Below are 288,358 nucleotides of genomic sequence, written 5' to 3'. Positions count from 1 at the left end.
GCTCAAGGAAGATCTTTTATAGAACAATTCAGCCTGAATGAGACCTTTTGTTGAGTTAGGGAGTAGGAATGTGATCCCTTGGAAAAGACGATGGATCCATAGTCCATCAGGAAAATCTACAAATCTACAACCGATCCAGTCCTTTTGTGCACTCTCTGATCACCCAGAAAATCCTAGATGTATTTTAATATTTATACAGATTTATATTCTCCTACCTCCAAAATACTTCTGCACAACACACTTTTATTCAGCTGGGCACGAATAGGGTACTCTGGACTTCCTCGGACATTTGGCGGTGCTCAGTGTCTTCAACCCCTTTCTGGGCTAGCACTGCACCCAGTGCTCAGAATCAGCATCCAGCCATCTGAAGAGTGTCTCAAATCTCTCCTAGAACCAATGGGAAACAAATAGATCATTGCATGAAGAGCTCTCAGTTCACAAACCGGCAGAATTTTCAAATACATTTTGGTTGTCCAGTGCCCAAGGGCTAAGACTCTGGGACCTCCGGGGTAACATCAGGTGGTACCAAGGCCTTCTGGCTTCCGATTTCTTGGGTCCCACCAGTTATGCCTGGATATAGGACAAAGTTTAGCATTCACTTGCCAGTCTCAGCCCTCAGGTTCTTGTATTATGGCAAGCATCAGCACAACCACACCCCCACATACACACTGAGTTCAGAAATTTCTAGAATCAGTTTGCTGCCCGCTTGTTCCCTTTCGAGATCAGATTTGCCCTTGGGTATCACTCTTCGCCCTACATTTCAGGAACTAGAGTAGTCTAAGCATAGCCTTTGACTGTTAAGCCAGAGCTGGTATGAGAAGACTGCCTCTATGTCTCATTTGCCTAAACTTTTGGTAACCCCAAACAGATGTCCAAACCTCCAATGGAACAGCCCAAGAAATTTTGTTCTAGGTGAGGGTTGATAGGAAGGGAGAAGGTCTCATTCAGAAGCCAAAGAGATAAAAGCTAGAGCCAGAGGCTTAACCAATATCTCAAGTTAGAACAGGACCAGGTTCATAACCACACAGAAAAGGCCAGAACACTAGGCAAACCTCCTGAACAAGCACGACCAGGGTGTTCCCTACGTCTCACCTACCTGCAAGAGGCTGGCATGTGAGCAGGGCAGATGTACACAGAAGACACATTCTGTGTCCTCATTCAAGGGCATACATGACAGCTGTGCCCTGCCACACAGGCATTGGCTGGTGAGTCCACCATTGACCCAGGGGGATTTTATCAAACAAGGGTGAGGGAGAGAGAGCTATGGATAGACTGCTGGGTTGGGACTCCAGAACCGAATCACCTAGTCTATCACCCTGGGCAACTGGCTTAGCTTCCTCATACATGAAAGAGAAGTAATACTTGTCCAAGTCAAACTGACTTGGTGGACAAACTTGGGACTGGGGTCATATCCTAGCTGAGTATCTTGGAATTAAACAAAATTTCTGAGTCATAGTTTCCTCATCTGTAAAAATGGGGGTCATAACCCAATGGAGTGAATCATGTGTATAAAGTCTCTGGCTTTACACAGTAGGCACATCTTAATGACAGCCATCATTATTATCAACCTCACAGTAATCATTATCAGGAACGGCAAAGAAGACAATGCATTGCAGGTGGTTATACAGCAGTGGTTTCATTTTGTACATCAGTGTGAGTGTCAACCTCTTTATATGGGGGCACCTTGCAAAAGTGTATACTTCTTCAAAAACTTCTCCTATTGCTTCCAAAAAAACCTCAAATAAACCAAAAGGACCTCCTCTTGGTGGTGGTGGGGGGAGGTGTTATTCATAATCCATGTATAACCCCATTTGAGATCTATCTTATCGCATGGTTTTGACCACAAAAATAATGCATCAATCATTCTGATCTAAAAAATATATTCAAAGGGATGCCTGAAAAAAAAAAAAAAAAAAAAACAAAGGGATGCCTGGGTGGCTCAGCAATTGAGCATCTGCCTTTGGCTCAGGGCATGATCCTGGTCCTGGGATGAAGTCCCACATCTGGCTCCCTGAGGGGAATCTGCCTGGGTCTGTGCTCTCTCTATGTATCTCTCAATCTCTCATGAATAAATAAATAAAATATTTAATATATATGCACATATATATGCATATATATTTTTTCAAAGTAGCATTTGGCTACATTTTCATTTTATTTATTTGTTTGTTTGTTTTATTTAAATTTAATTTGCCAACATAGAGTATAACACCCAGTGCTCATCTCATCATGTGCCCCCCTTAATGCCCATCACCCAGTTATCCCATCCCCCCACCCACCACCTCTTCTGCAACTCTTTCTTTCCCAGAGTTAGGGGTCTCTCATGGTTTGTCTTCCTCTCTAATTTTTATCATTTGGCTATATTTAAAAAAATAAAATTTGCCTTCAAAGACTAAAGATTTCCCCCACTGAAGGAGCAAAAAAAAAAAAAGAAGAAGAAGAAGAAGAAGAGAGGAAAAAGGAAAGATGAAAAGAAGGAAAGAAGGGAGGGAGGGAGGGAGGGAGGGAGGGAGGGAGGGAGGGAGGGAGGGAGGGAGGGAGAGAGAATGGATGGAAGGAAGGAGCATAGGATCCAAAGGGAAATTCATACCAGAACCCCCAATGTTCACCAATAAGTATCCTCAGAAAAAAAGCGTAACTTTGAAGACAAGTGTTTTAAAGGTCACATTATTTAAATGTACATTTATTTGCATTCATTTAAAAAGTCAGTATGTTTGCATTAATATCTATACCTCTAAGAGAATGTATCAAAAAACAGAATGCACTTATGTATACATCATTCCACTTATTTTTTTACTGAACATACATATTATCCACTTCCTTACACTGTTTTTTTAAAATATTTTATCTATTTATCCATGAGAGACACAGAGAGAGAGAGAGGCAGAGACACAGGCAGAGGGAGAAGCAGGCTCCATGCAGGGATCCCAACGCAGGACTCGATCGCGGGGCCTCCAGGATCATGTCCTGGGACGAAGGTGGCGCTAAAACGCTGAGCCACACGGGCTGCTCTTTATACTGTTTTTTAATTAGTGGTTTATTTTATTCATTAGTTCATTAATTCATTAATCCATTCATTCTTAAAGTAGACTACATGCTCACTGTGGGGCTTGAACGCAGGACCCTGAGATCAAGAGTTCCATGCTCTACCGACTGTTCATAAATGAATGAACAAATATATGACTGAGACTCTAAGGGACGTTTAATTACAGGCTTAGTCACACATTTGTTCATTCATTTATTTATTTGTTCAACAGGTATTTATTGAAGACCTACTACGTCACCTGCAACTCTACACTGCCAAGTAAAAGCTCAGATAAACAACCTCTGACTGGGAAGATTTCTTCATCAAAATACCTCAATTGTTTTTTGTTTTCATAAAGTGACTCCGAGAGAAGTATTAAAGACCTTTAGGTGACACTCTCCGAGCGCATGCTGTGGACTGCCTAAGTGATATTCCAGAGGCTTCTATTTCACGATGGTGAACTGAGGCCAAGAATTTGCCTTCCCTCCTTCCTGAGATACTTTCAAAATGATCGAAAGGAATTTCTTAATGATAAATCAATAATAATGAAGAGAACAGGAGGGGAGCCATCTCTGAAGAAGAAATTTTGACAGATTTTAGGAAGACAAAACGCATTTGGCAGAATGTCAGTACATCAACAGATAAACCAGAGAAAAGGTATATGCGGCCCAGAGTACATGAGGTGAGTGACAATGGAGGACAGTGGAGAAAGGAGTGCGTCTTATAGGCAGGACTCCAGGCTGAACCCCAGCCAAAAAAAATCAAGTCTTTCCCTTTGAAGACATTAATTATTTTGTTTGGTGTGAGTATTGACATCCTAAAGTAAGGTTTTCTTGTTCAGGAATACCCTAGAGAGAAGCTTGCCAGTTGATAGGACAAGCCCCCAGACACAGAAACTGACAGCATTGCTATTCTTCACTCCTAAAAATGTGTTGACACCTAAAGATGAACAAACTTTTAAAGGGGAAAGATAAACAAACCCATCATAAAACAGCTTTTTTATTTACTTATTCTTAAAAATTAATGGACAAATAAGATACTTGAGGGAAAAATAGAAAAGCACATCATAAGAGATCGAATTCAAGAAAACAGAGACTTAAAAGGACATTATATCCAGAAGAGAAAACCAGGAAACCAGATTTCTTTTCCTTAAACAAAAATGAGAGTGAGCAGTGAATATTTCTGGGAAATTAAATTGCCAAAATTAAAAAATAATAATAGCTAAGAAAGATTCTTCTTTAAAGATGTTATTTTAAGTCATCTCTACTTCCAAAATGGAGCTCCAAGTCACAACCCTGAGATCAAGAGTTTCATGTTTTACCAACTGAGCCATCCAGGCATCCCAGAAACTAAAAATTTATTAATAGAAAGATTAGAAGATGGAATTGAGGAAATTTCCTATTATATTGAGCAAAATGACAAAGGAAGGATAATAAGAGAATAAGAAGGAGGTTTGGAGGACAAATGCCGTCCTTAATAGCCAATTAAGAGAAATTCAGAAAGCACTAAGAAAGTAGGGAAGAAAGATATCAAAGAGACAATAAAATAATTCCAAGAGCTGAAGGGAAACACAAATATTGATCAGAATTAATTAAAAAAAAAAGACTTAGCCCTTGAAATATCAAATTCCCCAGGATAGTGTTTCTGAGCTCTCAGTGGGAGTGGGAAGGAATGTAAACCAGGAACTATAAGGGAATTTGAATCAAAATGGATCAGATTTCTCATCAGCAATGACGGATCTTGGAAGACACTGAAATAAAGGCTTCAGAATATGAAGGTAAAATTATTTTGGACCCAGACTTCTATGTCCCATTTAAAAACAAGAAAAAGAACATCATCTTCAGACATTCATATGTTCCAAATATCTTGCCTCATGCATCCATTTTCTTCTAAAAATTTACCTAAGGATGTGCTCCCAAAAAAGAGAGTTGGGAGGAGCGAGTGGGCAAAACTGAGAAAGGGGGAACTGTGGAATACAGAAAATTGTGGAGCAACCAGGATTCCAGTGAAAAGGAACCCAAGTTACAAAGTGAGCCACGGGTCTTGAAGGCAATTGGGAAAAGTCACTGAATTTCAAGAATACTGCCTTAAAGAGGAAAAATGAAAAGGATTATAAGAAATTAATTAAATGACTACAGAGCCAAATGATATTTGGAACATAGAGTATGTGTTTTCCTCTTTATAAGGGAAAAAAATCAAAGCTTGAGGGAATAAAATTTGTACAAAATAGTCATAGTCTAAATAGAAAAGTACTCAAATTAAAGCAAGTTTGAGAGGCAGGAAAAGTACATTTGTCCCTGATGCCATGAATGCTCCCTTTTGACTAACAAGGCACCATGACATTGGACCTGGAAGAGAGTAAATGCATGTTAATAGGAAAAAGTCTCTTCAACAATGGTGCTGGGAAAACTGGTCAGCAACATGCACAAGAATGAAACTGAACGCCTTTCTTACACTATACACAAAAATAAACTTAAACTGGATTAAAGATCTAAGTGTGAGACCTGAAAACAATAAAATCCTAGAAGACAGCACAGGCAGCAATTTTTCTGACATTGGTCTTACCAACATCTTTCTACATGTGTCTCCTGAGGTAAGGGAAATAAAAGCAAAAATTAACTATTGAGACTACATCAAAATAAAAAGCTTCTGCACGGTGAGGGAAACAATCAACAAAACTAAAAGGCAACCTACTGAATAGAAGATATATGCAAATGACATATCCAATAATCTTATCCAAAATCTATAAAGAACTTATACAACTCAGTACCCAAAAAAACCAAATAATCTGATTAAAAATGGGCAGATAACATGAACAGACATTTCTCCAGAGAAAACATCCAGATGGTCAACAGACACATGAAAAGATGCTCAATATCACTCTTCATAGGGAAATGCAAATCAAAACCATAATGAGATATCAGCTCACACCTGTCAGAATGGCTAAAATCAACAACACAACAAACAACAGGTGCTGGTGAGGATGTGAAGAAAAAGGAAATCTCGTGCGCTGTTAGTGAGAATGCAAACTGGTGCAGCCACTCTGGAAAACAGTATGGAGTTTCCTCAGAAAGTTTGAAATAGAACTACCCTATTTGCACTACTGGATATTTATCCCCAAAATACAAAAACTCTAATTCAAAGGGATACATGCATCCCCATGTCTATTGCAGCATATAATTTAGCCATAAAAAAGAATGAAATCTTGCCATTTGCAACAACACAAATGGAGCTAGACAGTATAATGCTAAGTGAAATAGGTCAATCATAGAAAAATACTATAGGGTTTCACTCATATGTGGAATTCAGGAAACAAAACAAGCAAAAGAAAAAGAGAGAAACTAAGAAACAGAATCTTAAGTATAGAGAACAAACTGCTAGTTCCCAGAGGCGAGGTGGGGGCAGGGGTGGATGAAGTAGGTGATGGGGGTTCAGAGTACACTTGCCATGATGAGCTCTGAGTAATGTATAGAAATGTTGAGTCACTACATCATACACCTGAAATTAATATAACCCTGTATGTTAACTATGTTGGAATGGGATTAAAAGAAAAAAAAACTTAGAAAAAGAGAAAATGTATGCTTGCTTAGTTCTACTAAGTTCTATTCTTAGTAGACAATATTGACATAATGTAAATGCTGATTACTGGCTTTTAGTTTTCAGAAACGTTCATAGACAAAGCATAGAAAATTTAGTTGTTACAAAGCAGATGTAAATATTATCCACAATGATAATGTAAAAAATAAAGATGTAACTGGACAGAAACATGGAGAGGAAAAGGGAGGAGGAAAAAAGAGGTAAGGATTGAAAAAGTAATGCCTTCGTTTTGAAAAATGAAAGGTTAAGACACACAGTTGAAAGCAACGGAACAAGAACTAGAAATTTAAAAATATATTATTTAAAGCTATCGGGCAACCAATAGAGGAAGCTACTACTAAAATTACTAGTATAACGATCAAAAAATGGAAGGAGAGGGGAAGGGAAGGAAGGGGTGTCAGGATGTAACAGAAATTCTCATCCAACCCAGAAAAAGGTGCCAGTGATGTCGCAAGTCCGTGGAGCCCTAATAGTGGCCTTAGCATATTATTTTGAGATATTGGAAGAAATCATTCAAAGCAAAGCCAGAGTTTTGAGTTTCTTGCCTCTGTGTATCAGGTGGAGGGGCAAGGAGTGTTTGGGGGAAGGATTTTTCATCCTTATCATAAATGTTTTCTGACTCGTTCACTATTACTGCATGATACATATTTTTCAGAATTAAAAATCACCAGTTTTATATCAGTGCTCCAGGCAGGGTCCTGGCAGGAACCAGATGGCATACTCAACCTGAGCAATTGAGCAGAACTTCACAGGACTGTTTGTAATTGTGTGGGCAGGGGCCGCGGAGCCCTACAAGGTTGGCACAGCAGCCTGCCAACCACGGGTTGCCTTTACCACTCCACACCCCCAAAGGGTTGGAAGTGTCTGCTGAACCTGGTAGATGGTGGCTGTATGGAGAGGGCTGCCTATATTGGGATTTTTTTGAGAGGAAGAGGGACAGAGGGAGAAAGTGTGCATGTGCACATCAGGGGTGGGGGTGGGGTGGCAGAGGAAGAGGAAGAGAGAGAATCCCAGGCTGACTCCTAGCCGACCAAGGAGTGCAACTTGGGGCTTGATCTCACCACCCTGAGATCATGACCTGAGCCGAAACCTAGAGTCACGTGCTTAATCAACTGACCCAGGTAAGCTCCCAAATACATTGCAATGTATAACAAGAAATAGATATTAGGTCTTTGTCCCCACTTCTGGCACAGAACCCCTAAAAACCTGGGAATTTCCTAAGTGATAAGAGCAGTGAAAGTGTCCTGATAGTCACAACAAACCCCTTTTTTTAAAAAAGATTTTATTTACTTATTCATGAGAGACCCAGGAGGGGGGTGGGGCAGAGGGAGAAGCAGGCTCCAAGCAGGGAGCCCAATGCCAGACTTGATCCCGGGTCTCCAGGATCAGGCCCTAGGCTGAAGGCGGCGCTAAACCGCTGAGCCACCCCGGCTGCCCCACAACAAGCCTCTTTCAACCCTTTCAACCACACCTGAGTTATGCTTTTGAGGTGACTTTTGGAAAGCATCTGAGGGGGAGGGGCTGGTTGCCAGTAGAACCAACCATGTGGTTAGAAGGTTAGAACTTTCATTCCCACCCTGCTGACCTTTGCTGGGGGAAGTCACTCAGATGCTGGTTGCCAATGGCCAATTTTTTAAGCAATCATGCTTATATAACAAAGCCTCCATAAAACCCCAAAAGGACAGGTATGGAGAGCTTCCAGGCAGGTGAACTTGTGGGGATTGCCGGGAGAGCATGGAAACTTCACACCCCTCTCTCCGCGCCTCGCACTCTATGCATGTCTTCCATCTGGCTGTTCCTGAATCCTATCATTTATAATAAACTATAATCTAGTAAGTAATGTGTTTCTTGGAGTTTCTCTGAGTAAGCAGCTCTAGCGAATTAATCAAATGCAAAGAGGAGGTTGTTGGAACCTCTCTGATCTATAGCAGGTAGGTAAGAAGCACAGGTCAGAGCTTGGACTTTCGTTAGCATCTGAAGCAAGGGGAGGGGACAGTCTTATAGGATTGAGCCCTTAACCTGTGGGATCCTATGCCATCTCCAGGAAATAGTCAGAATTCAGCTGAATTGTTGGAGAATTGCTTGGTGTGGGGGGAAAACACACACACTGCAATTGGCATCAGAATCTAGGGCTGTCAGGTAGCTGAGGCCTTTGATGGAAGACACGGCACCAGGAGGGGACCAGGGAAATCAAAAACTTTTTTATTCTCCTCCTACGACCTCATCTCCCAGTTGGTGCTTCTTATTGGCCAAACCCAACCAAAATCTAGAACTGTGCTGTCCAGGACAGGAGCCACTAGGCACATGTAAGCTATTTAAACTAATTAAAGTTTAAAATTCAGGTCCTCAGTCATATTAGCCATACTTTCAAGTGCTCATGAGCCATGAATGGCTAGTGGCTCTCCTACTGGACAGCACAGATACAGAGTATTTCCATCATCCCAAAGTTCTACTTGGACAAGCTTGATAAAGGGCAAGGGAAGGCCACCCTCCATGAAGGTCAGCCTCTTGGGCACAGAGCAGGGCAGGGAAGGTTGGGGAGTGGATCCAGAAGGACTCACAGGAGATATACAACATGTGAGGCATTGCCAAAAATATATCACATAAGATACTCAAAAAATATAACCATATTTGGGGGTGGAGGAGCAGTGGATGATCACACAAATTATATAAATTTGACAAACTCTACACACTGTTTTGTTCCCTTGAAGACTCAAGATATAGATCAGTTTGGTAACAGCTGTGAGAAATCCTGGAAATCTGTTTAACATTATTTAAAAACAGGTGTTTTCTGAACTTTTTTGGTTAAGAAACCTTCTCCCCTCCCCTTTCTCTCTCTCTCTCTCTCTCTCTCTCTCTCTCTCTCTCGTATGGGAAGAGTTACAACACCTCTCATGTAGTTCTTTTTATACTGAATATTTATCATTGTTGGACTTCCAAGATCCTATCAATCCTCCTTATTTGGGGTGGGGGATCCTGGAAGGGATAAGGTGGTTAAATCCATCTGCCCAACGCAGAAAGCTGACCTTCTACAAGTGACCCCGGAGAGGTCATCGGAACATAGCAGGGCATTCATGCAGGCTCATTCCTGCAGACACGAGAGTCTAAAAACACCTTTCGCTTGAGGATTCCTCATCTGTCTGGTTGAGACTTTCTGAGGACTGCCCTGCAGCCCGATACTCCTACCCACCTTCCCTTCCTCCAACCTAACTTCAAAGCTGTCAGACCTGTATCTCTGTCTGCAGACTCTGGCTTGCTGCCCTTTTTTCTTTCACAGGCATTTCCCCCAATAAATCTCTTTCATGCATGTGTAATACGGTGTTGGTATCTGCTTCTTAGAGGACCTGAACCAACACAACTGAAGATCTGAATCTTGGGGAGTATCTCAAAGATGTGGGAACATATCGAAATAATTCAAGGCAGAGCTCAGTAACATGGACAACTCTCGGACACATTTTGTTTGCCAGGCCAGTCAAGGTTCCAAAGGTTAATGAATAAACTTCCCAACCTGCTTAAAATCATCTGTCCTTGCACAGTGGTTAGCCCTGAAAACTGAACCCTTCACATCACTATCAACTGCTAACATGCTCCGACCATTTCAGAAAGAGCCGGTGCCCTGTTAGTGGTCCAAAGTCTTGCCACACATTATTCGCGTGATTGTATGGGGTGAGCTGCTCCTGAGTAAGGTCGATGAGACTCGTGCTCTGTGGAGGGCCAGACTCTGATGAGAAGAAATGGTATTTTGAATACGAGGCACTGTCCCTGCTTTCTATCAATACATACCACAGAGTTTGGGAGTGTACATTTATCATGAGGGCTCAAAAAGTGGTTGGCAGCCTTTAGGAAGGGCAAAACAAGTTTTATTTTTTCTTTGTTCTCCCCTTTTGGAAAGCTGGGGGTAAAGTATTGCACCTGTGGTCACTCCTGGCTTCCTATAGCTAAACTACCTTATGAGACGGGAGCCCTGGTCATCGTCCACCCACACAGCGCCCCTCTGCCCATGGTCCACCTCGCCTGCCACTCCGTGAGCACATCACTCGCCAAAGGAACCACGTTTTGCTCAGTTCTGGACTGGCACCTCAGGGCTGTGCTAGGCCTGGTGATGCAGAGATGAATCCCAAGTGGTCCGTGCCTTCGGAGAGCTCCCAGAGTAAAGGAGATACCCAAAAAAGGGAGAAAGACAGAGGAAAAACATCACCTGCTGGCACTGAGTGCAGAATCGAGGTGGCCTGGGAGTGCCAGCAAGGTTCGTTGGGGGACAGTGACTTTGAAGCTGGGAGTTAAGTCCAAGCAGGAGTTTGCCAGACAAAATCTGGATAAGGAGAAGATGCTGACCCAATCTCAGCGACTGAAGTCCCCAAATTCCAAGCGCATGCATAGTGCCGTCAGAGGGCTAGGTGTGGAGGTGTGAACGTTGCCTGGGCTGTGTGCAGTGCCATCTCTACACACACCCATTGCTCCTGCCGTCAGTGTTAGTGCCATTATTACTATTCATGAATTCGGTGCCAGGCTGGAAACCGAGAATTCAGAGGTGAATAAAACAGAGCGCTGCCCTCAAAGTGATCAAAAATAACAATTCACACTCCCGCAGGGTTTTATTTATTTATTTATTTATTTATTTATTTATTTATTTATTATTTTTTTTCCCACAGGGCTTATTATGTGCCACCTGTGTCCCCAGTGCTCCATGTGTTTTACCCTCAGGACAACGCGCAAAGCGGGCTCCTCGCCCCTTGCAGGTGGGGCCGGAGCGTCCAGATGTGGCCCTCCAGATGATCCGCTCTTCACTGCCGTCCCTACAGGGAGGTTCACCGCCGAGAGGCAACCACACTACAACGTCCCTATGTGAGTGTAAGCTGAGTGGGGCCCAGGCGATCGTCGCTAAGGCTTCCTGGAGGAGACTGTCCCTGAGCTGAGCAGAATGGAGACCTGGGGGGGGGGGGCAGAGTTTCTGCCCTTCAGTGGGGGGAGGGCAGGGATGGAGAGGTGGGCAGGCGCGGGTCTGCCTGTGTCTCTGTCTCTGTCTCTCTCTCTTTTCCATGAGTAAATAAAAATTAAAAAAAAATAAACCAACAAACACACCATTGCCGTCCCCGATGATGCTAGCAACTGTTCTCAGCTCCCGTTTATTGAGCACCTATTATGCACCCAAGCAGCATGTTTGCCTTTTATTTAACTCTGACCCACAATTCTGTGACACAGTGTTGCACTTCTCTGTAATTCACTTGAAGCTTAATTTTTCAAGAAGAACACAGTCCAAGGTCCCTGGCATAGAATACATTGGTAGCTAAGTAATAATATTTAACATTCACAGAGAGCTTTAATTTTTGAACAGGTAAAAGGATGACATGGTCCAAAAATTGAGTTTTACAAATGGAGTAGAAATGACATTTCCCTTTTATGGAGGGAGAAACTAAGGCCCAAAGTCACGTGAGCAGCTGAGGATCACAAAGTAACCAAGAAGTGGCAGTGGGACATCTGTGTACTACTGACCTAGACACCGCCTTTAGGCAGCCCTTTAAACCTATCCGTCTCTAGGGGCACCTGGGCGGCTCAGGCAGTTAAGCATTGGCCTTCGGCTCAGGTGGGATCTCAAGCCCTTCAGTGGGCTCCCCGCTGAGCACGGAGCCTGCTTCTCCCTTGGCCTCTGCTCATGCTCTTTTGCTCTCTCTCAGTTGCTGCCAGCACTGCCCGTTTAACCACTTTACAGTTTGTTTTTGAGGGAGACAGATCGGAGGCCCGAGCTCTGCCACGATGACTGGAGTGTATCACTTATGGTTTGGTTTTCCTCCCTTATCAAATGAAAGATTAGATCAGCATTGTGGGCTTGGGCGTGATAGACAACTCACAAAGTCTGTAAGTAGGGTGGTTTGCCGTGGAGCGAGGCCAGAGTTAGCCTACACCCTAGAGTCAGGATGGAGCAGAGGGAGCTCTTCTAGAAGGGAGGTAAGCAGCACGTTTGCTTTTTATTTAGCTCTGACCCACAATTCTGTGACATACTGTTGCACTTTTCTGTAATTCACTTGAAGCTTAATTTTTCAAGAAGAACACAGTCCAAAGTCCCTGGCATAGAATACATTGGTAGCTAAATAATAATATTTAGCATTCATGGAGAACTTTAATTTTTGAACAGGTAAAAGGATGACATGGTCCAAAAATGAAAATGATATAAAAAGATGTACATTGAGAACCTTGTTCCCCACTCATGCTTGCATCTGCCCCATATTATACTCCTGTTCTCTGCCCCATAAGCCACCAATTTCTGATCTTTACTTTTTATTTTTAAGATTTCATTTATTTATTCATAAGAGAGGCAGAGACACAGGCAGAGGGAGAAGCAGGCTCCCCATAGGGAGCTTAATGCGGGACTCCATCTCAGGACCCCGGGACCATGACCTGAGCCAAAGGTAGACACTCAACCACTGAGCCACCCAGGTGTCCCTGATCTGTCCTTTCAATGTTTTTTACTTAAGTCTGGATTCTCAAAAACATATCTTCAGCATCTATAAAATGATTATATGGTTTTTCTCCTTCAATCTATTTTGATGAACTGTCCTTGCATTTTTAGAATAAGCTACACTTGGTCATGAAGAATTATTCTGTTTGTATGCTGCTGCATTCTGATTGCCAATATTTTATTTAGGATCTATGCATCAATATTCATGTATGAGATTCATTTATTGTTTCTTTTTTTCTACAGTCTTTGTCATCAACGTTATCCTAGCAGGGTTTTAAAAAAAAATGTTGTACTTCTTTAGTTGTGTTCTGGAACAGTTTTAAATAGTGTTGGAACTATCCATCCTATAAAGGTTTGGCTAAATTTGCCCAGGAAACTGAACCGTGGTAATTTAAAAAGATTAACTCCTTTATAATACTATTTCGCTTTTCTTTTTTTAATGAAAATTGGCTTATTTAGATGTTCTGGAGTTGGTTTCTGTAAATTATATTCTCCTGGAAAGAACTTCTCCATTTCTTTGAAATTTGCAGATTTAGATGAAGTTGCATAATATTGTTTTTAAAATTTCCTTGCTTTCTGCATTTTTTCTCCTGGCCATTTGTTTTTTGGTTTTCTTGTGTGTTTTTTTTTTTTTTTTTTTTTTTTGCCTTTATTCCTTCGTCCTTGATTTCTTTTTTCTTTTTTCTTTTTTTTAGATTTTATTTATTTATTCATGAGAGAGAGAGAGAGAGAGAGAGAGAGAGATAGGCAGAGGGAGAAGCAGGCTCCATGCAGGGAGACTGATGTGGGACTCGATCCCAGGACCCTAGGATCACGACCTGAGCCTACAGCAGACGTTCAACTACTGAGCCACTCCGGTGCTTCTCTTCCTTGATTTCTGAGAAGACTTTTCTGTTTTATTGATTTTGTCCCAATGATCCAGGTATTCACTCATTCACTTTGTTCTCCCCTATTATCTACCTCATTAATTCTTTTTATTTCTTCGGCCTTCCTCTGATTTATTTTGTTGCCCTTTTTTCTAATTTCTTGAGTTGATTCTTATTCCTTCTATTTCATTCCTTTTAAGTAAATATTCCTTTCATAGGCTATGGCAATTCCTATCTGTGCTGCTTTAGTTCAATTCTTTAGATCCAAAATCTAATAAGCAGTAGAATTTTCATTATCACTGGTTTTTAGAAATTCTGCAGTTTGAATTTACTCTTTTCCTTTATCCCAAAAGCAGAAATGATAACTTTCTTAAAATCCTGATTTTTAAAATTAATTTAAGCTATACTGCATTGTGAATAGAAAATGTCCACATTACCTCCACTTTTTGAAACTTACAGTGATTTCATTAGCGGTGACCAGTGGTATGGCCAATTATTATGGGTGTCCCATGGACAGCAAAATATACTCTCTACCTTCGGGGCACATAGTTTGATATATATTCATCACATCTACTTTTATGATTCTGTTACTTAAATCTTTTGTAACCTTATTCATTTTTGGCCCAACTGATCTGAGAGAGTGTTGCTCTTCCTGATATGTGGAAAGGCTGGGGAGGAGTCCATTCCAGGGGAAGAGTGGGTATAGAAAAATCACAAGGTCTGTTGGAGATGTTGGTGATCATCTCCAACCAAAAATCTATTCTTGCCAAACACTAATTTGAAAAGATATATGTACCCCTATGTTTACTGCAGAGTTATTACAAAAGCCAAGATATGGAAGCAACCCAAATGTCCACTGACAGAGGAATGAATAAAAATATGATAGATGTATGTATGTGTGTGTACATATATCATATATATACCTAACAAATAACACATCTGTAATAGAATATTACTCAGCTATAAAAAATTGAGATATTACCATTTGTAATAACATACATGGAGACAGAGAGTATTATACCAAGTGAAATAAGTCAGAGAAAGATAAATACCATATGACTGCACTTACATGTGGAATAGTAAAAAGAAAACAAATGAACAAACAAACAAAAGCAGAAACAGACCCATAAATACAGAGAAGCTGATGATTGTCAGAGGGGAGAAGAAAAAAATCACTCTTGTTGCAAAGAAAAAGGACCCCCCAAATTGACCAAGGTTTGTATTTTCTTTTATTGGTACTACTTGAAAGGAGAGTCAGTCTTTCACTTAATCAGATAATTGTATATTGTCTCCTAATTTTTAAAAATTTATTTATTTATTTATTTATTTATTTATTTATTTATTTATTTATGAGAGACACAGAGACACAGGCAGAGGGAGAAGCTGGCTCCATGCAGGGAGCCCAATGTGGGACTGGATCCGGGGACTCCAGGATCACACCCTGAGCTGAAGTCAGGCGCTCAACCACTGAACCACCCAGGTGTCCCTGTTTCCTAATTTTTTTTAAGTAGGTTTCACACCCAGCATGCAGCCCAATGAGGGGCTCGAACTCATGACTGTGAGATCAAGACCTGAGCCAAGATCAAGAGTCAAACACATGGGATTCTACGGTGGCTCAGTAGGTTAAGCCTCCGACTCTTGAGTTCAGCACAGGTCGTGATCTTAGATCTTATTTAGAGATCTCTCTCTCCCCAAATAAATAAATAAAATCTTTAAAAAAGAAAAAGACTCCAACACTTAACCAACTGAGCCCCCACCCAAGCACCCCTCCTAATTTTTTCATATATGGATTTTTTCTCCCACATCAAGTTAAAAAATGGAGTCCTCTTTTACATTTATATGGTAAGTAGGACAAGGTGGGATTGGCTTGGAGGGATTTTCCATGGTGAGGTTGCTAATAATATCATTTGAGCACCAACTCTGAGCCAAGGTCTCCTCTAGGCACTCTGTATATCTGGGGCTATTTAATAGCATCAACTCATGGCATCCCCATTTTACAGATTTAACAAGAACAACAAGGTAAGAGGAGGTAAAATAACTTCAAGTTGAAACCATTGAGTGACTGCAGAGCCCGGACCCCAACCTTAGTCACTCTGCACTGTTGCCTCTTCCAGAGACAACTCATCCAGTGGCTTCATTCTTGTGAGGAAACAGACTCAAAGTTGTTGAGTCAGCCGGCAAACTACTAGCAGAGCTAACACGAGATCCTGAGGTTTGGATCTTCATCCAAAGATGCAGAGATAACACCACAGCAGATGCAAAGAAAGACGTTTTCAATCAAATGTTACCCAAATGATGTATACTTTTGATTTTTGAACAAATAACTCAGTGTAAAATAAATTCACTTTTAATATGATTAGGATATATAAGATAACAAGAAACTAAGGTCCTACAAGAATAAGGCTCTAGGTGAGAGGACTTGGGTTGATAGGCATTTCCCACACTCTGCAGATCCCACACACATGACCTTTCTTCTTTGTTTATGGGTTGTGGGTGTGAGACTTAGAAACAAGCACTTTCCCAGGACAAGGAAGAACTGAAAACAGCCCATGGAAAAGACTAATCAATGCATGGCGGAGAGGAGGATCATTAAAGAACAACATATCAATGGTGGGTTTCTTGTATTATCTTTAAGTCCAGCTCTCAGAGCCTTTCTGTTGCCAAGAGTGACCTAACATTTCCACACATAGCTTGGCTTCAGAGGGCAAGATTTGTTTGTTTTTGTTTTGCTCCATTTTGTACTTATTCCAGTAATTATGAAGAAAGTAAGGAGTTTAGGACATGTGGGAAAGGGAGACTGACCCAGCGTATCAACCTTAGAAAGAACATAATTGTTTGCCAAAATAAGACAGTTTCATTCTGAAAGTGTAAAGACATCCTATACTAGCAGAATTATTTGGCTGGCCAACAATCAAAGTTGTTTAGATGAATATGGCAGGGACCTAAGCCAAAAGACTACAGGTGGTACCCCTAAACAACTCCACAGAGGCTTCCAGAAACAGGCTGGGGAATCTGATTCTGATGCTGGAATTGGTGGTGTTCCATTTGGATTCATTCATGGTGAGCCAGCAAGATGAGATCGACAACAAGCCCTGGAAACCTGTCCTCTACTATAGCACAGAATCTCTGGGAAACTGATTTTTTTCTCTTGAATCATGACATCATGAAAAGATTTGTCCAAAGGTAGTCCCACAACCTGCCTGGTTTGGGGCTTGCAGCATAAACTGAATAAAGTGCATTCCTAACACCCTCTAGTGCAAACAGATCCCCCAAGCCTTGCAACCTTGCACTTGGTAGATGCCAAATGAAGGAAAGAGTGGCGAAAAATGCAGGATGGATTCCTCAGGAGAGGTTCTGGTCTCTGTTTTCTCAGTGTGCCTACTTTCCCTTTCAAATGAGAGACTGAAATGGTTGAGTTGTGGTCTGGCTCAGATTCTAGGGAATCGCTTTGGTGGGGTCTCCAGCCTCACTGACTGAAATGTTCTTGTTTGCAAAAAGAATATCCTATTTAAAAGGAAGTGTGGCCAATTCTTGCTTTACCACATAGATTATCAGGAGTCTCCTCTGTTGCAGCAAGTGAGAAAGTTGAGCTCGGAATGTTCCCACTTGCTTCAAATTTAAGTCATAAAATGTATCTGGCAAAAGTGGGGAAAGGGTTGAAAAAAGGTGAGTTTTGCATGCAACTGAGCGTAGGTTTTTTCTGAGCACCTCAGAACTTCAGGTTTCACTTCATTTAGTTCAAATCATACATCTGATTGCTTCCAGTAATCTGGATGATCTGTTTGTGGGGCCCATGAAGGATACAAGTCTGTAGGGCATCTAGAGCTTATGTGTTACCTGGAATCCTTAATCAGTGAAGGGAACAGTAGCCAACTATCTCAGTCATGCTCAGTTAGTTACAAGGAACGGAAAACCACTTGATTTACTATTTTTTAAAGATTTTATTTATTTATTTATTCATGAGAGACACAGAGAGAGAGGCAGAGACATAGGCAGAGGGAGAAGCAGGCTCCCTGCGGGGAGCCCAATGCTGGACTCGATCCCAGGACCACAACATTAAAACCTGAGCCGAAGGCAGAGGCTCAACCACTGAGCCACCCAGGCGTCCCAGAAAACCACTCAATTTAAATCCTTTTTAAAGAATTTATTGGAAGCAATGTGTAGATTTCACGAGGAGCAGCAAGATAGCAGATGGTTTCTCTCTGTTCTCATTTCCTATTGTGTTTCTCTCAGCAATTAGCTCTTTTCTCTTGCTTTTCTAGCTTCTGCTTCATTAAGACTTTTTGGCTCTGATACAGGGCACCTGTTTTTGTTTTTTGGTTGTTGTTGTTGTTGTTTTACATTTACCTTATTTTTATCACCATGATCCATTTTATTCTGTGGAGAACCAGCCATGGGAATTGGTTTGGCAGTGGGCGCTTGACTTGATCTGAGACTTTTGCTGAGGTTTCTGAGATGGTTTGTGAGTGGGAGAGGACATGAGGCTGGTGCTCCAACACCAAGGCGAGCTGCTTCTCGTCTCTGGGAAGCCCAAGACTAATGGCAACACAGCAGTAGAGGAAAGGGACAGAAGCAGCTACGTCCTGATGGCAGTTTGGGAAACCTGAACCCCAGTTCTATGTGAAGCCAGTTGCATAAGCCAGTAACTTCCTTGCTTGCTTAAGTCATTATGGATCAGAAATTCTGTCAAGCATAACCCCCCAAAGTCCCAACTGATATCGCCATCAGCCCTGGATTCCAGCCCAGCCAATTCCAGCCGTCACCATGACCTTGCACTTCCAGTTTCCCCATTGGCTTAGTTGGGAAGCGCATGATCGGAAAGGAGCAGTTTAACGTGGTCTGTAGGCCTTTGCAGAGCTAAAGGTGGGGCAGAGGGAGAAGTAATTAACTTCTTGCGTTTATGGTCATTAGTTAGAGTCCTTGATCTGACCATTAGCCTCATCACATTTTTTCCCTGTCTTCATTAAGGTCATGAACGTCAAAATATAGGGGATAATATGCAAAAATCACTTCCAACTTCACAAATAATGCTTGTGATGCTTTTTCATATGCAAGTCTAATGGAAATTTAGAAAATGATGGGTTTGTTTTGTCATTCTTTTCTTGTGGATATGCCAACAACTTCGACAATTTTTTCAATATGCCAACTTTAATTTTAAAATTGAAGACAATGGAGTGGCTTGGAAGCTAAGTCATAAATGAAAATGTATCTGGTAAGAAGTGCATTACATCCTATTTCTTCATTAGGAGAATATTTAACTTAATTCTTTGATTTGAAAATATCTCCACTTTAATACGTCACGATGCAGATCATCTTTTCCCACACCTCTTCTTTCAAGACATCTTATTTCATCAAAAAATAATAAATCTCAGGCTCAGAAACTGTTTCTTAGCCAAGAATTGTACCAGTGAGGTTGTTCATTGTTGCAATTAAAATTTAAATTTGTTTAGGAAGAGCAAGAACATGACTTTCGTATACATGTTAAATCCCACATCTAACATTTCATTTTCCACCAACATACATACGCCAGTGTTGCCATCACAAGCAATACAGATGTAGCCTGAGAAGAATGAGCGCTTGAGCTCCATCTGCAACCATGGAGTCTACTTGTGTGACATTGGCAGATTATGACTTCTGTAAGCTTCTGTCGCTTCACATATAAAGGACTGATCTTGTGTCTTTATAGATAATAAAACCGACCTCATAGCTTTAATGGGGTAAATGAGGTGGTATATGTACAGCATATCATTGATACTCGGTCTTATTTACTAGCTATTACTTAAGGCAACAAATACTTGCCCTTCACAATGAAAACATTCACAATTCATGATTGCCCATTTTCTACCAGTTTTCAACACTGCCATAAATCTTCCAGAGTTATAAAATCAAATATACACTTTACATGAATGGTTACTACCCTCTTAACGCTACTGAAACATCTCATTCATTACTTCTGGCTGGCTATGTGACCTGGGACAAGCTCTAAGCACCGTGAGTTGTGCTTCTGCATTTGCAAAATGCCAAAACCGGACTGTCCTAATCGTATTTGTCCTAGATGCATGTTAGAGTCCCCTCCAGCTCTACCGTTCTTCCCTGTGCATCTTAGAATTCAGTTCGGTGGCCACATGATGCACATGAATCATCGTGGGATAAATACATCCTGATTTCAAATGAATCCATATTCTACTCAGAGGAAAAACTGCTGCCATTTAAATCTAGTCTCCCAAATATCAGCCTCAGGAAAAAAGGAAAGAGAGAGTGAGGTGATAATAACGGAAGGACAATTCACAGGATCAGGGTTTGTAACAGTGGAACTTTCTAAGAGTTATCCAAAATTTGAGGATGAATTTTGTGACATAGGGGTAGTCAAAGAAAAGTGTGCCAAAGGACATGATGGATGCTTCTCCACTAGGCTTACGGTCTACTGTTCCACATATAAGGCTCCAAACCCGTGCTGCCTTATTGGAAATGCTAATGATTGGTATACTTCCATTTTTTCTGAAACTGCAGAACAGAACTGTCTAATTAACCATTCCTTTGGTATTTACTTTGAAACCAACTGTGCATTTCTTGGCCTCTTCACATACAATCGGTGCCAACTCCCACGCAATTCCACAGAATTCTTGTACGATTTGCACTTACTCTGCCCAATTTTTTTCTTAGCCTCCCCTCTATTACCTCACAAATGGTGAACATTTCAGAACTTACAATGCCCTTAGAAGGTCTCTACACATTTGTCTATAACACATTTGGGGGAAAAAGCAAAAGATGCCTTCTCACAGAAGTGGGGAAAATTGCATAAATTAAATTTCTAATGGACATAGCAAGAGAAGAAAGTGCTACATGTGAAGAGCCCAGATTCTCTCTGACAGATGGCATGCAGTGCATGCTGTTAGCTGGGCAGTGCTCAAGGGCTTGCTCCATTGCAAATACAGAAACAATAAAACTGCTTATTGATTTTAAAGAGATCTGTAATTAAGTATGACATTCTAACAGATAAAGGTTTACCAAGGCAGAACAGCCAGGATTTAAGGGGTCTTAAAATGAGATACTATTTAATTGATTCAAATGTCATTCGTGGGATGGCAAAGCCTCAAGAACTCCAGTTTGTGTGTGTGTGTGTGTGTGTGTGTGTGTCTGTATTTATGTCTGAGTGCAAAGGCAGGCGCACAATTCATCTAAAGTTTTGAGCGGTGGGTGCCCACTTGAAATTTTCTTGAGGTTAGGAAAGCAAAGGTTGCAACCCTTACATGCAGTTGCCTTGGGCAAGCAAAAAAAAAAAAAATCTGTCAAGACCCAGGTCTTACTGTTAAGGCTAGAGTTGAGAAATGCCCTCCAAATGCCTTCAAGTCAACATTAGCTATGACAGAAGCAAGACTATTATTTAACAGTAGCAGCAAATGTCAAAAACAAACTGTGTCTGGCGTTTTGACAAGACACTGTTGAAAGAGAACCACTTTTTCAGCACTTGTGTAACCGTGGGGGAGAACTCGACAATTAATATCCTGAAGTCTGGTAATAGGATTTCCAGGCTGCTTGGTGGTTTCCTTCTGATACACATAAAAGGAGTAGCAAGTGGCGGACGTGGGCAAAAAGAACCCAAAACGAGGAAGCCTGGAGAAAACGATGGATACATCAGAAATCAGGTACCTATAGCTAATTAAAATGTAACTCCTTCTTGGGGAAACTGCAGTCTCACAGTGGTGACAGTGTAAAGCATGAGGACAGAGCCATCATCCCTAGGCAAAAATAAGAGGCTGACAAAACCTATCTCCTATTTCCCACATCCTTCCTTCCCTCTGGTGTCCTCATGCAGTCCTGTGACACCTCGTTGGAGCTTCTCTCCGTGGATGACACTCCCAGCCTAACCTGGCCAAACCTCCAGCCCAACAATCAATTACTCAGTATAATAACAAGTAACCACTTTTCTGGCTATTTTCTCCTACTTCCTTAGGAGTCTGGTCCCTGAAAGTCATGATGAGTGAAGTTGCAGGTGGTGGTCGGTTGGCATAGTGGATCTGTGGGTCCACTATGGGTCCTTACATTTTGACAGAAACATTAGGAAAGTATCTTAATGCAAAGGAAATGCTAATGTGCTGGCTCAGTACCCATACTCTGAAGTCGGAAACAAGAGGAAAAATGAAAGGAACAAATATTCAACTGGACGCCTGTTTATGTTACGTATCATTGGATTTGATGTTACCAGGCCTCCGAAGATGGCAGTGTATCTCCACTTCATAGATGAGAAAGCTGACGTTTAGAAAGCTAGAGGGATGACGTTTAGAAAGCTTGAGGGACTTGCCTAGGATCCCAGTCATTAAGAAACTCACACAGTGTACAAGCCTGGGTTTGTTGGATTCCTAAGGCCGGCTCTTTCCCCGATTGACTCTGCCAAACCTCAGGATCACACCAGGCTCAGCCTCAGAACATTCTTTTTCAAGAAAAAGCCTGATAATGATGGTGATTGATAAATAATGAAGATGCTATGAATTGTGGCAGATGTGCTGTGGACCCTTCCCAAGAAGAAGCATGCCCTGCCTGCAGCCTTTACAGGAGTCATTTAAACCCTCAAAGGGAAGTCAGTCTCCACGTTTGATGTCCTACCCCATCCCACCACTTCCTCTATCCTCACTGCTTCCGGACTGGACTTTGGATTCTCCAGAGTACATTCGCCTGTTTGTCCATGTTGTTATCCTATCCATCCCACGCCATCGAGAATGCCCTCCCTCCCTCAAGCTGACCTAATCAGTAATGGTGTCCCCACCTTTCACGGGCCTTTCCTGGCCAGAGGGTTAACACCATGTTCTCACTCTTACAGAACATATCATCTATACAATCCATTTGCACGGAGGCCTCAAGGCCCATATTCATGTATTATGGGGCCACCAAAAACGGTACCACCCAGCGTTAATAATTCACACAGACTTCTTCTCCCAGACAACTTTTTAAAAAGTCAGAAGTCAAAATCCATTAACAATTTTTATCACCTATTTTGTCAGATTTTCTATAGGACTGTGCCTGTGGAGGCTACAGCAGAACATCTATTTTCAAGAGAGGCTCAGAGTCCCCATTGCACTCATGGAGGGCTGAAGCCATTAGGCTACGAATGTTTATATTAGCTTTCGAAAATAACTCAGGTTCCAGAGCGGAGTAGTGTATTCAATGTAAGCTGTGTCTGTGGAGGCGGCACCCGAGTCAGAAATGCCCACGGTGCCAAGTCACTCACTCTAAGGGATGGCCTGAGAAATCTGTTGGAAATACTCATGGAAAACCACTTGCAGGGACTGGCAGGAACAGTGCCGTGTGGTGATGAGGAGGATCCTTGGTCACTAGAGTCAAGTCAGACCAGAGTTTGAAACCCTGTTTTTAGGAAAACATGGACATTAAAACAGTCCGTATCTGGAGGGATGTGGTAGGGATGTTCATAGGAGGCACAAAGCATATGCCTGACTCACTTCCTTACCTTCACTTTTTTTTTTTTAAGGTATTTTTTTATTTGAGAGAGAGCACAAGATTGAGTAGGAGCACAAGTGGGAGATGGGGGAAGAGGAGCAGAGGGAGAGGGTGAAACTGACTTCCCACTGAGCAGGGAGCCCCAACTCAGGGCTTGATCCCAGGCCCTGAGATCATGAGGCGAAGGCAGAGGATAAACTGACTCAGCATCCCAGGCACACCCCTCCCCCCAAAAAACTTCTTTTACATGATAGAAAAAGGTAAAGGTAAGCCCCTTCCTTCTTTCCCATCATTCTAGAATTTGGGCACTAAGCTTATATGTTATATATTTTAAAGACAGTAATTTTCATTTTACCACCAAAAAAAGTATTTTATTTTCTCGTAGTTGTGTTCATTAGGAATCACTTAGGACAGAAAACACACTAGTGGGCAGAGTGCCACACAACACCCTATGGCAACTGTGGCAGACACTACTACATAGTGGTGATCACCTCTATGTGGTTCTTCTGTCCTCTGGAGGAGAGATGACACATCCCAGCCCCTTTACAGTTAGTTGGAGCCAGAACTAATGCTATCAAACATTTGAGGATCACTGATTTATTCTTTCTGGGAAAAAAAGCTGAACCTGACTCAACCTTATTATGTATTTTGCATACATTCTGGAAAGATTTGCTTCAATGTATACTGACCTGCTTCTTTTAGACAGGCATGACACTGACACACACTAGGTCTGAGGCACAGGAAATTCCACAAAGGTTTGTCTTTACAAACATCTTTAAGCTTCATCTTCAAATTGTCAGTCTATAGGCTCCCCAAGCCAATAGGCAGAGACTCCGCGCAGCAGCTGCATCCAGCTGATCCTAAAATGATGGGGTAGGACTTTGTCTTTCTGTAATGTCCTGCTGGAAAATCTCAGGCTTTTGTAAAAGCAGAAAGGATTTTTTCAAAACAGAACTGCCACTGTCATACTTTGGTTGGGTAGACGTTCCCAGAAGATCTAAGAGTGACATGTGATGACTATAAAGGGAATAGAAATGAGTTTCATTCAGTGGCAGAAATTCCCAGGGAATGCATTTTAGAAACTTTTCTCCTAAAACAAACAGATTCAGCACTTGGGTTCTTTCTTTCCTTTGTCTACTCAATTGCTCATCACAATGAATCGGTCTGTGATCACATTCTGTACAAGTTTCCTCAAAAAGTGTTTCTAAGAAAGAGACAAATCTTGCAAACACAACAACCAAATGGAAACACAGTAGTGCTGAGTGAATTTATTGTTTTCAGAAGACTATTTAAAAAGGATTATTTTTAAATGGCACTATACTTCCTAAGTGCTCACTCCTTTTAAAGCCCACCTTTGCGGAAGCCATGGGAAGATTAGCAGTTACAAATCCTGACATGAAAAGCAGAACAGAAGGACGCAGTTGCACCAGAGCACATTTTCGATTTGGAATCAAAACTGCCCCTTGTTCATGATATCCTCACAGAGACCACAGCCAGGGAAACAGTGAAAGGGAAAAATTGCCCATATATGGCAATCAGTTTTGACACGAGGCTCATCAATAGCCCATTCTTTCCCAGGCACATCATTATCTATCTGATCTGCCAAATCTGATACTTAACAACATTGTCTTCAGAACAGTTGACATACCCTGGAAAAGTCTGTCTTGTAAATCACAAAGAAAGATGACAAGTTTCACAGATTTCATCAGTGGGAAAAAGAAGGGAGGCATAAAGGAACAGATACTACTTCACTTACACCCCCTGGAACAATGAACTCAATGAACTAAATGTCTTTCAAGAGGAAAAATCATCTCCATACCTCAATTTTTATTGAGGCCAAACAAGAAACCCCTGACTTAACCTATTTATCTCAGCTCCTAACTAAATTGAGTTTTTGAAACATAAAGACAAATGAACAGGCAGATGGGATGATTTTATAGTACAAAAAAAAAAGTAGTGGAGAAAGTTGAATCAGGACAGCAGACTACTTAAGCTGTAGTTTCTCTCTCCTACCCCAGATCCATAGAAATAACAAGAAAACATTAAAAAGGAAAGGAATCTACAACTATATTCCCAAATAAGACATATCCTCTGTGGACCAACACTATAAGGAATTCCTGAAAGGAAGAAAACAATTGAGAGCAGATAGATGGGAGAGAAACAGCTCAAAAACCCTAAAGGAGGGGACTTGCTAAAAATGAAACCAGAGACATTCTAAGCTCAGAGGCGGCTGATGCTCAGAGATGAAAATACCCAACTGACCTGATGGATTCAAGCAGGCTCTTGTGGAAGCAGCCATCAGTTGGGCTGATTCTATACTTCTACTCACCCGTCTTGGACCGGGCAGAGAAAATACAGTATCTGCCTCAGATGAAAGTGGTAAGAGGGAGGACCAAGTTCAGAGAGGCATGGTAGTGCACCCAGGGCAAACATCCACGGACGGACTGGCTCTGTAGAAACGTTTAGAACTTCCCAAGTAGAATAATTAACATCCCCCCCGCCGCCGCCAAAAAAAAAAAAAGATAAGAATGACAACATACTAACAAAATAAAATAAAATAAAATAAAATAAAATAAAATAAAATAAAATATCTTGGAAATTCAAAGTGGGATCACTGAAATTAAAAAGCCAATGATGGCAGAGTGCTAGTGTACAACAGCTGAAGAGCAACTCACTGAGCTGGAAGATCCAGTTAAGAAATTCTTTTAGAGTCGAGCCCAACAGAGAAAAGGGATATACAGAAAACATAAACAAAAGGTCAAAGATCTCTTGAATAGAGGAAATGTGAGAAGAAAAGAAAAGGAGTACCAAGGAATAATAAGAACAAAGGCAAAAAAATAAAAAATTTTTTAAAAAGCCCAGACATAAAGAGGAAATGTCTCTGATTGAACAGGATTAATAGAAAATGAAGTACTCCTACATATCCTGTGGTAAAATTTCAGAATACGTACGATGATAAAAAAAAAAAAAAACCTAAAAATAAAAAATTAAGGGAAAGTGGCTCTAATTAAAATCCCAATATAATCAAGACATCTGGATAAGTATCTCATTCAAATAGTGTCGAGGACTACACATAAACCCGTCCTTTCCACCTGACCTCTGAGATCATTCCAGGTAACACTTAAACTGTTCTAACAGCTGGTCAGCAGGCCTCGAGTCTCCACTCCACTGCTGTGCGTCTCCACCCACTTTGGTGAACTATGTAAACAATGTCCTTTAGATCACCCCTTGGGCCTCACAATCTGGAATGTGGCAAAAATCCTGACTACAAACCTCAAGCCTAGCACCCTTCTTATAATAAAAAAGGGTTTTTACCTCAGGGAGTGTAGTTTTTAGCCCGGTGCGTTCTTTCACACTGTCAGGTCAGCACTGCTGATTAGACTTCCTTCACTAATCTGCCTGGATCCCATGATAAAAGACCTTTTAATCTTTCATTAGGAGCCTCCATTAATTTTTCACATAGCCTTTGTGCCACGTCTTCCAATAAATTCCCAATGAGACTCAATCTATCCTGTCACAACTGCCTTAAACTCCTGGGCTATTGAGTACCTCCAGACAGGGCACAACCATGTTGACTAACCACTGCAAGAATCTCAGCACAAGCCTCACCCAAGTCCTTGATGGCCTCAAAACAGTCTGGAAATCCTCCATCTCTAGTCAGTCCCTGTCTCCGTCCTTCATAGAGGTTGTCCAAATCTCCACCATTGCCTCAAAGTTCTCTAGCCAATCCCAGCTCTCCTCACTGGTAATATATGACTTAGTATATGATCAGACTTTTCCAAATATATTTTGTGAACTATCGGTATACAATGAAATATTTTAAATGTTATAAAATAGGTTAGGAAAAGCATTTTTCAATCAGATACATCTCCTTTATCTCTAAGGTTATAACTGCCACTTCATACTACCCAGCTCCCCTCTGCTAGGAACTGCCTTCTGCTCTGGTTTCAAGCACACCGCTCTTCCATTTCTCCTCCCACTTTTGACCAAACCCCCTCCACCTCCTTCACCAGCTCCTCTGCCTACATGCCAGGATGCCACAGATCTTGTCTCCCTTTTCTGTAGTATGTTCCTTGGGGACCTCATCCACCTCCACAGCCTCAAAGATCATAGACGTATGATGACAACCTCCCTCTTTTACATCCAATAACCCAGACCCAAATGTCCAACTGATTATAAAACATCTTTACCAGATGTCCTGAATATACCTCCATCTCAACTTATCAAACTTAACTCATTAACTTTACCCACTCACCTGCTTCTCTGCATTCCTTTGGTTTATGAAAATACCATCTACCTAGTTTTCCAAGGAAGAAACAAGAAGTCACACTTCTCTTCCTTAACCTTCAAACTCAAGTCATCTTCAGATGACTTAGTCTAAAATGTATCTTAATGTGCCCCTCACTCTTCATTTCCAAAGTTACAATCTCTCTCTCACCTGGAACGTTCCTCTCATCTAACCCTCTCATCTAACACGCATCTACACTAATGAATGGCAATCTGGGCTGCACATTAAAACCACTTGGGGAATTTATGAAAATCCTAATGTTCAGGGCACACCCCAGGCCAATTATTTTAGAATCTCTGGGGGTTAGGAACCAGGCATTAGCATACTTTTACAAGTTCCCATATGATACCAATATCTGAGGCAGCCAGATTGATATTTCTCCCAAAATTGAAGACGTGAGCACACGTCTCACGTCTGAGAATGAAAGTGCAAACTGAATACCAAGCAAGAAGAGTGAAAACAAATCTAAAACTAAACAGGTGAAAGTGAAACTGAGTAACTTTGAAGATAAAATATTGCATAAAAGCTCCTGGAGAGAGGGCAGCCCAGGTGGCTCAGTGGTTTAGTGCCGCGTTCAGCCCAGGATGTGATCCTGCAGACCCGAGATGGAGTCCCACATCGGGATCCCTGCATGGAGCCTGCTTCTCCCTCTGCCTGTGTCTCTGCCTCTCTCTCTGTCTGTGTCTCACATGAATAAATAAATAAAATCTTTTTAAAAAAGAAAAAAAAAAAAAGCTCCTGGAGAGAAAAGACAAGATTACCTAAAAGAAAATCACACTAATAGCAGATTTACTGTCTGCAACATTAGATGGCATAAATGATGAGTTAAAAGTCCTCAACATGATGGGAGCAGGAGGGAACCTATGAACCTAGAATTCTAAAGCCTGCTAAGCTGTTCTGGGAGAATGAGGCAGATTCTCCCAGACACACAAAGCTAAGACTCTACTACACACAGACAATCACTGGAAGAATTACCTTACACAGAATACACAGTTGGCCCTTGAACAACATGGGTTTGAACCACACGGGTCCATTTATAGATGGATTTTTTCGATAAATGTGGTACAGCACTGTAAATATATTTTCTCTACCTTATGATTTTCTTAAGAACATTTTATTATCTCTGTCTTTATTATAAGAATACAATATACAGAACACAACACAAAATATGTCAATTGACTAATCATTAAGGCTGCATAGTTAAGTTTTGGGGGAATCCAAAGTCATATGCAGATTTTAGACCATGCAGAGGTCTGCACCCTACATCCACATTGTTCAAGGGTCAGTGGTACTTCATCACGCAGACAAGTGAGCCAAAGATTAGAGAGGTATTTAACAATGCTCAAGTCTGAATTCCACTTAGAAAATACAGGCTGCATGAGTGTGTGCACTACAAGGAGGTTCCAGTGATCTTAATTAAAACTAAAAAATAAAAATAATAAAAATAAATAAAAATAAATAAAAAATAAAAACCAGAAATTTCCTTAAAAATTAAAATAAAATAATAAAATCGCTCAGTGAAAACAATAAGTTTTATAACAAAAGTATTAGCAGGATTCTGACTAGTTAATCTTAATTGTTTTCTTGTGCTTTTGCAGAACTAAGTTTCAGTTTTCAAGTGTTCACTTGCCAGAACTTTAATAAAAGGAAACATTACCAATGTAGCAATATTAAAAGATGTTTACCACTTTCATTCATTGCAAAAAAAAAATGGTTGTAATACATTCACATACTTATCAAAACATAAAAACAATTTTATTTTTTGCCATTAATATCTTTGTTTTCTAGATCATCTGAAAACAATCTGAGAATTCCCAAGTGATAATCATTCAATTCCTGTAACATTATTAGACTCGGTTTCATTATTTCTTAGCAAATTCAACCATACATGTTAATCTTATTAAATTAATCCTCAAAATTAGATTCTAAGATTTAGCACGAGGAAGAAAAAGAAAGACTCTTAATCAAGATGATAATTATATATTTAATACATCTTGCTTTTAACAGCAATTTTCAAAGTAAACACATCATAGACCTTATAACTTATTAAAGATTTATAGTGCTTACAAAGTTGTTTCTAAAAATATACCTTATTTGTTCTAAATGAATAACATTATCTGGAAGATAGAATAATAAATTATAGTAGTATGTTTACCACCACTATAGTTAAGATTGTGTACATATATTCAATATGAAATCCTTTTAGGATTTTCACACTTTCAGCCTTAAAATGTAAAAGCAGATTACAGTTTGGCATATGAGATCTCAGTCTGACAGCAATGGTTTTAAAACCCAAAATTAAAAAAATATCTAGTTGACATATTACAAGAGCACAGGCACATGCACATACATTTTCACACGTACATCATCTCTTTCACTCAATCCAACACACACACACACACAAAGTAAGCAGAAAGTTCCACCCTTGTGTATCAAACAATTGCCATCAATTTCAAAAATAGGGAAAAAGTTAACTAAAAATATGTAAACACATTTAAATGGTTCCCATTGTTGAAAGATATGCACAAAACCGCTATCGAGATCTTTAACATGCACAGTATATGCCATCTCAGGACATTCTTGAGCAGCCTTGAACTGTTCACTAATAGACATATGAATATGTAAAAAGTGATGTGCTCCTCCATCTCCCAAATGGCATTCCACTGACAGTCAGTCACAAGACCCAGCCCCACCAATGTGGTTTTACTTCATAGAACCCAACAGATTACAGAATCTAAGAGAATTAGAAACTTCATTTTGCTGTTTGAGGTTTCTTGCATGTTCCGTGGGCAAAAGCAATGGGATACTGTATTGCAAGTGACAATATCATTTAAGACTTTGTGGCACTGCAAAAGGTCATTTTTGTATTTCTACAACATATTTATTCTAGCTAAATTTCCCAATGGTGCCTTCTTTTAATTATATGTAGTCTTGCAGACTTTGACTTGAAACAATTTAATGCTGATAACCTCTCCTACTCATCACTTTTACCTCCAGTATAATTCCTTTTTGGACTCTCTCCAGTAATGCAGGTTTGAAAATGTTCTGTGGAAGTTCATTTTCATTATAAATTAAAACACCCAAAGCTCTCGGAGACAACATTAAAATAGAAACTAACCATACTTCAGGGCACCCATAACCCATACTGCTGTGATTAGAAAAATGAAAAGGTGCAACAGTAAGCAAAAGAGAATATTCTAACTTCCCATTTTTCTTTTTTTTTTCTCTTTTTTGGCTTTCTTTGTATTTTATTTCACTAAGTTTATAAACTGTTCAAGCATTCTTATACTCTGCATGATAATAACAATATTTTGGCACATCAACATTGTGATACAATATATGGTATGTTTAAAAAATTAATTAAAAAATTTCATCTATTAATGAACATGTTTAATGTAGTGCATATATATATTTTATAGTTATTTAAGTCAAATACATCAAGGTTTGTAACTGATTTACAGATGAAGCAATCACAGATTGCAGTAATATAGTAATATATGTGTATGTGCATATGTATGCATATGTGCATATATGTGTGTATGTGTATATATTTATATCTATATATACGCATACACACACACACACACACACACACACACACACACACATGTATACACCAATCAAGGGAAAAACTGCATCCTGGCAATTTGACAGTCCAAAGTTTTGTTGATATAGTTATCATTTCCATGCCCTTTTCTTCTTGTTTTTTTGTACAAAAGATATATTTTTGCTTCTTCATTCCTGATGAGATTTTTCTGCAGTAACTTTACATTCATACTGTAAAAATTAAAAAGGTTAAAAGTTAATGGATTAAGGTTTATTCTGAATAGCAATTTCCATACAGACTAAAAATTGATACTTTATTAATGTATGCCCACTTTATTTGTCAAAGAATCTGAGATTTATGCAAGGATTAGAAGTAAATGACAAATATGATACGGAAAAAGAAAGTTCACAGTCAAGAAGTGAAAGAGACATAGCAAATGCAGGCAGAAGACAAGATTTCTGCATTACAAGCAAATAATAACAGTACCTAACAGTAAGTCAACCCCTACAATACGAAAGGAAGCACAATAAGTTTCTTTGAGTGCTTAGTAAGGTGACTCAGCAAAGGAAAGGTCATGAACTTAAGGACAGGACTGATAGGAAGAATTCAGATAATATTTTCTCAAATCACTTTACAATTTCAAGGAAAAAATCTATTAACATTAGCAAAATATTCTGGTCAAAACAGTATTTTAGAAGTACAGCTACAGAGACACACTCACAATTCAAGAAAAAGGAAACTAACAGGCTTAAAATAATTAGGTGACCAGATTATCAAAAAGACAGCCACATAAGCCACTCAATTCTCCTAGCTGGCTACAATTCTCCTAGCTGGCCATAATGATAGAAGTGACAGCACTTATTCATGAACTGCTGTGGCCTTTGAATCCTGCTCCCTGTCCTTTGCCATCTATGTATGACTGGGGTGACCAACAGTATCCATATTCTTAACTAAAATGTTCAAATATCTTGATTTGCCAGAAGTAGTCCTAATTTAGATCTATTAAAGCAACAGAGTTATTAGTAATGGCTCTTTTCACTTTTTGATAGAGCAGACCTATAGATTCGTTTTAAAAAATTAGAGGATAATTCCTATCACCTTATCTGTAACACATTTTAGCTTTTCTATCCAGCAATTCCTTCAACTTTTAGTATGCTTGGCTTGGAGAAAACTTGTCCACATCTCAATAACAGATGAAATAAGCATCAGCTTACCATTGCCAGTTGTCGACCAATGTTTCCCATTGTTATGCCTCCAGCAAAAAATATACATGGTAACCAAGAACGAACATAGAGAAAATCTGGAGATGTATATCTAGAATAATAGAAATGTTTTTAACAACCCATGGAAGAAGTACAATGACACTTAAAAGATAATGAGAACAGAAATAAGTTACTCTGTACATTAAAGTGGCTAACTTAAGATCTCAATTCTGAAATCAGTTGTCATAAAAAAAAAATGAAATCAGTTGTCATTTCTTTCTTTTAACAAACAAGCACCGAGAAGAATACTTACTGATAAACACCATTATAGACTAGCAGCTGAGTGACCAAGGTTGCCAAGAAAGCAATTCCTACTCCAAGGCCAAAACCACTTCTAGATCTATCAAAGGTCCACCATAGTCCAATGGAGAGTGCAGCCAGTGTGAGAGACAACTGTATGTTGTTATCAAAATCCACTTTCTGAGATTGGTGTTAAAGAGTCATCTTAAAACTTGTAACTAAATAATAGCACCTATTCATTTTTCTAAAATAAGAGATGTTACTGTTGAGAGGGGAATTGAGTGCTTATTCTAGAGTGTGTTCAGTCTTTTCATACAATGCAGGACATTAGGTGAGATTAAAATTGTCTCTGATATTTACCAAAGACACACAGAGGGCATGATATTTCATTAATAGATTCCACCTACTTGTAGTCCAAAAAGGAAAAAAAAGAAAAAAAAGCCCTCTATCTACAGTCACAATTATAAGATCAGACCCATTATTTGAGAAATGCTTTCTTTGCTAAAAATGTAACCCAAAGCCTGAGAACACAAGTATTGCTAAAGGAACACACTTTTGCTAAAAAAGAAACCAGTATTACTTCTCAAACAGGTTCAGAATTACTTGAGAATCATACAAGAACTTGAAAATAGAAGAGTTGACAGCTATTTAACAGGGTACCACATTCTCTATATGATTTACTGACAGACACATTTTATAATAATGCAGTTCAGAAACAAGAGGACCAAGGACACAGTATCCCTTTCTATTATGTCAACTGTTCTAGTTTTAATTTGTTGAGGATAAAGCCTTGAAGTGAACATTATCTTGCAACCTGCCAAGTTATTTTGGTGCCTGAGACTTTCTGGTATAGGACAGTTTGCTCAAATGATATTTTATTTCCGTCACCTACTTAAGCATCTATTCACAAATGTACAGCCCTTTTCTACTCCAAAATCTCTGGCAAAACGAAGCTTTACAAATTCAATTTTCTCATTTCTTTGCTAGAGGATTACACTAAAGGAATTAATTTCAAGTATCATTAAAAGGGCATTATCTAAGTCCCAAAGGCCACATCTTGGCTCTATATCCAGCTCCCCCAGGGAAACTAGATAGCTCGCCAAACTAACTGGCCATGCTGCAACTACAGAGAAGAGAGGAGAAGTTCAAAAAATGCATATAAAACTATTTCCAACTTCCTTTAACAGCTCGTCTTTAACCACCACCACCCCTCCCCATCCTGCCTCTGCCACACCAGCTGGTATCTCCAACACCAGCTTTGCTTACTTCTCAGCATATGATGGCTGTTGCTGGCCATTCCCTCAAGGTCATTTCTTCATTAGGCTTGATTTATCAAAAAAAAAAAAAAAAAAAAAAAAAAAAACCCTATTATTTATGGTATGCTTTCTGCAAAAGCTTTTATTATTCTTTAGCAGGCATTACACCTAAAACTCCAAAGAAAAGGTTATATGCTCTGATTTTTCTGTGCAGTAAACATTCTTATAAAGAGCAGAATTTTATATTCACTGAGTTCTATCTTTGATAACTAAATTAACTTTATTAAAGGTCAAAACAAAATAAGGTTTCTAGGGTAAACCAGTAAAATACTTTTTTTAAAATTTTTATTTATTTTTTATGATAGTCACACACACACACACAGAGAGAGAGAGAGAGAGAGAGAGAGAGAGAGAGAGAGAGAGAGAGGGAGGCAGAGACAGAAGCAGGCTCCATGCACCGGGAGCCCGATGTGGGACTCGAACCTGGGACTCCAGGATCGTGCCCTGGGCCAAAGGCAGGTGCTAAACCACTGCGCCACCCAGGGATCCCAGTAAAATACTTTTATCTGAAAAACAGAACTATGGGATTCTCTCTAGTCTAAGGGATCTAATATTATTAAGTCTATGTTATAAATTTTGCAGACATTTTGGGTTTTGCTTCAAGGGTAGACAGAAGAGTTAAAAATCACTATATTCAAAAAAAATCACTATATTCAAGTATTCATTGACAGAGAAAGAAAAGAAAGACTGAAGCAAAAAACTTAAATTAGATATATAAAGGTTTTTAAATTCCAGAAAAGGCTATCTAAATTTCTCTGAAACATACGGGATAGAAAGGTCTAATGCATCAGTTGGGAGGGGAATTTACATGCTTAGGGGGCTCCTGACTAGGAGATGGAGCCCTTCCTAGACTCGAGCCAGGATCTCTGGGGTCTGCTCTCTGCTCTGTTGCAGCCTTGCAGTATGAATGCCTTAGCAAAGTACCTAAACCCTCTAACTTTCATTTGTCTTACTATCTTAATAAAGAAAATGTGGAACTAGGTGATTTCTAAGTTTTTCTCTAGACACAATATTCTGTGAGTCTATCTTTTTAAGCCCTCCCAACTACTAGATTTGTTTACTATAATATACTAAATCTTAAAGATTTCACCTAGCTAAACATGTTGGGAAATCCTTTAATACAAAAGGAAATGGAAAATCAAACTAGTAACTGCCACTAAAGGGCTTCCAAACCCACAGATCCCCAGGGGCTAGTACAATTGGGAACAGAAAGGTGAATGTGTTTGCAGAATGGAGGACCCAGCCAAGTGGGTCCTTGGTTCCTGTCCCACGCTTCTCCAAAACAGTTCAATACTTCCTGTTAAAGACACAGGAATCCACCCGCCACGTGACCCACCCTCTCCCCTCTCTCCAGCTAATCTCTAGTCCTGAGCCAGATGCAGAGCAAAGAGAGGGGACCTGGGCAGCTTGACCTGCATTCCATGCTCTTCCTGGCACCAAGGTTCTGCCCCTCGACTCTCTAAGTCACGTCTTCTAGAAAAGGTACAACTGAACTAGCCTGTCACAGACTTTCTTCTAACAAAGGAAAGTCAGGGATAGGGGAGAAGAGGATAAGCAACAGGGGGGATGCCACAGTGAAAGTTTTATGAGGGCAAAAACTTTCTCATTCCAGGGTGGACTTTTTTTCTGGGTGTCAGGGAGAAGACGGGGGCGGGGAGGGAAATAGAGGCTACTTTGCCCTTCTAGCTGGGATAGTCTAAAAACACTCATTAATCACTAAATAAAATGTCAGAATCCATAAATGATCAAACTTGAAAAGTACGTACTTTAGGGACAAAAGTTCTTTTTGGCCAATGTCTAAGCTGAATATTTCTACTTATGCCACCTTTAAGAAAATTTATGCGCTTTGCTGGCATTGATTAAAACCAATAGATGAGTCTTTTTTGGAAAAAATCATAGGTTCCTTAAATTAACAACAAACCAAAAACAGCCGGCACCTGAAGCCACATGTCCTTCATTGGCAAGTCTTAAATAAAAAGAGAGAGGAAAGAAATCCTTTGAAAATGTACTTATTTCAATCTTAGAGTTACCAAAACTATACAGAATTAAGCAACCTAATTTAAGAAAAACACGTAAAATGTTTAAATGTGCAAAGTTTCTCAGTGATACTGAAACATGGGGATTTAAATGGAAGGTTATACCCCATCCAGTAACAACACAGCTGCTACTGTGATGTTTCAACAATACGCCACACATTCTTTTTACGACTAAGGGGACATATCACAATTTGACAATAGTGAAGTTGCAAGGAACTGTTTAACCTTTGGCTTGTGGGAGCTGCTTTGTGATTATGCATTTCATTACAGTGGAAAGGATACAGCGCTGGCATGATTTATACCAACAAAGACGGCTACGCACCGCATCACACTGGACCACTCTCTTTTAAATTTATGTGGTTCTCCTAGATGCCTGTCAATGCAAGGGTATAATAACCCAATCACAGCTGTGGAAAGAAAAAAAAAATTAAGTCATCTCCAATGCCAAAATGGCAAAACCTAAGTGAAAAGAGTTACTATGACCCCCATAAGCATTTAAAAGATTGTTTTACAAGCTCTCCAAGTTATATAACATCAGTCACCAATATTTTTAAACTTACCTCCCAAAAGAAAGAAAAATAAATAACACCACTGAAGAAAGCACCATAAATGATTACAAGAGAATTCCAAATTATAATTGGTAGAGCACGATTTCAGTGTATGATTCACAATTTAGCAGTTTGGACTAAATGGTTCATGCTACTTCTCTACTACTACCATCTCTGAGATCTGAAAACATCAAACCAGCTGGCAGTTAAGCAATGTTCTCTCTGAACTACATAACCATGAAGCATGCTATAAAATGCCACCAACTGTCTAAAGAAAAGCGAGAAGCTAGAAGCGTAAATGCGTACAATAAGGTCATCACACACACAGTATTTGTTCGGATGGCTACAGCCGTCCTGTTGTACAGATTATCCTAGTGCCTCCAGCTTGTCTTCAGCACCCAGTGCTGTGTCCTGACATTCCCCTTTACCCTGACCCTCTAAAGAGACTAGGTCATACTGTCAAAATGGGAAACTTGCAACAGAAATCTACATGTAAGCCTCATTCTGCACATAGAGAAACTTAGGAAACAATCTATGAGAACAATGATTTTCAGTTAAAATTTAAATTCAGTCTTAAAAGTAAGGAGAAATCATTTTAGTATATTTCTTAGTTTTGGAAAGAATATCCTGAATGTCAACCATATAATTATGAATAACTATGCAAAATGTCTATGATTGAGACTCCAAATAGTTGCACCCAATTTTTAATTAAAATACTTGCCAAGCTTTAACATTTTATTCATTTAATGGGAGAAGATTTTAAATGCTAAGTTAGTCATTTAAAAAAGACCTTAATGAAACAAAACATTCTTCAACAAGTTTTAAGGAAAATGTACTTCTACAGACTAAACTTAACAGGAAATAACTCGGCAGCTTTGACTTATTAATCTTCCTAAAAACAGAATGGTTTATGTTGCCATTAAGTAATAGAGACACAATTGTCACATCAGTTGAAAAGTAATGTTTAAAATGTCCAATGCTACCAAAATCTGAGTGCCTAAGGATCAGGAACCCCTTGTCTACCCTGGTATTGGCTAGCTATTTCTTACAAATGAAGCATTCAATCTTTAAGGAAAAATGGAAATAAATTAATATAAAAAATCACAGGCTAGCAGACCAATGGAACGGTATTAAAAAGAGGCCGCACAGCCACCCTTTCATCTGGGGATGAGCAGCTGCAATGATGTACGTGTGTTCTAATCCACAAGACTGAAAGTGCTCTTCTGAGTTGGGCTTTTGCTGTGTGTATATAGATGGCTCACAGACCATCAAGAGATTAACAACAAATTTCAGCAATACGGACCTCCAACAACTATCAGCAAATTTAAAACTTTCATATCATATTCCTGTTTAAAAGGCTTGGCTCTAAAATCCTGGGAGATTAACTGACAGCGTTTCCCAATTTCTACAAAATTAAAATGGCAACAAGCATGCCTAACAGTTGAAATACATCTAAATGAATATTACTTTTTTTTTCTCCAGGGGTCATGAAACTAACAGCTCATGTCATTCCTCACTCTCTCTCTCACTCTCTCCTCCCTGTGCCTGTTGCTGAGTAAAATCAACTAAGATCAGGCATTCCAAGTCAATTTTCCTCAGCAGCTGATGCCATAGGTAAAGAATTATCACATAGAGAATACTGACGTGTGTGCAAAGATATAAATAAGTAAAATTGACTAGATTTGTATGCATGTGATGTCAGACTCACAAGTGAGAGACAACTGAGGAGAGAAAGCAAAAACACAAAAAGGAATTTAAACTGCCACGCTGCCAACCTTGGGATTTGCCAATAAAAATCAAATCCATTGAGTATGCATGGTTCTCAGTTGCTCACTGAGGAGGAGAATTCAAGGAAGCTTGTCACTTCCCATTAAATGTCTTCTTCCTTCCCTTTAAATAAAGGCACGGCAGAGTCTGATAGCAATAACTACAGCACAGTGAGGCTCCACCACTTGAGAGCTCAGCAGAACTATGTCCGGTCTGGGGCTTCTTTTTCCTTTCTCCACTTTCTTATTTTAACAAGAGAGACTGTTAAAATCATGCCCGTTTAACGTTAAACGTTACTTGCAAACATCATTCTGCTTAATAGGGTTCTCTGATACAAAGTAACATTTCTTGGGATAGATTTATGTTACTTCCCAGTGACCAGTTACTGTGTTACCAAGCCAAAACCAGAAGTAGTTCGTAAAACATCAATATTAAGTCATCACTGCTTCATGGGAGTGTGTTTAATTCCGTGATGGACTAAGAAGAACAGTTAAATCAAATGTTTTGCAAGGAAGAGGGGCTGAAGAAAACAAAGCCATTGAATGTGATAGACTTTCACGGAAAACTACTCCAGCATATGCAATGTTTCACTCAATAGATACTTAAGCTCCCATAACGTGTCCAGTTCTTGATATTTGCTGAGGATTTAAAAAGAAAAAAAGAGTAAGACATGATCCCAGCCTCAGAGTGAGCACAGAAACAATTCAATACAGTAACACGTTAGGGGAGGCACTGACAGGGCCTAGTGGGGGCCCAGTCTTCTCCTGACATGTGCTAAGGGGAGGCAGGATGCTGGAGTGTCAGGAAAGCTTCACGGAAGAGGTGGCCCCTAAGGCAGGAGCTGAGTTCAGCAGGTCAGTGGTGTTGAAGTGGTTTTCTAATCCAAGGCAAGCATCTGGTAAAAAGCATGTACAATGCAAAATACCTACTATCACCTGGAAATTGTAAGCTTTAGGCAAAAAGGGAGCTTCCAAAGACTCTGAAGAAGATAAAAGTTGGCAAGGGTCATATCATAGAGACTTTACCCTACAGACCCCAGGGAATCGGAAAGTAATGCCATTGCATTTGTAGCAGATAGGGAGGCACTCACTTTTACGGGGCTGAGTGCACAACACATGAAAGGGAGAGGGGACTGGCAGGCAGGCAGAGTACAAAATTAGAAGCAGAAAAAGAAAAAAACGAAAATTCCCATCAGAGTACTAAAGGACCTGGACCAAAAGAGGAGAAAAATGGAAACTTAGAAAATTGAGGGGATGACAGCAGGAGTCTTGTACTGCTCTCTAAGATCTGGGTAAATGACGAACTGCCTGGGTAAACTGGAAAGATTTGTTTTTTCTTTTTATGTTAGGTATTAGTTTCATAGGTATGAATATAATTTGGTTACTTACAATTTTCTAGTCAATTTCCCTAGTTATTTGACCCATACAATGTTATCTTTTTCCTGTATCCATTCTTCAGAAAGATGACTTTGCAACCATCTGTAACATGCAAGAGGTTTCTAACTCTGATTCTAAAGCACTGCACATATAGAGAAGTTAACTTGAAACATCAGCCGTTATTAAATTAAAAATAGAGAACTAAGAAAAGTAAAATGAGATCAAAGGAAATGTACCAGAATTTCCTACTGGGTGTCCCTCCAGAAGCACTGCTAGCAAATTTTACAGCACCATGTGTTACAGAGAAAGACCGCAAATAACCAAAAAACTTCTGCTTGCATGTAGAAAGTGGTGATTCTGGAGAACCTCAAAGCTGTTCAGTCTATGAATATCAGATGGATAGGAAAATCAAAGAATGATCAGTTTTTCTGACTTAAGATGGTTAAGAACCTAGAAGAGTTTTGAAAATGCATACCAGTGCATGTACACAAAAACATATACACACTTCAAACACACATAAAACTTGTACATGCTATGTTTCTTGTATCACACATAAAACTTGTACATGGTATGTTGTTTCTTGTATCATTTACTTCTTATTTCCTTAATATTTTCTCTAAAATTGGTGACAGGAGGTGCAAGAATCCATTTTCTACCTTTGGCAACTTTCACAAATCTGGCGCTACACTCTCATCTACTAAATACCATGACTCATCCCACAAAATCAGTAGCAGAGTTAACTGGGATCTAGATTTCCAAATGGCTCTCTATCTCTGTTTGCTCAGGAACCTCATGGAATGCACTGCTTTCAAGAGAAACACTCAAGCAAGAAATGTAAATGTAAATCCCCCAAGTAGAGAAGTATGAAGTTAAGCTTGTAACTGTGACAAACCCAGTGGCTGGGAAAAGCAAGGAAACTGAAATGTAACATTAACATCTGGACTTTTTCTTCCTAAATATGACTTTGTGGCAAAAGTGCCCACACCACAGGGACAGATGCAGCCCCGGGTCCTCTCCTTGCTGGAGGTACATGAAACCTCAGTCCGGCTCTCCCACCCTAGCCATGAATGTACAACATACAAGAGTACATTCCATCCAAGCCCAGCACTTCGTCTGCAAGCTTCAAAAGAGGCACTCTGTGTTGAGGGGAAGTGTGGGTAGCTTCCTCTTTCCCCTTCTCTGGCATGTGACACTGGACCTAGCTGCATCATCTACCACCTCTGAGACCCTGGGCTCACAGACATCCTCTCTTCATCCCAGGTTCCTCATTCCCCCAAAGTAGGCACCATGCCAAAATCTCACTCCCAAAGTTGGCTTCCAGATTCTTGGGGTTAAGGAATGTGCCTAGCACATTAGGAGGCATTCAATAAGTAATAGTTTCCCTCCCCGACCTTCCTTTTGTCTGTTCTGAAAAGACATGTTCTTCCAAATCCCAAAAAGCTTCAATTGGTAGCCAGATAGCAGCTTACTATATGAGAAAATAAACACACTGGAAAAGAAGAATGGGTAAACTTAATTTTTCTCTTTTGAGTTTAAAGGAAAAGAAAATATATGAGGGCTAGTAGACACAACAGAGAATGATAAAATATAATTTATGCTTTCCCCTCTATTTGGATGAATTTGCCTGGTCTCTCAGAAAATGTAATTACCTTGAGAAACTACAAATCATTGCCTTCACAAAATTTTAATGTGAATATTGTAATAGAGACATCAACACAGAAGTCACACTGACACCTGACCACAACGTGCCCTTCCATCCACACAGCATCCAGTAGGTTCCACAAGGTCATTCTAAAACAACTCACACCCAACTCCTCACCCTTCAACTTCCAGCTCTAGGATGGAAGTCAAGAAGGATCTACATTACATTGCAAGGCAACGGTGTATATTAAGTATGAGACACCAAATAGACATTCCAAAAAGCAATTTTCTCCCTCAATTAGACTTTTCTTTTACCACACAATGATGGCTTCCATCTATTACTTTCTTTCATAAAATATTATTAATCTATTGGTCTCCATCATTAGAAAAAACTGAAAAGGATCCATTATGGAAACTTGGCATTAAGAAGGCTTTCTGAAATGCTCCACTTTATCTGCTACACATTGTCCACCAAAAAAGATCTAAAATAACTACTGTAATAGGATAATGACTTTAAGCAAAGAGAATCTACCTTATTAATTTAAGTATTCATTATTCTTAAACTACACCTGAAAACAAAATAGCAAGAGAAAAAGGATGTATAAAAATCAGAAAAATAAGCTTTAAACTTGAATAACACTACTCCATCTTTCAAGCCTTCATCTACTAAAAAACAAGGCCATAACACACACAAATCTAATCCTTAAAGCCAAATAGTGATGATCCTCAAAATAACGCAGAGTAATATGAGGTAGGTTGAAGAAAGGACGAAATAAAGAAGCTAAAAGCCTCATTCCAAAGGAAGCAAGATTCTTTTTAGGATTAAAATTTTACAGTGGAGGGATGCTCAGTGGTTGAACGTCTGCCTTCAGCTCAGGGCGTGATCCCAAGATCCGGGATCGAGTCCCACATCAGGCTCCCTGTGAGGAGCCTGCTTCTTCCTCTGCCTATGTCTCTGCCTCTCTCTGTGTGTGTGTCTCTCATGAATAAATAAATAAAATCTTAAAAAAAAAAATTTAGGGGCAGCCTGGGTGGCTCAGCGGTTTAGCGCTGCCTCCAGCCCCAGGCCTGATCCTAGAGACCTGGGATCGAGTCCCACGTCGGGCTCCCTGCATGAAGCCTGCTTCTCCCTCTGCTTGTGTCTCTGTCTCTCTCTTTCTCTGAATAAATAAATAAAAATCTTTATATATATATATATACCTAAATATAAATATATATATACCTAAATATAAATATAAATATATACCTAAAAAAAATTTACAGTGCATAGGTTAGACAGAGTACCTACCCTGTGATTCCTTTATATTACATTGTGGAATGGACAAAAATAATCTAGGGGCAGACAGATGAGTGGAAGCCTGAGGCTGGGGCTGGGGCATGGACTGCAAGAGAACACAAGAGAATCTGTGGTTCATGGAAATGTCCTACAGCCAGACTGTGGTGGCTGGTCACATGACGGTGAGCATTTGCTTCAACTCATAGAACAGTTCACTTAAAACAGGTCTGCTGCATTTAAATTAAAGCGGAAAAAAAAGTACTGCCCAGTCAACATCCGCACTCATGTGCCCTCCTTCCTTTCTAAGCATTCCAGAAGCAACCTCCACATACCTGAGGCTGTGCCACAGCACGGCGGTACCCACCATGCTGAAGAAAAGATGCTTGCGATCACATCAGGTGGAAAGAGTGTCACATTTCTCTGAATCTGAAGTAAATTTAACACTAATGCAAGAAATACTCCAATAAAAAACAGCACCACTCCACGAATCATCAAGTTCACACTCCTGCTAGTGACAGATGAAATGTAGGGGCCACGTTTTTTGGGCCCAGGTGACTCTGTCTCTCCTTCTGCCATGGTTTCATAAGTTCAGTAAACCAGGAAGGGAGGGAAAAAAAGGCTTCCCAGATGAAAAGCCAACTGTCTGTGAATCAAAGCAGACTGGCGTTTCAAGTCACAGCATCTTATCCTAAAAGAGGACCTACCAGAAATCCTGCAAGAGATAAGAAAAAAGAAATCAATGTTTGTCTAATACATGATCATACAATTTTTCTGATTTCAGTACTAATGAATTTCAAAGTACAAATAATGAAATGACAAGCTTATATATTTATAAATTTAAATTTAAAATTTAAATTATTCACTGAATAAGAAGTGGCTTAAAAAGTATTTCTATATGCATGGTGTAATAAAAAAGTGTTAACACTTCTATTTACTAAGACAGAATAAATGACCTGCAAGGCTCAAAGGTTAGAATAATAATAAAAACAGCTTGCTCCACTTCAAAGAAAAGCAGGGCAGATTACCTGAAATAGTTCCACCAGAATCTCGAAGATTAAAATCCTGGTTTCTGTTTCTCCTACCTAATCTCCAACCCCATCATTTAGAATAGATGGGCCAGGAGATTTAGTAAAAGTCTTTATACTTTACAAAAAATAAATAAATGTCTACAGAAAATCAACATATTCTGACTGAAAATTTTGTACTGCTCACAATAAAATGTGACTTGCTCATGAGGATGACCTCTTTAGGGGAACAAAACATTTTCATGCTTAAGGTTATGTATTTGAATTTCTGCACAAAAGCATCTTACAAAACACAGGTTGCCACGCACTTACCTACACATACACCAAGCACAGAAACCAGACCTGACCTACTCTCGGCAGGACCACAGCTGTGTCCCACCCCTGCCTGGACCCAGTCAGCCTTCTGTTGCAACCACAGAGCTACTGTGATAAAAGCTGAAATAGGAAGCAGAAGAAAGGAAGCTAAGAAATGAAGAGTAATCCAATAGCTAGATTGTAAGGAGTTTAGCCACGTGGCTCATGATGGCAGTGGAAAGCGATCTTTCTTTTGTGTGCATTGGTTTTAAGATAAACAACATTTGACACCTTCTATGGGCACAAAATCCGTGTGTAAACTGGGGGTTGGTGAGAGGTACTGACTTTAGAAATAACCAATATGAAAATGAGAACATTTGTGAGTACTAGCAACTCTCATAGCCTATCATTCTTCCATGTGATAAACAGACTTTTTTTTTTTTTCCTGAACCTCTGCCACGTCCAAAGTTCTGTGTCCAACACTCACGGGGATGGGGGACTTCTGCCCTCAAGCTAGTCTCACAAACCTAACTTAGTCTATAGCATGACTGAGCTCTATAGCTCGGAGGACTATAGAAAACTCATGTCTTATGGCTGATTCACGGACGCAGAAAACACCTAGAAACCATCTCCTCCTGATCTGGTCTTGCAGACTCTTCCTGGCTCTGCTATCCAGCATATTAGCATGCTAGGTGTTCAGCTGCTACAGGATTCTTCATTATCACCATAATCATGACTATTGACATAGTATCCATTTATGGAGGGATTACTCCACACCAGACACAGAGTTAGTTAGCCCTGATCTTCAAAATCATCCAAAGAGAAGTATTATCACCCTCATTTTACAAATGAAATGTAAAGTCAAAGAGATTTAGCATTTGCTTATCATCACATGACATGTAGTATCAGAACCAGCATTTTACTTTAGGTCTGATTCCAAAACCCAACCTCTTCCCTCTAAACCTGAGTCCCATTCCAACCCAACTCCTCTTTTTTGGCACATGGGTTTATAGAAAGGGATTTGGTTACTGAAAAGATGGCAGACATGGAAAAATTAACTCAACTGAGACATAATTTCAATATTAGTAGGCAACTATATAACAGCACAAAGATCATGAGAGTAAATGTACCAGTGCCTTGAAACCTTCTTTAAAACTATGAGATCAAGGTGGAAAAAAGATGTTTTAGAGAAAAAAAATCATTTGGCCAATTGACATGCTGTGTAACACCAGCATACTTCATAAAACCCTTAACCTCCCAGACTTCCAGTAGACACAACAACCACCCCAACTTCTACTCTTAAAATGGCTACTGGAGGGCAAAGAGTTTATATACATTTAACGTAGCCCAAATTCCTCTAGTAAATCATTGTTTTATGTCTGTGATTTTTCCAAACATGAATTAACAGCAAAGGATATTTTGTGTTGAATTATGTTTCTAAAAGAGCATAGTAACCTCAGCTTTAAAAAAGTGGTTTTTTCAGTTGTGCCAGGCCCCAGCTCACAATCACCAGTGTTTTGTCAGAGGGCACTGACATTTTGGGCAGGACAATTCCTTGTTGTGTGAACTGCCCCAGGCCTTGCAAAAACACTTAACATCATCCCTGGCTCATGCCCACAAAATGCCAGCACATGATCCCTCACCCATTTGAGACAACCAGAAATGTTCCTACATATTTCCAAATACCCACAGAGAGGCAATGCCCTCCTAAGAACCACTGGTTGCCACAGACTATTTCCTCCAGCTAGAAGACTTTCTAAGTTGTTTATTTATGTTATCTACCACAGCTGCTTATTCAACCTTTCCTGGCAGTGCTTGTTTATAGTTTCCTACTTCACCTCAAAAGTTTTCTTTAAAAGTAACACAGCATTTTTTGATGATTGTACATTTGAATGAGTATTTTTAAGGTAATATTTTAAAAATCCAAAACGCTGATTTTTATGACTACATGATAATACAATAGTAAATAATTACTAGAGACAAAAATAAAACAATGCTTTAGAATCACAGTATCCTAAAATTTAAGAAATAGGAGGGAACTGAGCCATCGTCTATTCCAGGGAGTTCATGAGCCTGATGCAAAACAAAACAAAAAAGTTGTGTATATGTGCATTTTTCTGGAGAGCTCCACAGTTTATATCAAGTACTTAAAAAGTCCATAATCCAAAAGAAGTTAAAAACCACTGATCTAACGGTTTTCTCATTTTACCAGCATACCAAATGAAACCCAAAGTGATCAAGTGAGGTGACAAGATCAAGGCTGTGTGTACTACTGGATCTTGCTACCACAAATGTGTAAAATGAACTTCTGGAAATGGAGACTCGTCAAAGGGATACGAAATTCCACAAGACCATTCACTCCCTACTATGCAACAGTTAAGTTTCTTAAAAAGCATGCTGTGTACAATAATCAGTCACAAAACAGGGGAGAGAGTTACTTAAATGCAAGCTCTTGGAATTAAATATCCCCTTAATCTGTTTATTGTAAAGTCTGGTTTTCTGATTACCTACTGATATTTTTTTCTTAAAACAAAATGTACCTATACCTTTAAATATTATTCTTACATCAATGATAAATTTGATTCTTCTCCAAAAAAATTTTTTTTAAATCTGTATTTGAAAAATTTAGAGTTCTCAAGAAATAATTTGCTGACCAGGGAAGAAGCCTTTGGTACAGTACAGAGATATTATTTAGAGAGAACAATACCATAGTAGATCCTCAATGGTAATCCTGGCACAGAGGCAAGTGTTTTTAATTTCCATTTTGCAAAACAAAGTAAGTTAAGTAACTTCCTGAGATGATAACACTGTTACCAGATAGCTTCCCCCCCGCCCCCACTAGTGCCTCCACAGACTAGGGCCCTCCCCACACCTCCCCAATACTCTGGCTTCTTCTAGAGTTCTTTCCCATTTCACCACATTGCTCCAAGTAAAAACTCCATACAAAAGCAGCGCCACACACAAGTGGCAACTTTTAAAGTCATACTAATCAACTACTGTTAATAGCAAAACAATGTGTGTGGTTTTTTTTTTCAAAAATTGACAAAAATCTCCCATGGTATATAAGAAATTCTTGGGCAGCCCAGGGCGCTCAGCGGTTTAGCAAGGAGTGATCCTGGAGACCTGGGATCGAGTCCCGCGTCCCTCTGCCTGTGTCTCTGCCTCTCTCTCTCTCTCTCTCTCTATGTGTGTGTGTGTTTCTTGTGAATAAATAAATAAAATCTTAAAAAAAAAAAAAAAGAAATTCTTATTCTTCCTTGAGCCCTGACCTACAATATCTATAAAGGATATTACTGAACAAACATAAAAATAGTTCAAAGAGTCTAGACAGGCCAATAACAAATCATCGAAACTGGAAAAACCTCAGTATATGACTATCTGTTAATGGAGGATATTATTCCTTTTAAAGCATAAGTGATAAGTGATTTAGGACTTTGTGAATGAAAATCAAAGTTTATATCTTCCACTGACACAACTTTCAGGCAATGGGCATTTGAAAACAAAATTTTCTAATTACCTTAAGAACCAGTTGTATCTTATTACTTTCAATACCGCCCCTCCTCAAACAAGATCATTTATCCTCCAATGATTAATAGTCATAGACGTATATTCCCTTCCTCATATTACCCTGTTTAGGTCAGACAGGCTACTGAATAATAAAATTTAATTGCTACCTCCCATCTTTCATCATATGCTCTCCTTAATTAGAATGACATCCTCAAAACAGAATGAGCATAAACATCAGGAAAAACACATTCACATCAATGAAAAAACTTAACTCTCCTTAAACAAAAGCACACAAACGTGCTATCATTTGGGATACCTTTCTGATAACAATGAAAACAGCCTGTTCCTAAATTGCTGATCTGCATTTATCCTGTCCTGTACAGCCGACCATTCGTGAAAGCAACAGTTGTCAGTTTAAAAAGAATCCACCTCCTTCCCAAATGTCCATGATTCACTGCTTGGTCACTTTATATTCAGACACGTACCGAGAACTACAACAAATCACACAGGTCAACACAACATGCAGAGGAAGAGTGAAAGGGGAAAACAGGAAGAGGTCATGGCTAATATTTTCTTTTCCCCCTTGGAGACCCTACAGGTTGGGCAGCCCCTTCTTTGGTTTTCACTCAGTGGTGGGCACTGCGGGAGGGCCAAGCCCCCAAGCTGGAAAACACCACCCGGCCCCTGCCTGGCTGCCTTCAGTCTCACTGCAGCCCTAGTGCAATCCTCCATCCCCTTGCAGGAGTGACCTGGGCCAGTCTGAGTGGCCCAGCTGTCAAGTCTACCCCATTCCCTCTTAAAGCATCTCCTCATCAATCCTACAAAACAGGAAGCCCTTCATGGTGCATTTTCCTAGACCAGCAAGCTGACACTATACTTTTAATGCTTGTTTCCAACATCACTTGTTCTAGCACCCCCCCCAGCCCCGCCCCGCCCCCTGACCGCTTCCCTTCTCCAGACTGCCAGTCCCCACTGAGCAACCCCCAAATCCCAGCGACTAACACCAACCGACTTCTGGGTCCTGGCCAGTGTTCCCTTCGGATTTACCCACACGCCTACCCCAGAGGTGTCCAGTCCTAACCCAAAATGCCGAAGTCCCACTCCTCAAACCAAGATCAACATGCCTTCTTGCGGATTCTAAACTTGCTACAGAAGCTACCTTTTGGGACCCCCCCCCCCGCCCGCCAGCCTGAGCCTCCCGGCCACGAGCCTCCCAAATCCTGACAGCACCGCCGACCTCCAGGGTCGCCCTCCCCGCCGTCCTCCAGGCTCTGTCCGCTCGCACACACTCGTCCACCGCCGGGGAGCCTCGGCCTCGGCGGCGACCTCCGCCCGACCCTCCTCCAGGTCAGCGGGGCCCCTCGCCCTTCAGGCCCCATCTGTGGTCCTGGCCACCCGCACCTGCCAGCAGGCTTCCCGGGCTGCACAACCACAAGCGGCTCCTCTTCCCGAAAGCCGCCCCCTCCTCGGGCCGCTTCCCGCAGCGCCGTGCCCCCCGCGCTCTGCAGGAGGACCCCAACTCACCCCCGCCTCCGCCATCTTCTGGGACCGCTCCCGCCCCCCTCCGCCTCTTCCTCCTCCCCTCCCACAACTCCGCGGGCGCTCCACTGCGCCTGTGCAGGCCACGAGGCGGCGCTCCCACGGTCGGGGCCGAGGAACTTCCGGTTCCCGCCCGCCCTTGCTGCGGCGCCGGCGAGACGGGGCAAAGGGGCTTCCGGTCGGCCCGAAGTCGGCGGCCGCCTGTGGGCGTGGGCTGCGGAGACGGTGGGAGGCGGCTAGGTCGGCTGCTGTTTGCCGACCGGGCAGTCGTGGGTTGTGAGGAGTGTCTGGGCCCTGTGGGCGGTGCCGGGAATCGCGCGCTGACACACGCAGGCTCCCCGGGAGGCGTGATCCTCGGCAGGTCCTCTGCGGGGGGATGGAGGGCTCCGGGGGGGAGGGATGGCGGGCTCTGGAGCTCAGGCCGCCGGGTCCCCCCGCCGCCGGGGACGCTGACTCTCAGGATCCGTGTTTTTGCCGGGCTTTACTTTTTTTCCCCTTCTCTACCAAGTCGTAAAAGCATAACTGATTCTTCTCTCCTCTCCATCCCACAGCACTTTACAAGGTTTTCATCGAAAATCGTTCCCCAGGTTCGACCAAGTAGCCCAGTTCGGGGACAGCTGTATTCATAGGGAGGTCAGCCGCAAAGGAGAGAAAATACGGAATCTTGTAACTCCCTCTTCGTCCGTAGCCGTGCTGTCATCTGGATGTGACAGGTTACAGTGACCTGGAGGAAAGTTTTAAGTGGAATTTGGGCTTAGCCTAATTATTTAAGCGCTTTGCATAAATAGTGTCAGTGAAATCCCCCCCCCCTTTTTTTTTTCCTTCCTTGGAACTAGTTAACAGTAAGATGAACTTTTATGTTTCGAGCCTTTATATCGGTATATTTATTTCTGAAAATTAAAGTCTAAATGAAATCTGCAACAAAACGCATCTAGGCAAGTATTTATATGACCTTGTTTTCTCTAATGTTTCCTATAGCTCATAAAGTTCTTTTTTTTTTAAAGATTTTCTTTATTTATTAGAGGGACAGCATAAGTGGGAGAAAGGGGCAAAGGGAGAGGAAGAAGCAGACTCCCTGCTGAGCTGGGAGCCCCACGCAGGGCTTGATCCCAGGACCCGAGCTGAAAGCAGATGCTTAAGCTTCACCAACTGAGCCACCCAGGCGCCCCATAAATTTCTCTTGTATAGGTTTTCATACTACCAGTAAAATAAGATATGGGCCGATTATATGAATGGATGAGGAATTTTAAAAGGAAAAGAGGTGGCGCCTGGGTGGCTCAGTCAGTTAAACGTCGGCCTTCCACTCAGGTCATGAACTCTGGGTCCTGGGATCCAGCCCCATGTTGGGCTCCCTGCTCAGTGAGGAGTCTTTCTTCCTCTCTCCCTATCCCTGCCCTTTCCCCCAATTTTCTAGAAATTTCCTTCAAGAAAATCATATGGAAAATTTTTGACCTACAGAAGCATTATTTTAGTTTAAATATTTGTTTAAAGCTGGAAAATCTTGGTACATTCCAGGAATTGAAAGGAAGGAAGAATCACTGGGGCAGGCAAGGGTGGGGGGCGGTAAGTAGCAATTGAAAAGGCAGAGGCTACAAATAGAGTTTATGTATTAATATCATGATTGAGCATATACTATGTGCCAGACACTATGCTGAATTTCATTTCACCTATTCAAAAACTCCTTTAAAATACACTATATAGGGCAGCCTGGGTGGCTCAGCGGTTTAGCACTGCCTTCGGCCCAGGGCGTGATCCTGGAGTCCTGGGTAGAGTCCCACATCAGGGTCCCTGCTGCCTCTGCCTGTGTCTCTGCCTCTCTCTCTCTCTCTCTCTCTCTCTCTCTCTCTCTCTCTCTGTGTGTGTGGTGTGTGTGTGTCTCATGAATAAATAAATACAATCTTAAAAAAAAACACTATATAGTATATGAGGAATTAAGGCCAAGAGCTGTGATACTCAGTCCTAGCTGCGTATTAGGAACACCCAAAGATCTATTAAAATTTCTTGTATCTGAGCCTCATCTTCCATATATTCTGACTTAATTGGGCTGAAAAGGGGACCTGAACCATTTTAATAAATTCCCTGTGTAATCCCAATGTGCAACCAGAGCTAAGAATCACTGCCTTAGAGTCAATTTGCCAGGGTCACTTAGCAACTAAGTAAGTGGCAGAGGAGGCAGGAATTCAACCCAGATCTATCAGATTCCAAAACCTGTGCTCTTAGCCGCTCACTAGTACCATCAACATTCAACAACATGTAGCACACACCACTTGCATGCGAGGAGTTTTGCTAACCACTGGGACACAAGATGAATGAGACAGAGCCTTTGCCTTCAATAAATTCACAGCCGTGTAAGACAGAAGTCTCAGTAAATGAAGCTAGACCAGTTCACACAAGGTAGAAGCAAGTCAGCTGAAAACTGTGATGTTTCCTCCTATTTTGAGCTAGATTGACATGGAAAGTAACTGGTGGCTATTGCAATTATAGGCTGAACTAAGACAATGGCAGTGGTACAGAGAATTGGCAGGACTTGCTGATCACTGATGAGAGGATGAAGGAAAGAAAGAAGTGGAGGATAACTTCACAGTTTTGAGTATGAGTGGAAGTAACACCATTGATCTAGAACAAGAACACAAGAATTGAATTTGAGGTTGAATGCGTTTGAAATACTTGTTGACTATTCTCAGAAATATCTGGTAGAGCACTGGAAGGGTGCATCTGGAATTCAAATGAGCAAATAGTCTGGAAATAAAGATCTGGAGTCACTGACTTATAAGTAGTAGTTGAAACCATGCTTGTATAATGTGTATGCTATGTATGGAATTTTTTTAAAAGAGAATAGAGATCAAGAGAGAAAAAAACCCACCAAATTTGACATTGCCATATTTGAAAAGTTCAATAAAGCTATTTTTATCTGCAGTGATATTAAATACAGTCAACTCATGATCATCCGTGATGAGTTTTTAATATTTTCCAGACTTTCTCTAGCCTCACAGCAAATTTAACAGATGATGCATAACCATGGAATGCAAACCAATTTTAAATATTGGCTAAATATTTAAGAACACAATATGATGCATTCAGAAATGTAATAGAAATATCCTAGAGCAGTGTTTCCACACATAAATAATTTTATGTGCCTCTAGTTTTGACTTCAATTATCTTATCCCAATATTACTTAAAACTACAAAAATTACAGTATTTTAAATACAAATCTAGACAAAAAATTCTTAGGCTTAAGCTCATACAGCTCTATAAACCAAAATGCTTGCAAAATAAATATGAACAAAAGCATAAAATTAGTAACTTATAATACTTATAATAATGGGTAAGGTGTAATCTCAATCTTCAAGAATTTCAATAAATTTTTAAATCATTGCTTCAGAATGGATTATTTTAAGATAGAACATGCATTTAATACCATGTGTCATGTGATGGCTCAATTCTCTCACCATTTCTTTTTATTAAACCTTTACTTTTACAATGAACCCTACCATTACTTGGCCTTTATTTGGAGAAATGGTCATTTAAATCCATCTCTCTCTCTCTCTCTCTCTCTCTATATATATATATATATATATATATATATATATTTGTAAATCAGTATAAAACAACTACAGGACAATCCTAATCCTATGTTGTGTTAATCAACATAATCCACAACATGCTTGAATTAATATTTGAAGGTTATCATGTAAGTAAAATCACATCATTTCAAAATTCTTCAGAGATATTATGGAATACTGAGAATATATTTACATCCCCTTAAGATCTGCAAATTCCACTTTAAAAAAAAACCCTATCCTAAGTGTTTGATTATTTATGCTTTGTAAAATTCCTTACCATAAATCTCCAATTCTTAAAATGTATTCCATAGAATTAATATTAACAAGTGGTTACTGGGAGGGAAAACAGGGGTCTACATTTGTACTTGGTAAGCATTATATCAGAAAAAAATTAAATACATTTTCAATATGGGGATTCAGAGATCCTTTAACATTGCCAGGGCATGGTTTGTCCCATGGAACATGTGATTCTTTCCCTCCTTCAGGGAATCTCACAGGGCTAGTATTTGACTATGTTTATATAGTGTCAAACATTTCTGTCTACTATACTTAAGAAAAGTTGAAGGAATGAAGTGTATTTTATGGTGAAGGCTGTTTATAAAATCCTCTATCATCTGTCAATCAGTGACACCTACATAGAAAACAGAAGCATCATCAGGCAATGTAGAACACTTTTCAGTGTCTAGTGGTGCCTATTTTATAATACGAACTCAATAAATATTTTGAGGTTTAATTAGTGTTTTTTGTATTTGTTATTTGTTTTATGTCCATAACAGTTGCTGCAATTTGGTTTCATGAACTCCAGTCTTCTGGAGAGAAGACCATGATCACAAAAGTGTTTTTATGAAGCCTGTCACATAACCAATATTTATCCTGAAATATCATAAGAAATTTACCTTAAAATCTACATTGTCCTATATGGCAGCCACTAACCATATGCAGCTATTTAAATTAATTTAAGATTTTATTTATTTTAGAGAAGCTATGAGTAGGAGGAGGAGCAGAGGAAGAGAGAGAATCTTAAGCAGACTCTATGCTGAGCGTGGAGCCTGATGGAAGAGGGCTCTGTCTCACAACTGTGAGGTCATGAGCTGAGCCAAAACCAAGAGTCGGACACTTAACCAACAGAGCCACCCAGGTGCCCTAAATTAATTAAAACAAAATAAATTAAAAATTGAGTTCTGCAATCACACATATCAAGTGTGCAAATAGCCCATGTAAACAGTGCAGATTAGAACATTTCTATCATCACATTAAATTTTACTGGAAAGCACTGTATTAGATTATTTATGTGAACTTAGTTTCCTCAAAATACTAACAAAGTAGGAAAAACAAACAAGAAATAGAGGTGAGATTAAATTATTATCTAACAGCAATTTGTCTACCTAAAATTTATAACCTCTTTCATCATGTTGGAGACAGAACTGTATAATGCAAAGGGACCCAGTGGTTCTAGTTTTACTTTAGGAAAAAGTTTGAGTTATGGCAGTCTCCACTTTCAGACCCAGCACCAACCTCTTCCAGAAGGATGTGCCAGTTTCAGGAAAGCTTAGTTTCTCAACAAGAGTCACAAGTAGAAAGCCTACATCATGTAATGTAGACCAGATTGTAAAGAAAAGCCCTCCCTCTGAAAACAAAAGTGTTTGTTGGAATATATTTTAAGTATCATCAAAGAGCTGAGAAGAAGGATTACCAGGTCAAAAGCTAAGGGAAAGTAGAACTGGAGAGAAGTAAGCAGAGCAAAAAAGCAACTTGCCCTAAAATGTTTTTCTGGTTGAAAAACATTGAAATTCTGTTTTGACAGATGTTTCAGACAAGAGGACAAATGTAAAATCTTGGGGTTGCTAATTTGGGGACTCAGAGACCTCAAGTTTAAAAGATGGGACAGCCAAAGGATAGCACCTTTGGCATAAAGCTAATCCAAAGTAATGCTCCTCCCCATCCACACAGGGAATGGAGCAGAGCAGAAGGAAATAAAACATAACAAATAAGTATCTGTGGAAATGTAGGCACAAGCTGACCCTCAGGCAAATCTGCATTCCAAATTCACTCCACCTCAGTAAATTCAAATGAAAAAGCTTCATGTCTTTAATTTTGTTTAAAGTGTCTGAGACTGATGGAGTCCAAAATACGTATGAATTGAATGCATCTTCTAAATGTCTTTCCAGTCCTTTACTAATGTCTAGAGCCCACACCTAATACATCTTCAAATTTTTTAATAACACTCAGCTTAACCAAGTGCCCATAGCTTTTAACTTATTTGTCCTGGAAATGAAGCCTACCCTTTTTATATTTCCAATTCATCAATTTGCACATTTTTTAAAAAGATTGTTTATTGGAGAAAGAGAGATAGAGCACATGAGTAGGATGAGGGGCAGAGGGAGAGAATCTTTAATCAGCACTCCATGCTGAGTGGTGAGCCCCATGCAGGGCTCGATTCCATGGCCCATGAGGTCATGACCTGAGTCAAAACCAAGAGTGGGGTAATCAGCTGATTGAGCTGCCCTGGTGCCCCCATCAATATCTAAATTTTGTACTACATTATGCAATCACAACAATATAATTGGCAACAATCACAATGGACTCTTGTTTGGACACACAACCTAATTGCTGGGGCTGGAAATGACGGGGCAACTAGTCCAGGAATAGAATATGCTTTTCCAGGGAAAGGAGACTTGCCTTTTACTTTAAGTGTAGGATCTTTTTACCTCCTTTTTTTCAGTGCTGTGAGGGAGACAGAGGAGGCTCACAGAGAGGAAGTTCTCACCCATGGTTTACTAGCAGTTTGGTCAGAATAGAAATCAGATCTCTGGTTCCTAATTCAATATTTGTTTGTTTGTTTAATAGAATTAATCTACATCTAAGAACCATGCTTGAAATCTTTTAGATCACGTTAAAAGAATTTTTTCTACTGTATTAGTTTAACAGACTCTGAGATGATAATAGATAATTCTTGGTATATTTGTAGATAAAGCTTTTATACCTATCCATGATAATATTCCTAGAATATTCAATCTATTTATCTTTCCATAACTTTTCATACCTACTATTCAGTAGTAGTCACAAATGTGAGGAGAATTTATAATAGAGATATATATCTTCTTGGATATAAACTCATTAAATGTTCTCTGCAATTACTGACCTTAGCCTGATTTTATAATTCTTTTCATTTGGTGGCAAAATCTATAGCACATTCAAAGAAATTGGGGGTTGGAGGTGGTGGAAGAAGTGACAGAGGTGCTTATTTATAAATCAACTCACAAGGAGGCAAACTAACCTGAATTCTCATGGTTGCGCTACTTCGATCTATGATTATTAGTAAGATCAATGCTAGCTATAGAGGAAAAACAACAATAACAATAACACGTGGCCAAAAAGAGGAGGAGAACAGAGAACAGAGGCAGGGTGAACCTCCAAAGCTCTGAAAAAAGAGGTCAATAAGAAGGGCAGTCACCTTTAGTAGTGGCCTTGGTATAATGCTGTCAGGGTGCTTTTGGGGTCTGTAAGGAAGTAGTGGTGACTAAAGTCAATAAATTGAATGTATATAAAGTCAAATGGTCCCTGTAAGGCTTGCCATGTATCATCAGGCAACAAACAAACTAAACAATGCCCAAACAAGGTCACCACGGATGAGCAAGCAAATGCAGAACACAACTCTAAGACAAAATCACTGAGGTATAAAACATGGTGAGAAGACAACTGGAAAGACTATAGACTATAAACTATTTATCAGAGAGGCAATGATAGAGACCAAGAACAGAGAGGCGACACTAGCAATTAATTATTACAAGGGCCCATACCATTTGAGGTCAAAAAACATAACAAGGTGTTCTCTAAGAGATTCCTCTCTTGCTAATTCACTACACTGTTGTTTCTGTTGTGTGACATTCTTATGTTCAAATTGAATTCACACAGGAGGGGCTTAGAGAGTATTCAGTCTCTCCCAAAGGCAGAATGTGCATTTCAATCTCTAATTGAACTTAAAGTAGACTCATAGCTGTCTAAGAGCATTATTTTTATAAGACAGTGAAAAAGTAGCAGAGAATCTCCTCTGGTTTGTCAATTATATATGTATCTGTATACACGTTGATTCACAAAAGCAGAGGACTTCATCTGATAACAGATGGAAGACACAATCAAATCATTGAAAATTTCCCTCATGAAATATATATAAGGCTAGGTGATGCAACAGACATAAAACACACTTACAGAAACTCAATGGCTTGGATTTAGATTTCTTCTAGGACCCAGATTTGCCAAAAACAGAAACTACTAAAAGAATTTTCCATAGTAATAAAGACTCTGCTTGAAATGATTTCAAATTTATTTCCTTAAATTTGAGAAGCATTGCTTTTTTAAATACTAGGAACTAATGCTTTAATTATGATTAGAGAGAAATAAAAGCACTTAGACTTTGCAAAAGCAGATCTTGGATTCATAAAATTAATTTTAATATTGAAGTATGATAAAACCATTAATAGAAAAAACATTCCAAACTGGAAAATAATATGTGTAGCTCAATGATGGCCTTGAGAATCCTGGTGATGCTCACTATTTCCAGAGGGTTTATTAGACACTTTTGCTCCAGTAGGTCCCATTGCTCCTCTGTTATTCCAAAAATTTCTATGGTATCTACTCTTAGAGCTTGGAGTAAAGGAAAAGCATGCCCCCTGAGTAGAATGAGGTATTTCTGGGTTCCAGGCTCTGCTCCCCATTGCCAGCTGGTTATTCTTGAGCAAATTACTTGCCTTCACTGATCCTCTATTTCCTCATCATCAAGTACTTCTTGTCATAAAGGATACATATAATAAAATAGTCACAAAAGGTCATAGTTTTGTGGGTATTATAATTCATCACTTTGATATTCTCCTTGACAAATGATGTTCCTATATCTTTTGAATGCCTCCAGGATAAGAAACTTGTTTCATCTCTGCAGAGATGTCAGAGGTGCCAGAGAGTTCTTGGAGTTCAACTATATCCAGCTTCTTGATGGCTTCCCACCCGCTGACACCATTCCATGTGACAACGTTTAAATTATAAAATTCTTCTCCTGTTCTGTACTCCCCACAGACTCCTGTCCTTGTTAAATACACCATTTGTTTCACCATTTTCCATATGACAGGTTCTCCATCCCCTTATGATAATTGTTGCTTTCTGCTGGACATGCTTTAGACTATCAACATTTCCTCCATAGGGTTAATGCCAGAACAAACACCAAAGCCACATCACCAAATCTCTCGTTTTAGATACTTCCTTTAACACAACACCCCATTACAGTAGCATTTTTGGCAGTCATATCCTACTATTAAGTTGTATTGAGTTGTTAAATTTAAATAGCTCTTAAATCCTTTCCATGTGCACAAACCACATTTTCTCTATCGTGTTCCTGTACAGTTGTGGATAGAATTTTGGGGTGTTTAAATTTTTTTCAATGTTTTCCATTGAGGATGATGGGTAGATGCCTAAACAAAAGGAATTATGATTTTTCTGTTGAAGTTCTTCATCTTAAACCATGTCTTTCCCATACAAATTTCACTATTCAACATGATGATGAGCCCCCTTAAGCCTTGTGTTACCTGCAGACTGTATCAGCATACCGTCAGAATTTATCCCAAGTCCTTAAACACTTTAGGTAGTCCAGCACCAAGTATAGGGGACTGTGGTGGGTTCTGGAGAGAGTGCTGCCATTTGGTTTGACATAAATCCATTCATTAAAAAGAATTCTGTTTATTATAAGGTCCAGCTTATGTTCAGAGTGATGTCATTACAAACCAGTAAATTCGTTTAGAAAGTCAGGCTAACCATTTCATATTCACTAACCTATGCTGATTCCTTTGCTGAGAGCTTGCAAATCATTTCTTTAATACTTTGCTCTAGAAAATTCCCCAGAAGTCAAGCCCATCTCCCAGAATTCACAGGATTCGCCTCTGTTTGGGAATAAAACATTTGTACATTTTTAGTTTTTTCCCTAATTCTTAAGCTCCTTCAAAAATTATTGACAGGAATTCCTCAGTTTGATCCCAAAATTCTTATAGTATCTAGGAAATGTGCCTCCTCATCCAAGCCATGAGACTTATATGCATTTTGCATGACCAGTGCTTTCCTACAGGTTCCTCATCTACCTTACTTTTAAAAACTAGTGTTAGTGCTGCTTTTTCCTTTTCTGGCAGTCTTTCAGCTGAAGAAAACATAGGAACTAAAGCAGTGAAATGATTCTACTTTCCTCCTCTTCTCTTTTAACACTGCAGGTAGTAGGCTCCTTAAACTTTGGGCACACTTCTGTGTCATCCATGAAAATGTGCCTTGTGGGACCCGTCGCATCAGGCCTCAACCACTTACATTTGGATTGTTCACAACTTCATTCCTAAATGCTAGCACTGCACAATCTAATCTGTTTCCTGTCTAACCCTCTGACTTATTTTTATCTTTCATGTCTGCTTTTCTCCTGAGACCTAACACTTCCCATACTCCCCGATTTTTCTATTTGCTCTCTGGCTAGTGCTTTCATCCCACAAGGGTAAATACCACTCCTCAGCAAATGGGCTCTTTCCGTTGGCTAATCTCCTTGGGCCTGACATTCCCACCAGGTGTTCCAGCCATCCACTGCTGTGTATCCGACCAGGTAGCAGCTTCATCGCCTTTAAGTCACACGGTGTCGTTTCTGTCATACTCTGTTGGTCAACCAATCGCTAAGGTTGGTCCAGATTCAAAAGGGGAGACACAGGCTCCAGCTCTCAATGAGAGGAGTGTCAGAAAATTTGCACATAGGTATTTAAAATGCCATCAGGTTAGCAGAGCCCAGCAAACAGAGCCCTGGCACCTGCATGCAAAGCCATCAGTTACTTGTTCTTCCTTCTCTCTGCATAAGCATATAAATCCTCGAATATTTAACATGTTTCATACACCTCCCTCCCTTCTGGCCTTTAGGATCTAATATTCTTACAGGCTTACATTGCTGTTTCACCTTTGAACACAATTGCTTGTCTATTTTTTGTTTGAATTCATCAGAGAATACCCTGCAGAGTCATATCAGGGTATTAAGGGCTCTTCCATTGCTTCCACTCCACTGTATTGCCAAAAATTAAGCTTTGAAAATATTTCATTCCTCTTCTAGAGTCCCTGTAAATGGAATACTAGCAATCCCTTCCCTCTGTCTGCATAACCCCACTTAACATTAATATGTTAGAGATTGGCCTCTTGCTGATGCTTCTCTTCCCCCTTCTTGGGGGAGATGGGGAGTATAATCACAAGGTTAAGAGTTAGGCAGACCTGAGAGTTGAGCCCTGCTCTCCCTCATTAATATCTGGGTAATTTGAAGAACATGATTTTACTTGTTTAAGAGAGTAAATTTTATGTGATAATGGGGATGACAGAAGGATTAACTGACAGTGAGATTCATTTTTTAAGTTTTTTATATGAGAGAGACAGGGATAGGGAGAGCAAGGAGTGGGGAGGGGCAGAGAGAGAGAAGAGAGACAACCAGACTCCCCACTGAGTGAGGAACCCGATGCGGGGCTCGATCCCAGGACCCCAGGATAATGACCTGAGCCAAAGGTAGATGCCTGACTGAGCCACCCCAGAGCCCCTAACAGTGGGATTAAATGAAAGAATGCATATAGAGGATTCGGCACATTCGTAGGCACTCACTTAAAAGTAACTATTAATCTTATTCATCTCTTACCCTTATTTTTTAAAGATTTTATTTATTTATTTGAGGGAGAGAGCACAAGTAGAGGGAATTGCAGAGGGAGAGGGAGTAGCAGACTCCTCATGAGCCCCATGCAGGGCTCGATCCCAGGTCCCTGAGATCATGACCTGAGCCAAAGGCAGATGCTTAACCCACTGAGCCAATCACCCTATTATCTTTTAACCGAAAATGGCAAGAATCACTCCATTCTGGACTCCAGGTATACCTACAATAGCAGCTGTATATCTGTACCAAACACCCTGGCAGGTGACTTTATCATACCCTGTGTTATTCACGAGTAGTTGCATATATTTTTGCCTGATTTTGTCAACAATTTCAGCAATTTGTCTCTTAGGGTCATGGTGACCCATTCTTTCCCTTCTTTTGTAACCCTTGCAGGACCTACCTCAGGCCTGAGCTCCGAAGTCTGGAGGTACATCCCAGATCACATTAAGCTGTCCCTGCATTGAACAACTGAATGTCAGAGCCAAGACTCAAGTTTCTCTCTGCAAATAACTGTAGGACACTTTCCTACAGAGAACCTAATGTAGAGGAATGCTGCTTGCCCAGAGTGGATAATTGTGGGTGTATAATTAGTCACTAGTCAGTGTGTAAATACTCTGGAAATTGCTTTATTTGTTAATGCGAAAAGCTCTGTAGAAATACAAGTTATTATAGGAACCAGGGCTGAACACAGGAGATAAGGTATTGTGGGGAAAGAACAAGTGAGTGAAGCATCAGTGGTGTCACGTATCCCTCCAAGGGGATGAAACCTGTAGGTTCTCCTCCCTCACTTTCTAAGAACACCGACTCCCCTGGGTGAATAATTTAAAGGACAAATTACCACTCTTCTGGGTACCAAAGCCAGCCATAAGCTGAAATTAAATTAAATCATAAAGCCCTACAAGAAACTGAGGGAAGAGTCAGAAATATAAAACCAAGGGAATCCAGAGCTAAGCATGAAATATTAGAGGCACTGCAATGTCCTTGCCTTCCTGTGCTGATGAAGGGAAAAAGTGAAAACCACCCTGGCACAGACTGAAAGGACCACCATCAAATATCCATTGTTAAGTACTTGGTAGTGGCTATTGCAAGGATTTCAATTCCGGTGGGGTATTGGAGGGAGGTAGGAGAGACTCCACTAGATCAACTTCGAGTCCTTGCACCTCGGCTAACTAGCCAGGTGACCTTGAGCTACTCACTATGTAACCTGGCCTCTGTTTCCTTTACCTCTGAGTTGAAAAAGATGAAATCAGAGTTTTGTGTTTCTAAAGTGCTTTTTTCCCCATATCAGCTCAAAGATCAGAGTGAGGTAATAAAAGCATGTATAAAATTTGCCTATTAAAATATAGAAAGTTCATTTTTCACAGCACCAGCCCTAGCACCACCATTAAAATTTCCTTCTATTCCTTAGTATACTCTTTAGTATGAGGCCAGGAAATGGGGCCAACTTTGGAAACAGAAAACTGAAGTTTTGCAATAAAACACTATGTCCCCATACTTGTTTCCTCCAGACAGAAATTAGTTGTTTACATGTGGCCCAGAAGGAAGGTCCCACCCTGAATGCAAGAGTGAAGGAACATTTTAAATACCCCAGGTTGCCTTCTCCCAGAGCAACTCAGCCTGCCCAGACTAAAGTGAAAAATCCTACCATCGAGCGTTCTACAAACACAGAAAATAAGGAAGGATTGTGAACGAGGTTCCTTTATTTAATCAATACAAAGCAAGGACTTTGGTAAGCAGGCTGGCAGCTCTCCTGCTGCCAACGTGGCATGTAGCTCTGAAATAAATTAAAGTCTACAAAGCAGATGGTGTTTTCCAGGGTGCTATACAGTTGAAAGACCTGGGACATATCCTATGTCCAGCATATTAAGCTTAACTCTTTCAACATCACAGCTAAGCCTGATCAGCGTTGACGGCCACGACATATCACAGAACAGGTAAATAAAATCCTAATACACCCTGGTCCTTTCCCTTGCTAGAAAGCTATACTTGATCTCTTGGCCTACATGAGTGAGAGCTGCAGTAAAGGTCACATACCAGGAATACTCGCCAACTGGTGGTGCCCAGATCTTTGGATATCAGTGACTAGTAAAATTCAAAGGGAAAGAGAGAGTCCATCTTATGGAGGCCAAATTCAAAGCCATTATTTCCCTAAGTAAAAACATCTACTATCCACAATGACTCATCATTTCATGAAAGGCTTTAACACTAAAACAAAGGAAGGATACCATCTCAAATAAAGAATGGTCTTTACATTGATGAGATTTAGTTTTTGGATACATTTAACTACGTTGCTCTTAACCTTCCTGAGCAGTCATGGATCAGTGAAAACTTCATTCTGGGCTGGACTGATCCTTAAACCGGCATCGGGGAAGTCCTGCTCTTTAAGATACTTTGAGAACTAGAAAGCCTCTTTCTCCAGTGTCACCTTTCCTCAAGTCTGAGCTTTAAGCCCCATTTCTACTTTGAAGCTTTTCCTGAATATCTATGACCATTATGCTCTCTCTAGTCCCTAAATTCTTACAGCACTTAGAACTTTAACATATAATCTAGCACTCTTTTTTTAAAAAAAAGATTTTACTTATTTATTTGATGGGGGGCACACGAGCAAGGGGAAGGACAGAGGGAGAGGGAAAGCAGATGCCCCACTGAGAAGGGACCCCCCCCAACACGGGGGCTCAATATCAGGACCCTGGGATCACAACCTGAGTCAAAGGCAATGCTTAAGCGACTGAGCCACCTAGGCACCCCAAAATCTAGCACTCTTATTTTGTGGGAAAAGCTTTTGAAATTTAGAATGTTTTCTAGATAACAGTTCCATTTTTTTTTTTAAAATTTTTTTTGTTTTATTTATTTATGATAGGCACACAGTGAGAGAGAGAGAGGCAGAGACACAGGCAGAGGGAGAAGCAGGCTCCATACACCGGGAGCCCGACGTGGGATTCGATCCCGGGTCTCCAGGATCGTGCCCTGGGCCAAAGGCAGGCGCCAAACCGCTGCGCCACCCAGGGATCCCAACAGTTCCATTTTTAAAAAAATATTTTATTTATTTATCCATGAGAGACACACAGAGAGGCAGAGACATAGGCAGAGGGAGAAGTAGGCTTCCTGAGGGGACCCCGATACAGGACTTGATCCTAGGGTCCAGGATCACAACCTGAGCCAAAGGCAGATGCTCAACCACTGAGCTACCTAGGTGTCCCAACAGTTCCATTTTTTTTTCCAACAGTTCCGTTTTTAATGAAAAAATTCGAATATTTTCTTACTAAGAGAACTACAAGTTGGACACCTCTGACTAAGAGCCCAGCTTAGGAAAGAAAAAAATACAGAGAAATCTACCATGGAGATGAAACATCCAGTCTTGAAAATGCATCTGAAGTTGGCTAAGGTCTTTTAAGGTTGAAAGTATAGAATCCAATGCAGTTTGATCAGTAGGCTGTTGTGTTGAAAATGCTCCAGTAATACATTAAGAAAGTGTTACAAGATCTTAGATTTTAATATTGTCCCTTCTCTTTACCAAGCTAAATAAGCATCAGGACAATCACTCCTCTACTTGTTGTTCCAAAAAGTCCATATTCTAATTTAAATAGAATAACAGACTTCTGTATAATAGAAAATTGTCTTCAAGGTCATCTAGTCTACCCTGTTGTTTAACAGATGGGATACCTAAGGTCAAGGTAAGTGAAGTGACTCACCCCAAATCCCAAGAGATCAGTATTAGCATTGGGATTTCAACCATGACGTATGACCTTGTAGGTATCATAAATATAATAGTCTTATATCCCCATATCTTCAGATATATAGTATGCTACAGTGCAGTCCCTGTAGGGCTTATAAAGAAGGCAAGTTTTTCCCAGCCCCATAGGCTCTCCTTTTTGCTTTCTTTTTTATCCTGGACTATTTCTTCTTCCCTTCTTTCATCCACTATTACCTTCTCCCCTCTCCATCCTACTCCTTGTCCAGGGTCGTTAAAACCTAAGTGCTCAAGAAAGGCTCTGATAAATTTATCCAGCCAATGTAACATCCTCATAATCCTTATGGACTGAATGTCATGTGCCAAACATCATGGTGGGCATAGCTAAAAATGTTCCTTCTACCAGGGTACTTACAATGTTACAAGGTTAAGAGATAAGCTACCAAACTAAATCTTTATTCAAGAGGTAAGTGCAGTTTTCTCTTTCCTTGAAACCACCGCATGTAGACAATAGTTTGCTTTCAAAGTCAGCCAAACTTTTCTTTTGGTGCCCTCATCACAACCATCAAAGTCCTAGATATTTTAGCAGTATGTATAAATCTATATTGACAACATAAAGGACACTTCTTAATTTTCCTCCTTTAGGGTCTGATCTTCTCTTCTTTAACTAAAAGCAAAGCCTTAAGCTTTCCATTTAAATACAACTTTGAAATATTTGAAACATTTTAAGATGTGCCATCAAAATCACTCATACCCAAACCCAGAAACAAGGATTCCCCTTTCTGGAACAAATACAGCACATGACCTGTGCCAATTCTCTAAACTTCTCTGGCCACAAGTTTTTACTTTTGTGAAACACAAAAATTGTTCTTAACAAAGACTGAGGTATTGGAGGGCTGGGACCACACCTTTTAATCTTCCGTATGTTACCATATAGAGCTTCATCTCGGGCTCTGCCCACGCAGATGCTCAGGAAATGCTTGCTAACTGAAGATTTTTATGATCACTGTTAGAAAGACAGCAGAAATGCAAAACACGATTTTTCCCTTGCCCCGGGTTACCCAGGAGCATCATTCTCATTCAGAGATGACCACATTTCAGAAAGTGGGTCTCATAAAACATACAATTTAATGAAGCCATCTGGGAAGATGATCATCGTATAAATGCAAGATATTGATATTATCTGGCTACTTGGGGAAATACCATGTAAATGAAGGTACAACCCAGCTCCATAATTCAAATCAAGTATTGATGTACAAGGTCTTTGGATAATGGACTTTGAAGATTGATATTTCTCACAAATCTGAGGCTACTTTTCTCTCCTCCTTTGCAATTTTGCTATTTTTGCAATAAGATTTTATTTTACTTTTTAGAAAACATCTTTTTCTTTTTCTTTTTCTTTTTTTAGCAGGAATCTATCAGTGTCAACTGGGAGTCTTGAATCAGAAAATTTACATCTGTCTTTATCAGGGTTTTTAGCTTCTCTTTTTTGAAGCAAGAAATGATACAAACAACAACAGGCACTTCTTTCCTGGTCCAGTAATTATGCAGAATGTTGTTCACTTATTCAGCATCCCAATTGACTCAGCTGCTTCCCTTTCTGTTTTATTCTTCTAGCAGGAAGATGTGGTCTACTCCTGATATTATCCTGAAGACTGTTCTGAATGAAGCCACCCAATAACCAATGTTACTCTTTTAACCAATGTTACCTCCTTTCTCAGAAAGACAGTTGCTAAAACAATACCAAGTTCAGTCATGCCAGTGATTACAAAATGAATATTCAACTAACTCTGTCACTCTCCATCTTTTACCTGGTCAGGGAAAGGTACCGAGCATTTCCTCCACACTTAGGATCCTACCTTACTACCTCTGCTGAGAGCATTACCTCTTCCGCTGAGGCAGCAACTGACCCCACAGTGTAAACTGAAGTTCCTCTGGGCTCCTCACTGTTTCTGCTGCAAAAAGTGCCATCCACTCTTTGTACCTGCTTCCCAAGAACTCCGAGTCTGTGTGGCCTGGCTATCTCCAGCCTCCTCTGTCATCACACATTCGCCAAATAATATATAAACACAGTCAATATCAACACTTCTCCCAGAAGTTGGGGTGTGGGGGATGTTCATGGACATTGTCTGTAGTGGGCTTGCTGGTCCCAGGCACCACACAGAGTGTTCATGTAGAGAATGCATGTGACAGGCATTAGGGGCATGGAGGCAAAGAGGCTATCCCAAATGTTTTGCCTGGCTGACAACTGGAGTAGAATAGATGGGGTGAGGGTGGGGAGAAGCTGACAACATATCATTGAGCCTCAATCCTTTTCATTAAGAAATGTTCACTGAAGAAACTCTTCCTCCCATTGCTCACTGTCTTGTATCCCTAAATCACAGCTTAGAAGCAAGTGTGCCCAGAGCTGAGGACCAAGACATTCACATGCCCTGTACCCTAAGAGAAAAGTTAGCACACTGACAACCAATGTAAGAAGAATCCACTGGCCCTCTTTCTACTCGGGCTGCTAGGCACTATCACTGCCCATCCCTGATGGGAAAATAAATAATATTCTGAGTTTCAACCTAATATGCTGATGGGCGGTCCAGAGTCTTGAAAGCCATATAAACCCACTTAGTATACATTACATCATAGTAAGTTTAACTGTATATGGATCTGTTAATGTTCTCAACATTGTTTTCAATTTTCAGAACCTCCAAATGTATTTGTCATGAAAGTAAATTGCAAACATGATGACAAAAATAATGTTACCATCCCAAGGGACTGGAACTCTGACTGCAGAGATAGCAAGTAGAGAAACAATCCCACCCAAATAGCTGGCAGTAACAGATCGACAGCTAGCACATCGAGAGAAACAGCAGATTAGCCGCAAAGAAAAGGCATCTGGGGAAGGCCTTTCAACTTCTCATAAAACATCAGGCCATTATGGGAACTAAATACTTATTTTGAAAAGGTATCTTTAAGTAGAAAAATTAGTATCTCCAATAAACACGTTTTCTTAGCATTCAGAGATAAGTTCTTATAATAGAAGATAAAGAAGTATGACACACTCTTCACCTTGAATCACAATATTGGTGGGAAGGTGAGTTTTTTCACATGGAAAAATTAAAGTGATATTGATTGACACTGTAAAACACTTTAAAAACCTTTTGTCTAATATCTGAAGATTCCATGGAGGAAAAAAGATGTATGACCAAGAGGTAAAACATTGAGTTTAGAGGGGTTTTGTAGTTAATGGGGGTGGGGGGAGGACTGTGGGCAATGACAAAGGACTTGAGGTTTGGAACCTGGGAAGAGCTGATAAAGTGTTTTTCTGTGCAAACAAAAAGCCAAATCCTTTCTAACCGTTCCCTGAAGTGATTTTCTGTAAGCATCAAAAGTCTAAGACCAATAGGATTTTGTACTCTGTCATTAAAGTGTTTGGGAAATTTTGAGTCAAATATAGATTTGTTTTTTAAAAAAAGAAATTGTTTTTCTGATTATTTCTTTTCATAGCAAAACAGACTGTATGGGAAGCCATAATGAGAAAAGCAAAAATTACCCATAATACTGCTACAGAGAGATAATCAATATTAACATTCTGGTGTGCACTTTTCTGAACATTTTTCTATGTATGTGTATACACATGTTAACATACACATTTTTATAAAAATTAAATCATACCAGGCATATTGCTTTTTAATGAATTTTTTAACTTAATAATATCTCGTTTTACATCTCAATGAATATAGGTTTAAATTAGTATGGTGAGTATATTCCCCCAAATTTAATGTCCATCCAGAACCTGAAAATGTGACCTTATCAGGAAATCCTGTCTTAGAGATTTTTAGTTAAAGGTGCTGAGATGAAATCATTCTGTATATAGGGTCCCTAAATCCAAGGACTGGTGTCCTTATCTATTCAGATAGAGAGAGGCCCATATGGAGACAAGACAGAGCTTGGAGGATGCTGCCACAAGCCAAGGAACACCTGGAGGCACCAGAAGCTGGACGAGGCAAAAAATTCTCCCCTACCCACACCACCAGAGCCTTCAGAGGTGGTGTGGCTCTGCTGATACCTTGATTTTGGACCTCTGGCTTCCAGAACAGTGAGAGAAGAAATTTCTGTGGTTTTAAGCTGCTCAGTTTGTGGAAACTCCTAGGAAACTCACACAATGAGCATTTCTCTTGGCTGCATAGCATTTATGTATTCCATTCCACATAGAGGTATCACAGGGACTGTAATATAGTGGTAGACATTGCTGATGGTCGCTTTGGTTGCTTCCAGTTTTTCACTATTGCAGATAACACTGCCATGAACATTTTTGTTCAGGCAACTGTGTGCCTTTTATAGGGAGGGAATATAGCCTAATGGTTAACAGCATAGCATGGGTCCCAAAGCTGGAGTCAAACTGCCTGGATTAGAATTTGGGCTCCATTACTAGCTATTACCTGAGGAGTAATTTAGCTGGAGATGTGCTGTTATATGGAAATATTTTTTTACAGTGTCTGATATACAGTAAGTACTAAAGAAATGTTTCTTATTTATATTATCAGAGATGGATATTTCTTTCTAGATCAAAAAAGAAATACAGTTCCAAAAACCACATGCAATCATAAAAGACTTGGGAATAAATCTAATAAGCACCAAAGTTGACTTTTGTTCACAAGTATACACACTTTCATAGAAAAATTAGAGCACAAAAGGCTATAAATATTTAATTTCTAACACCTTCAACAAACCAAAGAAAGCACAGTAGGAATTTATTGCCGTTAACTTTGAAAAGACAATTGTTAATTGTTCAATACATTGTCACTTAAATCAAACTACATTTAATTTCAACCCTGGTTCTGCCACCTTTTTAATCTGGAAGAAATTACTAAACTTCTATGCTCCTAAATTTTTAAGCACATACTGGGATAGTTATCTCAATCTCATTAGGACTATTAGAAAAGTAAACTGAGGTAAATTATGCAAAGTACCTAGTACAAAACCTGGAACATAATAGAGGCACAAAATAGTTTATTACTATCCCTAAAATAATAATAATAATAATAATGTCTAAGAAAACTCCAGGGAGTAGTCTATTGAATAAAGAAAACAAATCTAAGATACTTGCAATCACTTCACAGATGAATAATGAATAACAGTGGTCTGTACAAAGCTTTTTGATCATGTGCCCCATAAGTGAAAAAAAGTTGCATCATGCACCACCAACATAGGGATATTTAATTATAAACATGTATGATGGCTTTCATATGCACATTGCAAAACTCACATTTCAAAGGGATGGGATGAAATTTTTAAAGTTCTGACATTTTCTTTCCACACTCCAGTGGATCATCTTGAACATCCACCACCTTGAGTTTCATGCATTTCAATTTAAAGATTCCCAACAATAAAATATCCTCAACTACAAGATGATATAGAGATAGGACGGTGCAAGGATTTGCAGATCACTAAAGGCGCATGGAACTAAACAGCAAAGCATTTCTGGATCATGTGAATACCTATGTGTCTAGTACATGCCCTATAGCTCATTTTTCAAGATTTGGTTCTAAGCCCAGTCCCTGCATGAGATTTCTGGCACTTCCAAGTGGAACTGACAACTGTTTCCCTTGGATTACTCCATACCTATACAGAGTTCTAGCATCTAGAACACCTGATTGCATCTATTAGCTTCTTTGTCTCTCTCCCCATCTTGACCATCTGCCACTCAAAGGCAGGAATCATATCCTGTTCTTCATTGATTTGCAAGTATGTGATACACAGTATGACTTGAATACTTACTAAATGAATGAGCTAACAAAACTAGATAGCTATATAGCGCATAAAAATTAGTAAGTCCTGGAAACACATAAAAGAAAAAAAAGAAATGCTAAGTACACTCTTTTAGACATAGGGCATGTTTAATTAGATTGTAACGTCTGACTTGTTTGCAGCAAATTTTGCAGAATTTCCCAGTGAATTCTCTAGATACTGCAATGGAGTTCTTGGTTGCTTCGCTCCTCTGCACAGCTCTTCTCTGCTCTATGGAGGAGGGGAGTTAGGCCTGGATGGGGATGTTTATGTACTTGCTAATCATAGATTTGTTTTCCCTCCAAGCTCAGTTCTGCCTGCCAAGAATAGCTCAGGATGACAATCATTTTCATGCTTTCAGTCAAACAAAGAATCCAGAAGGACATGGAAGAAGGGAACAAAGCCAGAAGTTGAACATCAACAACAATAAGAAAAAAGAGGAAGAAAATAAGTTTAAATATCCTGCTCCCCATATTTTACTATCCCATTTCAGCATTTTAGTACTCCCATTCACCTGAAATTGGAATGTTGTGAGTATGTTGGGACCAGTAGACTTTAAATAGCTACCAGAAATAAGGAGGCTCCATTCCACCCTATACTTATAGCCCTTCAGAGTCATTTGAGCTTTTAAATCTTTCTCTCTTACCACCCCCCTTTGTCTTTCATGTGAACTTGAAGCTACCAGAAACTTGGCAATATTTATTCCTACATCTGTTTCTTCAAAGCATTGTTTTTCAAAATGGGTTCCATGAAATGTTCATGGGTGCTTCATGGAAAGGATTCTGTGATGAAATATTTGGGAAATTCATACATATGCAAGTTAAACGGATTGCTTTGTAATAGGCCTTCTTGTGTCCTTTAATTTTCTGACATTTGGTCAATCTCTAGGAGGAACCATAGTTCACACCACAGAACCCTCTTTCTCTGGAATCATCTGGCCAGACTAGAGTTCTAAATAATGCACTTTTAGAAATATCACCCTTTTGGGAACCCTCTTACACTGTTGGTGGGAATGCAAACCAGTGCAGCCACTCTGGAAAAACAGTTTATGGAGTTTCCTCAAAAAGTTAAAAACACAGCTACCTTATGACCCATCAATTGCACTACTAGTGTTTATCCAAATGATACAGACATAGTGATTCAAAGGGGTAGATGGACCCCAATGTTTATAGCATCAATGTCCACAAGAGCCGAAATATGGAAAAAGCCCAATGTCCATAGACAAATGAATGGATAAAGAAGATGTGGCATAGATATACAATGGGATATTATTCAGCTATCAGAAAGAATGAAATCTTACCATTTTTAACAATGTGGATGGAACTAGAAAGTATTATGCTAAGCGAAATAAGTCAGACAAAGACAAATACCATATGATTTCACTCATGTGGAATTTAAAAAACAAAACAGATGAACATAGGGGAAGGGAAGGAAAAGACAAAAACAGAGAGGGAGGCAAACCATAAGAGACTCTAAACTATAGGAACAAACTGAAGGTTGCTGGAGGGGAGGCAGGTGGGGGGATGGGCGTTAAGGATGGTGCTTGAAGTAATGAGCACTGAATGTTGTATGCAACTGATGAATCACTGAATTCTACCTCTGAAACTAATAACACAGTATATATCAATTAAAGTGAATTTAAATAAAAAATTAAATTGAAAAAAGAAATGTCACCCTTTTGGTTTAGCATTTGTCTTGAACTGGGAGCTCTTGTCATTAAGACACAGACATTTAGAACTACGGCGGTCATTTAGATTGGTGTGCAGCGCTTGACAACAGAGAGAAACCATTGCAAAAGGACTCACCCAAATACTCATATAATGAATTTCATTCTTCTGTGGGCTGACACCTCTGTACCCTGGAGCCTGAAATGCCAATCCTGCAAAAAGAGATAGGCTAGAAACTTAGATCCTGGCAGAAGAGCCAAAGGACCTAAACAGGGCATGGTGGTTTACAGAATAAGCATCTCAGGACCTATCTGTGCATTTAATCTCTCAGCAATTGCTTGTCAGGAGAGGAAATTTCCTTCCCTCTTGGAGTGCTACCATGGAGAAGTTCGTTCTTTTTTCACTCCCATCCACCCTAACATAGAGCCTTCCTACTATACACAGCCTTTGTTTACAGTGTTCGCACCAAGAATATCATCTCTCTGCCTAATTCCTACATAGTCTTCAATCTCCTGCTACTATGTGAGACTTTCCTTTCCACCCACTTTAACACTCCCTCCTTCCTTTAAAAATTCATACTACTTACTGGCTACATCAGAGGTGAGCAAAGCCTGGTCCTCCATGCAAATGAGCCTGCCATCTATTTCTGTAAATATAATTTCATTGGGACACAGCCACACCATTCATCTAAGTATTGTCTATAACTGCTTTTGCTCTACAAGGGCAGAGCTGAACTATTAAGACAGAAACCATATAACATGCAAACCTAATATCATTACTATCTACCCTTTACAGAAAAATTTGCCAAATTCTGACTGTTTCTTTAGTACTTATCAGATCCAGCCTTGCTCTGTGTTGGAACTCATGTTTTGTTGTTTCTGTATGTCTTCTCTCTCTCTCTCTCTCTCTCTCTCTTTTTAAAGATTGTATTTATTTATTCATGAGAGTCACAAAGAGAGAGAGGCAGAGACACAGGCAGAGGAAGAAGCAGGATCCTTGCAGGGAGCCTGACATGGGACTTAATCCCAGAACTCCAGGATCACGCCCTGGGCTGAAGGCAGCGCTAAACCGGTGAGTCACCCAGGCTGCCCTCTGCATGTCTTCTCAATGGGTCTTTTTCTTTTTATTTCAACTTTATTCACTATTTGGATGTTACTGAGTGCCTGAATTAATCACACCTTTTTATTTTCTGTATTTCCAGTGTTTCTCAATGGGTCTTAAGCCCAAGAAGTTCTTTGTAACACGTATCTCAGAATAGATTATCAATAAACCTTAATCAATGGATTCTTTTATTGATTTTTTCGAATGAGTATAATTTTCCCCAATTCTCCCATGAGATGTTCCTGGTACCGAAAAGGAGAGATTAAATAATATGTTATTTTCATACCATTTCAGTCTAGTGGTTTACAGTGGGAAGTGGGCACAGGCTGTTTACATTGCTTCAAGTTTTCTCTGAAAGTAAAATAAAACCTCAGAGGGACATCTCTTAGTAGTCTGGAAAATATTATATTCTCTATATACAGATTACAGAACTTTACTACTTTTCCCATTCTACTATATGCTGATTCCACCTACCTCCAAATAGCTAACACACACACACACACACACACACCTGAAAGGCTCCGTGAGCACTAGCAGACAGAATGTGGCCTAGCAGAAATTCATCAATATGGTTTTCTGATGGCCACCATGCTGATCTTGCTAATGGCCACTTGGTAGAATGAGTGGCCTGGCTGAGACCTGTGTTCCCAGCAAGGACTGGTCTGCAATGGCCTCTGGAATACTGCAGGTTGCCTATGTAAATGAGCCTCAGCTATATCAGACTGGAGGAGAAAAGAAGCTCTTTGCAGGGCCATATTATCAATTCTGAAAACTTCTCCAGCTGGCATTTGTCAGGGCAAATGAAAATCCTAAATTACTTTGGGTAAATCCACCTGCAATTTGTTCTCTACCCATGAATACAATCGACTGGGGGAAAAAAAGGGAAGTAGCATTCTCAAAGCTCTCTTGTAGCAAGCCTCCAGCTCCATGACTTCCATTCAGGCTGACTCATCTTGGTTTCTGAATAAATGTGAGGACTGACTTGGGGTCAGGTGTAATGTGATCTTCCCCTGGTCAGGCCTGGGGTTGGTGGCTCAAGCAGAAAGAGTCCAATCTTTCTATTGTGAAATTGCAGCAGCTGATACGTTTAGATCTGCATAAAGTAGCCTTTTTATAATACTAACAATTTTCTGTAGTTATAATTTTCATGGTGTCTACTGGTTGAGAGATGATAGGACTTATTCACAGAATTTACACTCTAGTGGTTTGATAAATATATAACATGTTGAAAAGGAGTTTCGTGAAAAAGTAAACGTTATTCATCAGGGCTTTGGTTTCTCTAACATTTTGCTTTCAGCTGAGCAATATTATAAATTGTGTGATTTTTATTTGTTTTTCGTTTATTTGGCTTTCTTTCTAGATCCTATACCTAACTGAATCCAAAGAGAACAGCACCGAAACAACCCTAAATATGGCATAGGGGGAAATGTGTATATCCTTTTCTTTATATTATCTTTTGTTCACATCCTGAGGGGCTACAGAAGGCAGGATGTGGTGAGGTGCTATTTTATAGCATGTTTAATGCTTATCAGTAATTTTTCCCCCTGACCTCCTGCCTCAGACAATTAATTTTCTTGAACTGCTCACACACTAGAAGAACATTAGGTGGAAAAATAATGTTAGTACTAGTGAATATAATCTTGGAAGAAAAGCTGTGCAATTATTCAAAGACCTAATCTTATCTCTTGTTTCATTTTTATATCGCAAGTCTACATTTAAAAGTATTAGATATACTGTCCTGCTGTCCCACACCTTCAAACCCCAGTAAATAAATGCTGCTAAGTGCCACCAGGAGTGAAAGAGCTTGTAATGAGAAGTGTGAGGAGATATGTGCTCCATTCATCATTCTGTTCAGTCCAATATTGAGGCTCTTGTTATCAGCAGGATTCGTGGCGGTGTCATCGCGGCTGGCATAAATCTTCTGTCTGTGTGGCTCGGACTGATGCCCTATTAAAACTCTGCTTTCACCTAATCACAGAATGACCTTTCGATGTCTTTAATTAACCTCTGACCTGAACCATGCCCATGTCTTGTTGGTAGGTAAATCTATGGCATGACATTTGCTTATGACACTACATTTGTCTCGGTTTAATCATTATACCATTCGGATTATGGCTTGGATGAAATACAGTTGGGATCCCTGCTAATAGTTGGATTAATTTTTAAAAGGTTAGAACATAATATTTTCCTCTGAGCTCCCAGTGATATCTTTGCAGACATTTCCCCCTGGGGAGTTGGGGTCCCCCATTAAAGTAAATTCAGGTAAGCCTTCAATTTCACCAATAATGTCATCTTTTCTGCTCAAAGTTATTCCTTTTGAATGGCCTGGGGAGCCAGAAGCATTCCAGACCCTACAGATGACTTTAAAGCTTTAAAATATGAGCTATCCTCACTTGTCCAAGACAATAGAATGCAACAGTAACAAGGGATTAAAAGAGAGAGAGAAGGAGGAAGGGAAGAAGGGAAGGAGCAGGAAAGGGAGACTTTCATCTCACTTTGGGAATGCCTTTCGACTCTGTAATATATGTGTGCCTCAGGTCTTGAGACTTCTTTGAATAATAAAATCTCATTCATATCTCATTCCTCCACTAAGAGGAGGCCTGTTGGTGACCTCCTATCTGATTTAGTAACTGTTACAAATGTAAAATATTTATAAAGAAATACACTTTTCTTACACACAACTGTAGTTCTAAATCGTTTGGAGTGGTTACTAATTCGTTTAAACTGAGTAGGTCTTTTAAAATGGCAAGTTGGGATTGGCCTATAAATCATGACATTATGTGAATAAAATAAAAGTTTTGAGCTACCTAAGATTTATCCAGTTTTATATTCAATCAGAAGCCCCATGAAGGGCTTAGCCTAGATGATCTCTCAGGTCTTTTTCAGTTGTAAAAGTCTATGATTCAGTGTCTCAATATTATAAATTCTAGGTTTATTGAGTCTGAATTCAAAAGGTTTTCCTGCCTTTAAAATACAATTTAAAAGTTATATTGTACAGACTTTAGGAGCTGGAAGTTTTGGGGTTTTTTTGTTTTTTTTTTTGAGCTGGAAGTTTTCAAGTGTCCCACCTGCCTATGCCCTCCTCCCTGCCTACTCCTCCCACCTGAGCCTTGTAAGGTGTGGAGAATAGTTCCTAGCAGTAGACTCCCTTGGAGATTAAAGAAAATGTATATATAGCACCTAAAACAGTGTCTGGCATGCAGTGATGCCTAATTCATTCTGGAGGCTAGCGGGTCTATTAGCACTTGCAGTGTTTGCCGAGAGATATTTACCTCCTAGATTGCTGTACTAGCTAGCCCTCCCCTAATCTCTAATCTCTTTTCTTTAAAAAGTATACGATTTAATGGTTAACAGCTTTGGAGTCACCCCTGGGTTCAAATACCTGCTCTATCAGCAACTTACTGGCTGTATGATCATGAGAACTTTACTTAACCTTCCACAATTTCTCATCCATAAAGTGGGAAAATAATTATACCTAATTAATGGACCTACTGAATGAGATAATACATGGAAGTCACTATGTCCGCTCCATATTTTATCTCCGTTACCTAGCATATTACCTGGCACACAGTGAGGACTCAACAAATACTAAGATTTAACTATTAGATAAAATTATCTATTAGTTTAATTATATGTTAGTATTATCTATCGCCATCATCATCAATGAACTTGTTCTGTTTCTAGCTCACATTGCCTTTGGTTTAGAAGTAGAAGTTACATATTTTAGTGAAAGTGGGCTTTGATTTGGCCCAAGGCTGAAGTCAAGCAATGAGAACTACTAATGATATCTATTCTGCTTAATTATTCATTATTTAAGAAATATTTACTGAGCACCTATTATGTGTCAGGCTCCGGGGATATGAGAGAAGGGTGGAAGACACACAATATCTGCTGTTATCAAGCCAAGAGCTTATGAGAGAGACGTTGATGTTAATCAAAGAAGGACACTAATAGAGTAACAATTATATCACTTGGCCAAGGATCATGACTGAGAGATACACAGCTCCACGAGTGGGCTTTGACATAGGGAAGTGAATCAAGGTCTGAAGGAGGAATAGCAGAGGATAAAGAAAGCTAACTACATGGGGGTTTAAAGGCTGTGTTATAAAATTTTGTTTTTATCTTAATATAATAGGAAATAGTAGATAGTGTATTCTGAACTTTGTGTTTCCAAAAGCTTACCTTGATGGCCATGTGGAAACTAAGTCTGAAGGATATGGGGCATACATGTTAAATGTTACTGATTTATATTGTACAAAACTCCAAAGAAGTAGTAACCATTGTGATTCTTTCTTTGAACCTCAGAGAAAGGTTGATACCTTCTCATTAGGCACAAAAAGGTAGAGGAAGAGAGATTCCCAAATATATGAACCTTTCCTTTTATAGTTAGTATCAATACTAAGGACCAAGAAGTACCACATAGGCCTCTCAAGTTATCCTCCTCTGTACTTTTGCTGTGACCACAAGAGAACAAGGCTGTCCGTGTTTACTACCTTATATTATGAGCAGTCACCTGCTCTCTAATTGGAGGGTTATGTGCCAAGCCAATGACCTGGCCTCATAAAACCTCACTGGTTATTACGTTGATGGGGCTGGGCTGTATAAGGAAATCAGAGTTATGAAACTCTCCTCTAAACAAGGTCCAACAAGGGCAGAAGAAAAAAACCATCTCTAGATAGGTTCTCAGGGCAATCTACCTGAGAGTTAAAGTGGGTTTATTCATATTTACTCCTGCAAATATTTATTCACTTCTTATTTTGCAATAAGTACCTTCCTGGTATTCATGATGGACTAAGCCCAGCCTTGAGGGAGATATCTGCTATGTAATTTAAAGGGAAAAGTTACATTTATGAACCTACTGTGTACTTGATATTTTATGTGGATTATCTGATTTGATCATCTCCACAAAGACAACTCCACAAAGTAGAAATTATGATCTCTGCTATGGAAGAGTTAAGATTTGAACCTAGATCTACTAACTACAAAGCCTTTGCCTTTTTTAAAAGATTTTATTTATTTATTCGTGAGAGACACAGAGAGAGGCAGAGACACAGGCAGAGGGAAAAGCAGGCTCCACGCAGGGAGCCGGATGTGGGACTCTATCCCATACTTCCAGGGTCACGCCCTGGGAGGAAGGTGGCGCTAAACCTCTGAGCTACCCAGGCTTCCCAAGCCTTTGCCTTTCCATTACACACCATGCTGTTTGCCAAGAAGGTGCCCCTTTTCAGAGATAGCTCCCCAAGAAGGAAGAAGTACCACAAGTCATCCTCTCTCTAGTGCCCCCTTTTTAAAGCTACAAGATTTCTGGATCTCAGTGCCATTGGCATTTAGGAATGGATGACTTTTTGTTGTGTGGGGCTGTTCTGTGCACTCTAGGATATTTAACAGCATTCCTAGCCTCTACTTACTCGATTCCAATAACGCCCCAATTGTGATAATCAAAACTGTCTCTGGACATTGCCAAATATCTCTAGGGAGCACAACTATCCTTGGCAGAAAGCCACTGGTAGAGAATAAAGGCAAGAGGCCAAAAGACTGAACTTTGAGGTCAACCAGCACTTAAAAGTAACGCAGAGGAAGAGAAGCTGGTGTGAATGATCAAGAGGGGAGACTTTCAAGAAAAAAAAATGACTGGGAAAGTCAGCTGTTCCAGACAAATTACATAAGATATGAGCAGAAAAAAATGTTTTAATGTGATGATGAGGGATCCCTGGGTGGCGCAGCGGTTTGGCGCCTGCCTTTGGCCCAGGGCACGATCCTGGAGACCCGGGATCGAATCCCACATCGGGCTCCTGGTGCATGGAGCCTGCTTCTCCCTCTGCCTGTGTCTCTGCCTCTCTCTCTCTCTGTGACTATCATAAATAAATAAATAAAAATTAAAAAAAATGTTTAATTTGATGATGAGGAGATTTCTAGGTAAATGCACGAAGGTAAGTTTCAGAGGACTAGGGGAGGAGGAGGCTAGAGCTTGGAGGTGGGCAATAAGTGGAATAAATAGTGAGAGTGAACTCTCCTTTCAAGTGATATGCAAATGCTGAGCCCAGGGCTTAAGAGCCCATAAGCATCTACTTTCTGTATCTTGGAATACTCTCTGGGAGCCCCAAGCAGCCATATGAGAAGTCCCAGCATCCTGGCCCCACCATGCTATGATCTCGGTCTCATCTGAACCCCACCTTCCACTTTCCTTGCCAAGTGGCAGACATGCAACTGAAGTAATTTTGGGGCCTCTAGACCAGCCCACCCCCCAGATGAATCTAGGTGCCCTAAATCAAAGCTACTTGGGGAAGAATTGTCCAGTTGAATGAGCCCTGCCTAAATTCCTGAACCACAAAGTCATGAGATACTACAAAATATGAAATTTTAGGATGTTTCTTCACCCAGCATTATGTACCTGGACCACACTGCAGTGCTCATCCCAGTTGCTTTCTCCATCCACGATATTTAAGGAAGAAGGATGTTAGACTGAATACCATCCTGTCCCTACTGCTCTGACAGTAACTGCACACAGACTTTAGAGTCATACAGATCTAAGTTTAATTCTTAACTTATCTACTTCCTAGCTGTGCAAAATAGAGGTTATTAAAAATCCTCTTCATAGAAGCACCAAGATTGAGTGAGTTGTGTTTCTATAAAGCACTTGCATAGTGTCTGACATAATAAAAGTTTCCTAAATGTTAGCTCTCATTTAAGTAATGAATTTTTCCATCAAAAGATAGTAAATCATCACACGCTTCATAAAATGACCCTGACTTTGACTTCATAAAAGTTTTCAGAGACTTCATCCCTCCCAACTAGCAGGACTAATGGGACCTTCTGCCCATACCTTATTGCTTCTTCATAACCACAACCACAACCAAGTCTGATCCTATTGATCCTCTTACAGCTTCCAACCTCCAGTTCTCACTGTTGGCCTACAAACTTACACACACACACACACACACACACACACACACACACACACCAGGAGAATGCCTTTAAACCACAAGTTCTCCTGTGGGAAATATAAGTATTAAAGGATTGAGTTCTGAATGTCTTTTTAGCAACCACAAAAATCCCAGTTCCAATTTGTGTGACATGTGAATCACTCCTGTTGGAAATAACTTTAAAAACAGAGAGAACTAACTAGGTGTTGGGAATAGAAAAGAAAGAATAAAATAGAAGTCAATGGAGGAATAGAGATTTTTGTAATGAAACATTGGGAACTCTGAAAGGAAATTGAAAAAAAAAAAAAAAAGGGAGAAAATACCTATTTCTGCCAGGAGGCAAAATAGCAAAGGACTGAGCTGCATGTGAATGGGCCCAAGGGCAGAGCTGAGGCTATAATCCTGGCCACCGGACAGATTATTTCAAATATACCAAATTAGCCATGAAGATAGCCCAAGGCTTTTTCTATCTCGGCGACCCAAACTACTCTACATTTCTGAACCCACAGGGGACCCAGGATCTTGGAGGTGAGAGCTAATGATCCTGAGTCATAACATTAGCAAACATTGAACATATAAGTAGAGGACAAGGCACAGAGAGAAAATGCCTCATAGCATGCATATAATCTGAAAAACCAATTTATAAACATCTCATTGATCTTCTCTAGGAGGGATCCCCTGCAAGGCTGATAATAAGCAATGGGAGTTAAGACAACATTAATTATATAGCATCCACCATAACTAATTTAAATGGGTGAATTGTTACCAGAAATTTATTTAGTGTGCTCTTTACCTTCCCAAACACGAAAACAAAAGGTAAATGACAACCTCTGGTCTTTAACTCCAATTTTCACATTGTCAGAAGTTCCTTATCTTCCATGGGCTTTTCAGGAAGAGGACTGAGGAAGATTGATATTGGTGTGTATGAAGAGTGGTGGGGGAACGGGTCACACTAGGAAAGTATGGATTTAACAGAGTGGTGGTAACCCATAGCTGGGTACTCCATCGGATTCTTCCAATGGGAACAGGCCGGCTTTGTAGAAACAGATTGATCTATGCCTTTTGAGTCAAAGTACTTACGATGTGTCTACCTTGCTGAGAACGATTCCTAGTGACCACAGGGCAGAGAACCATTGACCAGCTACTTCATATTTGCAGAGGTTCTTCTGAGCACGAAACTGACCCCACTCAGCCCCATCCAGACTTCCTTCCCTCCAACACGGGCTCTACTTGGCCTGGTTCACATGTGAGCAGAAGCAGGAAGAGCCGGACCTCACACTAATAAAGGGCCTGAAATGTAGACCTTTGACATTTTCTCCAAATAAATTTATACAAACACTGTACTTTTTGGAATGTTAAAATATTAATTTTTCAAATGTAAACATTTAAAATCTACTGCCTATGTATGCCCTGTTTAGGCAGCTCTACATTTTTGGTATATCTGATCCTCAAAAATGGAGTGATCTGATTCTTTCCATCTGTGGGAGCCCAACCAACCCACTAATCACCTACCGCTCTTCCCCCAAAATATTGAAACTTCTCAAACAAAGGGAACTAGATATATGTTAAGCTGAAAGTGGGAGTGATAAATGAATATGCAGTGGGCACAGGCAGGTCAAGAGGAAGATACTAAATTCTATTCCATTAAGTCCCACTAGAAGGTATATCCCTCAAGAGCTGGGGCTCAATCTTTCATCTCTATCTCCCTAATTCATAGTACAGTGCCTAGAACACAGTAGGAGCTCAATGCATGTGTGTCAAACGGGTGAATGAATGAATGAATGAACAACACTAGCCCAGACAGCCTATTCTTTATGCAATATATGATACTGTCAAATTCAACTGCCTGCGAGGGAATCATTCGTCTATGGAGTAGGCAAATTTTCAATCTGAGACTGACTTCAAGCCATTGCTCAGACCACATGCCCAGCTAAAGGAACATAAATGATTCTTAATATCTTACCAAGGAAAGCGTAAGTGGGAGAAGGAGAGCTTCAGCTGGAAAAATCAGAGCATATTCCAAAACCAAAGAGAAATTCCTTTTGGATTGTCAATTATTTGGGATTACCTGGGCCTGGGTCACAGACCATTGGTGTGGATAATCAAGAATTGACTGCACATGTGGATGTTACGCCTGCTTGGACCCGGGCATCCCCCAGTGGCCTGATCACAGCCTCTACTACTCCCCACCACACAGAGCTCAGGGTAGGAGGTGTAAATGCACAGCAAAGCTGGGGAGCAGGGACCTTTACCAATACCCCTCAAAAATTAGTTTCCCCTGTAGAAAGGAAGTGGGCTTTGTTATGCACCCTACAAGCAGAGCAAAGGTTGAGAGGAGGGAGGGCATCATTGAAGAGAAAATTAGGAACTGTCTATGCTAGTTGCATTTTCCTAGTTATTGCAATCTCAGAATAGTCTGTCCTAATACATTACATGTAGTCAAAGCAGAGACAAATACCACCAAAGCTGAAGAGTGGGGAATTCTGCTTTGGGCACTGCCACCCATTGTCCTCACTGCTTTGTCCCTGACACTTGGCCTCCATTTGGCCCATTAGCTGCTCAGGGTCTTTCCCCAACAGCTTCCCCAGGGGGATGATCTACATTTCCAGCCTCTCCAATCCCCGATAGCCAATTTCTTCTCCATATTCTATTCTGCCAGAGGTCTGCCCTCAGCTCTCAAAGGTCAAAGCTAGGATAATTTGATAAATTAATCTGGGCTTTCAGATTAATGTGTTAATGGGCACTCTTTCTAATAAGAGTTTTCAGAAGACCTTTGTCCATTTGTGTTGACCATCTAATGGAATGGCCCTGAAGGAAGGCAGCATCGGGAGTGGTTGGTTAGGTGATGTCAGCCAGGGAGGATATTGTGGGGATCTCTGAATTGAGGCTTGCAAGACACTTCTGGATTCCTCTAGATGGATCTATCTATAGAGTCAGGTGATGATCAGGATTTCCTGTACTGAAGGACAAGTCTAGGATGTCACTTGCTATTTTTCTACCCTAGGGGTAGACTTTCTTCTGAAAGTCCTTTAGATGCTTTTCACCTTATTCTTCTAGTTTTCTGAGAGTATTTAAGCAAACACAAAAAGGGACAATTTGAGAGATTATACATAGCATCATAATCAACACAGATAAAGGGAACTGCCCTGACCTGAAAATTCTGTGGCCCGTTCTATCAAAGGAGAGCCCTGAAAACACAGAAATAGGGAGTCTGCCCCCACAGTTGAGCTGTCTAAAGGAGTCCTTCGCCTCACCAGAAAGAGTTGGATAATTTATATGTTAACATTTTCTTTTAATGTGGATAGCATTTTCCTCATTTATAGTTAATTAGGTTAAGCATGCATGGGGAGCAAGGGAGAAAGGCTTTTAGTGATGCTCTAAATGATTAGTAATTTGAATGAAGCAAAGAACCTCTCTAAAAGATGGAGCACTGACACATGTTAAACGGGCCTCCTTCTAAGTGCTAGAATTGGCCCACTCTGATTTGGAAGATACTGTGGTAATTAAAGCACTAAGATGAAAAGATACTGAAGGTGCTAAATATTTGAAACAGGTTTTAAGCCATATGTATGTGTGATATAAATGACATCAGAACAAATGGCTGAAGACTGAACATATTGGATATTTGGTATCCTGGGAGTCACCTTTGGCCCTGGAGTCACACCAACATGCCAGGGCCCGGGGACAAAGTGGCAGTGATGAGCAAGAAGAATCCCATTTTGAGCTTCACGTTTCTCATTTGTAAAAGGAGAGTAATAGTAGTGCCCTCCCTCACCTTGGGGATGTCATGATCATTAAGGATAATGTATGCGTTTCACTTTAGCGAATTGTGGGCACCAAGAAGTTAATAACTAATATTGTTGTAAGATCAATACCATCCCTCCTTTGTTTGACTGAATCAAACACTTTAGGCGTGCTTTTATTCTTCCTTTTCTTTTAGTTTATTTATTTTAGAGAGAGAGAGAGAGTGTGAGCAGGGGAAGGGCAGAGGGAGAGAGACAAGCAGACTCCATGCTCAGCATGGAGCTGGACGCAGGGCTCCCTCGCAGGACCCTGAGATCACAACCTGAGCTGAAACCAAGAACTGGATGCTTAACTGACTGAGCCATCTGGGAGCCCCTCTTGTCTTCTTCCTTTCAATGAATCTAGACTCAGGTTTATGGCAGCTAATCTCATGCAAACAAGGTAGAACTCCTCACATATATGGTTTTCCCCTAACAGTAATCCAATTGGAAGAGTTCCAAGCACTGCTTCCTTACCAATAATTTTCAACAAATAAGAATATAAGCAACAGAAAGTTTGTACGACAGTTTGCAGGACATCATTTGTTCCTATCACACAGCAACAGCTTTAGGCAATCCTACCATGTCCACCAACCTTCATGTTCTATGCGCAGACAGGCCAGTGAGTGTCGTGTCATATGAAAAGAGCCCAGGGAACCCAGCTTCAGCACCCCAAGCTATGTGACTTGTGGCTCGTTTCCAGATTTTCCAGACCTCTGTTTCACTCCCCATAACATGGCGACTGCCTTCATGAGGTAAATACAATTATTTAAGTGAAAGAATTCTAAGTCTCAACCCCCAGGTCGAAGAATTCTTTTCCTAGACACAAAGTTTTAATGGTTTAAAAGGACTGTGTGCTCCCATTTCTCTGGTTGGCTTGTCTCTCAATTCTTTCTCCTTTATCAGCCTTCTCATAAGGGAACCGATGAGGTTCTCTTCTGAGTGGAGTGTGGGCTATGAAGCCAGGTAGACTGAAATTTAAATCTCAGTGCTTCCATTGCTGGCCACGTGAACTTCAGCAAATTGCTTCACAGTGGGTTGTGGGTCTGAGTTTGTTCCCTTGGCTAAAGCAGCACAGGGCCCATTCCCAATGTCAGCATGTGGATAAAATTAGGATAAAGAAGGCCTGACGCATAGTCAGCATGGAGCAGGTTTTAATTTCTTTCCTTCCAACAAGTGAGCAGGAAAATTGGTGGATTTTCCACCACTAGCCCCATGGACTCTCACAGAGGCCCCTGAACTAGTCAGTAAAAATTTTATTTTTAGCTGTCACACACACACACACACACACACACACACACACACACACACACACCACTACCCCTAGACTATACCTACTCTCTCCCACCTTGCCCACTTTCCCCAGAAATGAAGCCTGCTTAAGATCATTTAAAAGCAATGTTCAGACCTTGGTGAGGAGGGGTCATTGCCTTCCAGATTTCTAGCCACCCAACTGCCTTCAGGCAGCTGGCTTGATGAGGAGAAGGTGATTCTTTTTCCCATTGTTTTAATTTAATTCTAATTGAATGTATGGCTGGAGATGCCTTAAATGGACTCTTTTTTTCTGGTTAGATTTCCTCGGGGAGTGTACCCCAAGACCTCTCTCTTTGTGATAACTTATTCTGGCCAGCAGAGCCAGGGTCTATTTATTACATCTCCCGACCACCCCCCCCCTCCAAAGCTCAGGCAGGAGGGGCCCCTCTGCAGTTGCTGATGACTAGGGAATTACTCAAGTGTGAACTGTTTCACTGTCTGTCACTTTGCTCATTAGGCAAGTGAGAAAATGTATCTATGGCTCTGTCTCACGGTCCTCATTAGCTTAGCGGCACATTTTTACTTCCCTTATTTGTTTTAAAGATGAATGCATAAGAAACAGCATTCTGCTGGTGTTCCTCAGTATAATTTTAAGAAGCAAAAGCCTGGATAATCTTATTATCTTCCCAATAATTGTGTTGTTCAGACGATAGGGATAGGGTAATTGCCTCTACTGCATTGCCAGCCAGACTATAGGGGTGTAACTGTTTTCAGCTATAGTAAAAACTGAAGTCCTCAGCACTGGGGGTAAGATCATGATCTTTTTGGAAGGACAGTAAACAGATAGTCCAATCAGGACAGCTAAATAGAATAATGAGCCTATACCCTAAGAATACTGTTTTTCCCCCCTCCCAATACTCTAGTTCCTATAGGTAGGAAATATACCATTACTATTACTACTTTTGTGTTAAATGCAGTTCTATCTCTATGGGGGGATTTAGCAAAAGATTCATTGGGAGAGGGACAATGATATGGGAGGGATATAGGGTAGTGTACATTTAAGATTTGATTTTTATGGAGCATTCTTTACAGGTATTTATGGTTGTTTATCATCTCCAGATTTATTTACTGAGATGATAAAACAGAGCTGAGATCGCCCAATATCATTCAAGAGTTTGACATTCTGGTTGCCTTCCTGATAGAAATGTGTCAGCCTATTTCTTGTTTGCTGCGCTTGACTTGGGGTGTTTAGGATCCATTTTTGTTCAGCCACATAAATGTTGTTCCAAATTCATTAGCATCTGTGTGGAGTCCCACCCTGTGGCTAAAGATTTAAGTGTGTGTGTGTGGGGAGGGGGGTCTGTCCCACAGGACTAAAGGGCAAAATTACTATGCTCTTTTCTTTCCCTAAACTTAAAACTTCTAACACATACATAGCATGTTGGAGCTGGAGTTAGCTGCTAGCATCAGTTCAAATCTAGGTCGGCATAACAGAACAAATAGATGAGCTAGACTGGCAAATATGCAGAACATGTTTCTGTTTATTTGTATTTTCAGATTTAGAGTCAAAATTTAAGAACTGTGGAGAATGAAGCATTCTCTCCTATTTTGGGTGAGGGGGAGGGGAGAGCTTGATTCTTTTAGTCACAATGCCAGCTAAAATGCCTGATTTTCATCTCCCTCCACCATTTTCTTCATTCAGAGAAATGAGAATGCACGTAACCCATTCAAGGGAAATATAATGCATTATTATAATAGGACTTGGCCTAAGTAGCTAATCACTTTTTATTAACACTTTTTGGTCCAGGGAGTTGGGATTTCTCCAAGCTGACTGTCAGGGCAGGGATTCTGGGAGTCTATATTAGTAATTAGCATTACAAGATCTCGACTCCTGGGGTGATTCAAATTAATACAAAATAAAAGTGCAAATTTCCAAATAGCTTTGAAAGCCTTATCTATTATTAAATTTATGTTATTAAAGCTCTTTCCAGCCAGTATGACAGGAGTCCAAAGTGGAAGTCTTCCTAGACTCGTCCTGGACTCTTTAAAATTAAATAAAAGAGCATACAATGAAAGATCAAAAGAATGTTCTGTACAATTGAGTTACGCCTTGGCAGTAAAGTTTTCCACCAAACCAAATCCCTACAAAGCAATATGAGTTTCATGGTCACAGTTGCTTTTGGACCTTCCTTGATACATTTGGCAGCTATCTTGAGAGCATCCAAAGAACCGCTGGCAACATCAATCACTCATTTCATAAGCAGGCACTAAGAGGCGACAGGAGGGCGCTTGGCACATTACCATCTCTCCACCACACAACCCCTCCCAGGCAGGAAAAAAGAGAAACGGTGCAGCATAGAGACATTATGGAGTACTCGTCTTCGAATAAGGTTCTACTAATGTGTAAATAACCTGCTTTCTCTAACCATGTCTTTAGCAGACTAAGTGGCTAATTGTTATTGATCAGCTCTGCCCACTGTTCCAATATCAGTCATTATTGAAAATAATCTCAGTATCCTTCATTAAGCATGCATCTGTTTCCATGGGAATGCATTTTCAACACAGAGAAGCTACTTGAGTGTTATTGGTTTCACTGGTTGTGCCGGCACCGAGGGCTGTGGTTGCCCAATCTGTCATAGTTAATCAACTCTCATCTCTTAACACTGGCTGCAGTTATCAATGAGGTAAGGATTAATATTCTGGGCGAAGCAGATGATAAATCATTTGTATATAATTAGTGTACAGCAAGGTTACAGCTGACATGAATTTTTATCTTAATTATGAGAGAAATTTGTTCCATTAATTTAATTTAGTTTGCATGAGTGGCTAGACACCTAACAAAGTTAATCTTACACCTGTCATTACAACATTAAGGAGAGAGGCTCGTGTTGAGGCTCTGGTCTCGGGTCCTCTCCCGCGATGAGGATAATGTTGTTCATCCTGATGTGAAAATAGATGATCGTAGACAGAGGATGTAAAGTCGACTCTCTTTAAGGATGTCCCTGGGGGATTTGTGCGAGAACATTGAAGCAACTCAACTGGCATTGCCACACTTTGGATAGCACCATCCCATTTCAAAATTACCTCTCCTCTGCCATGTAAATCAGGTGGAAGACAGAAGACACAAGAAGAGATTTGTTTTTTGTTTTTAATGTATATATGTGAACTTTAGAGCTTGTGGTCAGGGAGAGCTTCTCTCCGCGACAAGCTGTTGCATTTGTATCAAATGCAATGAATTAAGAAATGTGTGGTGTTTGGGCTGTCTGTTCTAAGTGCTTAGTGTTTATGTTATAATTGAACAGAATAAATCACATAACTGGGTCTACTGTACAAGTGGTAATTATGCAGGCATCCCGAAGGCTTCAGAGTACTGCACAAACCTAAACCCTGTCCTAATTATCCAAGTAATTACTAAGTCTGATCAATCATATTTGATTGATAGATGAGGTGGGGCTGTTTATGCAGCAGAATGTGATGTTCTTTATTTTCCTAATGGTTGGCTACCCACTTAAGATTCTTTAAAAACCTTGCTAACCTGGATTATTTAAACTGGTTTCCTTATAGGCTTAGCTCTGTGCTAATTGTTTTGCCTGGGATGCTGACCTGGTTCAGGGGAAATCTTTGAAGGAAGAGGGGCAGAAAATCACAGGGTCACAACACAGTATCTTTGCATACACTATGACCGGGGAATGATTCCATCAATGTCGAAATCGAACGTAAGACGGAATCATGGAAGAGGCCATTTCTGAAACTGCAAATTTGCAGTCTAAGTCCCAACGTCCAAAGGAAAGGGCCTATGCATTTTAGGATACCCCAAATCAGCCTGCAACTGAAATGCTAATCGCACAGTAACTCAGATTAATGTATTGTAATATTAGTCCCCAATTATCACTTGGAGATAGGGTCAAGAAGTGTATAGTTGGTTATTCACAAGAAATGACTGATTTAAAAACAAAGAGCTCTAATGGAATTCAATAGTGCTTTTCAGTCATTCTGCTTGGCATCTCTATTACCTGAGATGATTCACAGTCCATTATGGGAGCTTCCATGCTAATAGAATGTCTATCTTCTGTAATACAGACACATCAGAGCACTAACTGGGAATCTGTCACAATGAATTTCATCTAGATTTCACTTCATCTCTTCATGGACTGTAAAATTTGCTCTTGTACAATGCCTAAATTTACTGTGGGTAATTGAGAGAGATCTATAGATGCAGCAGCACTCGGTAAAAAGCAGTTTTCCAAAGATCTATTGTAAATTGTGCAGCTTTGCCTCAGCTGGGGAAAGATTATGGTGAGCTGAATCTTGCCTTTACTAATGAGATGTTTTGGTGAGTTCAGAAGAGAGAGGGGGGCAGATGCTTTAGGGGGCTCTGCCACGTGGAAAAATGAAAACAAGGGAGGCATCTATCTCTCAGTCCCAGCAAAGCTTTGCAAAAGGGACAATAAAAATTTTGGACACAGGCTTCATTACCTTCCATCAGGAGGATAAATCAGGGCTACAAGAGACATAATATTTTCCGAATCTGCCTGCATTTACTTGGCAGGAAAAGAATGTCTCCTGCACGACCCAGCTTTCCAGGAGCTTACATTTGCCTCCGCTTGCGGCTGCAGGTAGAACAAATTCCATCTCTCATTTGCTAAACCTTCTGTTTCACAGATTGTTAATCCGAACTAAAATATTTGGTATTAAGCTATCTGCATGAATTGTTGATAAAGAATTAAGATAACATTTGAGCTATTAAATATAATGTGTGCTCATATTTTTTCAATGGATACTTGGGTTACTGCTCATAAAGTATACACACTAACCTTTTTTTTTTTTTCTTCAAACCATTTCCCTTTATTTTACTTATCCCCATCAAAAGCTAAACAGAATCACTGGGTGCCCTTAACAATCGTAGGGTTTAATATTTGTTAGCCAATTAGAATTGTGATATATTCTATAGCTTTTTTCCTAAGCCAGGAACTGAATAATAGCATCATGCTTCACTGGCAGTGAAGTGAGCTGAGCCTTTACATTAGGAGAAAATCAGAATGGTATGACTGCAGTTCATTACTGAAATAGGTAACTGATGAACTGAAAAGACAAAGGGCATTGTTAAATGAAATGTCATTATTAGAGGTGCTCATGTTTAACAAATGTACTGTAAGTTAATTCAGTAGTGTTTTCTATAAAGTTCCTCACTGAATGTTCGCTGCTCATTTTTACTGTCTCTGCATACCTAACATCTCCTTAAAAATGTTTTAAAGGAAACAATGTCAACCCCCAATCATGAGGAGTAATTAAACCTAGATCAGGACCCTCTTCTGAGCTCAGGTACTTGGCATCAAGTTCACTGAAGACCCTGACCAGATGCAATTGTGTTTTTGTTGCTAGATTTACATGCAATATGCCAGGATGTGTTAAAAAAAAAAAAAAAAGGCACGATCATTTTGCAGAAGACTTGAGAAAAATGTTTTCAGCTTAAAGAGAAAGAAAAGCAATGAAACCCCTTTGGCATCTGTGCAAAACTGTTTGCTTGGCTCTGGAGGTGATAAAAATAATTTATGAAGCTCTACATTTTTAGCAAGAGGAAATGACCTCAGCTTTTGGCAATCTGATGCAGTTAGTGAAGCCTCTCTCTACTACTTTTATGGATTTCCTTGAGCTGCATATTCTGTGACCTGTATTTCAGATTTATTGGCAGATACATAAGGCACATTAAGTAATATAAAATGCAGTGAATGCATCAAACAACTCAGCAGGGACCCACTGACAGCGGGCAAGAGGCTGCCTCTTAGAAGAAGTTACTTGCAATCGAATATCTGTTTATGCATTTGTCTAATGCAGCTCTGAATTTTTGTTACAAATGAAGACATTGTTTCAAAACAAGAGTCTCCAGCTGAACACATAATATAGTGAGTGGCAGGAAGAGGGTGTACAGCCAACTCTAAAATCTAATCAAACCCTCAGGATTTTGAGTGTAAACACTCTTACTTCCAGTTTAGGGGTAAGCATGACGTCTCAGTAGGAGAAAGGGAGTCCTCAGCATGTCGTGTTGGGTTCTAATCAAGATAATAAAGTGGCATTTTGATGAGGAAGATGCAGACTGACCTATAATGTCTTTGGGTAAATATTTACCACCCTGATTTTTTTAAAAAGATTTTTATTTATTTATTCATGAGAGATACAGAGAAGGAGGCAGAGACACAGGAAGAGGGAGAAGCAGACTTCCTGCGGGGAGCCTGATGCGGGACTTGATCCGTGGACTCCAGGATCATGCCTTGAGATGAAGGCAGAAGCTCAACCACTGGGCCACCCGGGTGTCCACCTTCTACCCTGATTAAGAGAAGATAAGTATCTGAGAGGATGTGTGTGTTCAAAAGAGCCATTCACTCACTCAGCACTTGAAATGGAGCCGACAGAAATTTTGTAAAACCTACATCCCCATCCCTGTTGCCATGAATAGTCGGGGCCCCTGGGGCAAAGTGGAAAGAGGGCCAGTATGGCAGTGAAGAGACCTGAGTTCTTACTGGGCCAGTTGTATCATCTTGGGCAACTCACACCTTCTCTCTCAAGTTCACAATGGGACTCTTGGCATCCCTTCCAGCACCAAAATCCCTGATTCTTAAACAATGAAGTCCTAAAGATTAATGTAAGAGAAATGAGACCACAGGAGGCAGGGGACACCTCCACCAGGAGTGAATCACTTGGGAAGATTCAGGCCCTGACATAAACTCAAAATAGACAATTGAGGGACACGTGACTTCATAGGGGGAACTTTTAATTCACCTTATTGTACCTGTTACATTTTACCATTAACTATTACCTTTTAAAAATTACCCTGCAAGACTCAGATAAACGTACTTCCCCCTTTCAAAAATTCCCCTGGGTGCCTTCCATCCTATGGTGGCCTCTCCATCCTCTGGAAGTAGACTGCTTTTTATTTGCACCACTTAATATCGTCCACAGGAACAAATAAGTAGAGAGGTGAAAGGCTCAGGTTCTGGAGTCAGACAGCCCAAGTTTAAGTCCTGGTTCTCCCATTCTTAGCTGTGTGACCTTGACCTTGGGCAAGTCTCCTAACCACTTTGAGCCCATTTTCCTCTCCTGGAAAGCAGGAGTGACAATAATAGTGTTCATTTAATGGATTATTGTGATGATGAAATGAGATCCAATTTGTAAAGCATTTAGCACAAAGCATGATACAGAGTAAAATCCTCAATCTATATTAGGTCTGATTATTATTGACATTATTATTATTACTCTGTTCATGCCTTTTCTTAACAAGAGAGCAATTCATTAAAGGCAGAGCCACAGCAGCACGTGTCATCTATGTTCCCTACAGTGCTGGGCTCCCATTATGTTTTCAGAACATAAGTACTGATGGATAAGGTCCTGATAAGGTGGAGAAAGAAGAATGAAGCATAATAGCAATAGATAAAAATATCTGTGCTCCTGTTGCATGAAGAGCGATTCTAATAATGGCTACCATTATTAAACATTCACCTTATGCTAGACACTTTACAGAAGTTATTTCCAATCACTACTCTGCAAGATCTGTCTTATTATCCTTGTTTCACAGAAACAAAAATTGAAGTTCAGGGAAGGTAAGATATATTCACAATAATACAATGCTGAAGGAAAGGAATGAGAGTCGATCGCAGGTTTGTCAGCTGCCAATGTCCATGTCTATCATATAGCCCCTCCACTCACAAAATTACTGGCCAATCACATAGAATCTCAACCTCTGCACGTGCACTATAGCCATCCCCTCCTGGTGAGTAGGGGAAAGAAATTAGAGATGAGATAGCCATAGGAGCCCTCAGTGCTGAGTCACAGAGCAAAATGGATAGCCCACAGTTGAGTCAGTCTTCAAAAATGCACAATATGAATAGAAATGCAGATCCAAGTCATCTGGGGCTCACATCATGGCACTAACCATCACCAGGATTCTCTTTAAACTCTAACAATAGTGGCTTAAAGACAAAAGTTACTAAATAATCAAGACATTAAATATGGCTGTTAAATAACAATAATACAGTGTCATGTTACTTAGAAATACACTTTTGCCTTATACTTACAAAATTCCTCTTCCCTAGCACTCCCTAGAACACTCATCAGCATTAAGTTAGGAGTAATGAGATAGGGGGATTCACACTGGCAAAGTTGGGATATGGCCTGAGAAGACAGGATTAGGAGAGGTAGCCAAGACCAGCCGTGAAATCCCAATTGGAAGTGCCAGTACAGGTTATGGCTTGGACTGGGGCCAAGGGAGAAACATGTGGGGTCTGTGCACAACATGTTGGGGGGCATATTATCAGGAAGGACTTGGTATTATGAATGTCTTTGTCAGTTGGAAAATATCTGGGCTCTCTAAGCAACCATTTGCAGACCTGAATGCTGCCTACCCTCCAGAAATATCTCATCCTAGACCTGAGTTATTCCCTCTTGTTTATCCAAACGCCAGGTAGAAATGCTTGGGATGATAAAACAGAGAGTACAGGAATACATTTGCCTGGGGTACATTTTCTTAAAGGTCTTCACAGCAAAGAAGTCCCAGGCTCTGCTAGCTAATTTAAAAAAGAGAGTTAAGGCAAGAACCACCTCTAATAATTCCAAACTAAAATTAGACATTCACCTGAAAAATTCAGGTAACCAAAACAAAAACGAGAGGGACTTTGTTTATTTAAATTATGAGGATAATTGCCTCAATTCTCCAATTCCCCTCACTCGGGTAGACTTGGCTTGAGTATATCAGTATCCATGGTGACTCATCTAATAAGTAAACTGCATTAGCTCTGCTACTAGCAGAGAGGCAAGGAAAAGGTCTTGAAATCTATCTTTCGTGGCTTCCTTCCAGAGCAAGGGATTTCATTATATCCTGAAGACATGAGGCAGTTCAAAGAGATCTGAAATATGGAATGAGAAGGAGGAGGAAGAGAAGTTTGGGCTTATACACTTGCTTTTTAGTTTTGTTTTTGTATATGAGAATTAGACCCTAGAAACAGAGACTCTAGGGGGAGGCTTTATTCTTCTGGTCCAGGATTTTGTTTTGGTTTGTTCTATGGTTGATATCTTTCCAAAAAGTTCCCCCCACACGAGGAAGCTTTCACATTTCCCCTCATGTACATAATTTTAAATAAGTATGACAGGGGATCCTTTTAAAAAAATACACATACACGATTTTATATTCCATGGCTAGAATGAAACTTGATGGAACAAATGCATAAAGATACCTGTTTAATAAATCCAGACAGTGTGGAATGATAATAGAAATCATCCCAAAAGAGGAGCTGCAATTTTCCTGCAACAGCGGAACAATACTTGGTTTGCATCCATCTACTTTTGAAAACCATTTTATGATTACAAGCATGTAAGCTACTCTAATTATTACTGTAAATAATTAATCATTTCCTTTACAATCACTTATTAATTAGCTGTCATAACACTGTTGTGAGTTAGGTGGAAGACAAGGATTCAATATTCAGTTATTAACACCTAATTAAAATATTCATTGTTTTCCATATGTTGTTTATAGCTTTGCTTCCTCACACTTGATCACAGACTCTAAAAAGGAACAATGTCCTCCATTTGCTTAGCGACATCGCCATCTGTTGTTGGGAAGTGGAAACCATTCTTTTCGGGTTTTTTCACGTAAACAATAGCTTAATGCTCACCTCAGTTTTTATTTGGAATCGAAAAAGTTTGGTGCACACTGTTCTTTCCTGAATTTTTTTTTCTTGATTTCAAGATATTTTGCTGACTATTTTCAATGGTATCATCTAAGTGGTAAATTAAGTGAGTCCATTAACAAACTGTGGTGAAAAATTCAAACTACACCAAATCAGGGAAGAGAGGAGATCAGCTGACGTGGTTTACATAAAGTCATAAGAGGGGGAAATTTAAAATTGATCTCCAACTGACCTACAGATTCACTCTCCATTAACTCATCTGTGTAATGAAAGTTCAGGGATTTGGGATTTGTTGAAGGATTGCTGAACCCAGGGATGAAGACTTTGTTATTGTGCCCAGTTTACAAATAAGGAAGCAGAGGCACTGAGAGTAACATAATTTGCTGAGAGGCACCTGGGTGGCTCAGTGGTTGAGCATTTGCCTTCGGCTCAGGTAGTGATCCCGGGGTCCTGGGATCGAGTCTCACATCGGGCTCCCTGTAAGGAGTCTGCTTCTCGCTCTACCTTTATGTCTCTGTCTCTCTCTCTCTTTGTCTCTCATGAATAAATAACATTTTTTTTTAAAAAATTAAAAAATAAAAAATAAAATAATTTGTTGATTCGCAGTCAGCTACATAATTTGTAGGGCCCAGGGCAAAATGAAAATGTGGAGTCTCTCACTTCAATAGCGAGAGAAAAATGCTTTTAAAGGAACTGAAATACAAAGCTTTTGCCTCTCTTCTCTGGTCTTTCTTGCTATGACTTATTCGCTATTTTACGTCATTCTAAGCAAAGAAAATTTTATTTTTAATTTATAAGTATTAATTGTATCATTAATTTTTATATTGTGCAATATTGGTTTTATTTTTTTTAAAGACTTTATTTATTTATTCACTAGAGACACACAGAGAGGAGAGAGAGAGAGAGAGAGAGAGAGGCAGAGACACAGGCAGAGGGAGAAGCAGGCTCCATGCAGGGAGCCCAACATGGGACTAGTCCCAGGTCTCCAGGGTCAGGCCCTGGGCTGAAGGCGGCTCTAAACTGCTGAGCCACCCGAGGTTGCTCATAATATTGGTTTTAAAGGCAAATGTAAGAACATTTAACTTCTACGCAAAACAACTGAAATTACACAATTAGTTATTTTGTAGCTTATATATGTATCTTGCTCTCACCAGAACAGTGGAAATGCTGCACAAAATTAACTCAGCTGCTCTTATTTCACTTGACAGGTGCACATTCTACCAACGCTCTCTACCTTTGGCTTGCTGATGAGCAAGAAAAGACTGAAAGGAAAAGGAATTATAATTCTTTTTCCTTCCATGTCATCATTGGCAGCATAAACACTTGGTTAATACAGAGAAATAATATATAGCAGGACGTGGCCGCGTTCCCTGTCATTCGTGTATCTTAGAATGCCACTGCCTTCTCTCTGCAATCAGAGTCCAGGTGCAAACAGAAAGTCAGTCATAGACATAACAGGTTTACCTTTCATGCACTTTGGGTGTCACCGAGCTCCCACATACTGTTGGCCCACCAGAATTCTGTGCTCCTGGGACATTGCAAACCCTGTAAGAGCGGGAGCTGGCCAGGAACAGTGGGACTCAGGCTGCACTCATCTTCTCTACTCACATACATGTTCCAACAAGGTATTGTCAGACTTCGCTTATAAAACGTAAGCTCCAAGATAATACTATAAAGAATTTCAAGACAGCGACCACGGAGCATTAAACCAAGTGTGAGGTGCTCTGCATGTGGAGTCCCGCAAGACTGTATAGACCACACACCCACAAAGCAGACCCCAAGGTGATGGCTATAGGCGGAACCCAGGTAGTCTGAATCCAGAGCTCCTGCTCTCAACCACCATGCTCTACTGCCCTCAGACTGTGCCCAGAGGCACGTTTAAAAGGTTCTACTTTAGGCATCCATTATTCATAGAATTAAAATAAAGATTATAGTAGCTGTAGGGCCTTGGGAGTCCAGCCTCCTCATTTTACAGACACAGACAAGAGGCCTAAAGAGCCAGGATGACAGCCCTAGTGTCTCCTCCTCAATCAGACTGTCAAAATGAATGCAGTAGTCCTTCCCCTCCTCTCCAGCCCTTTCCTGGCCCACCTTTCTTTTGTTGACCTACTTCTCCTTTCCTATGCCACCAAATCCTATTGAGTCCCCATTGTTCAGGCGAGGTGAACTCCCACCCCTTCCCTTCCACCATGGTCCAAAAAAAGGGCTCTCAGGCAGGCCTGGCAAAGCCACACCTCCCCAAGAACCTCATTACAGCTGTGGGGAAGAGAGGAAACCCCTCTCCTCTGGGATCTTGAGGCAGGCTGACCATGAGATCATAGAGCATCCAGTGGCCAACTTATCACCACAAAGGGAGCAACTGTGTGAGAACAAGGACAATGTGGAGGAAAATAGAGCTGAGACAGCAGAGAGAACTGGTCCCTGAGCAAGTACAGCTTTGAGGCATCTTGGTTGAGCCCTCAATTACATAAATGAGCTAATAGAGTCCCCTTTCAGCCTTAAGCAAATTTGAATCAGGTTTCTATTTCCTGCAACAAGGAGTCTTGCCCTAACACAAATGAAGACAGAGATTTGAGAGTCAGCCGGATAAACATGGAAATTGAAACCATGGTGAAGGTGTAGTGAAAAGAAGAGCAAAGATAAAGCACTAAGGAGTCTCAGTCTCAGTGGAGGAGAGAGCAAAGAAAGAGAAGCCAGAAAAGACTATGGGAGCAATCAGGGAGTTTTCAGAAGGCTCAGAACAGAACAGCATGTCCACCAGGCAGCAATAGGCGATGGGCATGGGCAATGCTGGGTAATATAGGCGATTTAAACAAGATGAGGACTGAAAATTCTCCTGACCTGGGAATTAAGAGGCCAGTGGAGACTCGTGCCAAGAGTTCCCTGGGTGGTGGGAAACAAGGCTGGGACCTGAATATGAAGAGTCAATAAAAGAATCTTGTGTTTAAAATGGCAGGTTAAGGATGCCTGGGTGGCTTAGTGGTTGAGCCTCTGCCTTCGGCTCAGACTGTTGATCTGGGATCCTGGGATTGAGTCCCATATCAGGCTCCTCGCAGGAAGCCTGCCTCTCTCTCTGCCTATGTCTCTGCCTTTCTCTCTCTCTGTATCTTTCATGAATAAATAAATAAAATCTTAAAATAAAATGGTAGGTTGAGTACATAAGCATATTGCTCACTACTTCTTCCTGAGACACAACTGAAGTGATAAGAAAAAATAATAAAGTTTAATCGACAAGGGCATTGAGAACAAGAGAGACCACAGTGGGTAAAAATTGGTACCTGCAAACAAAAATGCCCACAAAGGTTTGGAAAAAGGAAAACAAATGGAAGACTAGTATCTGGCTTTACGAAAGGGAGGAAGAGAGACATCTCAGAGCTCTCTTGGAGTGATGGTGGGAATTATTTACCACCAAGAATTTACCAAAAACCCCAGGGCTACGGGGCCAGGTAGCTTAGAAAACAGGAGGAAGGCTCTAGGCTGACAACAAGAAGACTGTGTGAAGTCTCTATTAGAGCAACTAGACATATTCCTAATCTACCACCCCAGTTTGTTACAGTTGGGTCACTAACCCTCTGATTCCCATAAGAAACCAGAGAATAATGAAAACACTGAAAGGACCAGGATCTTGACTCTGAAATCCTTAGCAGAGCAGAATGGGGTCATGGGTGAGGTTCTGTGCCCCAAGCTGAGAGATTAGGGAATGGGTCGTGGATCATGGCTATGGGCCTACCTTTTACCAGAACACCAGTAGTCAGGAGTATATGCCCAAGCAAGACATTGAACTAGTTTCTCTGGAAAAACAACAGAGTACAAACTATGGCAGTTTGTACTGTGGCACTTTAGCTAAGTAGGAAATACATTTAGCAGGATCTCCTTCCCTGTGTGGTTCTGGGTTAGGGTGACAAGAGAAATCTATGTGAAGTTTGGAAAAAAGGAGGGGAGCAGGCTCCATTATATTCTAAATGCGGGTGTAAGGCATTAGGTGCCACTACGGCCCCGACACGTTGTCACTGATCCACTGGCCTACCCTGCTATAGTTTCTTCGGTAGGTCATCTGATTCATTGAGGTTGAGGTGGTGAGAACCCCCTTTGCAGCCCCACCCCCACCCACTTTCCCAGTTCACAAAGGAAATTAGGGATATGGAGGAAGAAGTGCTCACATCAAAGTTGCCCAAAAGAGTCTATGGTATCTCTCCTGTGCTCAGTCACTGGAGCGTGGGCAGCATGGCTCTGGTACAAATGCAATGATGGATCAGAGCACAGCACCTGAAGCCACTGGCCAATTGCACTCATTGCAGTGGAAAATCTAAGAGGCACATTCTCAAGGGTGCCACAGAGTTGTCACCAGCCAAGGGTACTAGGAGGCTTGCATTTTTCCTTCTTCCTACTCTCGGGATCAAGGGCTGCTGTAATGAAGTACAGCAAGCTTGGTGACTTAAAACAACAGAGATTCATTGCCTCGCAGTCCTGGAGGCTGGCAGTCCAAGATTAAGGTGTCAGCAAGGATATGTCCCCTTTGAAACCTGCAGGAGAATCCTTCCTTGCCTCTTCTTAGCTTCAGTTTGCTTGCAATCTGTGGCATCTCCTGACATGCCTCTGCATAATTGTATATGGTTGGATTTGTGGATTTGCTTTAATGTTAGTTTCACTCCTTTATGTTTCAGGTCCTGATTCTTTATCCATAAAACAAGAGCACTGTGTTAGCTTATAAAAAAGATTAACACCAACACCAATAACATTAAAAAAAAAACCAGTCCACTTTTTCCACAAAAAATTCTGCATTCATTCTCTTTGTCAGGCACTGTATGAGGCCCAAGGACATTCCAGTCAATGACACAGGCACATCTCTTCAGTTTCATGAAGTTCACAGAGAAGATGAGTATTGAGAATAAATATATTGTGGTACATTCATACAGTAGAATACTACAGTAATAAAAATAAAATGCCTCTAAACACAACAACCTGGGACCCCTCACAGCCACAGTGGTGAGCATCTGTAGGAAGTTTAAGAACAGAAAAACTAGCCTCTAGTGATAAAGTTCAGAAAACAGAATCATCTGTGGGGAGAGAGGGAAGGCACAGCCTTCTGAGATGTTGGATTTTATACCTCAATCTATGCAGCAGATCCTTGGATTTACACACATGCAAACATTCTTCAAGATTCAGTATTTTCCTGGGTGTTTATCAAGCCCCAGTATCTCATTAACAAATATCCCCACATATAATGAATCATTTGCTAAAAATGCTAGCAAGAAAAACTAGTGTTCCACAGAGGATCTGATCTGATCTGGGGAGTTTAGGATGGCTTCTGCAGGGAAGTCAGAAGAAGCTTCAAAGAGGGGTTCAGTAGGTGCTGAGAACAGCTGGACTTCTGGGAGATCTGATGCCAGAGGGCCTGGGACACAGGGAGCAAAAACAGGGAATGGTGTAAGACAAGTATGCAGAGATGGGCTTGGGTCTGAGCCAGCAGCCACCTGAAGCCTATGTGAAGGTCATGGCACTGAAACCTATGGAGAGGCTTTCTTTTTTTTTTTTTATTTGGAGAGGCTTTCAAGGAGCAAACATACCAAAGATGACTTAGAAGACAGTGGACGGTCAATTCAGGTACATTTTCTAACAACTGGGTTGACAACTGAGGGTCTCTCTGTAGCAATACTTCACTTATCAATTTGCATCTAAGGGAATCACTCAATACAGATCATAACTTATTTCCTTACTTTTTCTGCCCATCCTGCTCAAGACAGCAGTGCTGCTAAGTGAATCTCTAAGATACACACAGAATCAAGCATGGATACCTCTCTCCCGAATATAAACTCTGGGGTTGGACTACATCTAAATATGCAGACCAAGACTTTTTTGCATAACCAGCCAATATGGTCAGCTAGTGAGCCATTGCTCAAACAGGCTTCCATGGGAACACCAGTGCTCCATGGGGCATCAGTTGTTAGCTAGAGTTAAACTCGCCTAAGAAACAACATGTGTTGGTGTGGAGGAAGAGGAATCCTTGTGCACTGTTGGCAGGAATGCGAACTGGCGAAGCCACCATGGAAAACAGTAAGGAGGTTCCTCAAAAAATTAAAAATAGGATCACCATATGAGCCAGTAGTTCCACTCCTGGGTATTTACCCAAAGAAAACAAAAACACTACTTCAGAAACACATATGAACTCCTCTGTTCATTGCAGCATTATTTACAATAGTCAATTAAAGAAGCAGCTCAAATGTCTATCAGTTGATGAATATATAAAGAAGAAGTGGTTTATATAATGTAATATTACTCAGCCATAAAAAAGAATGAAATCTTGCCATTTGCAACAACATGGATGGATCAAAGGGATGGAAGTGTTGAATCACTATATTGTACACCTCAAATTAATATAACACTGTATGTTATCATACTAGAATTTTTAAAAATTAAGAGATATAATAAATATATTCATTTGTACATATTTTAAAAATAAGTAAACTCAACTGGATACACTTAAAAATATCCTTGTGAAATTCTTGGTGAAAGGTGTAGGGTTTTTCTATGGCAGGACTTCTCAAAGAGTTTTCTATATTAATGCTATGATCCCCTAGCAGGGGGAAACAATGTGCAACACTTCCAAACTTGTTTGAAACATGCAGCCCTTTCTTGGGTGAACTATATTAGCAATTCAAGGTATTATTCAGTGGAACACACCGTAGAAAGTGGTGATCTGAAATCTGACAGCACGGTGGTCAAATACTTTTTACTAGTTAGGACTTTATGGCATTATGACAAGAACAATCTCCTTCATCTTAATTAATTTTTAGAATAAATGATAGAAAGCTGAGGTTGTTGTTTTATTCTTGTCTTTCACCAAGTTTTATTTCTTCCTTCACCGCTATCTGCTCATCTTCTTTATTTGTTCTTGGGAAGCTCATTCATCTCCATTGGCTATTATCTTCTCTTCTCTGGTAAACTTAAGGTACCTAAAAGACTTCCCCAACTCTTTAAATCATTTGAAAGAAGCCTTATTGCTTTTTAACCCCTTTCAGAAATTATCAGGAAGCTATGTGGGCTCAGATACTAACTATCACTGTTGATATATGAAATAATGCTTTTCATATCTAAAGTCCAAAATCATGTTATCTGTTGTAGACAATTTTAGAGGAACAGACTGCAAGAACTCTAGAAATGTTAATTCTGCTGCATCTGAAATATTGAGATTTTTTGGTATTCAACCCAGGCTTTGCATTTCCTTTGCAATTTTCAAAATGCACAGCCTCACACTCTCTTTCAAAGGCTCTGGTATTATCCAGAAGCAATTACGAAGAAAAACGAAATTACCTTTCGTCATTCTATCTATTCAGGGCCTTGGAAATGCAGACTGACAATGAGCTGACAATTATTTGCAATCCACTTTCAGTTAATTTCACCATAAATTGAGCCTGAGGACTGCTGACAAATAAAATATATTATTCATCTGAAAACATTCTCTTTGGGGCTCCAGATCGCCAATCTATTTCATTAGTGATCACGATCAAACTAAGTTGAGGATTGATTTATGCAATAGTTATCCCGCAGCAATAATTAATTAGGAAAATAATAGTTTGGTGGGGCTTTGAAAAGGAGCAGTTTCTAAGGCTCTTTGATAAAATAGAAAACTTTTAAAATAATTATGAGGCAGTGTCCCTAAGGGAGTAGATACGCCTTGCCCTTGCCTATTTCCACAAGTCACTAGACTTAAATCACTGTCGGGGATAAGCTCCTTGAATCTCAATTCACTTCATCTAACAATTTTTTAGTGTGTGCTACATGCCAGGCACTGTATGCTAAGTCTATGAGTATTATAGAAATAGAGCATCTTCAATGAGTGCACATGGGCAGGTAACCATGTACAATATTAACAGTCCTAATAAATGCTTATAATAGAAGAGCAAAGGGCTTTTTCAGTCATAGAGGCTCCAGGGATTAATCCTGCTTGAATCATTGGGGAATGCTTCAAAGTGGCATTGGAACTGGTCCTAGGACAATGGGTACACTTTCAATTGGATGAGATGAGGGGCTGCAGGCTGGAGGGAATGTGAGAGCAATGCCAGGCAGAGAGAAGATTATGAACAATTGCAAAGCATTAGGACAGTTCCAGGTGGGTTTGAGAAGGGATAAGAAATCTAGGGTGGCGAGTGGAAAATATGTTGAGATCAGATCGCGAAAGGGAAACCAAGTGCACAGACTCTTTGTACTAAGTTGGTTTTTAAATCAGGGGCTGTGCTGTCCAAATGATACGTCTGGTGGCAGTGTCATGAGATGAAGGAGTGCTGAAAGGTACTGCAATTGTTTTGATGGGAGCCAATAAAGAACCATGGGAGGGGAAAATAAAGATGCAAGAAGGAAGTTGGGAATCATTCATTCATCCCCTTAGAAGTCAAGGCACGGTGAGGTCAGAGTTTGGAAGGATCTCATAGGTGCTGAGGTCATGGAGGTTGTGAGCAAGAGATGATGACGGAAATAAATTATGGATTAAGTACTAAAGTTTCAAGGAGGATGGGAGTGTCTTTGAAGGTGGTAGAAGAGGAGGATGTTTCTTCTTTCTTTGGTTCATTTATTCATTCAAAAACCTGTCTTTGAAAACATACTCCACGGGGCATGGAGAGTACAGACACCAAAAGACACATGAAATCACCAAATTGATCAAAAGAGGACTTACCATCTTGGGGCAGGAGAAGAATTCAAGGTCCATTAACAGAACCATAAAGTGGGAAGCCATAGAAATCAGAAAAATGTGTATGTACAAGTCAACAAGACCATATAAAGAAATGGGGGGAAACGCTGCTCCAACTCCAGTTTCCTGTCACTTTTCTAAGCAGAAAGACAAGACTAGAAAAAGGTAAACAATGTGTACGCTGTGTCTTAACCCCTCTGGAGAATTTTTCCTAAGATATATCCACTTACATTGTATTTCTCCAAAGTAGGTCACACATCTACTAATCTAATCTACACGAAAAGCTGGGAACTGTGGAAATTAACTGAGCACATTTTTTACACCCAAATAGATTCTAGAAAGGGTGCAAGGGAGAATGAACATTGCAGAGACAACCAGCAAGTTCATTTTGCATATTTAAATATATTTTTTATTCTATCCACCTGGTTAATTAAATCTTACTAGACTATAGAATTATAGATTAACAGTAATTTTTCTTTAGAATTTTAAATGCATTGTTCCATTGTGTTCTGGCTTCCTGTGCTACTCTTGAGAAATCCTGTCATTCTGATCCTCATTTCTTTATCATGTGACCTGGTCTTTCTCTCTGTAAGTTCTCAGCATCTTCTCTTTGTCTCTAGTGTCCTGAAATGTCAGTATAATGTGCATGGGTATGGATCATTTTTCCACTCATTATATATAGCACTTGGAGAGACTTTTCGATCTGGACACTCTTCTATTATTGCTTTGGAAATTCCCTCTCTTGTTGTCTTCTGTTAAGGTGTCTGTCCTCCTGGACATATCCATGGCTTTGTCTTCCAACTCTTCTATTGGATTTTTAACTTTGGCTATCATTCTTCTCAAATTTCTAAGAGCTCTTTTTAAATATTCTAATGATTACTAATCATAATCTTTAATTATCTATAATTATAATTAAGTAATTAAGGTATGCCAGGCTGTTAAATGAGATTTTTAAAAATGAATTTGGAGTTTTGGCAAAGGCTCAAAGCCCAGAATGTAATGTGCCCCATATTCCAAAGGAAGATGCCAGACCATTCATATAGGACTTACTATGAGACAATAAAACAAATCCTGTTCCTGTGCCCTTAGCCCATCTCCTATCTCTACCCCATAGGTGAAAATACATACATCCATACATAAGCAAGCAAACAAATAAGGCTAGAGATTTCCACCTGGGGACTTTTTTGAAGAGTTACATGTGGGGGTGTAAACATTTAAAGTAAGTGTTTCTTTTCATCTCTTGGGCCAAGAAAAGGTCATAAACATACTCAAAACCCTGGGATGACCTGTCGTGGATTGAGACCAACATCTCAGCCCCTAGCCAGCTCCTGCTGAGCTGCAGAAAAGCCTGTGGGCCTGCTCTATTTTGAAGCCTAGGCAAAGGCCGGGGCGGGGGGGTTGGGGTGATGTCCTTGGGAAAATTAGATTCATGTTCTCTGGACTTAGGGGGGTCAGGTGGGTGGGGACAGGAAGATTAGTACCTTCTATTCACCTGAAGCTGCCTGGAGATATCTGTGTAGAACAAAGAAGAGACCAGAGTGGGTAGGCCTAAACTTCCATAGTTAGATTAGACAGAGATTCATAAGTTTTCCCCTAGAACTAAGTAGGAACTAGAAAAGGAAGATGAGCTTGAAAAAGAGTGGCTCCACCCAAGAGTTCTGCACCAACAGAGTAAGGTTTGCACCAGGAATATGTGGAAGGAAAATTAAGGGACTATCATGAGATGTCATGTGCATGGTGCTTCACCTAGTGACATGTGGGGAGAACAGAGCAAGGTCAAAAGACCCACAAGGCAGCAGGCAAAAAATCCTGCAAAATACCCACAGGAAAAGGGTCAGCTTTGGGGCACTTGCCACACAGAGGCAGCGGTGCCAAGTACAACAGCCCAATCGAATACAAGTTTCTTTTTTCTCCCCTAATGGGAGGGGCAGAGGCATCAGTTAGTAAATGGGGCAAGAACAAGTGTGAGAGAGAGATAAGAGTATAGGCAATGAATCTCTACTTCTTCCATTTTGCAGAATTCAAGGTTGGATCCTGATAGGAAAGGGGAAAGGTGTGAATTGAATGAACGATGGAAGGTTAGATTTGACAGGACTCTTTAATAAAAGGAGACTATTTTCACTTCCAAGAGTACCCAGAAGAGCCTTAGAATTTGCACTAGATACCATCCAAGTGTGGGGGAAAGGAAACCTAGCAGAACAACTTAAAAGAGGATGGATGGGAAATAAACCCGGTTGTTCCCTGCTTGCACCTTATCAAGTATAACCCGTTGAAATAAACTGGTTATAATAGCATTTTCGTTTCCCTTTCCATTCTCTTGGTCTTTGTAGAATCAAATTTTTTCCATCCTTTTATTTGAATTTCAAAAGAAAGAGAAGATGAACACACGTGTTCAGTCCCTTTTATAACCACAAATCAATACAACTTTACATTTTTGTACTGAGAACTTCTTTTCCAGGAAACACTAAGTTGACCTCTTGATATTCAAAATGAGAGATCAACAGCTAGCAGGATAATCCCAAATTTCCACTTACATGTCGAGCATATTCCACTTACATAAGCTTAGGTGAGAAAAGAATTGTAACTTGTAGCTACCATTTGAACTCCTTTCTCTTAAAAGGATCATCATTGCCTGTCACATCTGCCACCTGGTGGCCACTCTGATAAACACATTAATGCTAATATTCCCCACACTACACCTTTTCATCTGTTCTCCCATCAGACCATCATCCATCCACCCACCGATCCATCCATCTATTATTCATCCATCCATCCAATCATCCATCCACTCACCCATTAATTGTACACTTGTTTGAGACAAGCTCTAGGCATGCAGATAAATAGAACAACCACAGTCCTTGTCCTTTAAAGAGCTGACAATCTACGGGGAAAAAACTTTTTTTTTGATAGAGATTTGTAAGAGCTCAGGCTCTAAGGCTCTAGTCTATGTTTTCAACCTATTTTTTTTGGAGTCTTCCTTGTAATTTAATAACTTTGCCATCTTAAAAAAATCCAAAGAAACAAAACCTCCATCAATCATGCTATTCCTAACCTTCTTATCATAGTCAAGCCTTTCCAAAGAGGAGTCAACACCCTCTTTCTTGCCTCTAATTCACTTTAATGTTTATTTTTCCTTTTTCATTTTTCATATATTTTGATCATAAAAATATGCAGAAGATAAAAATAATAATAATAATTACCCATCTATTTATCATATGCTCTCTCAGATGTTGACATTATATGGCATTTGCCTCAGATCTTCTTTCCCCTAAGAAATAAAACATTACAGATAGAGTTGACAGCCTCTCTTCTGTTCCTGCTCCTCCTCCATCCTCTCCAGAGAAAACCACAATCATGAGTATAATTCTCAGGCATAAACTTAGCAAATCATTACAAATGCTGTTTTCTGAAAAATTCAGCTCTAGGGGCCCCTGGGTGGTTCAGTTGGTTAAGCATCTGCCTTTGGCTCAGGTCATGATCCCAGGGTCCTGGGACTGAGCCCAGAGTCTGGCTCTCTGCTCAGCAGGGAGTCTACTTCTCCATCTGCCCCTCCCCCTCCACCCGCTTATGCTCTGCTATCTCTCTCACTCTCTCAAATAAATAAAACCTTTTAAAATTCAACTTTATATTTCCCATAGTTCTGTAATATTCAAAATGTAACTCTAGATCATTTTCACTACTGTATGTTATGCCACAGAGATATCACAAATCATACACCCATTCTTTTGATGAATATTAGGTCGTGTTAAGTACTTTTCTACCTCAAACCATGCTTGCCATGGACAGTGTCATGCACACCTCTTTGTCCGCATGCACAGTTCTTTTTTTTTTAAGATTATTTATTTATTTATTTATTTATTTATTTATTTATTTATTATAGTCACACAGAGAGAGAGAGAGGCAGAGACACAGGCAGAGGGAGAAGCAGGCTCCATGCACCGGGAGCCCGACGTGGGATTCGATCCCGGGTCTCCAGGACCGCGCCCTGGGCCAAAGGCAGGCGCCAAACCGCTGCACCACCCAGGGATCCCCGCATGCACAGTTCTTGAGAAGAGACCCTCTATCATTCCCCTAGCCCCTTGTTCTAAAAAGTGAGGAAGAATCTCCCTAGGGATTCTCTCCACTGAGACTTTTCACTAGTCCTCTGCTGGCAACAAGAAATGTTGCTGTGGCAATCATTGGACTCCATCCTATGTCCACACAACCTGAAAACAAGTGAGTCACCTCCCAAATTGATCCCACTTGTAATGAGTCTACTTCTGACCAAGAACAGCAACAAGATTTTTTTCTATTAATATAATGCAGATTTTTTTTCTCTTTTATTGTTATTAAGTGATGATACAATGGTTCCAACAAATGCTTGTTAGGATTATAGGTTTTAGGACTATGTCTTACAATTTTAGATTATTTAAATGCAATCTTATAAATTAATGACTTCTGTGTTATTCTATTTGTGGGTAGAGTAATTAGAGTGTTTTTGTTGTTGTTAACAAGTCCAGCAAAATAATCCAGAAACATGGCAGTAATTTTTGTCTTTATCGAGACACATGAAGGATCTTAGGCTAAATAAGATTTATTTGTTTATTTAGAGAGGGGGAGGCAGGGGCAGGGGAAAAGAGCACAGAGCCCAACTCGAGACTCAATCTCACATCCCCCAGATCATGACCTGATCTGAAATCAAGAGTTGTATGCTTAACTGACCGAGCCACCCAGGTGCCCCAAGATAACATTTTAGAAATCTACAATGTACACTGAATATTCTGAGTAAGTTATTTCCATCTTATTTGCTTTCAAGATAATGAAAGCATAATGTACCTTTATTGTTACTTAGAAGTCTATCCTATTGATCTAGAAAAACAGCATTTTTTGTCCTCTCTTCTAAAGTAATTTTGGATTGTCTCTCATTTAGTTTCCAGTGGAAGCTTGATGGAACTATAATTCGTAGGACAATGTTATATAAATGTACTTTGTTTAGCAGTTAATATCCTGAGTTGAATTGTTTCCTTTTCTTCCATTTCCAGACAGTGTCACAGTTGGATTTTTGGTTGCGGTCGTTTACCAAGTCCCCTTAACATGAAGAGTAGTAGGAATTTTACATAAGCAGTCTTGCCACTAGGAACATTTGAATCTCAAAGTCCATTTCTGTAGACCAAGGATGAATTGATTCCAGTGATGGGACGAAATGTTTACCAAACAATTTTTCTTTAGGCCATCTGAATGCTCTCATGGTGCTGCAGTGAGAAACAAACTCCCTCTGATGGTCCAATAGGTCCTGCCTGGTCTGGACCCCACAGCCTCATCAACCACCTTAAGCTGTCTGTGCTCCAGTCCCTTCAGCATGCAGAGCTCCTCTGCTTGGTCATGCAGGTCCCTCAGTCTAAAATGCTTTTCCGTACTCTCTCTTATTCAACTCCAGGTCTCCAACACCATGTCCTTGGAGAAACTTTGACTGACTTCTCACTCAAAATTGTAATCCTGTTCCTCTTTTTCATCTCACTTTTCAGTTCGCTATTAAGAGCACTGACTTCAGGGGCACCTGGATGGCTCAGTGGTTGAGCGTCTGCCTTCCACTCAGGTCATGATCTTGGGGTCCTGTGATCAAGTCCCACATCAGGCTCCCTGCAGGGAGCCTGCTTCTCCCACTGCCTGTGTCTCTGCCTCTCTCTGTTTCTCTCATGAATAAATAAATAAAATCTTTTTTTTTAAAGCACTGACTTCAACAATCAAACATATAATTATTGATGTGATTATTTGTTGACCTTACACATTCGTCAAACAACTCCACTTTGTTCATTTTCTGTATCCAGTGTTTGCCAGGTGGGGAGAGGGTGCATGGCATTTGGAAGGACAATTCTTTGGCGTATTCGTCAGGTTATGCTATGATGACCATGCTTAGCAAACAACTCTGAATCTCAGTGCTTGGGATAAACATTGATATCCTGCTCTCTGGACTGATGTGGGCTGGGGTTTTAGGTCCCTTCCCTTTACTCATGTCTGTTTCTCAGTCAGCAGCTCAGGTGGAGGGAGTAGCAGCTGCCTGAGTATGCTGTCATAGAGGATAGGATGAGCATAAAGGAGTGATGGAAATACAGAAGGGATCTTAGCACTTCAGCCCAGAATGGACACAATCACATAGTTTCCCACATTCCTTTGGCCAAAGCAATTTTCATGACCCAAAGTCAATGTAGGACCCTTGACATTCATAGCAGCTGGGGGCTAAATGTTGGTAATACTTCCCAGTCATTGTGAAGACTCCAATAGCTCCTTGGGTGTTGAGTCACTCCTAGCACATGCATTGAGATCACTTCTCAGTGCTTGTCACACAGTAGGCATTCCATGCGTCTTTGGTGAAAAATTAACTTTGCCAAATCACCCTCTAGAACCTTTGTAAAAACTTATTGACTAGGAGTGCAATGGCAGTTTAATGTCCTTTAAACAGTAATTATTACTTTCATGCAAAGGTATCTTATTTTAATTTTTTAAATGTGAGGCTGAGAATTTTTTATATGTTTAGTGACAATTTCTTTTAGAAATTCTCTCAAGTCTTTTGTTCAATTTTTTTTCTTTTGCTCATTTTTGTATTAAATTTTTCTTCCTCATTTGTAAGAACTCTTGTCACAGGTAATGAATATTTTCCCATTTTGCCTTTTAAATGTTTTACTGATTTTCTGACAGGACAGACAGGTATTGTTCATATTACCTAGCTTCATCTCTCACCATTTTCTTGCATGGCCTGCTGCTGTGAACATTTTTACTGGCAACATCATGTTACACAAAATGGACACAACAAAATGTATTTAGTCACTCCCTTTCATGGGCTAATGACATGGTTTCCAGGCTTTGCTCTCATGAATAACATTGTGATGAAGATCTTTGTACATATGCCCTAAAAGTGGAAGTATCACATCCAAGGATATTTTTTGAGTTCTGATACATTTTGCTGATGACTCTTGAGACTGCCCTCCAGGACCCACACCTCATATCTTCACACTACAGGTGCCTACATGCCAGGCTATGCTGATGAAGGCTTTACTCATCAGCCTTGTCTGGCAGCAAGCAAGGTGAGAGGAGTAACAGTGGGCCTGGGGTGAGCGGCCAAAGGGAGGTTGTCTAGAACCCTCCAGATACTCCTTCTGCCTGGAATGCTTTTCTTTGAGCTCTTTCCATGGCACATTCTTAAGATTTAGATCTCCTCTCAAAAGGTGCCTGAGAGGCCTATCCTGACCCCTTCATCTGGAAGAGCCTTGGACTCCAGCTATCCCCTATCATATTCATTATACTGGTGTTTTGTTTTGTTTTGTTTTTCCCCTGAAGAGCACTGGTCTAGCCAGTATTATCCTATTGAATGACATATTTCATTTCTGGCAGTAACTATCTTGTCTGGCTTGCTGACTGCAGTATCTCCAGCACCAGGAACTATTCTCTGGCACAGTCAAGAGTGGGTCTCAAGTTGGCTGCTCATAGGAATTGCCTGTGAAATTTTAAACATTTCAAACTCTAAAAATCTTGCCCCCCAAAATAAGAAATCTTTAATCATTAAGTCCCTTGACCAGGAAAATGTGAGATATAATTTTCTACGGGAGATACAGAATGTATGAGTGTATGGGTGTTCGTGTGTGGGTGCTGGGTTGTGTTCAAAAGCAGAAGAGGTTTAGGTTGGCATGCACCACCCGGGGCCTCCAGTTTTTACCATTGAAATGTGATATGCTAAGTATAGGACAGTGTGTTGAAAAACTTTACTGCTTGAGAATAGATTAGCATATGATTAAAAATTTTCAGGAAGAATGAATTTAACTTAAAGACTCTTAGTTCATTTATGGATCTAAAATTTTGTGTGATCTATAAAGAAACTTAGTAATAGTGAAGTCACTGTTCACTACTGTGCTACATGTTAAACAGTATGCTTCAAGGGAAAAATCCAGTATTTATGTCTCTCTCCAGACCAATTAAATAAGAATTTCTGTGAATAGAACCCAGGCATTGGTAGTTTTTAAAAACTCCGCACATAATCCCAATATGCAGCAAGTTTGAGAGCCGTTGACATAGAAGTGATATTTGTTGGATGAATGAATGCTTGATAGGTGAGTAAAAGGACATTGTGGATCAGAAATCTGGGGTTCTGGTCTCAGCACAGCCACTAACATGCTATGTGACCTAAACTGTGTTACTCCACTTTCCTAAACACCCACAGTGGCACTAGATGTCTTTAAGATGACTTCTTACTTTAAGACTTCATGATTCTCCTTCTTGGCCACAGCAAGAGCCCAGAGTTGGAAGGGTTGGAGAAATCAGAACAGAATGATTGAGGCTTTATCGAAAACTTCACTTAAAATAAAGAGAATAAAGATGATCCTAACAGGAAACTCTTTACTATGGCACCCTTTTTTTACCCCTCAAAAAGGAAAGTATTTGTGAGGTTCCTGAGAATCTTGCACTTTGAAAAGCATTACACAGGGGGATTCCTGGGTGGCTCAGCGGTTTAGCACCCGCCTTTGGCCCAGAGCGTGATCCTGTCGAGTCCCGGGATCGAGTCCCACATCAGGCTCCCTGCATGGAGCCTGCTTCTCCCTCTGCCTGTGTCTCTACCTCTCTCTCTCTCTCTCTCTGTCTATCATGAATAAATAAAATCTTAAAAAAAAAGAAAAGAAAAGAAAAGCATTACACAGCTCTGTACTGAATATGCAGAGGAGGGACAGAATGATCCCTAATCCCCAAAGATTTCTCTAGGGAGATAAACTATGTGTATGGGTACCCTGATTCAGGAGAGAGGGCTAGAGATGCATTTATTCCAGATTTCTCAGAAACCTCCTTCTCTGATCTTGTCTGTTCAAGCTCTTTTCCAAAGCTGCACTGGGATTCCTCTCTCAAACACAGGAAGCCCAAGTTCTCTTGACTACTGCCATGGCCGTTTTGCTTTGCGGGGATCTTTTTTTTTTTTTTTTTTTTTAAAAAAAAAAGCATGCTGCCTACCCAGCTCTGCTACTATCACCCTACACAGACAGTAAAACTGGGAAAGTTAGCTCCTCATGTTTATTTAAACATTGCAAAGGCATTTACAACAGGGAGTTGTGTGTAGCATACCTGAGTTCTATTATTCTCCAGACCCTGTTCCCTGAATTACTTATATACAGCAATTTACACTTCCTTGCTATGTGAGATTTTGCTGTCTGTCCCTGGGCATCAATACTTCCTAGTCATTCAACAAATTACCCTCCACTCCCTCTCATCCTATACCACTTCAGGGAAGGACAATTTTAAAATTAGAAAAATAAATACATTTGGGAAGTTCATTTGGGTGCCTTAAAAAATTGAGATTCATTGCCCCCCCCCCCAGTGGGTGAGCCCAAGATGTCACATAACTTCACTAAGAGAGTTCCCATCTCGATGCCTTAATTTCCGTATTCAAACTTCTCAAATTTGGGCTGCCTGGCACACAGTTTGGTTAAGCAGTATTTGCTAATGGCTCTTAAGAAGAAAACGGCTGTTTTTAGGGCCTTTGAGACCATATGTGTAGTCGGTCAGGACAAACTCCAGGAAGAGTACCAAAAAGCCCAAAGAATTTCTTCCCGGACAAACATTTCCTGAGTATCTACTTGGTAAGATGCTAGGTATGCAGAAAGGAAACACACACACACACACACCTTGATCTCCAGGAGCTCAGAGCTTCGAGTCCGCACTCCCCTGACACCCTGTATTACCCCTCCCCACTACACACGGAGAGGGAATGATTTCTTTTTCTTTCTTTCTTTCTTTTTTTTTTTTTTTTTATTTATGATAGTCACACACAGAGAGAGAGAGGCAGAGACACAGGCAGAGGGAGAAGCAGGCTCCATGCACCGGGAGCCCGACGTGGGATTCGATCCCGGGTCTCCAGGATCGCGCCCTGGGCCGAAGGCAGGCGCCAAACCGCTGCGCCACCCAGGGATCCCAGGGAATGATTTCTTTACAGCAAATCTTCTTCATCCCTTAGAACGAACCCCCTCTCTCATTCGTGTGTATGTGTGTATATATATATATAGGCTGGAGAAGCCAATATGAAGCAAGTGTGCGTTTTGAGGGTGTCTCGTGGCCCGGGAGACAACCCTTTTATTCGACTGCCTTCTTCTGGAACAGACAGGGGGTCTAACGTGTAAGTGATGTGGCAGCTAAAATGACGTCAGAAGTTGCACTCTCCGAGATGACCTTTTCTCACGGAAGACCCAGAACTGGGGAACCCGGTGTCCTGGGAAACAAGATGCACTGGCTGGAACGCCGGGCGGCGGCGGGCTTGCAGAAGCAGCTCTTGGGGGCTCCGTACGTACATCCAGAAGGTGGCCCAAGAGCGCACGAAGCAGGGGACACCTTGGTCCAGCCGGAACCCGGCCGGGGCCCGGAGTTCCAACACGAGAGCGGAGACGGGGCTTCAAAGTCCGGCTCGCTCGCGGAGCGGACCGAGAACCCCGACCTGGGGCGGCGGATGCCCGTGGGACGCAGAGAGGGAGCCACAGTGCAAAACTTCCCCGAGACGAAGGACTCGCCGCTTCGGGAAAGCCCCTCGGAGAAAACCGCGGAGCTCCGGAGCGAGGCTCCCGCGGGACGCGGCCCGGCGGCCCCGGGAGAGCAGCTCGGCCTCCCCGCCGCCGCCTGGCCTCGGGCCCCGGGCCCCGGCCGCTCTCGCGCAGGCGCAGTGGCGCGGCGCTCCCGGCCCAGCGCGCATGCTCCGCGCGGCCGCCGCGCTCCCGGCCCCGGGTGGCGGCGGCGGCGGCGGCGGCGGCGGAGGAAGTTCCCGCTTCGCCTCCACCCCGGTAGCAGCTTCGCGGCCGGGGACAGCTTCCCCCGACGCCCCGCAGACCTTGCTGCCGCCGCACGCCTGTCCCAGGACCATGGGGCTGCCCAGGGGCCCGGAGGGCCAGGGGCTCCCGGAGGTAAGGACCTGCCTCTCCGCGACTCGCCCGCGTTCCTGGGAGAGGGCCGAGCCGGCGGGGCGGCGCGCGGAGCGGGGCCCGGGCCTCCTCCAGGGCGCCCCGCCCCCCTCGCAGGTGCGCCCCGGCCCCCCCCCCCCCGCCCCGCGGGGACTGACGAGCGGCTCCGCGGGCCCGCGGGACGGAGGTGGTCGCCCCGCGCAGCCCCCGCCCGCGGGCCCGGGGTCCGGGGTCCGGCTCCCGCTCCCGCGGGCAGTGCCCCTGCGCCCCGGGGCTCGCCGCGCTGGGAGTCACGAGACGGCGCCGGGACGGTCCGGGCCCCGGGCGCGGAGGGCGGTGACCTTGTGGCGCCTCCCGCCGCCTCGCGGGCTCGCCCGTGCCCGCAGCAGCAGGAAGTTCGGGGGCTGGGGGGGCGCTGGGGGGGGCCCTGGGGGGGGCGCTGGGGGGGGCGCTGGGGGGCTGTGCGGGGCCGTGCGGGGCCGGGGGCCGGGGCCCGGCGGAAGCGTGGCTGCTGCTCCGGGACGTAGCGGGGGCCTTTCCTTGCAGAGGTGTTTGTTATTAAACACTCACTGGCTCCTGAGGGATAGGATAATCGGTGGTTTCCGGATTTCCACGTTGCCTGGGAATAAAAGGAAGGAGCGTTTGCTTTTGGCTGCAGATGTCATGCCGCTAGCTAGGTGGTTTGCAAGCGTCTTTTCCTCCGCTTGATTTACTCCAGAGCTAGCATAGTGTACTCGATTCTGGAAAGAAATGGAATCCACACCGCACCTCTTCCCCGCTCCTAAGCAAGCGTGTGGCAGGATCGATTGCTTGACTCGGTGAGTGGTTCCTTCGCTTTTGACCGCCTGTGCCCCCACCACGCCACCCCACTCTCTGCCAGCCCTCAATTCTTTCATCCCACAAGTACCCACTGATGGAGGGACCACTATTCTGTGCGTGAAAGCTGGGGACATAGTGATGGAAAGACAGACTTATCTGTCAGTGTGTGATCCCAGAACCTAAGTCCATTTTGTTGGAATTGTAGGTAAACCTAAGAAATGTCATGTTGTCAGAACCCTCATATTAGGTAAGACCTTACTTACATCGACGGAATGGGGCATTGTGAAGACAGAACTGTATCGTGATACTTGACATTTCTTTGTTGCCACTTGTTTATTTTAGCTCTCCTCAAGTTTTTGCCTGGCCTTATGCTCTAGACTCCCTCTGGCCTCTCAGGTTCCTTAAATCCCTCCAATTCAGTGCCCCACAGTACTATAAATGGGGGGGGGGTGTCTTTCTAGAATAAAAAGGAACTCGGTCCTCGGTGTTGTTTAACCCTTCTGTGACTGCTAGGAGGCTGGGTCTGATTTGTCACTTTTCTAGGAGCCTAAGACAGTTCTTGGCAATTAATAGGCATAAAGAGTAAATATAGTTAAATTATTAACATTTAGTTAAAAGAATAATGCATACAAACATGGATAGTGTGTGTCATTAGATTGTCACTAATCCAGTTAATTCCTTAGATTCAATTTTTTAAACCCTTTATGTTTGTGAAGGAGAGGAAGACAGCTAGACTTGGCTTTGCCCTCTAGTTTACATGAACTACAGTACAGAGCAAATGAAAATTTAGCATGCCTGGTCTAAGAGCTCATAGTCATTCATCTTTATCAGAACTTTATTCTTTTTAACAGATGTATTAGCCAATCTGATGACTTTTTATACCCTCAAAAGAGGGTATGCGTTCAGTCACTGTGTGTTGCCTAGTGGCTGTTTTCATTTTGTTTCAGTGTTTTAATCTGTGAAGTCAATATGGAGTCTTATATTCTCCATTCAGTGTCTTGCACCAGGAAGTTATTTCACAGGTTATATTGCAAAAGTGTATATACTTCTCCATTCCGGGGGTGAGTGGATAAAGAACATAGGCCATGCATCTGCCTTGGGGTTGGTCAGTGGGTATCCTTTAGGTACAAGTGGAGGCAGAAATGGTTCTCCTGGGATGAAATCTCCTTTTCTTGGAAGTGTCATGATAAGTGATGACTGACCAAATGAAGGGTTCCTGTTTTACATCCTGGGAGTTTTAAGAAAATGCTTGTATCATCTCATTTTTCTTTTCTGCTCCATCTTTGTGAATCATATTACTATTTACCTTCTCTTTTCTCTGAGTCTCGCCACTTAGAGATGTTGCTTAACTGTCAGGCCTTTTGCGAAGGAAGAAAAGGTGTGAATAGTTAACATTATTTTTGCATGTCCACCAAAAACTTGGGAATGCTCTGATAGGCTGGACCAGGGTTACTTGAGAGAGAAGTAAAACAAGCTGTCACCTTCACCACCCCCTATTGCAAGAGATTGTCAATCATTTTAATAATTCTTTGTTCAACTACTTGTTAATATGTTAGCTCCCTCTCTTGGCAATTTGTACTTCAAAATAAACTTGAATTTCCATTATCAGTGTCATGACTATGAAAACATTTTGTTAATCCACGACTGGCATAGGTCATGTACTTTATTGTAATGATTGAATATGTCATTCCATATTTAATTGTCCTTTGAGCCTTACTGCTACTTCTGAAGAGGTGTAAACATGACTGAATAATATATGGATCCTCTCCTGATCTAGCTAATAGCCCATTTCAAAAGAAAGGCATATATATTAACACCAGACATTTTACTCAGAAGAGGTTGATACTTAATTGTATGAATGGCAAGAACTATAAATAAAATGGAAATGCAGAGGAGTGACCGTTTGTCAGGGTTGGCATCAAATAGGAGCTAGAATTTGAAAATTGTTTCTGGGTGAGTAGAGAATATCAGGAGAAGGGAAGGGGTGTGAACAGTGAAGAAATGGGAATGAGCCATGCTTGAGGTGGGCCATAGCCATGACTGGATTGTTTTGAGGGGAGGTAAAGGGTGAAGCTGAAATGATAGTTTGCAGCCAAAGATCTGAATGCCAAACCAAAAACTTTGGAGTTTATCTTACAGACAGTGTATGATGCATTAATGATAAGGACTAGGGGATGAGCAAAAGAGGGATGATGCGGAAGCTGTGATTTAGGAAGGACTGAGGAAAACAGATTAAGAGAAGAAAGATTGAGAGGCAATTGCAATAGTCCTGGCATGAAGTGTAAATAAAAGGGAGGGGAGGATAAATGTGACACACATAGTAAAGGAAGATTTCACAGGCATGTTGGGTGAGGGAATAGTCAGAGGTAGGTACAAGAATTCGAGCCAGCTATACGTTGGTCGTGTTTTAGGTAGAGAAGTGGTTTTTTAATGTTCTATAGTAACAGAAGAGAGGGAAGGTACAGTTCCTGAAAGTAGATGGTGGCAAAAGTATTAGAATATTTCAGTGGTTTTAAGTTGTATATCAACATCTGGGAGTGAAGGTAAGCTTGAACTTAAAATTTTAAAGTCAGGTTCCTATTTAAATACATGAGATGAATTTATTATTTTTAAGGCAATCTCATTATGTGGCAGTAATCACCTTTCAGTGTATCTAGGTTGAAAACCCTCCTTATATTTGCTTTAGAGATCAAAAAGAGAAGTGCAGAGAAAGATACATATTTGAACTCCCTTCTTTGTTCTTGCATTGTTTGTCAGTAGCTTCTGGGACCGATTGTATATACAGTTTAAAAAAAACCCCAACACTTTGTTTTTGTCTGTAAGGAGTTTATAACATAGTCAGGAACCTGTCAAGGAAACGGCGTGTTTGAGAACAGGGAGGTGATGTGCTGTAATTTTCCTGTCCCTGGGTTCCTTCAGCACCGGATAAGTAATCTGTACTACCTGTGTGTGTCTTCTGCCACCTGTGACGATTAACACAGCTCATGGAGGCCTGAGGAATGCTATTCTTTGTGACTCTGGCAGCACTGTGTCTCCATGCTCCTGCATGAACACAGTGATAATAGCCAATGTCACCTGCTCCTTAGCTATTAAATTGTGGCATCAGAGGATGCACCCAGTGGTCCTGTACTCAAGGTAGCTTTTACCAGCCTAACTTTTACCTTTTGTTTTAGGTAGAAACAAGAGAAGATGAAGAACAAAATGTCAAGCTAACTGAAATTCTGGAGCTTTTGGTGGCAGCTGGGTATTTCAGGGCAAGAATTAAAGGTTTATCACCTTTTGACAAGGTAAGAGGAAACCTTACTAGCCATTAGGCTGTGTTTTGTTGGAGTGACATGGCTTACCAGGGTTGAGAAAAGAGGAAGAGATTGTGTTTTTACTTTATCCAGTGTCCATATTTCTTTCTGATTCACGTTTGTTATTAGAATTGTTCCAATTTCCTATTAAAAGAAAATAAAAATCTATCAGCAGATATGCTGTGAATTCCTTTTCTGTGTACAGATCTTTGGGAAGTGCAAAGAAGCATTAGAAATAGTTCTTCCTTTTAAGGAACTTACAGTTTGGGTGGAAAGATAAAGCTTATGTAAGATAAAATAATCCAAGTTAATAAGGAGCTGTCCCAAGTCAGTATGCTCACAATTGCCAGATATTCTAATGATGGTAAATTCTGATTTTAGAGGAGAGAGAAGTCACTATGGGATGAAATCTGTTAATTCAGCAGAACCTTCAAGAATTAAGCACAAGGCATAGTAATAAGTGTTGAGGGCACAGAGATAAGACTCAGGGAGCCCAGCTTCTATAGCATAGGGAAGGAAGACAGGTAAAGCAACATATGTAGAATAAGTGTCACAATGCAGTAAGTGCAGCAGAGATGAAGCTTCCAGATCAGACAGCAGGAAAGCTTTCCTGGTGGAAGAAAGTGTTGAGTGCTTCAGTGGGCCACAGCCTGGCCTTGCATAACAATCACTGTGGATTGTTGTAAATACAGATGTTGAGGCCTTGCCCTTTGATATTTTGGTTAGAACTGGGCTGGGGCCTGGAATCTGTATTTTATAGGCATCTCATGTGTGTCTAAAACACAGCCAAGGATAAGAGTCCCTATTGTTTTTTCTAACATCAAGCTGTGCCTGAAAAGGATTTTGTTTCGAAGTGGTGTTTTAGCCTCAGTCTCATTTGCATCTCTGAGAAATCCTATGAGAAAAGTAGAGCAGGGATTCTCCTCTCCTTTAGATACATGAAAAAAATAAAATGTATGGAAATTCAGTAATGAGCCACAAATGTCAGCCTTGCTACTAACCTGTCTGTGATCTGTAAAACATACAATTCCTCTGGAGTCTGGCACATCCCTGAAACTGGATTAAGACTTCTCCTGGCTGAGAATTAATGTCCATCCCTCTCAGTATAAAGAGGATCTGTGAATGGTGTGCCCATGTCTTAGTGTAAGTCAGCTTCTTGGTCACACTAGCCACATTTCAGGTGCTCAGTAGCCGTATGTGGCTAGTAGCCACCGTATTGGATGGTACAGATACATTAACGTCACTGTGGAGAGTTTTATTCATTGGTGCTATTTTAGATGAATTGTAGTTGATGGAGTCAGAAGAACACATATACTCTCTCAAAAGATATGTATTTTTGTGTAGTCATTGATTCTGTAAAAACTACTTGTTTTTTTTTCTACCTTCCATTTCTTCCCCTATCCCCAAGCTAGAAAGAGAAAACAGATACTTTCTTTGTGTCTTGCAGGTAGTAGGAGGAATGACTTGGTGCATTACCACTTGCAGCTTTGACATAGACGTTGATTTGCTCTTTCAGGAAAACTCTACAATAGGACAAAAAATGTAAGTTGTCAGGGTTTGCCATAGAAGAGCCTAAAGGGGGTGAAGGGAGCTAACTTTTGAGTGTCTACTATATGCCAAAAGTTGTGCCAAACACTTTGCATGTTTTATTTTAATTTTCATTGCAACAGGTATTATCACACTTTTATGTATTATGAAATTGAGGTTGATAGAAGCCATGGTCACATAGTTAGCATGAGTCATTTAATGCTCAGACTATTTTTTTTTAACACTCTCTCTCTCTCTCTTTTCCCTAGTTTCATTGAGATTATCATCCTATAATATTGTATTAATTTAAGGTGTACTACATAATGTTTTGATATATATATATATTGCAAAATGATCACAGTAAATTTAGTTAACATCCATCACCGCACATAGTTGTAAATGTTTTTTCTTATGGTATGGACTTTTAACACCTACTGTCTTGGCAGCTTTCAAGTATACAATATGGTGTTGTTAATTCTAGTCACCATGCTGTAGATCACATCCCCACTTACCTATCTTATAACTGCAAGTACGTTTTGTACTTATTGTCTCCCTTTACCCATTTCCCTCAGCTCCCACCCTTTTGCCTCCGGCAGCCACTAATGTGTTCTCTGTTTCTATGAATTCAGTTATGCTGGACTCCATATACACATGAAATTGTACAGTATTTGTTTTTTCTCTGATTTATTTCACTTAGTATAATGCCCTCAGAGTCCGTTCATGTTGCAAATGGCAAGATGTCCTTTTTTCTTTTATGGCTGAATAATATTCCAGTGTGTGTGTGTTCGTTCATCCATGCATGGACACTTAGGTTGTTTCAGTGATTGGCTATTGTGAATAATTCTGCAGTGAACGTGGGGGTGCAGATATTTCTTGGATATACTGACATCATTTCCTTCTGGTAAATGCTCACAAGTGAAATTGTTGGATCATATGACAGTTCTATGATTTTTTAAATTTTTTTGAAGAATGTCCATACTGTTTTCCATAGGGGCTGTAACAATTTATAATTTCACCAGCAGTGGACAAAGATTCCTTTTCCTCCATAGCCTTGCTGATGTCAGTTATCTTTAGTTTCTTTGAGTTTAGCCATTCCAACAAGTGTGAGGTACTATCACATTGTGGTTTTGATTTGCATTTTCCTGATGATTAGTGATGTTCAGTAACTCAAATAGTTTTTCTAATACTCTAATAGTTTCCAGTAGCTGCTTAGTTTCTCTCTGTCCAAAGGCAGCTGGAAGGAATGTATTGGATGGAAGTTGAATAGGGTGAGGAGAGAATCTTTCCCTCCCCACTGCCTCTGTGTAAGGCAGAGCCTCACTTTGCCTGCCATTGAGAGAAGGCAGCGTGGACTCCTTGCTAGAGGTTTCACCTGAGTGTATGCTGCCCAGTCTTCCATAGCTCACCATAACTTGGTGACTTCATTAGACCACTAAGGATCCCTGGTTCTGCCCAGCCCTGCCATTGGGCGCTGTATGACCTTGGACAAGCCTCAGTTCCATTATCTGTCAGGGATTTGTGTTTTCAGATTTGTGTGCATCTGTGACTTATTTAATCATTTTTCTGAGGCCTTATCCTCCCCCAGGAAAAAACTCTTCCAAATGGATTAAAGGTGGTTTGCAAATATGCATAAGAAGCAGTGATAGAGAAAAGGGGAAGCAAAGCAGACGGAAAACAAATGGAGTTGGGGAAAAGGCTACAATATTCGTCATGGGCCACAACATGCCTTGTTTTCCTGAGGATGGGCCACAGATTTGGCTCTAAGCTTTCTGGCAGCCAACAAAAAGAGAAAAACATGATAAATTACCCAATTCACAGTTTCCATACAGAAGAAAAATTGGGCCCACAGAATCACCGAAATTCTTAATAATAAGACCAAAGTGTATCTCTCGGCTCCTCATTAAAGAGGACGTATTGTTCTCTGGACGCTGCTCATCAGTGCCTAGCCATGACTAGCAGAGCTCTACATCTGTAGCATCTGTCATTCTGGGACTGTGGCATCGTACCCAGTGACCTGTAGTGAAAAGTCCTTCACTGGGAATCAGTGGGACAGAATCTGGGCATATGGTTCTGCTCTCTGCTAGTTAGGCTAAATCCAGAGGTAGATTTTTATCCTTGTGTGTTTGAGTTTTTTTGTTTCTATTGTGTAGGTGCTACATCCATGAAATAAAAAATAATACTGCCAAAGGGTTCCAATACACAGCTAATGTCTCTCCTCCTGTTCCTATTCTGTACCCTGGTTTTATTCCCCAGAAAGAATCAGCTTTGAGTTTAGGTTTTAGATTTTTCAGAGAGCTCACTTCTACATCTTTAACCATGTACGTTTCATTCAAGTCTGATAGGAGGAATTTAGCTTACCTACACTACTCACTATATCCCTTTTGTCTTCCATCTTCCAGTTTTGTGATTATTATCTGTTTTTTTTTCTATGATCACTTTTTTGACTCATTTACATCAGATGGTTTCTCCTGGTTCCTAGCTATGTAGGGTAAATGTTTTACTATCCATTTTTCCTTCTTTTCAGCCTACATCTACCATCATATCATTACTCTTACAATGTTCAGGGCATAGTATTTATAATCTGTTCTGTAATCACAATTAAATTGTTCATGCTTTATCTACAGATAGATTCTAAAAGTAAATCTATAAAGTGATTACAGTAAGAACAGAATTGTGATGGTGCCAGAGAAAAAGAAATGTAATCTTCTGGACCATGATAGTGCTCTTTGATGGAGAATATTCAAAATATTAGAGTCAAAAGGAATCTTCATTTATTCATTGACTCACCAAATATTTTATTGAGTCCCTACTATGGGTCAGGCATTGTTCTGGGTACTTTGGATATTTTACTAAAAATGTCCTACCCTCACAGAGCTTAGAGTTTTTTGGGGGGAGACAGACCATAAATAATTTAATAAATAATTGAGTTATACATAGAAGTAGTATGTGCTATGAAAAGAAATTGTAGCTGGGAAGGTATATGAAGGTTTGGAGGCAGTTGTCTAACTTTAGGTCAGTGTGGCCTCATTGAGAAGGTGATATGGGAGCTAAGACCTGAGAGAAAAGGAGATCATGAGTGTGGAGGTTCCAAACAGAAGTTTACCTGGAGTGCAGTGAGGTGGGGAGAGCAATGGGAGAGGTGCAGATTTTATGGAGGCCAGATCAGGTTGAGCTTTGTAGGTCAGAATAGAGTTTACTCCAAGTGAGATGGGAAATTCTTGAAGGGTTTAGAGCAGAAGAGGAACATAATCTGTTCATAATCGATTTCAGAAGGAACCCTCTGATTACTGACTAAGGGGGTGAAATTGGCAGCAGGGAGATTCTTTAGCATACTGTAGCCATGCTTACAGAAGAAGATGGTGGCCAGGACAGTGGGCTAGCAATAGAGGGATTCTGGATCTGTTTTAAAGGTAGAAACAACAGGATGTCATGACAAATTGGATTTGAGTGTGAATAAGAGAGGAGTCAGAACCCAAGTTCTGAGGTGCTTGGGCTGAGCAAGTGGAGGTGGTCTCTATGAAAAGTCACTAAAAATCAGGCACACTGTAATTTGCATCATATTTTTATAGCTTATTTTCCTTGAGTTTCTGATTGCCTTTTTTATATCTTGACAAGGAAGCACATAGCTTTACCTGTAGCTCAGATCAGCCAGATTCTTAGTCTATTAACATAAATTTACTATCTTCTCGAGGACACTCTTGATTGAAGCCTCTTTTTCAGTTTAAGTGATTATTTTCTACACCTGTGGCACTCTTGCTTTGCTGGGATTTCTTTCAATTGCATTCGTTCTACACCAGTTTTATCATTTCTTAGGTTCTATGTATCCCTTCTTCCTGAATTCCCTTGGAGTTTTTTTTTTTTATTTATTATTTATGATAGTCACACACACAGAGAGAGAGAGAGAGAGAGAGAGAGAGAGAGAGGCAGAGACACAGGCAGAGGGATAAGCAGGCTCCATGCACCGGGAGCCCGACGTGGGACTCGATCCCGGGTCTCCAGGATCGCGCCCTGGGCCAAAGGCAGGCGCCAAACCACTGCGCCACCCAGGGATCCCCTCCCTTGAAGTTTTTTATGGTGACTCTTAACCCCTTTTTCACCTTGGGTGTTATGGTACTTCCCTATCAGTGACAGTACTCTTAATAGATACTGGAGCAGTGTTTTTTATGCAGATTCTTAATCTCAAATCCAAAAAATAACGAAAACAGGCTTTTTCTTTCAAAGTGTGGATACAAAACTCATTTGGAAACAAAACATGACCTGAACTTAAAGCTATTTATAGTGATCCCACTTGGGTGAATATTCATTAAGTTTTAAAAATTTTATTTAAATTCAATTAGTTAACATAAAATACATTATTGGTTTCAGAGGTAGAGGTCAGTGATTCATCAGACTTACATAATACCCAGTGCTCATTACATTACATGCCCTCCTTAATGCCCATCATCCAGTTACCCCATCCCTTGACCCTCCTCCCCTCCAGTGACCCTCAATTTGTTTCCTATGTTTAAGTCTCTTATGGTTTGTCTCCCTCTCTGTTCATTTTATTTTTTTCCTCTCTTCCCCAGTGATCCTCTGTTTTGTTTCTTAAATTCCACATATGAGGGAGATCATATGATAATTGTCTTTCTCTGACTGACTTACTTCACTTAGCATAATACCCTGCAGTTCCATGTCATTACAAATGGCAAGATTTTATTTTTTTTGATGGCTGAGTAGTAGTCCATTGTGTGTGTGTGTGTATATACATCTTTATTCATCTGTCGATGGACATCTGGGCTCTTTCCATAGTTTGGCTATTGTAGACATTGCTGCTCTAAACATTGGGGAGCAGGTGCTCCTTTGGATCATTACATTTGTATCTTTGGGGTAAATACTTAGTAGTGCAATTGCTGGGTCATAGGGTAGCTCTATTTTCAACTGTTTGAGGAGCTTCCATATTGTCTTCCAGAGTGGCTTTACCAGCTTGCATTCCCACCAACAGTGAAGAGGATTCCCCTTTCTCTGTGTCCTCACCAACATCTGTCATTTCCTGACTTGTTAATTTTAGCCATTCTGACTGGTGTGAGGTGGTATCTTACTGTAGTTTTGATGTGTATTTCCTAATGCCGAGTGATATGGAACATTTTTTCATGTGTCTGTTGGCCATTTGTATGTCTTCTCTGGAGAAATGTCTGTTCATGTAATCTGCCCATTTCTTGATTGGATTATTCTTTGGGTGTTGAGTGTCATAAGTTCTTTATAGATTTTTGGATGTACTTTTATCTGATGTGTCATTTGCACATTCTGTAGGTTGCCTTTTGATTTTGTCAGATGTTTCCTTTGCTATGCAAAAGCTTTTATTTTATTTTATTTTAATTTATTTTATTTTATTTATTTTTAATTGAAGTTCAATTTGCCAACATATAGTATAACACCCAGTGCTCATCCTGTCACGTGCCTGGGCCTCAGTGCCCATCACCCAGTCATCCCATCCCCCGGCCTGCCTCCCCTTCCACTACACCTTGTTTGTTTCCCGGAGTTAGGAGTCTCATGTTTTGTCACCATCTCTAATTTTTCCCACTCATTTTCCCTCCTTTCCTCCATAGTCCCTTTCACTATTTCTTATATTTCCTGTATCAGTGAAACCATATAATGATTGCCCTTCTCCAATTTACTTACTTCACTCAGCATAATACCCCCCAATTCCATCCACATCAAAGCAAATGGTGGGTATTTGTTGTTTCTAATGGCTGAGTAATATTCCATTGTATATATATATACCACATCTTCTTTATCCATTCATGTTATAGATGGACATCGAGGCTCCTTAATCAAGTCCCAGTAGTTCACTCTTGCCTTTGTTTCCCTTACCTTTGGAGACGTGTCTAACAAGAAGTTGCTGTGGCCAAGGTCAAAGAAGTTGCTGCCGGTGTTCTCTTCTAGGGTTTTGATGGATTCCTGAATATTCATAAGTTTTGCTGCAGAAATAATAATTTCTTCAAGTATAGACTTCACTTGGGCTCTACGTAATATATAATAATATATGCCTCTTAGGTACAGGAAAATGCAAACATCTAAAAAAGTTCTGAATTCTGAAACACGTGGCCCCAAAGGATTTGGATAGAGTTGAGAATATATAGTATTATGTTCTCTGGTAAGTACTTGATGTGCTTTTAAGTGCAGAGCCATGAACTATAACTGTGTGCAAAGCTTGGTACAGGGGTTTGCATAACTCATGGTCCTCCAGACTCTGAGCAGTGCATCAGGCATTTGGGTCTCAACATCTGTAAGAGAAAAGCAATAGCCAAAATATACTGAATTATTCAAAAATCTTTTCTGTTTGGTTTTGTAGTATATTCTGTGTTTGAGGTTCCTCTCCACAGAGTTTCTCTATAGGTGCAAGTTAGACTACCACTGCCTTATATTTGCAGTGCCTCAGTATGTCCTAGCTGATGTGTTGGGGGGCCAGGTAGCATTGTCTGGGGAGTGCACTTGCCTTTTGAGGGCTTGATTATCTTTTAGGCTATTTTCTATGCGTGCCCAATTGAGGCCTTTTTGTTCTTTTGATTTTTTTTTTTTTTTGAGAGTTTCATGAGCTTCTACCTACATCCTCCTTCTACCCTCCCAGCCTGTCCTAAAGCTCCATTAGTACAGAGTCTGTGCTCAGAGATCATGAGATTTTAGACTTATAATTGAGTTCAGCAACACACAAGTAGGCACCTATGTACAGAGGACTTGTGCATGCATTTTACTATTTTACCTTCACAACAAGTTTTAGTAAGTAGGACAGGCATTATTCCTCATTGTATGATGAGAGTATTGGACCAGAGGGATCAGGTGACTTGCCAAAAGCCCCAGAGCTGATGATGGAGCTGGAATTTAGTTTAATTCACTTTCTTTCAAACTGTTTGCAGTAGGGGAGGAAGCAGTGTACTGTACTGAACAGTCTTAAAAACTAAAGGAATCAATTAACAATAATCGTGCCTCAGATAAACCTCATTGGCTACAATACTGCCACTGTGCAAAGCTAAAAACTGAAGGAATCAAACCAATCACCTGTAGTGACTGTTAAAATCTTAGGTTAGGAAGCCTGACTGAGGACCTCTGCATTTGTCACTTTCCCAGATTTTCAGAAAGTCAGAGAATCTACCCTGAGCTCCAGGGAGAAACAGATAGGGTCTGGTAGGCTTCTACAAGAAATCCTAACTTTTGCCCCCTACCCTTAGCCTGCCTGTGTCTCCCCCACGTCCCTCCCTTGGCCCAGCAACGTTTTTCCTCCAGCTGCTTCCATATGCTGCTGAACAAGACCTCAGTCTTGGCAGTGATTCATGGGAAGCGGGTTTAAGAGGCTTATAAACCCTAAGATGACCCCGGGAATCCTTCCCTCAGGGCCTTTATTAACTTGGAAAATAGTCAGTCTCTAAGCAGTGGCCAGAGACAAGTTGGTCTGAAGGTAGAGAGGGTTGGCTAGATAGTGTTGGAGGTCCCAGCCTCTTATTTTTAAGCTACTGAATGGTTCTGTGCAACCAGTGACCCTATGCAGACTCAGATCTGCAGCCACTAGGGGGAGCTTTCCTCTCACTGAAACAAAATATAACTGAGCAGAAATGCCCCAATTATATTAATAGTTAATACCTACCCTGAGCAAGGATGCCAACTTAGGGTCATCTTCATTTGCTAAGCTTGGAGTTTAGGGAGCAAGGCCAATGAGGCACCAGTCTCTTATCCTCACAAGTTTCAAAGAAATTAAAGCATGGGAGTCTGATAGAGATTAAAATAAAAAATAAAGTATGTTATAGAGAGAGCCTTAGATATGCTACCAATTGAGTTTGTTAATACTTGCCTACCAAACTATCCTATTTGAGCGCAGCAGCAGCTGGACAGCCATAGGCTTCCCCACTGAGGCAGCCACACATCTCATAGCAAAAAAGACACATGTGTCCTAAAGACAGACTTCTCAGAAAGGAGCGACAGTTGTAGTGGCTGAGAGCTACAGGACAGTTTCCTTCCGTGTCTCAGACCTTTTGGATAATTCACATATGTACTCCCTCTGCTGGGGATGAAAATGTTCTCCTGTAGGCTTCCCTTCTGGGAGGTGAATGCTCCCTCCCTTTGTGAGTGTATGCTGTAGACTATCCATCTTCCCATGTCCATATTTTTTACCCTTAACATATTGGGCTTGACATTGATATTATGATCCATGGAACTGGGGGTGTGGATATTTCTCTTAGCAGTTTTAACCTTGGTGACACCATGTAAAGCTACTGTCTAGTAATAAACGTAGGTTTGTAGTGTGTTCTCCAGGGACCATTCCCTGGGGAGCTCCCTAGCTTTTCTCCCTAGAGTTTATTTAGTTTCTGCTAAGACCAAGGGGATGGAACTTACTAAGGGAAGCATAGGTAAGACAATAATTGCTCTCACCCAGGCCTTTGTTATATGTTGGTCTTAAGGGTGTCTGTCTCTTGGGAAGGATTATGGAGCTACAGAGAGACTAAAGCATACAAGATTTCTTTGAACAAGGAACACTTTAGGTAGACCTAGACTTGCTGTATTTGAAGCGTCTAGTAAGACCTGGGGACCTTGTTCACTGGGGCTTTCCTCTATTAGGAAATAGTGCTCACTTGTAGACAAGACCATAGTCGTGGCTGTAACTGGCTAAAAAATTTTTAAAGGGTTTTAGATGGGACTATAACCTAAACTATCTATGTAAGCTGAGCCAGAAGCCCCCATTTCTCCATATGGCCCCACAAGGCCATGCCTTGTGACTGTTTCTCAAGGCAGACTCACTAAATAACTTCTGCTGTTTCCTCTTGAATCTGATCCAATTAAGATGTAAGAAACAGGAACCAGACACTTGGAGATCAAATATCAGCTGAGTAGAGAAGGAAACTTAAATCTATGGTGGTGGACTTGCACACAGATCACTCTATCACTCCTGCCATAAAGCTGTCCCACCCAGGTCCAGGGAGCAGGGGGAGGATGCAAGAAGAATGAGCAAGAAGAATGCTCTGGGGTCTCAGGGAGCCCTGTTCTTCCCCCCTCTACTCCCAGATGTTTCATAGGACTGAAGCAAGGTATCAGGGAGAGATCAAATAACCCCTCATGAGAAACAGAAAAATTCTGCTCTCTGGAAAAAAAGAACAAGGACATGGTTTCCTCAAATCTAAGGTTAATTTCAAAGTATCAAAAAAAAATGAAAGGCTATTTTTTATTTTAAAAATACTTTTATACCAGAGTGGAGAACTCCATTTTTTTTTTTTTAAGCATAAGTCCCTGTGTTTTGTCTTAATATTCTGGGCACCCAGCACAGGCCCTGGTAATTATTTGTGGCCTGAATGCTATTTAGAACAAGTTTTTTTAATGTGTGACCTAGTGGTTCCCAGGTTTTTTTGAAAATGTAGGTCAGTAAAATGAAATATAAAAGACAATGAGGCACTGATAACTTTTTATTTTACCATGTGAAGATATTAAATAATAATTGCTACCTCAAACATCACTATAATTTCATAAAGAAACAGTATGTTTTAATATAAAAAAGGTAGGGAGGGATCCCTGGGTGGCGCAGTGGTTTGGCACCTGCCTTTGGCCCAGGGCGCGATCCTGGAGACCCGGGATCGAATCCTACAACGGGCTCCCGGTGCATGGAGCCTGCTTCTCCCTCTGCCTGTGTCTCTGCCTCTCTCTCTCTCTCTCTCTCTCTGTGACTATCATAAATAAATATAAAAATTAAAAAAAAAAGGGAGAACAAAATTCTAGAATAAACTATGAAAGCTGCAGTGTGGCCTTAGATGCACGCATACACGCACATCTAAACAGTGCTTATATTTCTCATTTTGCAGCCAGCCAAGAGAAGCTTGGTCATGGTCTGGTGTTGAAAAGCCCCAGATTCTTCTGGAATGCTGCCCAGACTTGAGAGATGTCTTAAGGGCCACTTAGTGTATTCTCACTCTTTGCTTGTTGTTTTTTCCGAACAGAGCGCTATCAGAAAAGATCGTCTCAGTCCTGCCAAGGATGAAGTGTCCACACCAGCTGGAGCCCCACCAGATCCAGGGCATGGATTTTATTCATATATTTCCTGTTGTTCAGGTGAGAGCCTTTATGTGATTTCTTGTCCTCTGCACATCAGAATTCCTACATGGTCTGGCTCTCAGGCCATCTGGCCTAGATCCTGGATCTGATGGGTGTGGTATGGAATTGGTGGAGCAGGACATGATTGTGCTTCCTGATGTCATCCTCAGAAGGTTGCCAGTACTCCATCTCTTCTGCCCTAGTTTCACTGTCACTTTCACCGTCACCTATTGTGGTCTTTGAATGTTCCCATTAATTGGTTTTCATTCCCCTTTTGGTAAAGATAGAACCCTATAGCCCCCCCATGGGGACCTGTCCCAGCTATCCAGCCTAACTTTATTCCTTGTTCTTTCTGTTCTAGCCCCTCTGACTTTCCCTCAGATTTTTTTCATACATATTATGCTTCCTCCTATCATGGGGCCTTTCCTTCAGGCTGGAAAGCTCTTCCCTTTCTCTCCTTACCTACTTAATCCATATTCATCTTTCAGATCTCAATTCTACCAAACCTCTTCAAGAGAGCTTCCATTAGGGACGCCTGGGTGGCTCAGCAGTTGAGCATCTGCCTTTGGCCCAGGGCGTGATCCCCACATCCTGGGATCGAGTCCCACGTCGGGCTTCCTGCATGGAGCCTGCTTCTCCCTCTGCCTGTGTCTCTGCCTCTCTCTGTGTGTCTCTCATGAATAAATAAATTAAAAAAAAAAAAAAAGCTTCCATTAGCCACCTCCCCCGCCCCCAATCTAGAACAGGTTCCTTTGCTATATACACTCATATTGGCCACATTCCTTTCCTTTGTAGGGATCTTCCTTGCTGCAGTTTGTAACCATGTGTATCTGTCTGGTCACTTCTGTCCTACCTGTCAGACCTTCTCAAGCTTCTTGGTGGCAGGCACCATAGTTGCCTTGCTCACTGTAGTGTCTCCAGCACCTTGTGGAATATCTGGCACTGTGTAGGCAGTTAGTCTTTATTTGATGACTAGATGTCTGATGTGAGGTCATTTCCACCCTGGCTGTTTTCCAAGGCTCTGTGATTAAGTGGCTCATGCTGTACAGCCTCCTACAACCTTGTGGTCTGTTGTCTCAGCTTCTTCTGGGCACTTTGAAAAGAGGAGGAGCAAAGAGCCTGCTGTATCAACAGCACTTTGCAAATGATCTTAATAGAGTTCTTTGAAGCCTTGATTTTAATCCCAGTCCTTATGTATGAGGAAAGTGAGATGCAAAGAAAGTAATTCATTTGCTGAAGGGCAGAGAACTGGTGTGCAGACAAGATTCCAGTCTAAACTCCTTGTCACTAAACCTACTTTTCTCACCGTGCCACTCATGCAATTTGTGCTTGAAGTCTTCCAATCCTGCATTAAGATTAGGTAGCACAGGGTTTGAGAGCACACACTCAAGAGGCTTCCTGGGTTCAGATCCTGGCTCTGCCACTTAGTTGCATAACCTTATGACCCACAAGGTCATAACTTAGTTTCATGACTCAAATGACTTAACTTTTCATCTGTTAAATAGAAACAGTAATAGCACCTACCTGACAAGATGAGAATTAAGTACATTAATATGTATAAAGCACTTAGCTGAAGCACCAGCCCATTTTAGTAAGTACTTTCTAACTGTTCAGTGGTCCTTTCTGGTTTTGTTACTGTTATAGTGGACTTTCCCCTGCACTGGACTTTCAGTCAAATCCCATGAAATTTGTAAATCGGAAGCTAAGACTTTAACTCGGAATTTAATTTGTTAGGTCCATTAGACTTTCTGTATCCAATGCAAGGGGTGAGGGGGGATCTCCTGATCCCTTGTGTGAAAACAGGAAATAAGGACCCCATGCTGATTATTACTGAAACTTCCACCACTACCACACTGTGAAGTTATTGGCTTTTCCCCCAAAGCCTGAAGGTCTAGTTATTAGACCTTACTCGGCCCTATGGTAGAACTTTGAGAGCAAAAGAATGTGGTCCAGATAGATGATGAAAGGGAAGTGATCTGTTACTGGTTTGGGCATTTTGAATGTCTGTTCTGGGTTGTACATGGAATGCCAGAGGGCTTCTGGTATAGATGTGAGAATATAGGTTACCAGATTTCTTGATTTCATGGATCCATAAAATTTTAAAGCAAAAATGGAGGTTGACCTATGGTTGCCACCTATATTTTGCCAGGCAAGAACATCTTTTAAAAGTAACAACTAGGGGATCCCTGGGTGGCGCAGCGGTTTAGCGCCTGCCTTTGGCCCAGGGCGTGATCCTGGAGACCCAGGATCGAATCCCACGTCGGGCTCCCGGTGCATGGAGCCTGCTTCTCCCTCTGCCTATGTCTCTGCCTCTCTCTCTCTCTCTCTCTCTGTGACTATCATAAATAAATAAAAATTAAAATATATATATATATAAAAAATTAAAAAATAAATAAATAAAAGTAACAACTATCAAAACAAACACTTAAGTACAGTGAATAAACTGGTGGTTGCAGAGGGACTGTAGGGGAGGCTTGGGCAAAATAGGTGAAAGGAATAATAAAGAGGTACCAGCTTCCAGCTATAAAATAAATAAGTCACAGACGTGAAAGTGAAAAGTACAGCATAGGAAATATAGTCAGTACTATTGTGATAACACTGTGTGGTGACAGATGGTGACTGCATTTATCATGGTGAGCACTGAGTAATGTATAGAATTGTTGAATCATTATGTTGTATACCTGAAACAAATATAACATTGTACATCAATTATACTTCAATAAAAAATATTTTTTTAAGTAACAACTATCTTTCTCTGTCATTTCCTAAAAGAAAGACCTTTTAACTCTCAATCTCAGAATAAAAGACAGTCCTTCAAATGGAATACTTGAAAATATTATGAAAAAACTAACCATGTGCTTGACATTTTTTGCCTGTTTCACTGGAGACCGGTGAAAGAGCAGTGGTCAAGCTAGTGGTCTTGAGTGACTCTAGAGGTTCACCACCTTCATTCACACTGTTTAGCACAGCTGTAGTTACACTCCGATTGCTAACCCAGAGAAAAATGGTTCTAACTTCCAGCCCCAGTAGTTCCAGGTCACATCTTTTTCTCCCATGCCAGACACATGAATCCTGTGATGGCAGGTATTTTTCTTGAGTGCTAGGCACCCAGGGCAGAGTTTGGCTGTCCAAGAAGTTCTCTCCACAGCCCTTCTCTCTAGGAACTCCAAAATAGTGACTGATTCTCCAAATCCTGAGACTCCGTATCTTCCTTATCTGATTACACTCACCAGGATCTGGCAAAGTAACAACTCAGTGTAGATCTAATTCATGGAGGAACATTTGAAAGAGAAACAACTTTGAAGGTCCAGAAACTGGATCTCCCCATCCAAAAGGAAAGTAGAAAGAAATTGAGTTGAGCAAGGAGTCTGCCTCCTTAATTGTTCGGGGCCATGATGCTGGGTGGGGTGCAGGAGAGCGGCTACAGAAGCTCTGAACATTGTCTGATCTTCTGCCCCTGCTTCTGAGTTTTAGTGCCTGGGGTCATTGTTTGGAGGTGGGGTGGAGTAGAGTGATAGAAATAAATAGAAGATAATAATACAAGAATATTCCTCATAGTTATTTGCAAGCACCCCCCATCTTGGGCAGCTGCTTTCCAAACATGTCCTTACTTGAGCTGGCTGCCCTCTGTGAGCAAGCATTCTGTCCATCCCTGCAGGAGCACAATGCCATATGCCATGTGTCTGCTTGCCTACATAGCTAAACCTTGCCAGGTGTGTTGCGCTCCTGGGGAAATACAACTACTATCCACAGACTGCTTCCGAGTTGTAGTAGGTCTCTCGGGACAGAGGATGGCGACTCCGACAGATGGCCTCCCCCTGTATGATGCTCTTTAGTTATAAAACAAGGAGTGAATGAAAAGCCAGGGATGAAAAACAAAGGCTGTGTTTTTGTATTTTACAATCTTACTCTCAGAGTACCTAGATCTTCCACAGGTTATGGGGTTGGGAGTGTGTCTTTGTGTTGTAATTAACAGGAAGTATAAGTAGAGAGCAATGAAGAACAGCTACTTTGCATATCGGCCCAGTAAAGCTGGAAAACATTTAATAAAATCTGTATGTCCAGTCTTTTGGTATGGAAGAGCCTCTGAGTTGTGACTCAGCCTTCGCTTGCTACCTATAGAACAATGAACAGATGATATAGTCTCTTTGAGCTTCAGGTTCTATACGACGTGGCCAGTACTTACAATGTTGTGTGGGTTAAGAGAACAAATGCTGTGAGTACCTGGCTTACTTGAAGCCCAGGGCTGGGTACTCAGCAAACCTGTTCTCCAATCAGAATATTTGGGGATTGTTTGTTTGGGGATTGTTTCAGCCAATGAAACAAGAGGTTCTCTGAAGTCCTTCCCTTTCCCTGGTCTGTGGTGCAGGCAGCACTATCCCATTGGATCTTAGCTTCTCAGATGCCCAACTAGCTGCTCTTCACCTAGGACAGTACACATGGACAGTTTCTCATCACCTGGTCGGTTCAAGGATAGTGATTGGGGTTCACAAATTGTACTAACTCCAAGTTGGCCTTTACCACAGTGGTGTTACATCCCTGTCCTCACATTTCCTTTTTTTTTTTTTTAATTTATTTATGATAGTTAGAGAGAGAGAGAGAGAGGCAGAGACATAGGCAGAGGGAGAAGCAGGCTCCATGCACCGGGAGCCCGATGTGGGATTCAATCCTGGGTCTCCAGGATCGCGCCCTGGGCCAAAGGCAGGCGCCAAACCGCTGCGCCACCCAGGGATCCCTGTCCTCACATTTCCTAACTTTCTTTCCCAGTGGCTGGTGAAGCGAGCTATAGAAACAAAGGAAGAGATGGGCGACTACATCCGCTCCTATTCCATATCCCAGTTCCAGAAAACCTACAGTCTCCCTGAGGTCAGTATCTTCCTTCCTTTTCTCGTCCGACTGAGAACACGTGCGTACATGTAGAGACTCCCCAGGAAGGAGCAGAGTAAGCTCAAGTTCTTCTGCATGACATCTCTGCCCCTACCTGGCCAGCATTGACAGTGGGCATCCTGGTTTGTAAGAACTGCCTCTTTAAATGGGTACTGGGTGTCAAGTCCTGCAATTTCATCCTTTTCTCTCGCTTTTAGGACTTGATTCAGAACTTTTATTAAATTATAAGAATATGAGTATATTTCATTAAGAGTACATATAAAGCTCTTCAAGAGACCACCTAGGTCGTTGCCTAGGGGATTCCTGTAGTAACAGTTTCATAGTAACCACCCCCGACACACACAGTAATAACAACTGATACCTATTGAATAATACTTAACTACACTAAGTCCCAGCGCATCACATGCCTTCTTTTTAATTTTCACAACTGCTCCCTGACGTAGGTGGTGGTGTCCCCATTTACAGACAGTGAAACTGAGGCTTAGAGGCTAGGTAGCTTGCCCTGGGTATCAGAGCTCATAAGGATTTGAACGAGAATACTTGTCTTCACCAATACACTCTGGGGTCCCCCTCTTTCTTACCACCTTGGGATCTGTTTGGCCATAGCTTCTTCCCATGCATAATATATCCCAATTTGTTAGAAGATTGAGGCTTCTCCAGGCAGAGCTGTGATGAGAAATCAATTTGTAAGACAGGTTTCTGAGAAGTCCGGTTGAGTTTCACTCTTCACAAAGGGTTTGTTTAATCCCTGTGTTTTGTCTTGCAGGATGATGACTTCATAAAGAGGAAAGAAAAGGCCATCAAGACAGTCGTTGATCTTTCAGTAAGTTCCCCTGTCCTTGTGTAAGGGTAGAACATAGGTTCCTAGCCTCCAAATAGCCCTGTGGTTCAAATTCCAAAACCCTTGCCCAGTCCCTCCTGGGATTGCCCAGTGCTGACCTCAGGTGGTTGTGTGAGAGAAACCCTGTCTACCTCAGTGCCCATATCTGGACACCAGCATTCACAGGTAGAAAATGCCACAATCATGGCCCTGGGTTTTTCTTAGTTTGAAATTTACAGGAGAAATTTTCCAAATCCAAAGTCTTTCCTCATTTGTGCTACTGGCAGGTATAAACTTTGAATAGCTTCAAAGAGTAGATGATGAACTAGAGGTGGTAAATTGAGGTTAGCACCCCTTGATGGCTTTGGAGAGGCACAGCAGCTCCTGAACTTTATGTGGGACACATTAGGAGGGCCTTGGTCATCACATACTGTGTATCTTAACCATGGGGCCTGCACTTATGCACCCACTCCACCAGTGCAAGGGTCAGAGGAGAGCTTTTCAAACCTTTCTGGGCCAGAGTCCAGCAGAAACTTATCAGTGCCCCATATCCCACCCCACCCAAGCCTTCCTACCTGAGCTGCTGGGAATGAAGCCACAGTGCTTGGGTGTAACTTCACTTTCTTCCAAAAATAATGCGTGGTGGTATTTTGCTTTTTTTTTTTCTACTTGAAGAATAAATGTGTGGTCTTCAAAGGTGGTCACTCTAAAAAGATTAACAATCATTTGATGACATAAAGCACTCATTTAAAACAAGAAAGTCTTTGTTACTTTATAATTGTAATTTGTATCTTTTTCACAATTTCCTTTTGGAAGTGGAAGGAGTGGAAAACTTTCAAGACAGTTACACTCTGAAGCCAGATACCATTTTCAGGCTTGGTGGTAGTATTAAATAATAACAAGACATGATAGGATATCAGAGTAATTTTTCCCTCTGGTTATGCAATAGCTGTTCCTTTGAGACATTCTTAAAGTTTTTTGTCTTTTTTTAAAGGTTGATAAATTCAGAGGAAGAGAATCAACCTTAACCTCACAGCACAGAAGCAGCTCCTTTTGCTGCTTGGACATATTTCTTTGATGCTTTTTTTATACCAAATTGGTGTTATATTTTAAATGTAATTCTGTGGGGCTTTTTTTTAACTTACCAATATAGAGTCTTTGTAAACTATGGAAGATTCCTCCTAACTGCATTTACCATGAAAAATAATAACCAATTTGTTGGATTTACCCTTATTTTAAATGATACTTCATTTTTCAAAAGCTAGAGAACCAGTCAGACAGCATTACCTCTCATCCAGGGAACTGGGGAGCCCAGGGCAGGAGAGGAAGTGAATGAAATTCCCTTTTCCCTTTAAAGCCTGTACTATTTGAATTTTATACCACGTCTGTGTGTTACTTATTCCAAAGCAGTAAACAAAAGTATGATTTTCTAAATGCTTAATTGAATATCTGCCTGTGTAAATCTCACTGTTAGCCCTGAGTAGAGAATGAGAAACAGTAATTTTCATCTTTATCACCAGGAAGAAAAGGCTAGCATACTTGTCAGCAATCTTATCAATGAAACTAGGCCTGGCATCTCCATACCCATTAAACATTTCAGGCCTCTAGCGACACATTCTTTCTTCTTATTATTTGTAATGGAGTTCTTAAAGAAAATTCTCCTCTTCTGCTTGGTAATGTGACCTAATAGGATTTAAGGAGGTAAATGATAATGACAAATACATGGTGCCCAGACATTGTGGTAAGCATTTATGTATACCTTACCTAGTCCTCAAAAGAATCTTCTGAAATAGTAGTATTTTTTTCTTTTTTTTTTTTTTACAGGTGAGGAAACTCAAGCACAGATAGGTTATGTAAGTTGCCCAAGATCACATTAGTGATGATGGAGCCAGGATGCAAACCAGTCTTGTAACTACTACCCTGTGGGCATCTAGATAAAATGCTATTTGCAGCTAATTAGGAAATAATATCAAGATAAGGGAAAATTAGCAAATCTCTTAGTTCAGATGTTTAGTTTATTTCCCTTTTTTATGTGTGAACTTACTTCTCAGTTGACTGTCAATATATTTGTAGCAGGAATGATAAAGAATTTTGATGGATGGCCAGAGCTGACCTATGGGTTTCATTTGTTTTCCTCTTTCTCTTTCAACTGAAAATACCCCTCACTTCCAGATGCTATCTTCTTAGGTTTCTTAACTACACTGCCATGAACTTCCCTCCCTCCCACCCACCACTTCTGCAATTGCTTCCTGGCTTCCTTGCCTTGGCATGAGAGCTCCAGAAGCTTACAAGAGACTCCAGGGCTGTAGTGCATGTCCCTAGCTTATCCTTTTGAGTCATGTAAGGAATGGAACCACTGGCTGTTTTTCATTCGTCAGCGGTCTCGCCAAGGGAAATCTGACCCTTAGTGAAGGGAGTGAAGCCTTTCCTCCACTGCCAGGCTCTTTGTACATCTCAGATTCTGAAGGGTATTTCCCTCTCCTTCCACCTTTTACCCAGCTCTGCCCTTTACATGCCTCATCAGTGTTTCTTGCCTGTTCCTTATTTTTTTTTAAAGATTTTATTTATTCATGAGAGAGAGAGAGAGAGAGAGAGGCAGGCAGAGACACAAGCAGAGGGAAAAGCAGGCTCCATGCAGGGAGCCCGATGTGGGACTCGATTCCAGGACTCCAGGATCATGCCCTGGGCCAAGGCAGGCACTAAACCACTGAGCCACCCAGGGATCCCCTTGCCTGTTTCTTATTGATGAATCTGGAATCCCAGACTTAAATTGTATGAATGGTAAATTAAGGATTCAAATAAGGTCACACAACAGGTGCCTAATTTCTGGACCCCAGCCTTTTATAAAATACACCCATAGCTGCCATGTCCTGATTGATGGCCTTTCGTGTGTTTGGCACCTGATTAGGCATCTTGCAAGCATCATCTCATTACTTCTTCACCAACACTCAGGGAGTTATATGTTATTATTATTTCTATTTTATAAATCAGAAAGTTGAAGCCAGAAAGATCAACAAATTCCCTACATACTTACAGGACAGGAAGAGGCAGCCAGGTTTTGATTTTACATGGCACTCCTCAAACATGACAGGTGTGATGCTTCTCTGGTTTCCTCTCTTCGCCTTGACTCTGATTTCCCACATATTCCTGGTGCCAGTTTTACAACAATGTTTCTGACTTATTTCAGGACTCTGAGATATTATTCATCCAGATCCCAGTGACACAGATTTATCCAGAGTGGCTGGGTGCTCTCCTGCTACCTCTTGAGTCCCCTGTAGGGGCGTTTACTGTGACATATGTCCAGCTAGAGAATGTCTGCAAAGTGGAGACTATCATGTTGTCTTTCTTCATCTATGAGCATAATACTTTCGTGCCTCAACCAGCAGGCTTTTACTCATTCTTGCTTATTTAGAACCTTTTCTTAAAAAATAAATATTTAACCTTTTAATATTTTTCAAAATATTTAGCTTATTCTTTTCCTTAACCATCTTTACTGGATTGTTCCCATCTTTTGCATTTGGCCTTAGTTATGTAGCTCAGCCATTTTTGGTGCTTGATTTTTTGTTTTAAAAAAGGTTGTACTTATTTTGTACTAGTATCTTAGTAATAATAATAAAAAAATTAAGAAATGGGAAAAAATTAGTAAAGACTAAGTCAACATGATACAACCAGTCAGGATATGGGTACTGATATATATTCCAAGCAGAAAATACAATGTTTGGGATATCAATACAGAGAATTAGAGATCTCTAAAAATGTCATTCTACTGTATGTTTTGTTTTTTGCTCAACAATATAATTGAGGATATCTTTCCATGCCAATAAATATACTTCCATAGCATTTTTACTGGCTGTAGATTATTCATTGTGTGGTACTAATTTACCTAGCTTACTTTGTATCTTTTTTTTTTCTTTTGGTTATGTAGGACATTCTCCTAGCTAATTTTTTCCTTGTATCTTTATTTATTTAGGAAACGTTCCACAAAATGGAATTGGGTCAGAGGTTATGCCTAAGGCTGTTAATGCCTCTTGGCAGATTGTCAGAAAACCTGCCGTGAACTTGAATTCCTGAGCTCATCACTTTGGGGTTCTCTCTTCATCTTGCCCTCATTTTTCTTCTTAGGGATTATCCCTAGTACTTCAGCTTTCTTCTTGAAATGTTACTTCTTGGCTTCTCCATACTTCCTCTTTACAGAATAGCTAGCTGCTTTGTAGAAGGCCTGCTGACAGGAGGTATATTTCAAAGCACATAAGAAGCCAAACCTATTGCCACCCAGGACAGGTCATCCCTTACCACCTTCTCCTTTTTGTGTCATCACATAATCGCTTATTTGTCTCACTTAGTGTGCAGTTGTACAACTTCCTTCCTCCTTGTCTGAGCTGTCATCCTTCATATTCTTCAAGTATCTGTCCTATGCCGTGAGGTCTGTTACTCCCTGTTAACCTTGAGTAAAGAGTAGCTGTGAAATTTTATCCAAAGCTCCAAAAAATACTGCTTACTATTCATTGAACATTTTTGGATAATATTTAGAATTTTGTATGAAAATAGAGGGAATGAGAGAAAAAAGAACTCAGAGCTGCCAGTCTAGTTGAAAAAAAAAATGCTTTGCAGAACTTATTGATCCCCTCAGAGACCACGGCATTTGAAATTATTACTCTAGTGTGTTCTTCACAGGAAATGCTATGAGGGGGCAGCCCCCGTGGCGCAGCGGTTTAGCGCCGCCTGCAGCCCAGGGTGTGATCCTGGAGACCTGGGATTGAGTACCACGTCAGGCTCCCTGCATGGAGCCTGCTTCTTCCTCTGCCTGTGTCTCTGCCTCTCTCTCTCTCTCTCTCTCTCTCTCTCTGAATAAACAAATAAATAAATAATATTAAAAAAAAGAAATGCTATGAGGAAGTCTTTTTCATTCAGCACATAGAATACAAATATGGCTATATACATAAAATAAAATTAGTACATTTTATCAATAATAATATATATACATATCTATATTAAAATATATATATCCTAGAGGTGGCTCAGTCAGTTAAATGTTCAATTCCTGATTTTGGCTCAGGGTTTCTCCCTCTCTTTCTGCTGCTTCCCTCCTCAGAAAACATGTATATCTATCTATCTTAGATATATGTATCTCTCTTAACCTTTACTGTGTGTCAGATATTGCTAAATAATTAATCCTCACAGTAACTCTGCTTATACCTTTTTTTTACAGATGGAAAGTCACATAGGTTAAAGTAACCTGCCCCAAATCAGACAGGTAGTAAGTTATGGGGTTAGGACTAAAACCTCGGTCGTCCATGCATTCTTTCAGTAATATTAATTGCACTCTCGCTGTGCCAGATTGCACTCTAGGAGGTGAGGTAAGAGCAGTGACATTCCATCAATAGGGGAGTTTCATGGGAATTTGGGGGTCTCATCAAGGAGAAGATGTGGTCACAAGGGGGCAGCAGCATACATAGACTTTATTTGGGTGATGCTTTGACAGGTTTGCTTGTAGGATGGTGCAGTCCCTCACAGCAGCCACCATCCAGAGTTTTAGGCATCAGGGCTGCATCCAGAAGAGGGGACCAAGAGAACCCCTACCCCCTGGGAGGGTCCTGGAGATTGTTCGTGTGCCTCGGTGATGTCACTCAGCAACAATACAGAGAATCTCTAAGTCAGAGATCTCTGACGGGCAGCAGCAGTTTTGGGTCTTTACAGTCTCGGCTTATCCTGTCTATGGTTAGCAAGTACAGTTTTGCAGAGTAGTATGCAACATAGGCTGTAAGTGGCTAAAAATCTGCCTACTGGAGCCATGTTTAAGGCAACCTGGTGTGTAAAAATTTGAGTTTGGTACTGGCACACTTTTGAGTCAGTGTGTCTCAGCCTGCTGTGAAGAAATAAACCTAAGAGCCAAGGTGCAGAAGCTATCTTCGGCTCCATTATTTGATAGAGTGACCTTAGTCTTACTGAAGAGCCCTGAGGTGGGATGTGTGCTGGTCCTGAAGGAGTAGAACAGAGCTCATGTGAAAGAGAATAGAAAAGGAACAAAGTCTGAAGAAAACTCTACCTCCTCAGCTAACTTTCCTCCCTGCAGACACATTCCTCTCTCCAGAAATGGTCACCATCCATTGGTCTCCCATTTCCTTCACTTAGTACCCAGGGACTTTGTTTCATTCGTTGTTTTATTAGCATGAGAATGAAAAAAAAGCAAATGTATTTGTCTCAGTTATAATAACTTCTTCCTATGAGATCTTTCAGGACATCACTCTTGGTAGTGGAGACATCTGTGGAGCTCCATTAGGTGCAGCAGAGTTAGCTCATTGGGATTCTGGGCTGAGGTGTGTCTGAGAGTTGAGCCCTGAGAGAGTGTTTTAAGGTCAGTGAAGACAAGTCAGAGGAATGTCACTTCCTGCTGACCTGAGTGTGGCCTGACCCCCTGAATCTTTGAGCCATAGAATGCCAAGTTGGTGGTGGCTTTCTCACTGCCTGCTCATTGTTTCGTAAAAGAGGTACCCACCATAATTGTGATCAGTGTTTGCTACAGATACTGCCCTGGTGCTGTGCTCTTCACTTCTCTTCCCTGCAGTTTGAAATGTGACTCAGGAATTACTCTAACCAGTGACTTGTAGCCTAATCTATAAGGTAGAACTCTGTGACGCTATGGTGCAAGAGCTCTGCTTTACAAAAGAGGCACTTTAATATTTTACCCCTGCTCATGTGTCCTTTAGCACAGAGAACAAGACACTGTTCAAGGGCTGTTAGTCCAGCCTGGTTTTACAGATAAGGAAACAAGCCCATTGAAGGGAATCCCCAAAGTCACAGAGCTAGTTAATGGCAGAGACCAGACTAGACATCAGTGTCCCTGATTCCTATTGCTTTAAAGGGTGACTTAACAATAGTTCTTAAAGTTGTCCTGAAAACCTCTGACATGTAGGTTCTTATTACTTAAGCAAACCACTGTAATGCTCCATGTGGCAGCCTCAGGTATATAGCAGTCTCATAAGAAGACTCTTTTGAGATGGCTGGAGGTTGGTGACAATGCCCACCAGAAACAAGTCAGTGTATTAGAAAAACCTTGGGGACCTAAGGCCAGGCCTAATACTATTTTAGAGATCCTGAAAAATTATTTAATTTCTGCGTCTTCAGTAGTAAAGTGGGGATAATAGCATTTGCCTTGTCTCTGCCTCTTGGAGCAGTTATATAATGCAAAAGTGAGGTGCATATATGAGGTGCTTTTAAGTATAAGGAATAATTACACAAAGGCCAATGTTGTCACTGTTTGGCAGAATAAAAGTTCCTTGTAGCTATTGGTTTCAGTATGCTATTGTTTTGGAGTCAGTTCTTTTTTTAGAAGAATCCAATTTCCTGTCTTGGGTCATTGACTCTATCAGTGGTAACTAAGGAAGATAGCAGTTAAGCTCAATTATACAGTACTGCGATAATAGTGGAGCTCAGTAAGAATTAAATCATATGCACTAACTGACGTCATGTGGATTCATTATATGTTGCATTTCCCCATAAATCTGTTTTATGTTATTTATAGCTTCCTATTTATGTAGACACCAGCAGCAAACTAAGAATTATTTCTGGCAGCAAGTTATAAGAACAATACTCCAACGTCATCCCAGACCCTAGTCCATTCCTTTTGTTTTGTTTTTGTTTTTTTTTTACAAAATTATTAAGATTACATAGTATGTGTTACAAAAGGATGTTTTTCTCTATGTTTGAAACTTTTCATAATAAAAAGTAAAATAATAGAGTTAACCAGGATTTTCAAGGGAGTTACATTTCTAATTGGAATAAGAATACCACTATCTGAAGAAACCTGATAATAGTTCTTGTCATAGTGATGTCCACATAGAGGTTAGTTATGATGAACTCTGCTAGTGGAGAAGAAAAGATCCAGGAACAAACAGCTGGAATACCTTCCTTGCACAAATATTTACCTACTTGCACTCAGAGCCCTGAGCTTGTTTTACTAAGATATTATTTGACTGCATTTGACTGCCAGCTTGATACTCAAGAAGGACATTCATTTAGGGCAGAATGCTAAATCAGATCATCTGGGGATGAGGCCCACATTAATTGAGCACCTACGGACATGTAGATATAGAAATAGATACATAGTTTCAGAATGTATCCTATACCAAAGATATCTATGTTTGCTTCTACATTTATAATTAAATCCTACTCTAGTGATTTAAAAAGTCAGTGAAAGCTGATAGAGCATTTTGTATTTTTATATACTTTTGTTAAAAAGATAGTATTGCTGAAGGGTTTGTATCTACTCTTCTTTTTTGCTATTAGAGTCTAAGAATTGAAATCTCCTTTCCCATTTAAGGAATTTTTTTTTCTGGATTCTTGGTTAACCTATATACCTGTGGTTGTTGAATTGTTTTGTGGAAACAGTGGTGGAAAGGTCTGGATATGCAGTGACTAGATAATTTGTTTTTTTCTGGAAATTATTAAAGAAGTTTAAAAAGATATGAATAGAGAGATAAACCTTGCTTCTCAAGGCAAGATTCAGTATTATAAATTTGCCAGTTCTTTCCAAAATAATCTATAAATTTGGTGTGATTCTAATCAAAACTCAACAGTTATTTATTATGAACTTGACAAGTTGATACTAGAATTCATTTGGAAGAGAGATGTTTAACAATAGCCAGGAATTTGAGAAAGAACAGTGGAGACAGGATAAAGGTTCATAAATCAAGAGGAGTTGAAAAGGGTAACATTGGTACATGTTATATACATGTGTGCCATTTCAGATCAGGGAAGGCTGGACTATTAAATTGATGATGTCAGGATTCCTAATTTTCCATTTAGTTGAAAAAGCCTCTACATAGATTAAAAAGCTAAATATAACCTATACAAGTAACATACAAGAACTTTTTTAAAAATAATCCCTGGTAATAAGTAAGATATAAAATGATTGGTAAGTTTGACCATGTAAAATATCAAAATGCCATAGGACAAAAGAAACACCAAGTGGGGGCTGAGTGGCTCAGTCGGTTGAGTGTCTAGTCAGGTCATGATCTCAGGGTCGTGGGAATGAGCCTTGTGTTGGGCTCCATGCTGAGTGTCTGCTTGAGATTCTCCCTCTCCCTTTGTCCCCTGCTCCTCCCCCCATGCTCCCTCCTTTCTCCTTCTAAAAATAAATGCATAAATCTTTTAAAGAAAAAGGAAACACCAAGTTAAAATGAACTTGGCAAGCAATATCTTTTTTTCTTTTAAAGATACTATTTATTTATTCATGAGAGACACAGGGGGGCGGGAGGAGAGACACAGGCAGAGAGAGAAGCAGGCTCCATGCAGGAAGCCCAACGTTGAGACTCGATCCTGGGTCTCCAGGATCACACCCCGGGCCGAAGGCAGCACTAAACCGCTGACCCACCTGGGCTGCGCAACAAGCAATATCTTGAGTGGAAATATTTGCTACATATATGAATGTCAAAGGAGCAGACTCCTTAGAGGCAACCACCCTGAGTGCCCACTGTTCTCCTGCGGGAGGGGGGTACGCTTGCCACGATGGGGAAAGACTTGTTCACCTGACTGGCTGGATGCACCCAGCAGGCAGTTCAGGAAGACAGCATTCTCACACTCAGTAAGTCATCTGTCTCATCCACTTCTTAGGATGTCTACAAGCCCCGTCGGAAATACAAACGCCAACAGGGAGCAGAAGAGCTGCTTGATGAAGAATCTCGAGTCCATGCAACGCTTTTGGAATATGGCAGGTAAGGAAGGGGATACTCAGTCTGAAGTGCCTAATTTATAAAACCATTGAAAAGAAAAGCTCATTTGGATTGCTTCATTGAGATTAATTTGGTTGGCTTTTACCTGACTGAGTTCATGGTTTTTGGAGAGATTTCCATCCCAGGGACTTTTCTCTCTGGGACTGACTGACCCACATTTCTGTGGGTAGCTTCCCTGATGATGGTGGAGGCCTGATCTTGGCAGTTCCCTTCTGGAAATGTGTGTGTAACTGTGCACCTTGGCTCTGTCCTCCTGAGGAGTTGGGGTGTTTGGGGTATTTGCAGAGGCCAGGGGCCATCTCTCCTTCATTCCCCTGCCCTTCTTTAAAATCTTTAGGTAAACTACAGACTCGAAAACAGTTACGGTAGTTTTACTTTGAGTGTTAGAATAATAGTTTTGGTTTCCCGTGAGGAATTGTCCTGAACAGGAAGATGAAGAATTTAGAAGTATTTTGTCACTTCTTAATACCCTTTAAAATTTTTTTTTAAAAAACAGTTCACTTTTATCCTCATTTTTTACTGAAAAAGCACTCAAAGAAGTGTCCTTCTTTGTGTCTTCTGTTCTCATTGAATTTCTTGGTTGACCTTAGGTATTAACCTTCATTTATGTCCTGCATTTTTCTACCTAGGGTAATTGATTCCTTGATGTGAGTATGTCTCCTTGTGCTTCCTTTGTGTATCCTGAGAGTGGTTGCTGTGTGCTGCTCTGCCTCAGAACCCAGCCCTCCTTGGGTGGCTGGGACTAACAGCTCTGCCTCCAGCACCTCCCTGAGTGAGCATCTGACAGCTTCCCAATCTAGGGCACTAGAGAGAACCAGAAGGAAATTAGGCTTCATTGGCTTAAATATTCCATATTTGAATCGGGAAAAATTTTTTTAAAAACTTGCCACATTTTTTTTTTTCTTTCTGCTTTTTGAAAGGGATGTGTGTGGCGTCAGGTCCGTCCTTCCTAAGAATGAAAGCTAGTCTGTCTCAAAGGTGTGAGTTCCGGCCCTATGCCAGGTATGATGGCTACCCCACAACTCACCAATTACTTCTGTGAATTGAATTCCTTTTCTGAGTCAGGCACTACCAGACCATCTACGTAATTTCTGGAGCCCAGTATAAAACAAAAATGCAGAGCCCCTTGCTAAGAATTATTACTAATGATAATTATTAAGAATTTCAAGACAGCAACAACAACCAGATGTGAGGCCCTTCTGAATGCTGGGCCCTGACCAAATGGACAGGTTGCATGCCCTGGGCACTGTGATTGGGTTTCCCAACCAAGCCCCAGTTGGAGGTAGGCAGGTAAGGCCACGCTGCTCTGGGTGAGCCAAAGTTGAAGAGACAACTCCCTGAGTGTCACATGTTCCAGAGCCAAAGAATACTCAGGGGAATGTTGTGCTTTTCTTAGTTTGTATTGTTCATACCTCCATTTTTTCCATTGTCATGGATACTCAAACATTCACTCCTGGGGGTGAAAAGGAATCAGAGATTCAGTGAATTGTCCACCTCACAGAGACCAGGCTGACAGTACTTTCCTCTTGTTTTGAAATTCTCAGTTTTAAACTGGCTCTTAAAAAAAAAAAATAACTGGCTCTTTTGCATGTGTTGTAGAGAGCAGTCATTATTGTCATTTGATGGCTGGGTAACTTCAGGACATCTCTGCTCATCATCAGGAGTGGTTGGTGCAGTTTGAGTCCAGAGTCTGGGGCTTTCTTTATGGAAGGGAGCAATGCTCAGATTTTCTTCAAGACTCCTCTCAAATTTGAAGTATAAGAAAGAGCAGAGTGTGTCAGTGTCAGTCTTGGTTCCTATTGGTGGGGTAGGCTGACTTCTACTGAGTTGTAAATCAGTGAAGGACTTTTCTAGGAGAGGGGTTACTTTCCTCTCTTTTTAGCTTTCCTGGTGAGGAGAGGATGAGTTTGTAAGAAGTGGGTAAGTGGATACTTAGGATGTTCTGATGGTTGATTTAGCTCAGTTCTCTTTTTTGAGAATTGAAATTCATACAATTTTTAAAAGTAACTTGCCCAAAGTCAGCTATTAACTATTATTGAGGATTAGTAAGAGCCTCTCACTGGGACTTGTACTCAGGTTTTTGGACCCTCAAAGCGTCCTCATATTATTATCTACAAGTATCGTTTGAGCCCCCAGGGGAAGTTTGGCTGCTGGTTTTAGAAAGGCCCAGTCTTCGTTGTTTGGTCTGACACTGAACTAAAATAAAGTAGTTATTAAAACTGACGGCGAAAATTAGACAAAACTTAAAGCCCTAGCAAGTGCATTTCATTCCTCCTCCTTGGGAAGGCCCTCCCATCCTTTCTGGCTATCAGACTTTCTCCTCCAGGTTCTGTGAGTACTGTCCCCGGCACAGAGGTCTTGCCCATTAAATGAGGATTATATTACAGTACACATGTGAAGAACTCTGAGTAGTTGGTCCTGTGCAGAAAACAGTAAATGCCAACTGCTAGGTTCTGTCGTCATTGTCATCATCATCATCATCATCATCCTTAGTAGCAACAGTTTTCAGTTCTCAAATACTCTTAAGTATGCCCTGTAGATTCAAATGCGCCTCCCCTTTCAGTTCCTTGTCCCTATACTCTGTGCCCCTAGGACTAGCCCTTCCCTAACTTCATTGAGAAGTCTTACCCATTCTTCCTCCTTCTCTTCCCCAGTCGAGCAAGGTGGGGCTTTCACTGGCCCTGGGACTCGCTCTCTTCCATCCTCTCCCTCCATTCAATGTCGACATCATGGTACCCATTAACTGCTCATCCCCACCTAGGAATCCACATCACCCATCTCTCCTCAGTGCCTCTGGTTTCCTCTGTATCTCACCTATTGAAAAGAAGGAAAGTATTTTGACTGCTGGAGTAAGAAGGTCTCAAACTCTTTGGGGTTGAAGCTACTCATTAGCCATGCCCACAGTGCATCTGACTTTGAGGTCAGCATTCCAGCTTCATCCACCTTTTTTACTTACTTGCTGAAATAAAATTGGATTTTGAGCCTGTTCAGCCATGCTGAAGGCCTTAAGGACCTGTGTGTGTCTGTTTATGTTTGGATAAATTTGTTTAAATGTCGTGATATTGGAAAAACAAGATTCACAGTTTTGATTTTAGACTTAAAATTGCAAGTCTGTAATATTTCAATTTTATTATGGGTCCAATCAGCTTTTAGGAGCTAAATTAAAACAACTCACCATGATATAAAATTGCCACTGTGGGGAAATGCATTTTATGTGTGTTATATTTAACTGGTAAAAAAACAAAATTTCACCAAGTATGTTTGAAGATCTAATTGGCTTTATTAAGTGATTCATGAATCCAGCAGCCTCCCATATAGCAAGTAGAGAGATGAACTCCCAGGAGCTGTCCAAAATGGAAAGTTTTTATAGAAAGGGGAGTGGGGCAAGAAGTTATTAGCAAAAGAAAACAAAGTATTGTTTCAAGTAAGGTCACTTTCCTTTAAGGGGAAAGGAAGGGGTCTTGTTAGGTGATTATCTCATCTTCCTTTGGAGGTCAGAGAGGGCCCATATGACAGATTACTTCTTTGGTGCTGACCAGAAATTTCAGATTGATTGGCTTAAAATTCTACTCCTGGAGGGGTTTGAACTGAAGTTAAGGCCTGGTTGCTGTCACAGGGGCAAGTGATTGTACCTTGGGCCTATGGTTTTCTCTTTAATGACTTGCAAGTGGAATTTTGAAGCAACCACTAGAATATTGGCATCAGCCTATTCCACACTATTTGAGACTAATTTTAGTTGCTTTGAAGTCATTCTGTACTTAGTAAATGAAATATTACATGTCTCCCAACCTGTATGTGTATTGTCTTAGATGGTAAGGCCTTTGACATGTCATAGAAGGTATTTAGTAAATGCTTGTGGAATTAAAGAACAGAGTAGGGCTTTTTTAATGCCTCTGTTTTGTTCGGTATTCCAGATAATTTGATCTATGTTTTAATTTGTCCTGTGGCAGTTGTTTTTGAAGGTTAGTCTGTTTTCCAGAACTGTGATGTCCAGTATAGTAGCTATTGGCCATATGCGAGTATTGAGCACTTGAAATATGACTACAGTGCCTCAAGAACAGAATTTTAATTTTAACTAAGTTACATTTAAATTTAAAGATTTGTGCTTGATTTAGTGATTAGAAAAAGTTTAACTTGATTTGGAGTAACTGGAGAATGTGAACCTGCCAATTTAAAGTTATATATTTGGCTCTCATTATATTTTTTTTTCAGACTATGCTGTTCCAGGAGATGCATATCCTTGATGTTAAAGATCAAGTGTTGAGGTGTAGGATATGAGGAGGTAAAGTGGGTGTAAGAGGCCAGAGTTCTGTTGGTGCTGACAGTGTAGGACATCAGCAGGACTGGTGGGTCAGAGCTAACAAAGGGAAAGGTAGAAACAAATTAAAGCATCTGACAGCACAGATCAGGCTGGCACTTGTGAGGAAGGGGCAAGGCAGACAGGGCAAGAGGATAGGGAGGTAGGAGGATAGAGCAGCATACCTACAAAAGATAAAACAGAAGTAAATGCTTTGTAGTAGAAATAAGTTGAACCATCCCCTTGTTCTTTGTGAGGGATGATAGGCCATAAAGGAATACCATGTTCTCCTGTGAAGCTCAAACAACATGGAAGTCTCCCAGAGACATCTTGACCAGTGAACATAATGAGGCAGGCATTAATAGGCAGCCGAGGACAGCTCTTTGTCATGGAAGCATTGTCACCATGTCACATGAAGAAGGAGGCCTTTAGAAAAATCAGCTGGACTCTACTCATACAGCATACGTTTATTGAGTACCTACTAGGTGCCAGGCACTGTCCTAGTCCTGGGGATCTAAAAGCAAATGGAGCTGTCTGTGAAAATTGATAACACTGTTCACAGTCGCTAAAAAGTGGAAACAACCCAGATATTCAACCCAGATGTCAACAAGGGTGTGGTTTATCCATGTGGTGGGATAAGTCATTAAGTCCTTTTAAGTTATAAAAAGGAATGAAATCCTAATCCATGTTACAATACGGATGAACTTTGGAAACATGCTAAGTGAAGAAAGCAGTCACAGAAGGCCACCTAAGATTCTGTTTCTATGATATGCTCAGAATAGGCAAATCGGTCAAGACAGAAAATGGATTAGTAGTAGCCAAGGGCTGGAGACGAGGAATTGGGACTAACTGCTGGTAGGTAATGGAGTTTCTTTCTGGAGTGATAGAACTATTCTAGAATTAGATAATGGTGATGTTTGCACAGATAGTAAATCAACTACAAACCACTGAAGTATATGGCTTCAAGTGGTAAATTTTATGTGATATGAATCATATCTCAGTTTAAAAAATGAGTGAAGCACCCCCTCCAGGAGCTCAACAGATTTATAGGATTACACGTAATTATTGTACCTGGTGGGATAAGTGCACTGGTGCCTAACTTGGGCCTTTGGGTGATCAGAAGGGTCTGGGTCTTCCTGTAACCTCTGTCTTTACGAAGGAGTAGAAGGGACCTAGGCACTGAGTCACTCACATTTAGTTGTTTACTGATTTATTTGGAAAATCCATAAAGTTTTGGGTCCTTAAATGGAGGTATGTCTTCTGCCTAAGGATATGTTGTCTGCCCTAATGGTCTCCATACTAAATGGTTTCCAGACTAAATGTCTGGAAAATGAAGGAACACTCAAGGTGCAAGGTTACTTCCAGGAGTGGGGAACTGTGCTGAGACCCTCTGTTGGTCAAGGTTTGCCAGGTGAGAACACAACCCTCTGGCTAGGTTCAGCAGAGGAGTTGACTGCATGGATCCTTAGGAAGATTTGAGAGATGGGATCCAGGCTGAGCCAGGGTCACTTCCCAAGTAACACATCAGAACCGGGCCTCCAGGGATGCTGCTTCTGCCTCCACCATGGAGAAGCTAGGTATCAGCCTTGTGGGGTTGGGAAGCCAGTGCCATGGCTGCTGACAAAGTAACCGTGCCACCTCAGCCAAAATCAGGATGCCACTACCACAGCTGCTAATCCCAGAACCAGGTTACCTCTGTGATCGGCAGCAGCACAGCACACCCTTGATGCCCTCCCTCTCTCCTCATCCAGCTGCTGCACATTCAGAATACCTAGAAGCATGCCTGATTGATGGAACCAATGTAGCATTCCAAACCCTGGGTACAGGGGACCATATAGCAAATAGAGTCTTTGTGGGCACCTGGATGGCACAGTTGGTCAAACATCCAACTCTTGATTTCGGCTCAGGTCATGATTTCAGCTTTGTGATATCACACCCTACTTAGTGTGGAGCCTGCTTGAGGTTGTCTCTCTCCTTCTCCCTCTGCCCTCCCCACCTCCCCCCCCCCAAAAAAAGAAAATCAAGTCTTTTGTTTTCCAGCCTCTGCAGTATAGAAAGATGCAATAGACATTGTGAAACCAATGCATAGAATCCACCGTAAGGTCCTTTAAAAAATGTGTGTGGACACTGTGAATTTAACTCCAGTCTGCTGCACTTTGTGCCTGTACATTGATGCTTAATGAGTGGGCACACTGTGCCCAGCTATCACTCTGTTGTCTCTCCAGTTATATGACAGCCTACTGCAATGTCGGGTCATGCTCTGGCTTGTTGATTTCTTCATGTTCTTCCACTTATGTTTAGTTTATTTGTTCAGCATACACTGGAAATACAAACTGTAAAAGTGGCTCCCATGCCCTCTGGTAAAAGGATGCAGACATGTCCAAAGACAGTTGGACGTGATTGCCATCTGGCGGGAACATGAGCAGTTACAAGATGGATGGGCCAGGGCAGAGTGTCATGCATAGGTGATGCTTTTGGAGAGGAGGTGGCTTGAGAGCTGAGGTGTGGGGCACGAATAGGAAAGTAGGAGAACAGCACGGTGTAGGCAAAGCTGTCTGTCAGGCAGTGGATGTATAAGCGCATGTCAGGTGAGGAAGTGAGGCTAAAGAGTTGCTAGGCAGAGCCATAGAAGGGAAATCCTAATGAAGGTGCCCAGGAGGGAAGAAGACTGCCATGGACTCTTGCAGACGAGGTCACTGGAAAGCTGGATAGGGAGTGAAACAAGGAGTGAGAGTGCTTTGAGGCCAGAGGCCAGTGCACTGACCCAGCTAGTGAGGCATGGCATGAGTGAGGGATGAGGAGGAGTCTTTAATTTGCTTTTCTTAAATGGCTGCATGTAACTTTAACTCTTTATGAACTATTTGAAGGTAAGTGAGCTAGGGTGCTTTGCATAATGCTTTTTGTTTTAGGTTGAATGGTTTTTGCATTGTTATACTTGCTTTAAAAAAAAAAAAAGAATCTAAAACTAATTTAAATTAAAGGGCATTTGTGAGTTTCTTTGAGTTTAAAGTTGCCTGAAGTGAACACATAACATTGTTGGCATCGTGCTTGGGCTGTGTTTGAGAATGAAAAATGGGCCAGACTCCAGATTCTGAACATAGTCATTAGAGAGCATTCTGAGCCCGAACAAACACATTCACATTTGTTTATACAGAAAGTTTTAAGGCTTTTAGCCTAAACTTTAGATCTGAAATGCAGCTCCTGATTCCAAGAGTAATGGTTGCACTTAAAGAGAATATTGCACTCTGTACCCTCTGAGAGTTCCCATTTGTAGTATTCATATGGCAAATAGAATGGCTGGCCCTTTATTCAAAAACAGTGGAATATGTTTGTGGTTCAGGCACTTAAAACATTTTCTCCAGTTACCATATGGCCTAAATTTTCTTCGGCACTTCTCATATAAAAATCCAACCAAAATAGTTTGACCAAATTTGTGTGACTTTTGAATAGTAATCGAACTCCCCTTTTTTGTGGCCTGCAGGAGATATGGATTTAGCCGCCAGAACAAAACAGAGAAGGTAAGAAAAGCCTAGATAATGGGAGAGAACATTGAGAGATGGAAGTGCCCTTCCCCTTTGCCTCTGTCCAACCCTGACTAGCTGGCCGGCCACCTGCATTAGCAAGAGTAGGGTGGCAGCACTGCGGCACCCCAGGCTCCAGTCCCTGGGCAACCCCGGGGCAGTGGGGATGTGGCAGCTGCTTTGGGCCACTGCATCTCCCGCCTCATATCTGCAGCCTGCCACCTTTGTGGGCCAGGGAGCTGAAGCAGCAGGCTCATGGAAAGGCTGGAAGTGAAGGGTAATTGGAAGTCATGGCTCCGGGGGCAGTCCCACAGGCTCTCCTAACCCCAGAGGTGTGAAGATGAACTTCAGGGCCCTCAGCACCTCCCCCCACACCATGAGAGAGACACCCTAGACAGGTATGAGCAAGGTGCTGGCAGTGATGCAGAGCACAGCCATATATTGCAAGCCTGCCCTAAGATAACCTAGTATGGAAAAATCAGGTAAGTCAAGATGGGGTTTCTGACTTTACAGAGCAGTCTCAAATTTTACTTATTTTATATATTTCTTAATGATCCTTAATTGTCAGCTGTAGGGCAGTCATGTGCATTGTATCATCCCAAATCCTTGCTGTGTCTCAGGTGCTTTGTTCAGGGCTCTTCTCTGAATAACTCTATGAGGAAAATACTTACTACCCTTTTCAGAAAATCTAAGGTCAGAAAGCTGTAATGCTCAGAGAGGCTCCAGGATTTGTCCAAGACCACACAAGCCCCTAAAGTGTCACAATAAGGATCTGAACCCAGGTCTGTGTAACATCAAAGCCTGTGCTCTGTTGTCAGTGGCCTCTTAAAAAGTAGAGTCCTATAGTTTGAGATCTGTGGGTACCTTTTTTTTTCTTCACTCCTCATGAGATGCCTAGAGTCTCTTGTATGGGACACTTACTCCCTTTGCTCCCTCCTGCCCCACCCCCTTCCTCTGTCCAGAACCACCATCCTTCAGTCCTTCCTGGAAGACTGCTGTGGCTCCCAGCCTCCCTCTGCTTTATGGGGTAGTTATTGTCTCAGTCAGTAGAGGGCACAGATAGTGACTAGGAGCGTGTGTTCTGAGGCCAGACTGGCTGGTTTCAAATCCTCTCACTCTGTGACTTCAGACCATGGACTTAATCGTCATGCCTTAGTCCACAACATCTGTAAGATAAAGGCAGTAATTGTACTGCCTCACAGCGTTGTTATGAAGACTGAGATGTAAAGGACTAGGAATGACCCATCACACAAGAGATAACTAATAAGCATTAGCTATTTTATCATTGATAGTAGCAGTTCATTAGCAATCAGTCATCTAGTGATTATGATAACTTCTTTTTTGGTTTTCTTATTACTTAATTTTTCCACAGTCATATTTTTATTCTTAACTAAATGGCCATTTCCCCCAAAGCAAAGTGTTCTCTGGATTTGAGTATGTCAGGTAGCATCTAATACAAAATAAGAATTTTATGTGTACATTCAGTTTGATACATAATTTAGTCTGAAAAGAATGTCTGTACATATGGGTATTGGGTGCATTAGCTATGATTGGAAAAGTCATGCGATGCCCATCAAATAGTATTCACTTTGGGCCTGTCTTATCCCCCATGGATACAGGTTTCTTCCACTATCCCAAAGTAGAGTGTACTTCTGATGCCTTTTATAAGTTAAAATAATGTAAAGCAAAGAAGCAGTTGCCATGAATTTATATGAAAAATTTTTTGAGCTTTCCTAGGCCCAAAAATAACCTCTCTTAGGCTTTTCTGTCTATACCTTGCTAACAGACACACAAATTGTAGTAACGCACAGATGCGCAGATACAGTTCTAAGCTTTGGCAGCTAGATGCTGAGATGCTGAGTGTCGTTCCTGGGAAAGAGGCACAGCAGCCCACTGTCACTGCCAGGGGCCATACTCCTTCTATAATGGCTCCCAGCTAAACACACACTGAAAACTGTTTTCACTTTCACCCTTTTTTGTAAAAGTGAAAATCCTTTTTAAGTTTCTTTTGGTCAACAGCAACAGGTACAAATCTAGATCTTCTGTGAAACAATGTGACCTAACAGAAACTTTCCAAAGCAGAGGTTACCTGTACACCCAGCAGTTAGGTACTCACAGTGTTCCCTGGGATCAATTATAGGCATGTTTTAGAAAAGTATCCTAGAGTTGAGATGGTCTGAGAAGGGTATCTGAGACCACCAGTTCTCTTTTTCAACCCAAGAAAACCCTGATATCCAGAGAAAGTAAGCCTGACGTCAACCAGCTGGTGGCAGACAGAGCTGGAATTAACACCAGGCACATTAGACTTCCAGTGCATGTTTGAGGAACAGCATTTATTTAATCTAGGTGTCTCGAGTGTGGTGTGGTATGGTAGTGGATGCTGGCTGGGTCCAGAGTATAAAGCTTGATCACCAGGTGAAACAGTTCAGATTTCTATCCTTCAGGCCAGTGGTTTTTAAACTATGTTGACCACTCTTGGCAGGAAGAATTCTGTTTTTCGTCATGATTTAGTACACACACACAGAGACCCCTCCAGAATAAAAGTTTCACAAAGCAGTACTTAATCCTTTACTACATGTAATGTGCTCTGATGTGTCCTGTTCTTCTTGTTTAATTTCTATAGATGCTGGTCATACTTGCTAAAGTACTTGCAGGTAAACACTTTTTACTGATGTCCCACCCATGGGTCTCAACTGGCAGTTTGAAGAAAAAAACACTCTGTCAGAAAGTGATTCGCTCTTGAAGGCATTAAAGCAGAGAGGAGCCCCTCAAAGGGCAAGTCTGGCAAATGTGTGTGACCTGATAGGAATTTAATCAGCAAGCAGAGTAGAAATGGAGCTAGACATGGGGTAAGGCCTAGAGCTCAACCTGCTCCATCTGTGGTTGGAATGGAAGCTCAGGTCTCTGGATTTCCCACTCTTTGTCAGGGAACCGGTTCACCTCTCCCAGTTTGTGTATTGAATTTCACAGATTCGTGCCCCTTTGCATTGTCCTTTCTCTATTGAGTCTTCTCCAGTGCCCAGCTATTTTTGCATCTTCCTTTCCAGGCCGAGGACAAGAAGACAGCACTTCCCACAGGACTCTCAGCTTCAGAAAAAGCTGATGCCCATGAGGAGGATGAGCTTCAAGCTGCTGAAGAGGTGTGTAACCCACATAGGTCCCCTGAGGCTTCCGTTTCTATCATCTGGGGAGGATTGCCCTTTCATCGCCAGCTTTGCAAAATGGCCAGCTGCCTCCCACCCCCAACTGCTGTTAGCTGGCCTCTCATTCCCTTTCAGTTTACTTTTCTCACCTTCCCACCACCACCCACCCCATGAGGCTCATGATGAAAGAGCAAGTAAACAACCCTTAGATTGCACCGCAAAGGTCTTATGTAGAGACATCACGGAAGCCTTAGAACTGGGGTCCACTCACTGTTACCTCTCCCCGTTCCTCTTCCAGCAGCGTATTCAGTCACTGATGACCAAGATGACCGCCATGGTGAATGAAGAGGTAAGGGGGACTGTGTTGGGGTGTGTATGTGTGGAGGTGGGGATGTGGAACCTCCCTGAGCTGCTCAGTGGGGGCCAACCCCCAGAAGGACCACCTTCCTCAGAACCCTCTCTTTTTAGCACTCAGTATTTCCTGTTTCCTTGGGGTTTTTCTCTTAGGACACTGTTTTACTAATGCGTAGTATTGCTGTCCATATGTGAGAGAGGGATGTCCCTGCTGGGACAGCATCACAAGGGCCTCTGTAGAGGAGCCTTGCCAGCCCTGCCTCTCCTATAACCACCCTTGCCAGACGAGCCCTTGCCTTCTGTTTCCCTCCCACGCTATCTAGGTAGGAAGTAGAATACTGCATTTTTCATTGGTCTTTCCAGAGCTCAAGGCCTGTCCAAGAGGTTTATTAACCAAGGGCTTTGAAAGGATTCCTCCTTTTTAGGGCAGGAAAGACTGGTGGCAGTAAAGAGGTATTTGGAAAGTTCTAAGATTCCCACTCCTCTCCCATTTGTACTTCTTTTTCCTAAGTCCTCAGCCCTTAGGTTCCCTGCAGGCTCTGTAGTGACCCTCAGGAAGAGACCCTGAGATGGGGTATTTGGAGTAAAGAATGACTTCCCAGGGGTATCCAGGGACCAGGAAGAATCTGGCACAATGATCCGAATGACTCAGGAGGTAGAGAGATGGCTTAACATTTGTCCCAAGGCTTGTTTTCCACTTTCCTTGCCGATGAATACCCTAAACAAAAACTAGAGTCTTTCCCTCCCAAGACTGTTGTTTTTGCTATACTACTTCGAGCATTCAGATTTTCCAGTTCTGTGAAAGACAAGGCATGGCCTTAAGAACCCCCTCTCCCTGTGATTGCAGAGCCGCCTCACCGCCAGCTCCGTGGGCCAGATCGTGGGACTCTGCTCTGCCGAGATCAAGCAGATTGTGTCCGAGTATGCAGAGAAGGTACATGGGGGCCCAGCAGGAGCTTTTGCCTCAGGTCATGCCCTAAGGATTTGTTCTGTGTCCCTACACCCTCTCGAAGCATTGAAGGAGTTAAGTTGTAATTCACCAATGACATTTGTCACAGAAACCGTCACAAAGCCGTCAGCATTTGCCCTTTAGCTTGGTTAATTTTCTTCTGCAGTGCCTATGTTTCTATACATATAAAGAGAAAACCTGTCTCAGCGATTATCGCATCTGATAAATCGATGTCTGAGGTATAGCATGGGCATTTTTCCTTCTTTACCAGGCTTCTTATAACTCGGGCTCACTTCAGTGATTGGGTCGAGGAATAAGCTTTGCACTTAGGAGACAAACCCCATAACTCAGCCAAGCCCAAGGCAAAATTTTTTGTCCCACTTTATTAAAAAGGTATAGAATGAACTAAAGCCTAAAAGTCATATTTCAGTGTTAGATTTTTTTCTATTCTAAGAATGGGCAGCAGGACCTTGACTATTTCAGGGAGACAGTGATTAATCATTTTGCACATAACTGATTCTGGTCCAGCTGAGATGTAGTATCAGTAAAATCAGATTTACAGGGCATTGTTTCACATCCTTCCTTTCCTGGCCATACTCAGTCCATCCCCTAAAACGTTGATGTTTGTTGAAGCATCTAGCTTTGCTTTCCCTGTCTCTGAAGCCTTGACGACAAATTAGTTCTGCTCCAACCCTCCGTGCAATATTCTTCTGAAGTGATTTTGCACAGATGATGTACTTGGGGAAGGGATATCTCCTGAAACTGAGAGTTACGACCTACTGTAAACACAGCAGGTGGTCACCTCCCACAAAGTGAGGGGTCTTTTGAGTAAGACAGTGAATAAAATGGCTTAGAATGTCTAGGACTGCGATTCTCATGTTTCTCCTACCCCCCCACCAGTCAGTGCTTCTGAGTACAAGTTTTCTAGTCCAACTTGCATAAAATCCAAAGTATCAAAAAAAAAAAAAAAAAAAACAACAACAAAAAAGTGTCCTCTGTTTCAGTTTGCCACCCAGGCAAGGTGACAGTGGTCAAAGTGTCCTCTGAGATTTGACCGGAAAAAGGACTTAGGTAATTCTTGAAGTTACAAATCAGCTTAAAAGCCTTGAAAATGTAGATGAGGAGAATGATTCATTCAGTGCCCCAACAAGAAAGTTTCTTGTGAGGTCTGCACACACATGGATGGCAAGAGTATGTCTATATTTGCCCTTACGTTTTCCTATAACATTGCTAAATCCAGTTTGTTTTTTAAAGACAACTAGAAGATGCACTCACCGTGCGGGCCCTGACTTTTGTCTTCAGCTCCCGTGGGCGGATAGGAGCTCAGATTATTTTAAGGGGAAAACAAGCAGGCCGACTCTCCTTTGTTGGTAGTATGCCCCTCCTTGCCTGGAATTCCTCAAGTTTACCTCTCTCCCCAGTTAGCTTTGCATGTCCACATTTCCTTCTGGGTCTCTTATCACCTGAACTTTCCTCTCCTTACCCTCTTACAGTGATCTATACCCAGTACCAGCAGCTATACTCTCTACCTACCTCCCATTCTACCAGAAAAGAGTGACATTAGAAGTAGTTTTGGATGAATCTCTTTCCAAGGACACATATAATTAAACTTCTCATGGAGAATTAGAGGTCCAGAATTTACTGCTTGATTGTGCTATTTGCATCATATATGTAGATCTTAAAGCATTAAACATGATGATTTTTAAAATTAAATTGCCTTTAATCCTATTTCCATGTTACAATCATCTCATTGGCATATTACCTTCCAGGGTTAGTCCCACATATCCATGGTTGTTCCTAGTTGCAGCCATCAAGTATGTCTGAAAGAGGAAGGGCGATATAGTTAAAAAGACAGTGTATGAAGTTATATCTTGATTCATATCTGTCTCCTCTACTTTCCAGCTATATGACCTTGACCAATTTGTTTAATCCCTCTTTGTCCTCGTATGTCCCTCTATAAAGTGGTGATAACATTACTCTGCTTAAAACATTGGGGTGAAATATGACTAAATGCCTCCTGGCACATGATAGCTATTCAGCTAATGGTCGCTTTCATTTACTTTTTTATAGTCTGCATTTTTTTTTTCGTTTTTGTCTCATCAAATTCTGAACATTTTCCATGCTTCTAGCCTTTGCAGTTATTTGAATACTAGATAATCCATGTGTTAATACAGCCCAATTCATCAAACATTTTTCTATTGTTAGACTTTTAAGTTGTGTTTGCCATTGTGGATAATGCTCTTGTAAACTCTGAGCAGATAGTTTCTGCTAAAAGGTTTACTAGGAGTTGGATGTTGGATTATGACTCTTTGTTGCTTTACAAATAAGTTGTAACAACATAAAACACTGTCAGGGATGAAAGAACTTCACCATGGCTCTACATTTCCAATGTTCATTTGTCTAACTTGCTACTTTAGTAGCTATAAAATGGCACCGGAGAGGATGGACCATGGTTCCATATTTTTGTTTGCTCTATTTTCTATTGTATAAATTATCTGTTATTCCTTGTACTCATTTCTTTTGGATATGTGGTGTTTTTCTTGAAAATTTGAATATAGTCTATATTCTAGATTTATATATTTCTTCATGAAGTATTTCTTGGCCATTCTTTTATTTTTGTATTGCTTTTCATTATAAACAAGGAATTTGTACCTAAATCAGTGGATCTTTTTGTTATTGTTTGCAGATCTTTTGTTATTGTTTGCAGGGTTATCATTTTTCCATGGATCCAATAAAATAATCCATTATATTTCAGCTCATCTTTTCCTGATTATGTATAATTCTTTAATTTATGTGGAATTCATTTTATTTAATCTAAAATGGGATCCATGCTAATTTTCCTCCTCCTATCCACTACCCTAATACCATTTATTAATAATTTCTTTATACTCACATGGAGATAGCTTATTGTATTTTTGTGGTTTTTATCTAATTTAAACTGTATATGGACTCTTTCTTATTTTCTTGGTTTTACTCCTAATTTTGTGCAAATTCCGTGATGAAGTTATATTTGACTTTGTTGTAGTTGTTGTTTGCTTTATTGTTTACTCTTGTTTTGCCAGTGACCTACCACCAGAGACCACATGGGAAAACACTATAGTTGAACATTTGGGTTTATTGCTGGTGCTAGTGGGGGAGGCTACTCACCAGTGAGGAGCCATATGGCATCTTAGTAAGGAGGTATTAAAAAAAGACTACAGAATTTGGGCTGGATTTAGGTGATTTGAGGGAAGGACCAAGAAAGTAGGGCTTTGTTCTGTGAACAGAATGTTTTAAGGAAGGGCAATTCTATTATAAATGAGTGTCTAAATAAATTTTATAAGATAGGAGGAAAAATTATAAAAGATGGGGTAATGAATCAAGTTTAAAGCTATATACTCATATTAGCCTGTATAGGGGGATGTTTGGTCATTTTGGTAATTTGAAGAATGATTAGGTTTTATCTGTGTTCAGACATGATTACAGAGGGGTCATGTTTTTGCCTTCATCTTCAAGACCTTGTGTGATGTTGACATTCTTTGGAATTATCTTTTTTTAACATCAGAACCCAGTATGTGCAGGGCAGCTCCCAGCAATATCAGGGCCTTGCTGAGAATGCCAGGTTGGCTCTCAATGCCAGAGACTGCTTTACTTTTTTCTCTTTCTTTGTATATTTAGTTATCTATTGCTTCATAGCAGTATTACTACAAAGGTCGTAGCTTAAAACATCACACATTTATTATCTCACAGTCTCTGTGGGTCAGCAGTTGAGCACAGCTTAGCAGGGTTCTTTGTTTAGGATTCTCACAAGATCACAGTGAAGGTGCTACCCAGGGCTGCTTGTCTTCTCTGAGGCTCAACTGGGCAGGATCCACTTCTAAGCCCATGTGTTTGTTGGCAGCATTCATTTCCTGTTGGCTGAAGTACTCAGCTCTTGCTGGCTGCCAGCTGGAAGTTGCCCTCATTCCTTGCTGACTTGTAGCCTTCCCCTACTTTGTCACTTGTTTCATCAAAGTGCATCTAGCACCTCCTCATAGGCTAGACATCACAGTTTTATGTAACGTAGCCATGTACCTGTACTCACATATATCCCATAACTTTGCTGTATTCTCTTGGTTAGAAGCAAGTCACAGGTCCTACCACCATTCAGGGAGGGGGGAGGACACAAAGGCCTGAACCTCAGGAGGCAGAGAGGTTGGTGTTTTCGTAGGGTTGTCCACCATGATGTATGTGTTTTTCACTTTAATCTTACTGCCATAAATTGGGCTAATCCCAGGCACTGGTAGTTTATTCAAAATCCATACCCTTACCTTCAGGATTTTATAAATGAACTCCTTAGAAGTGCAGATGGGATTGAGGGATGCCCAAAAGGGAAGCCATCAGAGAAACTTGAAAGAAACCCAAATTAGGCTTTGAACAGGATGGATTTTTGCTTAGTGAAGAAAAGGGACAAGATAGTTTTGGAAGGATGAAAGAATGAAAATGATTTTGTGACCGGGGAGTGAATTGAACAGCCTGCCTGGTACAAGTTGGAAAGTTGACAAGCATTGGGATATAAAAATGTGGTAAAACACATGTGCAGGCTTCTCTTTGATTTGTAAAGTTCACAAGTTCTTATAACAGCATAACATGATAAATAATCCATATGTTTCAAAGCAAGTCTCTGAGATATATAACTCAATTGAATATAGTTCCTGTAAAGCAGCAGGGAAGAGGAATGTGAAGAAGCTCCCAGATATATAATTCATGAGTTCATGTAGGCTCTCGGCCAAGGAGCGCCATCTCCCTTTTTTTCCCTGAAGGGTAACGCCCTTCCCAGAATGTGCTAGATGAGACACCACTGTGCTTTTTGGTGTTGATGTCTAATATGCTCATTGCATCTTAGTATATTCATTTGCATAGGGAAGGAGAGTCTATGACTGTGATTTGCAGAACACTTAAAAAGCCTGACTGTCGAAAACCCACTTCTGCCCTACTATCCCCAACTAGCTTGAGCCAGAAGAAAGGGAAGGAAGCTGAGCCAGGGAAGATGCCAGGTCCCTAGAAGGGCAAGAAGGGACTCTCCCTTAATGCCACCCACATACTAACCAACCGTGTACCATTTCAGCCACTGTTACTTGACAGCCAGCTAAATCATTCCTTGGTCAACATCTCCCTGAGACAAAATCTTAGAACATTTTGTAAATTTAGAGGCACAGCTCTGTCTTAGGGAATCCAAAGAATCTATTTTCTCTGTACTAGGTTCCTCGTATACGATTATTTCATTAATTCTCAGAGCCGTGTGCCCCCTCCTTACTATAATCCTCTGCCTCCTTCATCATTATACTTACTCATGTACAGTTGAACCTACTTGTTTACATGTACATGAACCACATTTTACTTCTCTTTGTAACCTCAGGGGCTTGCCAGGGACCTGGCAGTGTTGGTGCTCAATACGTAAGCATGTGATATTATATCCATTTTGCAGATGAAGATACTAAAGATGAGAGTGATTCAATAACTTGTCCAGAATCACGTAGCTAAGAAGTTCTAGGTTTACATACCTAGATTGTCTGACTTTGAAACCTATCTCCTTGGCAAGGTAGAGTGTCTGTAGGGCAAAGCAGGGAAGGCCTCCTATGCCATCCTTAGTGTCTGCCTTCCAGGCTTGCAGCGACAAAGCCCTTTTAGATTCTTTTACCATACAGCTGCCTACCGTGGGCTAGGTAGAGAGAAGAAACCAGGTCATGTTGGGAACTAGCTACAGAAATAAGTAAAATGAAAATACTGTGGCCCAGGCACTCACACACAATCATACCTATGGAAGCTATGGAAGTTTCTGTTTGAGGTGTGTGCATGTGTAGTTTTTCATATCACTGGAAAATAATCTCCTATAACTCCTTAGACTGTCAACTTCTTGATGAATTTCAGCCATCAAAGGACTTATTTGTGGAAGGAATTTTTTTTTCTTAATAGCTTTTGGAAATTTTCCATTCCAGCAATTAAGAAATTCTGGTACTATTGCTTCTGAACTTTTGATTCTGAGGACCATTCTCTGGCAGTTAATCGGAACTACAGACTGTCTTGAAATTGTATCTTTTTGTAGCATCTAGCATCTCTAGATGGAGAGATTTCCTCTTGCAACAAATACCTGTTGAGCTCACACTGTGTCCTAGGCAGCATCAGATGTGGAGAGCAGGGCAGAGCCAGGAGGAAGATGTGGAGGCTGCCTCCAGGAGCTACTAGTTAGGGGTCAGTCGACCCATAAAAACAAATTACAGAATAATAAAATCTGTCTGATCTCAAATGGATGCCAGTTGCTACTTGGTTTGTGTTGTTATTTGAAGTGTCAGTATGTGCCCAAAGCAAAGTGGTTGTGTATATGAAGTTAATAATTGAACTTCTCCTGATAATAAATAGGCTGAACAAATGACTTCTTAAAAATATACCCAGTTGAAGTGAAATGGAAAGGAATAATTTAAGGGGGGACTGAGGAAAGATACCACATTCCAGAGACCTTGTTGAGATTAGCAGATCATGGGAACCTTAGCAACTGGGAAACACTGACTACTTTGTTAGAAGAATCAGGCCTGAAGTAGAACCAGCAGGATTGCTAATCCATGTAGATATGAGTGTTTCTAATCCCATCAGCGACTCACCGCAGAAAAGTATTCTTACCACGTTAGCATGTGGAGCTAGGAAAAAAATTCAGGACAAAGGAGGAGTTGCCCTCTTGGGAACCTGCTATGACCACAGATAGGAAAAAGGGTTTTGGGGATCCCTGGGTGGCGCAGCGGTTTGGCGCCTGCCTTTGGCCCAGGGCGCAATCTTGGAGACCCGGGATCGAATCCCACATCGGGCTCCCAGTGCATGGAGCCTGCTTCTCCCTCTGCCTGTGTCTCTGCGCCTCTCTCTCTCTCTCTCTCTCTCTCTCTCTGTGACTATCATAAATAAATAAATTTTAAAAAAAGAAAAAAGAAAAAGGGTTTTTTTTTCCAGGAGTGAATTTTTATACTCCTTCTTTCTGGAATGCATTTCTTCACACAAGGTCACAAATATTAGACAAATCATACCCTAAATCTGTAAATGTCTGGAGGGCCAAGATTTCATCTATCATCTCTGTATCTTTGTTGCCTAATGCATAATAAATGCTCACTGGAGGCTGACAAGTGACTACAAGATTGTGCAGGGACTCACCCAGTGGCCAGGAAGGGTGACTTTTCTTCCTAAGAATAAGAAGGGCTCTTCTGTGATGTCATGTGGCTCGACTCCTGGTAGTCTCCTTCTGAGCACTGTGGACCATGCTCTATTTCATTTGCCTGAACTGGTCTCCCAGGACTAGGATGTCTGCTCTCAGTGAGGGCTGGGGTCATTGTACATCCCCAGTGTCTAACATAATAGACTTTTCATCAACATTTGTTGAAGAGAGGAAAAAGGGAAGGAAGATAGAAGAAGGAATAAGAAGAGTTTTCAAAACTCTCTCTGTGGCACAGTTTAGGCTTGGAGAGAATGTGGAGGATAACACCTTTATTTGTGAATGAGTCAGTTTTACCTGACTAGTCTAGAGGTCCAGAGGTAAGGTCTGTGTCTTTTTCTAAATCCTCACTGCCTACCATTGTGCCTCACACAAAATAGGATCTGAGTAAGGGCTAACTGAAGTAAGCAAAGGAAGGTGAGATAGATTTAAAACTGGAATCTGAATTTAGAAATTAAGGAACACTATACATCTGAAGAGAATAATGCAAAATATGTGGGGTTTCTAAAATATCCAGAATTTCTTAAAACCTGAGGGACTGATGCACTAACACAGTAACAGCAAAAAAAAAAAAAAAAAAAAAAAAAGAAGGAGGAGGAGGAGGAGGAGGGGAGGAGGAGGAGGAGGAGAAAATGGTGTCTGCTTTTTAAAAAATAAGTATTTGGGGATGCTTGGGTGACTCAGTCGATTCTCTGACTCTTGATTTCAGCTCAGGTCATGATTTCAGTGTTGTGATATTGAGCCCCATGTCATGCTCTGCACTCAGTGGGGTGTCTACTTGAGATTCTCTCTCCCTCTTCCTCTCCCCTACCCCTGCCTCCTTCATGCACACAATTAATTAATTAACAGATTACCTGTTTATTTACTTTCAAAGAAGGGTTCATCAAGGTGCCAGAAACTGAAGTCCATCTGTTCAGGACAGAGAACTATATCATGAGATAGGGATCTTTCTTACTGACAGCTTTGAGACCATAGTTTAGTGGAGGGGGGGAGGTAATATAGGAGAGATTCCTATTTTAGGAAGAAGGTTGATATGTGGATAACCTTTGGGGTCTCTTTCATTATAAAAGTATATAGTTTTAGCTAAAGTAATCATTTTTTGTTTCTCTTGGGAATTTACTATTTTGAACCAGACTAATATTATTGAATGACATTTAAATCTGGTTCCCCTAACAGTGGAAGTTGTGAATATCTGTCAATTATTAGGAAACATTGAATCTGCACTAGAAGTCATCTTAATCCACACTGTGGTTTTGAAAGCACGTTCTTAATCTGCAATTGTCGAACAAAATTAGATTGGTTCTTTAGCCCTCCCTCCAGTGTAAACACAAATGGAATATTTGTAGATGATTGGCATTCCTTGAGAGATACTGCACTTTTTAGGTAGAAATCAGTTAAGATGCCCCAAGGATTTAAATTATTTTTATGTCAGGAATTTACTATAAAGTTTCCTCTCCTGTTCTCCATCTATCCAACTTTGTCTCGTCCTTCCAGATCCAACTTTGTCATCTTTAATTTCCTTCTCACTGTGGCTCTTAGTGACCAGATTGCCAGATGCTCTAAAGACCTGTTTCTGCCTTTATTCATCTCCAGATTGCTTAACAAAAAATCTGTTTGAAAAATAGAGCTATCAGCTTTCCATTGACTAGTTAAGATTCTTCAGTTCAGCTCTAGAATAAACGATTATATCGGCACAAAAATAACTTCCTGTTAAACAAAGCACTTTGCATAGCACCATCTCTAGATTCAGAGGCAAACAAAGGAAACTACAAATCCATATGAACTATAGGCATGTTCATGTGCATATTATTTTAATTGGGCTAGAGAAATGTCAGATATGGAAATGGCACTTAATGTTCTGATATTAATGTACATTACTGCTTTGCAGATTCAAATTTAAGGGACTGCACTTAACAATGAGAATTGCTACCTATAAATAAGAGAAAGGATTTTGAAAACCCATGTCTACTCAGAGCATATATCATAACAGATACAGTAAGTTTGTATAGTGACTAGAAGGCTCTTTCTGTGCACTGTAAGTATTTTCTCTCTCTGTGTATGGTTCTCTGAATTGCTTGTCTAGTAAAAGAGTGGAATCAGAAAGAACGTTCTTCTCTCAGTGTTATATAAGGGATAGGTGGGCCCACTCCACTGACTGGAGCTCCTTGCTAATAAGGCTGTGGTTGGCACCAATATATGATTCCCAAGTGAGCCAGGCACTTTAAAGTAGTGGTTCTCAAAATTTTTAGTTTCAGGACCTTTTAAGAACTCTTAAAAAAAACTACTGAGGTCTCAATAGCTTGCATATTAATTAATTTTACAAAGAACAATGGTAAATGCTTTATATATTAACATCAAAGCAATGATATTATCACATGACATATGACATCTGGAAAACACTGTATAATCATGAGAATGAGAATGAAAAGAATGACAGTATTATCGTGAAAAAGATTTTGCCCTTTAAGGCCCTTGTGAGGGTCTTGAGGACCATGTGGCTAAAAATTAAATCTATATAGAAAGATTGTAAAGAGAGAGAAAAAAAGAAAGATAGCCAACCAGCCTGGAAACCTTATTTCCAGATATCAAGATAGATACTGATCTTCCTGCAAGAAGCATTCTTCGAAGTGAAGTCAGAGGTCTTGATTTTAAAACAAAGTTGTATGTATGTCAGGTAGGTGAAGAAGCTGGGTGGCAAATGCACTTTTCATTATCTTGGGACCTTGGCCGTAAAGGCAGTTCATCAGCAGGAAAACCTGCTGAAAACTGGAGACGCCATCCAAGCCAGGTCAAAGGTGCAGAACAGCACTGAAGGAGTATGTGCTTGCCCCATCAGACTGGAGGAAGTCTGGAGGGTTAGCGAGACACTGATCCCCTGGAGCCTGCCTGCCCACAACTAAGCCTGGTCCAGAGCCACACCGGCAAGTTGGAGGAGGTCAGGATATTCAAGATAGTCCTGATATCAGGGACATAACCTGGGGATAGTTCTAATGAATGGGGAATTAATTCTATTTCAAATGTCAATAAATCATGAGCTAGAAGGCTTATGTAATTCTACCAGCTAAGTTAAATACTCTGAGGATATGCCAGAGACATGCTGGAAATCAGTGTCCAGGAATGAGTTGGATGTTAAAACCCAAATCTGAAGATGAACTGTAAGAAAAAGCTATTAAATATATAGCAGGCCAAAATGGCCAAATTAATAGCATAATTCAGGGTGACATCGTAAAAGTAAGGAGATATAATTAGTTCATTATAATTCTGTTTCTGACAAGTGATTTGGAAATTGAGAGGGAGTGGTCCTTCCAGTGCCTCCTTTTTTATACTTAAATCATTTTCAGAAACAGTTCTCCCTCCCTAGACTACAGGTGTGGATATCTTAATATGACCAAATTAATTGTATTTTAAAAAATTAACTCCAATTCCCAGAGATTCAGATAAGCTGGAGTGCGTTAGTTGACATTTTCTAAAGTCCCAGGTTTCAAGGCTAGATATGTTCAATACTAAATGCTTAGTCTTTCTAGTTCTTTTATGGCCCATCAGTCCAGGAGATGGAAAGCGATGTTCCTTACTGTTTTATGTAGCCGTATCCTGCTGGTTGTTCCCCACCTCCGGAACCATTAAGCCGCAAAAACTCATCATTTGTTAGTAGTGCTTCTGAATTATTCAGGGAGATCCTTAACCAAAATAAATGATGACTATTACATCCAATTTCTCCTCTTCCCTACTTTCCCATCTCTTTTCCCCTTGGGCAGATCTTCCAGACTTTCAAGCTTATGATCACTTTTAAAACAGGCAGGGAAAATTGCATACCCAAATAGTTGTGTTGCATTTGGGCAGTGCTTAGTCTGAAACATTTTTTACTTCCAGTAAAAAATGGAAATGTGGAAATGGGCATTTGTTTAATAGCGCTCATCCAAGCTTTTTTGTGATCATCTAAGAAGTATTGAAAGGACTCCTGTTAGAATAAGATTGACCTTTTAATTTGTCTTGAGGCTAATGTTTGTATTCAGTGTCCATACCAAGCTACCTCCTCTTTTGCATGGTTTCTCAGTGCTGTTGCTGCATTTACCCAGAAATCTCTCCCTTTGAGTCCTGACAGATCTCTGCTTCCTGCTCAACCCTTTTTCTCCCTCCCCTCTTCACATTCAGTTCAGGAATCTCTTACTGGCCAGTCAGCATCTTCCATCCTTCTCAAATCTATCCTCTGTGAACACCAAAGAGAAGAAATAAGAAATGGTCAAAAGGCAATGGACCCACAGATGGGGAGAAATAAGTCAGTAGGCCATTGCTTTTCATTATAAATGCTCCAGTTAAACTTTTTGATCATATACTTATAGTACTTCAGTGAAAGTGAATCATTTCATCATTCTTGATCACTCCAGAGTGGTCTTACAAAAACATTGATATGACCATGTTATTCTTCTGTTTAAAACCCTTTGATGGTGCCTATTGCCTATGTGATACCAATGTAACTACAGTTATATATTCGTCTGCTTCTGCACACACTGTTCTCTCTGCCAGGAATGTAGGTTCTGTTTGTAAGGATCTTGGTCATTGTGTCAGAATCTTTTATCTGGACATGGGTTTTGCATAGGACCCCATGGCTGCACTGGCCTAGTCGTGACAGGGTGCTGAGTAGTGCTCTGCCCAGGTGGAGCAGGGATGGGTCGGTCTTATGTACACTGAGGTAGGCTAATGAAATCCTTTGGGCTTACTCTCCCTGTTTCCCACAGCAGTCTGAGCTGTCAGCCGAAGAAAGTCCAGAAAAATTAGGAACCTCCCAACTACATCGTCGAAAAGTCATCTCCTTGAACAAACAGATTCTGCAGAAGACCAAACATCTGGAAGAGGTTGGTGTTTTCTTTTTATATTTTAATTCAAGTAAAATGAAACTATTTTTCAAGGGAGAAACTAGTGAAGGAGTGAAGATCTTCATGTTAGAATGAAGGCTCAAGAACAGGAGTTAGCATACGGCAGCCCTTGGGCCAATCCAGCTGCCACCAGTTTTCATAAGTAAGGTTTTATTGGGATACATGCACATCCATTTTCTGTGACTGCTTTCAAGCTCCAGGGGCAGCACTAAGTAGTTGCAGCAGAGACCACGTGGCCCAGAAAGCCTGAAATATTTATTATCTGGCCCTTTCCAAATGTGGCTCACGAAACCTAAAATATTTACCATCTGGCCCAAACTGAAAAAATTTGCCAACCTCTGTTCTAGAAGATCACAATACAAGAATAACATTTATTGATTCACAAATGTTCACTGAACAGTGCTCTATGCAGGCACAAAACTAGCTGTGGAGATGAATGAAGAACAGGTTATCCCTGCTTTCAAGGATCTTAAGGTAGCACTGAGCGAACATATAATAAATACATCACATACAACGTCATTTAATTATAGCTGTGATAAGTGCTTGAAGGAGATATCTAGGAGGCTAAAGTGGAGAGACTTGACTTCAGCTGAAAAGATGAAGAGGTGTTTGCTGGGGAGGAAATCTGTGGAAAGTATGTGGGGGCTTAGGTGGGAATTTATGCAACAACATGAACCAAGACCTAGGAGAGGAAGGGTGCTGTCCAATTTCTGTTTTGTGGCTAGAGAATCGTGAATGATGCAGTTGGTTGGCAAAGTCTAATCAAACAGGACCTCCTAAGCCCTGATAAGATCACTGGAAGCCATTGGAAGGTTTAAGTAAGGGAGTGGCATGATCAGATTTGCATGTTTCATATACCATTCTGTTTGCTGTTTGAGCATGAATTAATTGAACTAACCATTAGGATGCTGATCCAATAGTCTAGACCGTTGATGGCTTTCCACAAATGGAGGAAACAAGATCATTTTTAAGGGCATGTTAGGGCATGGTATTCTGTAACCTTGGTGATGGATGGAACTATTTTAGGAAAACCTCCCTGTATTCATTCCGGAAAGTAGACATAAGAGACAACTATGGAGTTTGACTCAGAAACAGTCAATATAGGATAAAAAGTTGTTACATGCTTTAGTTCCATTGGCAATAAGCTTTAATTAATTAGAAAAGCACATGTGGCAGAAGATTATGGGAATGAATATGGCTTGATTTCCAAAAATATGTGCCACTTGATGTTTTGAACATGTATATTTTTTACGTTTCCAAGTCCCACCTATTCAAAAGATGTTAATACATCAAATGGTCTTGCTCATTTTTTGTTTGAATTTGTTCTATTAGAATTTGTTCTACCATAGTTGAACAAAACAGTAGGTTGGTTTTACCAAAATGCCCTGGATCATAAGCAAAACAAAGATGCAAGGATTGACCGTGTCTTGATTTCAGTTTGATAATTTATTTAGACATTTTAATTCTTAGCTCAGAGCTTATTACTCCTGACCTTTGCCATTGTGATAAGAACCTGAAAGTGATTGGTTCAAAAAAAAACTCATCACAGAATCAAGATGAGCATGAACCAATGATGCTTCTTTACCATAATGTCTTTATCCTCATGAGAGAGGATAGTTTTGAAGATACTGCAGACTCCTTGAGCCCAAAGTATCTGAGCATGAAAAGATGTTTCTCTCCCATTTAAATTTTGGGAGAAAGAGTGCTAAACTTCATTGCAGTGGCAGTCCTGGAATATTCTTTTTTTTTATTTTTTTTATTTATTTATGATAGTCATACAGAGAGAGAGAGTGAGAGAGAGAGAGAGGCAGAGACACAGGCAGAGGGAGAAGCAGGCTCCATGCACCGGGAGCCTGACGTGGGACTCGATCCCGGGTCTCCAGGATTGCGCCCTGGGCCAAAGGCAGGCGCCAAACCGCTGCGCCATCCAGGGATCCCCAGTCCTGGAATATTCTTAGTTCAGCTGAAAGGGCAGTCCTTTCTGACCCTTGGGTCTATTCTGCAGTTGGTCCAGAACTGTGTTTACCATGAGCCTGTTATTTTTCGAGCACACTGCCTATATGTTGCACACTCTGTAAGGGACAGCAGTGATTATTGCTGCAAGTAGTGCTGTTAAGGATGACCAGCATGTGCAGTAGTCCCTGGCCACATAACTAGCTACCTGGATGAGGAAAATGAGATAGGGAGGGAGAGATTTGCCCAGGGTCACATATGAGTTATGAGAGTCACTCATAACCTATGAGTTAGGGGGTCTCAGATGATGATTAGAAGAGAGAGCTCTTCAAGAATGAAATGAAAATATAAACAGGAATGAACTTTTGATGAACCAAAGCTTTATGCAGATATAAGGAATGAAAGATTAAAAAGTTTCTCAAATAAGTGTAGAGGTGAATGTTTTATAAAGATTAAAAACCAGCATCAGCATTTTTGTCAACACTCTTCTGAAAGTGATTTGAGCTTTAAGAATATGCCTTTTTTGCCAGATAACTTACTAATAAACCCATTTTAATTTGCACCATCCAATCAAAAAAAAAAATCTGCAGCCACTGAACTTTGTTACTAAGGTTTAAATTTGAATTTGCTCCTCTACAAAAGGTTGCCTTTTCCTAAGTTTGCCCTTCTACAAAAAAGTTGCTTACCTCTGGGCTTGCTGGTCTGCAGAGTTCTTCACCTTCTAGTAGTTTCTGAATCTGCCAGTGGTTACAGGGGCAGCAGCCAAGCCTCTTGTGCAAGAATCCAGGTCCCTGGAGCTTCAGCCCCAGCTCCTTCCCCCGCCACCCTCCTGGACTGCCTCCCTGGCCACCTCACCCAGCCCTGTACATCCATCTCACACCCACTTCTTGTGGGGCGCTGAACAGCAAGTCATCATGAGAGAGCATATATTCCACACCTGTGTGTGTGTGTGTGTGTGTGTGTAGGTCTGCCACATGCATTTTTTTGTCTCTTTCAATTTTTAATAGCTTCAGCCACTTTAAAAAAAAAACTTATAGGTATTATAGGTATAATACAAGCTCACTGTAAATAAACCAAATAATGTAGAACTATATAAAGATAAAAATGAGGGACACCTGGGTGGCTCAGTGGTTGGGTGTCTGCCTTTGGCTCAGGGCATGATCCCGTGATCCCGGCATCAAGTCCCACATTGGGCTCCCTGCATGGAGCCTGCTTCTCCCTCTGCCTGTGTCTCTGCCTCTCTGTGTGTGTGTCTCTCATGAATAAATAAATAAAATCTTAAAAAAAAAAAGATAAAAATGAAAGTTCCCTCCCCCCCCCCCAAAAAAAATAATAAGTCTCCTTTTTCTCTTTGGAAAAGCCACTGTTTGGGGAGACCTTTGCAAACACATATTTGTCCATTCACCTGGAGAGAATGTGTTGTCGGACTACAAATTCTAGGTTGTTTTCACTTATTCTATTATAGATATCTCTCTGTCAGTAATAATAATGGCTAATACGGACTTTTTTACTAAGTAATTACAAAGTACTTTTCAAAACTAATGCAGTCTTTTCACACAACATCCTTCTAGAGGAGGTACTACTATTATCCTCATTTTATGAATAAGGAAACTGAGACACAGAAGTGTAGTAGTTTTGCCTGTGACCACACAGCTTACTAACGGTGAAACCAAACTTTTATACAGATGTACCTCATTGTTTTGAATTGACTGCATAGTATGACATAGTGTGTATGTACTATAATTTACTGTACCTGTCCCTTCCCCTGTTCATGGGTATGTAGGTTGTTTCAGGGTTTTCCCCCACAACTGCAAATCTATGCTACCATGAACATCTTTGTACAGTTGCCTTTGTGCAAATATGTATTTGTGGAAGATAGATTTTAGAAAGTGGAAGTGCTAGGTCAAAATATATGCATTTTCTATTTTCCTAGAAACCAGCCAATTATTCACCAGTCATTTTACCAATTTATACTTCTACCAGTAGTGTATGAGAGAATCCAAAACCTTTAAATCCAAGAACTCCTGTTCCAAAGTCATACAGGTGGAAAGCAACCAAGATGCACTCATGGCCTCAGTGACAGCCGTAAGGAGAGTCCTAGCCCAACAAAGAAATGGGAGGAGGGGCAAAGCAAGAGAAGGAGTAAAGAGTATCTTGTGGTCTGACAAGGGAATGTGCTGTGGAGGCATAGACTGGAACAAAGCTAGTAGGTAGCTGAGCAGAAACTTGAATTGAGGGGGGAAAGGGGAATCAAGAGAGGGAATGGTAACCCGCTGCTAATTTTGGGGGTAGGTCTAAGGGTTAATAATGAAGAAGAAAATGGGAGTAGGACAATCATGAAGGATTCCAGCAAGATGAAAAGTAAGCTAAGCTATTGGTATATCCCCTGTTTGAGAAAAGATGGCCCCGTGAACTGATAGATGAGAGCTCTTATTAGTTAAATTAATTAAAGAGAAGAGATGAGTCTTCCTTTCTTAGCAAGCTATGTCCTTACCAAGATCCACCCACATGAGTCTTTGTTGTGAAGCCGTCCTTAGACTCCCCAATGAGACAGACTTTTTCCTTGGGCCTCCCCTGGGCCTGGCTCTGCCCCAGCTAGTCTCATACTCTAATCCCTGGTTTACTGGTCCAGATCCTTGCCGGCAAGGACTGTGTCTCGTTCATCAACTCCTCCCACACACCTCATGTGAGTGGAGCATTCAGTAGATGTCAGATGGGCAGCTGGATGGGTGCATTCATGAGAGGTGGGCAGGAATATGGGAAATGACAGGACCCCTTCCTGGAGCCACAAAAGAACTTAAAAAGTTTAACTGCTCATATTTCAAGAGAAAAACTCTCCACAAATATTCTTCTCTACCAGTTATAGGTCAATGAAAGTCTCATCACACAGATGGCCTCCTTTGCAAAGGGAAAAGCCAGAGCCCACCTGCTCCCCTCCTTTATCACTCTTGCTCTCTACTTCAGTTGGCTTCTTGATAGGCCATGTTGGAAATGTAACCATCAGTCATGAAGACTAACTAGAAGCATGGTTTAGAAGCAATGATTTCTGAAGGTGGCATAATTCTTAATGGGTTGCTTACATGTTCAGGGATGGGGCAAGGTATTTTGAAGCAATCACTGAGAGTCTGGATAAGATTTCTCATTGTTAATTTGTACACAGGTAATAGCCAGTCTGATGTCATTTTCTGCCCCTTCCCCTTTTCAAAAGTGGAAATGTACAAACCCTTTGAGCTCTTGATTAATGTTTTCAGATTTCTAAAAGTTCACAAACAGCACAAGGATATATCTTTTAGTGAGGAAAAGAGAAATGACATTTTCCTGATGACAATTTACAATTTTTTAACTTTGAACAGTAAAAGTAAGTCATTTTCTATCTCTTAGTGTTGAAGTCCTGAATTCTGTCTTCAATCTCAGATTGTTGTCAACCAGTTGTATTCTGTGCTAGAATCCCGGGTGCTGAAATGCAGTTTATATTCTGAGTACAGGCACATTGGTTAAGTGAACGGACTATAGCTGTACAGAAAAGTCAGACCTGGATTCGAATCCTGGCTTTATCAGTTAACAGCTGTGAAACTTCCTTTGAGTAACTTAACCCCTCTGAGTCTTTATTTGCTCATCTGTAAAACAAGAAAAATGTCTTCTTCCATCAAATATAAGGATTTAATGATAGGATTTGTGCAGAGTATCTAGTTTGTCACCTAACATGTAGTTGCTCCTAATTATATGAAGTTTTTTTCACTTGTCATCGGCAACCGTTCTGAAATTCCCCCATTGGCTCAGTTACATCTGTTGAATTTCCATTTTCCCATCTGTGATATGGGAATACTACCCACAGCTGTGCTGTTGTGAGGATTGAATGAGAGCAGGTATCTTTTCCCTTTCTTTTACAGCTGCAGGCAAGTCATACCAGCCTACAAGCCAGATACGATGAAACAAAGCAAACTCTGACAGAGGTGAGTAGATTTTCAGAACTGCTTTTGACCTGCACCACTAATGGAATGCCCTGTGTCGTCAGTCTGTGTGGAGGAGTCACCGTCCCCTTCTCAGGACACAGGGCCACCTGGGGATGCAGGACAGACACATGGTGGTAGTCCATGACCCCTGCCATCAGTTTATCCATGCTGCCATGTTTAAAAGCCTCTGATCTTGGCAGGAGACCTTGCCATGGGCCCTGAGGCCCAGGAAGGGCTTTCTGAGGGAGGGCAGCCTGATGGGCAGAGCGAGGACTACATAGAGCTTGAAGTTCTGCCCACGGAAAGTGGGCCCTGCTCCTCTGCAGCCTACAAACAGCAGATTGTAGAGTATCTTCAAAATACTGAAGTCCTAAAGAATGAGAAGGTTTCTTTTTATAAGATAAGAGAACTATAGAGGGCTGTAACTGGTTGTTCAGGATTGCTGGTTTTCTCCTCTGAGGGATGGGGGAGAAGGTCTCAGGAGGAGGAGGGCGGTGGGTGTATTTCAAACCACATGATCTCTCTAACCTGGATTTCGAGTGTGCCATCTCCCATCAGTGTTACAGTGTTGTTTACCTCCCACTTCTCATTGCCTAGGCAACCAGGCCAGGGAAACAAATGCTTTTGATGCCAGCTCTGTGAGGAGGGAAGTGGAGATATTTCTGTCTCATGTTTCCATAGAAAGCTATCCTCATCTGGATCTGGAAAGCTCTCTCCATTGTGATTTTGGTACTTGAGCTCTGGCTGTCCTCTACAAGGGCCTCATACGGGGAGGGGGGGTGCTTGTACTTTGTGAACCATATGGAAACAGGACTGATCTTCAAAGGCCTCTCTGAAACTAAGGCAGTCCCCTCTTCTCTTTAAATTTCACATTCTTGTTTCTGTAGCAGTATGTAACACTCAGTTCACTGCCTTGCTGTCAGCCTGACAAAACTTTTTAATTCTGACCTGGGCTAGTCACTTCAGTTCTTGTCGGAATGTTTGAAAAGGGCAGGCAAAAGAATGGGAGTTAGAATGAATTTTTTTTCCTTCTTTCCAGAGATGTCTGTGTTGCATTTAGACAGAGGAGCTTTCTTTTACACTGTTCGGGGGCTACATTCCTATGGGTTGGATGGCAGACTCCTGGGGTGGAACCCCTGCTGTTGTCTAAATGTTAATGCCACAGAGTGCCTGGCATGAAGTTTGCCAAGTCATGGATCAGTCTTTGTATGACCATCTGGGAAAGATTACAAGCAACACGTCTTGATATCAATTTCCTAAGACAGTTACATGCCTTAGGATATAAATCCTAAGTGGCTATGAAGTAATTTTCTTTGTATTAAACACTAAATCAGGTATTTCTTGAGCTCTTTTCATGTGCTGGAAAGGTAGGGAATGTAATTTAAGTCAACAATAGGAGATAGTCTTATCCTCAACAAATAATAGCAGTTTACTGGGCCACGTGTGCCGGGTGTGCTCTGGGCACCTCACTTGTACTGGTCCCCTGACCTTCCGTAACAATGCTAGCAGTGCGGGTAGCATCCCTGTTCTGCAGATGGGGACACAAAGCCATGCAGAGGGTGCCAGAATCCCACACTGGCTGTCTGGCACCTGAAGACCTCTCCAAGAGCTCACTATCCAGTAAGGCAGTCATACTAAGTCCCATCTAGGAAAATGGGAAGATGTCCCAAACTTCATGTTTAGCAACTTCTGAAGTAGCCTGACTGGTCAGAACACTGAAGACCAGACCCCCAAATAAGTAATGAACCTCACCTTTGGGCCTCAGCCTCCTTATCTGTTCAAGTCAAGGATTGGGCAAAACGAGCACTCTGACCTCTCTCCCCCCAGTGTGCCCTGGTTCACCTTCTCAGCGATACCTGCCCTCCCAGGGTAACCTGGTGGCACTGAAAAATAGAGAAGACATTGAGTAAAGTATAACAAGGCAAGGAAGGCCAAGGACAGGTGACAGCACATGACACCTGCAAGGAGACTGTGTGCCCGTATATTGGTGGGCTCCCCGGTTCTAACCTGTCCACTTTTCAATTTCAGCAATCACAACTTGAATTTCCCGTGTGTGAGGTTGATTCTTTGTAGTATATGCAGTATTCTCTCCCATTTCTCTAAGGGCATTAATTGTGTTTCAAGTTTTTCTTGATCTATAAACCATTTCTTCAGATCAAAATTCATTTGTTCAGTTTTCTTTCTCATTTGTGGTTTTATCTTTCTTCAGATGTTTGATAATTCTTGGTGGTATGCTTATCTTTGATTCTGAAACTTCCTGTTACCAACTGTGTGGATTCTCTATCCATTTCATGCAGCCTGCCCCCATGTGATTATTCTGGAAGTGTGGTTCTACTGTTGGCTGAAATCAGCCAGTAGTAAGTGGTACTTGGGGCCTGGGCACTCCACCTTTCTCCTGGATCTTGCTGATTCTGGGAGCCTGCCTGCCTCTGGGGTTTGAACTCCAGCTCTCAGTCAAGGGAGCCAGGCTTCACTGCATAGCTCAGCTGGCTCTCCTACTGAGATGCCAGCCCTGCAGACATCCTTTCTGTGTCTACTGATCCTACACAGCAGGCCTCCTCAGCCCTTCCTCTCTATTGGCCATCTTCTTGTCCCTAAGGTACCTGCTTCTGTGTTTGAGGGTAATTGAGTTTTTTTAGGCCTTCAGGCAAGAAGGGCTGATTGCACCTTCTGCTCTTCTGTTTTCAGCTAGTTCCCTTGGAGGTTTTTTGACTTTTTTTTTTTTTTTTGGAGTGGTAACATAATTCACAGGGTTCAGAATTCAAAAAGTACAAAGGTTGTACCACTGTAACCCAACTATATAGTTACCATCTCCAGAGGGTAATCAGTCTTTTGTGATTGTTTTCAGAAATACTATATGCAGATACAAGTAACATATATATCCTTTATACATGTATACATTCAGTGTACACATTCCCTTACACACCTTGGAAAAACATGGAATCGATGTTTTTTATACATTCTTCCAGCTAACAGTAGATACTAGAGATCATAAAAGAACTGCTCTAGTCTTCCTTTTTTTTTTTTTTAGCAGCTTCACATTCTGTGATACCACTGTATACCTTAAAAATGGAAATCTGAATTTCTTTAAAATTTCTTTTTTTAAACCCTGACTCAGAAAAAGAAAGTGAAATTATTCAAGAAGATGGATTTAACCCTACCCCTGCTAATAGCCATAACAATGGTATCGGGGAATTTCAGCCAGGTCTGTCTCTCATAGCCTCATTTTATTTCCCCCTGCCTACAGATCTACCAGAAAGCACCTGCTCTCAGCATCACTTTTGGCTTTCCACCCATTTGCTGTTGTGATTTAAAGCTATTGCCTAGGTTTCTTTTACCAACAGAATGTGTCTAAACGGGTCTGATTTTGACCTTACCATGTTGTACTCCCCACCCCCATCCTATTTCTCTTGCCCACCTATTTACTCAGTGTACAGCCAGATCCGGTGAGCTTGGCCAGCTGCCAGAAGTGGGGCACAGATGTGAGTCGAGGGAGGGAGGACAGAAGTTTTCACTCTTCTGTCCTCCAAGTCCCTACCAATAGCACCTCCTCTCTCTCCCTCAGCTGAAGAGTTACAGTGAGAAACTGGACAAAGAACAAGCAGCCCTGGAGAAGATAGAATCCAAAGCTGATCCAAGGTAAGAGGTTTCAGCATGTTTATTTTCTCCTTGAAGTAACTCTGTCAGTGCCTCGTGGTTTATTTTGTTTGAGCACAGGACTAAGGAACCAAGGATCATTGCTTCCACCCCCATGCAGGTCATTTCCTTTCACACGCCTGAGCCACGCCTGGTCACTCCCCATTGCTCGAGCACATGCCAACATGTTGGGCTGCACTGAGCCGGCCACCTCCTTCTCCTGATTTCCCTTGGGAGCAGAAGCAGCACACTTTTAGCTTTGCTTTTGCTTTTTTTAGTTTTCTGTTTTTAAGAGCCAAATAGTACATCCACAAAACAAAAAGGCATGTCAGCCCTGTACCCAAGCCACCCAGGTCTCCTCCCTGGAGTCAACCCTTGCTACCAGCTTTTTTACTGGTAACACTTCAGCCCTGCCTCTTTGGATTAAAGGTACAGTTTTGTGGGTTGTTGGGTTTTTTGTTTTGTTTTGTTTTAAACCAAGAAACAGCTGCTGGGCTTTTTTTTTTTTTTTTTATTATTAATCGTCTTTAACAACTTAAATTACACATAAGACACACTTACATTTGACCTTTTTTAGCACCAAAGCAGTTAGGTGGTTAAGTATCACTCCCTTGAATGATACTTTACATCATAAAAAGCTTCAGGCACAAATTCGGCAGTCTTAGATTTGAAGGACATTTTTAGCAAAGAAATACCCACAGATTACTTGGCTTTATAATTAGAAACCCTTCTTTCAGGATAGAGAGCAAAGTACTGTCAAATACTTGACATTTTTATTTTCAAATTAATTCTTTTAATGACCCTGAGCAATTTGTTCCCTTTTTATGGAAATTAGAAATGGTTTGTGATACTGTCTGTGTTCCGAGTACTGTTGAATAATCAATGCCAAGGAGATCCAGGACTCTTGAAACTCATTGATGTTTCTGCAGTTGACATTTTAATTCTGGATTCTGTGATGTTTGTTTGTTTGGATGTGGCCTGATGGACTTGGATATATAAATGAGTGATAATGTCAGTTAAATAGTAGTCATTATCATTTGTGGAGAACCCATTAGACACCCTTGGGAGAGACAAAGGAAATTAAAAGTTGGGGACTTTATTTTAGCTGTGATTCATAAAATCATAACGGCTTTCCATATGTCATTGTTTGGTCTTCTCTCTTTAGTATCCTGCAGAACTTGAGAGCACTCGTAGCCATGAATGAAAATCTGAAAAGTCAGGAACAAGAGTTTAAAGCACATTGTCGAGTAAGTGTTGCCTGATGTCAGCAGACCTTGAACCAAGACTCATGTGAAATCTCTTACCTTACTTCCACTTGTCCTGTCATGGCATCCTACTCAGGTGCCATGGAAAAAGTAGATTCATGGAGCAGCTCTGTCAGTTGCCTAAGATGAATAGGGTGCTATAGTAAGTGGCCCCCCAAGGGCACTGGAAGTGAGTTAGATTAGTGACTGGGCATGCCAGACTCCAAATTGAGAGCACAGTCTAACAAACACTGTTTTCTGATTTATAGACATACATATATTTAAAAGTCTTATTAAGTGTGACTTTTGCTCCTGGTGGTCCAGCAGAGGGGTGGTGCAGGCACAAGTCCATTTACTAGCTTGTCTGAGTTTTATAAATGTTCATTTTGCTTTTAAAGGAGGAGATGACACGGCTGCAACAGGAAATTGAGAACCTGAAAGTTGAGAGAGTGCCAGGCGGAGATGAAAAGGTAAGTTCAGGCTCTTAGAGGAGTCTTCAAGACTGTTAGGTGCTGTTGTGCCTTATTGGTGGAAGGATTTCTGGAGGACTACCCAGCAAAGAGACTGATGCTAAAAAGGACCGGCCAGTTTCCCATAACCTGGGCCTGTGAACACACATTTCTTAACTGTTTCCATCACAGGATTTTCTTAGGTTTCCATCCCTCTCTTTTCTCTTGCAAGGGTAGGTAAAAGGCAGCAGTGGGGGCATGCACAGCAGACAGGAATAACTACATTCCAAGCCTGACCTTTCCCACCACTTAGGGAAGGGGTATTTCTAAGAACCTTCTGAGCTCAGTTTCCTGTGCAGCCTTTCTCTAATTGTTGTACCAATTAATTCATTTCATCCTCTGCTCCTGCCTAGGGACATGTTCCACCCCTGAAAGGCAGCAAGCAGTAAGCAGGAAATAAGATCTAGTGTCAGAGCTCCAGCAGCACCGGAGCATTACTGAACTTATGGAACAGTTCAGACCAGCTGCCCTCAGGACAGGACAGAGGACTTGCTCTTCCAAGGAGCTAGTGTGAATTGCCATTAAAAGTTAAGTTAAAACACAGGCCAGAAAGAAAAGCATTTCTCTCGCCAAATAAGATTGTAGAGATTACCATTTTGTTTTCCCTTCTCAAAGCTCATTCCCTGAGAGCCTTGTGCGGAAGCTGTGTGAGCTGGACGAGGCCTCAGGTTGGCGCGTTGGCCGAGCCCTCTGCCTTGAGAACTCCACCTCAAGGCTCAGGGAGGGGAAAAGACCGCTTCAGACCAAGCAGCACCCATCCACATGCCCTCCGCTCGGGGACCCTGACCCTGGCTGTGCAGGACATATGTCTTGGAGGTGCCTCAGCAGTGGTAGGACAGGACTAGCACGGAGTATTAGCAGAGTCTGACTGAGCAGGGCAGTGGTGCCCCAGGACCATCATCACACACATAGCCAGCCTTTCTGGTTGTTTCTAAAACTTTGAGCCTTTGGGTCTCAAATCATCAGCCTGTCAGCCTCTGAGTTTGTACAAATTAGACTTTCAAGATCCTATTCCTCTTCTTAGCAATCACATCTTGTTAGAGGGACTATTACATCCAAAGACAGTTGCAGTTTAGCTTGTTCATGTGTGACACACATTTAAGAACAGTTTAAAATCTGGGGCCCAAAGAGGTGGTCAGTGAACTAACTCCCACCCCACCCACACCCCTTCCTACATGCAGAACCATAGCTTCTGTCCCATTTGCCTTACTCAGTCAAGTGTTTGTTACTTTTCATCATTTCAGACCCTGTCTGCTGGAGAGCCACATGGTACCCTAACCCCTGTGATGACTCATAATGTAAGTACCAACCCATTCTCAGGACTGCCATTGTCCTCTGTGGGAGTGGCAACCAACTTTGTACCCTCCCCTGACACTTTCTCATGCCTACTTTAATTTTCTCTGTGACCACCACTTCGTGTGCAGGCTTTCAGGGGCACTGTCTCATTGTCCTCACAGAGCCCCTCAGATGGAAGCAGGTTCTCCCCAGGGATGGCCCTGAAGGCCACCATTCTGGTGGGTTTTCTCCCAGCACTTTGTGTGAGCATTCTCTGTCTGCTCTGGCATCTCAGCTGAGGAGAGGAGAAGCCTGCATTGGCCACACATGCTGGTCACAACACATAGGCTGTTGTGAGGGGTAGAGGTGGGGCAGGGGGGAAGACTCTCTTTTGTACTTTGTTCCAAGGTCCACAAACTGTAAAGGGCCAAATAGGAATTATTTTCAGCCTTGTATGCCAACCCCACTATAGCACCCATGCTCAGTATGTAAATGAAAGAACATGGCTATGAAACTTTATTTACAAAAATAGGCAGTGTGGTCATTTTGGCCCAAGAGTTGTATGGTGTAGCTCATGGACAGTAGTTTGCTGACCCCTGTTGTGAGTTAAACCATTGCTCCCAGAACTCCAACAAACATCCAGGAGAAAGAAAAAAAAGCAAAAGAAGAGCAAAGCAGGACAGCCTGTAAACATTTGCCTCTTTTAATGTTTGCCTCTTCCCTTTGTCCCCTCAGACTCCACTAGAGAATGAGCTTCAGGACTCCTGTAGTACAGTCGTTGGGTTGGTGTGCAGCTGAGCCCTGTGGAGGAGGCTGACTGTGCGTGTGTGTGTGTGTGTGTGTGTGTGTGTGTGTATATGTGTACGTGTACACACACGTGCTTGGGGTGAAGACACCTCCCACCCATTTTGTAGCTTTCTTTGATGGCAGCAAACCATCTAGCCATGTCTCTTACCTCTATGAGTTCAGTGAGAGCTAGTTTCTTCCTCATAATTCAGTGCTGTCCAAAAGAAGTTTCTGCAGTGATGGCAGTGTTCTAGATCTACCCTCTTCAGTGCGATAGCCACTAGCTCCTTGTGCCTGCTGAGCACTTGAAGTGTGGCTATTGCAATCAAGAAACTGAATATTTAAAAATTTCAGTTAATGTAAATTTAATAAATAACCACACATAGCTAGTGGTTATCATGTTGGAGAGAGTATCTCTAAGTAGAAACAAGAAAGCAAACCAGCATCACTGTAAATGTGGGGACAAAGAACAACAGATTCTTAAAGTAGTAATTATCTCCTTATCATCATAGTTTTTTGGGGGGAGTACATAAATTCGGGCGGTACTTAAGAACACCAGATTCTGCCTAGACCCCAGAAGAAGGAAGAATTGTTTAAAGTGAGGTGAAAGAGTCTCAAGGGTCTCACAGGACACAGACCCTAAACTTGGCCATTTGAGAAAAGAAATTTGGGGCCTCAGAACGGAGAGGTATGATAAAAATATTTAGTTTCAAAACTCTTCATTGAGGAATCAAAGTTTCCTGCTCTTAGATAATTGTATCCTTTTCCAATTTTTAGGAAGACCTAGACAGACGGTATAACATGGAGAAAGAGAAACTTTACAAGATCCGTTTACTACAGGTAAGTGAAAGCAAGAACAAAAAAATACATAAATACAGCTACATATGGGTATCTGTAGAGAGCTAGAAGTCTTGGTATCTAAGAATGACTGATACGGAGGCTGCTATTTGTCAGCCTTCTGTCTGGAGCGTAACTATGTGATTTAAGATGTTGACAATAACATCTGACATCGGTATCTTATTTTCACGGTCATCTCGATAGATTTGATCCCCACCCTGGGTGGACAGTAGGTATTAGCTTCATTTACTAGATGAAGAAATTGACTCGTATCAGTTAAGTACTTGTCCAAAGTTAAGCAGCTGGTAAGTGGCAGAGCCAGCATTCAAATTCCAATGCTCTTGTCTAGTACTGTTCCTCTAAAATTACGTGCCCATTTTAGCTGTCTTATTTGATAACCTTGGAGGTTTATAAGAAAGCCATCAGATATGGAGGAAGTAGGTTTTAAAGTTGGTTCCAAAACTAAAGTCATATAGAGTCAAAATTACTTCGTAAAATCCCTTGCATTGCCAGGATCTTGCTCAGGGAAGCTCAGAAGCCCAGGGTTAACTCATGTGTTCTTTGCTTTGTGCCTTCTTCCTGTTCTCTGGGAAGAGAAAGCCAGGCTTTCCCAGGGCTGCAGAGGCCAGTGAGCCTCTGTTTCTCCTGTCTCTGGCTCTTGCTTACTCTGCTGAGCTGTTTGGTTAAATTCAGGTACATCAAATTTGCCCTTAAAACAGGGACACTGTTACTGTTTAAAGAAACTGAATTAAATAAAATCAGGAAAATGCAGTTGTATACTTGGAAACTTTGTGGCTGTGTGCTTCCTACATGTATATTCACTGTTGCATTAGGTAGGTATCAGGAGTAGTAAATGGGATGGCCCATCTTCTGGGAGCTGGCCAGCTATTTGAGAACCAGGATATGTCTATATACATCAAAGTATGAGGGAGTCAATATTATGCAATGCCTGTTGTGGTTGTGGGCAGCCTCAGACTCGCCAGAGGGAATGTCCAGTAAAACCATAAGCCTGCTGAGGCCGTGAGCCAGAGCGGGGGCCATGGGCAAGTGTGGAAACCACCTGGCACACAAGAGATTGAGAAACTGTATCTGATGAGACTTAGCATCAGTTGGGTCAGAGAAACAGAGGAGTCAAGGATGGTGCTTGAGTCTCTGACTCAGGTGGAAATACTTATATTATTCATTGAGGAAAAAGCATTAAAAAAGAATAGAGTTTAAGGGTGTATGTGTGTGTGAATAGGAATATTATTGAGATCTGTTTGGGACTCTTAAAAGTTGGGGCACTTCACCAAGTAGCGATGCCCAAGAAGTGATTGGGTGTCAGGCCTGATGCTCAGAATAGCCTGGGCTGGAGATTTGGGTATCAGCACTATGTAAGTGGTAACCATGGGGTGAAATCTGTGTGAGGACAGGCAGAGGAAATGGAGGAACCCTCCAGTGCAGTATTTGGAGGCATGGGGAAGCCAGGGTCTTATGGAAGCTGAGCAGAGGGTCCAGCAGAGAGAATGGTAACTTTTGCTAGAAATCAAGAAAGCTAGAAGCTGACAGTTATCCAGGAACTGTATCCCAGAGAAGGTCTGCAGTGACCTTCATGAGAGCTGTGTGGTAGGTGTTGGGAGAAGCCAGTTGCCAGTGGAGAGAAGGATGACTGCAGGGTGTGGGGGCAGCTCCAGGACCTGGGGGTCATGGCTTTCAGGAAGATGGGCTGTTGTTGCTGAAGAAAGAGGCTGTTAGCTGGAAGGCAATCAGGGCTTAGGAAAGGGCTTTTGAGGGGTGAGGGACTTGGCCTATCTAAATGCTGGTGAGAAGGGGCCAGTAGAAAGGGAAAGGTGAAAGATGCAGTGAAAACACTGAATAATTGTATCTTAAGATTCCTGGAAAAACAAACAAATACAGGAGTCAGAGCCTGAGTACCCAGGGGGTGTAGCCTTGGCCAAAAGGCGAACATTTTCCCCTCTGACCAGAGCCACAGAGACCCTACTTTGGGATTGGTGGCCAGAGCCGATGGTGGGTTTCTCACCAGGAGGCTCGTTTTTTCCCAGTACTTAGAGACCCACACATGCTGTTGTGAGCAGGGCAGGCCAGAGAGTGAGATGGGATGGCACAGAAGGAAGGCAGTGCAGAGAGCCCACTAGTCCTGGCCCATGAATGTCAGCAGCAAGTGGTGTTGGAGCTCAGCCACACCATACTGCTCTGCTGCCACAGGTGCCATCAGTGGCCAGTTTGGCTGCTGTACCCCTGGTCCATGGTAGGGCGAAAGTGCTAGAAAGGTGCTATAGGAGTAAATTGTAGGAGTTTTTCAATAGGTGAAGGAATTTGGAATTTCTATGGAGGCAGCAGGATGGCATCAGTTCCTAGTCACCTGGGAGGCCTTCTTTTTCATTCCCATCCCCACCTGGTAACGGAAGAATCAGCTACTCTAGAGTCCTTTGGAGTTGAGGGCTGTCCATAGAAGCCCTTCCCGCTTAGAGTCATCCTTCCCTAGCTGTTCATTTGCCGCCCTCTCTGGTTCTGCTTCATAGCCACACACACCTCCTCCTTGTGTTTCAAAGTGGGAGGAGAGTGCTTCAGAATCTGAGATGGGGACCTCAAGCCAACAGCAGATTTTTGGGGTATGTGGTTGTGCTCAGAAGGAAGTGGGGAGTAGTATTTTGACCCCCCTGAGAACATGTGAGACATTTTACCAAATACTATTGTCTCCCCCTTTCTTTTGCATTTAGGCTCGAAGAAATCGAGAAATAGCAATTTTGCATCGAAAGATTGATGAAGTACCCAGCCGAGCTGAGCTAATACAGTATCAGAAGAGATTTATTGAACTCTACCGCCAGAGTAGGTGCATCAGCCACAAACACTCTTGAGACTGGTCCTGGGAGGCACAGGAGGCGAGGGTTCTTCCCGCGTGAGAGTGGTGGATTGTGCATCGTAGCACAGTTGCTGAAAGCCACCACCAGAAGGGGCTCCCTGTCATCATCAGGCACACTAGGTGCTCATTCCACACGGCGCGCTACTAAGTGACCCTTTACCCTAGGAGCAGCGCTGGAGTGTCCTGCTCCCCTCCCTGTAGACATACTGAGCTAAGTGAGCTCTTAGCATAATGTTTCAAACCCGCCCTCTTCCTGGGCAACCGTTTGGCTCACTGAGCTCCCCATCCACTTTCCACCCTCACACAGGACTGAGCATGAGCACTCCATGTTGTAGCATCTCTCGATCAATCCTCATTCATTGTTCTTCTGTATGAACTTTCTTGCCCATGTGGTCCTTGACTTTGACAGCACTGTAATCCAGGACCAGGCCTCCCTCAGCCTAAATCAGTGAGCTCGTCTTGTCAGGTTCACTATGGCTCTCAAAGTTGTCATTGCTTCTCTGTTCCCGCTGCTGTTGTGATAGCTGTGCTTACTTGTGTCATAGCTCAGCTGACTGACCATTAGCTGGTCTGTATAGCCTTGTCTGAGTCCCTCACCCACCAGCCTCTCATGTTCTCTCTCTCTGCTCACCAGTCTTCAGGAGCTCCCCAGGCCTACCAAAGAAAATATCTCCTTATTAGCTCCAGAACCTCCCCAATCTAAGTGGCCTGCCTGGAGGCACCCTTTCCTTCTCTGAGCCCACATTTCAGCTTCCCCAGTCCACACACTAAGCCTCGCACACCATGTACTTTGACATACATCTTAGGCCTTGACTCCTCTTGTTACCTGTGCTTGGGACCCCTTCTCAACTCTGTCAGACCCAACTCAGATCTAGTCTATAAACAGGTCCTAGACTACCACCCCTTCTTCTAGGTTCCGACTCATGCATATGCCCTGGGTACCTCCAACTCAACAGATACAAAACTAAATTCAGCCTCCCTACCCCATTTATCCTCTTGGTCATGGGGATCACTGTCGAGCTGCTCTTCTGGTTCTTTTTGCAAGTAATGGTCAGGTCCGTTTCTTCTGGACTACTGCTATAGCCACCTTCTCATCATGGCCCAGAGTCTGCACTCTTGTCTGAGAGATCTTTTTCAAACAGAAGTTTGATCATTTTACACTCTTGCTTTAAAAGCTTTAATGTTTGGTAGCTCTCCATAACTTGTGGATGATCTTCAGAATTCTAATGACACTGATCAGAGTCTTGCATCAGGCAGGCCAGCTTCCCTGGCACTTCCCCAGCGCTCACCCCTCTCGTGATGACGTCTGCATTTTGGCCTATGAGCTGGTCCCCAGGTCCATAATGCCACTGTCCTACAATTCCACGTGTCAGACTCCATCAGTTCTTCCAAAATCCCCCTTAGATTTTGCCTTGGGCTCTTGGCCTCTCCAACATCCTTCCTGGCTCAAGCCAGAGCAGTATCCTTACTCTGGTTGGAGCCATGCTTCCTTTCACACCTACTCCCATCCTGATGTTTTATACAGCCTGGAGCTTGACTCAGATGGTGAGGGGCAGGTATCAACTGTGGCAGCTTCCCATAAGAAAATAATTTCTGCCTTTACTTAAATTTTTCCCCTTAATTCTGTATTCCTGCTACTTTCCAGCTTTTAACAATAATGATGTTTTGCATCTGTATATTTCACAGTAAATTTGACACATGTTTAAGTCCTTTTGACAGGACATTTTTACACCAAAGAAATCTTAAGTTACACCAAAATATCTATATCATTTTCATTATTATTGTTGGCAGATATTTTCAGCCCCCACCCAGTCCTTGATCTGGATAGAGGAAGGGTGACAGGCACATTCCTGAGTAGCAAAACTAAATATTGATTGATGGCAGTGATTTTCAACCTTGGCTATATATTGTAATCACCCAACCCCACCTCCAGAAAAAAATCTCATTTAATTGGTCGTGAGATTTTAAAAATTCCCAGGCTATTCTGTGTTTCAGCCAGGCTTGAAATCCACTGTTCTAAAGCTAATATTTTATATTGAGTAGTTCATGTAGTGATTTTTATACAAATCAGACATTTTGATATGGGAAGCATTTTAAACTATTGTCTCAAAATACCTGAATCAGGTTATTAATTTCTGTTACCAGATGTGTACAGCAGTACTGTCAGCCCCCACCCGTCTTTGAGCTGCACTGCTAGGGGGAGACACAGTATCACTAGGTAGTAAAATTAAAAGTTGGCTGATTAGCTTAAAGAGGTTTAAATGTTAGTGGTAGTTGCCCAAGGAAACTACAATGCCCACAGCCTGTTCTGCTTCTCTCCTCCCCAACTCCTGCTGCTCCAGAGGGAACCTGTGTTCAGGGAGCAAGAGCCACTGGGAAAGCAGATTCCCCCTGTTGTCTGGACAGTGCCTTTTGACCATTAGACATCAGGATCTTTGGCTACAGCTAAAATGGAGGGCTCAGTTTAGGCCCAAAGCCTGATTGTGAATCCAGGTCTTGGGATTTTTACCTGCCTCCGTATGTTAAGAGAATTCAGAGCCATGAGGGAGACATATAGGCTCAGAGCCAAGTGGGGGCCACTCAGGCACCCAGCCACATAGCAGAAAGACAAGGTGGCTGCCCCCCATTGACAATGTCCTCTGGTGAATATGGTCCAGTCCCAGTCTGTGAATGGGGTGCTTTCCCCCTAAGTCATTCTATAAGGAAAAGTGAAGAAGAAGAGGTAGATGGAGAATAATTTTATAGAAGAATTTTATAGGAAAGGATGTTGGGTGCCTGGTAAATAAGACGTTCTCCCTTAGTCATATGCACAGAAATGGGGAGAAAATTCTCACTTATTAGGCACTTATTCCGCCCTAGGTTGGGCATGTTATTCATCCAGTAGATATTTTGGAGGGCCTGCTGTCTAGGCATGTGCAAAGCATAGGGATTACAAAAGGGAATAGGCTGTGGCTCCTATTCATGAGGGGAGTGAGGAGGAAGGAAGACAAGTAGGAAGAAGCGACATGGTGGCTTCCTCATTCTTGCCACCTCCTCCCCACCCCCAACCCCCAGGATGTCTCACCTGAGAAACCCACCTGTCCCACATGCTGACAAATTCCTTTAATCTCTCATCCCGGCTGGGCCAGTCAGTGGGGCCAGTCCTGTGGGTGGGCCTCCTGGGGCAGTGGAAGCTTAAGATTGTTCTGATCCATTTTCTTATTCGTGTGTTGATGTCTTTGCATTTACAGTTTCAGCAGTGCACAAAGAAACCAAGCAGTTCTTCACTTTATATAATACTCTGGATGATAAAAAGGTTTATTTGGAAAAAGAGGTAAGAACCTGTATAAGAAGAAAATAATCAGATGAGCAGATACCAGGGCCACTGATCCCAGGAAGTTCAGAGAAACAATGTCTAGGATGTAATCAGGTGTAAGTGCAAGAAGTGCCTGCTGTGTGCCCAGTGCTGGGTCACAAAGTTAGAGTAAGAGACACCTCAGGGCTGCCGTAGCACAGTTGCATGGGCTGACATGGGACTAATAATGGACAGCTGTTCCATGGTGCCTGTGAGGAAGGACATCTAGAAAGCAACACAGGTGCACATGGAGAGGACATGGGTGGTGAAATTTTAGTTTGAGTTTGTTGTTGTTTTTTTAATAATAGTGCATTATTTTTCACATTTGGATAAATTATTTTTTTGACAGAGAGAGCATGAACAGGGAGAGGGGCATAATGTGGGGTTTGATCCCAGGACCCCGGGATTATGACCTGAGTGGAAGGCAGACATTTAACCAACTGAGCCACCCAGGTGCCCCTAGTTTGAGTTTTAAAGGAAGGAAAGAACCAGCTAAGTAAAATAGAGGTGGTAGGCTTATTCTAGTTGACATGGAGAAACTAGCTATTTAATCAGCCTCAGCCAACAGGAGTGAAAGGGGTTGCCCTGGGTACTCACACCCTCTCCGCGTTACTCTGACACTCAGGTTACATACACTCATGATTCAGGACTCCCTCACTTCGACGACAAATGATTGGAGCAGGGTGTGCAACTATGTTTTAAGGAGAAAAAAAAGAAAAATAAAGGAACGATATGGTCTTTACAGTAGCAGCACACTGGAACAGAGAGAGCATGTGCTTTCAAGTCAGACAGATTTGGGTTTTATTCTGGCCATATTTTCTGTACCTGTAAAGAGGGCATCACACTCGCTCTATATGATATGATGGAGACAGAATGGGAAATGATGGTGAAGGTCATTGTGTCTGGTTGCTCCCTGCACATATTATAGTTCCTGCCTACCCCCCCACGTCAAGGTCAACAGAATTTGTTTCCATTTCATCATCATTTTGCAGCCTGCACTGATCATCCTCTTAATGAGAACAGTACCGCAGGTGTGTCTTTTACCTGCCCTCCCCCTGCCCCCAAATAGAGGCATGTGTAATTAGCATCACCGTTATTGGCTATTGTCCATCAAACCAGATCAATCTGTGTCTTCCTAGAGGACACTTCTTGAGGGGGGCATTGAGTTCTGTTTTTCTCTATGCCTGAGGTCTTACACAGTGATGGGCACATGACAAGCATTTGATAAATATTTGAATATATGAGTTGAGCACATTTGGTAGGATTTACATCAGACCCGGGGGCATAGCTCTGCCAAACACCGTGGCTGTGGGATCTTTCTACCTAGTGAGAGGAAGCCAGCCAACCCTCACTTAGGGACAGGCCAGCCCCTTCCAAGAAAGCCCATCACCTGCCTTCGTCAGTAGTGTTTAAAGTTGTCACATTCTTTTAAAAACTAGGAGTATTTTAATGGGTGATGGGCACTGAGGGGGACACTTGACGGGATGAGCACTGGGTGTTATTCTGTATGTTGGTAAATTGAACACCAATAAAAATTAATTTATTAAAAAAAATAAAAATAATAAAAAATAAAAAAATAAAAATAATAAAAAATAAAATAATAATAATAAAAAAACTAGGAGTATGCAGGGGGAGGTAGGAGCTTTTGATTACAAGCCATATTAACATAGAACTTTGCATTTGGATAAATTATGCCTTTTATTCCAAATGCATTTACACCAGTGCTATTTTAGCTTTCAAGCATCCCTGTGGTGTCCTAAGGACAAGAATATCATTTCCATGTTACAGACTGAGGTCCAAGTAGGGTAAATGACAAGCTGAGTTCGTGACACAGCCAGAAAGAAGATCTGGGTTTTTAGAGTCCGAACTCAGAGCCCTTCCCTGAACTATATCACTGGGGCAGAGAAGGGTCCACCTGTGCAGGCTAAGGCATTCTTCATGGGAGAGTTCTCCCCGTGGGGCCTTGAATGATGCATTCCCATGCAGGTCCTCAGAGCCGCCCCACGGCTGGCCACATTAGGAAGTAAAAGGATGGGCATGGTGTCCTCGCTCTCCCCCACAACTGGCCCTCCGCTAATCTGATAGCCCTGAAAACAAAGTACACTTTTGGTGAGGAAACAAGAACTGGTGGCAGCTGCCCAAAGGACCCTAATGTTAGCTGAGTGTCTTCTCATATGGAATTTTGGCCCTTCTAGGGGCCCTCTTCCTACATTCCTGGGGTCATGGGTTGTCAGAAGGTCGATGCTCTGGGAAAAACCGTGGGGCTAAGAGCATGCTGCTCTTTTTCTCACGTTCTTTCATCTCTGTAAACAAGGTGTGCTGCTTTCAGAAGCAGTGTCCAGAGACAAGACAGCTTTGCAGTGTTTGGAGCCACACAGAGATCTTTCATCCTTTTGCTTACAGTTTTTCCTTTTTTTCCCCCTTTCTTCTTCAGATTAGCTTGCTGAACTCAATTCATGAGAACTTCTCACAGTAAGTACTAGCAGTCCTCCTTCCCGTCAGTACCTTGGTGTACCCTGCACTGTGCTTTTGGCTCACCTTCATGTTAGGGAAGGAGTACAAGGAGTGAGACGGTGCTAGATATGTGGTCTTTACACTCTCACTCTTACTGCCAAGTACACATGTGTCTTGGTTTACACGGTCTCTGCGTTCTTGCAAAAATAATGGTGGTGTTTGAGTTTGAGAAACACCAAGGAATATCTGGGGGGAAAAGTTAACTTTGAAGTAATTTGACTGTGCCTCACTACTATAAACTCTTTGTATATTACTTCTGTCTTGTTATGATTAGATTACTACCATTAGTTCTTAAGCACATAGAGATGCTTTATGATTTAGATAATGAAATAATCTAATTTTCAAAAAGATTTTTTAAATCTAATGATAGATTTTGTATTTAAGTCAATGTGCATCTTTTACTTTATTCATATAAGAATTCATTTTCTCCAAAAATTGTATGGCAGGGCCCTGTTGTACCCAGGTCATACCAGCCCTCAAGCATGCTCAGTGGCCTACTCACCTTCCAGGAGCCCCAAGGCTTGCTGTCTGTACAAACCTTCCCCGGCAAGTGATCAGTGACTAAGATCTGAATGGATTACAAACTCTAAATGTTAGGCTTTGTTTCTAATTCAAAGCAGACCAAAAAAGCCATAACTCACTGATAAGAATCAGATTCAATTAGTGACTTATAACCCTGTGACATTTCTCTAAATGGTACCTTCATCATCATTCCTGATAATTGAGAAAGGCTGCGGTGTTTGAGTGGTTTTGTGATGAGTTCTTCTCTCTATCAGCCTCTGGAATAATTCCCAATCCCTGTATCTGAGTGCTCTGATCCTTCTGGTGTGATTCCCAGTGCACAACAGGAAGTGAAAGGAACAATTTTCAGACACCAGGAAATCCACTCATTTAGCTGCTGCTTTTAGGAACAGGACCAGGTTTCCTGACCCTGGTTTTAGGAAAAGCTCAGAATATTTCTACCAGTCTTCAGCAGTGTCTCCAAATCCTCACATTTCTGAAAACTAAATGGGATTCATTTCTTAGGCAGTGCATGTCATCATCAAAGCAAGAAGTGTTTTTGTTGATTTTAATAACATTTTGTTTTGCTTTAAGAAAATATGTATTACTTAAATGGGAGAAAAAAATAGTATTCAGTTATGAAATGAAGCTAATTGTCGTGTGTCCCATGGATTTAGAATCCCTAACTGCCTGGGACCCAAGGGCCCCCAGGAGTCCACCATGTCTCAAAAAAGCATCATCTGGGCACAGGGCAGACTCCTTGATGCCTCCCTCTTCTTCAGCATCCTCCATGCTGGTTTTCACTCTGCGGTATTTTCCTTTCAGAGCCATGGCCTCCCCTACTTCCCGGGACCAGTTTTTACGTCAGATGGAACAGATCGTAGAAGGAATTAAGCAGAGCAGAATGAAGGTGAGAGGGCTTGTTTTCTGTAGTGCAACCAGGACCTCATACTGGTTTTGGAGAAGTCCTTGGGAAGGATAGACTTCTTCTGCTTGTCTTAGTAATGTGTTCCCAGTCCAGAAGACACATCTTCAGTGTCTATGGTGTGGGTTCCCAGCATACGTCTGACCCTGCAATGGCCAGCACCAGATCCACAGCCTGGTGGTTTAAAGGCAGCTTTTAACAGTAGCCCCATGGATTGAACACCTGCTGTGGGCCAAGCATGGTGCTGGTCCTAGAAGCTTTTCTAAGTGAGTAGTTTATCCCTGTTATATAGATGAGGAAGCCAGCTTTCACCAGCAGGCTTTCCCTCTTGCCCACAATCTCTTCTTCACTGGATCTTTGGTTCCTGAAATTCTACCATTCATTCCTTAGGATCTTGAGAACATTTTAGTTTTCAGGAATCCTCTATAAAAAGTGCAAATAATTGTCAAAGTGAATTCCAAAGTAAGAGGATATTATGCCTCAGAAGTCAAAAGAGAAAAGAATAATCGATAAGCATTGTGGGAGTTCCAGAGATAGCTTTACAGAGAATCATTCAGCATAGAGTTTTCATCACTTTGTGACTCTGCACTTGGGCCGTCTTCACAGTAGCAAAGAAGATTCAGACTCTAGAAACCAGACGTAGCCATGGTTTTCTACTGTTATAATCAGATGAGTCCTCACTAATATTTCCAAATCTCTTACGTTTGATCCCTTTAAAAAATGGATCATACCAGAGTGGTCCTCAGGCCTGGCAGTAAAACCTTCTGGGGACTCAGGGCAGCTTCTCTCATGAGCTGGAGCAGAGTGGTACAGTGAGTGACACCAGAGTGTAAACACACGAAGGATTTGTCATTATAAAAACCCACTCACAAGAGGCAAACATTCAAGCTGCCTATAATCTCATCTCACAGGAGATGAACTAAGGGCAAAAGCTGTTTCTATCCCTTCCCTTGTAGAAAATATTAATCTCTCCATTAATGACTTCAATAAAATGTCAGTGGGGCAAAAAAAAAAAAATTACCACCAGTGACAAGACTATTCAGCCCCCAAAATGAAAGCAGTCCTAAGGCAGCACCTGACCTACTTGCTCATGTGCATCTGCCCAAGGCAGAACAGGCCCTTCTTGATGGTCTAGGTAAGGGTATAGTGAAGGAGGATGACGACAGAGAACCTAGTCTGCAGGCCTTTACAGCCCCGATCTCAGTGTGATGGACCTTTCTACCTTGCCATCCTGCCATTATGTTCCTCCTAGGGGAGGCGCGCAGGCTCCAGGCCCCAGCACGGACCCCGATGCAGGGCTCAACCTCACAACCCCAAGATCATGACCTGAGCCAAAATCAAGAGCCATGCAAACACTTAACTGACTGAGCCATGCAAACACCCCGTAGAGCTGCTCTTATCCATACTAAAGAATACTAGGAATTTATTGAGGGTTTTTTTTTCCTTTGGCTTTCCCTTCCTGTTACCAGGAGATACATTCCTAGGGAAGGAAGTGGACGTAATCCCTTCATTCATGTGTGCATGGCTAGGGCGAACCTGGCACCTGACTCGTGGTGGGCTTCCAAGAACTATTTCCTGGGTGAATAAATTCATTCAGTTGACTGCAAAGATAGTTCTCAAAGAGGGGTCCTGGTCAGGTTTGAATATTGGCTGGCACTTCAAATGTAAGAAGTCTGTCTTTGCAGAACAATATTCATTTGAATGCATGTCTTTTGCTATCTTTAAAAAACCACAGCCTTCCCTACATGGATGCCACGATGGTTCCTGCTCAGAGTATATGTGGCACGGGAGCCTGTGTCCTCAAAGAGCACACACATCTCCAGAACTGGCGGTGGCAAGGTGTACATAGAGTAGATCATAGACTGACAGTGTGTACAAGCAATAGAAAAGGTGTTATGGTGCATAGAAGGGTTTCTGAGTGAAGAGAGACTCACATACTGGAAGGCATTTTGACCTCATCCTGAAGACATGAAGTCTCTGGAGCTCTGGAATACTATGGGCGAGTGCTCAGCAAAAGAATCTGGGGTTCCTGACCTAGAGTGTGAAGTGGATTAAACAAGGAGTGGGAACGGTGGGCCTGTATAGGGGGTTGCTAGAACAGTGTGAAAATAAAACTCAGACCTAAGAATCAGCTCCTGATTCTGAGAGTGAAGGGGACTCTTAGTACTTCTTACCAGGTACATTGTAGGGTGTCCAGTGTGAAGATAAAACAGTATTGAGTAGCTACCATAAACCAAGTGATGTGTCATTCACTTAACATTTAATATCATATATACCTTGTAACCTATAATCTAGGTGATATTATCCTTATTTTGCAAATAGGCGACTTGTCATTCAAAAAGATTTTAAAAGTCTTTCCAGGGATACACAGTGAGTGACTGAAGTAGGATTTGAACCCAGGCCTTTCTGGCCTCAAGCTCAGTTCTTTGCAGGGTTGCTCTGCCACCTTCCATGGTGGGTCCTGGAGATGTTCAAATTAAATTTATTGAAGAACCTTGTTTATATCCCTAAGACATAGTCAGTCATGGCCAGATTTTCTGCTGGAGGACAGAGCAGGAAGGAAAGGTCTGAGATCCATCAGCCAGGCTCTGCTACTTAAGAGGTACGGACTCAGCAGTGAGATCCCACCCAGTGCAGCACAAAATGTTCCTAGCAGCTGTGGGAAGTGGCGTACAGGAAGTAACAGCAGTGGGCATTGTGGCAGGAACCTTAGTCATGTGGACAGTATCAGGAAGCCTGCCAGACAGGAGCAGTGCAGACCACTAAGCCAGAGCTGAGTGTAGGATGGGCCTAGCCAGAGTCCCCAGAGAGGCAGGCAGGTTATCAGATTCCAGACATGGGCACAGACATGTGACAGGTGTCCATGTTCAGACCTGTGGAAAGAAGAGAGCCAGAGGGTCTCAGGATTAGGTCACCAGGTGACTTAGGAGCTAGATGCACAGTCAGGAGTAGACCAGGCAGACAAATGTCCATATGGGGTGGGCTTTCCCCTCAGCCAGGCTGGGATAGGGTGTGGGGGCACCAGGGTGCAGTTCACCAGGTGATCAACCCATGGCCTGGAGAGGGGGACAACTTGAATACAGTGCAGCCAGTTGAACTTTAACCTGTATTTACTGGGCAATCCCTTCCGCCATGTAACTCAGAAGCACCGTGCAAGCATCAGAAGACCAGCGATTTCATCCAGCTCTTGAGCACGTGCTGCAAGCCAGGCACCTGTTGGCCACCACAGCTTTCTGCCCTCACCATCTGGGTGATGCTTTCATGTGCTTCTGGAGATAGTGCACAAACCACTGCCCGAATGTCACCTCCTCAGAGAGCCCTCCCTGACCATCTGGTCTGAAGAGGTCATGCATCCACCCTCCTCTCTATCACCAAACCCTGTCATTCTCTTCACAGAAGCAATCACCAGTAGAAGTTTGCACACAGAGCTCGTTGTGTGAAGTGCTTGGTTAGCATCAGCCCCTCTGGCATGCTCCCTCCATGGGAGCAGTAACATTGCCTCATCACCATCACATTTAGTCCTCAGGGTGTCCACACAATATTTGTTGAAAGACTAAGCTGTTAGGTACCTCAGGAAAGTCTCTTTAACCCAAATCCAAGCTTTATTTATGAGGTCACCATCCTGGAAACAACCTAAATTGTCCACCATTAGAAAGATGGGTAAGCAGTATGATTGGGAATATTGTATAGTTTTTTTAAGTTTTGACTGTACAAAGTATACAATAGCATAGAAATACTTGTTAAGTGAAAGAGAACTCAGTTATTTACATAGGAGTTTTCTAATCTCAACACAATTAACATTTTTGGACCAGATGACACCTTATCATGTGGGATCTGTCCTCTATGTTGTAGAATGTTTAGCAGCATCCCTGGCCCTTATTAGAAGGTACCTGTAGCACCCTCTCCTCACAGTGGTGACCATCTGATCCATCCCCAGACATTGCCTCATGCCCTTTGGGGGCAAAATAGCCCCTGGTTGAGAACCACCAGCCTGTTGATTGTGAAATGGTAAACACACACACACACACACAAAAGTGGGACAGTTAGTGTGCAATGCAGAATTCCTGAGTAAATTAGAGAAGCCTCTGTGTAATATCATGCAAATAAATAGGCCAGTCTCAGAAATGATGTACAGAAGAGAAATACTGGAAGGAAGTCCATGATTATATTGGTAATAGTCGCCTTTTGGGTGTTGCCAGCAGTCCTTGATCACAACATGCCCCTTTCCTCATCATTTCCCAAAATGTTTCAACAGATGGAAAAGAAGAAGCAAGAGAACAAAATGAGAAGAGATCAGTTGAACGACCAGTACTTGGAACTGTTAGAAAAACAGAGGCTGTACTTTAAGACTGTGAAGGAGTTCAAGGAGGTAAAGAGGAAGATGGGGCTGGGCATATAAGGCTATGGGGGGATTTGTGTTCATCCAAGATGAGCCTTTCAAAACCAAAGTGATTCCCTGGTTTTCCATTGGTCTGTAGGTGGGTAAACAGCAGGTTGGCAGTGTGATCTGACCGTAAAGTGTGGCATGTCAGTAGTTCAGGACTGCGTGGTTCAGTGGCCCATCTCAAGTCCCGAATTGAGGGTTCTAAGAGACATCACGTCTTTATTTTCATTCACCTGGCATTTAGTAAGCATTAGTAAACTCACAAATGAAATAGCATCAAAGGCCACCTGGAAATAACATTCGTTACATATTCAGATCTGAAATTCTCCCTCCCTCCATCTGAGGTGGGGGGTGGGCCTTGAGAAGCCGGTGGGAGGAATGAACTCTGAGCATGAGGAGCTGGGTCTGAACCCTGCCTTTACCACTTACCAGCTGTGCACTTGGGCAGTAACAAACCCCCCCCAAACCTGTTTCCTTGTTGTTGAGATCTGCTGGGCCAGTGAGGGATGAGAGCATCTAGCACTGCATCTCACTCCTCTGACACCCTACACTCACTGAATTGTGTTTGTCCTGGCCTTTTCTGCATTTGGGCAAAGTTATTCTGTATGGGTCAGGAAAGAAACGTGCTCTCTTCTTGAGATTTTCCAGAAAGAAGACTTCATTTTGTCATTTACTAGGATTTTGGCAACTTCATTTTCAGGAACTCCTTCCCCGTTTCCAGGCCAAATCCATGTGGTCTCAGTGAGTGTAGAGATTGCTGAGCATAGAGGAGCTAGAGGTGTAGGTTGTATCCTGGTGTTTGATCTACAGAATAAAATAGGATCTCTTCATACCAATAATTTTATTCCTGTGTACGTTTTTTTAAGGTTATATTTATCTGAGAGAGATGGCATGAGCAGGGGGGAGGGGCAAGGGGGGAGGGAGAAGCTGACTCCCACTGAGCAGGGAGCCCCATGTGGGGCTCCATCCCAGGATCCCGGGATCATGAACTGAAGGCAGACACTTAACTGAGCCATAGAGGCGCCCTATTCCTGTGTACTTTTTTTTTTTTCCTGTGTACTTTTAAAGACTTTTTTCCCTTCTTTCCTTTTCTGTTTTCCTTTCCTACTTCTCCTCCTCCCCCCCCCCTTTTTTTTAATTTAACTTTTAGGGGCCACAGCCCACAGACATTTCAAAATTCTCACACTTTCCATCAGTGTTATTCCAGCTCCTACCATGCCCCTGGGGATATAGCAGGTTGTTAAACAGACCTGCTAACTCTGTCAAGTAGCTTGTGTTGTGGTTGGGGAGACAGATAACAAGCTAGGAAACACAAACCCTAGTAAACAAGTAATAAAAAAAAAAAAAAAACTAATTTCAGTTTTTGCCGGAGGCGGGGGCACACAAGGAGATGTATGGTTAGGGGAGGTCTCTCTCGAGTGAGGGCTTGGTCAGGGGCAAAGCAGGAGTGAGACCCTAAGGCCAGGCAGGTGGGAGAGTGATGGGGTGAGGTGCTCGGGGTCTGGGAGCCCCCTGTGGTTAGCAGGGGTTGGAGCTGAAGTTCTGGAAGGGCTAGTGAGCGAGCTGGCAAGGATCAGTCAGGACCCACTGTTCCCCAGCAGAGCTCTTTTTTCCCTTTAATGCAAATAACTCAGAAAGAGAAAAGGCCCAGCAGAGAAGAATTAAATGTTGCTTGAACATGCCAGCACTGCCCTTTTGACAGCAGAAACAAAAAGCAGATAAGTTGAGGAGGATAAGTATAAGCTGTCAAATTCAAAGCAAATAAAAGTGAAATGGAAGAGCTTATTCTTACTCTACACGCTCTCAGGGCTGAAGGCTTAAGATGACCTCCAAAGGAAAAGGTTCCTTCAGATGTGTTAAGCATCAAGCTTTCTGCGTTCCTGCCTCCCTGGGGCGCAGAGAGGGTCACATCAGAGAAAAAGGGTGGGTCCCTCCTAACCGGCTCCTGTGCTTCCCCATGCCTGTTTTCCTTAGTCCAAAACAAGAGGGGGAAAGGGAAATAAAGGTTCTTCAGACAACTAAATATATGTCATTTAAAAGAGTCACCTTAAAAAAAAAAGGCATTTTTTTTGTTTTTTTTTGACATTAAAATTGATAGTATTTACTCTTTTTTTTTTTAACACTTGGCAAAAATTTAAGATTAGTGGCTGCCCTTCAGTGTTCCAATATCTTAAGCTTTTCCTATTAGCTCCTCTGAGGTAACTTGGCCCCTCTTGGGGCCACTGCAGGTTCAGGAGGAAGTGGCATTGGAGGCTTGCTGCTCCCCAATTTCCACCCCATTCCTTCAGCCAGAGTAATTCTGTTATTTTGCAGCTTGCAGTACCTGTTAAGATCTCATGTGTCGTAGATCAGTTTGGAAAAGCAGACTTTCATCCCAGGGCAGGATCTTCTTCCAGAACCCTCTCTGTTCTGCTTGCTTTCTTTGCCTCTCCCCAACCTGCCTGGTCTTCTCCTCCTGGGTTCTGAAGTCTCACTGTATATCCTGGTCTCTGGCCCTTGTGCTGGCAGCAGTTACTTTTCATGCAGAGCACAGGATCATCGCCCAGAGCATGGCCCTGGCTACCTTAGCAGTTCCTTCATTGGGTTTGGTTTATTGCATGTTCATTGAGCAACAGTGGTGCTCATCCTGCCTCTTTGCCTCCCCTGGTATCAAGACACTGGTTAGAGACACCCAGCCATCTCTGAATTTCCATTGGCTTGCTCATCCCAGCAGGTTTGTTATTAGCAAGTCTGCCAGGGAATAGCACATACTCGGAAACCACTTTAATTGCCACATTATGTTCATTAATGATGTCTCTAAACCACAGTCTCTCATAAGGTCATCAAAGCAAGGTTTAAATCTAACCTAGCACTGACAAATGCAGACCATACATTTTCATGAAGCTGAGTTTGAGTACCTAATGTCGAGGGGCTGAAGTACCATGTCTGGCACATGGGGGGGCCCATACGGTCTTCAGTAGGAAAAAAACAGAAGCAAGGAGTTTTTTTTCCCCTCCATTGTAGAAAGAAATGCTAAAGGACCTTTCCAGTATTTGCTTTGAACAGAGAGACAGTATCATTCTGTGGTTTCCTAAAAGGTCTTCAGTAGATTGCAGGTAACTTAATACCAGGTGACAGCCTGGGATGCCTTTACTGAGAAGTCCAAGCATCATCTCAGCTTTGTGTGATACACAGAATTGTCCCTGCTGGGGACTGTCCCACAGCAGCAATTTGATGCTTCTAAGTTGATTTTGCCACATTTAAAAGTTGAAGTGGATAAGGGAAGGAGGGGAAACTAAGTGGAGAAAAATTAGAGAGGAAGACAAATCATGAGAGACTCCGGACTCTAGGAAACAAACAGATTATGGAAGGGGAGATGGGAGTGGGGTGGGGTGATACGGTGACTGGGTGATGGGCATTAAGGAGGGAGCATGATGTGATAAACACTGGGTGTTATATGTTGGCAAACTGAATTTAAATTAAAATACATAGCTCCTCCCAATATACACATATATATATAAATTAAAGTTGAAGTGGGTGACAAGTAAATGTATTTATTCATCATTTTGTCTTATCTTTTTTATTATGGAAATTTTCAAAAAAAATCCACAGAAGTAGAGAAAGTTAGGTTAATAATAGAATAGTATGACTGTCTTCCTGTTCTTGTTTCATCTTTACCCCCACCTACACTTTGTTTTTGGCTGGAGGTTATCTCCCTAAACAAATCTTAATAACTCACTTTATTTTCAATAACACATTTTTAAAAGGAAAGCTTTCTTCACTAGTATAACAAATGTTATTCAACTTCTTTCCTTTCCTGCTCCCCCAGGAACAATTAACTGCCTCCCCCTCCAGAAACATGTGCTCAAGAAGTGTCAGAGTACCTTACTACTGACAATAATTCAACCATACCCCCAGCCCAGAGCCTAGCTATTCTCTGGCTCTGAGGAGAAGGATAAGTACCTACAGGTGAACTGGCACTTAGAAAAAACAGGGTCACTGCAGCCATGAGCCATGACACTACCAGAAAAAACAAAAGGCCTCCAGAGAGCTAGGAGCACTTAGGCAGGCCCAGGGAGATGGAAACATTGACTTTGGGGGTCTTTGGTGCAGAGGGTTCAAGGCTGGAAGAGTTTCTTCCACACTAAGGGAATCTCCAGGGAAGCATAGCTCCGGGAGGCCTGGCCTCCCTCTCTGGTCTGGGCCCCTCCAGCTTGCCTCTCCAGGCCCTTCCCACTACCACATTCACCTCTTAGTTTTAACGGGGCTCCGGGTGACATGGCCCAAGGAAGGAGAGGACATTGTTTGCCAGCAGATGGAGGTATCCTAAGATGTCAAGACCAGTGAGAACAAGAGGGAAGGAGGATGCATAATGAGAAGCTTTGGAACATGTTTGTGGGTACAGAGTGATGCAGAGGGGACCTTGTACCACCGGACATCAGATTCCACACACAGGGGCTGGGACCAGCGACCTCCCTTAATAATCTCCCTCAACACCTATAGTAGTGGATTGCATGCAGCTCGTTTTCTTTAAAGATTTTATTTATTTATTTACTTACTTATTTTAGCTCGTTTAAAGATTGATTTTATTTGTTTATTTTTTAATTTATTTTTTATTGGTGTTCAATTTACCAACATACAGAATAACCCCCAGTGCCCGTCACCCATTCACTCCTACCCCCCGCCCTCCTCCCCTTCCACCACCCCTAGTTCGTTTCCCAGAGTCAGGAGTCTTTATGTTCTGTCTCCCTTTCTGATATCTCCCACACATTTCTTCTCCCTTCCCTTATATTCCCCTTCACTATTATTCATATTCCCCAAATGAATGAGAACATACACTGTCCTTCTCCGATTGACTTACTTCACTCAGCATGATACCCTCCAGTTCCATCCACGTTGAAGCAAATGGTGGGTATTTGTCATTTCTAATGGCTGAGTAATATTCCATTGTATACATAAACCACAGCTCCTTTATCCATTCATCTTTCGATGGACACCGAGGCTCCTTCCACAGTTTGGCTATTGTGGACATGGCTGCTAGAAACATCGGGGTGCAGGTGCCCCGGCGTTTCATTGCATCTGAATCTTCGGGGTAAATCCCTAACAGTGCAATTGCTGGGTCGTAGGGCAGGTCTATTTTTAATTCTTTGAGGAACCTCCACACAGTTTTCCAGAGTGGCTGCACCAGTTCACATTCCCACCAACAGTGTAAGAGGGTTCCCTTTTCTCCGCATCCTCTCCAACATTTGTGGTTTCCTGCCTTGTTAATGTTCCCCATTCTCACTGGTGTGAGGTGGTATCTCATTGTGGTTTTGATTTGTATTTCCCTGATGGCAAGTGATGCAGAGCATTTTCTCATGTGCATGTTGGCCATGTCTATGTCTTCCTCTGTGAGATTTCTCTTCATGTCTTTTGCCCATTTCATGATTGGATTGTTTGTTTCTTTGCTGTTGAGTTTAATAAGTTCTTTACAGATCTGGGAAACTAGCCCTTTATCTGATACGTCATCTGCAAATATCTTCTCCCATTCTGTAGGTTGTCTTTGAGTTTTGTTGACTGTATCCTTTGCTGTGCAAAAGCTTCTTATCTTGATGAAGTCCCAATAGTTCATTTTTGCTTTTGTTTCTTTTGCCTTCGTGGATGTATCTTGCAAGAAGTTACTGTGGCCGAGTTCAAAAAGGGTGTTGCCTGTGTTCTCCTCTAGGATTTTGATGGAATCTTGTCTCACATTTAGATCTTTCATCCATTTTGAGTTTATGAGAGGCAGAGAGAGAGAGAGGCAGAGACACGGGCAGAGAGAGAAGAAGCAGGGTCTGTGCAGGGTGCCCGATGTGGGACTCGATCCTGGGTCTCTAGGATCACGCCCTGAGCTAAAGGCAGACACTCAACCACTGAGCCACCCAGGGGTCCCACATACAGATCATTTTTTTGATATGTATCCCTCACCCAGTCTCCTGTTTCTTTCTTAAAGCTAAGGATATTCTTGATCTTGACTGTTGTCAGAGTAAGAACTTTGCCATGTGCTCTGCTTGCTGTGTGAACTAGGTCTGCCTTTTGTCACTCCTTTGGCTGCTAGCTTTAAGGACCTTCTCCATCCTTATCATAGTGGTCCAAGATCAGGGCTTAAGTGTCTGCTTGCTGCTTCTGGCTCCGAGGCTTGCCGCTTCTGGCCCCTGGAGGATTTTAGTGGCTTCATGAAGTGTTTTGGAATGACAGTGCCTAATCCTCATCCAGTTCTTGGTCTGATAGTCCAGAACCCAACTGTCATTTATGGTGACTTTAGCACTGAAAGGCAGGTGAACCTGTCCCAGAAGTTCCATTGTGCTAGTGGCCGCATGGACAGGGCAGGAGGGGGGTGGTTAGTCCATCAGTCACTGTCCCTCCTGGGATGGGGAAAGGGCCTCAGGTGGGACCTAATGTCACCACCTCCCTGCTTACTTTCTCTGCTTCCTTTCCAGGAGGGCCGCAAGAATGAGGTGCTGCTGTCCAAGGTGAAAGCCAAGGCCTCCTGAAAATTCCTAGACATCAGCGTATGTCACTGATTTTTTTTTTTAACTCCATATAGCAACCCCAAGATGGAGAGAGATGGTTCTGAACACTACAGTAGAGACGCAAGTGTCATAATCTCAACACCTGGATATTTTCTTTCTCCCATCTGCTTCCATTTCATCTCTCTGTTGTTGACGGAATCAGGCAGTGTAAACATGATGGCTTGGATAACACCTCTTCTCCTGTGAAGAAACACAAGCAGTTTTTATTCTGTATCAGTTCAACTTTTATTTCTCCAGTAACATCACACATATGAAGGTACCTGTATTTGTATGGACTCTCTGAATAAAAAGGAATTCATTTGTTCAGCAGATGTTAATTGAGCAACCAGTGAGAAGTAAGCACTGAGGGAAACAGAGGTATTAAACCCAGGCCCTGCATCTCAGGCATCCAGCAGGTGGCCCGGGGAGCAGAAACAGCCCACTTGACCTCAGAGCTTGGTCGCCTGAGATAGATAGATGATAGATAGATAGATAGATAGATAGATAGATAGATAGATAGATAGATGGATGTTAGATTTTTTTTTAAGTAAACAAAGGCTTTTAGCTGAATGACCAGCCCATGTGAGTGTTGGTCACATGGGCCCTTCACTCACCCTTGGTGCCTTTTGTTCCTGGCTCCTTGAGATGCCAGCCAGCAACAAGCATGAAAGCTCAGTGGCTGCCGTTGATTTAATTCTTACACACTACTCGAGTTTCTTTCACCAAAAATTGAAAACAGGGGCCTCATATTGAGGACACCTCCCCAAATGACCCCTTAATATGCCCTCCTTCTCACATGAGTCCCAGCCAAACGTGGGTGGTCTTGTGCATCCCTCCTCATTATGAGCACACCCTTGTGCTCCACATTCCAGACAGGTCATGGACTAAGTGCAGACACAAGACACACACCAGTCAGTGAGGTCCAGGGCAGTATGTGGTAAATGCCAGAGCAACTGGCCATGAGCAGGAACCAGAGGACATTGGAGGAAGAAGAGCAGGGAGGTGTGCAGAAACCCAGGATACTTCGTGGGGGAGGTAGGATTGCAAATGAACGGGGAGTTGCATTTTAATAAACAGAGATAGGTGGGAAGGCCCCTTTGGATAAAGTACGACTGTAATTAGAAACTGAAAAGCGCATAGGGGGAGAGTACCAGCATGCTTGTTGGGAAAGGAGAGGTCAGGCCTGTCTCTGCAGGAAAGGCAGACTGGAGGCCTCAGGAAATGAGCAGTCCAAACCAGACATGGAGCCCCTCCCGCCCTGGCAGCCCAGGATCTGGCAACACAGCCAGGTTCAGTTAACCCCAGTGTGACGTTTGTGCTTCGTTCTGTGTAAACCTCACACACAGACTGCTCAGCAACCTCTGACCATGAAAAATAAAAGCTGATGCATGTCAGGCAAATAAGGGCATTTGGTACAGTCATGGGAACATCATGCTCACTTTTAACTCTCTAATGTCTGCATTAAGTAAATCTGACATGGGCACACCTAAAAAAATCTCATGCCAGATTACCAACAGCCATTGGTTTCTGTGCCCGGGAGCAAGGCCGGTCTGCTGAGCATGGCTGCCCCCAGAGCTGAGAGGAAGCAGCAGAGGTTGAAGTGGTGCTCCCCGTGTGCTCAGCATGCCCCTCCTGGGCCAGGTACATCTTCCTCAGCGGCTCCCATGGCCACGGTCATCTGCAGACTGATTTTGAAAGGGGCCTGTGAAGTTGAAGCTAGTGCTTGCTAGAAAGCAGGTGGCACTCTGAGGGCAAGGGAGGGGACAGCAGTGTAACTACAGAATCTTCCAGGTTCAGGGAAACATCGATGTTTTCTTGTTGAGAAACTCTTAGACCCCACTCCCTAGCAACGTTTTGAGTGGTTATGAAATTGTCTATTTGTCCAAAGGCGGTAGGGAGGAGGAGTGGGTTATATTCTGGGGCTCTGTAGCCCGCCTCTCTGCTATCAGGGAAAGTATGCCGTGACTAATCCAAAGCAACTACTTAATAACCCTTTTTAAAAGTGAGGGCATCTATTGGGCTATGTTTCCAAAGTATTTCATTTGATTTGGTTTTGGTATAGGAGTTATCAGAAGATCTCTTTTCCCCTTATAATCCACAAAGCCTAATACAGATAACAAATTCATTCCTATTCCTTGGACACATCTTAAATTAGACTGCCGGAGGCAGTTTTGAGAACTGCATGTTTGCCACAGATGACCTCCAGCGTGGATGGTGCCTTTGTGAGTAATTAGGACAGCAAGCGTGCCTTATAGTCAGGCCTTACAGGCTGAAGTGATGCCCCAAAGGCCCCCTTCATTTCAGAAGCCACTCAGGAGAGTGCCTCCCAGGACATCTTGTGTGCCCAGAGTATGGCTGGGTATTGAGCTAAGTGCAGAGACTTTTCTGGATTAAAATAAAAAATGCCTAAGTTACTTTTATGAAATGTGTGCTTCCGGAGGAATGAGGTTTCCCCGGGAAGCCTTTAGCCACCCCCTTCTGTCAGAGCCGTGAGCTTGCTAACATGGCAGCCTTCCCGGGGCCGGCCGCCCAGGACCCTAGCACTCTCTGCCAGCATCTGCATCGGGCACCACCTCCCTACACGCGTCTCATGGAGTACCCGGGGCAGCCTTGATCTAAACCAAAATCAGAGCTGCTGAGCAGTACAGACTAGAGGACCACAAGGTGTCTAGGAAGACATTTGGATGTATTTCTTCTTGTCCTTGCCCTGGATTCGGTCTCATGGGTCCCTGGGGTCAGCTCATTGTACTAGAGTGAGATGCCAAATGTTAGAGAACACTGCCAAGATGAGACGTTGGAGTGAGTTTCCTTTTTGAACAGAGAGGGCAGATTGCAGGTTTGTCGGGCCTGAGTTCTTGTTAGGGTCTCGTGTATGATTTTCACTGGGTTCGGTCCATTGCCCATATTCTGTGGGTAGCCACGCCCTGCCAGTGTCTACTGAAGCAGGACCAGAAGGCCGGGGAGCTGGTACAGACAGCAGGCCTTGCTCAGGCTGAGGAAGCACTCCTTGGCAAGCAGTGTAGTAGCCCTTGGGACCTCCCAAACCAGGAGCAGAGGACGGGGCAGTCCTCAGGCAGCCCTCTACTACCTGGCAAAGCACCATCCCCGTGATCTCTGGTTGAATATCGATGGATCACATCTGTAGTGACCAAAGCAGACCTGCCAGAAAAGGCACTATGGACCATAGGCACGCGTGGCTGGTAAACATGGGCCGCCTTGATTTCTGTCACCTGGACGTGGCCTTGTCTTGCCCTCTCTACAGGTGACTGGTGTACATGGGAAGTAGATATGCTAGCAATAAACTTTAACAGGTACTTCGGCTGAGGCTGAGGGGCAGTGTTGGTTTGAAGCGTGCTTTGAGGAAGAATAGTAAGGAAGCGCTTACTTGCGTCCGGGGTTGACTTCAAGGTACAAGCACATCTGACTGCACAGCAGTCCAGTGAAGAGCCCCAGCATGGTGAGGTGCCCATCGTCTGTCTGTGTGCCTGGGCACTAGTCAGGTGGGGTGCCTTATTGGAAGCATCCTTGGAGCCCCCCAGGCCTTCTCTCAATCCTTTTCCCCAAGTCCAGAGCATTTCTTCTAATAGCACATAGCGACAGGCTGAAAAATACTATGTAAAAAATCATGTTGTCAGGGTCCCCACTCTTCTCATGATAAATGTATGAAAGCGTTGAGGGGATCTGGTAACTGGACTATGGCTCATTTGACAGTGTGGGGAATACCACGTCAGTTTTCCACATCAGCCTTACATCAGTTCCTCAAATGCGCCGAGCTCACACCTGCCCATGGCTGTTGTCCTTGCTGCTTCCTGGACCACTGTCCATTTGAGGTCATGGGCAGTGGCTTTCCAGGCAGCCTGACCCGCTACAGACCCACTCGGTGTCTGCCTGCGGCCTCGATCGCACTCTGCCTTCTCCGCTGTTGTCTCCCTTGGTGGCACATGCTGCTGTTTGATCGCTTAGTCCTTTGTGAAGTCTGTTGCCTGCCCACCCCACTCCAGTGGAAGTGTAGTGGAAGCAGGGACCTTGCGGTCCCCCCAGAGTCTGGCTCGGGTCATTGGCCAGCAAATTCTGGTCGGATAAAAGAGCTTCTCTAAATTGCAACTTGCATCTCTGGATTAGCAGAGTTTAGACTGAAACTTTTGTCTGCTTTATGCTGTGTTTGCATACGGTGGACGGTTTTATTCAGCAGCTTGAGAATCTCAGTGTGTTTGTTATACTCTAACCTCTAAGGTTCGGATGTCAGAGGTGTCAGGGGTCTCAAGCCTTTCAAAGAAATCACCTTCCACGTGTGATTTTTCTCCCCAGACAGAAGGAAAGAGAGAGGGAACACGCAGATGTCAGAGATTAGATCATGTTTTGGCTCAAAGTGTGTCATGAACCTAAGGGTAACTTGACGGGTTGAAATGACTCAGCCAATGAAACCAGGAAGTAGGGAGCAGCACTGGGATGTGGTGTTGGCAGAAGTATGAACAGTACAAATCCATGGAGGACAGTTGGATAATATCAATGAAAAGTACAAATGCACAAGCTTTCTGAGCCAGCAATGCTGCTTCTAGGAATTGTTTCCATATATGAGGATTTTTACTGCAGCATTATTTGGAATAGCAAAAAGATGGAAACTACCACCAACGTAGGACAATGGTTCAATAAATTATTGGTGAATCCATACAATGGGATGTTAAACTTAAAAGAACAGAGTCACACTGTATGTACTGCCATGGGATGATCCCTAAGGTGCATGGTTCTTGGTATAGTAGGGTTTGTTATTAACAATGGGAAGGGGATGGAGAAAAATGTGTGTCAGTGGGTGGACACGTGTGTGTATGTGGTGTAGACATGCTCATCTGTCATGCATATCTGCATATGCCTAGACTGTCTGAGAAGATACACAGGAACCTGACAGCTTTGGTTGCCTCTGGGAAGAGGGGTGGGAATTACTTTTCACTGTATATCTTTTGTACCTTTTGAATTTTATACCATGTACATGTATTATCTATTCAGATAATAAAGTTTTTAAATTTTAATTTGATTTAATTTTCTACAAAATAGAAACATGACAAGATTCTTGTTTGGTAAGTCTGCTTTCCTTATGAATTTAAAGCCCTATCCCCAAAGTAATTAAATCTCTCCTGTTCTTGGGTCTTGGGGGAAATAGGGAAGGGGAAAGGGGACCATCCTCCTCTGACAGAACAGCTGTATGGAGATGAAGCAGTGAGGATGGTTCTGCTCTGATTGTGTGCATGTGTTGGGTGGCAGTAAGGCGGCGGGGGGGGGGGGGACAGTGGACTGTGAAGTGGCCACACCCCGTAGGGTTGCCCCTCTCTTTTGAGGGTCACAGCACCACCCCTGTTCCTCTGGCTTTGAGGTGCAAAAGATGGAGACAGTACCCCTGAGCCAAAGTGACTTTCCTGCTGGCAGCACAAGATGCATTAGGAGAGCTTTCTGTTCTTACAAGTTGCTGGGGAAGGACAAGGTGTCTGGAGCAGCCTTAACCTTTTGAGACCATGAGAAGAGACATCCCGATACCCTGAGCTTGACTGAAAACATGGGAAGAGCCTGGCTCCCTTAAGGCATGACGAACCTCTTGAACCAATCCAGGGACCACTCACCCCTGTATTTCTTGTTCTGTGAGAAAAACAAATACTTGACAACTCAATCATTCAATCAACAAATATTTGAGGTTCTATTTTGGGTCAGGCTCTGGGAATACAGCAGTGAACAAAGAACTTAAATACACTCCAGCAGGGAAGACATACAAGCAGGGTGGAATGTAAGCTATGAAACATGTTGCTCCAGCCTGCTGATTAAGGAAGAAGCATGGAGAGTGTCTGGTTTGGTAGTGATCTGCAATTTTATAATGAATAGTTAGGGGCTGCCTTTACATTCTTTACTGGGAACTACCTTGGTTTTCATTCTGGAAACTTCACCAGAGCGCCGGGTAGTTTGCTGGCTACTGATTCTATCCAGGCTTGCCGTAGATGACACCAGAGCATCTGGCTTACAAAATGTCCCCTGTCCCTAATAGCCTCTTTCACCTCTTAACCACCCTGATTTTCTTTGAATTCTACAAACTGCATATTTTGCATGCTTTCATTTTCGTCATGTAGAAAACCAGGTATTGGTTCTACGGTTTAAAAACTATGGGTAGTTTCTCTGCATGACTTTAATACTGGTATATTTTTTTAAGATTTATTTGAGAAAGAGAAAAAGCATGAGTTGGGGGAGTGGCAGGCAGAGGGAGAGGGGAAGTAGACTCCCTGCTGAGCAGGGAGCCTGATGCAGGGCTTAATCTCAGGACCCTGGGATCATGACCTGAGCTGAGGGCAGACACTTAACTGCCTAACCGACTGAGCCACCCAGGCATCTCTAATATTGTTATCTTTTAAAGATACGGTTCACATGCTTTCAGCTTAATTCCAGTAAGAAATTGTTTTGTATTTTCTAGATTTGTGTGCTTTGTTTCAGAAGTTTGAATCGCTAGTGTTTTTATGATCAAAATCCAGTCTAGAAAAAACCGTCTGTTGTTTGTCTCTTCAGGATATCTGTGTTCTTAGCATTAAATAAATATAAATAAGCTGATGAGAAGTGAGGGAAATGCCACAGAGGGGATACTGAGTGTAAAGTTGTTGAGGTAGAAGCAGGCCCAGCAGGTGAGTTTTGAGGAACGTGAAGGGTATCTGTGTGGGAAACCATTGGAGGGTTTGGGGATTTCAACAGGGATGCCTTGGCAGCTGTGCTGACCACAGACCTGGGAGACAAGGGCAACAGCAGGGAGCTCAGATAAGAGATGACTGATAATCTAAATGGAAACAGAAGTCTTATGAGACAGTACTTAGCCTTTTTATACCACACTCTGATTTTTAATGTTCTACCTTTTTCCCATATACAGCTCTGAATTATTGGTCGCCATTCTTCACTCCCCCAGAATGAACACCTTTGTCATGGCATCCGAGTGGGTGGAGTCCTCTTCCCCATCCCACTACTTTGGGCTTTTGCTTGGTTTGTGGGTTGTTAGCAGACTTGATATGAGCAAAGGTTTAGAAGTGTGCTTGGGTGGTTGGGCTTGCCCACTTGCACACCCATCTTGATAATATCATACCATGCTGGCCCAAGGAAGTCGAGGGACGCATGGAACAGACCTAGGCCCAAACAAACTGCTGCTTAAAGCTGGACCCAGAAGAGTGCAGCCAGGATCAGTGAGATCCCAGCCAACTCCCAGACATAGCAAGAAATAAGTTTGTTGCTATCTGTATATCACCCAGATTTTGTAGTAATTATGTACAGTTAGAACATAGCTGACTGGGGCACCTGGGTGGCTCTGTTGGTTAACTGTCTGCCTTTGGCTCAGGTCATGATTTTGGGGTCCTGGGATTGAGCCCCACATCGGGCTCCCTTCTCATTGGGGATCCTGCTTCCCCCTCTCCCTCTGCCCCTCCCTGCCAGCCACCCCTGCTCTGTTTCTCTCTCAAACAAATAAAATATTTAAAAAAAAAAAAAACATAGCTAAGACAACCACCAAAGTGATTTCATGATCGGTTGTGACCTGAAGTTTAAAAGACACTTCTCTGTACAAACCAGCATTAATGTGGACGGACCAGGTCAGGGGCCAGAAGATCAGGCTTCTAGGGGTGGTACCCACATGTGGCATAAATGCTCACACTGGACAGCAATCAGGATCAGAATCCAAATTCCCTTCAGACATGCCTGAGGAAACCTGGAGGCCATGTTAAAGGAGAGAAAAGTAGCGTACTTTATCCATTATGCATGACTACATTATAAAATAAAATGGTTAGCCATATCCATCCTACAGACCTGGAACTTTGTGAAATTGGATTCTGACATGAAGATATTTCAGCAAATGAATCTCAACAGAGAAGAGACTGATTCCTCTTATATCTTTTATGTGAAATGCATGATGTATCATAAGACCATTTCTTGAAGCACCTTCCAATGAAAGAATAAAATTCCAAAAGATGACTTCAAGAAGGCTGTCGTAGGGAGCCAGACCCGGCACCTTTGTGGTGTCCCAGCCTCTAGCCACAAAGGAATAGTTGGACCACATACTCATCCCTGCCTGCCTTCAGAATCCCTCAACAGGGCTGACATGGAGCAAAGCTGGGACTGTGGGTGGTTTGAGGTTGTACAGGCCTCAATTGCAAAAACACAAAGTTCGGTAAACTGAGGTGGTTTCTAACTCAGTGACAAAATCTGATCTGACTCAGGGCTAGCTAGATATTTTAGTCTTTTCTCACAGTATAAACGTATATTTTACTGCACAGGTTGAATAGAGACTGTTGCCCCCCAACGGAGCTGGGGGTGTTAACCTAATTTATGCAATAGGCGCCATATTGTCTTTCAAATACTTAAAAATTCTAAATTCCAAACCCCATCTGGCCCCAAAGATTTTGGAAAAGGCAATGTGGACCTCTGTTCCCTGATAAACCCCAAAGTGTAGGTCCTCTATAGTATAAGCTTAAAGAATATCTACATACCTCAGATATCCAGTCTGAGCCGACGGTGGAGTGGGCTGTCTTGCGTAAATTGAAAAACCTAATCAGTTAGCAACCACCGCTTCTCCAAAGTCAGATGGATTGTGGCCAGCATGACTTAGTCTAGGTATCCCCCCTCATCCAGGGCCTTGGACCCCTATATACTTGGGCCATATTTGGTATTTTCAGGAAGGCCAAGATTCGCTATGGCAGTTTGGAGGTGGTTGTGTCTTAGCAGTCATCCCTGTTTCAATGGCGTGTGTGTGTGTGTGTGTGTGTGTGTGTGTGTGATCAATCATACATATGAATGATTTTGAGCCTAGAAATCAACGCTTCAAAAGTATTTTTATTCCACATACAAGTCCATATGGTGAAGTAGTGGGAACATTTCTCATAGCTGCTCTCCCCTGTACAGAAGCAGAGAAAGGACCCCCTCTCCCTCCCCCCCAACCCCCCCGCCCCCCCCATCCTCAACACTGGCCAACTGCACAGTGGAACCACCTAGGGAGCTTTAAAAAGCACTCCTGCCTGGGTTTCTCCCCCCAGAAATGGCAATTTAATTGGGCTAAAGAACAGTCTAAGCATCCAGCCCTCTTACTGATGAAAAAAAAAAAAAATTGGAGGACGCAATAATATAAATTACCAGACCTCTTCTCCTCTTCTCTGAAAGTCCGATTCAGTAGACGTGGGCTGTACTCGACACTTTTTTTTTCTTTCTTTCTTTTTTTTTTTTTTTTCTCAAAACCAACGTTTAGATGATTCCCATCTCCCAAGTTGGGATGAGCTGCCTTGGAGATCAGGGAAGGTAAGTTGAATCAGGTGGGTACAGGGTGAGGGAAAGGGCCATTGGGCAAAGGAGACAGCCTCCTGGGTGCGCCCCAAGGCGGGCCCCTGGGACCCTGTGCTGAGGCGTGTGTGTGTGTGTGTGTGTGTGTGTGTGTGTGTGTCCGTGTCCGTCCCTTCCTCTCAGAGGAAGAGGGTGGGAAACGGGAAGGGCAAGGCAGCCTTGTGCGCCCTTGTGTGCGGCCCAGCCCCGAGTCCCGAGTAGCAAGGAGAGCGCCCTGGGAGAAGGAGCCTGGCGGGTTAGCGCCTGCCCCAGAGCCTCGGGCACCGGGCACCGCCGCTCCCACGGCCGGGCCGGCCTCGGGTCATCCCCCAGGGCCGGGTGGGGGGCGAACCCCGCGGCCACTCGCCCCGCCGGCTCTCCACGCGGTCTACCTCTGCTTGCTGAAGAGGCTCCTGAAGGCGTCGTTGTAGTTCTTGTTGAAGGCCGTGTAAATCAGGGGGTTGAAGAAAGAGTTGGAGTAGCCAAGCCACAAGAATATGCTTTTCCAGACGGGGGGCAGGCTGCAGGCGCAGAGGGGGCTGATGAGCGCGGCCAGGAAGAAGGGGATCCAGCACAGCGCGAAGACGCCGATGAGGATGCCCACCATCAGGGCGGCGCGCTGCTCCTTCTGCTCGCGCCCCGCCGCCCCGGCCCCGCGCACCTGAAAGGCCGCCGCTGGGCGACGCGCCCTGAACACCGCCTCGGCCTCGGGGGCGGCCTCCTTCACCTTGGAACAAAGGAAACGTGCCATTAGCCCCGAAAGCCTGACTGATGCCGGGCCGAAGAGCCCCAGGGGCTGCCCCAGGGCGCCCAGCTCCCCTGCGGCCTCCTTCCAGGCGCGCTTGGACCCTGGTCCCCCGAAAATGCTGGGCGGAAACGGTCCTGAAACTGCAGGTTAAAATAGGCCCTGAAGGCTCTTCTGGGAGTGACAGTGGCAGGCCCCGCGGTGTCAGGTGATAAGAGGTAAAGGGGGGGAGGCGGGTAAGAGCGGGAGGCCCAGGCCACAGGCCAGACCCGCTGGCCCGGCGCGGGAGGCCTCGGGAGGCGAACCCGGAGCGCGGGCCCAGCTCACTTCCATCCGAGATTCGCGGAGCGGCCTCCGACTGGGGCCAGGACCCCAAAGGAAACGGACCCCAGCCCGGGCCAGGCACAAAGTTTGCAGCTGGAGAGGCAGCCTGTAAGCACCCGGATTGCAGGAAATTCTACAACTATGTGCTAAATGGATTCTGTGTGGATTCCGGGGGGTTCTGTACTGCCCAGCTTTCAGAAGACAACTGTCAATGCCTTTGTGGGGATAACCCAGACCGTTTAAGGAGCCCCCGGCCCAGTGTCCCCCCTGCCACCCCATCCTTTAGCTATCTACCTCTCAGTCTCAGAGGCCACCAGCCCTCTCAGAGTGGCCTTTCTGACCCTCCAAACTCAATCACATCTCCCTGGTTGGTACCACTTTCTCCTCTTCCGTGGCATTTTGTGCGATTATGGCCATTACATCTGCCCCCCACCCCACCCCCACCCGGGTCCAAGCTGAACCAGGCACGGACTGTGTCTTCCTCGAACACACGGGCCCAGCAGCAGCACCTGGTGCCTGGCGGGTGCTCAGGAAACAGCTGCTGAGTTAACATGACATCTGCATTTCCCTTCCTGCCTGGGTGCTGCCGGCCAGCCTTGGCGGCAGGTGCTGGGGACACACAGGGAGACAGGCTCCGAGGCAAGGGTGCATTTAGCTAGACACGCCACGGACAGCCCCTCGGCCGCAGAGCGCTATACGGCCCACAGCACGTCGTCCTCTCACACTGTGTCAGGACGACCAAAGCCCAGCGGCGGAGGAGCCCCGAGGGGGCCAGGATGCTGCAAACCTGGGGTCCCCCCCTCGGCCCCACCTTCAGATTCACTACATCAGCCTGAAAACAGATCGTGGAGGTATGGACAAGACTCCTCTCCTTTCCCAGTACACACCCCCCCGCCCCCCACCTGGAGAGAGACACCACAAGGCAAGCGATGCCACTAAGACCAAACCGCATTCCCCACCCCCCGTCACCCTGCACCCCCCCCAGAGGCCAGCCAGAGCCCCTGGGATGAGCCCTCCCAAGGTGTGCCGGCCCCCCCGCAGGCGGGCGTGAGCCCCATGTCCCCATTCCCCTTTAGAAGACACATACTGGCCAATTCTCTCATCGTGGGCCACCACACATGTCATCCTGAACCCCCCCCCCCCCCGTGATAGTTAGCTGTCCCCTGGGGAGGGAACACTGTTAGCAGAGCAGGAGCAGAAGTGGAAGGGGACATGCTTGTGTTCCTCCCTCTGGGCTCAGTAATGGGCACTTCCCAGCCACTTCTCTGCTGACCTAAACGGCCTCCTGGGCACTGGAGGCCCTCCCGGTGCGTAAGGGAAATTCCAAATCCTTGGTATGCTGCTGTGGTAAAGAAATGGGGTGAATTCAGTTCAAAAGGGCTCCTGGGGGAAGAGAACCAGAAAAAGGCAAATTCACTGATTAAGTTGGTTTAAAATACCTGGCCACCTGGCCTCCAGCACTGCGGCGGTTAGCAGAATCCAACTCTGCGCCACCAGGGCATGTGTTTGCTAGACCCCTGCACTCCTAGCTTTCCACCTGAGCCTGCTACGGCCTGTGCAGAGAGAGAGAGAGAGAGAGAGAGAGAGAGACGCTGGAAGACTGTAGAATCTGAGAGGGAGGGGCAAGATGGCAGAAGAGTAGGGTCCCAAGTCACCTGTCCCCACCAAATTACCTTCAAATCATCCTGAAGATCTACGAATTCGGCCTGAGATGTAAAGAGAGACCAGCTGGAATGCTACAGTGAGAAGAGTTCGCGCTTCTATCAAGGTAGGAAGACGGGGAAGACTGTAGAATCTTTCCAGAAACGGCTTTAAAGAAACTGAGTCGACCTGGCTGGGATGGTCTTGATTTGCAAGGAGACTGACTAGCTTGGCTTTCATTATCTGAAGCGTAACATCCAACAGAAAACCAAAAGAGGCTCAGAAGAGCTCCAGAGAAGTTACTATAAAACAGATTCTTTACTAAAGTCTTGTAAGGGATGGCTTGAATTCGTTCTCACATCAAACTGTTGAGGTATTATCATCTCCATCTTATTTTTTATTTTTTTATTTTTTTTAAAGATTTTACTTATTTATTCATGAGAAACAGAGAGAGAGAGAGGGAGGCAGAGACACAGGCAGAGGGGGAAGCCGGCTTCATGCAGGGAGTCCGACGTGAGACTCGATCCCGGGACTCCAGGATCACACCCTGGGCCGAAGGCAGGCGCTAAACTGCTGAGCCACACAGGCTGCTATTTTTTTATTTTTTAAGATTTTATTTATCTATTCATGTGAGACACACAGAGAGAGGCAGAGACACAGGCAGAGAGAGAGAAGCAGGCTCCATGCAGGGAGCCCGATGCAGGACTCGATCCCGAGACTCTGGGATCACACCCCGGGCCAAAGGCAGGCACTAAACCACTGAGCCACCCAGGGATCCCCCCATCTCCATTTTAGAGCTGAGAAAACACCGTGAGAAGTTAAATACCTTGTCCAAGATCACCCAGCTGCTTACTGGGTGGAAGAGCTAGAAGTCAAAGGGGAGTATTCTGAACCTGAGACCACACTCTTAATCCCTACCTGTTGTTCTGCACCTTTAGTAAAGGTGACTGATCTGGATGGGTTCCAATGGAATCTTTTTTCTTTTTTTTTTTTTTAAGATTTTATTTATTTGAGAGAGGGAGAGTATGAGTGGGGGAAGGGGCAGAGGGAGAAGGAAAAGCAGACTCCACACTAAGCAGGGAGCCCAACCAGGGCTAGACCCCAGGACCCCGAGATCATGACCTGAGCTGAAGGCAGACACGTCACTGAGTGAGCCACCCAGGTGCCCTAGTAGAATCTATTTTAAGGATACTCATGCTTGAGATTTTTTCAGGATGGACGTATATGGCTTCCTGGTGATGTCTAGGGTCTCTGGCTGCAGCTCTGGGACCGTCCCTGAGCTTCTCCCTCTTTCCTCTTTGGTCTTCTCTCTCCTCAGCCTCCTTACCCTGACTTTCCGTCTGCACACCTGTCTGAAAACTGATCACTCAGGCTTTAGGGAGCCTCTGACCTCTGGTTAGAACCCCCTAATTGGCAGAGTAGAATGCAGGCTGTTGGATGCACACAAAGGTAGGACCCGGTACTTTTGGGTCTAGCTATAAAAGGAGTGGTGCTCCAAGTACACAGAAGTTTGGAGACACTAGATGTCATGGCCAAGGCCATACAAGCAGGACAAAGCAGAACCATGGTGCCTGCCTAGTGGGTCCATTCCAGGGCTGTAGGGCTTCTCTGGGCCACGCTGGGACGGGACCTAAAAGATGAGCTTGCCTTAACACCTCCATAGAATCTGAGGCTTTTTCATCTAAAGTTGATTAAGGACCAAATCTGCCAGACAATATACGCTTAGATGTTTGTTAGCCACCTACCGTGTGTATGAGGACTCTGTCGTGATGATCTCCCATCAAGTCCCAATTTGAAATATTCTGTCCCACAATTCCCTGTGCTCTGATGCCAGGGCACAGATTCTGAATCCTTGTTCAGAATATTGTGTCACCACCAACATTCCAGGAGGGCAGGGACCATGACTGGCATGTCCCCTGAAGAGTCCCCCTAGCATGCAGCATCATGTATGGCATATGGTAAAAACTCAGTGCAAATTTGTTGAATTAGAAAATGGGGGATTCCTTTGGATGTCCCTTGCATTTCTGCACATTTTGCTAGTGAAGACACGGACAGCCCCAGGTTTAGACTGGCTTCTCGAGGATGTTTGTAAAGCAAACAATTGGAAAATTGAGATAGTGTCTGCCCATGGAAAAGCAGGCAGCTTTGCTTGCAACCCATTATAAAGGATTCAGGCTTCCTTTTTTTAAATTATTTTTTATTTTAAAGATTTTATTTATTGATTGATTCATGAGACACAGAGAGAGAGAGGGGCAGAGACACAGGCAGAGGGAGAAGCAGGCTCCATGCAGGGAGCCCGATGTGGGACTCGATCCCGGGTCTCCAGGATCACACCCCAGGCTGAAGGCGGTGTTAAACTGCTGGGCCACCAGGGCTGCCCTCAATTAAATATCTTAATAAGAAATAGGAGAGGAAACAGAAAGAAGAGAGATGGTCCTAATCACTCGTGGAACAAACATACCAGTCTGCGCTGTGACCCCAGGGGTCAGACATCCAGTATGGCAGCGAGACTCTTTACAAGGCTGGTGGGGTGACCGCACTAATCATAGTGACCAACCAAGCCCTACAACATCTGAGAGAGGAGAGAGGACATGAAGAGAGATTTCTGATTAGGGCTGAAGGCAATCCAGATTGTTACTCGAATTCCCCGTATCTAACCAGAGCTCGGCAGGTCAGGACCTGAAGAGCTGGGGCTCCAGTCTCTCTGCCCAGGCCTCACTGAGATACCCAAGCTCCATGTCGCACTTCCCAAAGGCACTTTAAGGAGATAACTAACCAAAATAATCCCTCAAAGTGAACAGAAACTGTTTAGCTTGTCTGACAAACTAGATCAGGAAATTTCCTCCACTGCTTTTCATGTGGAAAGAAGAGAAGAGGAAGAGGAAGAGGAAGGGAGAGGGGAAGGGAGGGGAGGGAAGGGAAGGGAGGAAAGAGAAGAGAGAAAAGAGGAAAGGAAAGAGAAAAGAAGAGAAAAGAAAAGTTCAGAAAGCTTTCTTGTGAAACAACAAAAAAAAAAAAACCGGGCTATGCTCAAAAAAAAAATAACTTTCCCTTCATTGTAATTTTATTCACAACAGAGAATAGTTTTGCTAAGCTCTTAGGTGTGATCATAACATAAGGTACAATTGCTACCATTCTTGTCTTTGGAGAACATGGATTTTTATGGGGAGTTTAGTCACCATGGATTGGCTAAAGGTCCACTGGAATTAATGCTGAGAAGGGGAATACATCTGTATTTTCAGCTATAATATCATCTGACCTGAAGTCATCTCCTCCTTATGAGTGGATGCTAATGGAAGGGCCTCTGTTGTGGCAAGAGTTCATACCCAGAAATCCCTGGAACCCCCGGCCAGAGATTCTTGGCACAGAGGGTGGAAGGGAGGGAGTAGTGGCAAGAAGGGAGACTTTGCCTTTTGCACATGTAATGTGCAGACTCAGTATTCTGATTTGCCCCCCTGGGGGCTATGCCCCGATGACTACAGCCCTGCCTCAGAGAGTCACAGTTACTCCTGCACTGTGGGTTCCATCTCCCAGGAGAGCCAGGGGGAAGGAAGGCTCAGCAGCACTCTCCAAAGATGGGCTTCAGGGAGTGCCCTATGCAAATCGGGTGACCACACATCCAGGTAACATTCTGGGCCGCAAGTCCAAAGCTTTCTTTAATTTTCAAGGCATCTGCAACCTACCAAGAGGTTAAGAACCATGGAGTTCGGATCTCAGTGTTCCACTGAGAAGCTCAATCTTCTCCAAGACCTACACAAATTTGAGGAATAGCTCATTGCAAGGTCACTGTGAAGAGACATGGTCCCTGTACCATATTTACCTCCACCCCCTCCCTTTCCCTTTCTCCCCTCCACTCTTCCCTGACAATCCAATCAGAGAGAAGAGAGAAATGGAAGTAGATGTGAAGAGACAGAATGAACGTCACAACGTAAGGAAAATGAAGAAGTTTCTGGAGTTGGGGAAAGCCAGGGGCATTTCTGAATGTGTAGAGGAAATGCTCCTTAACACATCCAAGTACTTCTGGAAACTCTCAGACTCTCAGGTGCCAATATTAAAAGAATCAAACCATAGGGGCACCTGGGTGGCTCAGTGGTTGAATGTCTGCCTTTGACTCAGGTCACGATCCTGGGGTCCTGGGATCGAGTGCCACACTGGGCTCCCCACAGGGAGCCTGCTTCTCCCTCTGCCTGTGTCTCTGCCTCTCTCTGTGTGTGTCTCAATAAATAAATAAATAAATCAGATTTTTTTTTTTTTACCACTGACACAATTTGATTCATAAAATGTACTTTCCCAAAGTTAAAATAACCTTGCAGTCTGGCATGGGAATGTGTTTGAGCCCACAGTTCTTTTAATAGATGGAATCAGAACGAGGGTGGTGACTTTCCACCACCCTCTTCCCAACCCCGAGCTCTGACAAACCTGCAAGCCCACCAGCAGCTTAGTCTTTGGGGTGGTCCAGTTGACACCTAAACAGTGGACAAGTGACACAAAACTTTAAAGGGCTCTGTACAGATGTCAGGTCACTGAATCATATATGTACTGTATGCTTATGACACAAAACTTATTTATGCTAATACAGAGAGCTCAGAGAGGCAAATATTTTATAACATAACATTATCTAACACTCAGATCCAAGTTGTCACAAGCCCTACAGCTCCACATTACACTTTTATTAGGCCCTTTACCATGTGCAAAGTGCTTTCCCATATACTATTCAGTCTCTCAGGACCATTCACTGTCTTCTGGACAGACTTCTAGCAGAGCACCTATAAGATTTTACTGAATTTTTAATTCCACAGTTTTGTGGTCTACTAAAATCAATCCCTTGAGAACAGAGACCTGGCTTGCTCATTTTTTAAACTTCAGAGGCTACCACATTGTCTAACATACAGGTCAGTAACAGTCATGTAATTTTGAACACCATCTGTGTACCTCACAGTGGTGGTTTTATTTATTTTTTATTTTTTTTTTTACAGTGGTGGTTTTAAAATCTGTTCACAAGTTCACTGATACTTTCCCAAAGGTGGATCCTAACCCCCCTTCCCTTGAAGGTGGGCTGGAGTTGGCAACTCACTTCTAGTGAATAGAATAGAGGGGAAGTGAGCTCATGTAACTTCTGAGACCAGGTCATAAAAGGCCCTGCAGTTTCCTCCTTGCTCTGCTCTCCCGGAGGAGCGGAAGCCAGCCGCCATGTTGTGACAACACTCAAGCGGCCCTGAGGAGACCTCCTGCTAAGAGCCACGTGCGTGAGCCATCTTGGAAGCAGAGTCCCCGGCCCAGCCAAGCCTTTGAATGACTGCTGCCCCACCCAACATCCAAGGTCTCTGATCACATGAGACCTTGAGCCCACATGGTCAAAGACATCCCCAAGCCAGACCCACAGAAACTGTGGCTTAATGCATGTTTGTTGTTTCACAGCACTGATCTTTGGGCTAATCTGTTGTGCAACCAAAAGGTAAACTCTCCTACCTGGGATGATGAGTAACAGCAGTAAGGGGAAAAAAATCATAATTCATTATTTATGACTTACAAGAGGAATTTTAAAAAATAATAATGAAGGTGGCACAGCAGCTTTCACTTATAGTTTACTATTTTATTTTTTTATTTATTTATGTTTTTTTTTGGGGGGGGGTGGTTTACTATTTTAGAGACTCCATATACACCATGATCTGGTTCACTCGTCACAAGAATATTATGAGGCAGGCGCAGTACTTCCCTTTTACCTACAGGGAAACTCAGACTTAGGTTAAGTCACTCAGTTAGATTGCTAATGAGCGGCACAAAAAGAATTGAAATCCAGGTCTCCTTGCTTCCCAATCCCATGCTCTTAACCACCGTGCCCCCTGTCTCCCACCACATGTTTACTGATTGAGTGAGTGAGGGAATGAAGGGTGTCAACCAGCACTGCGTTATCATAGTCATGAGCCCTAGGCATCTTTTTCTCTGTGGGCCCCTTCCTCCATTAAAAAATATTAAAAATTATATTTTAGGACCATATTATTATGAAGACTAATATAGTCGGGGCTGGCTACATGATTATATATTCATTGCTATCATATTCATTCTTACCCTAATTCTAAAAGAAATTAAAGCTGGGGCAGACCGGGTGGCTCAGCGGTTTAGCGCCACCTTCAGCCCAGGGCCTGATCCTGGAGACCCGGGATAGAGTCCCACGTCGGGTTCCCTGCATGGAGCCTGCTTCTCTCTCTGCCTGTGTCTCTGCCTCTCTCTCTGTGTCTCTCGTGAATAAATAAAATCTTAGAAAAAAAAAAAAGAAATTAAAACTGAACCATTTCCACGGGCCCCTAAAAGGGTAGTGTGCCTACTGTGCCCACTGAATAATTAGACCTTGCTCTCAACTTGGGCACAGCAGTCAAACAACTGGAAGGAAGAAACTTTGACGTCACATTCTAAAAAACCAAATACGTCATCTCCATTGATTTTGCTTTTTTCGTCTTCTAAATAGCAAAGGGCATGGGGCAGTAGGCAACAATCACACCCCATGGGGGTTGCTTGGTGGGGGCCAGAACATACTCTGTATGTGGCGGTCGGTCTAGAGAGCTGAGAGAAAGGAATGAACCCCGCATCCCAAGAGAACGTGGGGGTGCCTCCGTGCTCAGCTGTGGTCAGCTCTCCTGGGAAGGTCAGAGTTCACGTGCAGAGAATCGGGACCCTGCGCCCATGCCCCACCTTGCCTGGAGCACAGCTGCCTCACTCCTGTGAAGGTGAGGTGCCTGTGGGCAGTGGATCAGTGCTCAGCAGTTACGTCCCGGGGGACGGCCTGGAGGAGTGACCAAGCAAAGATCGGGGACCTCAGCTTCTCCACTTGATAACTCTGTAGTCTTTTTTTTTTTTTTTTAAAGGTTTTTTATTTATTTATTTACGATAGTCACAGAGAGAGAGAGAGAGGCAGAGACACAGGCAGAGGGAGAAGCAGGCTCCATGCACCGGGAGCCCGATGTGGGATTCGATCCCGGGTCTCCAGGATCGCGCCCTGGGCCAAAGGCAGGCGCCAAACCGCTGCGACACCCAGGGATCCCCGATAACTCTGTAGTCTTAACTGAACTCACTTTGCAGCGACTGAGTTCTATCCCCTGGAAAATGAGGGCTGGTGGCAAAGACAGTGCTCATTAAATAATCCACGTACTTCCCTGGATTTGAGAGCCAGCGGCTGGCCCATGGGCCCAGGGCAAGGCAGCTAAAGGCTGCTGTATTGCTATCCGTCTCTTCCCCTCACTCCGCAACCTCGGAAGCCAGTCGTTCAAGACCACGTAGCTGGAAGGGGGCAAGTGGTCCACGTAGCTGGAAGGGGGCAAGTGGTCCACGTAGCTGGAAGGGGGCAAGTGGTCCACGTAGCTGGAAGGGGGCAAGTGGTCCGCATCCTTGAGTTGCTGCTTGGCTCTGCAGGAGGGCTGTGGGACCCGCAGTGAGCTTTGAGAGGGAGACAAGTGGCCCCTTTGGGGGTCATTTGTGGCTGAGCACATCTTAGCTTATCCTGACTGGTAGAGATAATACGGCCAAACTGGCAGGGTCATAGAGATGAAATGAGAAGAATGAATATAAAGCATCAGTGTCTGGAGGGAGGGGCTCACTTGGCAGACGCTGGTTTCTGGCTGTACTTTCAAAAATTGCATTTTTGCCCCCAGAGAATTAAATCACTCCACAGGAACTATTGCTGCTCTCGTTCTGATAACATCTCAGTGTTGGGACTTGGCCACGAACTGCAAAAAGGGTGAAGGATGTACACAGCCCCATTACCGGAGTCTTCAGACTTCATAAATGCTCCTATTGCCCAGAGAAAGCAGTACAGATATGTTGCAGGACCCAGATTTAACTCATTTTCCCTAGAGTGCAGGAAACAGCAGATGGGAAGGAGGTGAGGTAAGGAGGGGGAAGGTGTGGACGGGGGAGGAGGGAGGAGAGGAGGTGGGAAGGTAGAGAGATAGTATTCTGAGCATATTATTTTAAAGTTCTGTTTGGGTGTCTTGTGGCCAGAAAGCTCGGAGATGCTGACTCAGCAGCATTTGGGTGAGAGCCGGCTGAAGGCTGAAGAAGCAGGATGCTCTCCAACACCGTCACACCCACAGTCTCAGAATCATGTGACCCGAGAGTCCCAGCCAGGGCTTGGACTGATACTGTGTAGTAGGGAGGAGAATTTGCAGCCCCGAAGCGGGGAGAGGGCTCCCCTGGAGGTCCCACTGCCCCCAAGTGGAAGGTCCCAACACTGGCCCTGCCTCCCAGAGTTGTCTCCTCACCCATGGCCACCCCGATTGGCCAGGCTCCTGTTCCCTCATTTCTTCTTGGTATCAGCGGCCTGAATGGGGTCCCGCAAACATGACACCAGGCTGAGGTTTGCCAAGCCTGTCCGACATCCACCCTCCAGGATTCTCTGGGTGCACACTGGATGGATGGAGCTATTAAAAGCCAGCCCTACCTCCGCACTCGGACAGAAAAGCTATAACCACCCCAGGCATTTCCGAGGGACCTTTCAAAGAACATCATTAATTCTGAATAAAGCTCTCCCCTACCAACACTTTCTAACTATAGTCCTGACATTCCTGTTTTATGCTACAAAATCCCTCTGCCATTTAATGAAGAGGAAAAAAGCCTGCTTTCTTAAAACGCATATGTTTGGGTAGCCTACGTATCTGAGTTAACTTTCCAAAATTAAAACTAACAACAGAAAACTTACTGTCTCCTTCTCCCCGCCCCCTCCCGCTGGCTGTCCTTCCTCCTTGGACGGGGCACACTGGTCCCCTCTCCCCCTCATCCTTGGTTTCACTTCCCGAAGTTTCCGTTATCCCTGACCAACTACAGTCCCGGAAGCAGATGGCCCTGATCATCCAGATCAGCAGTAGCCTCACACCACACCAGGGTGCCTGTGTCATCGCCTCACTTCATGTCCCCACGTGGGCCTCTTATCACCTCACTGCATCACCGGAGGAGGGGTGAGTACAGTAAACTATGTTGAGATAGAGCCCACATTCACATAATTCTTATTGGAGTATATTGTTAGAATTGTTCCATTTTATTATTAGGTACATTGTTAATCTCTGTGCCTGATTTTTAAATTTAACTCTACCTTAGGTACGTTTGTATAGGTAAAACAATATAGATGGCTCCGCGCCGCCTGCAGTTTCAGGCATCCCCTGGGAGTCTTGGAAGTAGCCCTACAGACAAAGTGCAACCACTCTATTGTATTTGGGAAGTGGCAATAAGTCCTGTTATTACTCTCCAGGACCTGTGGCCTGACCACCCCCTCCCCCAAAGGGGAAAGTTTGGGGCTTCCAGGGTGGGAGGGAGCTGACACGTGTTAGGGCCTGGCCAAAAGGCAGAAAGCTCCAGTTCTAAATACAGTCAGAGAAGTTCTGCCAAATGTGCCTTCCTCCCTCTCATCCATTTCCAGGATTCTGTTCCCGCGGATTGCCCGGGGACACCCTGTTGATCTCTCCTCCAGCCACCCCGGGGTGCCAGGCACTGCGCTGGTGCCTCACACTCTTCATCTCCTGTGATCCTTCCTCCCCAAGAGCCCTATGAGCCAGGAATGAACTGGTTTAAAGATGTGGAAAAGAGATGAAGCAGTTGCCCCCAATGTCCCGAGCTGGGATTTGAACCCACAGCTCTACCTGGTTCCAAAGTCGCTAGAGGAAAGCCCTGAAGTTGGGGTAGGGCGAGCAAAGTGACTCCTGAGTTCTACTTCACGCCGCTTCCCTCTTCGGCAGGCGGCTGGCCGACCCAGGCCGAGAGCCGGTTTCTGGACTGCAGAGGATGGAGCAGGTGCGGCGGACGCGGGAGGGACAGCCGCGTGCTCCTCCGCGCGCCCCAGGCCCTCTGCCGTGGCACTAGCCGCAGGCCTCGCAGGGATACGATCACTCCCGCGGGGAGCGACGGGGGCGCTGCTCCTCAGCCCCCACCGCTGCGCAGACGCGCTGCCCGCAGCCCCCTGCAGCCCCCGGCAGCCCCTGCAGCCGCCGGACCCCCACGGGGCGCCTGGAGAACCTCCTCTCCGCGCGCCGGTGCGCGGGCGGCCAGCCCCACGGGGCGCGCCCGGGGCAGTGACGCGCCCCCTCGGTGCGCGCTCCAGCAGAGCGGATGACAACTCCCCGAGCGCTCCCGGGCGCGCCCCAAGCGCGCAGGCTTCCGCCGCCAACTCTCCGCGCGGCCCGGCTGCCTCCTCCCCCGGCAGCGCCCCCTACCCCGCCACCCACAACTCCCCCGGCACCCACTCTTCCCCCGGCACCCCTCCTCCCCCGGCACCCCCCCTCCCCCGACATCCCCTCCTCCCCCGGCACCCCCCCCACCCTCCCCCGACACCCCCTCCTCCCCCGGCACCCTTTCCTCCCCCGGCATCCCCTCCTCCCCCGGCACCCCCCCTCCCCCGGCACCCCCTCCTCCCCCGGCACCCTTTCCTCCCCCGGCACCCCCTCCTCCCCCGGCACCCCCCCTCCCCCGGCAGCCCCCCCCCCAGTCCCCTTCCCTCGTTGGGCCGCCCGCCCCTCACCTGCACGGCGGCGGGCAGCGGCAGCACGGCCCTGCGGCGGCGGCCGAAGCGGAACTTGGCCGCCTTGTAGATCTTCCAGTAGACGAAGAGCACCACGCCGAGCGGCAGGTAGAAGGCGCCGCAGGTGGAGAAGACGGCGTAGGAGGGCTCCTGGCTCACCTGGCAGCGCAGGCGCCGCGCGTCGTACGCCTCGCCCCAGCCGAAGAGCAGCGGCGCCAGCGCGATGAGCGCCGAGAGCGCCCAGGTGAGCGCGATCATGAGCGCCGAGGCGCGGCGGCGGGCGCGCGGCGTGTACTGCAGGTGGCGCGTGATGGTCCAGTAGCGGTCCAGGGCGATGGCCGCCACGTTCCAGATGCTGGCGGTGCAGCACAGCACGTCGAAGGAGATCCACACCTGGCACAGGCTCCGGCCCAGCCGCCAGCGTCGCCCGGCCGACAGCTCGCTCACCAGGCTCAGCGGCATCACCAGCGCCGCCACGAGCGCGTCCGACACGGCCGTCGAGGCCACCAGGGTATGCGGCACGCGGTGGAAGGCGCGGACGCGCAGGATGGTGACCAGAACCAGCAGGTTCCACAGGAAGGTGGCCGCGATCAGCAGCACCAGCAGCGTCACCACCAGCACCGTGAACACGGACAAAGGCGGCTCGCGGCCCGCCAGGGCGACCCCGCCGGGGCCGGGGCCGGGGCCGGGGCCGGGGCCGGGGCTCGGGCCGCTGCTGCAGGCCTCGGGTCCCGGGGCGAGCGCGACGCCGGCGGCGGCCACCGAGACGTTAGCGGCTTCCATGGCGCGCGGGACGCGGCTCCCCGCAGGGGACACACAGGCTCCTGCGCCCTGGCGGGCGCGGGCGTGCGAGGGGTCGCCGCGGGCCCTGGAGGGCAGACAGCGGTCCGGGCCGCAGTCCCCCTTTGGCTCCTCTGCCGGGAGCGCCCGTGGAGGGAGAAAAGAGAGTGGGACCCTCGGGAGTGCGCCGGGCTCGGCGCGCCGACCCCTCCCACCTCTCCGCGCCGTCCCCGGGGCAACCGGCTGCCACCCGGCTGGCGATCCCCGAGCGTCCGCGCGCGGGGGCGGGCTGCGGAGTGGCCCCCACCCACGGCGGGCTGCTCCGGGGCGGGGGGCGCGGGCTGCACCGGGGGAGGGGGCGGGAGGATGCACCGGGGATGGGGGTGGGAGGAGCTGCACCGGGAGGGGGGACACGGGCTGCACTGGGGCGGGCTGCCCCGGGGAGGCCGGGCTGCGGAGTCGCCCCCACCCATGGCAGGCTGCACGGGGAGGGGGGGACGGGCTGCACCGGGGCGGGCGCGCGGGGGCGGCCCGAGGCCCCGCCACTGCGCCGTCCTGGCCTTCGGGCCGCTCCGCCGATCCTCCCGCCGGCCGCGCAGCCCCAGGGGCGGGGAAGGCTCCCAGTCCCGCCGCGGCCCCCCCTCCGTCGACCCCGCGGACCCGCCCGGGGGCACAGCGAGAAACGGAGGCGCGCACCCCCTCCCAGCGCATCCTGCTGCTTCCCCGGAGACGCTCCGGCCTGGCAGGGGCTTCGCGGGGCCCGCAGAAGTTGACTCAGGCTCGGGGCGGCCGCTCTTCTAGGCAGCTCGGCGGGGGCGCGGGAAGAGCGAGCGCGTGGGCCGGGCGCCCCCTCCGACCTCCGACCGCGCCAGCGTGGCCCTGCGCGTCCCCCCGCCCCCGCCCCTGGCGGTCGCGGACGGACCGGAACGCCAGCAGCTTCCCTGCCGGCTCTTCACAGCCAAGGGACAGCTGGACTGGTTTACTGTCGCCCCTCGGGCAGGGGTAGAAACCAATTAAATTCAACCCAACACTGCGTTACTTCTGTTCCTGGGCAGGATAGACAGGTGAACGCAGAGCCACAGCTGCCCCTCTGGGGGTGACCACAGCGGACCCCAGGTCACCCACCGGCTTCGCACTGACACCCCAGGAGCAGAGTGGGCACCGAGCCGGAGTGAGGGGCAGCTCCCAGAGGGACGCTTTCTGGAAAGGCCGCGGAGGCTCTGGCAGGTGGAAGGGTTTTCCTCCCCTGAGCGGTCCCACCCCCGGCCCACGGGGCAGTCTTTGGGCATCTGGACCAAGCAGGGAGGACACCCCAAGAATGCTCCTCTCGTGTGCTCGCCCTTCTTCACCCCTTTGGTAAGTAGGTACTTTCTGCTTCCTGCATACTGTGTAGGGCAGGCTCGGGAGCACACTCGCAGGGCAGAGAGAGCAACATTCGAGAAAGTCAAAAATACAGGCAGAAGTGTCAGGTGGCTGATAAAATCTCAGAAGTGGGCTGTTCTGGGATCACAGAGATGGGGATGCTGTGGTCAGAGAAGGCTCCCCACTTCCTGAAGTGCAGGGAGGGAGTGTGGACAGTGGACAAGAGGAAAGGAGGGTTGCATGGGGCAGGAGCATAAAAGCGGGGGTGGGGGGTGGGGGGGTGGGGGGGTCGGCAGCGAGACAAACAGGCAAGTGTAAGTGCCAAGGAGCAGGGTTTTCGCATTTGGTCTTGGAAGAAGCTGGATGTTGGACGGTTTGGAGAAAACTCTCACGATGACCGTCCTTTAACAGAAAATGGGGACCGGCCTTCGAAATAGTTTCACAAATAATTTCCTCCCCATTTTATTGGACAAAATTGTAAGAAGAACAAAGTGTATCAGAAATGTAAAAGCACTCGTATTGCCCCAGACGTCTGACTCGCTGTTCTTTTGCTTTTGCTTTCAGCCACATACATTTTTTAAACCTGAAATTAATTTTTTTTTATTTTGCAGACTTGGCTTAACACGTTCCATGTCGCTATATAGCCTCTTCATACTTGCACTTTTTATCTTGTTCCATTGATTACTTAAGAGACTTTGAGCAACTTAGACTCTGTTTGCTCATTTCAAAAAAAAGGCTCATGACACCTGTCAGGAGATTATTATAGAACATCATAGTTAGAGGAAGCCAGGGCACAGGGCTGAGGAGGTGTCCAGTACATGGCGATGAGTTGCTACTATTCAACTTTGAGTTTAAACCTTCGATTCAGTTCTCTTGTGATTTGTTTGAGGTAGATCCTGCTTTTACAGTTGTGACCCTCAAACATTGCAACAAATTCTTCCACACATGTTATTTCCCCTTGATCTTACCCACACCCCTTTTAGGCCTCATTCCCATTTGCAGACAGAGAACAGAAAGGTCTGGGGACTTGCCTTGTGCCTCAGAGCTGGGACTCAGCTCTTCTGACCGCCCCCCACCCCCACCCCGTGTGTCCATGAAGCCAAGCAGCCGTCTGTACTCTGGAGTGGGCTCCTGTCTGATTGTTTCCCTTTAACTCTTTTATACAAATTACTTTATATAAAAAGTCTGTTTGTCATGTTAGAGAACTATATTGTCCCTGGGACACTGCGTGGCTCAGTTGGTTAAGGGTCTGACTCTTGATTTTGGCTCAAAGTCAAGTTAGGCTTGACTTTTTTGGCTCAAGTCAGCTCAGGACCCTTGATGTCAGGGTCCTGAGATGAGTCCCACACCAGGCCCTATGCTGGGTGTGGAGTCTGTTTAAGATTCTCTCCCTCCCTCTCCTATGCTCCTCCCCCGACCCTGGCACCCCTGTGTGCACATTCTGGTACTCTTTCTCTCTGTTTCTAAAAAAAAGAAAGAAACCCATATTGTCTCAATTACAAGTCTGCGTGGGCTTCTCCACCTTCATCTTAGATCACTCTCGTCCTGCTCATGGCACTGCAGACACCCTGGCCTCAGGTTTCTTGAGGACAAGCACATTCCATTCTCAGGGCTCTGGTGGGTGTGCTGTTCCCTCCCCATGGGATGCTCTTCCCTCGGTGAGGGTGAGTCTCATTCACTCACGCCACTGCGGGCTCTGCTCCAGGGTCACCGTCCCCAGGCTCCCCTGAGCATCCATCTACAGCCTATCCCTCTCTCTAAAGGCACTCTCCTTGCTTAAAACCAAAGTGAGAAAGTAACTCTGAAATATGTTGGAGGAATATAAAGCTTGAACTACACACAGGAACACACTTTCTGATTAAGAAAATACACAAAAGGAGAAAAGAAATGAGTAACACAGAATCTATTATCTAAATATCAGTTCTAATGAGACAAAAAGATTCTAAAAGTCCTAACTTTACCTTTTGAATAAAGATATAAAAAATGAACTAAACGTCTTCAAATTTTGCATTGTCAATAGCAGAAGCTTTTTTTGGTAATGAATAAATCTGATCAGAAAGCTAAATTAATTAATCGATAAGGTGTTCTCCATCCCACTATTCTGCTTTAGCTTCACAGCACTTCACAAAGCGACATCATGTTATTTCCTTCCTTTTTGTTACCTGCCTTAGCCACTAAAGTCTAAGCTCCTCCTAGACACAGAATCTTCTCACTGCTGTACCTCACCATCTAGTTCTGTCCACGCAGAAGGTGATCGAATAAATTTGAATGGCTGTGTTGAGCGAATGAAAGGGGCATTGCTGGGAGAGGTGATCCATGGGCCCTGAGCGCCTGCACGTTCCCGCAGGGCAGGCCAAGGATCCAGGGTCTTGACTGCTCGCTACTCAGGCCACTTGTCAGAGTTGTGTTTGCAGCAAGCGGCTTTTGGGGTGAGGTGTGCTCCCCTGCTGGGCAAAGGGCAAGCTTGCTTCTGCTCCCATAGGAGTGGGGGACCCCCCAAGCTCCCCTAACACCTGTCCAGGTGTCCATCACCGGCCCTTTGGTAACCCCTGTGGGACCTGGGAAATGTGGGGAGCCGGCACGAATGAGCTCAGGCTACTGCTTCTGCCCAGAGGAATAAAGTCCTTAGTCTCTGACCCACTGTCTCGTTTCTTCTGACAGCAGCTTTGAACACGCACCAAGGAGCTTGTTGCTGGTGAGAACCACCACATCCCCGGCCCCGCACTGTGCCTACGAGGCATTTTGATGGCTCATTTTTAAATTACAATTAGAATTCTTTTGCCCCTTTGGGGTGCCCCCTTTCGGTGCATTTTCTCCCAAATTTAATAACCGAGCTGAAACAAAGGAACAGTATGAATGTTCTTTTTACATATTTCCAAATTGTACCTCAGAGAGATTTAATAGATTTATTGTTCTCTTGGCTCCGGCTTTGGAGAAACGAGAGAGGGAGATTGACAACTTTGCCAAAATCAATGTTTTTTCATTAGAAGAAAAATGTTTAATTGGTGTCTTATGATATGTTTTTTTTATATGTTTTGTTTTAATTTGCATTTCTTCAATGGCTAAAAATCCTGCATTTTTCCACATGGTGATTTATCATATATATCCTTGTGTAGAGCTGTTCATCTCATTTTAACTATTTTATACAGGAACCTGGGTACTGAACTTAAGAATATCGAGAATATTGATCAATTGCAATGTAATTAGGGAGCAGGTTTTTTTTTCTTTTTAAAGATTTTATTTCTTTATTCATGAGAGACATAGAGAGAGGCAGAGACACTGGCAGAGTCTCCCTGCGGGGAGCCTGATGCAAGACTCGATCCCAGGACCCCGGGACCATGACCTGAGCAGAAGGCAGACACTCAACCACTGAGCCACCCAAGTGCCCCTAGGGAGCAGGTTTTCTTTCTTTTTTTTTTAATTAAAAAAATTTTATTGGAGTTCAGTTTGCCAACATATAGCATAACACCCGGTGCTCATCCCAAGTGCCCCTCTCAGTGCCTGTCATCCAGTCACCCCATCCCTCCACCCACCTCCCTTTCCACTACCCCTTGTTCATTTCCCAGAGTTAGGAGTCTCTCATGTTCTGTCACCCTCACTGATATTTCCCACTCATTTTCTCTCCTTTCCCCTTTATTCTCCTTCACTATTTTTTATATTCTCCAAATGAATGAGTCCATATGTTTGTCCTTCTCCGATTGACTTACTTCACTCAGCATAATACCCTCCAGTTCCATCCACGTTGAAGCAAATGGTGGGTATTTGTCGTTTCTAATGGCTGAGGAATATTCCATTGTATACATAGACCACATCTTTATCCATTCATCTTTCGATGGACACCGAGGCTCCTTCCACAGTTTGGCTGTTGTAGACACTGGGAGCAGGTTTCCATCAGTGTCGTCACATACCTTTTTCTCTGTCATTCTTCTCTTTTGCATTTATTACATTGTGTTGAATAAGGTTTTCTTTTATATAGTAGGACACATCCATCCTGTCTCCATCAATGTCCTTAATTTACTCCAGAATCGTAAGTCGCTTTCCTGCCCTCTATTTCTGCTATGAAAGTTTATGAATAGCTGCAGCAACGTTACTCTGATTCCGCTGGAGCCATGTGGGCCACAGCAGGCGGTGGGGTCCCGGCCTTCCTATCCCCGTGCTGCGTGGAATCCTGTCCAGGGGAGCCCTGTCCTGGTTGTTGAGAGCAAGACATGGTGTTAGTACAAAGGGAGATAAGAAGCTGTCCTGACCCTGGATCCCTTTCAGCCACCAGAGAAGCAAATCTGATAACCCAGAATGCAGCAAGATGTGCCAACAGCCGACTGGAGGTATAGACAAAGGTTTCTGGTCTTGCAGGGGGGAGAAATCCCCTCCAGTGAGGAGGTGCTGAGAAGGTCTCTTGAAGGAGGCAGATTCTGACCTGGACATTAAGAGCCTGGAGGATTTTTATTGACAGGGGTGAGGGGAGAGGAGGAGAGACCACAGCGCAGGAAGAGAGGGGTGAGCAAAGGCTTGCCGGCAGGGGAAGAGCAGCCACATACTGAACACACCAGCAGAGAAGGATCCAGAAGCGCCCACCATTGACCAAACGAGGATTTATTCAGTTTAATCAGCTTGTCCATTTTTGTTTTTAATGAAAACGTAGAGAGAACATTTCTATCATCTTCCGTCAGCTGATCCTTCTCTTTTCTCTTTACTACTGTCATGCTGCTTCCATGATTCTGTCTCTGGGTTGTGGTGCGGTTATTAAAAAGCATTCATTCTTTGCTAGTATTGCCCTTGTTCTTCCAGATGATTTTTTAATATCACTGTGTCAGGCTTTTGTCCCATTTGTTCATTAAGTCTCCGACAAGCATTACCTCCCTTGAGAAGCTCTTCTGATCCCCACTTGTGCTGCACCCCCAGACTCCACTGGTGCCTGGCTCTGGCTGGCCCTGGAGGCCAGTCCAGCGACAGAGACACATTTCTGTCTCTACTAGATGACAGGGGCCCTGAGGATTTGGTGGGGCCTTTCCCTGCTCTTCCTCCATTACTTGGTGCCTGGAGTGGCTCCTCAACCTGGATGGAGGAAGGGAGGGAGGGAGGGAGGGAGAGAGGGAGAGAGGGAGGGAAGGAGGGAGGGAGGGAGGGAGGGAGGGAGGGAGGAAGGAAGGAAGGAAGGAAGGAAGGAAGGAAGGAAGGAAGGAAAGGGGAAATGAAGGAAAGGGGAAAGGAAGGAAGGAAGGAAGGAAGGAAGGAAGGAAGGAAGGAAGGTGGGAAGGAAGGAAGGAAAGGGGAAAGGAAGGAAGGAAGGAAAGGGGAAAGGAAGGAAGGAAGGAAAGGGGAAAGGAAGGAAGGAAGGGAGAGAGGGAGAGAGGAAAGAAGGAAGAAGGGAGGGAGGGAGAGAGGAAAGAAGAAAGGAAGAAAGGATGGAGGGAGGGAAGAAAGGAAGGATGGAGGGAGGGAGGGCCAGTTCACTGAAGATGGGAAACAGTTGAGGGTGTTTAAGGGTATCAGGGAAAATATCTTATTATAGAAGGTGAGAATGGGTCTGCTAAGCACGAAGCTAAGTAGAAGTGAAGAAACAGCAAAAAAAAAAAAAAAAAAAAAAAGGGAGGAAATAGAATTTCCAAAAGACTGAAAGAAGCAAAGCACCCAAGTCTGTAGCCAGGGAGGAGGTCAGGGCAGGGTCTGGGAGAATTCTTGCATCACAGCTCAAACACCACCACCTTAGAATGGTCTGATTCCTTCATTCACAAACTCCAGCATGCGTGGGGAGAGCTTATTAAAGTACAGATTGCTGGGACGCCAGACCCCACCACCCCAGGGTTAGGTCTGGGCTAGGGGCCAAGAGGTCGCATTTATAACCAGCTGCTGCTGCTGATCCAGGGACCACACTGTGAGAACCACTGGTCTAAAGTGGGTTTTCAGCCATTCTCCATCCACCCTGCATTTGCTCTCACTAACTCACTAACCCTCATTGAATGCCAAGGACTTTCTATACATTAACACATTTAATTTTGACAGTAATCTTATGAGATACTTTTATTACCTCCATTCTACTCACGAAGGAAGCAGCAAGACAAAGTAAGTTTTGGTACCAAAATCCTGTTGCTAAAATCTGTGTGACTGTAAGCAATGTTAAATGCTATAAAGAAGTCAGGCTGTCAAGGGTGGGATCATGGACGAGCTACTTCTGTGCCTCAGTGTCTTAATAAGCGGGGATTAGAGTAGCAGGTATCTTAGAGGACTGTTGGATTAAATAAGTTAATTCACAAGAATTATCATTATAATTATCATCTGAAATGTACACGATGCTTAAGAGTCTACTTTTCCAACTAGAACACAAATTCCTTGAGGACAAGAATTTTGTTCTGTTGGCTGCTGGGACCCGGAACAAAGCCTGACACATGCTTGACCCTCAAAAATTCATCTTGTTGTCTTTTGCCAAACAATGTTTTCTTTTAAAAGCAACATGATTCCTATTTTGGAGATTCAGCTTTTATTATATTTGCGTATAAACATCTAAATGCATTTACTACCTCCATCTCGGCCAGAATTTCTCAACCTAAGCATTCTTGACATTTTGGGCTAGATAATTCTTTGAAGAGTGTGTGTGCGGTGGTGGGGAAGCTGTTGTTCTAGGATTACAACAGCTAGAAGTTTTTTTAGCAGCACCTTTGATCTCTACTAGATGCCAGTAGCAAGTCCCCAACTGTGACAATCAAAAATGGCTCCAGACATTGTCAAGTGTGTCCTGGGGGTCCAAGTTGCTACAGTTGAGAACTGCTGACTTAAGCCAGTTGGATGTTTCTAACTGGCATCTCCCCTGTGGAATGCCCTGCGTGACCACAGGAATTCTGAGTCTAGAACTTCTAGGTCCCCCGCCTGTGCTTTCCCAGAGAAAGCCCCTTCACAATGGCATGGCCTCCCACAGGATAACCTATATTCGTTACAAGGAATCAGAGGGAAAACTACTGGGTGCTGGATATAGCTGTTGGGAATCACCATATTGCGAGGGTTAGCCACCTCCCTCCATGTGAGGATCCCTCTTCTCTCTAGAACTGCAGCTTCAACAACCCCTCAGTCCTCACACACCATAGCCCATTTCTAAGGTGACCAACCCCCAGAATGTTTACTCCCATCCGAAATAAATGTTCCTCCCTGGGCCTTGCCTTAGTCCCTCCCTTGCCTGCACAAATAACTAGCTCCAGCTGAAACCTCAGAAGAGGTACGTTCCCTGAAATTAGTCATCCAGTCTGCAACCAAGCCTGATGAGAAGCTTTAAGAAGAAAGTATGAAGTGAAGAGACACACTGCATCCTTCCGGCTACGGTCCTGGCGCCACTTTGCTCCCATCCCAGATGGTTACGTTCTTGAACAAGCGTGCTTCGGCATACACACACACACACTCCTCAGGCACAAAGCAAAATATTTTAAGGACATTGGAGTCTGAATCCACATCTGGAGGAATTTGTTCACCCCTAAAGGGAACATGATCAGCAGAGAAGACTTCCACACAGAGGGAAAATAGTCTTTTATGGGGACTTGCAGATCTTGTGCTCCCTGAACCTCTCTGTTCCAGAAAGGATTGCCCCTTTGCCTTGGCATGACCAAAATGCTCAAAAGAGCTGCCTGCCAGCAAAGGTGAAATTCAGGCCTCCACCTCCAGGAAAACCAAAGAGCTGCCTGCGACTTTAAAATAGCCGTCTCTCCCCCTCACACCCACTGCTTGTCTTAATCAAGGTTTTAAAAAGCATGTAAGCTAGTCTCAGCCAGGTACCCCATTATATCTAGAGTTGGAAATAAGTCCAGAAATATATCCTATATCCTCTATACATTAACATATGCCATATTGTCATCTGCCTTTAGAAAACTATTTTCAACCACATTTCTTCATTTATGTCTTACGGTGAAATTGAATCCTTTTTAAAAAGCACATTCCTCTTTTCTGCTATAATCTACTGTGGCTGGTCCTCAGCCCTGCAGACCTGCATTCTCTATGGGGCTGGAGATGCACAGTCTCTCATCTCACACCCAGGAAGAAACTGCCCTGGCCTCTCTGTTGGCTCTGGCCTCCCCACAACTGTGGCTTTGCTTTTGAATGAAAGTGGGTGAAAATAATTTCTCCAGAGAAGCAATGGGCTTATCTCCAACCCACTATCAAAGTAATGTTAATAATCAGATGGTGATGGGGAAGAGAAAACATGTTCCAGGAAACATTCAGGCATAATTGGCGTTTGTTTTTCCATTGTGTGGGTGTTGGGGCTAATTTGTTTGCAGGAATGTGGGGAGAGGTAGAGCCTTAGAGTAATTGTACCTCCCACTACTCTTGGAGTTTTAATTAGCAGATGGGCTCCCTTTTCCCCCCAGCTGCTTGCTTTTACAGGACCAAAGGTAGGTGGTTTTGTTTTTTGTTTTTTCATTCCCATGCATTCAAACTTCAACCCTTAAAAATCCCACCGCTCCCGCTAAAGCAAAGGCCTCTGGCAAAGACTCTTGGTCTAGAGCTGGAAGCTCTCCAGAGTCAGTGATGATAATGAAGACCACCCCGTACCTGCAGGGCCCTACACGCACGGGTCCCATCTCAGCACGGATCCACGGTAGGCAGCTGAAGACTCTACCCGGTTCAACAGTCTCCAGGTTCGTTGGTCCATTCCCACCGGATTCTTATTCCCTCTGGCTCATCTTGCCACTTGTTGGGGCCTCATCAGAAGAAGGGATAGAAGCAGAATAAGGCGTGGAAGCAGGGGGGTGCATGCAAGAGAGTGGTAAGCGTTCACAGGAAGGCAAAATTGAGAAGGAGAGTTATAACCAGGTTTGGAATTACCTACATTCCATTACACACCACACTGCATTGAGTCTCAAGAAGGTGATTTAGCCCCAGATCCTATAACTGAAGCATCAGCTCTAGGATGACCAATAGTTGCAATTTCGAACAACCCAGGAGTAAAAGAGAGAAGTGTTTAAAACAAAGCAAATTCCAGAACTCGAAGGATCTTAATTTGGAAAGGTGAGTTAAGAAATTGCCTGAAGTATAAATGAGAAAAATAGACCAAGACAAGATGACACGTGGTAAGTTTAATTTATAGATTTGTAGGGTGAATAGAGAGAGCCATAAAGAAATATCCTACCAATTTGTTGCTTGTTGGTGAATTTTATTTATTTATTTTTAAATTTTATTCATTTATTTTATAACAATTAATATAATTTTTAAAGATTTTATTCATTTATTCATGAGAGACACACACACAGAGAGAGAGAGAGAGAGGCAGAGACACAGGCAGAGGGAGAAGCAGGCTCCATGCAGGGAGCCTGATGTGGGACTCAATCCCAGGACGCCAGGATTAGGCCCTGGGCCAAAGGCAGGTGCTAAACCACTGAGCCACCCAGGGATTCCCACATTCATTTATTTGAAAGAGAGAGAGAGGGAGAGCACGCAGAAGATGGACAGAGGGAGAGAGAATTTCTAGCAGACTCTGCACTTAGTGCAGAGCCAGACTTGGGGCTCAATCCCATGACCTGAGACCATGACCTGAGCTGAAACCAAGAGTTGGACGCTCAACTGACTGAGCCACCCAGGTACCCCTTGTTGGTGAATTTCAGCTGAAAGTTTGGAAAAGTATGAATTATTTGGAAAAAGTAGATTCTAAGAAAAATCCCTCACTCACTGTTCTGCCTCATAATTCCTGGATGAAATCCCCAATTCTGCCCACCAACCTTGAGGGCAGAGGTATTATGATTTCTGAAAGCCCCACACTTTCATTCTGGGGGAAGGCAGTGGCTGGTTCTGAGAGGACTTCAGATTCTTGCTGCAGTAGAGCATACTCCGTGGCCCTGTGGTTCCTCTGTTCCTCCTGTGATGAGGTGGGGGGAGTAGGGAGGGCAGTGGAAGGGAAGGGAAAAGGGAGGGAGAGGGGGAGTTGCCTCAATGAACTTCAGAAGTGGGAAGCTGGGAATAATGCCTTCAAGTCACTGGATCACCCTGACGGGCTCATCTCCGCCTCCTTGTTTTCTCCCACTACCTTTCTCTCCTTTTGATCTTTCTCTCTGCTGGAATTTGATTTCTTATAAGAAATCTGAGGATTTCTCAGGTATGAGGTAGGAGAGTCATTACCACACCTCCTCCATGGACCTTCTTTGATGTTTATCATTTCTGATTCCAACACATTTCAGGCACACACTCTTATCTCGTGAAGTCTAAACTTCTTTTTTTGGCCCTTCCAGAAAGTCTGATCTCTGGGTACTCTTAAACTTGAAGCAAACTTAACTCTTGCCTTTAAAAACTTGGTTTAAGCCATGGATCATTTTCCTTCTATGAAATCTTTCTTTCAGTCTCTCAGGGTTACAGAGAAAGCAGAGGGCTTTAAAGGTTCTTTGTTTTGCACCCACTTTTCCTCCAGCCTCTCCACATACTTCTTGAACAAGGACAGGACCTGAGGCTCAGTGTGCCAACCGAATAAAAAACAAAGTGGGATCTCTGGAGACTGAAGATGTGGGTGGGTGCTGGTGTCAGCTCAGCGCTGGCCAGCAGAGTGCCCTTTGGTCAGCTCTCCACCCCTAAAAACAGAGTGACTACCTTGTCACCGTCTGCTGCAGATGACACTTGACAAGTTATCATGGTGGACCATTTCTGCCATCACTTCCTCTTTAAGCTATCAGAGTTGACACCCTGGTCAACCTCACAATGGGCTTAGACTGTAGGAGGGGTGGAGGTTCAGCTGCTCACTCAGCCCAAACCTTCATTCATCCCCAAAGGAGATGTTTGCCATGTGTGACACCTGATAAACCTCCTGCACACTCATCTCCACCTCAGCACCTCTGTTCTAGGGAACCCCACCTGCAACAGCCGTGAGGAGGTAGGATGCAGAAGACGAGTTGAGAGACCAAAAAATACACATGAAATAGACCGGTGGCAACACAAGATGATGACTAATAAAGAATCATGAGCTACCAAACAATGCATTCATAGGAAAACACGGATGGGCTGCAAGGCATGAGGGGGAGGCTTCCTGGAGGAGGCGTTTAAGAGCTAGGACTTGCCTAGGGGTTGGATTTGAAAGGGACCGAGAAAGGCATAGGAGGCTTTAGGTAGAGGAAGTTGCTCAAGTGATTAGAGAAGGAACACCCCCGGTTTGTGAAAGAGGAGTTGTACGCGAGCAAAGCGGATACTTAGTTGTGGGGTGGAGAGAGCTGGGTATACGGCTGCGATAAGCTTGATCAGGGTTCGATGTCGCATCTGGAAGACTTCTGGCCACCGGACAGAGGCACCCCATACTCACGAGTGGTGAGGAACAAGCCAGCACGCTGGAGCAGAACTGGAACACACAAAGCGTACTTCAGTGTAGGGGACTCTGGTGGTGCTGGGTCGGCAGAGATTTCAGAATTCTTGATGCCAGTAGTTGAAAATCACTCTCCTTTTGACTTAATTTTTAAGCTGTTGTAAAGAACAATGACCCAAATTTCACTACATGTGTAGCTGAACTTCTGGCTGTTCCACTACAGGCGCACGTTGTGATGGGTCTGCGAGAGGGCCGGGGCACGAGCCACCAGGCTTGACCCTCCTGGGTGTGCGTGTTTAGGAGGACTATTTTGCCAGCAGTTTATACAATGGGTCGGTGTTGGGACAAGGAAATGAAGCAGGTTGAGAATTTCACTGATGTTAAGTTGGGAGTGAAGGGAGCTGGGACAGACGTTGGAGCAAGTGAAGCATGGATCAAGATCTCTTTCCTTTTTGCGGCTGAATTAACGTGCAGTTGGAATGTCTACGCCACATTTTGTTTGACGGTTCATCTGTTGGTGGATGCTGGGTTGCTTCCACCTGTTGGCTATTGTGAATAACGCTGCAGTGAACATAGGCAGGTGAGTAAGAGTTTGAGTCCTTGTCTTCAGTTCCTTTGGGCATACACCTGGGGGTGGCATATACACCTGCTGGGTCATACGGTAATTCTGTGTAATTTAATAAACTAGCTCTGTATCTTTTACTCAAGGTCTTGTTGGTTTTTTAGCGCATGTCTTTTTGAAAATAGGTAAAAGGTAAATCACGTACAAAGGATCAAAGTAAAAAAAACGCTCAACTGCTTTCAAGGAGCTCAGCTCACATTGTGAGCTAGGTGTTTGTGTTATGAAATTCTGTGCAAGTTGCTTTACACTTGGGGTACCTGTGCCTCAGTCAATTAAAGTGTCTGCCTTCGGTTCAGGTCGTGATCTTGGGCTCCCTGCTTGGCGGGGAGTCAATACTTACCTTCTCCTGATATACATCCCCCCACCCCTGCCCTGCCCGCTGGCACATGCTCTCTCTCAAATAAATAAATCAAATCTTTAAAGAACAACAAATTGCTTTTCACTTTCCAGATGATCTTGTCATGGAAGATTTTCTTGCTTTCTGCTTTTTTTTTTTTTTTTTTTTTTAGTGTCTTGTGTTATGCTTCTATGGTCCAGTGGAGATTTTTCTGTTTCCTGAGCAATCAGACAATTGAACTCATCTAGTCAAGCAAACTGTTAGTCCTCATTGTATTTTGGGGGTAACATTTATATTCTGTTGGCCAGATAATGAAACTCGTGGGATCATAGTGTTGTTTGAGGATGAAATGATGCAGGGCTATGGAAGCCACTACAACCAGACCCTTTACGCTGCCAAGATTGACTCCATGACAAATTCTGGAAATTCTCAGATTATCTTTCTTTAAAAACTTCTCCAATTACTAGCCATTATTTCCATTTAGGACTTCAGGAAGGGCTAATGGCAGTCGTACATGATGGAAATAAAACATGCTTTCTTTTCTTTCTCTTTCTTGCAGGTTTTGAATATGAAATGGGGTAAAGATGACCTTTGGGTGTTGTTTCCAAATCTCTAAAAAATTATACCAGCATGTAATAGTAAAAGAAAGCATTTGACAAATCTAACATCCTTTCAAGATAAAACAATCAACTAGAATTAGAAGGGAACTTCCTCAACATAATCAAGGACAGCGATGAAAAACCCACAGCTAGCATCATGTTCAATGGTGAGAGTCTGAAGCTTTCCCTAGAAGATTAAGAAAGACAAAGATGCTCGCTGTCATTGCCCATAGTTATAGCCAGGGCAATTAAATGAGAAAAAGAAATGAAAGGCATCTGTATTAGAAAGGGAGATGACAGGTGACATGATCATACATGTAAAAAACTCTAAAGAATCCACAAAAAAACTGTTAAGAGCGAATAAATGAATTCATCAAAGTTGCAGATTACAATATCCACATACAAAAATGAGTTAATTTCTATATATGAAATGAGTGATTCAAAAAGGAAATTAAGGAAAAATTCCATTTATAATAGCATCAAAAGGAATAAAACATTTAGGAATAAAGTTAACCCAAGAGGTGTGAGACTTGTAAATGAAAACTATAAAACATTGCTGAAAGATATTTTAAGAGACCTAAATAAGTGGAAAGACTTTTATGTTCACGTATTAGAAGACAATATTGTTAAGACAAATTCTCCCTGCGGCGACTGCATGGCCTGCGTGGCTCAGTCGGTTAAGCATCTGCCTTTGGCTCAGATCATGATCCCAGGGTTCTGGGATGGAGCCCCGCATCAGGCTCCCTGCTCAGCTGGGACCCTGCTTCTCCCTCTCCTCCCTGCTCATGCTCTTTCTTGCTATCTCTGTTACTCTCTCTCAAATAAATAAAAAATAAAATCCTTAAAAAAATTCTCTATCTTTTCAATGCAATCCCTGTGAAAATCACAATAGCTTCTTTGCAGAAATGGAAAACCTCATCCTAAAATTCATACTGAGTAGCCATGACAATTTTGAAAAAGAGCAAATTTGAAGGACTCATAATTCTCAAGTTTAAAATTACAAGGTCACAGTAATCGAAATGGTATTGGCATAAGACAAGAGACCAACAGAATAGAGCCCTGAAACAGACCCATACATCTATGGCCAATTGATTTTGACAGCAACGCCAAGACCATTATGGGCAAAAGAGGATCCTCTTCAACAAGTGGAGCTGGGACAGCTGAGTCTCCACACAGAAAAGAATGATGTTACATTCTTACCTCACACCTATACAAAAATTAACTAAACGGATCAAAGACCAAAATCTAAGAGCTAAAGCTATAAAACTCTTAAAAGACAACATAAAGGAAAATCTTCATGATCTTGGCATTGGTAGTATTTTCTTGAACATAACACCAAAGGTACAAGCAAAAAAAGAAAAAAAATCGGTAAATTAAACTTGATAAAAAGTAAAAACTTTTGTGCTTCAAAGAATGTTAGTAAAAGACAACCTATAAAATGGGAGACAAGTTGCAAATCACGTTTTTGATAATGACCTAGATTCTTTTTTTTTAAAAGATTTATGAGAGAGAGAGAGAGAGAGAGAGAGAGAGAGAGAAACAGACAGACACAGGCAGATGGAGAAGCAGACTCCATGAAGGGAGCCTGATGTGGGACTCGATCCCAGGACCCCAGGATCATGCCCTGAGCTGAAGGCAGGTGCATAACCACTGAGCCACCCAGGTGTCCCATAAGGGCCTAGATTCTAAAATAAAGAACTCTTTCAACTCAACAACCACCACCACAAAAACCACACACTTTTTTTCAAAAGGGCATATGACCTGAATGGCCATTTTTCCAAAGAAGATATACAAGTGGTAACAAGCAAATGAAAAGAGGCTTAAGGACATTAGTCACCAGGGAAATGCAAGCCAAACTCACAGGATACTATTTTATACCCAATAGGATGGCTATAATTAAAAAAATGAAAAATAACTAGTATTGTCAAGGATGTGGAGAAACTGGAACTCTTACACTTTTCCACTGGAATATGAAATGGTCCAGCTGCTGTGGAAAATGATCATGGTTCAACACGTCTGGATGGAGTCTGAATTTCTCATTTCAAAAAGCTCTGAAGTGTTGGTTCCTGGACCACACATTGAATGACAAACTGCCAGGGTAATCTAGGAAGATACTTACCTCTCAGTGGGTAAAAAAAAAGAGAGACTTAAGAAAAACCTGCCTTCCTTCTTGCCTTTAAATACTGCCATGTGAAGCTCACATGGAGCTGCTGTAACCTTTTTGCGACCAGCAAGAGAGAACAAAGGAAACCACAGAGAAGATCACACATAGCCCTGAATGACCAACCCTGAATCCCCAAGCCCTAGACTTCTCATTAGATGACAGAGAAAAGCCTGTTATATTTTAGGCCTTTTTGGGGGTTGAGTGTCCTATCACAGATGAAAGCCCCCTAGCAGACACAGTTTCACTCTCCTGAGCGTGCTCCCCGGAGGAAGAGTGTGATATGGGAGCTGTCCACCTGCCACCTCCAAAGCTGGTTGTCGGATTTCATGTTTCTATCACACAGTGAGGATCTCACTTGACTGTGAGACAAGCATGTTCCCCCCTTGGAAATGGCCTTCTGTTCCTGGAAGATCAGTTTTGTCTGGATTTACGGATTTTTATGTCAAATCCCTCATCAGGCAGGTAAATATGGCCAGAATAAATCTAGCACTGATGGCCATCAACTGTCACTTGAGACGTTCATGCTGTATTTTTTTGGGGTGATTTAATGGATTTTCTAGGGAAAGTTTAACTACACAAATATGCCACATTATGGTCTGAATTTGGAATCTAATTTATATTTAAAATGTAATCTATTATTCTAGCTTTTTCCATATTAGTACCACAGAATGGCAGATCTAGAAAGGCTATCTAATCCTGTTTTCTTATTTTGTAGATGAGTGAAGTGAGGCCCCAAATGGTGAAATCCGAAATCACAGTAGGCCAGGACTCCTGATGTCTGGATCAGTGCCTTGCTTCATAAATAGATTAATTACTGCATGATTTGTATATTGTTTCACTTAAAGCACAAATGTTCTAAGGATATAGAAGCAGTTACAGTTGCAGACAGGGTGGCCCTGAATTTTGACAGGCCTGCAAAGCAAACCAACATAGAAGATGAAGAGAGCAACATATGCGGAAGTATGGAATAGAGGAAGTAAATAAACTAGAGAAATCCTTCCATCAAGGAACTAGAACATGTGGTAATAAATAAATAATGTTAATATAGAAAGAGATGCAACAAGAAAAAAAAGCAAAATTCCAAACAAAAGCAGACAGAAGGTATAAACATTAGTGGTACAACGGTGGTGATAAATTCATGGGTATTACTGAATTTTTTTTTTTTTTCAACTTTGCCATGTTTGAATTTTTTCAAAATGAAGTGTTAGAAAAAAGTGGTCAGCAGTCCTCAGGAGACAATTCAAAGTAATACAAATGCCTAAAAAAGATAAGGAAAATGTATTGTAACTCCCTAATAAGTAAATAAATACAAACTACTGGACATTCAACATTTGACATTTAACTAAACATCAGAGACAGGTTCAACTCTCCCCACCACATCGGGGTGGGCTCAGCCCAGCCGGGCACATCAAGGTGCAAGGAAGGCAGCTGAAGCAGCAGGAAGCTACCCTTGCCTGGAGCGGCTGCCTGGCCTGGATCCACCTGGAGGAGAAGCTTCCAGCCCAAAGTCTCTTTAAGGCTGTAGTGTGGCTGCGCAGAACGGTGGTGGCCATATGGATGCACAAACACTAGGTTTCCAGGGTTGGGCTTTTCCCAGAGCAGGGGGCATGTGCAGCACCCGGAGGCTCTGAGGAGGAAGTGAGACTTCTGCAATCAGTAATCCAAACTCTTCTCCCAGGTCCTCCTTGAGGTGTGAAAACAAGCAGATGGGACTCCGCTCCTGGTATTTGCACTTGCCTGCTTTCTCTTACTGCACAAGCACCCATCTGATGAGGGGCTGTGGAGAGCGCTGTGTGCACAGGATGGCCTTTGCTTGGATCCCCCCACCCCCACCCATGGGGCTCATTCAGTGGTGCCCTGATTCCGGGACACCACCTCTACTGACTTACAGAGCAGAAAAATTCATCTCTGTCCTGCAGGTCATGTTGGCCTGAGCAGACTGACCCCACATTCTTAGCCAAATACATTTAAACAACATACAACTAAAAACACTCTCCAATATTCTGATGGCTTTCCCTTTCAAGTACATCCAAAACATAATTTTTAAACATATATTAAATCCATTGAGGGCCCAAGTAGTACACAAAAGTAGTGGTAGAGTGGACTGCCCTCTGAGTGGAGACAGAATGTCCTGCCTTTGGACATTCGTGTTCCTGGTTCTTGGGCCTTCAGATGTGGACTGGGACATACACCACTCAATCCTCTCCGGGTTCTCAGACCTCAGGAACTGGACTGAACCATACCACTGGCTTCCCAGTTTGCAGATGGCGTATTGGGGACTTCTCAGTTTCCATACTCAGGGTAGGCTGATTTCTATAATCTCCCTCTAGATCTGTCATAGTCCAACAATTCTACCCCAAGATGCATTCCTAAGAGAAATGAAAACCAATGTCCACACAAAAACTTATTCAAATGTCCATAGTAGCATTATTTATAATAATCAAAATAAAAACCACCCCAATGTCCATCAGTGAAGAACTGGATAAATAAAGTGTGGTTATATTCATACCATGGACTGTTATTTGGCCATAAGGAGGAATGGAAGTACAGAGTTGTTGAACAACACAGAGGAATCTTGAAAACATGTCAGGTGAAAGAAGCCAGACACATAGGGCCTCCTATCGTATGATTTCACTTTTACGAAAGGTCCAGAACAAGCCAATCTATAAGAACAAAATGTGGAGATGCCTGGGTGGCTCAACAGTTAAGCGTCTGCCTTTGGCTCAGGGCATGATCTTGGGAGTCCTGGGATTGAGTCCCTCATCAGGCTCCCTATGGGGAGCCTGCTTCTCCCTCTGGGTCTCTTATGAATAAAAAAATAAAAAAAAAAGAACAAAATGTGGATGGTGGTTGCCAGGGCCTGGGGCAGGGGGACATGGGGAGTGACTACCAATAGGTACTGGGGTTCTCTGAAGCAGTGGAAAGATTGTCACATTGAAGGTGATGGTGGTTGTATACCTTGTGTGTGAAAACCGTAAGTGTGGGAACTGTATGGTACGTGAGCAACACTATAACATAAATCTCAAAGGGAAACGACTCCTCCAGCCCCTCAGACCCTATGGTGGGCCTGTGCTCTCACTCACCATAGACTGGGAAAACCCTCTAGTCTCAGCTGCTGTCCTCCTACCGGCCCCACATTCTCCTGTTCCCAGGTCCATCAGCCGCTGTATACTTCCTCCTGTATTTTGCCCATAACAAGTAGGTCTTGTGGCTGTTTGGTGCTTTGCCCCACCCACTCATTTTGGGGACACTTGTCACCTACTTTTGTTGTAACTGTCTTTGGCCTTTTAGAATTGCTCTCTAGGGGGACCCCTGGGTGGCGCAGCGGTTTGGCGCCTGCCTTTGGCCCAGGGCGCGATCCTGGAGATCCAGGATCGAATCCCACGTCGGGCTCCTGGTGCATGGAGCCTGCTTCTCCCTCTGCCTATGTCTCTGCCTCTCTCTCTCTCTCTCTCTATCAGAAATAAATAAAAAAATTAAAAAAAAAAAAAAAAAAAGAATTGCTCAACTTTTATATGCAGGTTCAAAAAAATCCAAAAATTATCCTGGCACTGCTGCCACCATCTTTCCAGAAATCCTGTAGGAGACCTTCGCAAAACACTTCTTTTTTGATATGAATTTCAAATATCTTCCTCCCTACTTACATTTGTCTTTTGTCATTTGAGCTTTTGGGTTGGGTGGTTTGGAAGTGAGGTGGTGGAGAAATTGGGGTGATCTATAGCTTTCCATGATGTGCGTTGTGAGAGCAGGAGGCAGCACTTTCCAATCCTCCAGGCAATACATCCGTCCCCTCCCACTTTAACAGCCTTAAGACTTGTAGAATTTGGACTTTCTCAGGTTATTAATGTTTTATCCTGGGCTTCTTTCACAGTGCAATTCAGTTCACCTATTGCTCAGAAAATATTGCTATGAAAACCTATTTAGGCATGTGAAGCAGGTCCTTAAGGGGGGAGGAGAAAGATGGACAAAAGCAGAGTCCTCCAGCCATTCAGTCCCCATGTATGACCCTCAGGCCCTTCGAAGAGTGAAGGGAGACAAACACATAAAGGTAAGCTGCTGTACTTTCCATCGTAGATGAGAAAGGGCCAAGCCAACTGGATTTGTCAGAGGACAATTCTCTAAGGCAGGGAATGGTGGTGAATTTAATTTCTGGTCACATCAGGTTTGCAGAACTGTCTGCAATGAGGCCACGAAATGTTTAATTTGGGGTTGACACATAGCTGGTCTTAAAAGTTCCTTCCGTTCCTGCAGAGTTCCATTAACATTTAAACCCGTTTTTTATGGCTGTGAAACATGGCCCCAAGGCTGAAATCAGAAGCCAGGTTTTTGCAGCTTCTTGCTTTCAAATGGTTGCTGAGAATCCTGAGAAATGTGCACATATACAAATAAGTCCTTCAACTGGCAATGGCAGAAGGAAGACGGTACAGGGAACAAAGTTGAGGCTGCTGCCCACGTGGTTTCTGACCTCATTTATTTTCCTCAAAGTTGGTCGCCCGGGCAGCTAAGGACTGGAGAGTCGGGGCTGCAAGCTGAAACTTGCGTCCTTGCCCAGCACCACCAGCTGTCAGGATTCAGGATCTCAGGTGCTGACTAGGCTCTCCCGTCTGCATCTGAGGACACCAGCATTCCCTCTCCTGCAGGAAGAAAGCCCTGCACAGCTGGCCTAGGAGCTGAGTGGGATGATGGCCTGGCTGCAGGCCTGAGCAGGACAGCACTCTCTCCAGCACAACAGAGCTAGTGCTGTGAATGTTAAGTTGGTAGGCCATTGACTTAAGAGCTATTAGTAACTCTCTTCTGAGCTTCCTTTTTCTCTTTGTAATGTGGGGATATCTGTCCTTCTCAGGACCCTCTGGAGGCAGGAGTAAAGGAGTTTAAGTCTATGGAGCTCTCAGGTCAGAGCCTGGCCTCCCCAGGGGTCAGGCCCATAGCCCAGCATCATGAACATGCTTTGAAGATGTTAGAGCCTGATGAGTGTTTGTTCCTGTTCTTCCCTACACCACTCACTTTTCTCTAGCTGGAGAGGAGCCAATCTGCAGCAGCTCCCCACTCTACCACAAAACGGAGGCCCATCAACCCCTGCCTCCAGGATCCTATGACAGGTATACGGGGAGAGCAGCATGCTTATGAGGGCCTTGCCCCTTTCAGCCCCAAAGGCCCTCTGCTGGGGAGCTCTGGAGTCAGGAAGACAGAACCACCGTTTTCTTGTCCTAAAGCAGCCGAACCCATGACACTGCGATGGTGGGGAGAGCAGGTTAAGTCCTGAAGAACATCATTTTACTTGTTTGACCATCTGCCCCCTTTCCGGATGATCTTGGAAGTGGTACCAATAGCTGTCATTTCTAAGACCTGACTGCTCCACTCTGCTAAATGCTTCTTATGCATGACTGCATTTCATCCGGTGGACACCTCTGCCTCCCTCTACAGCCAAGGGAACTTGGCAGACCTCCAAGTACAATTGAGATTCCAAGTTCTGCCTCCCTCCAGAAACTGCTGCCCAAGACCACCCAAGGACTGTCAGCCTGTCCCTTCCCAGTGCCAGCACTTCCCAGCAGGGTGACTGATGCCAAAGTACCACCTTCTCCTGCCTCCCAAACCCCTAGTTCTACACCAGCTTTTCCAGGATCTGTCCCGAGAGGTGGCAAGCTTGCCACTTGCTCTTCCTTTGACAGATCCTTGCCTTTCACGTTCCAAATCCCTACCTTGCTCCAAATCCACCATTTCCCCTATACTCTGGAGCAGGGCAGCTCTGGGTAAGGACAGCCTGAAGGATGGGAAGCAACCTAGACATTTTATCCACAAACAAAGAAAGAGAGATAGAAACCAAGTCTGAGGATCATTAGATATTAGAGGGGCCTTGGATTCTCAGTTATAAGCAACAAAGAGCTACTCTGAATTAATTAAACTGAAAAGGGATGAATTGAAACAGTGGCAATTGTGGACAGCCGTAGCCCCCACAGTCCAGCTGACATCAAGCACTGCTGCCTGGGTGGCCCAGTAAGCACCACCTCTGCTCCTGACACAGTGGCCTTCAGGGTGGGATAAGGCAGCTGCCACCTGTTTTACTAGTACCTCATTCAGAGGCGGGGGCAGCCATTATCTCACCTATCAAAACTAGTCCGAGCTGCAGAGGAGGCTTTTGTGATGGGAACTGCTTTGAAGACCCAGCAGGGCTTAAACGGCATGGTCTCTAAACACAGGAAGGTCAGATAGATGCTGGGCAGCGCCTCCAACAAAAAAATGTCCACTAGTGCCATCAAGTTAAAGTTGCCGCATTTCTCCTTAGATACAGATGAGGATGCTGAGTCCTAGACAAGTGGTCAAGGCATATCTGTTTCATCTCCTGTGCCAAGACCAATCAACTGCATTCCAACTGAATGGCACGCTGTCAGGGGATCTGGAGGCTTTGGCTGGAGGAGGCGGCAGGAAAGCCATTGTTGTTATGCTGACCTAGTGTGCCTTTTCCCATGTAAGCCATTCAAGTAAACTCAAAGCTGTTCCCTCTGGAAAGCCTGGGTCTATGTGCCTACTCTGGACCACCCGGTTTGTAGATGACTAACTTCCTAACACCACCTCCTGTACTGGGCATTTTCACCCTGCAAGATGAGAACATAAAAGGTTTACTAATAGGTTGTATGTGTACGGATGTTCCCACCCCTACCCATGCCCAAGAACTATCCAGAGGTTCTTCCGTCCCACCAAAGGCCTAAATCAAAATCTCCTGGCCATGGGGTGAGAAAATTTTACACCACCATAATATTTCTTAAGTAGCCAGTCTGGCACAACTACCATTTGGAACTGTTGTTCCAGGACAGAAAGCTTACCTTCTATAGGCAGAGAAGGTTCCAATACCTTTCCACCAGCTAATGTCTACCAGAATCCAAGAATGCAGATTTCCCAGGCTTAGAAATGGCTAGCATCTCTATCTCCATCCATTGAATGACTTGGAAAACAAGAATGCAGTTGTTTAGGACACCTCTTTTTCTTCTCTAGACTATAGCCAGAAGGTTCCTAAGAAGAGTCTGGCCATACTCAGCCCTGTCTTCTGGTACCTAGCAGGCTTTCAATTCATGACAACCTATGATTATCCAAAGGCATCACCACTGCCTCCACCTAATACCGGGTACAACCCAGAATGGCCCGGAGACCTGCGTTCATCTATCTATTTGACAGTTGCCTTAGGAAGGTGTTGCTGCAGAACTGGAGCACTTTCCAAAACCCGGGTCAGATCACAATACTAGGAGATTGGACTACCAGAAATCCTGTCTATACTTCAAAAAGTCCAAGCTGGTTCCAGATTTTCAATGAGTCCCTGTACCTGATGCTACTGAACAGCAAACCTCTCCTGTGGGATGCGCTTGACAGCTGACGGGCATAGATTTGCACCAGGCACTCTCCTATGTGGTTCCGTTAGTTCATTAAGTTCTCACCACCTTATGCTGTAGGTTTTATTATTTTATTTTATTCACTTAACAGACCTAGAAAAGAGGAACGGCTGGAATCTGAACCCAGACCCTCTGGTTTGAGAACACTCGTTTCTAACCACTAAGTATTTTTCAATAAACAAGATCCTTTTGAGGTATCTTGAATTTGGCTTTACTTACACCAATATGGTCAGTTAAGACTAAAACAAACTTAGATAAGCAATGACATATTGTCCCTGGCAGCCCAGAGGACTCAGAGGGTTCTATTTGCACCAAGTCATCTGCTTGGCTCCCTGCCCATGATGCCTAACCTTCCAGACTGAAGCCACTTAATCCCACTTGTCAAGTTAACAGCTCCAACATACGCCACTGGCAGCTGGGCTCTCAGAACAGAAGCCTATGGATTCCTTCCTCTTGGGCAAATGAGCACTGCATTGCACATGGTGCTGCCCTGACTGTATCTGATTCTAGTCAGTGGCTTCCTCACATGTAAATCCTGGCCAGACTGGTCAAGACTGGCTTTCTGGAGGTCCCTTGTCTAGACCATCCTGCCAGCAGAACCTCCTGACTCAGTAAGTACCTAAAATAAAAACCATTATTATAGAAAAAACAATCTTTCAACCTTTTTTTAATGTACTTATCTCATAAAATCTTTGTAGACTGCCTTACACTGGATGTCACCCATGGCAGGACAAACAGGAGCATGAAACATGCTAAGACAGGAAACTCCCTCTGTGATGAGCAGGTACCTAGAACCTTGGTCTAGGCAGACCAAGTAAGGGTTAATAAGACACCATAATAAATGAAATATAAAATCGATGTAATTAATTTAATGACAGGAAAACTGACACATTATGAAACAAGTGGTTTACAAGTAGGGGCTAGAGGATGACTTCACTTCTGATAGAAAATTTAAAAGTATATATACAAAACACCAGATGGTTATGTACGAAAATATTCAGTTTTTACTCCTGCTCTTTGATTAAAAGCAAGACTTCCCTTTGTTTTTGTGTATTTTTTGAGAAAAATTTCTTCTGAAACAAAAAAAGAGAACAAGTTCCTGGATATCTTAGATGAAGAGTTGTTAAATGCCAGGAGTCCAGCAGTCAAATCCTGAACCCCAGGACAGATCCAGCCAGGGGAACAGTGTGTCAAGCCGAGACACAGAGTATTACTTTTTTTTTAATACTGGGATGCTATTCTTGTCAGGCTGTTTCCGTCCTCCATATTCAGTGTTCTCGGTGTACTAACATTTAACAGGAAACTATGAATATTAATTGGCACAACAACAAAATGATGCTAGCAACTTTGGTTTCAAATTGATCAAAATGTAATAACCATTTTATAGTTATAAAATGCACTGGAAATAAGACACATCAAACACTCCGGAAATCAAGAGTTCCTACAAGAAAAACTCCACGTGATGAAACCCCCAACTTTGCTGCTCTTTCTGAACTCTGTTCCTTTTCAATTTTCATCATAAACCTATTTTTGTTTCATAGACATAAAAGGGGCCCTTTTTCTCAAAAAGATGCTTTGCCTGAGTACTCTGCAGAATTGGAAGGGTTCACCAAAATTCAAACCACTTGAAACAAAGTTGATTGAACTGTGTTATCACTCTTTGCCTTTATCAAAAAGGTTTTTGCTAAGTTATTAAATGGAGAAGAGCAGAGTATTACACCTATATTGGTATAAATGAGGCTCGAAAATCTGATTCCCACTGATCCCAATAAATGTTAGAATGCCAAAGGTGCTTTTATTCAAGTAACAATGACAACCCACATTTCTCTTAAAAAAGGGGAGAGGCCCACTGCTTTAAAATCTGGCATATATAAAAACGAATGCCAACTTTAATATAAGGTGCTTCCTAGCCACAGTAGCATTATCGGGGAGGTCAAGAACTATGGTTAAGGTCCAAGAATCAACCAAATCCAAAAAAACCTGAGTCAATCTTCTGTATCACCACCCCTAGCATCTATTTAGTACACCAGGTTACTGCCTTCTAAGGTTGAACTGTGCGATGGATGTTAAGGAGGGCACATGATGCAACAAGCACTGTGTTACACAAGACTGATGAATCACTGAACTCTACCTCCGAATAACAGGCTATATGTTAACTGATTTTGAATAAAAAATAAAAATAAAAAAATAAAACCCCCTAAAAAAACCAAACAAACCAAACAATCATGACTAATTTGGAGGGGAAAGACTTAAAATACTCTCTCATCACAACAAAAGCCAAAAGGCCTCTTGCTTTGCCCTTGAGCAACCTAGAGAAACTGAACTCTGTTTTACACCCCCCAAATAAGAGACGTATTTCCTGGAAGTATCCATCTCCAGTGCTGCAACATTAATTCATACTGCTGTTTCACCAGTCCCAATCCTGAAGCTACAACAATTCCTTAGTTAGAAAAAGGGAAAAAAATCCATTTCGGGACAAAGCTATTCAAGATGCAAGGAAGGTGTGTCTTTAGTGGGAGAACTGCCGGCTGTCAGAGGACTTCCTGCTAATGTGTTTGAAGATTTTGGACTTCTCAACTTTCTTGGCTTTCTGGTATCCAAAGCCGCCACCACCTCCTCTCTTTTTAAGTTTGCCGTCGTTGCTGTTCACGTCTGAAGGGAAGGTTAAGGAAATCAAGCAACATGAAGACCATGAACTCCCATCTTCTAATATCCACACACAGAACAAACCAGCACATTCACTGCTGATCCACTACCACAACCCCTCCCCGCACCACGAAAACGTAACCATAAACCTACGTGACACATCTCCAGGAAGTCTACAGTGGCCATGTGACCATGGACAAAAACGAGCAGGTATGACTTTTAAGCCCAATGCAACAGTCATACTGTTTTCTCTGCACAAAGAAACTGAAGACCCTTATTTATAAGAAGTTGAGACCTAAACCACCAAGTCTATAGAAACACATTTAAAACCACCCTCAGTGTCAAAACAAGTGACTTTCAGCTCTGTTCTGAACGGATTCAGGAATGCTTAGCTACTGGAGGAGTTGCTCTTCCTTCCTCATGATTCAAAAAGTATTCATCACAACAGGCATTTACCCACTGCCTATGATGAGGATGGTGACCCCCTAGTCTCGTCCCTTTGGGAGTCAATGTCATGGTGCTAACTTAAGGCCAAACTTTCACTGTTTGTTTTCTTGGTGGAAAACGTGAAGATAAAGTATAGATTAGCAATTGCAACAGCAGCAACTGGAACTGTTTCCTTTGCCTTTTACCCTGAGTAGCACGTAAGTGTTATTTTCTTTTGCTAGTCTTGCAACTTCCTTGTATGAAATCCTTCAATGGCTCTGAGAGGATAAAAACTAAAGTCCCACCATTTCTTTTCAGCTCCAGGGCGTGCTTCTCTCCACGACTTCATACAGGGAAGCCGCACGACCACTTGAGCCCTGCATGCAACTATACCCCTCTGTGCTTCTCTCTGGAAAGCACAACTCTCTGGCTCTCACCATCTGCCTTTGTTTTCAAAGGCTTTAACCACAGGCTGTCTTGTTTCTGTAATCTCCATTGTGACAGTTCATCCCCACTCGCCATGTGCTAGCACTGACAAGCACATAATGACCAGAATGAATTTCGGGGCTTCCAGACCTCAGCCAGAGTGGACACCAAACTAAACACTAAGCCCAAATGCCCCTCTGTCAACTGTCTCTCAGTTCCTGGGTGAGTTCCTAACAACAAAAAAAGGATACTCAGATCAACAAAAGGAGGCACCTTGAAACCAAACGACAGAGCAACTTGAGGCAAATTTAAGTTATTAACATTGAAGATCTGTTTCAGAGAATGGGAATCATATGCTCGAATGTAGGACTTATATGCCTCCTGCGCTGACTTATGAAGGAAGTAGTTCTTTTCAATCAATTTTTCAAGCTGAAATGAAGACGACACCGGTTTCAATAAAATACAAAGCAAACTTCGTATATATTAGAATAAAACCATCCTGTAAAAAAAATTTGTCCCAATACACTTGATCCAAGTTTTCTAATACTTAAAAATCAGGGCACAGTAAGAATAATGACAAAGTTCTTGTAAGGTATAAACAGAAATAAGATAGGGAACACAGGAACCCGGTAAACAGCATAGCAAGAACCCAGAAGATCACACAGTACAAACCTGGTTTATGAAAGGGGAAAGTCAGAGGACAATGATTACCAACTGAGGCTACTTCTTCCTCACAAACTTTTTTTTTTTTTTAAACAAAAACACACAAACAAAAATACCAAACATACCTGAGACTGAATGTCAGAAATCTTGGACCAGGAAAATTCAAATTCACTTAATGGAACCTAGAAAACAAAAGCATGGAGATTTAGTAAACCAGGAAGGATCAATATCAGACATGTAGATGATCGAGCAATAACAAGCATCCCGTGCCATGAAGAACCAGGACAGCCAGGCATGTACAACTCCCTCAGGACAGACAGCTGCTCCTCTGGTCTCCCGAAGCCAAAGGAAAGCTTTCCTGCTTCTGCTACCTTCACATGCATTGTGCTGAGGAACCTTCCTGAAAGGAAAGGTGAGGAACTGGACAGGGAAAGTGAATAAACAAAGCCCTTTTCTCTACAGAAGGAACTCTATGGATCTAACATGAGGCAGCCCGATGCTTCCAGTCAGAAGGACCACTAGGCCCTCCGTGTTGAGAGCTGTTTTAGAACCACGTTGCCCCGTGACTGGGGTCTGTGATACCAGAGCTCATGAAGACCACATACTCCTACAAGAAGGATCTCTCACCAGTCATCACATATTAGATAACTGTAAAAATGCCACACCTTGGAGAGGTGCTGGAAAAATAGCCACCAAGTTCTGGACGCCACCCTCAGGGCCTGTCTTGTAGAGAAGACAGGTAGGGGGTAAGACGACAGCTGGATGAGCACTTGCGGTGTGGGAACACAAACCACAGGAGATCAGTGATGGCATCCCACAAGACAGCACAGCTCACTCAAACAGAAGCATCCTAAAGATCGAGAAAAAGGCATTCTAGGGAAAGGGTGCAAAGGCCATTTCAGGGAATTGAACATACCTACAAGGTGGAAGAAAATCCACCTGGTAATACAGTGGCAAGGGAGGCCAAAGCAGGGGAGAGTGTCAAGAGAAGGCTTGATGGGTGTGCACATGATTGGAGGCCAGAGCCAGATGAGGGTCGGCTGGGGATCAGGGTGAGTGGAGAGTAAATAGAGGAAAAAAACCCAAAACCTTTCCAAAATAGAAGGAAGAAAGGCAATCATCAGCAGCAATGACAAAGGGAGAAGAAGGAAAGTGGGTTTTAGGGTTGAAGTTTTTTTTTTTTTTACTGGGAGACATGAGATGGTAATGGGAGAGACAGAGGTAAAACAGTCAATGAGAAGGGTATAGAAGGAGGAGGAGGAAGAAGCAGGAGTGAATGGAGTCATCATGAAAACAAGGCTGTAGCAAGGGAGGGCAGGTGGAGGTGACCAGGTGTGAAGATGCTTAGGAGAGGCAGAGGTGTTTTCAAACAGGGCCAGCGAAAGGGGCAGCGCCTAGGGACGCTGGGACACACTGCCTGACAAGAGGTCAAGGGCTGTTCATGTGAGGCCAGACCCGCACTGAATCTCCCTTGCCCAACCTAACTGCTTTGTTCCCATAGCACCGCAGTGACTCCCGATACCTCAGACCCATCCAGAAATGGTGCTTAAAGCCACTGGCCTTGGCACACAATTCCTATCAAGAGGTACTGGTTCCACTTAAAATTTTCCAAACCCAGATCTTTACCTTGGATTGCTTCAAGTAACGAAGGAAACCCAACTCTTCAGGGCGTAAGATGAGCAAGGCGTGACCTCTTCCATTTAGGCCTCTGGCTGTTCTTCCCACACGATGAATATATTCCTTTGATGGAGAGAGAAAACCTGAATTAATACATCAAGTTCCATGGGAACCTGCCTTTCTAGGAGCTGCATGGTGGCAAACAGAAGTGTGTCAGCACATCTGGATTAGATGGTGCTCCTCCCACAGGGCGGTGCCACACACACCATGGCCACGTCCCCGGCTTCTGCATGTGCCATGACCAAAGAGGTAACAGCGCAATGACCGAGGCCCAATACTCACTGGACCTGATCTTCACATTAACTCTGTGATCTAATGACTGCTAAGTGTGTTTCATCTTCAAAATAACGTTTTCAACGTGTTTTCCTGCTAGCTGACAATTTATGTAATCTATTGCTTGTTGAAAATATTTAGTAAAATTTATTTTACTACATAGGCACAGAATCTTACCTATTTCTGGAAGCAGATTTTATTTTCTTCTAACACCTACTGCTCTTAATAGACCATTCCAAGCACATGACATTCCTAACTCCAACCTCACTGAGGCCTCTCAAATCTTACATGTTCCTTTTGGGTCCTGCAAAAGCCCTAAATATCATCAGCACCAGAGAAATACCACGGTCAGTGCAGAGTAAAACATGACCTGAATGACTATGGGATACACCTTTGAGTATGAAATACAGTAGGTCTCAGGGAAACCGGAAAGCTCATTCCTTAATGTAGAGCCACTGTGGATGCCAGTTACCTTGGGGTCATCTGGAGGGTCATACTGAACAATCCAGTCAACTTCAGGAATATCCAGCCCTCTAGCTGCCACATCCGTACACAACAATATCCCCGAATCAGCATTGCAGAACTGGAAGAATGTGGTTGTACGCTTATTTTGCTTCTGCCTTCCCTAGAATCAAATCAAAGCATCTATTAGAGCCGGAAACTTGAGGTCATTTCTAGGAGGTCTAATTGTACAAGAACCCCCAGCTACGGAGTTGTTAACCTGCTTTATTTCAATTTCACTCTCTGGCCTGTATCTTATTTCCTTAAGTCGGTGGTATGTCTTACCCCTTTGTGGTCCCTACCCTTTCATACCCAGCAAAGCTCCCTCCACATGGGATCATTCCACATTTAGAGAGCGATACCACAAACCCCACAATCTATACGACTGGGTAAGTGTTAACTGTGTTTTACTAAACTCATGATGATCACTTACATGAATGGCCAAGACAGGCAAATCGATGTAGTTCAGCAATTCATAGTGGTATTTCACGGACTTACAGGATGAAAAGAAGACCATCAGTTTCTTCTTCCGGTTCTTCTTAAGGAATGTAAAGAGCAGAAGGAACCTCTTTTCTGAGGGACAAACAACATATCCCTAGAAGTGGTTCAAGTAAATAGATAAAAATAATCAGACATTTTCAGGTTCATAAACCAATATAATTTGGAGAGCACAAATAAACATTCCATATACACCATCGTACCTTACCTGTACCAAAATTACTGTCTTTATTAAAACAAAGCATAAACGGACACTAATTTTAGCTCTTCTGGTTCCTTTTATTGGGTGCAAACACTGGATACCAATACTTTCCATATTTCTGAGATTATAGACTTCTGGTTACCAGTTTGTGCAGCCATAATAAAGTAACACCTACTCGTTGGAACCATCAAAGCATAAGCAATGCTTCATTTTTATAAAGGTCCTTAATAGCAAGATCTCAAATAACTACAGCAAAAGTGCACTGTCCTAAACAAGATAACAAAGCTGAGTGAATAGATCTTTTAAAATATACAACCAACAAAAAGTTTTTAAATGAGATCGTTATTTGAAATAGTTTTTCATCAGAAGACTCAAAGTTCTGTTTTTAGCCTACCTAATTTGGATCTCAATGTCACCTCATTTCCATCTTTTCACAGTAGTGTGCCTGAAACCAGCCTCTCCATCTGCTAACTCACCTTGTATCTTAGAGTAGAAGATCACTAAATAACACACTTTTTAAAAAAAATTTTTATTTATTCATGAGAGACACAGAGATGCAGAGACATAGGCAGAGAGAGAAGCAGGCTCCTCACGGGGTGCCTGATGTGGTATTTGATTCCAGTACCCTGGGATCACAACCTGAGCCAAAGGGAGATGCTGAACCACTGAGCCATCCAGGCATCCCAATATGTTTCTTTTCTTAACTGCATTTACAATCTGTAGGGATTAATGTCTTCTTGCGGCAAACAGTATTAAGAGACAGAATAAAGAGAGCTGACGAAACTATTCAAAGTTCAAGATTCATGATGCCAGTGAGACAATAACCCAATTCACTGTATCTGAATTAAAAGTTCATTAATCCATCCGCTTTTTGGATGATCAAAACAACTGCAAATAATACACCAAAAATGATCCTTAAATGTAAGATCTTGACGAAAAGTACCTGCTCAAGACCATCCACTGTTGCATTAGCTTTATCGTCATCAACACCAACATACAATGGCTCCTTTTTCAAAGAAATCCTTGCCAAGTCTTCAACTTTTCGAGTTTGTGTGGCAGAAAAGAGCATGGTTTGCCTGCGTGCTGAAATAGATACATATAAAAATAACCCAACTATTTCAAGGACTCTTTAGCATCACTTCACAACTAGAAATACTGAGTAGAACTATCAGGAATGGGACAAGTGATATCACTACATATTAAGAAGGGAGTATCATGAACTTTTATGACTATAAATGTAACAACTTAGATAAAATGGAAAATTTCCTTGAAAGACAAATGGCTAAAGCTCACTTGAGATTAAATAGAAATCCTGAATAGCTTTGTATCTATTACAGAACTCGTAGTTAAAAATGCTATGTAAAGAAAAATCCAGCTCCAAAGACTTCAATTGGTGAATTCCATCAAACATTTAAGTAGAAAATATTACCAATTCTGCATAATCTCTCCAGGATTTGAAGAGTTACTTCCAAACTCATTCTTTGACGCCAGCCATTACCCTGATACCAAACCCAATAATGATTTGTGATACAATCTTTTAAAGAAAACTTTTAAACAAAAATTTACCAAAGCTGAATATAGCACGTAGAATAATGAATCACGATCAAGTGGGGTTTACTTCAAGTGTTTAATATTTAAAAGTTAACCGATAGAAGTTACTATATTAACAGATTTAAAATTTAAAGGAAAAAACATCTAATTTAGTAGGGTAAAAGCATTTGATAGATTTAACATCTGATTGTGATGTTACTGTCCTGTTTCATGCTGTTACTGCAATTTCATTTTTAATGGTTTGGAAGCCATTTTGTAATGAATAAATGTACACATTGTACGGTATCTGTAGCATGCCATTCAGGATTAATAAAAGCAATGTAATATATGCAGATAAAAACAAAAAAATCTCAGAACATCAGGAACAGAAGGGATCATTCTCATTCTCCATCTGGTAAAGGGTAGCTACAAAAAAAAAAAAATCTATAGCTAACACGATAATACTTAATGGTGAAAGAATGTTTTCTCTACTGATAGGGGTGACCGGTTTCACAGGTGTAAACATGTCAAAACTTAAATCGTATATTTAAAACATGTACAGACATTTGCAATATCAATTATACTTCAATAAAGCATTAAAAACCATATATAAATGGAATCATGACCTTATTGTAGACATAAACAGTTCATAACGCTGCAAGTACAGTAACGAAGGTATGGACAACTCAAATACAATACAGAAGGCAACACCTTTATGGCTACCCAGGAGATGTCAGATTGGGTGAGAAAAGGGAAAAGGGGTAGTGGGGGCAGATGGGAGTCGACCTATGTTAGGACTGTCTGACTTGCATTATAACCTCTAAAGTAGCAAAACCACTGCAAGAAGTTACTGATAAGTCTGATGCTCGTATTGCAAACTCTCTCCAGGGATGACTGGCACAACCACTTCACTTGGCTCTATTAAAATTACAGTATTAACAGTTTTCATAGACGAACAACCCTCATCCATTTCCAACAACTACTCTGCAAACCACATGCAGATATTACCTACTTACTTGGCAGAAGTTTAATAATTTGTTTTAATTCCTCTTCAAACCCAACATCCAAGATACGGTCAGCCTCATCAATAACCAGACACTGTAGATTTTTATACATAAACCCTGGGGTATTCTAACAAGACAAAAGCAAAAACTGATTAGCTGTCAGGTTTAGGTTTCACACAGACAATGAGACAGGGTACCCCATACTAGTGTTGGCTTGCCTGCATGTGGTCCAGGAGACGGCCTGGGGTGGCCACAATGATGTTGATCCCGTTACCAAGTTTCTGTGCTTCAGCAGATCTGTTGCTGCCACCCATTATTAACCCGTATGTGTGAACATGGTGCGTCATTAGCTCTTTAAGAACACCAAAAGTCTGCATGGCCAGTTCCCTAGTAGGTGAGAGAATAAGAACTCCTGTTCCTAAAAGGCAAAAAATGACAGATGGTAAAAGTTCCGCTGTTATCACCAGGAGTCCTCAATAGCTACAATAAACTTCTAGTGAGATACTGGCAAAAAACGATCAGATCAGAGACTCACCATTCCTAGGCATGAACTTTAACTTGACAATGAGTTCGACTGCAGGGATGAGAAATGCCAGCGTTTTGCCACTGCCTGTTTTTGCAGCCGCTAGGAGATCCCTAAATATTAAAAATGGAAAGGAATAGACAGCCTCCTTACTCAACAAGCATTTACTCAGTATCTACTATGTACTATCACATTTTAGACATCAAGACTAGAAAATGAGTAAGAAAAAGTCCCTAGCTTCTTTATCACTGAAATCAATCACAGAGGTTAAATACCTAACTTAGAAATAAGAATTGTGTTATGAAACAGAAACACTTTTCTTCAAACATCAGTAACTTAATGACTTTAATGAAGCATAAACACTTTTGTTGTTGCAAAACCAACAGAACATGTTCCCAATTTCTTCTAAACGACTAGTGCTAAAAACAGGCACTAATGACCAAACATCAATGATAATCTAATCATACCTGCCTTCCAGAAGTGGTCTGATACTTTTATGCTGAATTTCAGTCATGTTTGTAAAACCCATTTCTTTTATTGCCTTCAGAGTGTTCTCATTAACAAGACTAGAAAGAGAAGCAAATGAAGTATCCTCAAAAGCTCCTAAATAAAAGAAGGTTTATCGTTAGCAAATTTATCTTCTAAGTTAATGCTGCTATAGTTATGTAAAATAGTTCTGCTGTTTGCAAACATCACTGGGTGGGAATCAAACTTAGAAAAACTTTTTCCAGTAAGAAGGACTAAAACCCGACCATTTCTATACAATATTAAGATAAAGATCCTTTTTTGAAGTTTCTCCACTGCTGACGGCCATGTAAAGTCTAGAACCTATCTTGTAACAAAATAGTAAAGGATGGAGAAGAGGTATAATCAAGGGGCTTGTATGAAATGAAAATACCAAGCATGGGGGTGGTTCAGAGAGATATTAAATATTTAGGAAATCTGGAATGCAAATGCAAAGCATCCAGTATAATAGAAACTGAGTATGAAGTCAACCACAAGTTAATCTCACTCCAAAAAAAAAAAAAACTAAGAAGGTCAGATATAGCCACACACCGTTAGACTGAACCCACATGTCAAATGTGCATGATTCTTGAGCAGGGGAAGATACCAAAATCATCTGGGGGAGCCCCCACCCCACACATGCCCTGCTGATCAGCCAGGTTATTGGCCACCTTGGCCTGAATAATTCTTTGTTGTGAGGCTGTCCATGTATTATCAGGTGTTCTGCAGCCTCCCTGACCTCTACCCACTAAATGACAGTGGCTGCCCTCAGTTCTAAGAACCAAACACGTTGAAAGTCACCCTTCAAGGCTTGTCTGGGACAGAGGAGGTTTATGGGATGCAGGACATCAGATGCAAAAACTAGTCAAGTTCTGGGTAAACTGGGAGGACATGGTCACCCCTCCTGGAAGTAAAATTGCCCTGGTTGAGAACTGTTGCCATAACCTTTGAATTTTGATTAAATAAGCCCGGGGTTATCAGGCCTCAGTATTTTAACAACAACAACAACAAAAAACCCAAACTGAAAAACCCAAGGAATTCTTATACATTTCTGGTTTGGATCAAGTGATTTTGCCCAAACTTTTGACCTTATAAAGAAACAGAGGCCAAAGAAAGTTACCCTGGCCAAAATCCCTTAATAATGTGAATTTCATCCTTCCTTACTAGTAACTGGGCCAGCATGACTTAAACCTCTTATCTCTAGACTTGTGGGCCAACGATCTTCCTACTACAAAATGGAATGATCTTTAGAAAACAATAAACCAAAGGACCAGAGGACCTGAGAAGCTGTTGGTGTGCCTATCAAAATATTTAGTGCTAGGAATGCATAAAAGGAAAAAAGAAATAACAAGAACTAAGGCACACTAAGTAGATAAAGCAGCAGCTAGATAAAAAAATTTGCATATAGTTGTTCTAGGTAAATTAAAAATCACAACTGAAACTTCAAATCCTATAATCCAGAAGGCATGACATGTTTAAGGTTTCTGTGGAAAACTTTCTCAAGTTACCTGTCAGTCCCAGGGGTAGGCTGGGCACTTCACTGTCCTCTTCCTCATCATCTGGCTTCTCCCCATTGTTTTCTGTCTCTTCAGGAGCCTGGGTCCCTTCTTCAGAGTCCCCTTTGTCTTCAGTTTTTGATTTTTTGGTATCTTTGGTTTTAAAGGACACCCCCCCCATTTTTTTGTTAAAATATAATACCAAATGGATCACAAAATAAAAAGATCTGTAATGCAAAGAGGCATGTTTTCAAAAGCTTAACACATTTCTGGTTTCAAGATGTAAAGAATGTCTTTTTCATGACTAAAGATTTAATTACATGTAATTAATGTACATGTAATCTACAGGGGGGACATGGAGATTCACCAACAAACTGTATTTTTTAGGCCTATTGTAGCATCTTAAGTGACCAAGACATTTTTGGAAAGTTGAAACAAGAGAGGGAGGGGCAAGATGGCGGAAGAGCAGGGTCCCCAAATCACCTGTCCCCACCAAGTTACCTAGATAACCTTCAAACCATCCTGAAAATCTACGAATTCAGCCTGAGATGTAAAGAGAGACCAGCTGGAATGCTACAGTGAGAAGAGTTCGCGCTTCTATCAAGGTAGGAAGACGGGGAAAAAGAAATAAAGGAACAAAAGGCCTCCGAGGGGGAGGGGCCCCGCGAGGAGCCGGGCTGAGGCCGGGGCGAGTGTCCCCAGGACAGGAGAGCCCCGTCCCGGAGGAGCAGGAGCTGCACCAACCTTCCCGGGCGGGCGGAAAGGGGCTCGCAGGGAGTTGGAGCAGGACCCAGGAGGGCGGGGATGCCCTCAGGCTCCCTGGGACACTAACAGACACCTGCGAGCGCAGGGGAGTGCTCCGAGCTCCCTAAGGCTGCAGCGCGCCACGGAGGGACCGACCGGAGCAGCTCGGAGGGGCTCGGGAGCGGCTCCAGGGAGGGAGCTGCAGGGCGGGAGCGCGAATCCCACAGCGCAGGCCGCGGAGCACAGGGCGCCGGGACACAGCCCAGGATCCGGCCTCCCCCTGGGACAGGCAAAGGCCGGGAGGGCCCAGGACAGCAAGGACGCTCCTGCCCCGAGCTGAGCACATCAGCGGCCCCGCCCCGGAGCCTCGGCATGCGACGAGAGCCGAGAGCCCCGAGCCCCGTAGTTCCTGCGGAGGCTGAATCCAGGCTTCCAGAGTTGCCATAGCAACTGCTGCTGTTCCTCCCTGGGTCCCACGGGGTAAACAACCCCCGCTGAGCCCTGCAGCAGGCAGGGGCAGAGCAGCTCCCCCAAGTGCTGACACCTGAAAATCAGCACAGCAGGCCCCTCCCCCAGAAGACCAGCTAGACGGACCAGTGATACTCCCCCGTGTTCCAATACAACTTGTTTTTGGCCACTCTGCACTGAGCAAAATGACTAGAAGGAAAACCTCACTTCAAAAGAAAGAATCAGAAACAGCCCTCTTTCCCACAGAGTTACAAAATCTGGATTACACTTCAATGTCAGAAAGCCAATTCAGAAGCACCATTATACAGCTACTGGTGGCTCTAGAAAAAAGCATTAAGGCCTCACGAGACTTCATGACTGCAGAATTTAGATCCAATCAGGCAGAAATTAAAAATCAATTGAATGAGATGCAATCCAAACTAGAAGTCCTAACGACGAGGGTTAACGTGGTGGAAGAACGAGTGAGTGACATAGAAGACAAGTTGATGGCAAAGAGGGAAACTGAGGAAAAAAGAGACAGACAATTAAGGGACCATGAAGACAGATTAAGGCAAATAAATGACAGTCTGAGGAAGAAAAACCTACGTTTAATTGGGGTTCCCGAGGGCGCCGAAAGGGACAGAGGGCCAGAATATGTATTTGAACAAATCCTAGCTGAAAACTTTCCCAATCTGGGAAGGGAAACAGGCATTCAGATCCAGGAAATAGAGAGATCCCCCCCTAAAATCAATAAAAACCGTTCAACACCTCGACATCTAATAGTGAAGCTTGCAAATTCCAAAGATAAAGAGAAGATCCTTAAAGCAGCAAGAGACAAGAAGTCCCTGACTTTCATGGGGAGGAATATTAGGGTAACAGCAGACCTCTCCACAGAGACCTGGCAGGCCAGAAAGGGCTGGCAGGATATATTCAGGGTCCTAAATGAGAAGAACATGCAACCAAGAATACTTTATCCAGCAAGGCTCTCATTCAAAATGGAAGGAGAGATAAAGAGCTTCCAAGACAGGCAGGAACTGAAAGAATATGTGACCTCCAAACCAGCTCTGCAAGAAATTTTAAGGGGGACTCTTAAAACTCCCCTTTAAGAAGAAGTTCAAGTAACTCTGAACGTGAATGGGCTTAATGACCCCATCAAAAGGCGCAGAGTTTCAGACTGGATAAAAAAACAGGACCCATCTATTTGCTGTCTACAAGAGACTCATTTTAGACAGAAGGACACCTACAACCTGAAAATAAAAGGTTGGAGAACCATTTACCATTCAAATGGTTCTCAAAATATACCCTAAAAACTACAGAACACTTCTGAAAGAAATTGAGGAAGACACAAAGAGATGGAAAAATATTCCATGCTCATGGATTGGCAGAATTAATATTGTGAAAATGTCAATGTTACCCAGGGCAATTTACACGTATAATGCAATCCCTATCAAAATACCATGGACTTTCTTCAGAGACTTAGAACAAATTATTTTAAGATTTGTGTGGAATCAGAAAAGACCCCAAACAGCCAGGGGAATTTTAAAAAAAGAAAACCATATCTGGGGGCATCACAATGCCAGATTTCAGGTTGTACTACAAAGCTGTGTTCATCAAGACAGTGTGGTACTGGCACAAAAACAGACATATAGATCAATGGAACAGAACAGAGAACCCAGAAGTGGACCCTGAACTTTATGCTCAACTAATATACGATAAAGGAGGAAAGACGATCCACTAGAAGAAAGACAGTCTCTTCAATAAATGGTGCTGGGAAAATTGGACATCCACATGCAGAAGAATGAAACTGGACCACTCTCTTGCACCATACACAAAGATAAACTCAAAATGGATGAAAGATCTAAATGTGAGACAAGATTCCATCAAAATCCCAGAGAAGAACTCAGGCAACACCCTTTTTGAACTTGGCCACAGTAACCGGAGAAGGACAAACAGTGTATGTTCTCATTCATTTGGGGAATATGAATAATAGCGAAAGGGAATATAAGGGAAGGGAGAAGAAATGTGTGAGAAATATCAGAAAGGGAGACAGAACATAAAGACTTCTAACTCTGGGAAATGAACTAGGGGTGGTGGAGGGGGAGGAGGGTGGGGGTGGGGGTGAATGGGTGACGGGCACTGAGGGGTACACTTGACGGGATGAGCACTGGGTGTTATTCTGTATGTTGGTAAATTGAACACCAATAAAAGTTAATTTATAAAATAAAAAAAAAAAAAAAAGAAAGTTGAAACAATTTAAATATACTAACTACATCAAATTCTATGTATTTCACAAAGGGAAAAAAAGGGCTATGATTAATGGTTTTTCAACTCTTAAAAAGCACTAATTTGTCCTACTATTCCATTAAATATAAATCTTTCATGAAAGCTAGCTGTGGTATAAAGATGAGCAGAAATCCCAAAGGCTCTTCACGTTACTAGAGAGACCTCAGTGCAAGTGCAACAATTCCCCTAGCTGGGTGACTGGCAGCTCCCGGAAACTAAGTGGGGAGAGGAGGCAGGGGGAAGGCCTCCTGACGTTTCACTTCTACACACAGCTTTCCTAACAGGGCCCTAAACTACTCTTCCAGCCTTACCTCCCATCAACTCTTAAATGTTCCACTCGGGATCAAATGCGTTAACTATCATGCAGGGCTTTTATAAATTCATGGTAGCTAGTTATACTAGTTAGAACAGAACTGACCTGGACCAGAACTCAGGACTCTGTGGCTCAGGACTGGCCTCTTCCTTGCATCTGACTATTCTCCTTCTGGGAAATGGTCAATCTACAGGCAGCATGAGGATGGCTAGGCATGTTTGGAAAAATCCAAAGCTCCTTTCTAAATGGAATCTTAATTTCAGTTAAGTTAGATGAATACGAAGTTCTAACCCAGGCATTGACAAACTTTTTCTATAAAAGTCCAGAGTAAACATTATATGTTTTGCAGGCCATATGGCTTGCCCTAATAAAGACCAAGTAAACAGATAGGCACTGTAGTGTTCTAATAAAGCTTTATTTCCAAAAGTAGGCAGCAGGCTGAATAGTTTGACACCTGTTATAGTCCACCTTGAAATCTCTGATTGTTCACATCTCAATTAAAAGGCCTATCCTTCATATAAGCTTATCCAAATCTAACTATCTTCCAAAAGAAGCTGGCCTCCTCCTATCCTGGCTATCCTACTCACTTAGAAATTAACATTCCATTTATACAGAAGTTACCTGCTCTTTTTAAATACACGTTGCAGTTGCATATCCAAATTATTACTAAGTCTCCTTTCAAGAGGAGAATTTATGGTAGGAAAAAAAAAAAACTGGGAGTAAAAAAGGGGGGGGGGTAAATAAAAATAATCATTAATGCAAAATCCTCTGAAATAAAGGCCCGAGAAGATAAAAAAGTATCAGCCCAGGTGTCTTTAGTGTAATGCCACATTTGTTTGAAAATAGGTAATAAACTTAAAATACTGTGCCATAATACGTTTAATGTTTTTAATGTTTAATGTGTTTAAAAACCTAGCCAATTGTCAAAAAGAGCAAATTTCTAGAATTCAAAGGAGGCTTTTATTGAAGCATGAGATTTCCTTCAGTCATTAGGAAATACAAAAGGACATATTTCTCAGTGTCTTATATAAATGTTACATCCCAGCCCTCACCCTACTTCTTTTTGCTACTAGGTTATTTTCTGGTATCCCAGTGAGTATAAGGATTCTTGCATGTTGTTATGAATAAATTATAACAGAAGGATGGTGACACTGTGAAAACTGTTTTAATGCCTGAAGTTCAAAGAAACTGAAGTACTTACCAGGCCCAGCATCATCCACCATTTTCCTCTTTTTCTTCTTCTTCTTTTTTGATTCTGAATTGGGAGGCTGTGTTGGTGCTTCTCCATTGACTATTATGGTAGATTTCTTTTTTTTCTTTCTAATTTGTACAGTTTCCGCTGTTTTTTTAGCTACCTCTCCATTCTGGGCTTCTGACGAGCCCATGTTCACAGACTGTTTTAGAGATTTTTTAACCTTCCCACCTCCCACTGTTTCTTCAGACACATCTCCATTTTGTGTTTCTGGTAAGCTCACATCCGAGGCCCCTGTTTAAAAACGGAAAACACATTGTGACAAAGGGAAGGTTTGCTTAAAACGCTGGAATCTCAGGTTAGAAACTTCATGGTGTCTGTGACTGAAATGATTTAGCTTTTAATTCCCTTCCATGTACATTATTAAAACCACTTAAGTTTATGGCATTCTTCTACAAAATTAAGTCAGTTTCCTTTAACGAAAAATGCTGGAAAAGGAAATGCTACATCGATTCAACTTCAAAAAACTGTGTCTCTGTCCTTCTGGAGTCAAGAATCTGAGACAGCTGGGCAGCCCGGGTGGCTCAGCGGTTTAGTGCCACCTGCAGCCCAGGGCGTGATCCTGGAGACCCTGGATCCGGTCCCACATCGGGCTCCCTGCATGGAGCCTGCTTCTCCCTCTGCCTGCGTCTCCGTCTCTCTCTCTCTCTCTCTATGAATAAATAAATAAAAAATCTTAAAAAAAAAAATCTGAGACAGCAATATTTCAGTGAAGTTAAACATCTGAATGGATGGGGCCAGACAAGGTAGCTACAAATAACACATGTTAATATCAGGTATTTGATAAATACATGGCTCACGGATAGATTAGAAAAGACTGTCATCTACTCACACAACTGCTGCTTCTCCTATAATTTCGAGACACTCAACCTTAACTTTCCTCTGCAGCAATGAATTGAAAATTCACTTATTGGTCCCCGTATTTACCTTATATATACACGCCTAAGGATGTCTTTTAAAAAGTTTCCGTTTATATAGGATAAAAAGTAACAACACTTCTTAAAATTTCAATTGTTAGCAGTGCTGCACTATGGATAGGCATCAGAAACACACACACCATTTCTAAAACCCACAACCTGTCCTCTTCAGGTTTCCTTTCAGGCAACTCATCTCTGCTGAAATCCAAGGAGGGTAAGGAATTATGCCTCCCAGCACTGCCCTCGGGGGCTGAGGTTACACGGGATCCAAAAGCGCTAACTTCAAGATCTCTGGCTCCCTGTTAGGAACGGAGGGCTGCAAACGAGGCAGGTAAGCAAGGTGACCGACAGGTAAGTAAGTCTTTATGACGGATGCAAACACCTGGAGGCGGCTGAGGAATTCATGACCCAGAGTTAGGTGCGATGGAATTGATTGAGGGCACGCGCTGGGCACGTGCAGGAGGCACTGGCAGAGCTGCAAACAGGATACACTCCCGGACTCGAGAGAGGGTGGACGACGGCAGGGGAAGCCAATCCCACCAAGACAGCCAAGGAGTTTCCTTTGAAGCAACGCAGACCTTAACCAGATGATGTGAAAGAAGGTGCGTGCAGATGAGCAAGTTCCACGTGTCTGATTGGAAATGGGCCTAGGGGGTGGGGCGGGGGGGGGGAGGGGAGACGAGGCGACGCGAGGAAGCCAGAAGGAGGCAGACGCAGGAAAAGCTGCTGGAGCTGGAAGCCCGGCTGGAGGCCTGGTTAGAAACCCCAGGCGTCCCGCTCCTGCTCCGACTCTGTACGGAGCATCTGAGGCTCGGGAGAGCGGGCCGACCCGGGCGCCCCCCGCGGCGAGCGGCCCCGCGCGGGACCTCAGGAGACGCGCCAGGCACACGCGGCCCGAGCAGAGCGGCCCAGGGGCGGGCTCCGCGCAGCCACCGGCCCCCCGGCCCCGTCCCCAGGCCCCCGGGGCCTCGCAGCTCGCTCACCCTGGAGCTTCAGGTTTCGCTGGCGCAACTTGAGATTCCGTTTCTCTATCTTCTTGCGCAGGAGTTTCATGGGTAGATGCGACATGGTGCCGGCAAGGCGCCCTCACTGCGGCGCCACCTCTCGGCTACCGGGTTGACGTCACTTCCGCTCGAGGCGCACGTGCGTCGGCAACCGGAAGTACGTCACGGGGACCCCCCCCAGGAGGTTGCCGCGAGACAAGGATGCGTCTGGGCGGAAATGCTTCCGGGGCCCCTGGCGCTCGCAGTCCTGAGAGCGCCCTCTGGAGGAGCGGAGGCCCGGCCGAGGTTGACGCTGTGTCCCGGGGGCTGCACCTGTAGGGCCCCTGCAGGTCCTGGGGCTGGGAGCTTCCCCGGAGGAGGCTGAAGAAACGAGGACGAGCAGGAGGCCTCCGGGAGTCTCCGGGCTTGTGTGCTTGCCCCCTTTGTATCCTGGACTGCTGCAAACTAGAAAACAATCTAAATGTCGGGGCAGCGGTGGAGCGCCGCCTGCAGCCCGGGCCGCGACCCCGGAGACCCGGGATCCAGTCCCACGTCGGGCTCCCCGCAGGGAGCCTGCTTCTCCCTCTGCCTGTGGCTCTGCCTCTCTCGGTGTGTCTCTCATGAATAAGTAAGTAAGTAAATAAATAAATATAAAAATAAATAAATAAAAATCTTTTAAAAACCCCTAAATTTCGTCTATTTGTTGCGAAAGCAGATTCTGAAGCTAAGTGATGCTAAGAGTCCTTTGAAATAGGGTTGGGAGGACATTGGGAAGCGGGGGCTCTGCACGCGGCCTGCTCCAATTCCTGGAACACCACCAGCTCTTGACCTAGTTGCAGCTGGTCAGTTGCCCCCCCCCCTTCCCCCCAGCACAGTCTTCCACTTTGGGCTGAAATCGAGCTAATGCAACCTCTGCTAGCTACACCGATAATGGGTCTGTTAGATGGCCAGTTTCGCTCTGCCAGGTAATGGCGATTCTTTGGAAACAAGTCGTGTGACCTTGTGGCTTTCGGGTTTATAAACGCGTGCTCCCTCCTGGCAGCTCAGAGTCCAGCACTTTTAACAAGTGGATTTCTAAGACCAGGTCTCACAGACGAATTGACATCATTAGATCAGATCTCAGAAAACATCTGCGAGAGTTTGGGGAGGTGGAAATCGATCACGTGCCTCTGACATGCCTCTTGTCTGGGACTCTAGGGCCTGTCTTAGCATCTACGCAGTGTATGTTGAACCCTTTGAAATCTCTTGCCTGGGATTCCCCATCCCAGAGGTCTCCTTTCCCAGAACATAGTCATTCATCAGTTGTTCACTCATTTAGCAATTCTTATGCTTGGAGAATGGGATAGGTGTGTGCTCGTTTCTGGGAATGGAACGGTGGGTAAGATGCACACAGTTCACCTTCGTGGAATTTGCAGAGTTGGCATGTGGAGAGGAGAGAAAATTAAGCTGTGGCAAACAGTGACGAGGGAAGCCCATGGCAGCTCGGCACTGTCGTGTGGGGATGGGGACAGGGACTCAGTCTTTCATTCCATACCCTCTGTGCATATCACTGTGCTAGCGGCAGGCAGAGCGGGGAATTGAAGATGCTGCCTTTACTTAAATATTGTTCGAATACTTAAATTTAATATGGATCACGCCTCACCCATCCTGTTCTTTCAGTTTTGTTTTGTCACTTGTGAGACCCCTTGGCCCTCTGATTTCAGGGCTGACCTCCTGAACCCAAGACCCTCCTAGAAGCTTGTGCTTGACTTTTTAGAAACTCACTAATGGGGATCCCTGGGTGGCGCAGCGGTTTGGCGCCTGCCTTTGGCCCAGGGCGCGATCCTGGAGACCCGGGATCGAGTCCCACGTCGGGCTCCCGGTGCATGGAGCCTGCTTCTCCCTCTGCCTGTGTCTCTGCCTCTCTCTCTCTCTCTCTCTCTCTCTCTGTGACTGTCATAAATAAATAAATAAAAGAAACTCACTAATGAACTGCTGACACTGAAAAAGGAACATCCGAGGATGAGGCCAGCACAGATGAATCAGAAGTTAATCTGAAGTGACCAACAGTTAATCTCAGCTTCAGTATGATGTGAAATTCCCCTCCGAACATCATCCCAAGCCCTAAAGAAAGGAGCATCCTTTCCCTTGCTCAGGGAGTCATGCTTTGGAAATTATGGGAGAAATAAAGTGACCTTCTGAGGCAATCACCTGGTGATTTCTGTCTATAGCTCACCAAGGAGCGGACCCACTTTGGTTCAGTAACAATTTCAGGTTTTAAGCCTTAGACAAGAGTTTATATAATAAACAGATTCATGTATGATTTTTTTTTCATTTAAGTAATTTTAAAAAGCCTCACTCCAGGGAACCTGGACGGCTCAGCCAGAATCTTGATTTCAGCTTAGGTCATGATCTTGGGGTTGTGGGATCAAGTCCCAGCTCAGGCTTTGCTATGGGTGTGGAGCCTGCTTGAGATTCTCTCTCCCTCTCCCTTTGCTCCCACTCGCTCTTTCTCTCTCTTCCTCCTTCTCTAAAACAACAACAAAAGACTTCACTGGGAAAAGAAAACAGTCTATTTCACAAACTCCTTAGAATTTGAAAAAGAAGTAACTGACTCACTCTCTCTAACCACTGCATGAAGACTCTTGAAGCGATTTTTCTGGGAACTGTCAAACGCTAGTTGCTACAAGCCAACCACTCCAGTGTATAGGAACTTAAAAAGTGCTATATTATATAAATAAGTGGGGTGTTGCTCCCCTCATGTGGCTTGACTCTGGTTCTCTAGATTTTACTAAGCAATGGCAGGTGCTTAAGAAATGTCTTCAATGAACTGATGGTTGTAAAAGGGAGGGATGATTTCAGGGATCACTGCCACAATTCTCTAAGGCATTAATGGTTCAGAGCTTCTAGAAGGTGGAGAGGGTACAGAAGTACATTATAGAAACCTTTCTCACAAGAAATATATTCATTTATGACTTAAAAAAAAAAACCCAATGCTGTGCCAGGTGCTACTTTGGGCTCCCAGGGTCAGCCAGTGAAAAAGACGGTCAAGCTTTTTGCTTTCAGGGAGCTTACTGCCTAGAGAGGGAGATTAATATGAATCAGATAAACAAGTGAGTCAACAAGGTAACTTAGACATGGGGCTAAAAGCTGGGAAGACATTAAAACAAGATGATGTAGTATAATAGAGAGAGATGGATAGGGGTCGGGCAGCATGCTGCTCAGTGTTAGAGGTATTTTTGTGGAAACAGCTTAGCAAAGACCTGGGGTCAGAGAAAAGACTGGAGAAGACAGCTTTACATGTTATTAAGTAACAATACAGGACCACAGAAAAAGTGTGGTGGGGTGGGAGTGGGGAGTCCTCTCTCTGCAGGGTCCTCCAGTCTGACCACTAGTGATTGAATCATAGACTGACCCTGGCTTCTCCGTATGTTGTGGAGATAAGGCTTCGGAATTGGGATTTTAAAAAAGATTTTATTTTATTTATTCATGAGAGACTCACAGGGAGAGGCAGAGACATAGGTAGAGGGAGAAGCAGGCTTTCCACAGGGAGCCTGATGTGGAACTCGATCCCAGGACTCCAGGATCCCAAGGCAGATACTCAACCACTGAGCCACCAGGTGCCCTGAGATCAGTTTTTAATACATTTTTATTTTATGTTATTGTAGATTTACAAAAACATTGCAAAAAAATACTATCCTCCACCCAGTTTGTCCTAATGTCAACAACTCAGATAGCGATGAGACCGTGGTCAAAATTAAGACGTTGACTCTGATAAATTACTATTAACACTAAACTAGTTTCTATGAACTAAACTTTATTCAGATAATACCAGTTTTTTCCACTAATGTCCTTTTTATGTTCTAGGATCCTAATTAAGATACTATATTGCACGCAGAGAATTTTCTGAAATAAAATTTTGACTGTTTCCTGAACAATCCATATGAAGGTTCTTCAAATGAAGAACAATCCATATGAAGAAGCTGGAAAGTCCACATTGTAGTTCTCAACATGTCATTTTTTTACTGTTTCATGATGATAAAATAATGTGCAGTTTAACATATCCCCTCTCTCCATGTTAATTTGCTCCATTTCCCAGAGTAGTGTTGGGATTCACATAACAGTCCCTTTGTCGTAATGTTAACAACCACCAAGTTAACTTATTTCTATAAACATTTTTGGAAAGTGATTACTTTTGGAGAGTAAATTTAGGAAAGCAGCTGCCACGCCCCCACCCTTCTATCTACCTATTTTACTACAGTGAAAACTGCAAAATATCTGACTCTTCACTGACTGATTTTTTTCACCGACTGATTTTATACAATTTATCAAATTATCTGCCCATATTCCACCTTTTGTCTTTTCTCAGCTAATCTTGCCTTCTTGAAAATAGGACCGTTATATCATTCACCTGGAATGAATTCATCTGGGACCACCCAGACAGAGAACTTTCCATTCATTCACTCATTCTTTTAAACAAATATCTGTTAATCAATGATGATCGGCCAGTAATTGGCTAGGAGCTAGCAATATAAAACCAAATTAGCCAAAGCTCCCACCCTTAAAATAGTCACACTTTTGGTGGAAGTTGAAGATTTCCAAGTTAGACTTCCAATGCCCAGCAGAGTACTTGGAGTTAGATAGGTCCCCATTAAATGTTTGACACCTGTTTGGAGAAGACCTGTGACAGAAATGGAGAGAATAGTGGTGAGATGATGAATCAGGTGGCCATTGTAATGGTTCGGTAGGGACATTATGAAGATCATGGGGTGAGAACAGAATACGTTTAGGTCCGTTTTCTGAGGGACGTCTGGGTGGCTCAGTGGTTGAGCGACTGCCTTCAGCTCAGTGCATGATCCTGGAGTTCTGGGATCGAGTCCTACATCAGGCTCCCTTTGCCTGATGAAGCCTGCTTCTCCCTTTGCCTAAGTCTTGGCCTCTCTCCTTCTGTGTCTCTCATGATTAAATAAATAAAATCTTAAAAAAAAGAGAGATGTTTTCTGAGAGAACTGACATAACCGGGTGGCCAAATTGGATGTGGGTGTGAAGAGAGAGGAAGGAACGGGGGATGCTTCTGAAATCTCCAGCTTGGGATGTGTCGTATAAAATACAAGAAGAAGAAAACCATTTTGGAGGATGGTGGTGGGGAGGATCAAGGTGAAAGAGAAAATGAAGTTAGTACGGAATATTTCCTTTGAGAAGAATTACATAAAATGGATGATCCACAAGTACCCCTTGAATGAGTGAAGAACGTGGGAATGGATCACTGCCTGAGTAATTGTGGGCAGATGGAAAGATGGACCAAAGGGCGGATAATGTATACCATTCTGAGTCTGTGATGCCAGTTGCCTGGCAGTTTTGGCAGCTGGAGTAGGTAAGGGCAGACCAAGACTCAGTGGCATAGGAAATGGGTCCTGAGCATGCATCTAATTTGGTGGGGATGGTATAACAGGTGTAGGGTACGGTTGATCCTATAGTCAGCAAGGGAATAGATTCATTTGAGGTTTTGGAGGAGATAGGGTAAGGAGTAGTGAGGATAAGGAAATGTGGCCCTAAAACATAAGGAAGATAAGGCCCTAAAATAAGAGGTAGCAGTTAGGGAGTAATTTGATAATTTATGACAATATAGCTTCTTGAGAAGGGTGCAGTGGTGGCGGGTGATTCAAGTTATGCTTTTGGAGAACTTATTTGTCTGCGGTGTTCAGGCGGACTTGGGTAAACAGCTGGTGGCTGTTTGTTCACAGTATACTGGGGACAAAGTGATGGGACCTCACCATGCTTGTTTCCTGCCTCCACGTGGTCTCTGGCTTGAGTCACCCTCCCCCCTTCCCTGCCTTCACTCAGTCTTGCCCAGCTGCCAGCTCCCTTCTCATCATCCCTCCCCCCAGACTCAGCTTCAGTGCAGCCCCCTATGGGGAGCTCCTCCAAACTCCTGGGCCAAGGCTGCTCACTTCCCCTCCAGGGCTGCCTGTGTGTTGTGGGCACCGTCTACTGATGCTCCTTTTTCACTGAATGGTGATGTGTTCTCTTAAATGTCTTTCTTTTTTTCATACACTATGAGATACTTACAGACAGACACGTCTTTGGTTTCCAGAATTCTGTCCAGCACATAGTAGGTAGTCAGTACATTAATTTCAATTCTGTTCAATAGATTCATGACAGAAAGATCAAGGGAGTATTTGGAGGACAAAACTGGTAAGCCTTGGGCAGCCGGGGTGGCTTAGCGGTTTAGTGCTGCCTTCAGCCCAGGACCTGATCCTGGAGACCCAGGATCGAGCTCCATGTCAGGCTCCTGCATGGAGCCTGCTTCTCCCTCTGCCTGTGTCTCTGCCTCTCTCTGTGTCTCTCATGAATAAATAAATACAATCTTAAAAAAAAACAAAACAAAACTGGTAAGACTTACTGATTAATTAAAGGAAGATGAGCTGTCATCATAGAATTCCTGTATTTGTTGAGGGTACAGTAGGGATGGTGGGGTGTTTGGGAATGGCAGATTTGGTCTGGAACAGCGTTTTATATATATATATATATATATATATATATATATATATATATATATATATGAATATATAACTGTAACAATATATAGTATGTAAATATACTTAACATATACTATATGTAATTTAGTATACATAAATATAATATGCAATAATACATCATGTGTAAATTATATATACCTTCCCCCACACACATTTACTTTGGAAACTGTAGAATGCTAAATGTTTTGATTCCAAGGGAAAAATTAAATTTAGCGGTTAAGGGTTCAGTTTTGGAATAAGACAGATATAAGCTTGAATCTCAGCTCTTCCATTTACTGCTTATCCTAATTTAGGCAAATATTTATCCTTTTAGAGCTTTAGTTTCTTTATCTGTAGAAGACATGTAGTAATAACAATTATCCTATGGAGTTGTGTGAGGGGTCAATGAGGTTTTTATATGCTAAGCACATTTAGCTTGATACTTAGCTTTTAGTAAGTGACAACTGTCATTACTATTCATCCACTTGTGGCAGAATTAACGCACAGTTAGCTAGGAATAGGGAGAGCCAATTAAAACCTCGGACTGTGGGGAAGCCCTTGAGCTGAGCACTAGAATTTCTACCAAGGCAAGAAAATGAGGTACACGAGAAATGCATCTCTCATACATTCATGCAATCACTTCTGAGTATGCTTAATTAAACTTGCACCTATGTCATGGAAGCATCTCATGACAGAATTTCTATATTTTATACAGGAAATTTGAGTTGAAATACTAACCACATTCCTGTAACTAATTGGAAGGAATATATATATATATATAAGCCGGGATCAACCTTCTGCATCAAAGGAAAGAGAATGTGTTAGCCTTGGGTCTAGGGTTGTGATTCTTGAGATTTCTTGAAGCCCTATGCTGTCTATTCATTTTTAGAAGACAGAAAGGAAATGGTTATCAAAGCCAAAAGGAGTATCTTCATATGCCTTAATTGACTATTATTCTGAAAATATGAAAGTTATGAGCAGCAGGTTTGGATTTTCAGCCTGTGACAGACAGCAGCCTGCTGCAAACTTCCAGGGGTTTCTTTGGGGCTTATGTAAAGATGTGCAAGGACTAACTCATCCTATTTGCCAGGATGTCTGATTTGTATTCTCAAGTAAGGGATGTGGAGGCCTGATCTGGAACAGGAAAGGCAGAGATACTGTGTCTGGAAGGATCCATGGAGTGTTAGGGCTGGAAAGAATCTTGGGGTATCAATCTTGCAGGGAAGAGGCTCAGAAGGGAATCACAAAGGTCTTTCTTGTGGGGATGGGGCATGGAGAAGATGCAGGTGGGGACCCTCTGACACAAGTATCAGAGTTATGATTGCAGGGAACTCTGGTATGTTTGAGTGTGTTCTACACACAGTAAAACAGGTATATCACTTACCTAGTTTTAGACAAGGAAATATTTCCACTAAAACAAAGAGGCCCAGTGCCTTCAGTTTTATGAAGGGAGAATGAAGTCCAGCAATGGTGGGATCCCACGTGTTGTTCTGTGATGCCTGAGCCTGATATGAGCCTGCACCTTCAGGGTAAAATATTTTTAAGACAGAAAGAAACAACAAGGTACATTTCCTTTAGATAATTTAAAGCAGCAATCCCTTTAATCTTTACAAGTTATTTTTAAATCACGATCCATGAAAAATATGAACTAGGATACACCAACAGAAATACTGATGATGGCTCAGTGGCAAGTCTGGCCCAGGATTCAGGCACAAATCCAAATAGATACAACTTTTTCCTTTGAAATTATAATTTTTATTGCTGATCTCATCTGTCGCAGAGGCATTAATTGCTCCTCTCTGTCCAGTACAGATGAGATATATTTTACATCAGGAATTTATTAATGGTGTTAATAGATTGTATGTTTTATATCAAGTATTCATTAATGAGATGAGGATATTCATAATTAGCCATTAAGTTAGCTTCAAATTTGAGTGATCCAGCCTAGGATTTTAAAAATGTGTTTCACATTGTGGAGTTGGGGTAGTTTTAAGATACATATTGAAATTATTTTTACATTAATTGACTATTTCTTTTTTCCTCAGACACCAAATAAGCCTGTAACTGGCTTGATTGAGGGATCTCAGGTTCTTTGGGGTATAAACATTGTAGAGTTTGACTTTTTTAACTCTTATCATGTGGTGTCAGATTTCTCTACCAGCTGTGTGGTGGAGTCCCTAAACAATATTTCAGTTTGATTTTATAGCTTTTCTGTCATCTTTACTCATTAAAAAAATCTAGCCTATTGAACATGTCAATCTCTCATTGAATTAAAATCTCTGCCCTCTGCTCTACAGCAAGCAAGGCATTCCTCTCCAAAGACTTCAAGGAGACGCTTGAGGCATTTGTCTGCCCACGTCCATCTTCTGTCCTCTTCCATGGGTTCTGCAGTGAGGGTAAGGGAGAGGAAAAAAATGTACAGAGTGACTCATTTTCTTGATTTTCCAAGGTGAGTTGGTTCTCTTTTTCTTTGTTGGTTGGATAAGATTTCTTCTTAGGCAGAGAGCCACCTACGGATGGTGGGAGGTTACTCTCCCTATTTTTCTAGTCACCACTCCCCATCTAGCTCCTTATCTGAAGATTTGGACAGGTGGAAGGAAGCCCCAGCAGATTCCACAGAAAAGGAACTCAATTTTAAGAAGTTCCCATAGGCATTGGTGGTCCTCTGATTAACCAGTACCTTCTAATTGACCTCTGGATGGCAGCCTTGGTGTATCTTCATGTCATACCTGTGCCTTATTGTTCTATCAACATCTCCAGCAAGTCTACAGCATCTATGTCATCTATGTTTGTGGGCCTTTTAGCACCTGCAATGGTTCATTTTCCTCCAAGTTTCTCAGAGAAAGCATTGCAATGGAGCTAAAGTTACAAATAAAGTCAATGGTTAATTTCTTTTGCCCCCTTAAAACTCTTCTCAACCTAATATTACCAAGTGTTATACTAAGTGCTTCATTATCATGAGTTTAGATTTGCAAATAGCTATCTATTAATTTGGAAGTGTAAGACATCCTGGAGCAAGAGTACAGGCGTAGACAAAGGAAGGCCTAAACTATGAACATGGTAGGCTAGCTCAGGGTATATCTAGGTAACATTGGTAATGTTTCTCCCCTTTATCTTGAGGAATTCACTTCTACAGCTATGAAACAAGAATGTCTGTTTAATCTCCTCTGCCTTTTCATTCGGTTTGCCTTGTGTCTGTGTAAGAGGAATGATCAACTGGTATCCTCAATACCTACAAGTCTTAGAGTCAGACTATATCAACTTGGGGTGGGTCACATAAATTTTTATGCTTTGTTTCCTTATGTATAAAGTGAGGATGATGTTAGTCATTATCAAATTGCATTGTTGAGAGAATAAAATGAATAAATACATGTCAAGTGCTTAGAATAGTCTTGTCATGTAGAAAAAACCCTGCATATCGGCTAATGTCAGTAGGTGTCCTCTAGTTTGCTAATTTGTGTCTGAAAAGAAAACCTTGTGCAAAATGAAAGCAGCCAGAGAGCTCATAAAAATGTGCTTATTGGGTGCTGGGTTCTCAGTGCCAAAAGAACAGATCTTATTATATTTGTCTTCCAACATGCAGCATGGTGCCTGGCATATGTGCCTGGCACATAGTCAGTACTCAGTAGGAAATGACTGAATGAGTGAATCTGTTCTCAGTCCTTAGTTCCTCTCACATCCTCTTTGGTACATACTTGTAAGTCCCTTGGCTTGAAATTGTCCAGAAGGTGGGGAAAGAAGGAGCACTCTCAGAGGTGCAGATTTAAGCCATCAAGTGCCAAGGACCTGTTCTTCCAAGATCACCTCTCCAGACTTTGCCCGGTACTTTGAAACCTTCGAAGAGTCTTGTTAAGAACCTCCTTCCATGTTTTTCTACTTGAAGTAATATTAGCACTGCAGATTTTTCTCTTTGCTGTCAAGGCTAGCAAGTAGGGTCAACTGCATAATGAGTAGATTAATCAAAACTTCAGATGCTGCCTCTAGCTCATAACTTACAGACTGACAGGTTCATAATCCTTAAAAAAATCATAATTTTCCCAAGGGAGCAGGGCTCTTCAATAATAAGCTATTCTTTTTTGTTTTCTAAAAAACATGAAATTTCTCAGTGAAAGGAATACGATCTCTTTCCCATCAACAGAATGCACTTCAATGCTAACAATTCAGCTAAAAAAATGTTTAAAGAAGTCCTGATGAAAGACTGATTCATACACATACACACGCACAAAGAAAAGAATGGGTTAAGCCTATAGACCTAGCTCACTGTCTTCAGTTCAGGAAATAACTTATGGCCAAGGAGTCATGCAAAAGTGCAACTTGCTATTAAGTCATTACGGTTGTGGGTTTAAAGTTTGTAGTTCACAGTCTGGACCTCCACCAATGTCTGAACAAATATAGCATGGTTGTTCAGGTTCCGCATTGAGGTCCTGAGATTTTGGATTTTTGTAACTGAAACAATATATTAAGCAATACTATTTTTAACATGGAATGGGATAAATATATCCTTTAAAAGTTCATGTGGCTCACAGCCTGGTTATGGACCTTCTCAGAAGCTAAGTACTAAAAAGTTATGGAGATAATAGTTATTCAGGTCTTCCTTGACTTTCGATGGAGTTAGAGCCTAATAAACTTGTCTTGAGTTGAAAATATCTAAGTTGAATGTGAATTTACAACCTCACCTACCACACATTGTGGCTCAGCCTCATCGGTCTCTACACATGCTCATAACATTGGCAGTAGCCTACAGCTGGGCAATATCATCTAACACAAAGCCTATTGTATAAAATAGGGTCTAACATCTCATGCAACTTACCTACTGTATTGAAAGTGAGAAACAAGATGGTTGTCAGTGGTTGTCAATGTATTGGTTATTTGCTTTTGCGATTGCCTGGCTGCCCTGCCCAGCATCACAAGAGAGCATCGTCCCCAGCATGTACCTAGCCTGGGAAAACATCCAAATTCAAAACTCAAAGTATGGTTTCTGTTGAATGCATATCACTTTCACACCGTCATAAAGTAAAAAAAGCCATTAAGTTAAACCATTGTAAGTTGGGGATCATGTGTATATAATAAAAATAAAAAAGTATTGTGACATTTATGATGAAAAACGTCTCTGATTTCAGTTTTAATCCCAGTGGTAACCTCTTTTAACTTTCTAAGCTCCTTCTTCATGTAGATATCATTATTCTAGGTAATTGGGAGATTGCTATATCTTAACTTTAGGATTTTAGGCTTTTTTGGCTTTACATAAGTATAGGAGCCTCTTGGGGAGCCTGGGTGGCTCAGTGTATTAGGTATCAGACTAGATCTCAGCTCAGGTCTTGATCTCAGTGCTGTGAGTTCAAACCCCAGGTTGGGCTCCACACCGAGTATGGAGCCTACTTAAAAAAAAGGATAGGAGACCTTTTCTGTTGAAGAGGGTCTCCCCTTATTCCTTCTTGATACTGATTACTATTCTTAATTATTAACTCATGTTTACTTCATTATACACATGCAAATATTATAATGACAGAAGCATGTGGCTTTTAAAAAAATCTTTCTCAGTGATTTAATTGTCTTGTTTTTCACTGAATTATTTATTTATTTATTTATTTATTTATTTTTTCATTGGATTTATTTTCCACCTATATTAAGTTTTAAAAAGATGTCATAATATGAACATTTCCTGACCATAGAATTGTCTTTTTTTTTTCCCCACAGAGCCATGTTTTCGAGAAGTCTCTATTCTACTGCTTCAATCTTGTTTGTTTTTTGGACCTGTTACCTGGTGTCAAAGTTTTCAATAAATTGGGGCAGATTTACACAGCTTGATGAATATTTGCTTCTAAATTGTAAGATATATTGGGAGGAAAGACACATATATCACTTATAATGAGAACACTCTTAGGATATGATACTAAAAAGTAGTTGTCTTTTTTCTCATGTGCAACTTGTGCTACAGCAAGCCCTCACTTTGCTCCTCTTGAATCCAGCAGGGTTTTTAGCTATAAAATGGATTTGGTAACTTCAAACAGCCTAGTCATCATTTCTGGTCCTGATAACCACATGTAAAACAAAGCAACAGTGATCTGAAACATTTCCAGGAGTCTAATTGTCCTGGCCACTCACCTTATTTTGTGAATAACCTGAAGGCAGTAAATTGACTCTTTTGTTGCCTCTTTCCGATTATTTTTTATGACAAACTTGTATTCTGTTCCTTTCACCATTACTGGAGGGCTTATTACAAACTGTGTGATTTGGATCTTACTTTCTAAATGTGAGTATACGCTGAACTTGGCAGTTCTTTTTTCTAAAGAAATATTTCATTTATGAGAGAGAGAGAGAGAGAGAGAGAGAGAGAGAATAAGCTGGAGGTGGGGGCAGAGGGAGAAGGAGAAGCAGACTGCCCACTGAGCAAGGAGCTGGACACTGGGTGATCCCAGGACCCTGAGATCATGACCTGAGCCAAAGTCAGATGCTTAACCAACTGAGCCACCCAGGTGCCCCTAAACTTGGTAGTTCTTAAAGAAAAAGGAAATGTATTAAATTCAACAGATGTTATGGACTGAATATTTGTGCCCCTTCCACCCCCCCAAATTCATATGTTGAAACTCTCCCCCACAATGTGATGGTATTAGGAAGTAGCCTTTGGGAGGTAGGAGGGATTAGATGAGGTCAATAGGGTGGAGCCCCTATGAATAGAGTCAGTGCCCTTATAACTATCTGAACTTGCATGTCCTCTTTCTCCTCATCATGTGGGGATACAACCAGAAGTCTGCCATCTACAATAGGAATAGGGTCTTCACCATGCTAGTACCTGATATTGGACTTTCAGCCTGCAGAACTGTGAGAAATTTCTGGTATTTATAGCTACCCAGTCTCTGGTAATTTTATTATAGTGGCTGGAACTGACTAAGACAACAGGAAAGATCCATATGACCTCTCTAATCAAGCTAATGTTCTGTGTTACGTCCAGACTCCTGTTCTGCTTCTTTTGTCACTAGTGTGGAGCCATGCATGAAGCTGTCTGCTTTTCTAGCACACAGCACCAGAGGAATCGTGTTAATTCATTCACTCAGCAGAACTGATTGAGTGCCCAGTGCCAGCATGCAGTGCTGGCACTAGGGACACAATGATGGAAAAAAATGTAGATTCTGTCACTGTTCTCCTGGTGCCCCTAGTCTATGAAGGGGCCAGACATTAACTGAGTGTTTACATGTGGATGTATCATTACAAAGGAAAAGCAGGGCTCTGCCAGGGCATATGGTCTGTGTCAGAGCTAAAGGTAGAGGCTGCTATAATGTGCCTCCCCTGGGGGCAGTACTGCCACCCAGGAGGAACTTTGGAAATCTGTAGAAGCACTTCTGTTAGCCCCTATAAATGATTGGAGGCATTTAATGAGAGAGGAACAGAGTGTTGGACATACTACAGCTCACAGGACACTTCTCTCTACCAACTATTGTCTTAGTTTAACATGACCTTCAAATGTCTTTCTGGATGCTTACATATTTAATTATCTGAGTTTGGAATTGAAGTCCACTTTACATAGAAATACTAAGTATTTTTGCATGACTTCAATGTTCAAAGAATTTTCTAAGAATGTAACTTTGGTGTAAGTGGAGGGAAGATTGTACTTTATTTTGTTTGCAACTTTAATAAGAGTTGCTCATTATTTTGGAAAATCACTTTGCTGGTGGCAGAGCTGCAGATGGTATTTGAGTCATCAACACAACAAATCTGTGTTGGTCTGCATTTGGAGCTCTTTCATTCTATATATGGAATCATAGGCAAACATGTGATTACTTTATTGGATCTTTTTATGTGGCCATGACTAATCATTTATACATTGAAATAGAGATTACTTTTTATTTTAAATTACTTTCCTTTAATTTCTGCTTTACATTACACTTTGGATACTACACTGATTGTTCTAGAAATTATATTTATATGGCGGTCATATGATTTGTAAATTTAATTTTAAGGCACTAACGGAGACATTACAAAATATTTGTTGTAAAAAGTGTTGGGTCTCATGAGGTCGAGAAGTACAAGTATATGACAACTTCTCAGGACAGGTAACACCTCACCTGAAGGCTGAATGATGAGTCTAGTTTAACTAGGCAAAAGGTGAGGGGAGGCATTGTGTTGGGCATCATGGTAAGGTATCCTTGGAGAATGGAGGCAGGACAATTCAACGTTCGAAAGAAATTCATGTGGCTGGTGCTCAGAGTGAGACAGGGTAGCATGAGGTGAGGATGGTAAGGTGAGTGGAAGCTGGTGCTTTCTAAGCCTTATAAACCAAGTTAAGTTAGATTTTTGGTTTTAATTCTAAAGTCAATCAAAAGCCATTGAAGGGCAGAGAATAATATCATATTTTCACTAAAACAAAAAAAAAAACTAAAAAACTGTGGTGTGGAGAAAAAAATTAGACGGGGTGGGATGCAGGATGAATGTGAGGGAGTGATGGTCCAGGTGAAGGATGACTATATTCTGAGTTGGGGTGTAGGTGGCGGCTATGATATATTTAGGAGATAAAGTGGATAAACTTTGGAATGAACTGTTTGTTTGTTAAAGGCACCACATTAGAGGATGGTATCTATGATGAATCACAGGATCTTGGCCTGGGCAAGTGGGAGGTGACACCATTCACTGAGCTATGGAACCTTGGAAGAGGAAGAGGACCTGGTTTGAGTAGGGTCAAGATCACAAGCCTGGACTTGGAATGTGGAAATGGTGATGCCATTGAGACCACGAGGTGGAGATGTTGAGTAGCCAATTGGAGGTTAGAAGAAGCTGACGGAAAAGTCTGGCCAGAGCTAGAAACTTGGGGTCATTTGTGTAGTCTAGGGGGGAGTTTTGGCTGTAATTGTATACAATGGGAATGTAATCTATAAAATGAGAAAGTGTCCGGGATAGAGCCTTGAGGAACTTTCAACATGTAGTATAGGAGGGTAATTCCTACAGTATGGTCCCCAGATCAATAGTCACAGCATTGCTTGGGAACTTGTTATTTAAAATAAATGAATGAGGTGTGCCTGGGTGGCTCAGTTGGTTAAACTACTGCCTTGGGCTCAGGTCGTGATCCCAGCAAGCTCCCAGCTCAGCAGGGAACTCTACTTGCTCTCTCTGCTGCTACTCCTGCTTGTGCTTTCTCTGTCAAATAAATAAATGAAACCTTTAAAAAGATGAATGAATGAATGAATAAGCTCACTAATTTTAGAACTCCAAAGTTACTCTGTGCAGTTTAGCTTATATAATTTCTGTGAGCATGAGATTTAAAAATTTATAATTGGCTGTAACCCAACATATTAAGTAGTGGGTAAGTTTATTGGCTATGTTACAATCTTGCATGTAATTACAAGAGGGAGAAATAACAGAAGAGGGAAACGTGGGTGTAGAAAGTCACCCTTTAGAGTCTGGCCTCAGCCACAAGCAGGCACAGGAGCAGCCTGACTGCAGTGGCCAGAGACCCTGGAAATAGTGTGATGTTTCTCAGCCTTGGCTATCCTTAAACATTTCATGGGAAGTTTTTTTTTTTTTTTTTTTTTTTTTTTTTTTTTACAGAATACTGATGTCTGGGTCTTACTCCAGGCCAAGTAAATCAGAATCCCTGGAAGAGTGGGTTCCTCATTTTAAAAACACTCCCTAGTTGATTATAATGTTCAGTCAAGTTAAGCATCTTTGAGCAGGTTCTTCGGTGAATTCAGGTTCTACTAATTGGGCTGTCCACCTTTCAGGTAGATTTGGAAGAATGGTTTATTAGATCAATCTCATGTGTCTAGGCAGAATATTCCAAGTTTAATAGGCCACCAAGAACCTCCTGTTTTGGGTGGTAGTTCCTAGTAAAACTCAGTTATGTATGCTTTTCTATTTTGTTAAATCCACCACTTTTAGCAACATATTGGCAATTAAAATATTTAAGCCAACTGTAATGCATTTGCCAGCGCTGAGAATAAGTAAATAAATAGATTTCATGCAGACTTATGAGTTTGTACTGTTTGGCACTAACCACAGTGTTGTACAATATGCTTCTGAATGAAATTATCTGAAGCGGGAGACAGGGAGGTTTATTTGTGTCAAGGCATTAAATGTTCATTTTTTTTTAAGTTGCAGGGAATTGAGAGGTAAGAAAACTTAAAAAAAAAGATTTTATTTATTTATTCATGAGAGACAGAGAGAGAGGGAGAGAGAAAGAGGCAGAGACCCAGGCAGAGAGAGAAGCAGGCTCCATGCAGGGAGCTCAACACAGGACTTGATCCTGGGACTCTGGGATCATACCCTGAGTCAAAGGCAGAATGCTCAACTGCTGAGCCACCCAGGCATCCTAAGAAAACTTTTTTTAAGGAGAATATGTAGAGAGAAATTGAATGGACAAACTGTACACACTGAAAATGCTAAGAATCATGCAGAGGAGTTATCGGTTTATAGAACCTGGTCTTGAGTCCTGGCTGCTCCTTTGATTCACCGTCATTTTTATCTGATGGTCAAGATCTAAAAATCACCACCAGGGGGCCCCTGAAGCATTTTTTTCCCCCTGAAGCATTTTTATCTGATTTCAAGGATGGAAGTGTCTTTCAGTGAGCACAGCTGATAAAATACCCCCAGTGCAAATTGGAGGGGTGCCTTGGTCCTTATTTAAAGTTTGGCTTTCTCCCATGGACATTTTCATCCAGAATGGAGCAGCAGCTGCAGAATGGCTTTGATATAGTCTGAATTTTATAAAAATTTTATTGTAATGTTGAATAATCTTTTATGCCTTGACTTCTTTTTGATAAGCTAAGGTTTTGTGTAAATTTGATATTCGTTGTGGTAAGGAAAAAAAAAGGTACATTTCTTTTTAAATTAAAGGCAAGAAAGTTAACTTTATTTTCTCTACCTTTTTACTGAGCTAGAATAACTAGGTATTTGCAAGGTCCATGCTGAGTGTGTGGTGGGTTTTCTTAACATCCCATTCTTTGTACCAGATCTGTCCTGAATTTACCTTTAGATCTTCTATTTCAAACCCTGAATTATTTTCAAATGAATAGTTAATTGTGGCACCTACAAGGCAACTATTGCTCAAGGG

The 288,358-nt window shown here is 42.7% G+C and overlaps 4 protein-coding genes and 1 non-coding gene across 7 annotated transcripts; 1 reads left to right on the top strand and 4 right to left on the bottom strand.

Moving 5' to 3' along the window:
- Positions 1 to 29,647: 29,647 nt before the first annotated feature.
- On the bottom strand, positions 29,648 to 49,076 carry INSIG2 (insulin induced gene 2). 2 transcript variants are annotated; one of them, XM_055316292.1, is made up of 6 exons: positions 49,043 to 49,076; positions 43,025 to 43,404; positions 36,367 to 36,491; positions 32,746 to 32,912; positions 32,445 to 32,544; positions 29,648 to 31,460 (listed from the first exon to the last, which is right to left on the bottom strand). In XM_055316292.1, the coding sequence occupies exons 2-6, from the start codon at positions 43,266 to 43,268 to the stop codon at positions 31,419 to 31,421; spliced, it is 678 nt and encodes a 225-aa protein (XP_055172267.1). In that variant the 5' UTR covers positions 43,269 to 43,404; positions 49,043 to 49,076; the 3' UTR covers positions 29,648 to 31,418. The 2 variants fall into 2 exon arrangements, with proteins under 2 accessions (XP_055172267.1, XP_055172268.1); XM_055316293.1 differs by lacking the exon at positions 49,043 to 49,076 and adding an exon at positions 48,920 to 49,022.
- Positions 49,077 to 113,581: 64,505 nt separating this feature from the next.
- On the top strand, positions 113,582 to 209,507 carry CCDC93 (coiled-coil domain containing 93). 2 transcript variants are annotated; one of them, XM_055316174.1, is made up of 25 exons: positions 113,582 to 113,782; positions 114,498 to 114,597; positions 117,772 to 117,885; positions 119,342 to 119,436; positions 129,375 to 129,486; positions 134,236 to 134,334; positions 135,122 to 135,178; positions 144,788 to 144,888; positions 152,685 to 152,721; positions 155,772 to 155,864; positions 156,166 to 156,216; positions 157,069 to 157,155; positions 169,120 to 169,236; positions 175,101 to 175,163; positions 178,729 to 178,802; positions 179,965 to 180,046; positions 180,442 to 180,513; positions 181,797 to 181,850; positions 183,391 to 183,453; positions 186,171 to 186,279; positions 189,544 to 189,626; positions 192,082 to 192,119; positions 193,488 to 193,572; positions 197,843 to 197,956; positions 204,409 to 209,507. In XM_055316174.1, exons 4-25 carry the CDS (start codon positions 119,354 to 119,356, stop codon positions 204,460 to 204,462), a joined length of 1,728 nt encoding a protein of 575 aa, XP_055172149.1. In that variant the 5' UTR covers positions 113,582 to 113,782; positions 114,498 to 114,597; positions 117,772 to 117,885; positions 119,342 to 119,353; the 3' UTR covers positions 204,463 to 209,507. The 2 variants fall into 2 exon arrangements, with proteins under 2 accessions (XP_055172149.1, XP_055172148.1); XM_055316173.1 differs by lacking the exon at positions 114,498 to 114,597.
- Positions 126,287 to 126,429, bottom strand: LOC129504040 (U4 spliceosomal RNA). The gene has a single exon (XR_008663277.1). It is a non-coding gene; the product is annotated as a U4 spliceosomal RNA (small nuclear RNA).
- Positions 209,508 to 214,184: 4,677 nt separating the features above from the next.
- LOC129503986 (5-hydroxytryptamine receptor 5B-like) lies at positions 214,185 to 227,792 on the bottom strand. The gene is made up of 2 exons (XM_055316540.1): positions 227,010 to 227,792; positions 214,185 to 214,525 (listed from the first exon to the last, which is right to left on the bottom strand). The coding sequence occupies exons 1-2, from the start codon at positions 227,790 to 227,792 to the stop codon at positions 214,187 to 214,189; spliced, it is 1,122 nt and encodes a 373-aa protein (XP_055172515.1). The 3' UTR covers positions 214,185 to 214,186.
- Positions 227,793 to 252,361: 24,569 nt separating this feature from the next.
- DDX18 (DEAD-box helicase 18) lies at positions 252,362 to 270,957 on the bottom strand. The gene is made up of 14 exons (XM_055316340.1): positions 270,821 to 270,957; positions 268,870 to 269,154; positions 263,894 to 264,034; positions 262,349 to 262,484; positions 261,894 to 261,994; positions 261,577 to 261,776; positions 261,371 to 261,485; positions 259,768 to 259,907; positions 258,558 to 258,719; positions 258,096 to 258,248; positions 257,300 to 257,413; positions 255,799 to 255,855; positions 255,262 to 255,439; positions 252,362 to 254,164 (listed from the first exon to the last, which is right to left on the bottom strand). The coding sequence occupies exons 1-14, from the start codon at positions 270,903 to 270,905 to the stop codon at positions 254,022 to 254,024; spliced, it is 2,010 nt and encodes a 669-aa protein (XP_055172315.1). The 5' UTR covers positions 270,906 to 270,957; the 3' UTR covers positions 252,362 to 254,021.
- Between the last annotated feature and the right edge of the window lie 17,401 nt (positions 270,958 to 288,358).

Source organism: Nyctereutes procyonoides, unplaced genomic scaffold (genome assembly GCF_905146905.1).
Source record: "Nyctereutes procyonoides isolate TBG_1078 unplaced genomic scaffold, NYPRO_anot_genome, whole genome shotgun sequence".
Classification (NCBI taxonomy): domain Eukaryota; kingdom Metazoa; phylum Chordata; class Mammalia; order Carnivora; family Canidae; genus Nyctereutes; species Nyctereutes procyonoides.
Note: the sequence above shows the minus strand (reverse complement) of the source record. Positions and strands in the feature narration are given on the sequence as shown.

Coding starts and splice junctions, on each gene's coding strand:
- LOC129503986 (XM_055316540.1), bottom strand. CDS start 227,792: ATGGAAGCCGCTAACGTCTCGGTGGCCGCCGCCGGCGTCGCGCTCGCC. Junction 214,526..227,009: donor CGCTGCCCGCCGCCGTGCAG/GTGAGGGGCGGG, acceptor CTTTGTTCCAAG/GTGAAGGAGGCCGCCCCCGA.
- CCDC93 (XM_055316173.1), top strand. CDS start 113,741: ATGGGGCTGCCCAGGGGCCCGGAGGGCCAGGGGCTCCCGGAG. Junction 113,783..117,771: donor AGGGCCAGGGGCTCCCGGAG/GTAAGGACCTGC, acceptor CTTTTGTTTTAG/GTAGAAACAAGAGAAGATGA. Junction 180,514..181,796: donor TGCCAGGCGGAGATGAAAAG/GTAAGTTCAGGC, acceptor TCATCATTTCAG/ACCCTGTCTGCTGGAGAGCC.
- INSIG2 (XM_055316292.1), bottom strand. CDS start 43,268: ATGGCAGAAGGAGAGACAGAGTCACCTGGGCCCAAAAAACGTGGCCCC. Junction 32,545..32,745: donor GTCTATAATGGTGTTTATCA/GTAAGTATTCTT, acceptor CTATTATTCTAG/ATATACATCTCCAGATTTTC. Junction 31,461..32,444: donor TTGGTCGACAACTGGCAATG/GTAAGCTGATGC, acceptor TAATTTTTACAG/TATGAATGTAAAGTTACTGC.
- DDX18 (XM_055316340.1), bottom strand. CDS start 270,905: ATGTCGCATCTACCCATGAAACTCCTGCGCAAGAAGATAGAGAAACGG. Junction 264,035..268,869: donor GGTGGATGATGCTGGGCCTG/GTAAGTACTTCA, acceptor TTAAAACCAAAG/ATACCAAAAAATCAAAAACT. Junction 257,414..258,095: donor ACCCTCCAGATGACCCCAAG/GTAACTGGCATC, acceptor TCTCCATCAAAG/GAATATATTCATCGTGTGGG.